This window comes from Pristiophorus japonicus, chromosome 7 (genome assembly GCF_044704955.1).
Source record: "Pristiophorus japonicus isolate sPriJap1 chromosome 7, sPriJap1.hap1, whole genome shotgun sequence".
Lineage (NCBI taxonomy): Eukaryota > Metazoa > Chordata > Chondrichthyes > Pristiophoridae > Pristiophorus > Pristiophorus japonicus.
Genome location: NC_091983.1, coordinates 174975060 through 175235476, shown reverse-complemented (window position 1 = coordinate 175235476; position 260417 = coordinate 174975060). Strand labels below are relative to the sequence as shown.

Sequence of the window (260417 nt, the reverse complement as noted above, 5' to 3'; positions counted from 1 at the left end):
CTACGTTTGTCTTTACTAACCTTTTTCTCTTTACATACCTATAGAAACTTTTGCAATCCGCCTTAATGTTCCCTGCAAGCTTCTTCTCATACTCCATTTTCCCTGCCCTAATCAAACCCTTTGTCCTCCTCTGCTGAGTTCTAAATTTCTCCCAGTCCCCAGGTTCGCTGCTATTTCTGGCCAATTTGTATGCCACTTCCTTGGCTTTAATACTATCCCTGATTTCCCTTGATAGCCACGGTTGAGCCACCTTCCCTTTTTTATTTTTATGCCAGACAGGAATGTACAATTGTTGTAGTTCATCCATGCGGTCTCTAAATGTCTGCCATTGCCCATCCACAGTCAACCCCTTAAGTATCATTCGCCAATCCATCCCAGCCAATTCACGCCTCATACCTTCAAAGTTAGCCTTCTTGAAGTTCTGGACCATGGTCTCTGAATTAACTGTTTCATTTTCCATCCTAATGCAGAATTCCACCATATTATGGTCACTCTTCCCCAAGGGGCCTCGCACAACGAGATTGCTAATTAATCCTCTCTCATTACATAACACCCAGTCTAAGATGGCCTCCCCCCTAGTTGGTTCCTCGACATATTGGTCTAAAAAACCATCCCTTATGCACTCCAGGAAATCCTCCTCCACCGTATTGCTTCCAGTTTGGTTAGCCCAATCTATGTGCATATTAAAGTCACCCATTATAACTGCTGCACCTTTATTGCATGCAACCCTAATTTACTGTTTGATGCCCTCCCGAACATCACTACTACTGTTTGGAGGTCTGTACACAACTCCCACTAACGTTTTTTGCCCTTTGGTGTTCTGTAGCTCTACCCATATAGATTCCACATCATCCAAGCTAATGTCCTTCCTAACTATTGCCTTAATCTCCTCCTTAACCAGCAATGCTACCCCACCTCCTTTTCCTTTTATTCTATCCTTCCTGAATGTTGAATACCCCTGGATGTTGAGTTCCCAGCCCTGATCATCCTGGAGCCACGTCTCCGTAATCCCAATCACATCATATTTGTTAACATCTATTTGCACAGTTAATTCATCCACCTTATTGCGGATACTCCTTGCATTAAGACACAAAGCCTTTAGGCTTGTTTTTTTAACACCCTCTGTCCTTTTAGAATTTTGCTGTACAATGGTCCTTTTTGTTCTTTGCCTTGGGTTTCTCTGCCCTCCACTTTTCCTCATCTCCTTTCTGTCTTTTGCTTTAGCCTCCTTTTTGTTTCCCTCTATCTCCCTGCATTGGTTCCCATCCCCCTGCCATATTAGTTTAACTCCTTCCCAACAGCACTAGCAAACACTCCCCTCAGGACATTGGTTCCGATTCTGCCCAGGTGCAGACTGTCCGGATTGTACTGGTCCCACCTCCCCCAGAACTGGTTCCAATGCCCCAGGAATTTGAATCCCTCCCTGCTGCACCATTGCTCAAGCCACGTATTCATCTGAGCTATCCTGCGATTCCTACTCTGACTAGCACGTGGCACTGGTAGCAATCCCGAGATTACTACTTTTGAGGTCCTACTTTTTAATTTAGCTCCTAGCTCCTTAAATTCATTTCGTAGGACCTCATCCCTTTTTTTACCTATGTCGTTGGTACCAACGTGCACCACGACAACTGGCTGTTCTCCCTCCCTTTTTAGAATGTCCTGCACCCGCTCCGAGACATCCTTGACCCTTGCACCAGGGAGGCAACATACCATCCTGGAGTCTCGGTTGCGGCCGCAGAAACGCCTATCTATTCCCCTTACAATTGAATCCCCTATCACTATCGCTCCCCCACTCTTTTTCCTGCCCTCCTGTGCAACAGAGCCAGCCACGGTGCCATGAACTTGGCTGCTGCTGCCCTCTCCTGATGAGTCATCCCCCTCAACAGTACTCAAAGCAGTGTACCTGTTTTGCAGTGGGATGACCACAGGGGACCCCTGCACTACCTTCCTTGCACTACTCTTCCTGCTGGTCTTCCATTCCCTCGCTGGCTGTGGACCCTTCTCCTGCGGTAAAACCAACTCGCTCCACGTGCTACTCACATCATTCTCAGCATCATGGATGCTCCAGAGTGAATCCACCCTCAGCTCCAACTCCGCAACATATACTCCAAGGTCCCTCTATTCCGCCACACCTCTCAGTATCCTCCCATTTATTGTATATTCCCTTGCCTTGTTGTCCCTCCCAAATGCATTACCTCACACTTTTCCGGAATGAATTCCATCTGCCATTTTTCTGCCCAACTGGCCAGTTCATCGCTATCTTCCTGCAGTCTGGAGCTTTCCTCCTCGCCCCATGGCCATTTTTGTATCATCTGCAAATTTCTTTATTATGCCCCATACAGTTAAGTCTAAATCATTAGAATATATAGGTACAGCGTCGAGAATCCAGAAGCCTCGGGACCAAGGCTGCTCCGGATTCTATGTATTTCCGAACTTCGTAACATCTTTATGACGTCCCGAATCCAGAAACGCCCGAGCCCAGGGTGTGTATTTCCGGACTTCGGAACGTCTTTCAGACGTCCCGAGTCCGGAAATGCCTGGGCCAAGGTAGGTAGGTTGGGAGGGGGAGGTTGGTCGACCGAGCGGTGGCAAGGGGAGAGGTCGGCCTGAGGCATGGCCGAGGTCGACGTTGGCCCGAGGCGGGGGAAGAGGTCGGTGGTGGCCCAAGGCGGGTAAGAGGTCAGTGGGAAAAAGGTCAGTGGCGGCCCGAGGCGGTGGTCCAGATTCCGGAACATTTTCCAGATTCCGGATGACCCCGCCACGGATTGTCCCGGTGTTCGGATTCCGGAACAGTACGGATTCCGGAACTCCGGATTCTCGACGTTGTACCCGTACTACAAAAAGTAAAGGACCGAGTACCGAGTCCTGTGGAACCCTACTGGAAACAGCCTTCCAATCGCAAAAACTCCCCTCAGCCATTCCCCTTTAGATGAAAGAATTGAGTGTAATATTTCCAAGTTTGCAGATGATACTAAGTTGGGTGGCGGTGTGAGCTGTGAGGAGGACTCTAAGAGGCTGCAGGGTGACTTTGACAGGTTAGGTGAGTGGGTAAACGCATGGCAGATGAAGTATAATGTGGATAAATGTGAGGTTATCCACTTTGGTGGCAAAAACACAAAGGCAGAAAATTATCTGAATGGCGGCAGATTAGAAAAAGGGGAGGTGCAACGATACCTGGGTGTCATGGTACATCAGTCGTTGAAAGTTGGCATGCAGGTACAGCAGGCGGTGAAGAAGGCAAATGGTATGTTGGCCTTCATAGCAAGGGGATTTGAGTATAGGAGCAGGGAGGTCTTATTGCAGTTGTACAGGGCCTTGGTGAGGCCTCACCTGGAATATTGTGTTCAGTTTTGGTCTCCGAATCTGAGGAAGGACATTCTTGCTATTGAGGGAGTGCAGCGAAGGTTCACCAGACTAATTCCCGGGATGGCAAGACTGACATATGAGGAGAGACTGGATCGACTGGGCCTGTGTTCACTGGAGTTTAGAAGGATGAGAGGGGATCTCATAGAAACATATACAATTCTGACGGGACTGGACAGGTTAGATGCAGGAAGAATGTTCCCGATGTTGGGAAGTCCAGAACGAGGGACATAGTCTAAGGATAATGGGTAAGCCATTTAGAACTGAGATGAGGAGAAACTTCTTCACCCAGAGAGTTGTTAACCTGTGGAATTCCCTACCGAAGAGAGTTGTTGATGCCAGTTCATTGGATATATTCAAGAGGGAGTTAGATATGGCCCTTACGGCTAAAGGGATCAAGGGGTATGGAGAGAAAGCAGGAAAGGGGTACTGAGGTGAATGATCAGCCATGATCTTATTTAATGATGGTGCAGGCTTGAAGGGCCAAATGGCCTATTCCTGCACCTATTTTCTATGTTTCTATGTTTGTATGCTTCCTGCCACTGAGCCAATGTTGGATCCAATTTGCCACTCTACCTTGGATCCCATGGGCCAGGGAGGATTGGAAAATGATGGTCAGAGTCTCTGCAATTTCCTCTCTTGCTTCTTTTAGTAGCCTCGCAGATATTTCATCTGGTCCTGGCAATTTATCTACTTTCAAGGATGCTAAACCCCTTAATACTTCTTCTCTTATTATGTTTATCCCGTCTTCTTTGGCTTCAATGGCTGTAAAGCGCTTTGAGACGTCTGGTGGTCGTGAAAGGCGCTATATCAATACAAGTTTTTTTTTCTTTCTTTACTGGGTGTCATTTTATAGAAAAAAGCACAATAATGCGATCTGTGATATGAAAATGTCATTATTACCACTACTTCTATTAAGTTGTTCCAGTTATTTTTTTTTAATTAAACAATAACATTTTTAAAACACTAAAAACATTTGTGCAGAAACAAATATAGCATCTGCTGAAGTGCAAACTTCCTATAACAAAGAAACATGCTGATTGCTGTCGACTGTTTCTGACTGTACCAGGAAAGGGAAGGTCGTGCCTGACTAGCTTGATTGAATTTTTTGAGGAGGTAACAAGGAGGGTCGATGAGGGTAGTGCATTTGATGCAGTGTATATGGATTTTAGCAAGGCTTTTGATAAGGTCCCACATGGCAGACTGGTCACGAAGGTTAAAGCCCATGGGATTCAGGGCAAAGTGGCAAGTTGGATCCAAAATTGGTTCAAAGGCAGGAAGTAGAGGATAATGGTTGATGGGTGTTTTTGTGACTGGAAGTCTGTTTCGAATGGGGTTCCGCAGGGCTCAGTACTGGGTCCCTTGCTTTTTGAGGTATACATCAATAATCTAGACTTGAATATAGGGGGTATGATTAAAAAGTTTGCAGCTGATACTAAAATCGGCTGTGTGGTTAATAATGAAGAAGAAAGCTGTAGACTGAAGGAAGCTATCAATCAACTGGTCAGGTGGACAGAACAGTGGCAAGTGGAATTCAATGCAGAGAAGTGTGAGGTAATGCTTTTGGGGAGGGCTAAAAAGTAAAAGGGAATACACATTAAATGGTAGGATGCTGAGAAGTGTAGAGGAACAAAGGGACCTTGGAGTGCATGTCCACAGATCCCTGAAGGTGGTTAAGGAGGCATACAGAATGCTTGCCTTTATTAGCCGAGGCATAGAATACAAGAGCGGGGGGTTATGCTTGAACTGTATAAAACATTAGTTGGGCCACAGCTAGAGTACTGTGTGCAGTTCTGGTCACCGCATTACAGGAAGGATGTGATTGCACTGGAGAGGGTACAGAGGAGATTTACGAGGATGTTGCCGGGAGTGGAGAATCTTAGCTATGAGGACAGATTGGATAGGCTGGGGTTGTTTTCCTTGGAACAGAGGAGGCTGTTGAGGAGGCAATGAGGGACGACCTCATTGAGGTGTATAACATTATGAGGGGCCTAGATATAGTGGATAGAAAGAGCCTAATTCCCTTAGCAGAGGGGTCAACAACCAATGGGCATACATTTAAAGTAATTGGTAGAAGGTTTAGAGGGGATTTGAAAGGAAATTTCTTCACTCAGAGGGTTGTGGGGGTCTGGAACTCACTGCCTGAAAGGGTGGTAGAGGCAGAAACCCTCACCACATTTAAAAAGTACTTGGATGTGCACTTGAAGTGTTGTAAGCTGCAGGGCTACGAACCTAGGCTGGAAAGTGGGATTAGGCTGGATAGTATCTTGTTGGCTGGCATGGACATGATGGGCCAAAATGGCCTCCTTCCATGCTGTAAATTTCTATGATTCTATGACCTGAAAATGCATGATTGAGAGAGTAACACTGCTTTAAGACATCGGGTCCCGACCATTATAGATCATCCAGGTATCCATGTGTAATATATTAAAAGACTTAAATGTACAACAACAACAACAAGTTGTATTTATATATTGCCTTTAACATAGTAAAATGTCCCAAGGCACTTCACATAAGCGTTATAAAACAAAATTTGACACTGAGCAACCCAAGGAGATATTAAGACTGACTTGATCAAAGGTTTTAAGGAGCGTCTTAAAGGAGGAAAGAGGGATAGAGAGTCGGAGAGGTTTAGGGAGTCAATTGCAGTGCTTAGAGCCTTGGCATCTGAAGGCACAGCCACCAATGGTTGAGCAATTAAAATCAGGGATGCTCAAGAGTCCAGAATTAGAGGAGTGCAGACATCTTGGGGGGTTGTGGGGCTGGAGGAGATTACAGAGATAGGGAAGGGCGAGGCCATGGAGAATTTTAAAACAAGGATGAGAATTTTAAAATCAAGTAGTTGCTTAACCGGGAGCTATTGTAGGTCAGCAAGCACAGGGGTAATGGGTGAACGGGACTTTGTGCAAATTAGGACACGGGCATCAGAGTTTTGGATGACCTCAAGTTTACAGAGGGTAGAATGTGGGAGGCCAGCCAGGGAATGTGTTGGAGTAGTCAAGTCTAGAGGTAACAAAAGCCTGGATGAGGGTTTCAGCAGCAGATGAGCTGGGGCAGGCGGAGTTGGCTGATGTTACGGAGATGGAAATAGGCGGTCTTAGTTATGGTGCGGATATGTGGTTGGAAGCTAATTTCAAGGTCAATTATGACACCAAGCTTACAAGCAGTCTTGTTCAGCTTCAAACAGATGCTAGGCAGAGATATGGAGTCCGTGGCTAGGGCATGAAGTTTGTATCATGTACATCCTGTACACATTACAATCTTTGAATAATGTTTTCTATGCTAACTTTTACAAGGTATCAACATTTCACAGCATTGGCCAATATTAAAGCGCTTGGCTGTCATGCTTTGTTAATTTTTAAAAATCCTTGCAGGCCTTCAGACATTAGGTGGGGTGCTGTTCCAATCCAAATTAGTCTGCTGGTCAGTATTTAGTAACAGCCCCGCTTCCTGTTGTCTGTTAGTTCTTGTCCTTGTTTTACCTCTCTCCCTCCTGGAGCCGGCGGTGCTATTAAAATAACCTTGGTAGGTTGGTTTTGTACATCCTGTAGAGAGGTGGATACTGAGTCTAGTTGCGGGGTACTGATCAAGAAAACTGCTCTGTTCTGGATGGTGTCACGCATCTCGAGTGTTGTTGTGGCTGCACCCCATTCAGGCAAGTGATGACTTTTGTAAATGATGGAGAGGCTTTAAGGGCTGAGGAGGTGAGCCACACATTGCAGAGTACCCAACCTCTGCCTTGTTTTGTAGCCATGATTTTGATATGGCTGATCCTGTACAGCTTCTGGTCAGTGGTGATCCCCAAGATGTTGAAGCGACTGGGGGGGATCAGCAATGGCGGTGCCTTTGAAGGTGAAAGGGAGATGGCTGGGCTTTCTCTTTCTTGAGCTGGTCATTACCTGGCACTTATGTGGCATGAATGTTACCTGCTACTTGTCAGCCCAAATTTGGATGTTTTCCAGGTCCTGCTATAGGCTTGCACGTGCTGCTTTATTATCAGAGGAGTTATAAATGGAGCTGAGCACTATGAAATCATTAGCAAACAGCCCGACTCCTGATCTTATGATGGAGGAAATGTTATTGATGAAGTAGCTGAGAACGATTGGCTGAGAACACTTTCCTAAGGAATTCCTGCAGTGATATCCTGGGGCTGTGAGGACTGGTCTCTAACGACCATAACCATCTTATTTTGCGTCAGGTATGACTCCAGCCACTGGAGGGTTTGCCCTTTGACCCCCATTAACTTTACTTTTGCTATGGCTCCTTGGTGCTATATTTGGTCAAATGCTGCCATGATGTCAAGGGTAGTAACTCTCATCTCTACTCTGACAGTCAGCTCTTGCATCCATGTCTGCATCAAGAGTGAGAGCAGGTCAGAAATATAGTATATAAAAGCAAAATACTGCGGATGCTGGAATCTGGAATAAAAGCAGAAAATGTTGGAAATCTCAGTGGTTCTGGCAGCATCTGAGGAGAGGAAGCAGAGTTAATGTTTCAGGTCGACAACCCTTCGTCAGAACTGGAGAGTGTTCAGAAAGAAGACATTCTCAACAAGCACTGAAAGGGGGAGGGGAAGAAAGAACAAAAGGGAAGGTCTGTGATAGGGTGGAAAGGAGGAGAGATTAGAGAGACAAAAGGAATGATGGATCGAATTGAAATGGTAATGCCAGGAGTTAGAAAAACATTAGTCAAGATAGGGTGTGAATGGCGGGATAATGACCAACTGTCATTCAAGACAACAGGAAAAAATAAAGAGGCTCGGGGGTGGGGAGGGGGGGTGCGCGGGGGGGGAGGTGGAAGGGAGCCAAAGATTGGCAGCGGTTATACTCTGAAATTGTTGAACTCGATGTTGAATCCAGAAGGTTGTAAAGTGCCTAAACTAAATATGAGGTTCCTCAAGCTTGTGTTGTGCTTCGTTGGAACAGTGTAGGAGACCGAGGCCGGAGAGGTCAGAGTGGGAATGGAGTGGAGAATTAAAGCGACAAGCGACCAGAAGCTCAGGGTCACACCTGAGGACTGAACAGAGGTGCTCCGCAAAGCGGTCAACCAATCTACACTTGGTCTCCCCAATGTAGAGGAGACCACATCGTGAGCAGCGAATACAGTATACTAAACTGAAAGAAGTACAAGTAAATCGCTGTTTCACCTGGAAGGAGTATTTGCGGTCCTGGATAGTGGGAAGGCAGGAGATAAAAGGGCAGGTGTTGCATCTCCTGCACTTGTATGGGAAGGTGCCGTGGGAAGGGGAGGGGTGCTGGGGGTGACTGCGGAATGGACCAGGGTGTCCCGGAGGAAGCGGTCCCTTTGGAATGCTGAGAGGGGAGAGGAGGGGAAGATGTGATTGGTGGTGGGATCACGCTGGAGGTGGTGAAAATAGCGGAGGATGATCCGTTGAACGTGGAGTGAATGGTGAGGAAAGGGGAACCCTGTCGTGGTTCTGAGAGGGAGGGGAAGGGGTGAGAGTATGGATATCTGAACGGAATATATGGAATTAAGGACAGAAAAGTAAACGGGATATATGAAAATGTATAAGCCATGGAAGAATAGCTGGGAGAATGTCAGATTGCAAATAGTGCAACATCAGCATAGCTAACAATCTGTCTCAAGGTTTCAAGTCACTAATCCTGCCAATAATATATAATTGTAACATGAAATACATCTGCAGAATTGCAAGGTCTCAGTAAATAGTCACACCATTAGATTGAAACATTTAGAGGCAATACTTGAGCTTTCAAGAAGAACATCTCATATAGATTGACTAATGAGTGGCTGAGTTAGACTGTCAATCCATTTGTATTTTGTTATCTGATTTCAAAACTGTATAACTGTTAACGCTTTACGATGTAACTTCACCTATCCGTAGGGAGTGTGTACGCTCTATCCAGAGAGTATATCTTCTGTCTGATAGGTCTTACTGGCCGGTAATAAAAACTGCTTTGTTCAAAGCACAAGAGGTATTCGACTCAGTAATTTTACTGAACCAGATTGAGGTAAAAGAACTCAGATATTAACAAGAGTAGAGGTGCGGGAAATAGAACAGACACGGTCGAGGGCCATGTTAACCACGGCGGAGTGAAATCCTCAGTTGAGGAAAAAGGAAGGTATGCCAGAGGCACTAGTGTGGAAGATGGCGTCGTCAGAACAGATGCGACGGAATCGGAGAAACTGGGAGAATGGAATGGAGTCCTTACAGGATATGGGGTGGGAGGAAGTGTAGTCCAGGTAGCTGTGAGAGTCAGTGCGCTTATAGTGAATGTTTGATATCGACATCGCCGCCCTAAGCGAGACCCGGTGGGCAGAGGAAGGCCAGTTCAAGGAACAAGGTGGAGTTTACAACTTCTACTGGAAAGGGAAACCAGAGGAAGAACGCCGCTTCCATGGAGTTGGCTTTGCCATCAAAAACGAGCTGGTTGACCGCCTCAAAGATTCCCCCTGCAGTGCTAATGGATGCCTCATGACTCTTCGACTCACCCTATCCCGGAACCAGTGCGCCACAGTCATCAGTGCGTATGCTCCACACTCGATGCAACTGATGAGGCCAAAGAGGATTTTTACTCCAACCTCGAACAATCCCTATCCTGCGTCCCCGCGGGCGACAAACTAATCCTCCTCGGTGAACTTCAATGCCAGGGTTGGCAAGGACACAGACAGAGAGGGGGCGGGGAAAGCCAACTCCAGCGGTACCCTACTCCTGTCAAAATGTCCAGAGCAGGAACTTGTCACCATCAACACCTTGTTCTGTCAGAGGGACAAATACAAGGCACCGTGGCAACACCCTCACTCCAAACACTGGCATCTGCTCAACTATGTCATCGTTCGAGCCAAGGATCGCAAGGATGTGCGCATCACCCGCGCCATGACAGGAGCCGACGACTGCTGGATGGACCACCGCCTAATCCGATTCATCATCGACATCAACATAGCCCCAAAGCGGAGGGGGCAGCAGAAGCAATGCCGTAAAAAAGTCAATGCCGGAGCACTTAAGGACCCAGCTAAGAGAGCCCTATACATCAGCGCCTCACAGCTAACCTGGTGTGCCTTGATGACCCCGAGACGCAGAATGCCCACAATGCTTGGTCTGCTCTCCAGGCCTCCATAACCAGTGCCTGAAAAGAGTCACTCAGTTACTCAACCTGGAAACACCAGGACTGGTTTGATGAGAATGATCAGGAGATCCAAGAGCTAATAGATCGCAAGCGCAGGGCATTTCTGAGCCTTAAGCAACAACCCAACTCAGGAGCAGCAAAGCAGCATTACAGACAGCTCAAGACTGAGGTCCAACAAAAAACCCGGGATTTAAAAAACACGTGGTGGATGGAGAAAGCACAGGAGATACAGCAACTGGCTGACAACCATGATGTGCGAGGATTCTTCATCGCAGTCAAGGCCACCTACCGGCCAAACACCCAAGGCTCCACCCCACTGCTGGCCAAGAACGGGGAAACACTCATCAAGCACACCAAGGCAGTCAAGGCCCGCTGGAAGGAACACTTCGAAGATGTCCTCAATCGAGACTCTGCCTTTGACTCGAGTGTTCTCAACTCCATCCCGCCATCACCTCAGTGAGACGCCAACACTGCACAAGGTAGACAGCTTAAAAACAACAAGGCTATGGTGTGGACGGAATCCCTGCTAAGGCATTGAAGTGTGGTGGAGAGGCACTGCTGGCGTGAATACACAACCTCATCTCTCTCATCTGGAGGGAGGAGAGCATGCTGGGGGATCTCAGAGATGCAATAACCGTGACAATCTTTAAAAAGGGGGACAAGTCCGAATGCGGCTACAGAGGAATCTCCCTGCTATCAGCCACGGGGAAAGTCGTCGCTAGAGTCCTCCTCAGCCGTCTTCTTCCCGTGGCCGAGGAGCTCCTCCCGGAGTCACAGTGCGGATTTCATCCTCTACAGGGCATAACAGACATGAGTTTTGCAGCGCGACAGCTACAGGAAAAATGAAACGAACAGCACCAACCTTTATACATGGCCTTCTTCGACCTTACAAAGGCCTTTGACACTGTCAACCGTGAGGGTCTATGGAGCGTCCTCCTCCGTTTCGGATGCCCCCAAAAGTTCGTCACCTTCCTCCGCCTGCTCCACGACGACATGCAGGCCGTGATCCTTACCAACGGATCCATCACAGTCCCAATCCACGTCCGGACCAGGGTCAAACAGGCTGCGTCATCGCCCCAATCCTCTTCTCAATCTTTCTCGCCGCCATGCTCCACCTCACAGTCAACAAGCTCCCCGCTGGAGTGGAACTAAACTACAAAACCAGTGGGAACCTGTTCAACCTTCGCCGTCTCCAGGCCAGGTCCAAGACCACCCCAACCTCTGTCGTCGAGCTACAGTACGCGGACGACGTGTGCGTCTGCGCACATACAGAGGCTGAACTCCAGGACATAGTTGACGGATTTAATGAGGCATACGAAAGCATGGGCCTTACGCTAAACATCCGGAAGACAAAGGTCCTGCACCAGACTGTCCTCACCACACAGCACTGCCCCCCAGTTATCAAGATCCACGGCGTGGCCCTGGACACCGTGGACCACTTCCCATATTTCGGGAACCTCCTATCAACAAGAGCAGGCTTCGACGACGAGGTCCAACACTGCCTCCAATCAGTGCACCAGTGCAGCCTTCGGCCGCCTGAGGAAAAGAGTGTTCGAAGACCAGGCCCTCAAAACTGCCATCAAGCTCAAATATCCACAGGGCTGTAGTAATACCTGCCCTCCTGTATGGCTCAGAGACATGGACCATGTACAGCAGACACCTCAAGTTGTTGGAGAAATATCACAACGATGTCTCCGCAAGATCCTACAAATCCCCTGGGAGGACAGGCTCACCAACATCAGCATCCTCAACCAGGCCAACATCCCCAGCATTGAAGCACTGACCACACTCGATCAGCTCTGCTGGGCAGGCCACATAGTTCGCATGCCGAGTAGAGCAAGTGCTCTACTTGGAGCTCCTTCATGGCAAAGGAGCCAAAGGTGGGCAGTGGAAACCCTACAAGGACACCCTCAAAGCCTCCCTGATAAAGTGTGACATCCCCACCTGGAAGTTCCTAGCCCAAGACCGCCCTAAATGGAGGAAGTGCATCCGAGAGGGCGCTGAGCACCTCGAGTCTCAACACCGAGAGCATGCAGAAATCAAGCGCAGGCAGCGGAAAGAGCATGCGGCAAACAAGTCCCACCCACCCCTTCCCTCAATGGTTATCTGTCCCATCTGTGACAGAATCTGTGGCTCTCGTATTGGACTGTTCAGCCACCAAAGAACTCACTTCAGGAGTGGAAGCAAGTCTTCCTCGATTCCGAGGGACTGCCTATGATGAGGAAGACTGGAGGGCAGAGAAATCAAGGGCAAAATGAAAAGGGGTCATATTACAACATAATTCTAAAAGGACAAAGAGTGTTAAAAAAACAAGCCTGAAGGCGCTGTGTCTGAATGTGAGGAGCATTCGTAATAAGGTGGATGAATTAACTGCGCAGATAGCTGTTAACGGATATGATGTAATTGGGATTACGGAGATATGGCTCCAGGGTGACCAAGGCTGGGAACTCAACATCCAGAGGTATTCAATATTCAGGATGGATAGACAGAAAGGAAAAGGAGGTGGGGTAGCATTACTGGTTAAAGAGGAGGTTTACGCAATAGTAAGGAAGGACATTAGCTTGGATGATGTGGAATCCACATGGGTAGAGCTGCAAAACACCAAAGGGCAGAAAACGTTAGTGGGAGTTGTGTACAGACCATCAAACAGTAGTAGTGATGGCATCAAGCAGGGAATTAGGGATGCGTGCAATAAAGGTACAGCAGTTATCATGGGTGACTTTAATCTACATATAGATTGGGCTAACCAAACTGGTAGCAATACGGTGGAGGACGATTTCCTGGAGTGTATAAGGGATGGTTTTTTAGACTAATATGTCGAGGAACCAACTAGAAAGCAGGCCATCCTAGACTGGGTCTTGTGTAATGAGAGAGGATTAATTAGCAATCTTGTTGTGCGAGGCCGCTTGGGGAAGAGTGACCATAATATGGTAGAATTCTTCATTAAGATGGCGAGTGACACAGTTAATTCAGAGACGAGGGTCCTGAACTTAAAGAAAGGTAACTTCGATGGTATGAGATGTGAAGTGGCTTGGATAGACTGGCAAATGATACTTAAAGGGTTTACGGCGGAGAGGCAATGGCAGACATTTAAAGATCACATGGATGAACTACAACAATTGTACATTCCTGTCTGGCGTAAAAATAAAACGTGGAAGGTGGCTCAACCGTGGCTAACAAGGGAAATTAGGGAAAGTGTTAAATCCAAGGAAGAGGCATATAAATTGGCCAGAAAAAGCAGCAAACCTGAGGACTGGGAGAAATTTAGAATTCAACAGAGGAGGACTAAGGGTTTAATTAGGAGGGGGAAAATAGAGTATGAGAGTAAGCTTGCAGGGAACATAAAAATTGACTGCAAAAGCTTCTATAGATATGTGAAGAGAAAAAGATTAGTGAAGACAAATGTAGGTCCCTTGCAGTCAGAATCAGGTGAATTCTTAATGGGAAGCAAGGAAATGGCAGATCAATTGAACAAATACTTTGGTTCTGTCTTCACTAAGGAAGACAGAAATAACCTCCCGACAATATTAGGGGACCGAGGATCTAGCGAGAAGGAACTGAGTGAACTGAGGGAAATCCTTATTAGTCAGGAAATGGTTTTAGGGAAATTGATGGGATTGAAGGCTGATAAATCCCCAGGGCCTGATAGTCTGCATCCCAGAGTACTTAAGGAAGTGGCCCTAGAAATATTAGATGTATTGGTGGTCATTTTCCAACATTCCATGGATTCTGGATCAGTTCCTATGGATTGGAGGGTCGCTAAAGTAAACCCACTTTTTTTAAAAAAGGAGGGAGAGAGAAAACAGGGAATTATAGACCGGTTAGCCTGACATCGGTGGTGGGGAAAATGACAGGATTGATTTTTAAAAATGTAATAGCAGCGCATTTGGAAAACAGTGACAGAATTGGTCCAAGTCAGCATGGATTTATGAAAGGGAAATCATGCTTGACAAATCTTCTAGAATTTTTTGAGGAGGTAACTAGTAGAGTCGATAAGGGAGAACCAGTGGATGTGGTGTATTTGGACTTTTAAAAGCTTTTGACAAGGTCCCATACAAGAGATTAGTGTGCAAAAGTAAGGCACATGGGATTGGGGGTAATGTATTGACGTGGATAGAGAACTGGTTGGCAGACAGGAAGCAAAGATTGGGAATAAACAGGTCCTTTTCAGAATGGCAGATAGTAACTAGTGGGATACCACAGGGTTCAGTGCTGGGACCCCAGCTGTTTACAACATATATTAATGATTTAGACAAAAGAATTGAATGTAATATCTCCAAGTTTGCAGATGACACTAAGTTGGGTGGCAGTGTGAGCTGTGAGGAGGATGCTAAGAGGCTGCAGGGTGACTTGGACAGATTAGGTGAATGGCAGATGCAGTATAATATGGATAAGTGTGAGGTTATCCACTTTGGTGGCAAAAACAGGAAGGCAGATTATTATCTGAATGGTGACAGATTAGTAAAAAGGGAGGTGCAACGAGACTTGGTTGTCATGGCACATCAGTCATTGAAAGTAGGCATACAGGTACAGCAGGCAGGTAAGAAAGCAAATGACATGTTTGCCTTCATAGCGACAGGGTTTGCGTATAGAGCAGGGAGGTCTTGCTGCAGTTGTACAAGGCCTTGGTGAGACCACACCTTGAGTATTGTGTACAGGTTTGGTCTCCTAATCTGAGGAAGGACATTCTTGGTATTGAGGGAATACAACGAAGGTTCACCAGACTGATTCCCGGGATGGCAGGACTGACATATGAAGAAAGATTGGATTGACTAGGCTTATATTCACTGGAATTTAGAAGAATACGAGGGGATCTCATAGAAGCATATAAAATTCTGACAGGATTGGACAGGTTAGATGCAGAAAGAATGTCTCGATGTTGGGGAAGTCCAGAACCAGGGGTCGCAGTCTAAGGATAAGGGGTAAGCCATCTAGGACCGAAATGAGGAGAAACTTTTTCACTCAGAGAATTGTGAACCTGTGGAATTCTCTACCACAGAAAGTTGTTGAGTCCAGTTTGTTGGATATATTCAAAAGGGAGATAGATGTGGCCCTTACGGCTAAAGGGATCAGGGGGTATGGAGGGAAGGCAGGATTGGAATACTGAAGTTGCATGGTGATCAGCCATGATCATATTGAATGGTGGTGCAGGCTCGAAGGGCCGAATGGCCTGCTCCTGCACCGATTTTCTATGTTTCTATGTTTCTATGATGATGATGATAAAGAGTGAATGTTTGACAATAGTCTATACCTAGAAATGGAGACAGAGAAGTCGAGGAAGAGAAGGGAAGAGTCGGAGATGGACCATGTGAAGGTGAGGGAATGGTGGAAATTGGATCCAAAGTGAATTAAATTTTCTAGTTCAGTAAGACACAGGAAACGGCCCGGATACAGTCATCAATGTACCGGAAAAGAGGTGAGGGAGGGGACCAGAGTAGGACTGTAACAAAGAATGCTCCACGAAAAGGCAGGCATAGCTAGGACCCATGTGGGTTCCCATAGCAAGACCTTTAATTTGGAGGAAGTGAGTGGAGTTGAAGGAGAAGTTGTTCAATCTGAGAACACGTTTAGCCAGACGGAGGAGGGTGCTGGTGGATGGGGACTGGTTGGACCTCTACTCAAGGAAAAAGCGGAGTGACCTCAGGCCATCCTGATAGGGGGATGGAAGTGTAGAGGTATGATAGTTAGCTGGGTTAGATTTATCCTGTTTTTTGTGAGTGGGACATATCTCAGCAAACTTCCACATTATTGGGTAGATGGCAGTCATAACTGTTCTGGAACAGCTTGGCTAGGAGAGTGGCTAGCTTTGGTGCACAGGTTTTCAGCACTGCAGCTGGAAGTTGTCAGGGCCCATAGTCTTTTCTGTGACCGGTGCACTTATCCACATTTTAATGTCACGTGGAGTGAATCAAATTGGCTGGACATTAAGATCTATGGTGGGGGAAATTCAAGAGAAGTCTAAGAAAAATCACCCTTGGAAGATAGTTGCAAACGCTTCAGCCTTGTCTCTTGTACTTAAATGCTGGGTTCCACCATGGTTAAGAAATGGGAATAGTCATGGAGTACCCTCCTCCTGTTAGTTGTCTGATATCTGCCATCAGTCTCAACTAATTGTCGTGGGGCTAGAGAGTTTTGATCTGACCCATTGATTGAGGGACCACATAGCCCGGTCTACAGTCTGCTGCTTTTAATGCCTAGCATGCAGGTAGCCCTGTGTAGTAGTTTCACTAGGCTTGACCCTCATTCTAAGAGTTGCCTGGTGCTGCTCTTGGCATGCCTTTCCACACTCCATGATGAACTAAGGTTGGTCCCTTGGCTTGATTGTGATCAAAGAGTGAGAAATGCACTGGGCCATGATGTTGCAGGTTATGGTGGTATACAATTCTGCTGCTGATGATGGCCCACATTGCCTCATGGGTGCCCAGTTTTGGGCTGCTAGATCTGTTCCACTTAGCATGATGAGGATGTCCTCAGTAGAAGATGATATTTTTATCTTCATAAGGACTGTGTGATGGTCACTTCTATGAATGCAATCATGGACAGACATATCTGCAACTGGTAAGACAGTAATATGTTTGATAATTACAAAATATTAATCTTAAAACTCCATACACATCAGTCTTACGTCGAAAACACTTGCGCATTGGATTTGGTGAGGAACCATTAAAATAGCGAAGGTCTTCCTATTGAGTTAAATACTGGGCCACTTTTTATACTGTATCATTTTCTACTTCTTGCTGGATATAACACTATTGAGTGTTTTATGACTCTCAGTTCTTTGAACAGTTTGCAAGACAGGGATGAGAGACCTTACTTTTCATACCTTTCTGTTAATTCCGATCATTGCTTTTCCTGAACCATAGCATTATAGTACAAAACTGTGTCAAAGACTGTAAACATGATGGGCTGAATGGCTTCCTTCTGTGTTGTATTGTTCTATGATTCTATGGCGGGGGGGGGCGGCGGGGGCGCGGGGGGGGAAACGGGTGGGTGTGGATCGGGTGAGACGTGAAAAATGTAAAAATATCAAACACGCCCCCAACCCGCCCACTTCTGATTTTAAATGAGGTGGAACGTGGGGAATGGGGGCGTTGTTTTTTAAGTATTATAATGAAGCAACATGCCTCCGATTTAACCTATCTTCCAGGTTTAATCCTGACTGGCCGGTTAAAGGGAGGTGAGGTCTGCTTTGTGGAAGAGGTAAGTGCCTTTACAGCACTGCTTATGGACCAGGAGGAGCAGGAGCTTACCTGCTTCCCTGTCCACCATCGTATGTGCCCTGCGATCAGACTCTCCCTCCCATATGATCGCTTGAAAACAGAAGAGTCGGCCGACAGAAAAATAGGGCCACATTGTTCGCACGCCCGACGCAAGACTCCCAAAGCAAGCGCTCTACTCGGAATTCCTACATGGCAAGCGAGCCCCAGGTGGGCAGAGGAAACATTTCAAGGACACCCTAAAAGCCCCCTTGATAAAGTGCAACAACCCACTGACACCTGGGAATCCCTGGCCAAAGACCGCCTTAAGTGGAGGAAGAGCATCCAGGAGGGCGCTGAGCACCGCAAGTCTCGTCGCCGAGAGCATGCAGAAATCAAGCACAGACAGCAGAAGGAGCGTGCGGCAAACCAGACTCCCCACCCACCCTTTCCTCCAATGATTGTCTGTCCCACCTGTGACAGAGACTTTAATTCCTGTATTGGACTGTTCAGTCACCTGAGAACTCACTTTTGGAGTGGAAGCAAGTCTTCCTCGATTTCGAGGGACTGCCTATGATGATGGTGACCCATGGGGAAAATGGCTTACCCTTTAAGGAGCACCCTGGTGGCGGATGTCCGCCAGGTTCGCAACCTGTGAGGCTTGTGCTGACATTGGCCGGTGCCATCCTTGCCACCCGAAGGGCAATTCCCCCGTGATGCGCAAAGGGGTCGGTGCACATGGCGATGACGTCATCGCCATGTGTGCACTAGCCCGGGGCGCAATTTGCAGGGCGCGGCGCTAATGACACAATGCCCCAAAACCTCTGGGGCAATTTCCCAGGAAGCGCTATCGATCCCTTCCCCTGGGCATTAACCTTGTTGCATCCTATTAGCTCCCTCTGAAGGCACTAATGGGGTTATAAAAATGCAGAATGATTATTTGCACTAGGTTTTTGAGCATCCTTCCGCGCCTGTGTGCTCTGGACTCTATCCCCCCTCCCCGCCACCTACGCATGCACACCACCGCTTCCTGGATTCTGCCCCCGTCCTCCCTCGCATGCACAGTCTCCTCAAAGCTGAGACTGGTGGTCAAGCATGTATCGTGAGCTGGAGTTGTGCCCCATGTGTCTAGCTATGGATTATCTTCAGAACTTTTGCCTAGAATATCGCTGTGATTATCTACACAAGCATTCTCATGACCTTCTGTGTGAAAGAAAACATCAGAGGTTGGAGAGAGCAAGACTGGGGGAAGAGAGAGAATGACAGAGGGAGGGGGGAAGAGAGATAGACTGGGAGAGGGGGAGAAACAGGGGTGGAGAGAGACTGGGGAGAAAGGAAGAGACATGGGGGGCAGAGAGTTGGGAGGGGGGGAGGGAGAGTCTGGTGAGGGGGGAGAGACTGAGGGAGGGGTGAGATACTGGGGGGGGGAAGAGACTGGAGAGGGGGGAGAGACTGGGGGAGAGATGGGGTGGGATGAGACTGGGGGGAGAGAGAGAGAGTGGGGGAAAGGGAGACTGGGGGGAAGAGAGAGACTGGGGGAAGAAAGACTGGGGGGAGAGACAGGGGGGGAAAAGAGACTGGGGGAGAGAGACTGGGGTGGAGAGAGACTAGGGGAAGGAGAGAGAGACTGGGGGAGAGAGAGAGACTGGGGCAGAGAGAGAGAGACAGGGAGAGAGAGAGTGGGGGTGAGAAAGAGATTGGGGCAGAGAGAGAGACTGGGGGAGAGAGAGATGGGGAGGAGAGAGAGAGACTGGGGCAGAGAGAGAGAGAGATTGGGGGTGAGAGAGAGACTGGGGCAGAGAGAGAGACAGGGAGAGAGAGATTGGGGGTGAGAGAGAGACGGGGAGAGAGAGATTGGGGGTGAGAGAGAGACTGGGGGTGGAGATAAAAAGACTGGGGTGGGGGGGGAGAGAGAGACTGATGGTGGGAGGGAGAGACTGGGGGGAGAGAGAGACAGGGGAGGGTGAGAGAGAGACTGGGGGTGAGAGAGTCTGCGGAGAGAGAGGAGATGTGGGAGAGGCGATCGGAAGGGTGAGAGGGAACTCAAGAAAGGTGGATCACGTTCTTCCAACCCCACCCCCTTCACACCCACACTCGATTTCTCAGAAAGCTTGGTGCGTGTGTTACTATTCACTTCATACTCAATAAACCTGTTAACAATCTGTGACCCACGCACAATGCCCCATCTAAGGTGTGGCGGGCGGGGGTGTGGGGGGCGGGGGGGGGGGGGGGGTGGCAGATGGGAGTAAGTTCAGGAACTTGGGTTGGGGGGGATCAGGAACTTGGGCTGGAATGGGGCAGAAACTTGGGCTGGGATGGGGCAGGAACCTGGGCTGGGGATGGGGAAGGAACTTCAGCTGGAGGGGCATGAACTTGGACTGGAGGGGTGTGAACTTGGACTGCGGTGGGCATGAACCTGGGCTGGGATGGGGCAGAAACTTGGGCTGGGGGTGCTCTCTCCTGTCTGGAGACGGCAGTCAGAATGGCTCAAATTACACTTTGCAAAGTCACTGAGAACTTGGGCTGGGAGGTTCTAATTATACATTCCAGAGAAACTGCTGGGTGAGTCTTATCCTCCAAGGGAACCAATCAGCAATCAGGTCATGTGATCATGGACAGCCGATCAGAGCATTGTTGTGCAAATAAGCGCATTGATAAAAACGCAATTTTGCCACCCCCCACAAATTAAGTTGAGATGCAAATCAGCCATAATCTAATTGAATGGCTGAAGAGGCTTCAGGGGCTGAGTGGCCAATCAACAACAACATGTATTTATATAGCGTCATTAACGTAGTAAAACATTCCAAGGTGCTTCACAGGAGTATTATAAGACAAAACAAATGACACAAAATGTGTCTATCCAGCTGTTCCTATATCCCAGGAGATTACTATCAGATTGAGCTATAAATCGCAATGGCCTTGGTACTGGTAGATTAAATAATCCAAACGCATCTCAGTAATTCTTGTTTCCTGAACCGCCTTTTCTATTTATTTTCCATATCTCATCATCATAGGCAGTCCCTCAAAATCGAGGAAGATTTGCTTCCACTCTAAAAGTGAGTTCTCAGGTGGCTGTATAGTTCACTACGGGAATTACAGTCTCTGTCACAGGTAGGACAGACAGTGGTCGAAGGGAAGGGTGGGTGGGGAGTCTGGTTTGCCACACGCTCCTTCGCTGCCTGCGCTTGATTTCTGCATGCTCTCAGCAACAAGACTCTAGGTGCTCAGTGCCCTCCCGGATGCTCTTCCTCCACTTAGGGTGGTCTTGGGCCAGGGACTCCCAGGTGTCGGTAGGGATGTTGCACTTTATCAAGGAGGCTTTGTGGGTGTCCTTGAAACGTTTCCTCTGCCCACCTGGGGCTCGCTTGCCGTGTAGGAGTTCCGAGTAGAGCACTTGCTTTGGGAGCCTCGTGTCGGGCATGCCGACGATGTGGCCCGCCCAACAGAGCTGGTCAAATGTGGTCAGTACTTCAATGCTCTCAATGGCTCACTGCAGGCGGACTTTACAAACTGTCCTTGATAACATTCTGCGTTACGTTTTCAGTTCAGAAGCAGATTAAGGACAGTTAATGCTGAAATGCAGTGCTCTCAACAACAGGTGGCTCTTATTGTGCATTTTCAGAATGAAATGAATGAATGAATGGGGCGATCCCCTTGGGGAGATGGATCCGAGCAATGTCAGGTGCAGCAAGCCCTCCTGGTGACAGGCGGTACTGCCAAGAGGAGAGCCGGGCGCGCCGCGCCGCACGCTGGGAGATGTAGTCCGCCGAGGCCACGGTCTCCACTGACCGGCACGGGGAAAGACTACATTCCCCAGCACCCCGCGCGCGGCCGGGCGGCGCTGCGCTGGGTCGGAGCAGCAGTGAATGGGCAAAGCGCTGCAATCCCGTGCAGGCTGGCAGCGGTGCGACCGGCGATGAGATTGGAAACGTGCATTTATTTATTGGCTTCCTCCCTTCCAACTCCGTGTCATGCATTCCTAGGCGGCAGCAGCTGGCTAGCAGGTCCCAAGCAATAAGCGTCAGATTTGTGTTTGTTTAAACTGCGGGTTTTTCCTCTCCCCCTTTGAGAAGATGGTTATTCGTGTGTTCATCGCCTCCTCTTCTGCCTCTGTTGCGGTAAGTGGCAAATTAGCAGCTGGTTTATGCTGCGGGAGCTTACGGTTGTGTCTGTGCTGCAGCTATACTTCGCTTCAGCGACCAGAATAAATAACATAACCTCTGTAGAATTGAATCGGGGCTCAAACTTACCTTGTATTTACCTTACAAGAGCTATAAGTGCAGTGCATATGGTGCAATATATAACATGGCATAATCTGAACTATTTCTTAGAATAACTGGAATGCGGATTTGTGAATTTAGAAATAATTTTTGCTGGTGTCACACAGGTGCAAGGGAGTTATATGTTTTTCATACGTGACAAAACTTTGGAAATGCGTTGCCAGCGCTGTGATCATAAATTCTGTGAGTCTGTTTGATTTATAGATGTGTTCCGAATAGATTGAAGGATTTCTACTGAACTGAATTTTTGCGTTATGTTTCTTTAAGGTAAACACCGTGCTGACATAACATGCACTCTCCCTCTCATCCTTTTAGGTAGACGAGGGAGGGTGGCTCTGCTCTCAGCCCCTTCGTAATGCCATCCTCGGCCAACTGTGATGGGCACACAGAGTGGGGACTACACAGCCAATTATTGTTTGCCACTGCAACCAAGAGACACCCGCTCTCTGTTTAATACCTCTCAATGGAGTTGGGGATTGAAGCTGTTTCTCCCCACTCCGCAACACTATATATTGGTGCTCCAATGCACAATGCTTCTGAGCCATTCTGACGAAGTGTTTTTAATTTCACTACAGTGAATCAAGATAGATGGCTGCGAATTCTTTATTCATAACCATGGGATAAATTGTTCAATGTGTTTCTATAATTTGAAATATCCGTGTGGATTATTAATACAGTATTTAGCTTTATTCAGGACCAGTGAATGTTCACCTCCTGGGTAATTTATTATTTTTAATTCAAGTGAATTATCGTTTGTCTGCATGGTGGACATAGCATTTGTAAGAATAACTTCTATTTTTTAACCCTTCTGAACACTGGTTAGAAGTAGAATTTAAAATATGAACGCATACTTCCTTCGAACAATCTCACTGGAACCAGTGTTACACTGTCACTTTAGGGTCAGTCTGAACTGGTCACAAATAGATATGTGCAGAATAACCCTGTAGGTTGAGCACTAGTGAGTGCTCCAGTAATGTCCTTCAGTTTTTTGTGCACAGTGGTGATTTAAATATTCTGGGGAAGGAAATAGATGCACTTGGGAGGCAAATAGTGAACGTCGTGCTTTCACCCTGTGTTGCATATCAACAGAGCCGTGACCAATATCCCCGCGGGGGTGGGGGGGAAGGTTGCTCGTGCTGTTGGGGAGGGTTTAAACTAGCTTGGCAGGGGGATAGAAACCTGAGAAGATTCAGTAGGGAGGGGAATAAAGCTGGAATTAGAAAGCAAAAATAAAGAAAATGAGTTTGTAGGAGAGTGGAAACAAGTAGAAAAAAAGGGTAAAAAAACAAACTTTGTCTAAATGCCAGTAGCATTTGGAACAAAATAGATGAGTTGACGGTACAAATTGAGACAAATGGGTATGAACTGATGGCCATTACAGAGACGTGGTTTCAAGGTGACCGGAATTAAATATTCAGGCATAGTTGACAATTCAGAAGGACAGACAGAAAGGAAAAGGAGGTGGGGTAGCTCTACTGATAAAGGATGGAATCATTGAAATAGTAAGAAACGATATTGGCTCAAATGATAAGGGTGTTGAAACAGTTTGGGTGGAGGGAACAATAAGGGGAATAAGTCACTGGTGGGCGTAGTATATACGCCCCCTAACAGTAGCAACTCTGTTGGTCGGAGCATAAACTAGGAAATAGTGGGGGCTTGTAAAAAGGGAACAGCAATAATCATGGGTGATTTTAACCTCCATATTGATTGGAGAAATCAAATTGGTCAGGGTATCCTTGAGGAGGAGTTCATAGTGTGCATAAGAGATGGGTTCCTTGAGCAGTATGTAACGGAACCAACCAAGGGGCAAGCTATCTTAGATCTGGTCCTGTGTAATGAGACAAGATTAATAAACAATCTCCTAGTAAAGGATCCCCTCGGAATGAGTGATCATAGCATGATTGAATTTCAAATTCAGATGGAGGGTGAGAAAGTTGGATCTCTAACCAGCGTACTATGCTTAACTAAAGGAGACTCTGAAGGTATGAGGGCAAAGTTGGGTAATGTGGACTGGGAAAATAGATTAAAGTGTAGGATGGTTGATGAACAGTGGTGTACATTTAGGGAGATATTTCACAACTCTCAAGAAAAATATATTCCACTGAGGAGGAAAGGGTGTAAGAGATCCATGGCTAACTAAAGAAATAAAGGATGGTATCCAATTAAAAACAAGGGCATACAAAGTGGCCAAAACTAGTGGGAGGACAGAAGACTGGGAAGCTTTTAAAAGCCAGCAAAGAAAGACTAAAAAAATGATTAAGGGAAGATGGACTATGAAAGTAAACTAGCACAAAATATAAAAACAGATAGCAAAAGTTTCTATAGGTATATAAAAAGGAAAAGAATGGCTAAAGTAAATGTTGATCCCTTAGAGGACAAGACCGGGGAATTAGTAATGGGGAACATGGAGATGGCAGAAACTCTGAACAGAACAAATATTTTGTATCAGTCTTTATGGTAGAGGACACAAACAATATTCCGGCAGTGGATAGTCAAGGGGCTATGGGGGGGAGGAACTTAACACAATCACAATCACTAAGGAAGTGGTATTCAGTAAGGTAATGGGAGTAAAGGGAGATAAATCCCCTGGACCTGATGGCTTGCATCCTAGGGTCTTAAGAGAAGTCACGGCAGGGATTGTGGATGCATTAGTTGTAAATTACCAAAATTCCCTGGATTCTGGGGTGGTCCCAGCAGATTGGGAAACTGCAAATGTAATGTCCCTATTTAAAAAAGGACGCAGACAAAAAGCAGGAAACTATAGACCAGTTAGCCTAACATCTGTGGTTGGGAAAATGTTGGAGTCCATTATTAAAGAAGCAGTAGCAGGACATTTGGAAAAGCAAAATTCGGTGAAGTAGAGTCAGCATGGATTTATGAAGGGGATGTCATGTTTGACAAATTTGCTGGAGCTCTTTGAGGATGTAACGAACAGGGTGGATAAAGAGGAACCAGTGGATGTGGTGTATTTGGACTTCCAGAAGGCATTTGTCAAGGTGCCACATAAAAGGTTACTGTACAAGATAAAAGTTCACGGGGTTAGGGGTAATATATTAACATGGCTAACTAACAGAAAACAGAGAGTCGGGATAAATGGTCCATTCACAGTAACTAGTGGGGTGCCGCAGGGATCAGTGCTGGGATCCTAACTATTTACAATCTGTATAGATGACTTGGAAGAAGGGACTGAGTGTAACATAGCAAAGTTTGCTGACGATACAAAGATGGGAGGAAAAGCAATGTGTGAGGAGGACACAATAAACCTGCAAAAGGACATAGACAGGCTAAGTGAGTGGGCAAAAATTTGGCAGATGGAGTATCATGTTGGAAAGTGTGAGGTCATGCACTTTGGCAGAAAAAAATCAAAGAGCAAGTTATTATTTAAATGGAGAAAGATTGCAAGTGCCGCAGTACAGCGGGACCTGGGGGTACTTATGCATGAAACACAAAAGGATAGTATGCAGGTACAGCAAGTGATCAGGAAAGCCAATTGTATCTTGGCCTTTATTGCAAAGGGGATGGAGTATAAAAGCAGGGAAGTCTTGCTACAGTATTGGTGAGGCCACACCTGGAATACTGCGTGCAGCTTTGGTTTCCATATTTACGAAAGGATATACTTGCTTTGGAGGCAGTTCAGAGAAGGTTCACTAGGTTGATTCCGGAGATGAGGGAGTTGACTTATGAGGAAAGGTTGAGTAGGTTGGGCCTCTACTCATTGGAGTTCAGAAGAATGAGAGGTGATCTTATCGAAACGTATCAGATTATGAAGGGGCTTGACAAGATGGATGCAGAGAGGATGTTTCCACTGATGGGGGAGACTAGAACAAGAGGGCGATCTTAGAATAAGGAGCTGCCCATTTAAAACAGAGTGAAGAGAAATATCTTCTCTCAAAGGGTTGTTAATCTGTGGAATTCACTGCCTCAGAGAGCTATGGAAGCTGGGACATTGAATAAATTTAAGACAGAAATAGACAGTTTCTTAAACGATAAGGGAATAAGGGGTTATGGGGAGTGGGCGGGGAAGTGGAGCTGAGTCCATGATCGGATCAGCCATGATTTTATTAAATGGCGGAGCAGGCTCGAGGAGCCATATGGCCTACTCCTGTTCCTATTTCTTATGTTCTTATGTTCTTATAATCCTTTTTAATTGCTACCTTTTTGTCAAATCATTTCTGTATTCATGTGGAAGCCCAGCATTATGACCAAAATAGAAATACATTTGAAAACAAACATTAAAAAGGACTTGATTTAAAAACAAATCTAAATTCACTTATAAATGATTAATATCGCTATCATTAATGTAATTAAAATCATTGTTATCAATGGTGCAGGAAATGGCAGAATGCTTTCTCAAACATACCTGCCTTAGGACTGTATCCTGGTAAACACATGCTGTGCTTTTCAATACAAAACATTTAATGTAGTCTGGTATGAAAATATAGGTGCTGATCTTTCAGTATTTATATAACAACAAAACTCTTTGCTGATTTCCAGGGACACTGCATCCAACCTCTTTTTTTATTATAGTTTATATATAATCTAATTTTTTCTGCGATCAGGTGCATTCAAACTTTTTTACCAGGTTCAAAGCTAACAATATACATGTGTTGCTCTGGAGCCAGTGGAGATTGACGAGGATAAAGATGTAAGAGGTAGTGTTTATGTAAAGTGGTGCTCAGGAGGGCAGTAAGAAATGCACCAGAAAAGTGAGCTTGGGGATGAACATATGGATGAAGATCTCAGCTTTAGTGAGGGTAAGGTAAGGACAGGGTAATTTAGTGAATTGGAACATTGATCTTTTATCTTTGTGACACAGACTTTAATCAGAGACACAGAGAGAATCTCATTCTCTGGCTGTTAAATAATCTACATTTGAACAATGTCTGGCTTGAAATCAGTACTTTCAGTGACCACAGGTCAACAGCATAAAACTGCTTCATACATTCATTGTAACTGCTTAGTCAATCTCATTCAGGATACAATATAATTACTAGCGTGCTGGTATAGATATTGGTTAAATTTGGGTTTGTATGAAAAGGCAGAAGTATATGATGCTGTCACTTAATACAAGGAAGAAAAATGTTTAATTACCCAGCCAGGTCATCCATTTGAACACAAAGTTCAGATGTGCATATATAAATACATAGAAAAATCAATAATAAGATGCAGCCACAGTATACCTCATCTATAATTTATTACTGCTGGGTAAGTGATGGGTATGGCCTTTTCTGTAGTTATACTGTGACTGCATGCCAACTTTTTTATTGCTTATAGTCCTTCGATTAAACACCTAATCTGATATGAAATTGTTACCTGCGACACCATTCTTTCTTTTCAAATCTGTTTGTATTTTGCTGTGATGTAAGCACAGCTCCCATGGCAGCTATAAAATTGGCCTGCAGCTCAAATTTGCAGTGTAATAAATGACAACAACTTGCATTTATACAGTGTCTTTAACGTAGTAAAACGTTCCAAGGCGCTTCATAGTAGTGTTATTGAACAAAATTTGATACCGAGCCACATAAGGAAATATTAGGACAACTGACCAAAAAGCTTGGTCAAAGAGGTAGGTTTTAAAGAGTGCCTTAAAAGAGGAAAGTGACATGGAGAGGTTTAGGGAGGGAAGTTCAGAGCCTGGGGCCCAGGCAGCCAATGGTGGAGCGATTAAAATTGGGAATGCGCAAGAAGCCAGAATTGGAAGAGCACAGAGATCTTTGATGGTTGTAAGGCTGAAGGAGGTTACAGGGATAGGGAGGGGTGAGGCCATGGAGGGATTTGAAAGTAAGCTTGATAATTTTAAAATTAAGGGGTTGCCGGACCAGGAGCCAATGTAGGTAAGTGAGCATAGGATTGATGAATGAACTGGACATGGTGCAAGTTAGGATACAGACAGCAGAGTTTTAGATAAGTTCAAGTTTATGGAGGGAAATGGAATAGTCGAATCTAGAGGTAACACAGGCATGGATGAGGATTTCAGCAGCAGATGAGCTGAGGCAGAAGTGGAGACGGGCGATGGAAGTAGACGGTCTTGTTGATGGTTTGGCTATGTAGTCGGAAGCTCATCTCGGTTAAGTAGAAGGCCAAGGTTGCGAACGGTTTGCTTCAGCCTTAGTGACCAAGGAGATGGATGGAGTAGGTGACTAGGAAACGGAGTTTGTGACGGGGACCAAAGACAATGGATTCAGTCTTCACAATATTTAGTTGGAGGAAATTTCTGCTCATCCAGGACTGAATGTCAGACAAACAGCGTGACGAATCAGACGATGGAGGGATTGAGAGAGGTGGTGGTGAGGTAGAGCTGGATGTTGGCAGCCTGAACCTGACGGTGTGTTTTCGTATGATCTTGCTGAGGAAGATGAGAAATAGGAGGGAGCCAAGGATACATCCTTGGGGGGGATCCAGAGGTAATTATGTGAGAGTGGCTCATGAGAAGCCATTGCAGGTGATTGTCTGGCTATGACTGTATAGATAAGAATGGAAGCAGGCGAAGGCAGTCCCACCCAACTTCACAACGGAGGAGAGGTGTTGCAGGATGGTGTGGTCAACTGTCAAAGACTGCAGACAGGTCGAGAAGAATGAGGAGGGATAGTTTACCACAGTCACAGTTGCATAGGATGTCGTTTCTGACTTTGATAAGTGTCATTTCAGTGCTGTGGCATGGGCAGAAACCTGATTATTAGAGAGATTTAGACATGGACATGGGAAAGAGGGGCATTGATTTGGGAGGTGACAGCATGTTCAAGGACTTGCAGAGGAAAGGGAGGTTGGAGATGGGGCGGTAGTTTACAAGGATAGAGGGGATCAAGGATTGTTTTTTTGAGAAGTGGGTGATGACAGCATATTTGAAAGGGAAGGGAACAGTAGCGGAGAAGAAGGAACCATTAACAATATTTGCATCAGCTAACATGGGGCTCAGGAAGGGAAGTTGGCTGGTCACCAGTTTGGTGGGAAATGGGCTAAGGAGACAGGAGGTGGGTCTCATGGACATAAGAACATAAGAACATAAGAATTAGGAATAAGAATCACATTACGTATGCATATGGACTTCTGCATTATAACTCGTGTCAACTTGTCTTTATTATACTACAGTAAAAAAAGGTTTCTTTCCAAAAAGAAACACAATGGGATTATTCACTTATCTTTTTGAATTCTAGTAATATACTTTGAATATATTGTCCTATAACAAGGCATATATTATATTGTGTCATCATCATCATCATAGGCAGTCCCTCGGAATCGAGGAAGACTTGCTTCCACTCCTGAAGTGAGTTCTTTGGTGGCTGAACAATCCAATAAGAGAGCCACAGACTCTGTCACAGGTGGGACAGATAGTCGTTGAGGGAAGGGGTGGGTGGGACTGATTTGCCGCACGCTCTTTCCGCTGTCTGCGCTTGATTTCTGCATGCTGTCGGCGTTGAGACTCGAGGTGCTCAGCGCCCTCTCGGATGCACTTCCTCCACTTAGGGCGGCCTTGGGCCAGGAACTCCCAAGTGTCAGTGGGAATGTTGCACTTTATCAGGGAGGCTTTGAGGGTGTCCTTGTAGCATTTCCGCTGCCCACCTTTGGCTCGTTTGCCATGAAGGAGCTCCGAGTAGAACACTTGCTTTGGGAGTCTCGTGTCTGGCATGCGGACTATGTGGCCTGCCCAGCGGAACTGATCGAGTGTGGTCAGTGCTTCAATGCTGGTGATGTTAGCCTGAATGAGGACGCTGATGTTGGTGCGCCTGTCCTCCCAGGGGATTTGTAGGTTCTTGCGGCGACATCGTTGATGATATTTCTCCAGCAACTTGAGATGTCTACTGTACATGGTCCATGTCTCTAGGGGACGAAATCCGCACCGTGACTCCAGGAGGAGTTCCTTGGCCACGGGAAGAAGACGGTTGAGGAGGACTCTAGCGACGACTTTCCCAGTGGCTGATAGCAGGGAGATTCCTCTGTAGTTGCCACAATCAGACATGTCCCCTTTTTTAAAGATGGTCACGATTACTGCATCTCTGAGATCCCCCGGCATGCTCTCCTCCCTCCAGATGAGGGAGATGAGGTCGTGTATTCACGCCAGAATTGCTTCTCCACCATATTTCAATGCCTCAGCAGGGATTCCGTCCGCACCCGTAGCACTGTTGTTTTTGAGCTGTCTTATGGCTTTTTCTACCTCGTGCAGCATTGGGGTCTCATTGAGGTGGTGGTGGGTAGCATGCTGCGGGATGGAGTCAAGAACACTCGAGTCAAAGGCAGAGTCTCGATTGAGGAGATCTTTGAAGTGCTCCTTCCAGCGGGCCTTGACTGCCTTGGTGCCCCGTTCTTGGCCAGCAGTGGGGTGGGGCCTTGGGTGTTGGGCCCGTAGGTGGCCTTGACTGCGATGAAGAATCTTCGCACATCATGGTCAGCTGTTGTATCTCCTGTGCTTTCTCCATCCACCACCTGTTCTTTAGGACCTGGGTTTTTTGTTGGACCTCAGCCTTGAGCCGTCTGTAATGCTGTTTTGCTGCTCTCGCATTGGGTTGTTGCTTAAGGCTCAGAAATGTCCTGCGCTTGCGATCTATTAGCTCTTGGATCTCCTGATCATTTTCATCAAACCAGTCCTGGTGTTTCCAGGTTGAGTAACCAAGTGTCTCTTTGCAGGCACTGGTTATGGAGGTTTGGAGAGCAGACCAAGCGCTGTGGGCATTCTGCGTCTTGAGGTTGTCAAGGTACGCCAGGTTAGATGTGAGGCGCTGGCTGTATAGGGCTCTCTTAGCTGGGTTTTTGAGTGCTCCAGCATTGATGTTTTGCGGCACTGCTTCTGCTGCCCCCTCTGCTTTGGGGCTATATTGATGTCGATGATGAATCGGATTAGGCGGTGGTCCATCCAGCAGTCGTCGGCTCCCGTCATGGCGGGGGTGATGCGCACATCCTTGCGATCCCTGGCTTGGATGATGACATAGTCAAGCAGTGCCAGTGGTTGGAGCAAGGGTGTTGCCATGATGCCTTGTATTTGTCCCTCTGGCAGAACAAGGTATTGGTGATGACAAGTTCGTGCTCTAGACATTTTGTCAGGAGTAGGGTACTACTGGAGTTGGCTTTCCCTACCCCCTCTCTGCCAATCACGCCACCCCAGAGGTCTGTGTCCTTGCCGACCCTGGCGTTGATGTCACCAAGGAGGATCAGTTTGTCGCCCGTGGGGACGCAGGACAGGGATTTTTCGAGGTTGGTGTAAAAACCCTCTTTGGCCTCATCAGTTGCATCGAGTGTTGGGGCGTACGCTCTGATGACTGTGGTGCACTGGTTCCGGGATAGGGTGAGTCGAAGAGTCATGCGGCATTCGTTAGCCCCGCAGGGGGAGTCTTTAAGGCGGTCAACCAGCTAGTTTTTGATGGCGAAGCCGACTCCATGGAGGCGACGTTCTTTTTCTGGTTTCCCTTTCCAGACGAAGGTGTAACCTCCACCTTGTTCCTTGAGCTGGCCTTCCCCTGCTTAGGCGATGTCGATATCAAAGCATCTAAGTTCCCGGGCAACTATGGCGGTGCTGCGTTCCGGCCTGTCACTGTTGGGGTTGTCTGTGAGGGTCCTGACATTCCAAGTCCCGAACTTCATGTTAACGGAGTGGAAGATGCTTGTGCGTGAGTTCTTTTAACGTGGGGTGGTCGTTGCACACCAGCTACCACACGGGCTTAGCTGAGCAAGGTCTTGATCCAGTGGCAAGGGGGTCCAAGACAACTGGAGACCAGGCACTGTTATATGGGCCTAATTGCCTGTAGCGAGATGTTGGCCGCAGGCTCGATGCTGGCTAGTGCCTTTGGTGGTAGGTATTCCGAGGCCTAGTTGGTGACAGGCATTTGGAAGGTCAGTGGCCCACCGGGGTTCAGGGTGGGAGGGCAGGGGGGGGGTCACAGCCATGGTACTCACCACTTGTTGGAGGAGGAGAAGAGGCCAGGTCGCTGGTAATGAAGGAGAGCTCCAATCTTCGCTGAAGGAGGAGGGTAGACCAGTCGTCATTGAGGAGGAGGTCATCTGTCGCCACGGGAGGCCCAGACTCTGCTGTGGAGGAGAAGTCCATCCGCCGTCGGTGGACGGGGAGGTGGAGGCCCGATAGCCAGGTCCAGTTCGAGGGCGCCACCACCGGAGGTCGCCGGGGGACGTCGGAGGTCGTCAGTGGGTGAGGTGGTGGGAAGCCTGCGGTAGGCCCAGTCGGCCCGAACTTGCCAGGGGACACTGGAGGTTGTCGGAGATCGCCGGGGGATGCCAGAGGTCATCAGAGGTTACCAGGGGACGCTGGAGGTCGTTGGGGAACGTCGAAGGGTATAATTAGAAATGTATAACTTTTTGTTTCCATTTTGGTGTTTGACTCCTTTGTTTCTCCCTATCTACTCTATCAAAACCACTCATAATTTTGAACTCCTCTATTAAATCACCCTTTAACCTTCTGTGCTAAGGTTAACAATCCCAGCTTATTTAGTCTCTTCGCATAACTGAAGTTCCTCATCCCTGGTACCATTCCAGTAAATCTCCTCTGCACCTTCTCCAAGGCCTTGTAGACTTGTGAACAAAATCTGAATATGAATGTGACTTGTATGATAATGCACTTTATTTTGCGATTGGCTATGATTTCTGAAATAAAGGCAAAAACTGTGGATGCTGGAAATCTGAAATACAAGAGGGAAATACTTAACAGGGCAGATGGCATCTGTGGAGATAGAAACCACGTGATTTCTGAAACCCTAACTCTCCTGTTGCTCCAATAAATGTGAGGTTAAATGATTGAGTAAATTAAAATTTACAGCTAACTTTCCATTTACTATTTTATGCAGCCCAACTTTCGCTAGAGGTAAAGGTTGAGTGCATTATCTTACAATGATTGGATAGGTGTGGATCCATCCTGGTATGTGAAAAAATGAATTTCAGAAATAAAGTTATTTCAGTTGCTTCATTTTTTAATAATCATATGGCATCGGGACCAGGAGTGCAATGGTGCAGTGGTTGGTAAAGTGTAAAGTGTAATTTTCACACAGCTGCACTGTAGAAGTTACTATCCATACTGCAAATTCAGTAAAGTTGGAATTCTGAGAAGTGTAACAGTGGAGCGTGTGTGAATTTTGTTATACCCTGTACTGTGTTTATTTGATCTATCATTGTACTTTTCACATTTTTCACATTTATTTGTCATCTTGAGATTGAGTTGTGTCTGGAAGGAGATTTGTGATTTACAACGGAGCCTTGATATATTGAACAATAATATATTGAATATCTTGATGGATTGACATTTTTTCGCACTTCAAGTCCCTAGATGTAAAATGTGTGAAAATTAACTTAGACATATCAAAGTAAATCTTCAATACATTGCAGTTTCTCTCTTTTTAGCTCTAGTCTGTATTTTCCATATACAGTTGCTATTTCTGAGCATGGGCCACATTGCGGAGTGTGCATCTGTAGGAGTTTGGAGAGTGTGGGGCTCTTCAGTTATTAACAGCAGTGGGGCACATTAAAATCAGCCGATTAAAATTTCTCAGCCTCTCTGGTATCATCCCATCATTTACAAAGCTCTTAATAGGGCATCTTCTCGGAACTGGGGAAATCAGCTGATTGCAATGTGCATGCACTACTGCTGATAACCTCTCTTCTGAAGTGGGGCAGTTCAGCTGGGCTGAACATTTGGGTTGGACTTCACTGAAAGATAAATAATTAAGAAACATTGATGTACCAAGTGCTGGCTATGAGAGTCTCTTTCGAGCTGTAAACATTCAGCAGGTCAGTCAGAATTTGTGGAGAGAGAAACAGAGTTCACCTTTCAGGTCGATGACCTTTCATCGTAACTGGAACTTCCATATATACACAAAATAGCACTAGTTAAATATACAGATATTAAATGCATCAATGTATTGTCAGAAAATTTAGAATATCCCAGTCTTAAAAAAGCACGAATGTGTGAATAATATGCCTATTATGAAGCAAAGTAAGAACATGTATTTATATAGTACCTATTACTACGACAGGATGTTCGACTGTGCTTCACAGCCAATGCTTTTCAAATAGTGCCATGAGATCTTGCACATCTCCCTACAAGAAAGACTTGCATTGATATAGTGTCTTTCATGACCTCAGGATGTCCCAAAGCACTTTATAGCCATTGAAGTGCTTTTGAAGTGCAGTCACTGTTGTAATGTAGGAAACTGATATTTATTTTTGAATTGCATCTCATCTTGGTTTCAAAGAAAAAACAACCAGCAATTATACTCTAAATAAATGAGAAATCAGCCTATGATACAAGTGCTTTCTTTGGAAACCAAAGTTAATAGTAGACAAAGTCCTGCACTTTAAAGATTTTCATTTGATTAAATTCTGGTTTAGATGGTAGAATTACTACTTAAATATTAACTACCATTATAGCTGCAAAGCACATTAATTGCTTCAAACTCCAAATGGTTTCATGCATTAAAAATACAATGAAATCCTTTATTGGGTGCTCTGCTGAGAACTCAGTGGGCGGTCCTGCATCATTTAGACCAGAAAAGTCCCAGGTTCATTCTCTTGTCGGTAGTGATCTCTGTGGGGACTGGCAGTGGAGAGGCTACAGGTGATCTCAGTGTCTTGGACTAGGGAGGGGAGAGGAACAATCATTCAGTGTTCTCGCTGCTGACTGCTATTTGGTGATGTCTATTTGTTTGGATGCCCATTGGGACAGCATTGGCTATGATGCTCTCTGTGGTTGAATTGGTACTCACTGTGTAAGCTCACACATGCTGCTAGTGCTTGTGGAATATGCCCCAGTATAAGTCTCTGGTCTAGAAATTTTATCGCGCAGCGCCTGTTTTCCGGGCACTAAAGGGGCCCCTAAGCCTTAAATATGGCGCGCTATAAGCGCATTCTCATTACAAGCCGGGAGTGCACCACCCGCCATATCGGTAAAGGCGAAAAAATTGTCGGTGTGCAATGCCCAAATAAGGGGCATATGCTGATAAGGGGCCTTTTGAGACCACCATTGCAAGATTGGTCTGCCAGCAGACAACGCCAGCTGTACTCCAGAAAACAGTTCTGCATGCGGCCTAACAGACGGTCCTTAAAGGGTCTGCTCCTCCCTTCCGATTGCCGTCGCTACCTCCCAGTCAATGCTATGTCCGGATCCAATCTCCCCACCCCTTCCCTTCACTTACCTGAGGGTGTGGCCTGATCTTCAAACTTGCTTTGCCAAGCTGCCTGATGCTGTCCACAGCTCACCGTGTTGACGGAAGGGAGGTCCACCTCACGGAATCTTCCCCATGTTCAAATTACTAGGCCACTGTCTGCAGGACAAATGAAATAAGGAGAAAAGCCTGCAAAGAAAATGATTCACAATATTTGGAGATTGTTTTAGTTTTGTTAATGATTTATGAAGTTGAAGATATATTTATCTTTTTATTTCTACTCTGGCTACAATTCAGCCTTGTAATATGGAAACTATGATTCAGTTGGCATTTGATTGCAGAAACAATGTGAAGTAATGTGCATAGGGGTCAGGAATAAGCCTCACTGCAAAATATAGACCGATGGAACATTAATTGAACTGATGACTAACTTGTTTCGTTTTTTACATTTTTTTTTTGATTTGTGCCCTCCATCATGATTGAAGTAATCATGATTGGTTTAATCACGCAATGGTCTGCTGATTCCTGCTAAGCTGAGTTTGTGCAAGCAAAACTGTCTTAATTTCATTTGGCTGACCTTTCGGTTAATGGTGTATATGTAAGAAGAAATGTCACTTTGCAATTGAGAGTATCTTTCATTAGCTCTTATCCCTTTGATCTTTATCTTTAAACAGAGCCAGAGCTCAATCATTGCCAGGAAATTAAATGTAAAATTATATTCGCAATAATGCTTATGAATAAGGGTAACTATTACAGAAATGATACACATTTGGAGTAGAGAATGTTTAAAATATTTTTATCGACAGCATGCATGCTCTGATCCACATCATGAATACTATCCAATCAATTGTGATTAAGTAGCATTGCAGAAAATATATTTGAAGATAGTTGTGACATTTTTAGCAACATTGTATCTGAAATCACCTCCGTCCATTTCAAACATCCTTGCCACTGTACTCCAAAATGATCAGTGATGGTGAATTCATCCAGTGAGTATCTAAGTCATACCAGCCAGGAAGGAAGATTCCTCAATTGGTGCAGAGCTAGCTGGTCTCAGAGGCTCGGGCACCGGTAGGGATGTTAAAACTTGCCGCAGCACTCTGAGCTGGGATGGATAGAGCTGGGATCACCTGCCATTTCTGTTCTGAATAGTCTTCTGATAGCACTGTTAAGGCTGATTCCAAATAGCTCTTTGTGCCAAGTACTGGTGGATGACTAACTCCCCTGGAACCTTAACTCAGCAAGGAATTATAGTTTCAGTAGAGGAGGAGAGAAAACTGGAGCTGACTGGAGAAAACTGGTTTAAAGCACATCAGGCTGCAATACAATTTATAATTTAGTACAGGTACAATTGTATGAATTGAACATTCAGCTGCTATGTCCAAAACCAAAGGAGAAAGAAGTCTGTATATAGTCCCCCGAATCCTGAAATTGTTATAACTGTACTCTTATAACATGGTCCAATTCAACAGTTATTGACTTGTTTTTTGTATTTCACAAGGAATTACTATACCGTGACTCACTTCTGAAGATATATAGGCCTAGGTCTTTCAATGTGACAATAAGAACATAAGAACATAAGAATTAGGAACAGGAGTAGGCCATCTAGCCCCTCGAGCCTACTCCGCCATTCAAAAAGATCATGGCTGATCTGGCCGTGGACTCAGCTCCACTTACCCGCCCGCTCCCCGTAACCCTTAATTCCCTTATTGGTTAAAAATCTATCTATCTGTGATTTGAACACATTTAATGAGCTAGCCTCAACTGCTTCCTTGGGCAGAGAATTCCACAGATTCACAACCCTCTGGGAGAAGAAATTGCTTCTCAACTCGGTTTTAAATTGGCTCCCCCGTATTTTGAGGCTGTGCCCCCTAGTTCTAGTCTCCCCGACCAGTGGAAACAACCTCTCTGCCTCTATCTTGTCTATCCCTTTCATTATTTTAAATGTTTCTATAAGATCACCCCTCATCCTTCTGAACTCCAACGAGTAAAGACCCAGTCTACTCAATCTATCATCATAAGGTAACCCCCTCATCTCCGGAATCAGCCTAGTGAATCGTCTCTGTACCCCCTCCAAAGCTAGTATATCCTTCCTTAAGTAAGGTGACCAAAACTGCATGCAGTACTCCAGGTGCGGCCTCACCAATACCCTGTACAGTTGCAGCAGGACCTCCTTGCTTTTGTACTCCATCCCTCTCACAATGAAGGCCAATATTCCATTCGCCTTCCTGATTACCTGCTGCACCTGCAAACTAACTTTTTGGGATTCATGCACAAGGAAAGGGGAGCTGGTAGGGAGGGGAGCGGGTAGGGAGGGGAGCGGGTAGGTCCGAAGGCCTCCTCGTAGGACTGCTCCTGGGCACGGCCAAGGGTGCCATCAGCCGGTCCAGGCAGCGGGCGGTCGAGGGGGTCATTCAACCTGACTGCCTGCCTCTCTTCCGCTCTTACATCTGGTCCAGGGTGTCCTTGGAGATGGAGCACGCGGTGTCCACCGGTACGCTCGCGGCCTTCCGCGAGAGGTGGGCACCGGAGGGACTGGAGTGCATCATCACGCCCGGCAACCAAATTTTAATTTGATTTTACGTTTTAAAGTTTAATTTGTTTTAATTGCCGGTGTTTTTAGTGTCCCCTTCCCTTTTATAGGGGGCACCGGAGAAATTGTGATTTTAGTGCCCCAAAAAAAAACAAAAAAAAACAAAAAACACAAAAAAAAACAAAAAAAAAGGAAAAAAAGGGCCTTGTAAATGTCTGGTGTGTCACCCACAGGGTGGCACAGTTTAATGTTTATGTTTTGCAGGTAGACTCTAAAAGAGTTTCATGCACAAGGACCCCCAGGTCCCTCTGCACCGCAGCATGTTGTAATTTCTCCCCATTCAAATAATATTCCTTTTTAATGTTTTTTTCCAGATGCATGACCTCACATTTTCCAACATTGTATTCCATCTGCCAAACCTTAGCCCATTCGCTTAACCTATCTAAATCTCTTTGCAGCCTCTCTGTGTCCTCTACACAACCCACTTTCCCACTAATCTTTGTGTCATCTGAAAATTTTGTAACAAAATGCCAATGGTAACCCACTTATTTGGGTTACTATTGACATTGTAATCAGAACATGGGGTGAGGGGTGCACAATGGCAACTGTGATAATGTCTCATCAATTCATGTGACCCCAAAGGCCAGTGATCCAACAAAGTTCTTCTTGCATGATGGTAGGAGAGTAGCCTTTAAATACTATAAAGCAGGTAGCAATCATTTCACCTTTTAAAATATTTACTTTCTATCCTAAAGGCTGAATGTTTTGAAGCACAATAGGAATGTATAGAACTGGAAAAGTCAATTGCATTCCATCTGGTTGGTCCCAATAAATTGAAGCAATGAAATAAAATATGTCCAAATAAACTAAACATATTGTAATTTTGCTCTGTCTAGAAAAATGTAATAGAACAAATTGTATTGTGGTTCAACAACCAATAAGCAATTGTTGCTGTCCATTGAAGCTTGTGCTCTGACCATTAATTTGCCAAAATCTGCATATTATTTAAGGTTTTCATATGGTGTGCACTTTCTGTCTAACTTCGAATGCCACGATTCTGAGGAACACTTCTTAACGTCAACATTTACAATTGAAGCTGTTGACATAAATAATTATGTAAGCAAATTCCCTATGTAAAAAAACCTGCCCTATGTGAAAACTTGCATGTCATGGTATAAGCTCTTCTCAGCCCCTGCTGTTCAGCCAGCCATTGTCCCATGTCCCGACTCGTCCCTGCCCCCACCCTGGATCTTCCCAGCTGGACTTTTCCTGTTTCAACTCTTCCCATGTCCAATGCTGCCCCGCCTCAACTCTTCCTGCCCCAATTTTTCCTACATCAGCGCTGACTCTTTCAGGTCTTCTGTTGCTGTGCAAGTTGCCCTACTCCAGTTCCAGTCCTGCTCATGATAATAAAATATGACAAGAATAGGAGTGGCCGCTCTCCCGTTTTAAGCGTGTCTTTTCTCCTCTTAGAGGAAGCAGCTTTATTTTCTACACTCACTTCCTGTTAAATTTCCCCATCCCATTTATTGATAACGCCCCTGTTGTTACAAAACAATACATCCTCCAACTTGCCACAATAAATTTACTGGTTGTATAAACCTTTTTTCTTCCCATTACTTGTGGGTTATCCAGCGGTCGAGAGGTGGAGTCGTGGGAAATAGAGACAAAGAAAAAGGCACCTTGGTCGAGCTTGTCTTGTCTTGTCTTCACCATTCACATTCCAACAACAATCACGGAATAGTAGTTAAGAGAAGGAATTCTGGCTGACTTTTCCACCCCCGCCCCCCTCCAACTCATTGCCTGACCTGGGACATTGAGATCGACCTGTAGCATCATGCTGCTGTCCTAACATCACAAACCAGGGTGCAGTTAAAATTGCCCAAGGGGTTAGGACACCTGCCCAAAGCCAGTGGGTTACCTTTTTTTAAATATATGCATGTCGGGACCCAACTGTGTCATCGGAACATAACTGTAATTTTAACTAGGCTGCCTGAGCAGGAAGCGGCAGTCAGTTTCCCACCAAGCCAGCCCAATGACAAAGTCAGAAAAATATATGTTTTTAAACTTTTTTACTTTCCTTGTGATGGCAGTAGGTGCAGGGATATTCTTCTGGGCCCCACAAGGAAAGCTAAAGTCTTCCCTGTTGCAATTTTGGTCCCCCTCGCCAATTGAGGGACCCCTGTAGGACGGCCCAGCAGCCAATCCCGCCAGTTACTTCATGTCTGCAGTCGGCGTGATTTTCTATTGCTTCCCGCTGACTGCTCATCCGCAATGGCTGGGAAGTCAGCCAGCCAGATTTAAATGAAGCCTGACCATTAAAATCAGCCACGTCTCATTCTGCCTCCACGGCAGAGCCAGTCGGATTTTAAGCCCATATTGTGTTGCTATCTTGTCTGATCTCTTCACAAGCCAGTAAGGTTTATTTTAATTTTTAATAATTCTTGGCACAATTCCACTCTCTTTGTTGTGTCTCACTGACCAGCAACATTTCATTTTGGCCAGAGGTGAGACTAGCTTTAGAGTGCCTATTTAAATATTAATTGTGACTGTGCAACATTACAGCCTATTTTGTCTGACATGCATTTTTAAGAAATGCTACCACAAATGTGGTGTCATTTAATCCAGTAATGGGCACTTATCAATACTGGACCAGATCGTATCAAATTTAATGGCTTCATTTCCATTGTATTGATTAGAATTTCAGCTGTGGAGTTTAACCAGCTGAAAGCTTCACCTTCCTTTGGGAAATGTCTTGTAGGCATCATCATGTCATCATTTGTTCTTTTTTTGAAATATTATACTTTTATTTCGATAGTTTTTAAGGTTTTGCTGTTTTTGATTTGCAAGAGGCACATAGGCTCATTTTTTTCCAGTCCTTCAAGATTTTTTTCACAATCAAATTCATTAAAGCCAGTCTTTATTGTTGTTTTTTAAACCTCTGATTTGGGGGTATTTTTCAAGTTCTATATTGAAAATCAGCGGTAGAAAAACCAATTACCCCCAAAAAAACCTTGATTAATTTGATGGAAAATTAGTTTTCCTTTCAAATAGTGCTAAAAGTCAAGAAAACAAGAAAGGGGACTAATAAAATTGAACAGTTAGCTGAATGATGACCAGCAATTCTGGCTACAGCATGAAGACAGAACCAGGGTGACTTTACATAGGGGTACTCTTGAATTGCTGCCACAACTGTGGTGGAAAGCCGGATGAATGGCATTTACGCCATTTTCCCAGGGGTTTCCGTGGCTCTTCCAACAAAGTTGCAGTGAACAATTGGGAGGAACTCCGCGGAAAGATGCAGCTTGAACACAACGTGAAGACCGTGCAGGAGCAATTTTCCTCTTCAGCATTCGGGTGTAAAGCATGGTCTGGGTACAGCGCAAAGAGAAAAATTGGGTGGGGAGGACTGCACGCTTATAATGATGCCCAATTTTTCCATCTATTCATTTTAAATGGACATTAAATCAGGCAAGCGCAATGGCAGCTCAAAGAGGAAAATCTGCCCCATGAGTGGAGCGTGCACACAATCTGAGTGTAATAAACCCTACTTGAACCAGTGTAAAAGGTCAAGGGAAAACGTAGATGCTTTTGGACATAGCTCAATACATTTGAAATTCTCCGATCTTTCCCGCTGATTTGGTCGATTCCGCCCTGATTGTGCTGATATTGCTAGTGGAAACTCAATCCCAGCTTTCTTTTGTGCAAGAAAACAAGCCCAGAGATGTGTTTGCTTTGCACCGTGAGGTCAGCACAGCACATAATGCAGATGCTGGTGTCACAGCTGCGATATTTGCACTTCACTGGACCTGTTTTAGGTAGGAAAATAACTGGGATTTTGGAGGATTTTTGGAAGCAAATTTTGGGTAAAAATAACTTAACTGATCCACCAGTCTTCCCTCAAATATATTATAAATTATAGTGAAAATTGGTATGAAGGAAAGATTTGAATGATCCTCGCACATAAACTGCCCGAATTCTGGTTAATTGTTACTGAAGACCTTATAATTTAATTCTGTAAGTGTCATTTGTTTTGGCTTCTGGCATACATTACCAGCTATAACTATTATGTGAATTTGAACTAGTTCAAATTGTATTACAGGAGTGTTATAAATATGCCTCTCACCACTTCAATAAATTTAACATGGGATTTCACAATTTAATATAAAAATTTGTGTGTGTGTGTGTACGTATGTGCACTCGCTTATTGGTTGGGTGATTTTGAGCGTGATTTACTGAGCTTTCTGATGGCTCAGCTTGTTTATCGAGTGAGTATATACAGACTAGATATATCTCAGCTTGAACCCCTCAACTGTGCTGATTTTAGTTAATCAGCTGGGGTGGCAATAGACAGGCTACAATTGGTGTCCCTGGTTAGGAGTGGAAAGTTGGACCAGTACCCTTGCCTTGACCCACTCACCCCCTGCTAGAAGTGAGCATATATGGATGTTGGGTGACAATTACCTTGATTTTGTCTGATTCTCTGGTTAAATAGCTTGTCAACACTAACTATGGAGGCTTACACATAAACATTGGTACATGGGTGAGATCGTGGAAGGCATAAAGGAGCTGTACTCCAGCAACAACTCGACACTTTCAGGAGATGGTGAGGGGTCAAATTAGTGAGGATCTACCTTCCTGGCTGAGTTTTGAGATCTGAACTGGGTCATACAAAAGTGAGACATTCTATATTTCTGGGAAGGCGGGAAGGTTGTGTGGGGGTGGAGGAAGCTTAGCTTGCCATCTGACACATCATCTTGGAATTGTCTCTCCAGCTAGCCAATCACAGAGTGTCACTGCCAACAGCCAGGGGTAAATCTATAGTTCAGTCTGCCCCGTGCCATTCTAACTTTGTAGATTTGTTGTAGCTTTCTGTTATATCTGCAGAGAAGATGGCTGCAGTTCTGGAAACTTCCCCTGCTGGTCAGGTGACCTGCTCTTTATTAAACAGCACTAGCTGCAGTAACACAGGCGTCCACAGTGTGGAGCTACAGGCATTACACTTTCCTTTCCAGCAGAGGTTCCTATTTTTATTGTGGATTCCAACACATTCTTGGCTGGCCTCCCACATTCTATCCTACATAAACTTGAGGTCATCAAAAATTCGGCTGCCTGTGTCCTAATTAACACCAAGTCCCATTCACCTATCACCTCTTTGCTCACTGACCTACATTGGCTCCTGGTTAAGCAATGCCTCAATTTCAAAATTATCATCCATGTTTTCAAATCCCTCCAAGGCCTCGCCCTTCCCTATCTCTGTAATCTCCTCCAGCCCAAAAACCACCAAGATATCTGCGTTCCTCTAATTATGCCCTCTTGAGCATCCCTGATTATAAATGCTCAACCATTGGTGGCCATGCCTTCTGTTGCCTAGGCCCTAAGCTCTGGAATTCCCTGCCTAAATCTCTCTTCCTTAAGATCTACCTCTTTGACCAAGCTTTTGGTCACCTGCCCTAATTTCTCCTTGTGTGGCCTGGTGTCAACATTTTTATCTTATAATATCCTGTGAAGCACCTTGGGACATTTTACTATGTTAAAGGCGCTATACAAATACAAGTTGTTGTTGTTGGATGTCTAGTGCCTCATATCCAGTAAAACTCAAAATACATATTTAAAAAAAAAAACTTAACAACTTTTCAAAAACATGCTGTCGGAATGAAAAATAAGTATTAAAACCTATCCCAAACACTTGCATTTGTGCAGAAGCTAAAGCCTAGTATTCACTATCAACTACATTAATTCTGTTGGGGAGTCCTGGTATCTCCTGGTGGTATTGTGCTAAAACAGTCAGAACGAAAAATCTTAAAAAGCTACAAAATTATCTGACTTTGTTTGAGTTCGCCACCCTCGGTGCGACCATTACACTTGGCTTCAGCATCCTTGGACCAGGAGAAAGAGGGAAAATCAGCCTGGGTCCTTTCTCCAGGGGGCTGAAATTCAGGGTCTTGGTAAGACCCGTCACCGCCCGTTTGTGACGGCCATGCGGCGTGGCCACCACATTGCCGTCAACTGGCCGCCGCAACATAAATTTGGCCCGGGAGGTTTTGTGGCGGTGCGGGCCACCGCCCGGATCGACAGAGTTTCGTGGCGCTGTGGGGCTTACGGCAGTGATGACACGATCAAGGCGCGCACCATTGCCGCTCCGCCCCCAAAAGTATTTTCACGTTTAAAAAGCCGGTCCTCGCGAGCTTTTAGGGCCGGTGCACAGTGGGAGAGCGGCAGCTGGTGTGTTGAAAGGTTTTTTCTGAATAAAAGCTTCTCTCAGTTTTTTTTCATCAAAATTTATTGGAGCTTTTTTTTCACCATTTCCAAAACGGCAGGAGAATTCTGAAAAGTTTTGCTGACTGAAATTTTTTTCCCCCTGTCTCTCATTAGTCGTGGCCGGTGGGATTAATTCTCTGCTGCACAGAGGGTCGTGCCTCCACCCATAATGGGCTGAGTTTTGGCAGGGGATCGCCTGCTCCAGATTGTCAGATGCAGGGAGGCACACAGGAGGAGGCGTCACCGTCACCAACGGGTCCTCAGGCAGCGGGCAAAGGAGGCAGCAGCCATGGCTGCCCAACATGCAGAAGGGCCTGCTGATGTCCGTAGACGTCAACATGCAGAGGCTGGGCAGCAGGGAGAAGGCGTGAGGAGGAGGGTGAGGTACGCTCACCTGCCTCATCAGGTACTGGGCGAGGAGCCTTGCCAGCAGCAGCCTGCAGAGGCTGCGCAACATCATGAGGAGGAGGGAGAAGGTGCTCATCCAGCTGGCATGGGAGGGGCCCAGTATATGCCTCTGCCAAGGAGACCCTACCGTGCTAGGGTCTACCGGCGTCAGTTCTCCTTCCTGCAGCTCAGCAACGAGCAATGTGTGCAGAGGCTGAGATTCTGCAATGTGCTGCGGCCAGATTTGGAGCCTCACACAAGGCTGAGGACAGCGCTCAGCGTGGAGACCAAAGTAACGATAGCTGTGAACCTTTACGCAACGGGCTCGTTCCAGTCTGCAAGTGCAGACATCTCGAACATCTCACAACTCTCCACCCATCGCTCCATCCGACAGGTCACTAATGCACTGTACAAGTGAAGAGTGCAATATATCTCCTTCCCCATGACCAGATACAAGCAGGTGGAGCTCCAGGCTGGACTTGTCTGGATTGCAGGGTACCCCAGGGTGCAGGGGGCCATCAACTGCACACATGTCGAACTGAGGGCAGGCTCCTCCACGCTCCTCACCACTTGCGACAGGCTCTCTGGCACCCTTGCCAGTGCCCCCAACATCTGGGAATGCATGGCCTCCACCCTTGTCTCGTAAGCCGCAACGTCGATGTGTCCTCCTCAACAGAACTCCGGTGCGGACTCGTCCCCTGGAGAGATGGCACCTGAGGTTGCCTAGCCCCGTCACCATGCTGCAGCCCGCTATTCCCCTGTGCAACACCCAGTGCAGACCCTTCTAATATACTAACTACATCAGACCGCGCATTTCCAGTATCTGAGCTGGTGCATGAGGGCGGAAGCAGTGACGCGGTGCTCTCAGCACTGTCCTCCTCTTCCTCTTCCTTGTCACTGAGGTCACCAAAAGATGGAGTCAGATCCAGGGCGTCAGCAATGCTGGAAAACTCAGTGTCCTCAATGCTGTCAGTATGCTCACCTGGCTGGCTCTCAGCAAGGGTCTTGTGCAGGCCTGGCGACGGTCCTTCAGCAAGGGGAAAAAGGCGTTAACGCTGCCAGCTTTCTGGCGGCACTGAACTTCGGCCCCCAGGTCTCTATCTGATAGAGTCTGCTCATTTCCGCTGGTAATATTGGCGTAATGTGGCTGGAATCTGCCAAACCAGCGCAAAAGATTGGGGAGTTTTTTGTGAAATGCACCTAAAACCACATAAGTTTGTGTTTTCCGTAATCTTCCACGCTGGATCAAGATTCAGTTCATCTGAATCAGGAACCACACACGTCCCCAGGTCGAAATTGCGAGATTCGGCCGATTATGCTGGCTCTTCAAATTATGCTCATTCTTGTAGACGGGCAGGAACTAATAGGCACCTTCGTTTTTTAAATTTCAAAATTATTTAATTTGTTAAGAAACTGATCGTGTGCACCAATGTAACTATTAAATGGTTCCGTATAATTTCTTAAAGTTATTTTCAGTGATTCTAAATCCGGTTACTCAGAGGTGGAGGACTGAACATCCTTATTAAAAAATCTTCTTATTGCTGATAAACCCATTTGCAGCTGAATTAATGAAACTACACCAGGTTACCACTCTTAAATACATCAAGGAATACTTTCTAATGGAAAGAAAGAAAGAGAAATAATTGTGTTCTATTATGCTGCCCGATTGCTCTGGTTCGTTAAAAATTATATGTTTGTGATTATGCAAATGAATTTTAGCAGAAACTTGAAACCTAAGCTGACAAGCGCAATTTGGATGCAATTTCCCAGTTACTTGCGAAGCAGACAATATACCCCGTAATGTTTAAAGCTGCTGGCCGAGGACTGGATCAGGTTCAGCTATGCTGACAATTGAATGGCTCACTGATGCACCTTCGCCCGGCAACGTCATTAGCACTATTGAAAAGTCTGTTCCCCGCCCCCCCAGCATGAGCAGCTACCTTCAGCGGAGAAGGGGTCTGAGAGAAAAACATTGGATGGGAATAACGCACTTGTAATCAAAGTGAGCATATCTGTTGAAAGACCCTTTTTAAAAAGTAAAATAAATAAACAAATAAAGAAAGAAAGAATGTGTTAGCACCTTGATGTAATGTGGTATAAAAGGACAACGTGGGCATCTCCTCTCCCAGTGACACAATACAAGGTCATTTTGACAAAACTGAGATTCCCCCTGTTTCAAATAATCCTATGTTATATTTCTTCATTCAAATCCTTGCTGGTCAGTGTCATGTATCTCATATTACTGTATATAACTGTATCTTACCATGCTATACATGACTGTAACTGGATATGACCTGTAACAATATGCATACCTTACCACCAGGGGTGCACTTGCAGGAGACACTCCATACCTGTCCCACTGAGGTATATAAAGGGAGGTCTCAGGCAAGTGCAGCACTGGAGAGCTGGAATTAAAGGTGCAGGTCCTGAGTGACCTTGACTTCAGCATGTGTCTCGTGTAAGTCAGTACATTAGAGTCAGGACTTAACAGTGGCGACGAGTTACGGGATCACAGAATCCACAGAACGGCTACCAACAGCTCAGATGAGAAATACAATGCTGGAGACAATTGGGATGACTTTATAGAAAGGCTCCAGCAAAGCTTTGTGACCAAAGACTGGCTGGGCGACGATAAGGCAGACAAGAGAAGAGCCCATCTCTCGACCAGCTGTGGCTCGAAAACATACGCTTTAATGAAAGACCCGCTGGCACCCGAGAAACCAGCAAGCAAGTCGTTTGAGGAGTTGAACACACTGGTGAGAGACCACCTGAAGCCAGTGAGCAGCCTACACACGGCCAGACACAGGTTCTACAACTACAGATGCTGTGTGGGCCAAAGCATACCCGACTTCGTGGCGGAACTTCGGAGGCTGGCTAGTTCATGTGAGTTCCCCGATGAACTAAGGAGAGAAGTACTGAGAGACTTTTTTATTGAAGGAATAGGCCATGCAGGCATATTCCGAAAGCTTATAGAGACTAAGAACTTGACTCTAGAAGCAGTAGCACTGGTCGCACAGACGTTCTTGGCAGGCGAAGAAGAAATGAGGCTGATCTATACTTCAGGTACGACAACCAACGAGGCATCGGAACAAGGGGTTCACATTGTGAAACAAACCACTACCCCCACACACAGACAAAGGCAGGAGAGCAGGCCTTCAACAGCAGACAGTGGCACCAGAAGCCATCAAAATCAAGGGCCACATAGACGGCCGATCAGACCTCATCAACCCACAATGCAAGCAATCAACAACAGATTGAGAGAAACTCAAGGGAGATCAGCCAGTCGCAGCTCATCCTTCGGAAACAATGGAAACGGTCTGTGTTGGAGATGTGGGGGAAGGCACTCAACCAGGGTGTGTCGATTTCAGCATGCCATTTGCAGAAACTGCAACTACACAGGGCATCTGGCTCGCATGTGCAGAAAAACAGCAGCTCGGCTGGTATACGAATCGGAAGGGTTGGAAAGCGTACCAGAAGACGGTTGGAAGAGTGCACGGGACACCGAGGTACAGCAGGTTAACACGATCAATGTCTACTGTTCTTACACCACGACGCCTCCAATTATGATGAGGGTTCTACTCAACGGGATACCCGTCAACATGGAACTGAACACGGGGGCCAGTCAATCCCTCATGACGTTCAACAATTTGAACAGCTGTGGCCGCACAAAAGCAACAGACCAAAACTCACAAAGATCGACACCAAACTAAGGACCTATACTAAAGAAATCATCCCAGTCCTTGGCAGCGCCATGCTCTCAGTCACACACAAAGGGATGGTGCACCGACTTTCGCTGTGGATTGTCCCCGGGGATCTCCCAGCCCTGTTGGGGAGAAGCTGGCGAGCAGAACTTAATTGGAAATGGGATGATGTTCACGCGATGTCGTCAGAGGAACGGACCTCCTGCTCAACAGTTCTAAGCCGGTGTTAACATCTCTTTCAGCCAGGTGTGGGCACCTTCAAAGGGGCTAAAATTAGAATCTACATCACACAGAATGCCAGACCGGTCCATCACAAGGCTAGAGCTGTGCCTTATGTGATGAGGGAAAAGATTGAAAACGAACTGGACCGGCTTCTGCGGGAAGGCATAATTTCTCCCGTGGAATTCAGCGACTGGGCAAGCCCCATCGTCCCCATCATGAAGTCTGATGGATCCGTGCGAATCTGTGGGGATTACAAGTCTACCATAAACAGAGTCTCCCTACAGGACCAATACCCGCTGCCCAGAGTGGAGGACCTATTTGCCATATTGGCTGGAGGAAAACTTTTCTCGAAACTTGACTTCACATCTGTGTATATGACGCAAGAACTGACCGAAGAGTCTAAGCTACTCATCACCATCAACACACATCGAGGCCTTTTTGTGTACAATCGATGCCCATTCGGCATCAGGTCGGCAGCTGCTATATTCCAGCGCAACATGGAAAGTCTGCTCAAGTCCATCCCAGGGACGGTTGTGTTTCAAGATGACATACTTATCACGGGCAGGGACACCAACTCTCATCTCCGCAATCTTGAGGAAGTACTAAGTCGATTAGATCGGGTAGGCCTAAGAGTTAAGAAATCCAAGTGTCTGTTTCTCGCGCCTGAGGTTGAATTTTTGGGCAGAAGGAATGCCGTTGATGGAATCCGTCCAACCGAATCCAAAACCGAAGCAATTCGCCTGGCACCCAGGCCCCGGAATGTCTCGGAACTGCGCGCCTTTCTCGGGCTACTCAATTACTTTGGGAACTTTATGCAGAACTTGAGCACGCTGCTGGAGCCTCTCCACGTGCTACTCAGAAAGGGGTGCGATTGGTTTTGGGGGGACAACCAAGAACGCGCCTTCAATAAGGCACGCAACCTTCTATGTTCCAACAATGTTTTAGCCTTTTTTTAGAAACATAGAGAAAATAGGTGCAGGAGTAGGCCATTCGGCCCTTCTAGCCTGCACCGCCATTCAATGAGTTCATGGCTGAACATGCAACTTCAGTACCCCATTTTGACCCAGGTAAAAAGTTAGTCGTTACGTGTGATGCGTCAGCGTACGGGGTCAGGTGCGTTTTACAGCGCATCAATGATGCGGGTAAATTGCAGCCCGTTGCTTATGCCTCCAGGTCACTTTCGTGGGCGGAGAGCGGGTACGGTATGGTTGAGAAGGAGGCGCTCGCGTGCGTGTACGGTGTCAAAAAGATGCACCGATATCTTTTCGGGGCCAAGTTTGCATTAGAAACCGACCACAAACTCCTCATGTCCCGACTATCCAAGTGCAAGGCAATCAACGCCAACGCCTCGGCACACATTCAGCGGTGGGCACTCATGGCTGGCGGCTTACGACTACACGATAAGGCACAGACCAGGCACAGACAACTGTGCCGGCGTGCTTAACAGGCTACCCCTGGCGACCACAGAAGGGTCCGACGAACAGGACTGTGAGATGGTCATGGCAATCAATGCCTTTGAATCCACAGGTTCGCCCATGATGGCTCGCCAAATCAGAGCCTGGACAACCAGCGACCCCACGTTATCTCTAGTTAAAAGATGTGTTTTAACCGGTGACTGGGTAGAGGCTCGCGATGCCTGCCCCGAGGAGGTCAAACCCTTCCATAGGCACATGCATGAACTCTCACTACAGGCAGACTGCCTGATGTGGGGCAGCTGAGTAGTTATGCCCTTACGAGGCAGGGAGGCGTTTGTCCGGGAGCTCCATTGCGAGCACCCGGGGATCGTCCTTATGAAGGCCATAGCCAGACCTCATGTCTGGTGGCCTGGCATTGATGCGGACTTGGAGCTCTGCATCCGTCGGTGCACCATTTGTGCCCAACTCAGTAATGCCCCCAGGGAGGCCCCCCTAAGCCCCTGGCCCACCAAACCGTGGTCGCAGGTGCATGTAGATTATGCGGGCGCATTCATGGGCAAAATGTTCCTCGTAGTCGTTGATGCATTTTCAAAATGGATCGAGTGCACCATTTTAAACTCGAGCACCACCTCCACCACTGTGGAGAGCCTTAGAACCATGTCTGCAATGCACGGCATTCCTGACATATTGGTCAGTGATAATGGTCCGTGCTTCACCAGCGCAGAATTTCACGATTTTACAGTTGACCACGGTATAAATCACGTTAAGACGGCACCTTTCAAGCCGGCCTCCAATGGCCAGGCGGAGCGAGCAATGCAGATCATTAAACAAGGCATGCTCAGAATCCAAGATCCCATGCTGCAGAGCCGCCTGTCGCAATTGCTGCTGGCATACAGATCTCGTCCGCATTCGTTGACTGGGGTTCCCCCCGCGCAACTATTGATGAAACGAACCTTAAAGACCAAGCTCTCGTTAAACCTCCCAGACATGCATGAAATTGTTGAGGCTAAGCGTCAAAAGCTAACTGAGTACCATGACCGAAATTCGAGGGGGAGGTGGAATGAGATCGGGGACAAAGTGTTTGTGCTAAACTATGGCCGGTGTCCCAAATGGCTTGCAGGGACAGTAACAGACAAAGAGGGAAACAGACAAATGGACAATGGCCAAACCTGCCGGAGGCATGTCGACCAAGTAAAAAGTAGATTCACTGATAACACTGAAGAACCAGAGGCAGACTACAATGTGGAACTCACACCACACCTGGTGGACAGACAGGTGGAACAACCTGAGGAAAGGGCAGTCTCAACAGACAGCCCAGGCGAGATACCAGCAATCACACCGAACGAAAAACAGGCACCAAGGTAAACAACTGAACCACAACTAAGACGCTTCGCGCGAGAGCGTAGACCACCTGAGAGACTGAATCTATAAAGGTAATAAGACCTTGGGGGAGGGTGATGTCATGTATCCCACATTACTGTATATAACTGTATCTTACCATGCCATACATGACTGCAACTGGATATGACCTGTAACAATAAGCATACCTTACCACCAGGGGTGCACTTGCAGGAGACACTGCATACCTGTCCCACTGAGGTATATAAAGGGAGGTCTCAGCCAAGTGCAGCACTGGAGAGCTGGAATTAAAGGTGCAGGTCCTGAGTGACCTTGACTTCAGCATGTGTCTCATGTAAGTCAGTACATTAGAGTCGGGACTTAACAGTCAGAGTTGGCAAGTTTAAACTAGTTTCTGTTAACTGCTGTTTCTATTAAGGTTTCCTTTTTGTCCTTTTGTCTTTATTAGCTTTTTTGCAGAGTCAAATATGCAGGACCTGTTTGTAGCATTGGACGACGAGCCTTGCTTTACTTGAAGACAAGACCGTATCAGGAGACAATTGTTTTGATTAATTCCTCGTTTTTTGCACTGAGAGAAAGAGGCAGAGTCATGATCTGCAGCAGTTATGCTATAACTGGTATGCTGCTAGGATTGTGTATCAACATTAGGACTTGTGACATGAAAAGCTACTTTTGATGTAAAGGCTTTGAGATTCCTGCTTGTCTTAAGTTCACTTGTGTAATGTATGTACCTGTGAATATGCTCAGAGGTTTGTAGAGCTGTTGACACTGAGCCACGGCTGATCATGGTGTAATGGTGAGCACTCTGGACTTTGAATCCAGTGATCCAAGTTCATATCTCGGTGGGACTTGAGGCAAAGGATCATGTATGCTTAATGCCGCCGCAGAGTGTCTGATTAAGGATAACTGGTCTTTGACGGCGCCCCTTCGCTTTGGGAGAGGGTTGTCTCATGTCCAGCCAGTTATATGCCATATGCGTGGAGCCTTTCCTGCGCCTCTTGTGGAAGAGATGGACAGGGCTGGCTCTGCAAGGGCCGGGCGTGGAGGTCATCCTCTCGGCTTACGCTGATGACGTGCTCCTCATGGATGAGGATCCCCTTGACCTGCGGTGCCAGAAGATTCATTCGACTGCATCCTCCCTGAGGATAACTGGGAGAAATGTTCCGGACACCTGGTGGGTCAGTGGCGGGTGGACTCCCTGCCGGAGGAGCTCAGGCCTTTTGCCTGGAGCATGACCCATCTCCTCTATCTGGGAGTCTACCTTAGCCCCGACGAGGAAGCCTGGCCGGCGAACTGGCAAGAGCTGGAGGCCAAAGTCACCACTCGCCTAGGGCACTGGACAGGACTGCTCCGAGTGTTGTCCTACAGGGGTCGAGCGCTAGTCATAAACCAGCTGGTGGCCGCTATGCTGTGGTACCGGCTGGTCACTTTGACCCCTCCCCCTGCGTTTGTCACCAAGATACAGAGAAAACTGGTCGACTTCTTCTGTTTTGAGTCTCCTGCTTAGGGAGGGAGGGCAGGCGTTGGTGTGCATCAGCATCCAGCTTGCAACTTTCCGTCTTCAGACCCTGCAGAGATACCTGTACGTCGAGCCCCCTCCTAGGTGGTGTGCACTGGCGACGTATTTCTTCCGCCAGCAGCGCGACCTCAATTATGACATGCAGCTCCTGTTTGTGAATCTTCGGGGCGTTAGGACTGCCATGCAGGGGCTGCCTGTCTTTTACTAGGAACTCATCAGGGTCTGGAACAGAGTCGCCACCAAGCGCGGTTCTCCCCCGTCTGGATTGACAGCTATCCTTTTTTTGTGTATGCATGCCTGTTTACTGTGTGATGTCTGTAACACTGTTATGCCACACTGAATGTACCCTTATACTGTACACACCTTACCTGTACACCAGAGGGTGCTGCTAAGGGTTACCTGGATACGGCAGGTAATCCAGTATAAAAAGGAACTCACAACTTGTTGTCCTCACTCAGGAGCTGCAAATAAAGGACTACAGGTCTACACAGTTTAAGTATCATACCCTGCCTCGTGGAGTCATTACTAAAGGTGCCTACATACACCACAACTGGCGACGGAAATACGAGGTCACGAACTACACGCTCAATATGTCTAACCTCAGCAACTTCCAGCAATTTACAGAGGGGGAAGATTGTGATGCTTTTGTGGAAAGATTGGAACATTTCTTTATAGCCAACGACCTGGACGGGGACACACCGGCTACACTACCGAATAAACGCAGGGCCATCCTGCTTTGCAGTTGTGGGCCCACCATCTATTGTCTCGTCAGGGACTTACTAGCCCCGGAGAAGGCAACCACCAAGACCTATGAGCAACTTGTAGCAATCATACAGGAACAACTAAAACTGAAAGAAAGCATTCTCACAGCCAGGCTGTTCTACACTTACCGGCGACCCGAAGGCCAAGAAATTACTAAGTATGCTGCACACTTAAGAAGACTAGCTGCACCGTGTGATTTTGGCGACCACTTTAATGAAGCACTAAGGGAGATATTTGTCATCGGAATCGGCCACGAAGGCCTCCTACACAAATTGCTCTCGGCTGACATCACGGTCACCCTGCAGAAAGCAATCCAAGCGAGCCAGGCTTACATGGTTTTAGCCGGCGACTCCAGGCGAATACTGACCCAGGACTCTGACCCAGTGCACCGCATGGCTACTTCTAAAGGCAGAAATGCTGCCCCGAGTCCCGCAACTCTGAGTCTGCCACATGGGGCAAACCGGCTAGTCCCGTGCTGGTGCTGTGGAGGAAACCACAGGGCCCACCAGTGCCTCTACAAAGACTATACATGCAAAGGCTGCAAAGAGAAAGGGCACCTTCAGAGAATGTGCAGAAAACGCTTTACTCACTGCGTCACTGAAGGGTTAGCTGATCACCGGGGTTCCGAGACAGATGAAGAGGAAGTTGCTCAACCCCTGGAAGAAGAGTATGGAATCTTTACCTGCTCCAGCGAAAGTTCTCCTGGAGGATGGAAGTGGACATCGATGGGGTCCCAGTCTCCATGGAGATTGACACAGGGGCGAGCCAGTCTGTGATGAGCCAAACGACCGTTGAAAAAATTTGGATGAATCCTGCCACTCGACCAAAACTGTCTCCTGTCCAGGCAAAGCTGCTCACCTACACCAAAGGTAAAATCCAAATCGTTGGCAGCGTGGACGTCCAGGTCTCCCAGGGCAACGTGTTGAACAAACTCCCCCTGAGAATTGTAGCTGGGTAGGAATTGGATGAACCGGGTCCACATCAGGCGAAGTGGCCCTGTGGAAGAAAAGAGCACCACAGCCTACCTGCAGGAAATGGCTGCAGCACCAGCACCACGAGGAGAAACACTTGTAATCAAAATGGCCGCCGCCGTGCCACGAGTGAGCATGGAGGAGCATCACGTGACACCGAGCAGCCAATCGGATTTGAAGGCTCTCTTAAAGGAGACCGGTAACCAAAGACATTTAAAGGGGAAGTTTCAACTATTTGAGTACACGGACTTTAAAGCTAAAGATGCGATTAAAGGGTGCAAGTATGAAAATGTATGCAATGTAACAATGAATTGTGATGCTGGTTTAACTAATGTGACTAATGAGATGAATGCAGGTGTCAGTAAGGTTAAGAACAAGTTTATTATGCTTACCAATAATGATAGAGAATGTGAAATGCCTAATGTAAGCATGTCTATTGAAACCAGGACACCCAAAAGTGATGCAAGTGCTAGAATGTATAATGCAGGCTCGACTATGTGTGATCAAAGCCAAGGTGTCATGTATACCGGTAGGACACTGCCAAAGGACATTGGGTCCTACAGGGACCATGCTGATGCCAATGGAATCCCCCTGTGGGAGACCCCCAGGTCCAGCAGGCTACCTGACCATGTAGCCTGGACCTTTGGAATGAATGTGATGCCCCTTGCAGGACACACACACAGCCAGTGGGAGCAGACCCACTACAGGGACAGTGGTCAATGGGCAGCCCAGCCACCACCAATAGCAACCTGCACCAGACCAGCTCTACAGCCCCTGGCCACCATTGGTGGACAAGGAGCCCACCCAGTCTTGTGGCCCTGCCCATCACCCCACAACTACCCACATCACAGTGTATACACACCACCTACTGCTGCTGTGGCCACCCCTCCCCCCCCCCCAAGTGATCCCACAACAGTGACACCCACATGGTCTGTGTGTGAGGGAGGAGAAACGTACGAGGCCAGCCTCAAGCACAGGGGCCACACCTGGCAACCACACAACCCTCACCACAACCTCCCATAGCCCACCACTGATCACCTCCCCTGGTCATGACAAGAAGGATATGAAAAATGCTTAGGGGGGAGTATTGTTGTGTATGCATGCCTGTTTACTGTATCATGTCTGTAACACTGTTATGCCACACTGAATGTACCCTTATACTGTACACACCTTACCGGAACACCAGAGGGTGCTGCTGCTGGAGACCTAAGGGTTACCTGGATACGGCAGGTAATCCAGTATAGAAAAGAACTCACAGCTTGTTGTCCTCACTCAGGAGCTGCAAATAAAGGACTACAGGTCTACACAGTTTAAATATCATACCCTGCCTCGTGGAGTCATTATTAAAGGTGCCTACATACACCAAACCTTCGGGAGCCGCTGCTCAGGAATCCGTACCTCCACGAGCGCGGTTTTAGGTGGCAGGCGGAAGAGAGGGCTGTGTTTGGCAAGGTGACCAGGGTCAGGGACCTACTCGATGGCAGAGGAGTGGGCTGGATGCCGCCTGAGGAGCTGGCACAGCGCCTATCCTGGGCCGATGTCCGGTGCGTGGCCAATGCCATCGAGTCATTAAAAATAGCACTGGTCCCTGACTCCGTTAGGTGTGTCGAGGATGCTCATGCACATGGGGCGACCCCATCCGAACTGACCCCCAGATGGAACTTCTCATCAGCGCCAAGCCCCAAACCTCCCTCGGGAGCCGGTGCCTCACAACTTGGGCCTCCTCCGGGAAATCTCCTCCGTGTCTTTCAATTTTGCGTGGAGGGGATTCCTGTACGGGCTGCTCTTGCACACCCTCCACTTTGCCATCCTCGTCTGCCGTCCGGACACGCCATGGTGCACCATCTTGCCATCCGGAGGAGGCTCTCTATGCAGGAGTCTTCCCTTTATTTATTGGGGACTTGGCCTGGAGGGTGTTGCATGGAGAAGTCCCATGCAATAGGTTTTTAAGTCGTTTCACGGACTCCCAGGTCGCCTGCAATTTCTGCGGTCTGGAGTAGTCCGTGTTCCACGTCTATGTTATATGTGCGAGGTTGCAGCCCCTCTTCCAATATTTGAAGGGGCTGCTCCTCAAATTATGGTTGCACTTCAGTCCCACGCTCCTGATCTTGGGACACCCTGTGCGGAGGGGAGCGGGCAGGTCGGAAGGCCTCCGCGTAGGACTGCTCCTGGGCATGGCCAATGTGGTCATCAGCCGGTCCAGGCAGCGGGCGGTCGAGGGGGTCATTCAGCCCAACTGCCTGCTTCTCTTCTGCAGATACATTTGAGCCAGGGTGTCCCTGGAGATGGAGCATGCGGTGTCCACCGGTACGCTCGCGGCCTTCCGCGAGAGGTGGGCGCCGGTGGGACTGGAGTGCATCATCACCCCCTGTTATGTATGTGAACCTCACTTGTGTGTAAGACTTGCCATGAGGGGGCACACCTGTGGGAGACCTATGGGTCACCAGTGTACCCTGGAGCAAGCAGGTATAAAAGGCAGTCCACCATGCTGCTGCCTCACTTTGGAGTTATATTAAAGAGACCAAGGTCACAATGGTTTGAGCTTACAATACTGTCTCATGGAGTTATTCTGAACTTAACATCCCCAACAACAAAATTATAATTTGATCCTTTAATGTAAAAAGTTTTTTGGTTAATTTGTCGGTTCCAGTGCCGCTTTAATAAGGGGGCATTTGATTTATTGTTTTACACCAAAATAGTTGTAGAGCTGTTGACACTGAGTCACGGCTGACACATGGTGTAATGATGAGCACTCTGGACTTTGAATCCAATGATCCGAGTTCATATCTCGGTGGGACTTGCTTAACACCGCCACGGAGTGGCTGATTAAGGATACAGGTCTTTGACGGCGCCCTTTCGCTTTGGGAGAGGGTTGCGTCAGGGATGCCCCATGTCCGGCCAGTTATATGCCATATGCGTAGAGCCTTTCCTGCGCCTCTTGCGGAAGAGATTGACAGGACTTGCTCTGCAAGGGCCGGGCGTGGAGGTCATCCTCTCGGCATACGCTGATGACGTGCTCCTCATGGTCGAGGATCCTATTGACCTGTGGAGGATGCGTGAGTGCCAGAAGATTTATTCGGCTGCATCCTCCACCAGGATCAACTGGGAGAAATGTTCCGGACTCCTGGTGGGTCAGTGGCGGGTGGAGTCCCTGCCGGAGCAGTTCAGGCCTTTTGCCTGGAGTACCACCCATCTCCTCTACCTGGGAGTCTACCTTAGCCCCGACGAGGAAGCCTGGCCGGCGAACTGGCAGGAGCTGGAGGCCAAAGTCACCGCTCGCCTAGGGCGCTGGGCAGGACTACTCCGAGTGCTGTCCTACAGGGGTCGAGCGCTAGTCATAAACCAGCTGGTGGCCGCTATTCTGTGGTACCGGTTGGTCACTTTGATCCCTCCCCCTGCGTTTGTCACCAAGATACAGAGGAAGCTTGTTGACTTCTTCTGGAACAGCAGGAAGCACTGGGTCTCTGCTGCGGCTCTGAGTCTCTCGCTTAAGGAGGGCGGTCAGGCGTTGGTGTGCGTGAGCATCCAAGCTGCGACTTTCCGTCTTCAGACCCTGCAGAGATACCTCTATGTCGAGCATCCTCCTAGATGGCGTGCGCTGGCGACGTATTTCTTCACCTGCAGTACAGCCTGTTTATAAACCTGGGAGCTGTCCGGGCCACCATGCGGGTGCTGCATGTCTTTTACCAGGAACTCATCAAGGTCTGGAACAAAGTCGCCTGCAAATACAGCTTTCCCCCATCTGGAGTGGTCGCCATCCTTCGGGAACTGCTGCTCAGGAATCTGTACCTCCACGACCGCGGTTTTAGATGACAGGTGGATGAGGGGGCTGTGTTTGGCAAGGTGACCAGGGTTAGGGACCTGCTCGATGGTGGAGAAGTGGGTTAGATGGCGCCTGAAGAGCTGGCACGGCACCTACCTTGGGCCAACATCCGGCTCGCGGACAATGCCATCGAATCACTAAAAATGGCACTAGTTGTGTCGAGGAGGCTCAAGCACGTGGGGCGACCCTGTCCGAACTGACCCCTGTCCGACGGAATTCCTCATCATGCCTTCGCTAGCAAGGCTGGCATTTATCAACCATCCCTAGTTGCCCTTGAGAATTTGGTGGTGAACTTTCTTGAACTTCTGCAGTCCCCATGGTGGAAGTACTCTGACAATGCTGTTAGATAAGGAGTTCCAGGATTTTGACCCAGCAACAAGGAAGGACTAGTGATTTATGTGCAAGTTAGGATGATGTGTGACTTGGAGGTGGTGGTGTTCCCATGCACCTGCTGCCCTTATTCTTCTAGGTGGTGGAAATTGCGGACTTGGCTGGAGATACCAAAGAGGCTTTGGTGAGTTGCTGCAGTACATCTTGTAGATGGTACACCAGTGGTAGAGGGAATAGATATTTAATCATAGAATAGAATCATAGAAGTTTACATCACGGAAGGTGGCCATTTCGGCGCATCGTGTCCATGCCGGCCAACAAGAGGTCATCCTGCCTAATCCCACTTTCGAGCTCTAGGTCCGTAACCCTGCAGGTTACGGTACTTCGTGTACATCCAAGTACTTTTTAAATGCGGTGAGGGTTTCTGCCTCTACCACCCTTTCAGGCAGTAAGTTCCAGACCCCCACAACCCTCTGCGTGAAGCAATTTCCCCTCAAATCCCTTCTAAACCTTCTACCAATTATTTCAAATTTATGCCCTCTGTTTGTTGACCCCTCTGCTAAGGGAAATAGGCCCTTTCTATCCGCTATATCTAGGCCCCTCATAATTTTATACACCTCAATGAGATCTCACCTCAGCCTCCTCTGTTCCAAGAAAAAGAAACCCAGCCTATCCAATCTGTCCTCATAGCTAAGATTCTCCACTCCCGGCAACATCCTCGTAAATCCCCTCTGTACCCTCTCCAGTGCAATCACATCCTTCCTGTAATGCGGTGATCAGAACTACACGCAGTACTCCAGCTGAGGCCTAACCAGTGTTTTATACAGTTCAAGCATAACCCCCCTGCTCTTGTATTCTGTGCCTCGGCTAATAAGGGTAAGTATTGCATATGCCTTCTTAACCACCTTATCCACCTGGCCTGCTACCTTCTGTGGACATGCACTCCAAGGTCCCTTTGTTCCTCTACACTTCTGAATGTCCTACCACTTAATATGTATTCCTTTTCCTTGTGAGCCCTCCCCAAATGCATTATCTCACACTTCTCTAGATTAAATATCATTTGCCACTGTTCTGCCCACCTGACCAGTTGATTGATATCTTCCTGCAGTCCGCAGCTTTCTTCTTCATTATCAACCACACAGCCTATTTTTGAATCATCTGCAAACTTCTTAATTATACCCCCTATATTCAAGTCTAGATCATTGATGTATATCACAAAAAGCAAGGGACCTAGCACTGAGCCCTGCGGAACCCCACCGGAAACATCCTTCCAGTCACAAAAACACTCATCAACCATTAGCCTTTGCTTCCTGCCTCTGAGCCACTTTTGGATCCAACTTGCCACTTTGCCCTGGATCCCATGGGCTTTAACCTTCGTGAACATTCTGCCATGTGGGACCTTATCAAAAGCTTTGCTAAAGTCCATATACACTACATCGTACGCACTACCCTCATCGACCCTCCTGGTTACTTCTTTGAAAAATTCAATCAGGTTCGTCAGACATGACCTTCCCTTAACAAATCCATGCTGACTGTCCCTGATTAACCCGTGTCTTTCTAAATGTAGATTTATCCTGTCCTTCAGGATTTTTTCCAATAATTTTCCCACAACTGAAGTTAGGCTGACTGGCCTGTAATTACTTGGTCTATCCCTTTCTCCCTTCTTAAACAAAGGTACCACATTAGCATTCCTCCAGTCCTCTGGTACCACACCTGAAGCTAGAGAGGATTGGAAAATGATGGTCAAAGCCTCTGCTATTTCCTCTTTTGCTTTGCTTATCATCTTGGGCTACATTTCATCTGGGCCTGGGGACTTATCCACTTTCAAAGCTGCTAAACCCCTTAATACCTCCTCTCTCACTATGTTTATTTCAATTAATATTTCACACTCCTCCTCCTCGATAGCAGTGTCTGCATCACCCCTCTTTTGTGAAAACAGATGCAAAGTATTCATTAAGAACCATATCCACATCTTCTGCCTCCACACACACATTACCCTCATGGTCTCTGATAAGCCCTACCCTTTCTTTAGTTATCCTCTTGCTCTTAGTATATTATAATTAAGCCAGTGGACATGGTGCCGATCAAGTGGACTGCTTTGTCCTGGATAATGTTGTGCTTCTTAAATGTTGTTGGAGCTGCACCCATCCAGATAAGTGAGAATATTCTATGACACTCCTGACATTCCCCGTAAGTGGTAGAGAGGCTTTGGGGAGTCGGGAGGTGAGTCACTCGCCACAGAACACCCAACCTCTGAACTGCTCTACTAGTCACAGCTTTTGTGTGGGTGGAACAGTCATCTGTTAAGTTTCTGGTCAATGGTGAGCCCCAGTGGTGGGGAACTCAGTGATGGTAATGCAGTTGAATGTCATGGGAACATGCTCTCACTTGTTGGAGATGGTCATTGTCTGACACTTAGTTGCATTTGCGCCACACATCATTGACCTTCCCGTTATCATAAGGCCAGAAGTGGGGATGTTCGCTGATGATTGCACAGTGTTGAATTCCATTTGCAACTACTCAGATAATGAAGTAGTCCATGCCCATATGCAGCAAGACCTGGACAACGTTCAGGCCTAGGCTGATAAGTGACAAGTAACATTTGCACCACACAAGTGCCGGGCAATGACCACCTCCAACAAGAGAGAGTCCAGCCAGCTTCCCTTGACATTCAACAGGATGACCAGCTCCGAATCCCCCACCATTAACATCCTGGGTGTCACCATTGACCAGAAGCTTTACTGGACCAGCCATATAAATACTACAAGAGCAGGTCAGAGGCTGGGTATTCTGTGATGAGTAACTCACTTTCTGACTCCCCAATGCCTTTCCACCATCACTTGCCTGGATGAGTGCAGCTCCAACTATACTCAAGAACCTTGACACCATCCAGGACAAAGCAGCCCGCTTGATTGGCACCCCATTCACCACCTTAAACATTCACCCCTTCCACCACTGGCGCCCAATGGCTGCAGTGTGCAGCAACTTGCCAAGGCTTCTTTGATGGCACCTCCCAAAGCTGCGACCTCTACCACCTAGGGGGTCAAGGGCAGCAGACGTATGGGAACACCACCACCTGCAAGGACCCTTCCAAGTCGCATACCATCCTGACTTGGAAATATATCACCATTCCTTCATTGTTGCTGGATCAAAATGCTGGAACTCCCTCCCTAACAACACTGTGGGAGTGCCTGCACCTCACAGACTGCAATGGTTCAAGAAGATGCCTCACCACCACCTTCTCAAGGGCAATTAGTGATGGGCAATGAATGCTGGCCTTGCCAGCGATGCCCACATCCTTTTAATGAATAATTTTAAAAAGTCTGCCTGCACTGGATTTTGCCCAGGCCTTGCTGCGTGCGGGTATGAACTACTTCATTAAATGAAGAATTGCAAATGGAGCTGAGCACTACAATCATTAACAAACAGCCCCACTTCTGACACTATGACGGAGGGAAGGTCATTGATGAAACATCTGATGGTAGTTTGGCCAATAAGGACTTTGAAGATGAATGGGAGGTTGGAGATGGGATGGTAGCTGAATAAGATGGATAGGTCACAGGTAATTTTTTTGATGATTGGGATAATGCCATTTTTGCAACAGGAGATAGATCATGCTTGGGGAAAGGAAACCATTGAGGATGTCGGCTAACATGGGGACTGCGAGGTGGAGTTGAGTGGGCAGGAGTTGAACAGGGAATGGATTTGGGGAGTCGAAGGTGGTCCTCGTAGTCGAGATGAACTTGGGAGAAGACAGGGAGGAAGACGGATGAGAAACTGGAAAAATACAGAATTCTGGGCTAGAGTAGTTGGGAGGCTGCGACAGGAGGAAGAGGTGGAGGAAGCTGCATGGATGATCTCTGTATATTTCATGTTTGACATTAGGCTGGAGGGGTCAAGGAAGAGCAGTTTAAGAATCCTTAAAAAATCTGCTGTATTCCAAATCCAATTTTATGCTCTAACCTCACTACCCAAAGTTGTAATATCAGTCTTCGTAACAAAATATTTTATCTATTTGTAAAGCTAATGTTATGTTTGCCTATCCTGCTTTTTCATTGCTATTGCCAGATGAAAAGTAAATATTATATTTATATGTTCGTTATAGGGTGTCAACCTTGGACTAGTGGTAACGCACTCTCTTCTGACTTGAAGGATATGGGTTCAAGCCCCACTCCAGGACTTGAGTACTTGGGTAACACATTAGTGTAGTACTGGCGGGAGTGCAGTCTTTAGATGCGAGGTAAAGCTCTGTCTGTCCTCTCCAGTGCACATAAAATCCTATGGCACTTATCAAAGAAGAGCTGGTCAACATTTATCCTTCAACTGCATCACTAAAACAGTTTAATTGGTCATTCATCTCATTTTAGTTTATGGGACCTTGCTGTATGTATTTTGACTGCCGCATTTCTTTACATCACAACAGTGACTATACATTAAGAGTATTTCATTGGCTGTGAAACACTTTGGGATGTCCTGAAGTCATGAAAGGTGCAATATAAATGCAATTTCTTTCTGATGATACCCATAGTGCATTTGGCTGTTAATTTAATGCCAAACAACTGTTTACATTTATTTTTTATTACTTGTAAATCAATCATTATGTATTGAACAATTAAAAATGAGCAATTTGCACAACAGCTGTGTCCCATAACCATGAATCCTGAAAAGCCACCCTGTCAGCCTGTAAATGACTGAAGATGACTTTTTCCAGCAGTAAACATAATACATTTTCAGCCATAGCTCTGCTATTACTAAGTTAATTGCTGCAGGAATTACTTTTTTTATTGGTTATCAATTGCTGTTTCAAAGTATTGTACCGATCTCTCATATCATGCAGCGCCTCTTTTTGGTGCAAGCTTGTAATGTTTATCTTTCATTTTGTGTACAAGTAGGGTTTTAAGTTGAAAGCTTTCATTTATTATTCAGGACAACATGTCACTAAAAGCCAAGGTCAGTATGTTGTTTCATTGAAGATAACTCCAGAATGAAGGCAGATGCTAATGATGATAAAAATATAGCTGACTTTTTAAAAAATGTAACAAGCATTTTGTTATTTTTAGTCCAGTCATGCTGACGTTTAGTGGGAGCTGCTTCACTGCCCCAATAGATAAGGTGTGAAAGAATTTGGCTTCTCAATTGCATTGAGAGAATAGATAGAGGACTTTACAAAAGCTGGATTTGGTAGGATTGTGCACTGTGACATTTAAACAGGAGTGTTTTAAAAAAAGAATCTTGTACGTTTTCACACAACTGAATGCAGCTGGTTTGTGTGTGTGTGTATATGTGTGATAGGCAATATGTTTTAATAAACCAATGAAATGAAAGGGTAAATTCAGTGCTTCCAGTAGAGAGACATGCACACGTGAAGTGAGCATCGGTTGGAGATCGGACCGATCCTCTGACCTGCGCTTCCTTCAAGTGTGTCTTCCCCATTGAGAGTACAGGATCGTTGAATTTTTGCCAGCCTTACCTTTTCTCAAGTTCCAGTTTTGGTCACACTGACCTGTTATATGGTCAGCAGTGTTGAGATATAATCCTGTTTGCAGTTTTAACAGATTTTTTTTTTGTCAGTAATCCTTTTCGATCTTAACCTTTCTCTGTGACTTCTTATCTTGTAATTGTGTCTATTCCTCGCTGCGGAATGCAACTAAGGAATCAGGACAACAATCGCTCCTATTGTTACCCAAAAAGTCTGCTGCAGTCTTGAAGTCCATCCTGGTTCCAATTACAAAATTGTGGTCTTACATATTCCTTATTTTATATTCGAGAGAGGGCAAGCAAATGATTTTTTCTGGGAATGTATGCATGTTGTTTGTGAAAGAGTCTACAGGGCAGTAGTAATACCCGTCCTCCTGTATGGCTCAGAGATGTGGACCATATATAGTAGACATCTCAAAGCGCTGGAGAAGTACCATCAGCGCTGCCTCCGCAAGATCCTGCAAATCCCCTGGGAGGATATACGCACCAACATTAGTGTCCTCGTCCAGACCAACATCTCCAGCATCGAAGCACTGACCACACTCGACCAGCTCCGTTGGGCAGGCCACATCGTCCACATGCCCGACACGCGACTCCCAAAACAAGCGCTCTACTCGGACCTCCTACACGGCAAGTGAGCCCCAGGTGGGCAGAGGAAACATTTCAAGGACACCCTCAAAGCCTCCTTGATAACGTGCAACATCCCCATTGGCACTTGGGAATCCCTGGCCCAAGACCGTGCTAAGTGGAGGAAGAGCATCAGGGAGGGAGCTGAACACCTCGAGTCTCGTCGCCGAAACCAAGTGCAGACAGCGGAAGGAGCGAGCGGCAAATCAGACTCCCCACCCACCCTTTCCTTCAACCGCTGTCTGTCCCACCTGTGACAGAGACTATAATTCCCGTATTGGACTGTACAGCCACCTGAGAACACAATTTTAGAGGGACTGCCTATGATGATGATGATTGATTGATCTCATAATTTATCACATGCAAAGTTATTGAAGAGGCAGGTGTGCATTGGAGTAGATTTTCCACTTGAATACTGACTAGTAAAATTGATGGTAGATGGCTGCATATGGGACAAAAATGTTAGTAGCCTGTGCAAAGGTTTCTTGTATCTTCTTGTATATTTCAACCTTTGCAAAGGCTGTCCGGATTCCTACATTGCAACAATGACTACACCGCTAAACTACTTCATTGGCTGTAAAGCGCTTTGGGGCATCCTGAGGTCATAAAAAATGTTGTTTCTATCAAAACCATGTGGAGGTAGTAAACTGACTCTTCGTCAGAGCAGGACAGAGCATAATACTTGAGCCCCAACCCCTGTTTTAATCAAGTGGAGAGGGTGCTGCATGAAAGCGGCCCTATTTGCCATTTCAGGACATCATTCGTAAAGGACAGGTTTGCAACATGTCTGGAAGGAAGCGGAAAGCTTGAGGGCACAGTTGACCATTGTTGCCATACAATACATGTTAGCTACAAGTGTCCTTGCAGTAGGTGGCACAAATCTGTCATTGCTTCACTGATGGTTTGGACGACTTTGAAAAATTCAGATAGCTGTATTTCTGCTGTGAATGCAGGTTTGAGGGATATTGGCAGGTGAGTGGAGTCTGTCTCTAGTGCAGCCTAACATGGCTGGCATCCCATTGTTGCCCCTCTTATTTAAAAAAACATATGCAGAAGGGGATCCCCATGTGGCAATCTATGGTGCCAATATTTTGGATGATTCAAAAAATGGAATGCTAAAACATTTGGCACAAACCCGAATCCTTCCCCTATGCAACACAGTGCTGACAGGCATAAAATGGAACAAAAAGCAATTTTTTAAAAAGCTGAAAAACCACATAAAATAATGTTTTCTTATAAGCCTGCTTAAATGTTTTTTAAATGCTCCAGGGACTTGAGCACGTAAATCTAGGCTGGCACTCCAGTGCTGCACTGTCAGAGGTGATGCTGTCTTTCAGATGAGATGTTAAACCAATGTTTACTCTCTCAGGTGAACATAAAAGATCCCATGGCACTATTTCGAAGAAGAGCAGGGGAGTTATCCTCAGTGTCCTGGCCAATATTTATCCCTCAATCAACATAACAAAAACAGATTATCTGATAATTATCACATTACTGTTTGTGGGAGCTTGCTGTGCACAAATTGGCTGCCGTGCTTCCTACATTACAACAATGGCTACATTCCAAAAAGTATTTTATTGGCTGTAAAGTGCTTTGAGACGTCCGGTGGTTGTGAAAGGCACTATATAAATGCAAGATTTTTTTTCTTTTTGCATTTCTGCATACAACACAGCCCTGGATACCAATGTTATATGCATAGGTTTGTAAACATGGGAAAATTGCTGGATGCCCAAATATACATCATTGGGGCCTCATTCAAATATCACAATTAGAAAACTGGTTGGTGCCATTTGAAAACTCGCCTGGAAAAGTAAGTGAGGTATTAAATGGTCAGAAATCCCATGTATCTGATCTCTATCCATATTTCCATCATCTACATCTATTTATCGGATATAACTGAAAGTCTACTCTACTCTGTTAGCATTAGTATTTCTTGACCATCACGGGGTCTATGTGTCATTGTTTATTAACATGAGATGCTGTCTTTAAGCTTTTTCTGATTTTGATGGGCAGTTCTGTCTCTTAAGAGCAGCATATGGATAAATTCTTCATTTGGAGAACACACATCTGAGTCACGGTAGCAAGAAAAGACTCCATGCGATTATTTTTTCATTGCATTCATAATAGGAAGTTATCATAGTCTAAAGTTATCAGAGAATCCTAGAAGTTTACAGCACAGAATGAGGCCATTTGACTCCTGAGAACTGATTAGACTTTAGAGCACTTATTGTTTTGGAACATGTGCTGTATTAGGTGAAGGACTGCTTTATCTAAATCTGATTGATCTTAATAAACACACATTAGTAGTGCTAAACAACCTATTACCAAGCCCAGCAGTCTGAACGGCCTGTGAGCACCATTGGAGCAGGCCAGGGAGCGGAAGGAGCAGCATGGTGGTGTACCACTTCAGGGAGCAGCACGTGCTGGAGCAGGAGAGCAACGGTAGTGAAGAGTGACGTCATCAAAGTCCAGGTCGGTGATTGGAGCGTGGGCAGGTACAGCAGGAGCGGCGAGGTCGGGGCGAAGGAGCGGCGAGAGATTGTAGAGGGACGTGATCAGGGCCCAGGAGAGGCGTGAGTGCGGGGCCCAGAAGAGGCGAGGGCCCAGAGGCAGCACGGGCCAGCCCACACTGCAATATGTGTGTGCACTAGGTCCGTGCAGCAGAACTGGTCTCCAGCCGTCTTGGTTAATCCTTGCTACTGGACCAAGACCTAGCTCTGTCAAGCCCGTGTGGTGGCTGGTGTGCAACGGCCACCACATGTTAAAAAAATCCACGCACAGGCATCTTCCACCCTTCAAGATTTAGTTCAGATCTGGAATTTTAGGTCCATCATTGAAACACCTGTGAACTTTTTGACATGGAAGCAAGTCATCCTCGATTCGAGGAACTGCCTATGATGATGATTACTGTGGTGTTCACTGTCTGTTGGGGAGATCGGAAGTAACTGGTGATATTCCATACTATTGCTTTAGCAGTAAAACATCATTCTTATGGAGGTCTGCTATTCCTAAATACTTTGTGCACAATGTCACATTATGGTTCATCAGTTCATACTTGCCAATGGAAGCCAACTTTTGCAGTGGGCACATACATATTAAATAGCCCGAATTGTAACAAAAAACATTAAGTTTGCAAAGCTGATGACATTCAACTACCTGCTTTTCAAGAGCTGTGTTCTATTCTCTTTGTTTCATGCTACTTATTGGTTGCAGATAGCAGTTTGTTTTGTGAATGGAAGTTTGGTATTGGCAAAACGTTGGCTTTTTGAAATGATTACAGTAGATAGTATCTGGCTGACTATTGATCTTCAGATCAACTCAAGTATTCAAGTTTGTAAATGCTAATACTAAAATTGCAGGTCAATCTCCCAGACCGGGAGAGAGTGCAATAGGTATTCTTCCCTTTTTCCATCTTTCACCCCTCTCCAACACAACACCATCTATTAAAACAATAGATGTTGATGACCATAACAATGATGATAAAGAAAACTGAATTCCAGATATAGTTTTATTTAAGATGCATTTTTTTCTTGTATATAGGGCTCCTGGGATTGGGAGTAATATATTACCACGGATTGAGGATTGGTTAATGGACAGGAAACACAGGGTAGGAATAAATGGGTCATTTTCGGGTTGGCAGGCTGTAACTAGTGGGGTACTTGGATCTCAGCTATTTACAATCTGTTTCAATGACCTTAGATAAGGGGACCGGGTGTAATATATCCAAGTTTGCTGATGATACAAAGCTAGATGGGAAAGCAAGTTGTGTGGAGGATTCAAAGAGGCTGCAAAGGGATATAGACAGGTTAAGTGAGTGGGCAAGAACATGACAGATGGAATATAATGTGGAGAAATGTGAAGTTATCCACTTTGGTAGGAAAAATACAAAAGCAGAATATTTTTAAATAGTGAGAGATTGGGAAATGTTGGTATTCATAGGGACCTGGGTGTCTGTGTATATGAATCACAGAAAGTTAATGTACAAGTACAGTAAGCAATTCAGAAAGCAAATGGTATGTTAGTCTTTATTATTGGAGTATAAAAGTAAAAATGCCTTACGCAATTTTATAGGGCATTGGTGAGACCACACCTGGGGTACAGTTTTGGCCTCCTTACCTATATTTGAGTTGGAGGGAGTACAATGAAGGTTACTAGACAGATTTCTGGAATAGAGGAATTGTCTTTTGAGGAGAGATTGAGTAGACTAGGCCTATAGTCCCTAGAGTTTAGAAGAATGAGAGGTGATTGAATATTTGAAATTTATAAAATTCTTAAGAGGCTTGACAGGGTAGATGCTGGGAGGAGGATATTTCCCCTGGCTAGGGAGTCTAGAACTGGGGGGTCACAGTCTCCAGAATAAGGGGTTGGCCATTTAAGACTGAGATGAGGAGAAATTTCTTCACTCAAAGGGTTGTGTATCTTTGGAATTCTACACTCCAGAGAACTGTGAATGTTCAGTCATTGAGTATATTCAAGACAGAGATCAATAGATTTTTGGATATTAAGGGATATGGGGATAGTACGGGATGAGGGAGTTGAGTTAGAAGATCAGCCATGATCTTATTGAATGGCAGAGCAGGCTCGAAGGGCCAATTGGCCTACCCCTGCTCTTATTTCTTATGCTCTTATGTTCCATATGCAGGCAACCCCATTTGAGATGTGGAAAATGCTTCATTTTGTCCTTAAAGGGACAGTTGCATCTAAACACAAATGGGTGAAAGCTGTTTCTGCAGGGAGTCCTCCAATTTTCTACTAGATATTATAGTGAGAAATTGGGAGAAGTCACTTGGAAATTCCAGATGAAAGTGACTCTAGTCGGACCAAATTGATTCAGTATTCGTCGATTCGTTTGGCTCACTAACAAAAGATCTTATGGCTATCTTTTGCAGCAAAGCAAGAGAAATGCTTTAACATGTATGTTTTAAAATTTCAACTGCCCCATTCTTTTCCTCCCCTCTCCCAACCTACAAAGGTGGATGGTTCATCGTAGCAAACTAACTTTCCATCATGGTCCAGGTGAGTTATTGGCAACATTTATAACTGGAGAGAAATGAGTTCCGATGTCTGTAAAACTTTGATATAAATATTCCTGTCGAAAATGCTGGAAATACTCAGCAGGACAGGTAGCAGCTGTGGAAGGAGAAACCAAGTTAACGTTTCAGGTCGATGACCACATCGATTTGAAATGTTAACTCTGTTTCTCCCACCACAGATGCTGCTTGTCCTCTGGAGTATTTTCAGCATTTTCTATTTTTATTTCAGATTTTCATCATCCACAGTATTTTTCTTTTATATAACTCTTCCTGTTGGACGAGCTCACTATGCTTCAGATTAGCCAACTTTAATCAGCAAATGAAAACAAAGGCTTCCTCTTCAATACATGAACAAAGTAGGAAGGGGGTCAGTTGAATACTCTTGACTGAGTTCTGATTTCATTGCAGATCAAGAAGCGACAGCAAGATGTAGTGGGATTCTTGGAGTCCAACAAGATTGAATTTGAAGAGATTGACATAACAATGTTGGAAGACCAGAGACGGTGGATGTACCATAACATCCCACAGGAGAAGCAGCCTGCCAAAGGAAACCCACTTCCACCTCAGATATTCAACAATGATGCATACTGTGGAGTAAGTGGACAACTCTGCTTCTACCATCTACAGTCTGCTAGAAAATGTTGCATAGTCATAGTTGTCAAGTGTACAGATTCAGTGTTTTGCCAAAAATCTTTTGGCAGGGGTTGTGCTATCAGCATTGTTTTGCTTTCATTTTATTTTTTTCCTTCAATTCATATTTTTATTCTTGTTAGAAACATAGAAAATAGGTGCAGGAGTAGGCCATTTGGCCCTTTGAGCCTGCACCACCATTCAATATGATCATGGCCGATCATTCACCTCAGTACCACTTTCCAGCTTTCGCTCCATACCCCTTGAACCCTTTTGTGCTGTTTCTCCAGGGTTTCTGCCGATCTTCTGCTGAAGTTACCCCAGTTGGTGGGGAAAACCTCTGCAGGAATTAATGGTGGAATTTTTAAATATTTTAAACTCCTCATCTTGCCAATCATACAGCATGGAAGGAGGCTATTTGACCATTCTTGCCTGAGCCGCCTCTCTGAAAGAGCTATTCCATTGGTCCCACTCCCCTGCTCTTCCCCCATAGCTTTGCAAATATTCCTTTTCAAGTATACATCCTTCTGTTTCCTTCTGTTTTGCGACTTTTGATATGGCATATTTCTGCTGAAACTGTAAACTTTAGTGAATTGATTTTGAGGGGGTCCAGCCCCAAAGTATAATTGAATGGTGTTAACATCCACAGAAATAATGAACCCGATGGCCTCAATTTTCATCTTCAGCTTGGAGCGCCATGAGTGCCTATTGGAAATTTGGGCAAGTGATAGCCACGATTTTCCGTCTCTTCATATTAGTAGATGGAAAAAATGGGCGACATTGCCTGAATTTTTAATACAAAAGCAAAATACTGCAGATGCTGGAAATACTCAGCATGTCAGGCAGCATCTGTGGAGAGAGAAACAAAGTTAACGTTTCAGGTCGATGGCCTTTCGATGATCTCATTGAATCATATAAGATTCCGAGGGGGGTTGACAGGGTAGATGCTGAGCTGTTGTTTTTCCTGGCTGGAGAGTCTAGAACTCGGGGACAAAGTCTCAGGATAAGGGGTCAGCCATTTAAGACTGAGAGGAGGAGGAATTTTTTCCAATCAGAGGGTTGTGAATCTTTGGAATTCTTTACCCCAGAGGGCTGTGGCTGCTGAGTCATTGAGTATATTCAAAGTTGAGATAGATAGATTTTTGGACTCTAGGGGAATTAAGGGATTTGGAGATCAAGCTGGAAAATGGAGTTGAAGTGGAAGATCAGCCATGAGGTTATTGAATGGCGGAGCAGGCTCGAGGGGCCGAATGGCCTACTCCTGCTCCTAATTCTCATGTTCTTGTGTTCCATTCCCACAGTTGTTTCCTCTGCCCGTCAAAAGCAGAATTAGCCTTTTTGATAATGCCTTAGTTGGATTATTGTATCAGAATGGAAGGAGTTTTACTCTGCATCTGGTTAGTGTCTAATGTTGTCACGGACTCTTCAGAGTTTAGCTCCCGAGCAGCAACATCCCATACTTGAATGAATATCATAAATGCTCAAAAAATAAAATCAATTTGGAGAAAAAGGGGCAAAAACTAAAGGAACACCCCATAAGGACCTGTAACTGTGTTATCCTTGAGGACTCCTCTAAAGAATGTTATCAACTAAATTTTTTAAAGAATTGCATTTGTTTTAAAAGAACCTAATCCATGTCACTGTCTTCAAGGCAGTTTTTCTGCTGATCCTCAAAGTATTTCACACAAAGTAGCGAACAGTGGCAGGCGCTTGGAACTGCTAGGCAAAGAAATGTTACATTTCAGCACATAGCTTCACAAACAGAAGATAACGGGGTCCAATCAGGGTGGCTTCACAGTAAGTTTTTTTTAAAGATTTAGTTCAAGGGTATATAGATATCATGTAGCGTCTTATTCTGAAATATTCCTTTGAGGTCAACCTAAAGGGATAATTTGACAAATTTGAGCCCTTAATGCACGGAGAGGAAAAGTAATGGAAGAAAATTGGGTGGGCTCAGTTATGGGTCTGCGATTCTCCCTGCCCAACTTTCCTCATTGTATTCCACTCAGCCAATGCTTTACACCCAGGTAGTGCCCAATCAAGTACCGTGACCTGCAACACCTACGATTTGAACGATATCTTCAATGATAGAAGATTGTTTGCGTAAAAGACTTGCATAAAACATGACAGAGTATTCGTGTTTACCACATGATTTTTATAAGGATTCCAAGATGGTAAAATAAAGGAATGTACTCTACATGTCTTGAAATAGTTTAGTGAAAGTAAGGATAGTTCAAATTTACAAAATAAAAGTGATACAAGAATGGGCCTTGCCTTTTGTAGGCCTGATTTTCTTGGAAAGAGGGTGCTGCAGTTCTGCTGAAATAGCTGCGATCCGGTAAAGTGTTCCCTAGCAATTACATTTATATTGTGCCCCCGCTACAGAAAATAATCCCGATGATGTATGTGCTTTTCTCATTCAAAATCTAATTGAATGACAACAATAAGAACATAAGAAATAGGAGCAGGAGTAGGCCACCTGGCCCCTCGAGCCTGCTCCGCCATTTAATAAGATCATGGCTGATCTGATCATAGACTCAGCTTCACTTCCCTGCCCGCTCCCCATAACACTTTACTCCTTTATCGCTCAAAAATCTGTCTATCTCCGCCTTAAATATATTCAATGACCCAGCCTCCACAGCTCTCTGGGGCAGAGAATTCCACAGATTTACAATCCTCTGAGACAAGAAATTCTTCCTCATCTCAGTTTTAAATGGGCGGCCCCTTATTCTGAGATTATGTCCCCTAGTTTTAGTTTCCCCTATGAGTGGAAATATCTTCTCTGCATCCACCTTGTTGAGCCCCCTCATTATCTTATATGTTTCGATAAGATCACCTCTCATTCTTCTGAACTCCAGTGTGTATAGGCCCAACCTACTCAACCTATCTTCATAACTCAACCCCCTCGTCTCCGGAATCAACCTAGTGAACCTTCTCTGAACAGCCTTCAATGCAAGTACATCCTTCCTTAAATACGGAGACCAAAACTGTGGTGTATGTAGCACACAAATTACTGACTCCACACGGTCTGGTGTTAATCTAACTGCTGTGACCTTCGTCCTTTATTGAACAGCTCCAGAGTGACTCTCAGTTGTGGTGGTCAGCCTTTTATACTGCCTCTTGCAGGTACTTTCAGGTCTCCCACCACAGCGCCCTCTGTGGTGTCCCATTGTGCTTATTAAACATTTAAGGTACCAGGACGATACACACATCAATACATAACATCACACTTCCCCCCCAGGACGCAGGACTATACACACATCGATACATAACATCTCACTTCCCCCCGCCAGTCCCGAAGCCTTTGCTGGGGATCTCGACCTTGTTTGTCCAACGGAAGGCAGGTATGCATAGACAGTGCATTTGTATGGTACATGTTATCTGGTTAACGTCAACAGATTGTGGATACACTGAGCAGTTACATTAAATAGTTATTAACTGGTAACGGCTCCCTGATTTCCTTATTAGCTCTTATCATTAATTGTACTTCATATCCATTATTTTACACAAACACAGTGACCATTCAGCATTAAAATATTAATTCTTATTATAAATCCGTCATCTCACATTAACATAGCTCATTTTAGACTCGCTCTTGCCTTACAGAAGTCACTTTGTGAGGACCACCACGTGGTAAGGCCCTTTTAAGACTCCCGGGTGCATTTCCTTTTTAAGGCGCCATCTTTGATACAGCAGGATTCCAGGAGGCTTCTCCTTGGGCGCTGCCATCTTTGCTGCTCTGGACACGAGGCCGCCGCCATCTTGCTCTCCGCCACTCCAGATGCCCTCTGCTGCCGCAGCCTCCACTCCCCTCCCCTCCTGCAGCCGTTGTCATCGCTTCTCCGGCGGCCACCATAGCCGCCTCCCCTGCGGCCACCGTGGCGGCCTCCTCTGCGGCTGTCGTGGCTGCCGACCTCCAGCTGCTGCCGCCGCCCGACTCTCCCTCTGCGTGGGCCCCTCTGATCCGCCGGCCATCCTGGATCCCTCGCACCCCGCCTGTAGCGCCCTGCCAGCTCACCACCCCCCCCCACCCCCCACTAGGCCCGCCTCTGCAGAGCTGCTTGCCTGTGGGGGCTGAGGCTGCAGGATCTCTGTGTGAGGTCCGGGGCTGGGGCTTGCCTGTGGGTGGATTGAGGCTGCAGATCCAGCTCGGACGGCGCTGCTCTCTGGGGACCCGGGGCATGGCAGCACCCCGGGGAGCAGCAGCCTGTGGAGTGGTGACGTCTTCCCAGCTCCCACGGACCGTCCCCATCCACCTCCGGCCGAGGAACATCGGCCCATCGCTTGCAATGACCCACAAAGGTAAACCGTGTGTCTCATCCCCATGGGATACCTGCACCTTCGCTCGACCAAGAACAGGTATTAGTTCCCTGGTGTAGGTACGCAGCTTCGCCGTGACCGGGTCAATCCACCGTTTATCAAAAGTTCTCTGACTCATCAACGATGGACCGGAGCCCATATCCACTGCCATACTCACAGGGACTCCATTGATTTTTACTTCCATTATCACTGGGGGCGAATCGTCGGTGCACGTATACAGTCCCAACACCTCATCCTTCCACCTGCTCCTCGCTGAACAGTGGATCATCCCCCATCTCCTCAGCCACATGGTGAGTCCGATTTCTTTTACACAAAAGCTGAAGGTGGCCTTTGATGTGGCAGGTATTGCACATGTACTCCGCAAACCTGCACCGGTGAGCCCCATGGCTTCCTCCACAGCGCCAGCATGGTGCTGCTTGATTGGCCCCCCTCGGCAGACTCTGAGTTCCAGGATCCCGAGGTCCGTGCTCTCTGCCCCGGGCAGAGCCACGTTCTGCAGTTTTGCCCGTGGTGGGCGCTATCCTGTGGACAGTGCCTACCGGGTTCGAGACTGTGTGGATCATTTGTTTGGTGCTGCAAGTCGAGGTTATATGTGCCTGGCTGATGGCGATGGCCTTTGTCAGGGTGACTGTGGGTTCCGTGGCCAGCAGCTTGTGAAGGAGGCCCTCATGGCCAATCCCCATAACGAAAACGTCCCGCAAAGCCTCGTCAAGGTGTGCGCCAAAATCACACGGCGCCGCGAGTCTCCTGGGGTCCACAGCATATTTGGTGACATCCTGGCCCTCAGGTCTGCAGTGATGGTAAAATTTGTATCTGGCCGTGAGGATGCTCTCCTTCGGTTTCAACTGGTCACGAATGAGTTCAGTCAGCTCCTCGTATGACGTGTCCCTGGCACTCCCAGGTGCCAGCAAATCCCTGACGAGACAGTAAACCTCATCGCCACAACTGGAGAGCAATATTGTCTTACGCTTCTCAGTGCGTTCGTGTCCTCCGTCAGATCGTTTGCTGTGAAGTAGTACTCAAGCCTTTCCGTAAAGGCCTCTCAATCCTTTAGCGAGCCCAGAGTAGCCAAGGTTGCGTGGAATTCGTCCGCTTCCTTGTCGCCAATGTGGTGTATGTAGCACACAAATCACTGACTCCACACGGTCTGGTGTAAGTCTAACTGCTGTGACCTTCGTCCTTTATTGAACAGCTCCAGAGTGACTCTCAGGTGTGGTGGTCAGCCTTTTATACTGCCTCTTGCAGGAACTTTCAGGTCTCCCACGACAGCGCCCTCTGTGGTGTCCCATTGTGCTTATTATACATTTAAGGTACCAGGACGATACACACATCAATACATAACAAAAACTGTACATAGTACTCAAGGTGTGGCCTCACCAATACCCTGTTCAGTTGTAGCAGGACTTCTCTGCTTTTATTCTAGGGTCCTGAACTTAAGGAAAGGTAACTTCGATGGTATGAGACGCGAATTGGCTAGAAGAGACTGGCGAATGATACCTAAAGGGTTGACGGTGGATAGGCAAAGGCAAACATTGAAAGATCACATGGATGAACTTCAACAATTGTACATCCTTGTCTGGAGTAAACATAAAATGGCGAAGGTGGCTCAACCGTGGCTAACAAGGGAAATTAAGGCTCGTGTTAAATCCAAGGAAGAGGCATATAAATTGGCCAGAAAAAGCAGCAAACCTGAGGACTGGGAGACATTTAGAATTCAGCAGAGGAGGACAAAGGGTTTAATTAGGAGGGGGAAAATAGAGTATGAGAGGAAGCTTGCTGGGAACATAAAAACTGACTGCAAAAGCTTCTATAGATATGTGAAGAGAAAAAGATTAGTGAAGACAAACGTAGGTCCTTTGCAGTCAGAATCAGGTGAATTTATAATGGGGAACAAAGAAATGGCAGACCAGTTGAACAAATACTTTGGTTCTGTCTTCACGAAGGAAGACACAAATAACCTTCCGGAAATACAAGGGGACCGAGGGTCTAGTGAGAAGGAGGAACTGAAGGAAATCCTTATTAGGCGGGAAATTGTGTTAGGGAAATTGATGGGATTGAAGGCTGATAAATCCTCAGGGCCTGATAGTCTGCATCCCAAAGTACTTAAGGAAGTGGACCTAGAAATAGTGGATGCATTGGTGATCATTTTCCAACAGTCAATTGACTCTGGATCAGTTCTATGGACTGGAGGGTAACTAATGTAACACGACTTTTTAAAAAAGGAGGGAGAGCGAAAATGGGTAATTATAGACCGGTTAGCCTGACATCAGTAGTGGGGAAAATGTTGGAATCAATGATTAAAGATGAAATAGCAGCACATTTGGAAAGCAGTGGCAGGATCGGTCCAAGTCAGCATGGATTTATGAAAGGGAAATCATGCTTGACAAATCTCCTTGAATTATTTGAGGATGTAATGAGTGGAGTGGACAAGGGAGAACCAGTGGATGTGGTGTATTTAGACTTTCAAAAGGCTTTTGACAAGGTCCCACACGAGAGATTGGTGTGCAAGATTAAAGCACAAGGTATTGGGGGCAATGTACTGACATGGATAGAGAACTGGTTGGCAGACAGGAAGCAGAGAGTCGGGATAAATGGGTCCTTTTCAGAATGGCAGGCAGTGACTAGTCGGGTGCCACAGGGCTCAGTGCTGGGACCTCAGCTATTTACAGTATACATCAATGACTTAGATGAAGGCATTGAGTGTAATATCTCCAAGTTTGCAGATGATACTCAGCTGGGTGGTGGTGTGAGCTGTGAGGAGGATGCTAAGAGGCTGTAGGGTGACTTGGACAGGTTAGGTGAATGGGCAAATGCATGGCAGATGCAATATAATGTGGATAAATGTGAGGTTATCCACTTTGGTGGCAAAACCACAAAGGCAGAATATTATCTGAATGGCGGCAGATTAGGAAAAGGGGAGGTGCAACAAGACCTGGGTGTCATGGTACACCAGTCATTGAAAGTTGGCATGCAGGTACAGCAGGCGGTAAAAAAGGCAAATGGTATGTTAGCCTTCATAGCTAGGGGATTTGAGTGTAGGAGCAGGGAGGTCTTATGTAGTGGGGAAAATGCTTGAAACTATCATTAAGGAAGAAATAGCGGGACATCTAGATAGGAATAGTGCAATCAAGCAGACGCAGCATGGATTCATGAAAGGGAAATCATGTTTAACTAATTTACTGGAATTCTTTGAGGATATAACTAGCATGGTGGATAGAGGTGTGCCGATGGATGTGGTGTATTTAGTTTTTCAAAAGGAATTCGATAAGGTGCCACACAAAAGGTTACTGCAGAAGATAAAGGTACGCGGAGTCAGAGGAAATGTATTAGCATGGATAGAGAATTGGCTGGCGAACAGAAAGCAGAGAGTCAGAATAAATGGATCCTTTTCGGGTTGGAAATCGGTGGTTAGTGATGTGCCACAGGGATCGGTGCTGGGACCACAACTGTTTACAATATACATAGATGACCTGGAAGAGGGGACAGAGTGTAGTGTAACAAAATATGCAGTTGACACAAAGATTAGTGGGAAAGCAGGTTGTGTAGAGGACACAGAAAGGCTGCAAAGAGATTTAGATAGGTTAAGCGAATGGGCTAAGGTTTGGCAGATGGAATACAATGTCGGAAAGTGTGAGGTCATCCACCCTGGGAAAAAAAACAGTAAAAGGGAATATTATTTGAATGGGGAGAAATTACAACATGCTGCGGTGCAGAGGGACCTGGGGGTCCTTGTGCATGAATCCCAAAAAGTTAGTTTGCAGGTGCAGCAAGTAATCAGGAAGGCGAATGGAATGTTGGCCTTCATTGCAAGAGGGATGGAGTACAAAAGCAGGGAGGTCCTTCTGCAACTGTATAGGGTATTGGTGAGGCCGCACCTGGAATACTGCGTGCAGTTTTGGTCACCTTACTTAAGGAATGATATACTGGCTTTGGAGGATGTACAGAGACGATTCACAAGGCTGATTCCGGAGATGAGGGGGTTACCTTATGATGATAGATTGAGTAGACTGGGTCTTTACTCATTGGAGTTCAGAAGGATGAGGGGTGATCTGAGAGAAACATTTAAAATAATGAAAGGGATAGACAAGATAGAGACAGAGAGGTTGTTTCCACTGGTCGGGGAGACTAGAACTAGGGGGCACAGCCTCAAAATATGGGGGAGCCAATTTAAAACCGAGTTGAGAAGGAATTTCTTCTCCCAGAGGGTTGTGAATCTGTGGAATTCTCTGCCCAAGGAAGCAGTTGAGGCTAGCTCATTGAATGTATTCAAGTCACAGATAGATAGATTTTTAACCAATAAGGGAATTAAGGGTTACGGGGAGTGGGCGGGTAAGTGGAGCTGAGTCCACGGCCAGATCAGCCATGATCTTGTTGAATGGCGGAGCAGGCTCGAGGGGCTAGATGGCCTACTCCTGTTCCTAATTCTTATGTTCTTATGTTCTTACTGCAGTTGTACAGGGCCTTGGTGAGGTCTCACCTGGAATATTGTGTTCAGCTTTGGTCTCCTAATCTGAGGAAGGACATTTTTGCTATTGAGGGAGTGCAGCGAAGGTTCACCAGACTGATTCCTGGGATGGCAGGACTGACATATGAGGAGAGACTGGATCGTCTGGGTCTGTATTCACTGGAATTTAGAAGGATGAGAGGGGACCTCATAGAAACATATAAAATTCTGATGGGACTGGACAGGTCAGATGCAGGAAGAATATTCCCGATGTTGGGGAAGTCCAGAACCAGGGGACACAGTCGAAGAACATAACATAAGAACATAAGAACATAAGAATTAGGAACAGGAGTAGGCCATCTAGCCCCTCGAGCCTGCTCCGCCATTCAACAAGATCATGGCTGATCTGGCCGTGGACTCGGCTCCACTTACCCACCCACTCCCTATAACCCTTAATTCCCTTATTAGTTAAAAATCTATCTATCTGTGACTTGAATACATTCAATGAGCTAGCCTCAACTGCTTCCTTAGGCAGATAATTCCACAGATTCACAACCCTCTGGGAGAAGAAATTCCTTCTCAACTCGGTTTTAAATTGGCTCCCCCGTATTTTGAGACTGTGCCCCCTAGTTCTAGTCTCCCCGACCAGTGGAAACAACCTCTCTGTCTCTATCTTGTCTATCCCTTTCATTATTTTAAATGTTTCTATAAGATTACCCCTCATCCTTCTGAACTCCAACGAGTAAAGACCCAGTCTACTCAATCTCTCATCATAAGGTAACCCTCTCATCTCCGGAATCAGCCTAGTGAATCATCTCTGTACCCCCTCCAAAGCTAGTATATCCTTCCTTAAGTAAGGTGACCAAAACTGCATGCAGTACTCCAGGTGCGGCCTCACCAATACCCTATACAGTTGCAGAAGGACCTCCCTGCTTTTGTACTCCATCCCTCTCGCAATGAAGGCCAACATTCCATTCGCCTTCCTGATTACCTGCTGCACCTGCAAACTAACTTTTTGGGATTCATGCACCCCCAGATCCCTCTGCACCGCAGCATGTTGTAATTTCTCCCCATTCAAATAATATTCCCTATTACTGTTTTTTTTCCCCAAGGTGGATGACCTCACACTTTTCGACATTGTATTCCATCTGCCAAACCTTAGCCCATTCGCTTAACCTATCTAAATCTCTTTGGAGCCTCTCTGTGTCCTCTATACAACCCGCTTTCCCACTAATCTTTGTGTCATCTGCAAATTTTGTTACACTACACTCTGTCCCCTCTTCCAGACCATCTATGTATATTGTAAACAGTTGTGGTCCCAGCACCGATCTCTGTGGCACACCACTAACCACCGATTTCCAACCCGAAAAGGACCCATTTATCCCGACTCTCTGCTTTCTGTTCGCCAGCCAATTCTCGATCCGTGCTAATACATTTCCACTGACTCCGCATACCTTTATCTTCTGCAGTAACCTTATCGAATGCCTTTTGGAAATCTAAATACACCACATCCATCGGTACACCTCTATCCACCATGCTCGTTATATCCTCAAAGAATTCCAGTAAATTAGTTAAACATGATTTCCCCTTCATGAATCCATGCTGCGTCTGCTTGATTGCACTATTCCTATCTAGATGTCCCGCTTATTTCTCCCTTAATGATAGTTTCAAGCATTTTCCCAACTACAGATGTTAAACTAACCAGCCTATAGTTACCTGCCTTTTGTCTGCCCCCTTTTTTAAACAGAGGCGTTACATTAGCTGCTTTTCAATCCGCTGGTACCTCCCCAGAGTCCAGAGAATTTTGGTAGATTTTAACGAATGCCTCTGCCATAACTTCCGCCATCTCTTTTAATACCCTAGGATGCATTTCATCAGGACCAGGGGACTTGTCTACCTTGAGTCCCATTAGCCTGTCTAGCACTACCCCCCTAGTGATAGTGATTGTCTCCAGGTCCTCCCTTCCCACATTCCTGTGACCAGCAATTTTTGGCATGGTTTCTGTGTCTTCCACTGTAAAGACCGAAGCAAAATAATTGTTTAAGGTCTCAGCCATTTCCATATTTCCCATTATTAAATCCCCCTTCACATCTTCTAAGGGACCAACATTTACTGTAGTCACTCTTTTCTGTTTTATATATCTGTAAAAGCTTTTACTATCCGTTTTTATGTTTTGCGCAAGTTTACCTTCGTAATCTATCTTTCCTTCCTTTATTGCTTTCTTAGTCATTCTTTGCTGTCATTTAAAATTTTCCCAATCTTCTAGTTTCCCACTAACCTTGGCCACCTTATACACATTGGTTTTTAATTTGATACTCTCCTTTATTTCTTTGGTTATCCATGGCTGGTTATCCCTTCTCTTACCGCCCTTCTTTTTCACTGGAATATATTTTTGTTGAGCACTATGAAAGAGCACCTTAAAAGTCCTCCACTATTCCTCAATTGTGCCACCGTTTAGTCTGTGTTTCCAGTCTACTTTAGCCAACTCTGCCCTCATCCCACTGTAGTCCCCTTTGTTTAAGCATAGTACGCTTGTTTGAGACACTACTTCCTCACCCTCAATCTGTATTACAAATTCAACCATACTGTGATCACTCATTCCTAGAAGATCTTTTACTAGGAGATCATTTATTATTCCTGTCTCATTACACAGGACCAGATCTAAGATAGCTTGCTCCCTTGTAGGTTCTGTAACATGCTGTTCTAAGAAACAATCCCGTATGCATTCTATGAATTCCTCCTCCAGGCTACTCCGTGCGATTTGATTTGACCAATCGATATGTCAGTTAAAATCCCCCATGATTACTGCCGTTCCTTTTTCACATGCCTCCATTATTCCCTTGATTATTGCCCGCCCCACCGTGAAGTTATTATTTGGGGGCCTATAAACTACGCCCACCAGTGACTTTTTCCCCTTACTATTTCTAATCTCCACCCACAATGATTCAACATTTTGTTCATTAGAGCCAATATCATCTCTCACAACTGCCCTGATACCATCCTTTATTAACAGAGCTACCCCACCTCCTTTCCCTTCTTGTCTATCTTTCCGAATCGTCAGATACCCCTGTATGCTTAATTCCCAGGATAAGGGGTAAGCCATTTAGGACCGAGATGAGGAGAAACTTCTTCACTCAGAGAGTGTTGACCTGTGGAATTCTCTACGGCAGAGAGTTCATGGCAGTTGATGGCAGTTCATTGGATATATTCAAGAGGGAGTTAGATATGGCCCTTACAGCTAAAGGGACCAAGTGGTATGGAGAGAAAGCAGGAAAAGGGTACTGAGGTGAATGAACAGCCATGATCTTATTGAATGGTGGTGCAGGCTCGAAGGGCTGAATGGCCTACTCCTGCACCTATTTTCTATGTTTCTAAGTTTCTATACTCTATCCCCCTTCTGAAGTGGGCAAGAAGTAGCAAGACAGTTATCAGAAGAGTGCGACACAAACCATTATTTTTCATTTTTGTCTCTGAGCAATATCACAGGAGGTACACTTGTGTTGTGCCTATTGGTGTCTCCTCAGTTTCCTTCTTTATTGTGCTTTAAAACTGGCAGAGGGTTGAGAGCTTACATTCTGTGCAGAACGCTCTCGGATGTGATGACATAAATGAGAGTGGTGGGCTGCCAGCAACAATTTCCATTTATACCATGCTTTTAATGTAAAAGAAAATCCCAAGCAGCTTCAGAGAAGATTATAGGAATTGGATGCCGAGCCAGAAAGGAGAGATTAAGCAGTACTCCCAGTTCATGATGCCACAGAACAGCAGGATCTACTCCCAGGCTGCGTCTAACCAGCGGTTTTGAAGCATAGAAATACTGTCTCGAGGGATGGCTGAGATACATTGATAAACTCTTGGAGGCCTCTGCTTTTATGATATTTTAGGATTATGAATCAATTCAGTAGAGTGCGCTTTCCCTTTTAAGGTTATGAGTAAACCTAACACGCAGAATGATTCTTTTGAAACTGCAAAAAACATGGCGAGAGGAACTGTTGGCAAGGATGTACTTGACTTCCCTAAGTCAGCAAAGGAGCTCGGTTTTTAAGGAGACTTTGATGCTATTTTTAATTAGCACTAAGCCCACCACTAAATTGGCAGACAGATTCTGTGGCAGGGCTGCACACCACATATAGCATTAATGCAGGAGTGACTAGCTGTTTGCACATCATTTATTTTTTTCCACAGTAAAGCTGGAATCATTTCAATGACAAAAGCTAAAGTTCTCTGCAAATCTGGCCCAATCTCTGACTTTGAATTCATTCGGACCCAAAACAAATTGACATCACAGGGTAATTTTCTAACTTTGTGCTTTTGACGGGAAATCTCGCCCATCACAGACCATCCCTTTTGTTCTTTTTGAACATTCGCCAGTTCTGACGAAGGGTCGTCGACCTGAAACGTCAACTCTGTTTCTTTCCACAGATGCTGCCTGACCCGCTGAGATTTCCAGCATTTTCTGTTTTATTTCAGATTCCAGCATCCACAATTTTGCATTGATATAGCGCCTTTCACAATCTCAGAGCGCCCCAAAGCACTTTATAGACAATTAAGTACTTTTGAAGTGCCTGGTCTGGTCTGGGAGGCCTGGTCTCCCATGTTGCCTCGCTTTCCACCCACCAAAACTAGGCATATTGTATGTCTCCCATCAGATTCGCTGTGCACCCACCTGGAATTAAAATCAGTGCCTGTGTGAATTTGTTGCTATTCTGAACCTAGAGATATTAATGTTTCTTTGCTGATTTAAAAGTAATTGACAAAATGTATCTAAGATTGTTGTGTTCTCCTGTTGGACTGTCGGGAAACACGGCAGCCAATTTAAGCAGAGCAAGGAGAAATAATATAAGTAACTGGATAACTTGTTTTAGTGATGATTGAACGGTAAATGTTGGCCCAGACATGAGGATAATAATTCTTCTTCTTCAAATAGTGCCATGGGATCTTTTATATCCCCCTGAAAGGTTGGTTTAAAGTGCCGTTGGAAAGATGGCATCTCTGACAGTGCAGCATTCCCCCAGTACTGCACTGAAGTGTCACCCTAGATTATATGGTCGAGTCTCTGGAGTGGGGCGAGGGGCGGGTGGAAACGGCTCCTGCTCCTCCCGACTCCACATTCAGGTAAATTACTTACCTTCTTGGTTGGACTGCCCAGGCGATCCCTAGGCCTGGTCTCCCATGTTGCCTCGCTTTCCACCCACCAAAACTAGGCATATTGTATGTCTCCCATCAGATTCGCTGTGCACCCACCTGGAATTAAAATCAGTGCCTGTGTGAATTTGTTGCTATTCTGAACCTAGGGATATTAATGTTTCTTTGCTGATTTAAAAGTAATTGACAAAATGTATCTAAGATTGTTGTGTTCTCCTGTTTGACATTGGCCCAAAATACAGACTGTTACTGTATCCTATAATGCTTGAAGTAAATAAATATCAAACAACAGTTTTTTTTACTGCATATGACGCACTTATTGTGATATGATACTTGCGAGCCAGTCAGAGAGCAGAAACCAAGATAATGTTGCAACCATGAATCCATTTACTTAAGATGTGTAGTTGTGTTGAGTCCTATTCACTGGGTAGTACTGCAGCTATGTTGCTGATGCATGTTGTTATAGAACTGACTGTGCATCAATGTTAATGATGTGGTCCTTTGACATCCTTTTAGTTGAAAAGTGTTTGTGAAATAGTAAAGAAATACAATGATTAATTCAGTATTTTGTACACATCCGCAGCACTTTTTTTTAATGTTCTCCGTTAAATGGACAGCACCGTCTAGACCACATTTATTGCCACATTCTTAGCTGCTCAGAGACAGTAGGAGTGGGTATTCTATAGTGTTTGTTGGTGCAGCGCGGCGAGATGCTTGTTGCGTATCCATGAAGGGACGCAACCTTGCATCAGGTTCTCCAGATTGCTGCGGCCCTTGCCCAGCAACCATGCTCCATACAACACACACATCCTGCCAGTCACAAGCTCATGCGGGGAATACCCCTGTGCTTCTAGGCGGGCTGGCTCGGACCCCCATCAGAACTAATGCTAACACCTCCACCCATTTTCTAGGCGAGTCTCCCGTCTCCTTCGTAACCTTTCCTTGATGGTCCTATTCATCCGCTGCACAATCCCCAATGAATGCGGGTTGTGGGCGACGTGCCATTTACCCTCTACACCTAGCATCTTCAGAGTCGTCTGCATGACTGCCCCTGTGAAGTGACTCCCCTGATCGGACACCACATACTGTGGTAGCCCCCACCTAGAGAACACTTCTCTCACCCTCGTGGGCCAACTGAAGGAATTCTCTCCGGTGCTGCTGCGGGACTACCCACTGTTCCCCTCTGAAAACCATCCCTTCCTTTACCATAATACCTGCCACTCTGTATGGACCCTCTACCTTAACTCCCTTAGCCAGCGTCTCCAGAACAGTCTTTAGGACGGGATCAGGTGCCTGGACCATCTTTAGGTCTGGGCCCAATGCTACCCCTGCACTCCCTTGTGTCCCACCTCTGTCTCTGATCGCGGCTACTGGACTCGACCATACCGATCCCAAAACGTGCCCGATTGAGCACCTTCTTTGGCCAGTACGTCGGCCTGCTGATTGCCATCCACACGGGGTTCTGTCTTAGAATGGGCCTTGACTTTGTGGATATAGAAATCCCCCTGGGCTCCAATCGATGTTATGATCTGTCGCAACAATGGCTTGGTTGCTGGGGGTTTCCCGTCTGCAGATGTGAACCCGCGACGAGACCAAATGGCTAAATATTCTGTACACGAATTGCAAGTGAACATGCTGTCCCAGCAAATCATGTGGGGTGTAGGGAACTCTTCGTGGTGGGTAACCACATAGACCACCGCCGACAGTTCAGCGTGCTGGGCGCTTATGTTGCTCGGGAGTTTAATGGCCTTGGCAATGCCTGCCTTTGGGTCAAAAATCCCGCATCCAGTGAGTCGCTCCCCTGCCACCACTGTACTGGACCCGTCTACATAGATCTCGCGGTCCGTGGGATGGATCCCAGCCCGAAACCCTATGTCTACGTCCCATACTCCTTCAACAGAACATGTGTGAGCCACCCTGGGTAGATCAAATTCGTGGCAAGCTTGGACTCACAGAGGCCTTTCACGCTCAAATTCATCTGAGAAAGCAATAAAGTCCAGCGAGCAATGCGTGCACTGCTCACCGTGCCATCCTTTATTCTCCCATCCAGAAGCATCTGAGTGGGCGTATGATGGGTTAGGAGAGTTATCGGGGATGCCCCCGTGAAGATTTGTGATCTCTTCACGGTCCAATGTGTGGCGAACAGGTGCCTCTCACAATTGGAGTACCTCCTCTCTACATCTGTGAGGATTCTTGATGAGTATACCACATGCCTCAGTTTACCACGCCGCTCCTGGAGCAGCACGGCGCTCAAACTGTTCCCTGTGGCAGCTACCTCCAAAAAGAACTCCTCTCCCCCATCAATCACTCCTAAAGCAGGTGCGGTCTGCAGATCTCTCTTCAGGCCACTAAAAGCTGCCATGCAGTCCTCATCCCACTCCCAGCCCGCTCCCTTGTGGAGGAGCCAGAGTAGAGGGGCTGCCATAGTGGCATAGTCCTTTATGAAATCCCTGCAGTACCCTATGAGTCCCAGGAAGGATCTTACCCCCGTTACCATGGCTCCTGTACCACCTTCCTCCTCGCCCCATCGATGGCCCTCTCCCCAGCACGCACGATCAGCAACCTGAGAAATTTTACTTCCTGCTGGCCGATCTGTGCTTTCCTTGGATTAACCTTGAACCCAGCTTCCTTTAACAGACTCAGCAACTCAGCCAGCAGTGGGCCATGCTCCTCCTCCTCGTCGGAGAACAAAAGCAGGTCGTCCACGTACTGTACAAGCTGCTGTGGTCTGCTGAACCCTTTTAAACAGTTGGCCATACATTGGTGGAAAATAGAAGGACTGTTATGAAACCCTTGGGGAAGGCAGGTCCATATGTACTGTTGACCCTTAAAAGTGAATGCGAACTTATACTGGTCCTCCCTTTTGAGAGGGATAGACCAGAATCCGTTCGAAATGTCCAGCACCGTGAATGTTTTTGCGGGGCTGGGATACTCCCGATCAGGTCGGCTACGGCTGCGATGGTGGGGGCACAGGCTGGGATATTCTTGTTAAGAACCCGATAGTCCACAGTGGCTCTCCACGAATTGTCCGGTTTCCTAACCGGCCAAATCGGAGAGTTCACATGGGTCGCTATGGGTCTCAACACACCCTGCTCAACCAGTGATACCAACGCTGTCTCTAAATCGGCCTCTGCCTCTCTGGGAAAGTTGTACTATTTCTGTGGTTGGGCCATGGGGTCTCCTTCTACTCTGGCCTCCACCCTTGCTACCCTCCCGCAGTCGTGCTTGTGTGTAGCGAATACCGCGAGGCTGGCTCGCACATCCGCTCTGTACTCCGCCGGGGTAGAAGTGACCAAATGTTCCAGGTCATAACTACCCTTGGGCTCCATCGTACACGTGGTTCCCTTGCCTTGCTTCCCTGGCATAACTACCACCTCCTTCTCCTTTCCCACGCATACTGCCCCCCATAGACAGCGATTCCGGAAATCCACCAATAACTTGTGGGCCAGTATAAAGTCTGCCCCAAAATGCCTATTCCCTCCCACTCCCACTGCATCAAGACACATTTCCACTCCGTATGGAGTGTACCCAGATCGATGGCTAGCGGAATGGAGAAAGACCCCGTTCGTTCGTTCCCGGTGAACCCTACTAAGTTATATAGGACCCCGTTCGATAGAGGTAATGTGGCTGGGTTATCCACATAGACAATAGTGCTTGAAGCTCCAGTGTCCAGCAGATAAGTCCCTTGCAACTTCTCCACCCCCATCTTCACGCACGGTCTATTCCAAGCATCATATCTTAGTGGGCACAGGTAAACGGGCTGAGAAGCTCCTAGTCATGGGTCGGGATTGTTCGGGACGGATGGGAGTACGCTGCCTGCTGCCACGTCCACCCTACCCTGTCCTGCCAGAAAGACTGCGCGGAGAGCAGCCACTAATACCGTGAACGGATCAGTGCTGTTTCCCGACACAGCTGCGGCTTTCCACGCTGGCGCTGGAGGATCACCTTTCACGCTCTCTTTGTCAGGGACTGTGCAGTCTTTCCTCCAGTGTCCTTTACTCCCGCACCCATAACAACCCTGCTTCTTCTCTGAGCTACCCCCTTCCTGGCGCCACTCTTTTCTAACGTTGCCTCCACTAGGCTTTAACTCGTGCACTCTGTCCTTTGGTTTGTCATCCTCACCCCTACCATTCTTAAAAGAGAGAGTTAACTGCCAGATCACACTCTCTTCTGTGGTCTGGGGATCCCAGGAATCGAACCATCCTTCTGCTTTGGCCTTGATCCTGGGCAGGCTGTTCACCACCAGGGTCCTCAGCCAATGAGCCCTAGGCTCCCCCTGCAGTTGCGCCCGGTCTGGCACCCCCGCACAGGCACTCTGTTCGATAGGCCACAGCCTGTTCGCAAAAGCCTGCGGTGCCTCCCCAGCTAACCGCACTGTCCTTTCCACTCGGGAGAAGGGACTTCCATCAGTGAGGCCCATAGCTTCTAGGATGTCAGCCTTTATCCCCTCTAAAGTATCCTGCCCCCTCTTGCTACCCGCTGAGAGCGACTGGTACAACCTACTATACAGGGAAAATAAAAGTAATTTGGCTGCCTCAGCTTCGTTACAATTATTGTTCCCCCCCACCTGCTCCACATCCATAAAATGGACAGATGGGTCCCCTTTACTGGTCAGTTTGGTCAGGTTAGAGACCATTGCCTGCAGCTGGGAGGTCGTATACGGGACCACAAAGTCACTCTGCAATGGTCCTTGCTCTTGACCGCCTATGGGCGCACCGTATTTCTGCTGCCGGACAGGGCACATGGGTCCTGGTCCCGGCACCTCGGGCGGTGGTCGAGCGTCCTCCTCTGCCTCACAGTCTTCATTATCTTCCTCATCTACCCGGGCTATTCCCCGAGCTACCAAGCAGACCATCCCTTTGGCCTTAGATAGAGCATCAGTCAAATTCCGGATCTGCTCCTGATTACCCGTATCAAACCCTCCAATGTTGGCGAGTCTGTATACCACCTGAATATCCTTCAACTGCTCTTCCAGCACCTTTCCCTCACGCGACAACTGAAAGGTCTCCTCCCTAACCACCCTCTTGTTCCCCTATGCCTCAGTTACCTGGCATTGCAGGAACTCCTTATGGTTACGGAAAGTTTTCTCCTGGCTTATTCTTCCCAGCTTCTCATCCCTTAGCTCCGTGCATAACCTGCTCCCTACTACAGCCCTTGCGTCTGACTGTGCCTCGGACTCCCTGAGCTCTGCCTCTAACTTACCAACCTCTCCTACTGCGCCTATGCTCCTTGCCCTCCGTCCATTCTGCCGTTGCGTCCACTGGACACTCAGCACACAACAAGCCCATGTCTTAGTGCTGTTAACCTTCTTAAATACATATGAATAATTCCCTTCCTCCATTTGGGACCTTTTGCTAGAAGCACTGTCCATGACTGATTTACACTCCTTTAATCCAGGTCCCTTCGTGGTCGCCAAGAGATGTAAGTGGTTTTGATCCTAGCCCAATTGCTAGACGGACGGTTCGAATCACCCCTGCCTTACGAAAATTCTATACCCGGGGATTATTATTCAGAGTGTAAATGGAATAAGTCACGGACAGGAATGCTTCGGTGAAAAATTGTACTTATTATTTATTTAGTCTAACATACACTGGCTAAAGCATGCACTACTAAACAAAATCACTGTCTCTGTGGAAAATAAGATTCAGGTTACAAACAACATATATGCAGTACAAAACTGAGGACCGGTAACATGCAGTAATTCCCTTGATGCTATGGTGGATTCTAACTCCACCCCTACCAATGAATTACCCAGTCGCAGCCCCTTCACCTGGCTAAACCAAACAAAGCTTCCTCCCCAGAATAGCCCCGAAAAGCTTCACTTCTGAGAAAACCCTGAGCCCTTACACCTCACCCAGCTCGCCTGGGATATCTGGTTACTGGCTTGGGACACTCGCGACCATGCTCACCATCACACACAGTCGGTCTCAATCACTCAGCTCAGTTGTGGGAAGTCACTGCCTGGAGGCTGTACCCTGTGAGGGGTATACGGTTCTCTGTCTCAGCGGCTTCTTCTGCGGAACTGCGGCTTCCTCCTCTGGTACTTCTTGTTACGTCGAGAGCGAGAGGGAGAAGGGGAGGCGAAATGGTGGAAAAAAGTCTATCTTTACAGGAGTCTTGCTATCCCTATCTTTCCTGCCAATCTTTAAAACCCTTTTGTTTCTAAGCACTCCGGTGCTTAGTCAGTGATGGGCCATCAGACCCATGTCTATTGGACTAATGGCCCTGAGTCTGGGACATATCTCGGTCTTTGTGTTGGGGAAAAAGAAACTGGCTCCTCTTTGGCTGGCCAGGCTAGTGGGTTCATTGTTCTGCTTCTCTTCTGAGATGGAGGTGAGAAGTGTTTTTGCATATGGCCCCCCTCCTTTAGCTAGGACTGGCGGGTGAACCCGTACATTCTGGATGACTGACAGTTCTTTTGTCACAGCCAACTGCCAAGCGGTCTCTCTGCACAGGGTGATCCCATCACAGGGAAAAAATACCCTCAGAAAAAAAATCCCATAAAGTCCACGAAATATTCTCGACTGAGTCCATTCTTTAAATGGAGACTTGGCAATCTCTTCAGCGCTCTCTTGCTCTTGTAGCATCAGTATTAATATTGCTGGTCCAATTAAACTTCTGATCATTGGTGGCCCTGAAGATGTTGGTGAGGATCTTGGCAATGGTGGTACCATTTAAAGGTCACTGGTTTGATACATCTGGGCAGAACATTGACTGATACTGCAGATACTCCCTATGCTGGCTTGCAGAGGGACCAAGGTAAGGAAGGTGACCTTGACTGCTACTGATGGTATTGTCCCCATAAGGCAAGTTGGTCGTAGGTGTCTTTTAAGCAGATGGCAAAACTCTGTAACTGGTTCCCTGCTGATCCAGAATCTGTGTAGGCTTGTGTCATTGGTCATTGCCAGCTGGGTTTTAAATTAACTTGCCAGCCTCCACAGGTCTCTCTGATGCCATGTTGTTCCTGAGTTCCTGTGGACGTTTATATTGTAAAAGCTCCATTTTTCATGCCCTTTTGCTTGTAAATACTTCAATTTTGTTTGATGAATTAGCAGACAACATTTGGCTATTTAGTTTGCACATAAACACACCTACTTCTATCACAATTTACATGTATTATAATGTTCAATTAAACTTTCGCTAATCTTGTGTGCCAGCATGTAAGTGGGAAAAAAGTACACTTGAGTAAGAAGCATAAGTGAATTAGGAGGTTCTGAGGAATCGGGAGTTCCCCTGTCTGTCAGTATGGATTGTAATATTGACCGATTATGTAAAACTCACTTATGTATGTAAAGCACGCTTATACACTCACTTACATTGGATTAAGAAGAGGGAAGTAGCAATGCCTGATGGTTAAAGAACCATCTGAAGTAGCCAACACTGCAATGACCCTTAGCACAGAAAATAGAAGATGAAAACATACTCCATACTGAAACACAAGGGCAGTGGAGAATCAACATCCCTGGGAATCAAGGTCAATCAACATGTCATGAGAAACTGAGGCAAAGTTGAACACATTCCAGAAGGGTGACATGTGATGGGAGATGGACAGGTGGGAGAGATCTGCTCAGAAACAGTCTGAACAGTAGGCCAATCGGTGGTGTTATAGGAGGGTCGCACAAATCGAAAAATCGTATAACTGTGCTTGTAGAACTCTTGTACTTTGAAGTGTTCATCGAATAATAAAGCCGGTGAATCGAAATTTTCATCTGAGTGAATCTGTGGTCGCTATTTTACCCCAACACAGCATTTTAGACCAGTTGGAAGATCACACCATGCACAAAAGTAGCAGAAATTTGACAATCTGGAACCAACTGACTATTGAGCCTTCGACTGCAAGTTCTATGTAGGAACCACCAGCCTTAGTGACCGTAAAATGTATCTTACAGACAGGACAGCCTTCACAACAAATCAGCAAATTAAAGGTGTAAGTGGGTTTTGATCCTAGACGGACGGTTCGAATCGCCCTCGCCTTACGAAAGTTCTAGACCCGGGAATTATTATTCAGAGTGTAAATGAAATGAGTCACGGACAGGAATGCTTCAGTGAAAAATCGTACTTATATTTATTTGGTCTAACACACACTGGCTAAAACATGTACTACTAAACAAAATCACTGTCTCTGTGGAGAATAAAATCCAGGTTACAAACAACATACATATACAGTACAGAAATGAGACCTAGTAACATGCAGTAATTCCCTGGTGGATTCTAACCCTACCCCTACTAATGAATTACCCTCCCCAGAATAGCCCTGAAAAGCTTCACTTCTGAGAAAACCCTGAGCCCTTACCCAGCTTGCCTGGGATATCTGGTTACTGGTTTGGGACACTCTCGATCATGCTCACCACCACACCAGCCGGCTTCCTTTCTTTAGCTCAGCTGTGGGAAGTTACTGCCTGGTCTTCAGTCTCGGTAGCTTCTTCTGCGGTACTGTGTCTTCCTCCTAGTACATTGATCTTGGTGTAGCGAGAGCGAGAGGGAGCGAGGGCTCTCTCTTGATACAAGCTGCAAGCTCCAAGCTTCACTCCCACCTTCAAGCTACAAGCTTCAAGCTAAAATTAAAGTGGAAAAGGCCCTGTCTTTATGGGAGTTTTACAATCCCTATCTTTCCCGCCAATCTTTAAAACCCCTTTGTTTCTAAGCACGGATACTTAGTCAGTGATGGGCCATCCAACCCATATGCATTGGGCGGATGGCCCTTAATCTGGGCATCTCTCTGAGCCTTTGTGTTGGGAAACACCCGGCTCCACTTTGGCTGGCCAGGCTAGTGGGTTCATTGTTCTGTTTCTCCTTCTGAGGTGGAGGTGAGAAGTGCTTTTGCATATTAGAGTGGCTTTGTCAATGGCCCCCCCTTCCTGGCCGACAGCTCTTTTGTCAATATTCATGGCCCCCTTCCTTTAGCTGTGACTGGTGGGCAAACCCGTTCTGGATGACTGACAGTTCTTTTGTCACAGCTACTGCCATGCAGCCTCTGGAGTTTTAACAAAATCTTTTTTTTATCACTTCTCTGCACAGGGTGATCCCATCACAGGGAACATACCCTCAGAAAAACCCATAAAGTCCATGAAATATTCTCGACTGGAATCCATTCTTTAAACAGAAACGTTGCGATCTCTGCAAAGGGGGTACATGTGCATGCATAGGTTTTTATAAATTCAATGCAAATAGTTGGTAATCATCATTATTTACAAATATTGTTACGTTAAGTTGTGACTTTTTTTAATTGGGGGGGAAAATCCATTTTTGTGAGAATTTGTGGTAATTCAGCTTTTAAGTCTGCAAATAATTTTTATTCTGAACACGCACTAAATAATTTTAATTCCATGAGGCATTCAATTTGATAAGCAGGATTTAATAATGACTCATTTCCTACTTCCTGAGCAAACACACACTGACATTGCATTAGACAAGCTTGGGCAAAGATCCTGCATAATGTATCTGTTTACTTTCAGGCTACTGCAGATTCATTTAAGAACATAAGAAATAGGAGCAGAAGTATGCCAGTTGGACCCTCGAGCCTGCTCCGCCATTTAATAAGATCACGGCTGATCTGGTCATGGAATCAACTGTACTTCTCTGCCCGCTCCCCATAACCCTTTAATCCCTTATCGCTCGAAAATCTGTCTTATCTCTGCCTTTAAGTATATTCAATGACCCAGCCTCCATAGCTCTCTGGGGAAGAGAATTCCACAGATTTACAACCCTCTGAGAAAATAAATTTCTCCTCATCTTAGTTTTAAATGGGCAGCCCCTTATTCCTGGACTATGCCCCCTAGTCTTAGTTTCCCCTTAATATCCTTTCTGCATGCACCTTGTCAAGCCCCCTACCTTATATGTTTCAATAAGATCTCTCATTCTTCTGAACTTCAAGGAGTATAGGCCCAACCTGCTCAACCTTTCTTCATATGACAACCCCTTCCTCTCAGGAATCAACCTCGTGAACCTTCTTTGAACTGCCTCCAATGCAAGAATATCCTTTCTTAAATACGGAGCCCAAAACTCTACGCAGTACTCTAGGTGTGGCCTCACCAACACCCTGTACAGTTGCAGAAGGACTTCTCTGCTTTTATATTCCATCCCCTTTGTAATAAAGGCTAACATTCCATTTGCCTTCTTGATTACTTGCTGTACCTGCATTCTAACGTTTTGTGTTTCATGCACAAGGAACCCCCAGTCTCTCTGTACTGCAGCACTTTGCAATTTTTCTCCATTTATGTGGAAATTTCAGGTTCTGAAATGTATAGGCACAATTGAACAGTGCCTGGCTGCCTGTATTGTCAGGTGCAACCTGTCATGCGTCTGATGTGCTCTATGTCCTCAACGTAGGCTCGAGGCAGTACCAGGACTTGGTGCTCTGCGCACAAACTATGCACAAGGCTCGTTAAAGGCCCAAAAATATATTAATGAGGTTGAAGTCCAATAATGCAACTGCATTGCCTGAACAGGGCTATGAAATATAAAAACACAAGCTGGTCCAAACTTTGCTCCAGTGTCACCCACTACATTCTGTGAAATCCTTTCTTAGCAATTAGTTGCATGATATTAGCATTTAGTTTTTATCAATTCAGATTTATGTCCTCTGTATTTTATCCCAAATCTATGGGCTGAATTTTCCCCAATGCCGTTTTTTGGCTTATTTCAAGCGTTACACCCATTTTCTTTGGCCCCGAGTACTCCCCAAAAAAATGTGAAAGTTTTCCCGTTCTAATTTTTTTAATTGGCACCACGCAGCCTATGTTTTAGCTTCAGGGGGTGGAGCTTAATGTCTGCGCTGTAAAAAGGATGCCTCCCCTTCTGCACATGCGCGAAAAAAAAAGTTTTTTACGTGATGTGCACGCGTGCCCAGTACACCACCTGGTCTGCACTCAGCTATTTTTAAAGAGCCAGTTGTGTGTGAGAAATGTGTGAGAACTTTAATTCTCAGTGGGAAAATTGGAGCTGCAATATGCAACGCGGCACAAGGACCAAGAATTTCTCACAAGAGGAAGTGGAGGCACTGGTTACTGTAATTGAGGCCAGATGGCACGAGCTGGACACCAGCAGAGGTCACACAAAAGTTTCACCAAAAGAAATGAAGAAACGCTGGAACCAACTTGCAGAAGATTACTGTGCAATGGTGACCACCCCGAGGTCTGGAAACCAGTGCAAAAAGAAATGGCAGGACCTTGGTCAAGTAGTTAGTGTAAGTAATATTTTAATTTATTTACTGGAATTGTAATTGTAAATGTGACCAACTGTATGTCCCACTCAGCAGAAAGACACCCTCTCTTTAAAAAGTTATATTTTCAACTTTACAGAGGAAGGTGGCACACAATTAAAGAGAGAGAACTTGAACAGGAGGAGACAGGGCAAATCTGCACCCACTGACACACCTGGAAGACAAGGTCACTGCTTTGATGGGTCCTTCCTGGAGAAAAGCAACCACCACTGTACAAGCTGGGCCCACACTCAAGGGAGAGGGCAAGTCCTGCAAATTCCACATTCTGGCTTTGCTAAAAGTTAAGTACTGCGCGGGCTAGCTACGCTTCAGTTGGTGCAATGTGCTATCATTCAGCATGGTCCTTCAAATGAGTCGGCTGCCTGCACTGTGTGAGCCTACTCATGCCACCCTGCCCCCTCCTCTGCTGCTAACCATTTGTCTGTTCTATTTTGCAGAACTTGAGGCCAACCCTGACGAGGCTGAAGCCGATGCAGAAGAAGATTCAGACCCGGACGAGCCTGAAGAGGAGAACATCTTCCAATCCCACCTTCCAGACCAAGAGCATGGGGGTGAGCGGGAGGGGCAGGGGGAGGGGGAGGATGAAGCTCCCACTGTTGGACTCACTCTGGAGGAGATTCTGGTGCCGCCCATTGAAGTGCCAGCCCCTTTCCTGAGTGGTACAAGTGTTGGGACATTTCATGGTTTCACACAGTCTGAGGCTGTGGGTTCCAGTGGGGTGCAGCGAGCCACACCCAGGATGAGGAGGGGAAGGAGAGCTCGACAGTACTCTCCTGAGGTGCAGGATCTAACAGATGTGGTTCAGATGATGGCAATGAGTGTGGAGAGCATTGACCTTACACAATCACTCCTGGACAGCATCAGTGGGGTGGGTAATGAGGTATCGGGACTGTCGGGAGAAGTAACAACACTCTCATGAGAAATGGGAACACTGTCTGGGCACATGAGGGGGGGAATGTCACAGGTAGCCGATACACTGTCGGTGAACATGAGGGAGGGAATGTTGGAGTTAGCTGCTGCAATAAGGCAACACGCCCAGACCCCGTGGCCATTGACGGAATCAACTGCCACTCCCACTCCAATCCCCAGACCAGCCTCTGAAGAGGCCCAAGCCGGGCCTTCCACATTACTGCCTGCCCACGCCCCCCCCATCAAGAAGTGCGCATTCCACGAGATGCTCAAAAGAATCAGCTTGGTACCAACCAGAGAAACACTGTGCCACCACCTGTGGACAGGGGTGAAGTCATCAAGACCAAGTGCAGTGAGCGGTCTTAGAATAAGGTGGAGAAGAGATAGGTGCAGGCTTTCTTTGCTGCTGTTGTTGTTATTATTGTTGTTACTGTTGTAACTGTTCTCAAATTCAAAGTTTTTTGTTAGTTATGTAAATTTACAAGTTTAAAAGTTTGTAAGTGATCTTAAAGTTTGTAAGTGATCTTAGCTGAAAACTTTAAAGTTTGATACAAGAATATTTTTATTAAAGTTAAGTTAAGTACAAACAAGTGTTGAACTTTTGAATAAAATATATTTTAAATTACAACTGAATCATTTCCATTATTAACACAACTTTTTGAACTAAAGAAGAATCATTTCCATTATTTGTTCCATTAAAACACAACATTACGGAACAGGTCCAAACAATAAACACGGTCCATTTGGAATAGTTGCCGCTGAGCCATCAGGCAGCAAAGTCTTCACGGATGAGCTGCTGGCGCAAGGCTCGAGCAATCGTTAAAGGGGCATGACGGCCCGCCCTCCTCTGCCGTCTTGCTCCGTGTTCAGGTAGTTACATGGTTTCCTCATCCTCCTCCTCCACCTCCTCCTCGTCATCTGCATCTTCCTTCTCATCATCAGCCACTCTCACCTCAGGTGGGTCTTCTACTGTCAGCTGCTGCTGCCTCATGATGGATGAGTTATGCAGCATGCAGCACACAACTGACCGACAATCTCAGGGGAGTATTGCAAGTAGCCTTCAGAATGGTCCAGGCATCGGAAATGCTGTTTCAAGATGCCAATGGTCCTCTCTATTATGCTGCGCATCACAATGTGCAACATGTTGGATTCCCGGTCGGTCAGCTTCCATCCGGGTTATGCGTAGGGGCACCATGAGCCAGGTGATGAGGCTGTACCCTTTGTCTCTCAGCAGCCAGATCTGCCCTTCTGGCTGCTGCTGAAACATGGTAGATATAGTACTCTCGCACAGGATGAATGCATCATGAATGCACCCAGGGTATCTCGCATCAACTGCCATGATGCAATGCATGTCGTCACAGACGAACTGCACATTAATGGAGTGGAAGCCTTTTCTGTTCCTGTACATCCCGGGATCCTCCAAAGATGCTCGCAAGGCGATGTGGGTACACTCAATGCAGCCCTGTACCTCTGGGAAGCCAGAAATCCTGGAGAAGCCCACAGCCCTGTCACGCATTGCCTGGGCGGTCATGGGGAACTTTATGTCGTCATTCCTCCGGGCATATAGTGCAGCACTCACCTGCCGAATGCAGACATGTGTTGTATGTTGAGAAATGGCGCACACATCCCCAGTTGTGGCCTGGAATGATCCAGATGCATAAAATGAAAGTGCAGCTGTAACCTTTATTTCAACTGACAAAGCAGTCCTCCTGACGCTTCTAGGTTGCAGGTCTGCTTTTATTAACTCACAGATCTCGGTTACAACTTCTTTACAGAAATGCAGCCTTCTCACACAGTCTGCATCACTTAGGTGCAGGTATGAACGCTGTCTCGATATACTCAATGTGGGTAAGGCCTCCTGTCCATCATCCTACGTGCTCTGAGGTTCCTCATGTGATGATGTCTAATCAATCTTCTCCTCCGTAGCACCATCACGCAGAAGCCTCGCATGAGGTATATCATTGTCAATATTGCCCCATAATTTAATAAAGCTTTGCAAGAAGCTCAAAACAACAGGAGAAAGCACTCACACCTTCTTTCCTCTCTCTCATCCCAAGGTTGACGCCCCAGTATGGACTGCACCCTGGTCTGCGCATGTGCAATGGGCTTGCTTAGAACGGGAAGCTAGGCATTCAATAAAGAAACAAAGTCTAATACAATTCTTTAATTTTAGATTTTATTTAAAGTACTACCCCACCACCGAACGTCTCCTCACCGGGCTCAAGGGTCGGCCGGCAGAATCACTCCCTTGCCCGGACACTGGGGCTCGGCATCCATCCCTCCCTCCCCACCCCCCACCCCGGGCTTCTTTTGAAGTTGTTATATAGCCTAAGGGTTCTCATCCCTTCAGTTCAGCTTCCACCCCCGCCACCGTCCCCCCCGCCGGGGCTTCTTTTGAAGCCGAGCCCCAAGCCCCTGTGTCTGGGCGCGGGATGGATTCTGCCGGCTGACACTCCGACCCTTGAGCCCGATAAGATGTTTGGTGGTGGCGTGGTACTTTTAAAAAAAAATCTCAAATTTTCTCCCTTTTGACTTTGAAAAATTTAAGCTTCATGATGCATGATCTTTGTCTTCTTGACTCCCTCCAAAACGTGGCCTAAAAACAATGGTGACTTTCTGCGGCGATTTTTTAATGTGCACTGGTTTTTCTTAAAGTGCCCCGAAGGTTTTTTGGGAGTGCTCACGTACGCCGTCATAGGAAAATTGTAAGTTGGCCAAACTTGCTTAAGTGTGAAAAACTGCCGCAGACATCAGGTTACGCAAAAAAGTGCTAACCTAAAAAACCGTAACTAACTGAGTTACGCTGGTGCAGGAACTTTGAGGAAACTTGGATATTTTAATTTACGCAAAAAAAAGTGGCGCAGATAACTGGGGGAAATTGAGACGTTTATGAGGCACAATTTTTCAATTTTTCTTTAATAAAAGCTATTTTGCAAGTATGTTTCCATGAAGACAGATTATACCACCTGTCTATTTCTGCCTTATTTTCCATCCCTCCCCTTCACATGCTCTTGGCTGTTAAAAATACCACACTATTGGTACTAATGCCTTTTCCTTTTGGTTCTAGGATTATGATGCTTTCTTTGAATCGAAGGAAAACAATACGGTCTCCACATTTTTTGGTTTGAAACCAAAATCTACATCACGGGTAAATATATCCTTTTGATTTACAGTTAGTTCGCTTTGTTTTCATACTTTCCCTCAGGTAAAAAACCCAGGGTCAACAGTGGAAAAATACTATGGAAAATTCCTCGCTGCCCTCTGTTTTTTAAAAAGAAGGGAGAGGTATAAACCTGCCAACTACAGGCCAATCAGCCGAACGTCGGTTGTGGGGAAACATGGAAACATAAAAACATAGAAAATAGGTGCAGGAGTAGCCCATTCGGCCCTTCGAGCCTGCACCACCATTCAATAAGATCGTGGCAGTTCATTCCCTCAGTACCCCTTTCCTACTTTCTCTCCACACCCCTTGATCTCTTCAGCCGCAAGGGCCATATCTAACTCACTCTTGAATATATCCAATGAACTGGCATCAATAACTCTCTGCGGCAGGGAATTCCACAGGTTAACATCTCTGAGTGAAGAAGTTTCTCCTGATCTCAGTTCAAAATGGCCTACCCCCCTTATCCTAAGACTATATCCCCTGGTTCTGGACTTCCCCAACATCGGGAACATTCTTCCCGCATCTAACCTGTCCAGTCCCGTCAGAATCTTATATGTTTCTATGAGATCCCCTCTCATCCTTCTAAACTCCAGTGAATAAAGGCCCAGTTGATCCAGTCTCTCCTCATATGTCAGTCCAGCCATCCATGGAATCAGTCCAGTGAACCTTCGCTGCACTCCCTCAATAGCAAGAACGTCCTTCCTCAGATTGAACACAATATTCCAGGTGAGGCCTCAGCAAGGCCCTGTACAACTGCAGTAAGACCTCCCTGCTCCTATACTCAAATCCCCTAGCTATGAAGGCCAACATACCATTTGCCTTCTTCATTGCCTGCTGTACCTGTATGCCAACTTTCAATGACTGATGAATCATGACACCCAGGTCGCATTGTACCTCCCCTTTTCCTAATCTGCCGCCATTCAGATAATATTCTGCCTTCCTGTTTTTGTCCCCAAAATGGATAACCTCACATTTATCCACATTATACTGCATCTGCCATGCATTTGCCCACTCACCTAACCTGTCCAAGTCACCCTGCAGCCTCTTAGCACCCTCCTCACAGCTCACACTGCCACCCAGCTTAGAGCCATCTGCAAACTTGGAGATATTACATTCAATTCCTTCATCTAAATCATTAATGTATATTGTAAAGAGCTGGGGTCCCAGCACTGAGCCCTGCGGCACCCGACTAGTCACTGCCTGTCATTCTGAAAAGGACCCGTTTATCCCGACTCTCTGCTTCTTGTCTGCCAACCAGTTCTCTATCCACATCAGTACATTACCCCCAATACCATGTGCTTTGATTTTGCACACCAATCTCTTGTGCGGGACCTTGTCAAAAGCCTTTTGAAAGTCCAAATACACCACATTCACTGGTTCTCCCTTGTCCACTCTGCTAGTTACATCTTCAAAATATTCCAGAAGATTCGTCAAGCATGATTTCCCTTTCATAAATCCATGCTGACTTGGACCGATCCTGTCACTGCTTTCCAAATGCGCTGCTATTTCATCCTTAATGATTGATTCCAACATTTTCCCCACTATTGACGCCAGGCTAACCGGTCTATAATTACCCATTTTCTCTCCTTCCTTTTTTAAAAAGTGGTGTTACATTAGCTACCCTCCAGTCCATGGGAACTGATTCAGAGTCGATAGACTGTTGGAAAATGATCACCAATGCATCCACTATTTCTGTGGCCACTTCCTTAAGTACTCTGGGATGCAGACTATCAGGACCCGGGGATTTATCGGCCTTCAATCCCATCAATTTCCCAAACACAATTTCCCGCCTAATAAGGATATCCTTCAGTTCCTCCTTCTCACTAGACCCACTATCCCCTGATACATTCGGAAGGTTATTGTGTCTTCCTTCGTGAAGACAGAACCGAAATATTTGTTCAATTGGTCTGCCATTTCTTTGTCCCCATCATAAATTACCTGAATCCGACTGCAAGGGACCTACATTTGTCTTCACTAATCTTTTTCTCTTCACATATTTCTAGAAGCTTTTGCAGTCAGTTTTTATGTTCCCTGCAAGCTTCCCCTCGTACTCTATTTTGCCCCTCTTAATTAAACCATTAGTCCTCCTCTGTTGAATTCTAAATTTTTCCCAGTCCTCAGGTTTGTTGCTTTTTCTAGCCAATGTATATGCTTCTTCCTTGGTTTTAACACGATCCTTAATTTCCCTTGTTAGCCACAGTTGAGCCACCTTCCCGTTTTATTTTTACTCCAGACAGAGATGTACAATTGCTGAAGTTCATCCATGTGATCTTTAAATGTTTGTCATTGCTTATCCACCATCAACCCTTTAAGTGTCTTTTGCCAGTCTATTCTAGCCAATTCACGCCACATACCGTCGAAGTTATCTTTCCTTAAGTTCAGGACCCTAGTTTCCGAATTAACTGTGTCACTCTCCATCTTAATAAAGAATTCTAACCACATTATGGTCACTCTTCCCCAAGGGGCCTTGCACAACAAGATTGCTAATTAGTCCCTTCTCATTACACATCACCCAGTCTAGGATGGCCAGCTCTCTAGTTGGTTCCTCGACATATTGGTCTAGAAAACCATCTCTAATACACTGTAGGAAATCCTCCTCCACCGCATTGCTACCAGTTTGGTTAGCCCAATCAATATATAGATTAAAGTCACCCATGATAATTGCTGTACCTTTATTGCACACATCCCTTATTTCTTGTTTGATGTTGTCCCCAACCTCACTACTACTGTTTGGTGGTCTGTACACAACTCCCACTAGTGTTTTCTGCCCTTTGGTATTTCGTAGCTCCACCCATACCGATTCCACATCATCCAGACTAATGTCCCTCCTTATTATTGCATTAATTTCCTCTTTAACCATCAATGCCACCCCACCTCCTTTTCCTCTCTGTCTATCCTTCCTAAATGTTGAATACCTCTGGATGTTGAGTTCCCAGCCTTGGTCCCCCTGGAGCCATGTCTCCGTGATGCCAATTACATCATATCCGTTAACTGCTATCTGCGCAGTTAATTCGACAACCTTATTCCGAATACTCCTTGCATTGAGGCACAGAGCCTTCAGGCTTGTCTTTTTAACACACTTTGCCCCTTTAGAATTTTGCTGTAATGTGGCCCTTTTTGTTTTTTGCCTTGGGTTTCTCTGCCCTCCATTTTTACTATTCTCCTTTCTATCTTTTGCTTCTGCCTCCATTTTATTTCCCTCTGTCTCCCTGCATAGGTTCCCTCAAACAATGGCCGTGACTTTCCCGACCTGGCTGATACCTGCATCCCGCTGCAAAAATGGATTTCCAGTAATGGGGCTTGTTAAGCCCGCCCTGCGCATTACCCGGCCCAATTAAAAGGTGTGGGCCTGGTAACGTCAGCAATAACGCATTTGGTGCCGGGATATTTAAAGCATCCGCGGTCACATTGCATTTTAAGGTTGATCTAGGAGTGTGGACACTAACTTTGACCCTTCAGTGTATTGAAGATAAAGACAGATGAGTTCCCAGAGGTAGCCAGGTTGCACCCAGGTTCTCTGATAACTCCCTCCATGTGCTTGTGGAGGGAGTTTGAGCACACAGGGATGTTCTCTTCCCTTCCAATAGCCACAAGAGACCTCCCCAAGAGACCAAGACAGTCTGGCTCCAGATAGCGCAGGAGGTGACCAGCAGACCTGTGGTGAGGAGGGCCTAGGTGCAGTGCCGCAAGCACTTCAATGATGTTGTGACGTCAGGAAAGGTGAGTACAAAGCCACACTCAACTTCCTCCTGCTGTGCCTCTCATCACATCCCCATCACTCTGCCTTCCCAACCCTACTCTTACACATCATTACTCACACCAACATCCCTTGCATGTCCACCCATCCCGCTCTATCTATGTACATTTTCACATCGCCATCTTATTAATCACCCCTCACACTCATCCTAGTGCAATTATACCAAATAACAAGGAGGCCTCTTGATATTGTCACCCCGCTCCATCATAGTCTCTCTCTACACATTCTTTGCACTATTCCATCACTCAAACTCAACCTTCTCTTTTTTCCCTCCTTGCAGGAAAAGAGAGCCCACCACACAAGGGAGAGGCAGAGAACGGGAGGAGGCCCTTCATCACTTGCTACCTTCACCAGTGCGGAGGAGACTACCCTGGAGGTCCCTGGAATGGGCGACAAGCCTGCAGTGGTGAACGGAGAGAGGTGATCATCACAACAACCTGGTGACAGAATCAGTTTTCATATGGCTACATGGCATTCATCAGTCACTCGTCGGGGGGGCTGATGTCATGAGACATTGAATGCTCATCATGTGCATAATAGATGCAATCTACATATGATATATGTAACTGATCTCTTTACTCTCCCACAGGTTTATCAAGAGCCCCCAGCGCACTGCCCAGCCTCTGAGAGTGCAGCATCGCCTCAGACAATGCCACCCAGCACCAGCGCAGATGCGCACACCTTGCTGGGGCCATTGCGACATAGAGAAGTTTTGTCACCTGATATCTCACAGCACACGTGAGTGACAGTAGATGGTGGAGACAGGGTCAGCAGTGGAGACTCCTCATTGGAGGGCACAGGAGTCTCCTAGCTCTGCTCAGCTGGATGTAGACGCTGAATCTCGGGGGCCATCCAGGAAGAGGGCGATTCTGGAGCTGCAGGAACAAGTGCAGGAGGCTCTGACAAGTTTTGGAACCATGGTGACTGCGAGTGTGCAGAGAATGGATGAGTCCATCTCTAACATGAGCACCACCTTGGCGCACACTGTTATATTCAGAATAAATCCACAGGACTATATTGTAAGTTCAAACTGTTGTGACCTTGGTCCCTTTATTCAGACTCCAGCGTGGAGAAGCAGCATGGTGAGTCACCTTTTATACCTCTTACGTATTGGTGAGGTTTACATATATACATAACATCACTCCCCCCCCAAAGTCTTATGTACAAGTTATTTGCAAGTTGAGGCAATTTGGCATCCGGCGTCCCCAGGTCGATTGCCTGAGTTGAAATCCTGACATGGTGGGTTCATCCTCGTGGTTGACGGCGAGGTCGATTGTGTTCGTGGGTTGCTGGGGGGCCAGGTCCTTTCACAGTGGTTCCTGGTTATCTGTAGTTCATAGTTTGGTCTGGTCCAAATGCTTTCTGTGTTTGCACAGTACATGGTTTCACAATCAAACGCTCCATTTTCATCACACACATTCCATTCCCCCCTTTGGCTAATACAGTGCTAGCAGCCCATCTGGGTCCCTGGACATGGTCTACATCATTTATTCTGATGTCGTGTGGAGGAGCTGTGCGATCATGGTACATTCTCTGCTGATAGCATACGGAAGGCTCGGTTCTGAGTGATTCTGTCCGGTGACTGCGTAGCACCCGGGATAGCCGGGTCTGTAGAGAGTCTACCGTGACACGTGTGGTGCCCGCTCCCGACTATTGTCACTGACCCTAAGTTTTGGCAAGAAGGATGGCAGATATGGCTTTGAGACTTTCAGTAGTGGCGGGAGGCCTCGTGGTCCCCGTGAATCCTGGGCCATGGTATGGAGGCCCTGCACCACCGACTGTGTGTAGCCTCCTTGCCTTTCTTTGCAACATTGCAGGGTTGCCCCGTACTGGGCAATCTGATAGGATGAACCTTTCGTCTTTGCGACGGATAAGCTGCAACATCCCGTCTAGTGGTTCACCGTTGGCAGGCGGTAACGTGGAATCCTGGCTGGTCCAGGTCCTAAACTGGGGGGCCATTACGGTTGACCCCTCGCTTTCTAGCACTTCCACGACAACGAGTAGGTCTGCAGGCTGCACCGTTTCCACCCCGGTGGGCAACTGTAGCCAACTGAGGGCATTAGCGCCGTTCTCAGTGCCTGGCCCGTGGCAGTGTTAGACATTCTCAAAACAACGCATCGATAATGGTGCCTCTGCTCTCCCAAAACTGAGGGATGAGCAGCTTGTCTGACTCGAGCAAATATTGGGACACTCTTTGGTACATTTCTTTTGTCCCGTGAACCCAAGCTATTGCCTTGGTTAACTTATTGGATACATGTACAACCAGTTGGGGCTCGCCCGCTACTTTGGCTTGCTGTACAACACGCCCAACCCCGTGTGGTAACACATCACTTGCTACAAGTACTTTGTCAGATACATTTACGGCCAAATGGTGTTCGCCCGTTACTTTGGCTTGTTGTAAGGTACCCCCGACCCCATATTATAGTACATCATTGGCCGCGAAAGAACATTTACATGGGTTACATAGTGCAAACAACTTATTGGACAGTAGTGGGTTCCTGGCCTTCTCAGTGGCCACCCCTTTACCTTTGCCCCAAACCCAGTTGTCTTCCTTTCTGGGCAACACATACCTCTGTTCTGTTGCAGCGACATACCGTGGTCTGGACGCTCTCTCGTCCCGTGGTCTGGATGCACTTTCGTCCCATGGTCTGGACGCACTCTCGTCTGTGTCCATGATGCCGACTGCCGTGATTGTCCTCTCCAGGGATTTTGCCTCTGGCATCGAGAAGACGCATTCGGATCGTTTCAGCTGGCGTCCCACTCTACATTGTCGACCTGGAGCCTCTTCCATCGTCGCGAAGAGGTCATCGGCTTCGGGTGGTGGGTACCGCGCCTGTACCACAGCTCGGTTGATCTTCACCTCCTCATGGTCGTGATGAGCGGCCTGTGCCTCGGGGATCTGCAAATGGATCTGCATTTCGATGCCTGGTTCAGTTGAAGGTGGGACTTTGCTCAGCCTTTGAGCAAGGGAGATGCCGTTCGCCGGAGAAGGTACGCAGAGGTCTTCCCAGTTGCATCGAATCTTCCCCATCCATCTTCTACCCAGCAGCGTCGGCCCATCATCTGAAACAATCCACAGTGGTAAATCATGCACTGTTCCCTCATTGGATACTCTTATGTCCACACTACCAATAACTGGTATCAGTTCCTTGGTGTAGGCAGCTTTGCCTGAATCGGGATCAGCTTGGGTCGTTGTGCTCTGTCGCCCCACAGCCTCTCGAATGCCTTCTGGCTCATAACTGATTGACTCGCCCCCATGTCCAATTCCATGGAGACTGGAGTGCCGTTGAGTTTAACTTTTAACATTATCGGAGGGCTTTTGGTGGTGAAGGTGTGTATCCCATATACTTCCTCTTCATCCTCAGGTTCAGTTGCCTCTCCTGCTCGTTCAGCGTGATCCTCGCTGGATCGGTCATCCTCTCCTGACTCTGCCACGTGGTGAGTCACAGGTTGTTTGCACATTTGCTGGAGGTGCCCCATTGTTCCACATCCCTTGCACACATAGGGCTTGAATCGACATTGATGAGCTCTATGACTGCCCCCGCAGCGCCAACATCGTGTTAATGGATACGTATTCATGCCCCACGGCAGACTCTGAGTCATTCTAGGCCGAGGTCTGGCCTCTTTGGTCACATGGACCCTGCCCTCTACAGTTCTGCCTGCTGAAAACATTATTTAATGCACAGTACTTGCCGGTGAGCTTTGATTCTGTGAAGATGTCTGTTTCATGTTATCGCTCGTGGATATGAAGGTTTGGGCTATCGTGATGGTCTTGCTCAGATCTAGGGATTCGGCAGACAGCAATTTGCAAAGAATGGCCTCGTGGCTGATTCCAAGCACGTAAAAGTCCCGCAACATTTCCCCCAAGGACCCTGCAAAGTCGCACTGTCCCGCAAGGCGTCTTAGGTCGGCGACAAAACTCGGCACATTCTGGCCCTCGGAGCGATGGTGCGTGTAACAGCGATACCTGGCCATTAAGATGCTCTCCTTCGGCTTGAGGTGTTCCCAAACCAGCGTACACAGCTCTGTATAAGTCTTGTCCGTTGGTTTGTCCGGTGCCAGCAGATTTTTGAGGAGGCCATATATCGAAGACCCACATACGGTGAGGTGGATCGCCCTGCGCTTGATCGCTGTCTCAGCCGTGTCCAGCTCATTGGCCACGAAGTACTGGTCGAGGTGCTCAACGAAGGCTTCCCAATCATCACCCTCAACAAATAAGTGCGCCCCATTTGGGGAGGGGCTCAATTTCGACCCCATGGTCTGTATGCAAAATAGATGGGCCACTATGGAGAATAGATGGGCATCTATGGAGGATAGAAACCAGAGGCTCATAGACCTCCTTTCTAGGAGGGATGTCTGTATAGACGTGAGCCCTCATGGCCCCACTGAAGTGCAGCAAGGTACTCTCCAGCTATTTGCTAGCAGGGAAGTGCAGGTGGCCTATGAAAGGGATGATGGTGGGAGGGCACATGGAAGTGAGGGCTCCTGTCCCAGCTCTCTAACTTCCACCCCCTTGCCAGCCCCTGAGTCTGAGCCCCAGATGCCTCCCCGGAGAGTGATGGCCGAGTCTGACCCCGGACAGTCGCAGGAGGAGCAGACTTTGGCGGGGCCCTCACAGGGTTCAAAACCCAGAGGACAACCGCCAAAGGCGTCTAAGCAGGTGCAGCAGGGAAGTGAACAGGCTGCCTCTACCTCTGCTGAGGCCGCAGGGGTAGCACCTCGTAGAAGCACATGTAAGCGAAAGAAGTCACACAAATAGTCACAAGGGTAGTCATATGGGTGTTTTCTTCAATGTTATTGTTAAGTTTATGTCGAAATAATCTGATGCATAAAATCATTTATTTTCAAAACTTTGCAGTCCATGACAAATTTGTGTGCACAATTGGAAGTGGCAGAGTGAACGGTCAGGACTACCTTAAGCTCCAGCAATGGCGGAGACTGAAAAGAATGGACTGGTCATTGTAGGGATGCCTTAGGGTGTTGCTGTGGGGTAATGCCTACCTGGCTACACATGTGCCAGCCACATGCCTGTGCTGCATAACATTACGTAAATCTGGCCATGATGAGGCCATCCTGGCCTCCTGGGCAGCAAGGTGCTTGTGTACTGGTGGCATTTTGACTGCCGGCTCCTCCAGCTCTTCCTCATACTCCTCTCCCACCTTATGATGCTCCTCCTCGGAAGGAGCTATATGCTCTCTGCACCTTATTCCTCATGCAGCGCTAATCCTCACTGCTGTGCTTTGTTGTGTAGGGCACAGAAGACCACGGCAATTCTGGAGACCCTTTCTGGTGCGTACTGAAGGGCTCCTCCAGATCTGTCCGGGTATCTGAAGCACATTTTGAGCAACCCTGTAGTCTGCTCTGTGACACTTCTGGTGGAGATGTGGCTTTCATTATAATGTTCCTCAACCTTATTACTTGGCCTTCTCAAAGGTGTCATAAGGCACGACTTCAAGCAGCCAGATGCTTAGTGTGTTTGGAGGTGCGAAGAGCTGAGTTGAGATGGTCTGGCACAGCATGAAAGAGTCATGACAGCCGCCGGGGAACTTGGCGCACACATGCATGATGATCTTCCTATGGTTACAGACCAGCTGCACATTGAGGGAGTAGAAGCCCTTGCAGTTAACACTAGCTCCTGGGTTATAATGCGGGCCCTGATGGCCACATGTGTGCTGTCAATGACACCCTGCACCTGTGGGAAGTCAGCCAGAGCCGCAAAGCCCAGCACCCGCTCAGCAACACTGGCTTCATCAGTGACAAAGTTGATATAATTGGCTGACTTGCCAAACATGGCATTGGTGACCTGTGTGATGCACCTGTGGGCGGCCAACTGTGAGATGCTGCAAATGCCTGCTGCAGATCCCTGGAATGAGGCTGAGATGAAAAAGTTAAGGGTGCTGATGATTTTGACAGCCACTGGTGAAGCGTGTTGATCCGCTCCTCTAGGCAGCAGATCTTGCTCCAGCAATGTGCAAATTTGTGCGACGACCTGGCACGATAGCCTGTGCCTCCTTTGGCACTGCTGCTTAGTCATGTTGAGGAATCTCATCCTCTGCCTCTATACCCTGTGTTGGGGGTATCGCCTCCGGCAATGTGCTGATGCCCTCTGCCCTGTGCAGCATCAGGGCATTGAGGAGAAGGTTGATGCTGGTATTGGGGATGATTGTGGTCAGGTTCTGAGGTGAGACAGTATAAATGGTACCCATGCTGATGTTATAGATGTTATAGATGGCAGGTGAACTTGAGATGACAGAAGCAAGCTGTCAGTGGTGAAAGAGGTTGTTCCAGTGAGGTGACACTGGAGAGTTTGCTCCAAACACTTGCAGCCTGCATAAAGCTCAATCTGTCTGGAGTAAGCAACAGCTTCTGCACTTGGAAAGTGAACAGCTGTGAGGTGGGAGCTTTTGTAGCACATTTCAAGCTATCAACTAATCAGCTGATTCAATGGCCATTCAACTCCCGCCTCAGGTTAACAGATGTGCTCCCTGAGCAACGTGGACCCTGTGGATGAGCAGTTAAAATGAAAAGGTAGGGTTAAAAACATTATTGAGGGTCTGTTAGCAAACCAATAATTGGTTTAATTGGGTCCACCGCCTCCGCGGATCGGGTTGGATCGGAGATCACAGACGCGCCATTGGGAAAGGCGTACTGCAGTGCATTGGCACCGGGGTACCAACCCTCTGTCAAAAAATAAATAAATAAAAATTCCCACCCGATCCACCACTGATCCTGCCCGCTGACCCCTCGGAAAATTCAGCCCAATAATCCGGGACAAAATTAATTAGCATTTGGAAAAATATGGACTAATAAATGAAAGTCAAATTGTATTTGACTAACTTGATCAAGTTCTTTTGATGAAGTAACGGACATGGTTGATGTTGTGTATATGGACTTTCAAAAGGTACTGACAAAGTACCACATAAGTTTAAATACACATAGAAACATAGAAACATAGAAAATAGGTGCAGGAGTAGGCCATTCGGCCCTTCTAGCCTGCACCGCCATTCAATGAGTTCATGGCTGAACACATTGTATGTCCCTTTAAGTAGCACTGACAGCGTCTCTGTCGGTCTGCTGCAAGCTCGCTTTTCAGAGCGAGCTTAGAATCCAGCGTTAAAGTTAGCACAAAGGTCCAAGTTTGCAGAGCGTGGCGTCAAGTCAGCCTTGCACGACGACTGATATCACACTCTGCTGTTTTGCATTTCTGGGGCTAACGGCAGCCCTATGCCCTCACCAAAATGGCAGCCGGAAAATCCTGCACCAGAAGTGAGGTGCCGCCTTTTTTTTTCAAGAAGCAGGCTGCCTAGAGAGCGGTAAGTACCCGAATTTCTAGGTCATAATGTATACCGGATTTCCCTCAATCACTACCCTAAGTGACTTCTACAAAGAACTCTTATTGTTAGGCACGACCTATTTGTTCAGAAGCCATGTTGTAAATTTCTATTGGCCCTTTCCATTACAGGAGATCATAATTGGCTTCTTTTATGATCCATTCTAGCATTTTCCCAGTAATGGATGCCGGTCTGACAGGTCTGTAGTTCCCAGGTTTGTATTTGTCCCATTTAAAAAAAAAAATAGGATTTATATTAGCTACGGAAACTATCCCTGGCTCTATTGAGCTATTGAAGATATGGGCAAAGGATTCACAGAGCTCTTTAATCAGCCTTGGATGGATATGATCCAGACCTGGAGCCCTTTCAAATTTGAGCTCTCTTCATTTATCTACAATTACATTATTGTTTATTTTACTATTAATAATGCTGTTCGATATAGAGGATTCCCGATCTGGAACATAAGCATCATCTATAGGAGTATAGACTGATGCAAAATAGTCATTTAGCAGCTTTGCCATAACCTGAAAATCAGTTTGAATCTACCAACAGTATTCTTTAGTGGCTCTATAGGATCCAGAAGGCATTTGAAAAAGCCCCTCATAAGAGACTGTTAACTAAAGTTGAAGCTCATGGAATTGAAGGCAAATTATTGACCTGGTGAGGAAATTGGCTGAGCGGCAGGAGACCAAGAGTAGGGATAATGGGCAGACACTCTAATTGGTAGGATGTGACTAGTGGTGTTCCGCGGGGATCAATGTTGGGGCCTCAACTATTCACTGTATTTATTAACGACTTGGATAATGGGATAGAAAGCCTCATAATCTCATTTGCCAACAACTGATGGGTGGCATTGAAGGCAGTGCAGATGACACAAACTGGTGTTGCATTCCCTAGAATTTAGAAGGTTAAGGGGTGATTTGATCAAAGTTTTCAAGATATTAAGGGAAACTGATAGGGTAGATAGAGAGAAACTATTTCCGCTGGTTGGGGAGTCTAGGACTAGAGGGTATAGTCTGAAAAATAGAGCCAGACCTTTCAGGAGTGAAATTAAGAAACACTTCTACACACAAAGGCTCGTAGAAGTTTGGAATGCTCTTCCACAAATGGCAATTGATAATAGATCATTTATTAATTTTAAATCTGAGATTGATAGATTTTTGTTAACCAAAGGTATTAAGGGATATGGGCCAAAGGCCACAGATCAGTTATGTTTCATTGAATGATGGAACAGGCTTGAAGGGCTAAATGGCCTACTCCTGTTCCTATTTCTATGTTATTGGTCTTCTGGCTTCTGGCATAGCTCATGCAGCTTTTGTTATTACTGCCACCATTAGCACCATTTTCTTTTCCAGCTATCTCCTAGCTACTCTTTAGGCTGTTTTTGTCTCCCTCAACTGCATACGATAGTTTATCTTGTTTATCTTTATCTAGTTAAATGTCTTAAATGTGTAGAACTTCAGACAGTGTTACTAATATGAGGAAAAACATGAGGGAACATGATGGTCTGAAGTATTAAGAGACAGGGCCAGTGTATAGCATAACCATGGCTTCCACTTTCTGAGCACTAAGTAACCTGATGCTATCAAAATACAGGTACTGGAGTCCAAATCAATGAAGGAGCACAAAATATCCACAAGGCTGCCCAGGCCCAGGTCTGAGCCTTGTGCCACATTTGTGCCCTCTTGCTAGCAGACACCCAGATGTTGTGAGCCCCTACTGTAATTTATTTAAATTTGGGGACTTCCCCACCCACTCCTCACCTGACCTTGGATACTCTGGTAGTGTAGGAGTGCAGGTTACTGACAGATAGCATTCCCTGCTCCACCACAATGACAGTGGTGGAGCAGAATTGTAGGTTTTTGAGCCAGCTACCTTTGTGTGATATTTGTGATTTTAAAGGACATGTTTTCAAATTCTGCTGTGCCAGATAAACTAAGAGTCCAAGGTGGAGAAATTCGGTCACGCCTCTGTTGTGCCGTTAATCTAGGCGGAGCGGTACATTTAGCCCCTTGAAAAAGTTTGTGTCTCCTGCCCAGAAATTTGTCAGAATCGGTCGAAGAGCTGACGGGGGCGAAAAATCAGCCATCGTACACCAGAATTGGGGGGGCGAAAACAAAAGTTTGGTTGGTACATTTTGCAGACACATTGCGCACACGTGGAACTCCGAGTCAGACCCCCGGAACATAGTAATGCACCCAATATAGTTTTCAAAATCACTTGTTTTCAATCTCTACTGTTATGTCTGTCTGCCGCTGCAAACTCAGAGGCTCACGCACCATGCTCTGTGTAAACATTGCACTGACTGTGACCTCCGAGCGAAGCACTTCCTCATCCCTTTAAGTAGCCACCAGTTAATGACTCTGCAAGCCTGTACCGACTGTTTTTTCAGACGTTGTTCTTGGCGGTCGCTAAATGAGGCGGCTGCACCTAATTTTCCGACTGGAGCGCACCAGGAATACGTCATGATCGGAGTGATCAGCAGCAGCCAGACGCTACTGGTTTGCACCCCTGGTGAGCCTCGAATAAATTTTTGGTCAGGGTGCTAAACGTTGCGCTCCCGGTCGGTAACCTCTTACGCTCCCAATAACGCCCCCTCTGGCTGCTAACTAAGGCATTAGACAACCGAAAATCCAGCCCTTGCAACTGTCAGAATTTTCCTGGTTATGTGGCAGAAATGCCAGGCATATTTAAAATGATGCGCCTGTTTGCATCAGATGTATTGGAACTAATTATTTGAATAGAACATTTTCTTATGTGAACTATGCAGAATTTACTAGACTTTTAAGTAATATGTATGTGATCAGAACAAGCACACAGACAATTTCAGATTCAGAGTCTCTAAAATTCAGACTTCCGAAATCACAATTGAAGGCCTGTACATGAGTGAGGCATTCCTGCAGCAAGGATCACCCATTTCCCCCAGAGCTCCCATTTCTCATCCTGGACTTTGGTTAGTGATATTTAGACCATTGTGAGATTGCCAGACAATTGGATACAATATTACTGTTAAAAAGATAATACCCATTTTCACTTAATCTATTCATTCATTGGATATGGGCACGCTGGCAAAGCCAGCAATTGTTGCCCTTGAGAAGAACCACTGTTCTTTTTATAACAGTTTGGAACAACTGAGTGGCTTGCTAGGCCATTTCAGAGTCAACCACATTGTTGTGGGTCTGGAGTCATATATAGGCTAGACCAGGTAAGGATGGCAGATTTCCTTCTCGAAAGGGACATTAGTGAACCAAATGGGTTTTTAATGACCATCCAGTAGTGTCATGGTCACCATTACTGATGCTAGCTTTTTATTCCAGATTTATTGAATTAACTGAAATTAAATTTCCCAGCTGCCTAGGCAGGATTTGAACTTGTGTCTCTGGATCATTAGTCCAGGCCTCTGGATTACTAGTCCAGTGACATAACTGCTATGCTATCGTTCCAACGACATGAACAAAATAAAATTTTTGAAAAAGAGAACAGACATTTATCTGCAGTGATGCAGATGATGTCAGCTGAATTTTTAAAAAATGCAGGCAATTCTGAATCCAGCAAATCAGACGTAACCAATCTGAGATTTTTTTCTGAACAAATCCAGACTAATGCAATGTTAGCTCTAAGCTTGGTGTCCATTTCAAGTGTCCATTCCAGAACTAGCAACCCTTTGTGGTGAAATTATTACAGCTTATACAAGGTGCCTAGCTTGATTTTAATGTGTTATTATTTTGTGTATTTGCAGTAATGGATACTTCACTAATTTTATCCATGTTCTTAAAATTCTAGTTTAATGCTTGCCAAATGACAAGACAGTAATAGTTTTCTGGCTTGTTAAGTGCTTGTTAAGCACTAGTTAATGGTGAACATGCAAAATTACTCCTACTGCCTTCCAAGCCCCAATTCCCGGAGTCTGCCCTGGAGCTCAAAGCCTTTTGGGTAACATTCTGGTCGACCTCCTCTGGACCGTCTCCAAGGCCTCGATATTTCACACCATGTGAGGGGACCAAAACCAAACACAGTATTCTAGATGTGACTGTACTAAGGTATAAACAAAGTACAGGTATTGTATTTCGACTTCTTCACCGAAAGGGTAGTGGAAGTCTGGAACTCTCTTTCCAAAAAGTTGTGGAGACAAGATCAACTGAAAATTTCAAAACTGAGATTGTTAGGTTTTAATTAGGCAAGGGTATTATAGGTTAATTACTAAGGCGAGTAAATGGAGTTAAGATGCAGATCAGCCATGATTTAATTGAATGGCAGGATGGTTGATTCCGATGTTCCTGGTTTATATTGAACTGTTCTAGCTATACACCCCACTATCCTATTCACTTCCCCTATGGCTCATGACACTGGTTATGGACTGGTAATTTTATTTTATTATATTATGTTTCTTGAAGCATTCATTTTAAGTATTTATCTGGAAAACATTACTTTTGAAAGAAAACAATTATAAAATTAAAGAGGCATGCTGTGCTTTTATTTCAATAATATTGAATATGCAGCATGAGCTTAACCTGCTGTGCTGCAGTCTGTTCCACTTGGCAGCTATTAACGAATATGATATAATTGGGATTACGGAGACATGGCTCCAGGGTGACCAAGGCTGGGAACTCAATATCCAGGGATATTCAACATTCAGGAAGGATAGACAGAAAGGAAAAGGAGGTGGTGTAGCGTTGCTGGTGAAAGAGGAAATTAACACAATAGTAAGGAAGGACATTAGCTTGGATGATGTGGAATCTGTTTGGGTAGAGCTGCGGAATACCAAAGGGCAGAAAACGCTAGTGGGAGTTGTGTACAGACCACCAAACAGTTGTCGTGAGATTGGGGACAGCATCAAACAAGAAATTAGGGATGCATGCAATAAAGGTACAGCAGTTATCATGGGTGACTTTAATCTACATATAGATTGGGCTAACCAAACTGGTAGCAATACGGTGGAGGAGAATTTCCTGGAGTGTATTAAGGATGGTTTTCTAGCCCAATATGTCAAGGAACCAACTAGAGGGCTGGCCAATCTAGACTGGCTGATGTGTAATGAGAAAGGACTAATAGCAATCTTGTTGTGCGAGGCCCCTTGAGGAAGAGTGACCATAATATGGTAGAATTCTTTGTTAAGATGGAGAGTGACACAGTTAATTCAGAGACTAGGGTCCTGAACTTAAGGAAAGGTAACTTCGATGGTATGAGACGTGAATTGGCTAGAATAGACTGGCGAATGATACTCAAAGGGTTGACGGTGGAAAGGCAATGGCAGACATTTAAATATCACATGGATGAACTTCAACAATTGTACATCCGTGTCTTGAGTAAAAATACAACCAGGAAGGTGACTCAACCGTGGCTAAAAGGGAAATTAGGGATAGTGTTAAATCCAAGGAAGAGGTCTATAAATTGGCCAGAAAAAGCAGCAACCTGAGGACTGGGAGACATTTAGAATTCAGCAGAGGAGGACAAAGGGTTTAATTAGGAGGGGGAAAATAGAGTTTAAGAGAAAGTTTGCAGGGAACATAAAAATTGACTGCAAAAGCTTTTATAGATCTGTGAAGAGAAAAAGATTAGTGAAGACAAACGTAGGTCCCTTGCAGTCAGAATCAGGTGAATTTATAATGGGGAACAAAGAAATGTCACACCAATTGAACAAATACTTTGGTTCTGTCTTGACGAAGAAAGACACAAATAACCTTTCAGAAATACTAGGGGACTGAGGGTCTAGCGAGAAGGAGGAAAGAAAGTACTTGTTAGTCAGGAAATTGTGTTTGGGAAATTGATCGCATTGAAGGCCAATTAAATCCCCGGGGCCTGATAGTCTGCATCCCAGAGTACTTAAAGAAGTGGCCCTAGAAATAGTGGTTGCATTGGTGATCATTTTCCAACAGTTTATCGACTCTGGATCAGTTCCTATGGACTGGAGGGTAGCTAACACCACTTCTTAAAAAAGGAGGGAGAGAAAAAAACGTGGAATTATAGACTGGGTAGCCTGACATCGGTCGTGGGGAAAATGTTGGAATTAATTATTAAAGATGAAATAGCAGCGCATTTGGAAAGCAGTGACAGGATCGGTCCAAGGCAGCATGGATTCATGAAAGGGAAATCATGCTTGATGAATCTTCTGGAATTTTTTGAGGATGTAACTAGTAGAGTGGACAAGGGAGAACCAGTGGATGTGGTGTATTTAGACTTTCAAAAGGCTTTTGACAAGGTCCCACACAAGAGATTAGTGTGCAAAATCAAAGCACATGGTATTGGGGGTAATGTATTGACGAGGATAGAGAACTGGTTGACAGACAGGAAGCAGAGAGTCGGGATAAATGGGTCCTTTTCAGAATGGAAGGCAGTGACTAGTGGGATACTGCAGGGTTCAGTGCTGGGACCCCAGTTATTTACAATATACATCAATGATTTAGATGAAGGAATTGAGTGTAATATCTCCAAGTTTGCAGATGACACTAAGCTGGGTGACTGTGTGAGCTGTGAGGAGGGCGCTAAGAGGCTGCAGGGTGTCTTGGACAGGTTAGGTGAGTGGGCAAATGCATGGCAGATGCAATATAATGTGGATAAATGTGAGGTTATCCACTTTGGTGGCAAAAACAGGAAGGCAGAATATTATCTGAATGGCAACAGATTAGGAAAAGGGAAGGTGCAATGAGACTTGGGTGTCATGGTACATCAGTCATTGAAAGTTGGCATGCAGGTACAGCAGGCGATGAAGAAGGCAAATGGCATGTTGGCCTTTGTAAGGGGTTTTCAGGGAGTGTTGTTGTGCCTTGGGTGTCTCTCTCTGGGCTTCTGCCCTCTCGGCTTATGCCTGGCCTGTGAGGTACCCTGAGTGCTGCAAGAGCACCCCTGGAGAGACTGTGTCCACAGCTTATGAAGGGGGTTTTGAGATTCGTGCGTCCCCACAGCTTATGCCTAGCCTGTGAGGCACCTGTGAGTGTCAAACACTCCTAACCCCTTCTTCCCTAGCCTGTGACACACGGTTGAGCATTTTCGAGGCGCTCCTAGCTTCCCTTATACTGTTCTGACATAAGACTCACGATCAGGAGATGTAATACAATAGAACTGAGACAAGGTGATTCCAAGAGGAAACTTAGGCTTCCAATTTATTTGACAAGGTGTATCTCAACAAACAGCAATACACCAACAAAACAATCCCCCTAAATCCCACTAAACGGACACAATGAAAATCTTTACACAAGTTTAGCAGTACAATGACCAACCTCCCACCTTTCCTGGCCTAACTGAGTTGGGAGTTCCGGGGACCAGAGGTTATACTCACTACTGTGCTTTTCTGCAGTCTGGTGGTTTGTTTCTTCTATCTTCGGTGTCTTCGGACACTGGTTTTCCTTCAGTGTCGAGAGGCTTGCTGGTTGTTGGATTACGAGAGCAGGGAACCCACCCACACTACGTCAGAAACCCCTTTTTATAGCCAGATTATCCAGTCCGCCTCTCCTGCTGAAATCGATTCTTCCCATTTGTGGGCTTTGTGATTTTGAAAAATGCAGCAGTTTTAGATTATTGCGGGTTTTTTCCACTGATGTTAACCTACTCAAGGTTTGAGTGGGTGTTGATTGCGTTGGCCTCCTGTAGCCATTGTGTAGGCCCTTGGGTTGTTTTGGGTTCCCTGGTTTCTAAAGGTCTGCATAATTTTCCTTCAATTCAGTTTTTCTAACCTACTCAAGGTTTGAGTAGGTGTTAATTGGGTTGGCCTCCTGTAGCCATTGTGTAGGTCCTTGGCTTGTTTTGGGATCCCTAGTTTTCTGAAGATCTGCATAATTTCCTTCCATAAACATGGGGAAGACAATAGCCCGATAATGGCTGTGAGTCAGTCCCACAGTTTTCGAGCAAGTGCTCTCCAATTGGCTTGAAAGCCCCATGCTTCGGGCTGACTCTGTCTCACCATTGGCCCTCCGGTGTCCTCCCCTGTCCAATCACTGTTCTGCCAAGGTCAAATCGTATTGGTTTCAATTCACAGCACAGACTGATCCCACAGCCCTTTTCCTTCTGGGTAAAATGAGGGTGTTTTCGTCCTCGCCTACATAATCCACTATCTGACACAGTCAGACACCACTTGAGTGTGTCAAAGTTCAGGGTGGTGAGAAAACCCTAGGTCTCCCAAATTGCCCAACTTTCCCCAGTTTAACTCTAAACTGATCCCGTCGATATATATCGTAATTCCTTTTAACGCGGTACAAAACACAGAATCCAACAGGTTACAATATACGACAGCAATATACATATATGTACTTAAGGTTACAGCAGCAATTGCACATTGAGTCTCATTTCAGTCTTAACCGTAAAACAAAGAAACCTGCCCTGCAAACTCCCCAGGGGCCATGTATGAAAACGCAGTCATCCCTGGGAATAACAAAACCACCTAAGTGTCGTGGTCAAGCTTTGTTTACACGCCTTGAGTGTTTAGCAACGGCTCTCCTGTCTGTGTAGTAGCCTGAGGAACTGCTTTCTTTTTCTTTTTCTCCTGAGCTTACAGCTTGTAACTAGCAGATATGCTACAATCAGGAGTTGGCCGATCACCAAGGCATGCGATCCCACCCGGATCCACGCAGGTATGTCTGCCCGTATTCCCAAATCCCACCATGCTGAGGGTTTAATCTGGGCAATCACCCCTGCTAGAATTTCAGTTTTCTGCTCCATGGTGTAAAAATGTTTTTAAGAAAAATCCACTGCCTGGAGGAGGGCTGTAAGTTTCTCAGGTAATGGGGCAATGGGATAGCCAAACTGGGCGATATATTGTTGTAGGTGGCTGAGGTTGTTTTGTACCTTGAGGTGAATCGTGGAAGGTTCAGGGATGGGTGTGATTCTGGTGTGTGCCACTTGAACCTCTGCCCTGGGTTTAAAGCAAAAGATGCTGTACGGTATTGGACACCACCTTCCCGGTCCGTGTTCATACCGTTGGGCACTTGTGGTGACACAATATGTCCAACCGCCTACTTATGCTACCTGTGGAGGCATGTGGTTAAGGGCCATTACCTCCATTGTGCAATTGATGGGCTCTGCCCCAGCTGTGCTGAACCCGCATTGTGGCCTTGCAAAAACATTCAAGTGCTGGGGGCACAGGATTACCTGTGCTCCCCTGCTCCGACAACCCGAGAGGTCTGTACCTGTCACAGTGTGCTCCCACATTGTGACATAAGGTAGGACCTCTTGGAATTGAACATGCACCCCTCCACGAATGACTCCCACATTCTCCACTCGGTACAGGGGTGCTGGTCGTGGGGACGCCCCCATCACGGGCATCCTGACCACCACACCCATGATGGTATGATTTGACTTTCCACAGTCCACCGGTACCGGGTAGGCTTCCGACGCTACACGAAGTTGGCAAGGACTTAAAACATTATCATAAGGGTGCAGTGCTGCTAAGTGCTGGTTGCTGATCCAGGAGGGGACCTGTCCCTGTCTCAGACCCTCGAGGTTACTCCGTCCCTCTCCCAGCAACCAGGCCCCATAGAGCACACACACCTCATTTTGGGCGGCTTGATCGGAGGCGTTTCTATCCTCCCGAATCAAGGCATTTACAGCCCTGGCCTGTGCCTCCAATTGAGAGATAATCTCCTTTAAGTGAACTGTCATTGCCACCTCTTGGTGGAGCACAGATCCCACTACGGTATTCTCGTCCCCCAGGATTTTGCGCAGCTGATTCTTTAACCCATTTATCTGGAGAGCCAGCTGCATGTTATCCAAACTGTTTATGGCGGACGCCCCAGTGTTAAACCCCGTGAAAATGTCATTTAAAGTGCCACGCCTCTGCCTGCCCAGTTCGGCCCTATCCCACTGTTTATACAAGTCTGTCACACTCACACTGGAAGTGGCCACAGTGATCTCCGGGCAGGGGATGGAGGCCTCTCCGTAGGTAAAGTCCTTATGGTTGGAGTACTTGGTGGAGTTCGATCCCAACCACCCAGGCCATCTCCCCACATGGGTGTAGGTGACCCGGCCATCCGCCGCCGGAGTCCCTTCTCCTGTGGTCACTGTCGGCACTCTGCCCCCGGAGCATCCGAAAAACAGGGAGTCCTCGGTGTCCCCTCAGTGGCCGGTGCAGATCCTTAGTGATATCAGCATCACTAACGCCCAGTAGGGAGGTGTTGACATCTGAAAGGCAAGAAGAACATGGCCTTGCCTTGAGAGACCTCTCCAGGCTCGGCCCACTTAACATGTTCCAAACACAAAAATGCTGTACCCAACAGTCACTGCCTTACCTAAACACATATACACACAACACAAAGTAACAAAACAGGAAGGGAAAATATATACACCGCCACCCGCCCTCGGGTGGCCAGGCTACATCCTGTCACTGTTCAGGCGTCGTCGACCACTCGGCTGACCGTACCCTGGGGACCAGGGTGCCCTCCGCTGAGGGGCTCGTATAGTCCCCCCTAATGAGTCTTGTGCTGCCCTCCAAGGCCCTCCCGAGCCCCGAGCCCCGGATAATTGGTGGGAGACCCTTGCTAGGGCAACAGAGCACCCTCCCTGTTGTCTTTTGCCTTCTCGGTCGGGGGCGGGAAGCTAAATAAGCAGGGGACCACGGCGCCCTGGTCTGTGGCACTCTGTTACTCCTCCTTACTGTCGGTGCAGAGTCCCACGTTATGGGCTGCAATGCTATCTCCTCCACCTCTTGGGCTAGCCCCAGCTTCCCCTTGGACCTTGCTAATGGTAGAGCCTTTCTCCCTACTTCTGTTCGTGGGCTGGGAACTTCTACCCAGTGGTGGGATAGCCTTACAGGAGCAGTGAACTAGCCCTGGCTGTAGAGCTTCGAGGCCCACTGCCTCCTCCAGAGCCTCCAAATCCACCGGGGCCTGTTCTTCCCCCAGTGCCTGATTCACTTCCCTTGCTCGTCCCCTCTGTTTTTTACCTCTTTTGGGGTCAAACAATTTACACTGATTAATGTGATATCACTTCACCCGGCGAGGCAATCGAACCGCATAGACCATAGGGCTAGCCTTGTTGACTATGCTGTATGGTCCCATATACAGTGGTTCAAATACCCCGACCCGGGCGAAGCTTCTCACCATCACCTGGTCGCCCACCTCCCAATCATGGTGACTGCGGGGTTCCAGCAGCAGCCAATTGGCACGGTGCTGTTTACCCATGTTGTTGGCCGCCTGCCAGTGAATCTGTTGAAGCTGTTCAAACAGATTCCTGACGAAGCGGTCCCGGTTCACCTCTCGAAGCTGCCCTTCGGTGAGAACCGGCGCCAACACATGCACTGGGGTTCTCATGATCCGGCCCGTCATCAGCTCATGGGGTGAGTAACCTGTGCTCTTTGACTGACTGGCCCGGATTCCCATGAGGACCAACGGTCAGACCTCTACCCACTTGTTCAGTGAGTCTCCCATCTCCTTGCGCAACCTTTCCTTTAGGGTCCGGTTCAGGCGTTCTACGGGGCCTGAGGACTAAAGGTTGTAGGCGACACGCCATTTGGCTCTTATCCCCAGCACCTTTAGGGTGGTCTGCATCACCTGGCCGGTGAAGTGGCTTCCCCGGTCGGACTCCACGATTTGAGGTAAACCCCACCGAGAACACCTCCCTCACCAGGATTTTTGCAGTCCCCACCGCGGTAGCTGTTCGGCAAGGGAAGGCTTCCACCCACTTGGAAAACACATCCACCAGGACGAGGCAGTATTTATAACCTCCCTGGGCGGCCGGTAGGGGTCCGATGTAGTCGATCTGGATCGACTGCCATGGTCCTTCTACCCGCCTGACGTGTCCCATAGACACCTTCCTTTTCTGCGGGTCTGGGTTGTTTGCAGCACAAACCAGACAGCCCGCACAGAAGTTGCGGATGTCTTCCCGGAGGCCTGGCCACCACCCTGCCTTTTCTACCCGTTGCCAGGTAGATTCCGGCCCAGGGTGTCCCGCACCTGGACCCTCATGGGCCAGCTGAAGGAATTCCCTCCGGTGTTGTGGCTGCACTACCCATTTGTCCCCTTTAAACAACATGCCTTCCCGCACAGCAATATCTGCAGCACTGTATGGGCCCTCCGCCTTTTCCCCCTTTTTGATAGCAGCCAAGGCAGCCTTCAGGATCGGATCCTGCATCTGGACTATTTTAAGGTCCGGGGCCGCAGCCGCCCCTACGCTCCCTTGTGTCCCTGGCTTGCTTCTTGCTGCTTCTATCCTGCCTGCCTCGTATGGGTCCCATGGGAAACCTGTAAGAGCACCTTCCCTTGCCAGCAGGTCTGCCTGCTGGTTACCTTCCCCCCGTGGCTCAGTTTTGGAGTGGGCCTTTATCTTATGGATATATACATCCCCGGTTTCTCCCACTGCAACCACGATCTTTTCTAGCAGGGGTTTGGTCACAGGGAGCTTCCCATCCGCAGAGGTGTACCCCCGGCGTGACCAAATCGCCAGATACTCTGTACATGAATTGCAAGTGAACATGCTGTCCGAGCAAATCGTGTATGGGGTAGGGAATTCCTCGGGGTGTGTGACCACATACATCACCGCCGAGAGTTCCGCCTGCTGGGCGCTCAGGGTGCATGGGAGTTTAAGAGCCAAGGCAATCCCTGCCTTGGGATCCCAAACTCCGCAGCCCGTGAGTCTTGTACCCGCGGACACTGAACTGGAGCCATCAACGTAGATCTCGCGGCCTGTGGGGTGTATCCCTGCCCGAAATCCAAAGTTGATGTCCCATACCCCCTCCACAGAGCATCTATGCGGCTGCCCTGGATAGATTAAATTTCCTGCGAGCCTGGGCTGGCAGAGGCCCTTGACCTTTAAAGTCATTTGGGAGAGGAGGAGGGTCCAGCGAGTGATTCTAGCACTGCTCACTGTCCCGCCCTTAATCCTCCCGTACAACAGCATCTGCGTTGGGGTAAGATGGGTGAGGAGTGTAATGGGGGATATTCCGGTAAAGATCTGAGCTCTCTTTACTGCCCAGTGGGTGGCAAGCAAGTGCCTCTCACAATTGGAGTATCCCTTTTCTACCTCCGTGAGGACCCTGGAGGAGTACACCACTGGTCTCAGCTGACCGTTTCGCCCCTGGAGCAACACTGCACTTAAGCTGTCGCCACTGGCTGCCACCTCCAGGAAGAATTCCTCCCCCCCATCAATTGCCCCAAGGGCTGGTGCTACCTGCAGGTCTCTCTTAAGACGGACAAATGCTGCCTCACAGCCCTCGTCCCATTCCCACTCGACGCCCTTGTGTAGGAGTCTGAGCAGAGGGGCGGCAGTGGCTGCATAGTCCTCGATGAAGTCCCTACAGTAGCCAGTGATTCCCAGGAAAGACCTTACCCCCGACACATCCCTAGGGACAGGGAGTTCCTGCACTGCCTTTCTTCTAGCCTCATCAATGGCCCTTTCTCCTGCCCTTATCGTCAGGCCCAGGAATTTTACTTCTCCTAGACCTATCTGGGCTTTCTTGGGGTTAACTTTAAAACCCCCTTCCTTCAGTAAGACCAGCAGTTCGGCCAGCAGTGGACCGTGTTCCTCACTGCTGTCTGTGAACAACAACAGGTCGTCCACATACTGGACCAGCTGGTGTGGTTGGCTGAAGCCTTTTAAGCAGTTCACCATGCATTGGTGAAGAAAGATGCTGGGACTATTATGAAAGCCCTGTGGGAGGCAGCTCCATGTATACTGCTGTTCCCGGAAGGTGAAGGCAAACTTGTACTGTCTTCCCTCCGTACAGGGATAGACAAGAACCCATTGGATATGTCCAACACTGTGAACGTGGTTGCGGATGCAGGGATTTCCCCGATCAGATCCGCAACCGCCGCTACTGTGGGAGCACAAGCTGGGATGTTTTTATTGAGCACCCTATAATCCACTGTAGCCCTCCAAGAATTGTCCGGTTTCCTAACCGGCCAAAGCGGGGAGTTGACATGGGTGGCTATGGGTCTCAAAACACCCTGCTCGACAAACGAGCTTAAAGCTGTCTCCAAGTCTGCTTCTGCCTCTCGGGGAAAGCCATACTGCTTTTGCGGGCGGGACATGGGATCCCCATCTATTGTAACCTCCACTCCTGTGACTCTCCCACAATCGTGTTTATGGGTGGCAAATGCTGCAAGATTTGCTTGCACATAGGCCCGGTACTCGGCTGGGGTGTTACCGACCAGAACCTCCAGGTCGTAACCCCCTTTTGGCTTCATTGTACACTAAGTCCCTTTTCCCTGTTTCTTATCAATAACCATGACTTCTCCCTCTGCTCCCGTGCCCACTGTGCCCCATAGACAGTGATTCCTCAAGTCTACTAGGATCTGGCGAGCGATGATGAAATCAGCCCCCAAGATCCCTTTTCCCACCTGCTCCCAGTTCATCAGGACGCACTTCCATTGTGTTTGGAGTGCTCCTAAACGAACTGCGAGCGGGACTGAGAAAAATCCAGCCTTCTCCTTTCCTGTGAACCCAACTAGTTGATACGGCACCCCGTTTGATAGAGGTGAGATTGCGGGGTCCTCCGAATGGACTATCGTGCTGGAAACACCAGTGTCCAAAAGGTAAGTACCCAATACACCCTCAACCTCCATCTTGACCCAGGGTCGTCCCCAGAGGTCGTATTCTAGTGGGCACAGGTATGCAGGCTGGGTCTGGGCTAGTCACGGCCTCTGTACTGGCAGAGTTGCTGGTGCTTTCCTGCCTGTTGCCGTGGCTACGTTCCCAGTCCCCTCCAGCACTGTCCTCACTGCAGCTACTATCTCATCAAGGGATGGTGAGGAGCTCCCTCCACTTCCCCCACTCTGGGCGGCTCCTAAAGAACTTCTCCCCCCATATTACTTTACTGGGCTCCTGCAATCCCTTTTAAAATGCCCAGCTTTCCCGCACCCGTAGCACACTCCCTCCTTATCAATCGAGCGGCCACCCTCCTGGTGCCATTCCCTTTTGGGAATCGAGTTGGGTTTTACTTCATTTACCCGACCTTTGGAGGTTTTTTCCTCCTCCCCTCCTCCATTCCGTTGGACCAGTGCCAGTTGCCTGACCACTGCTTCCTCGGTGAGGTTGGGGTCCCGGGAATCGAACCACAGTTCTGCCCTGGCCTTGACCGGGGCAAGCAGTTTGCCACCAGCATCCTCAGCCAGCGGCCAGTCTGTACCACGGAAAAATTCGCCCGGTCGAGGAGCTCCCCACAGGCTGCGTGGTATACCACCCACAGCCTGTCCGCAAACGCCTGCAGGGTTTCCCCTGCGAGTTGCCTTGTCCTTTCGAACCGTTCGAAACGACTGCCGTCATCGAAGCCCATAGCCTCAAGGACGGCCCTCTGGACCTCAGTAAATGTGCGCTGCCCCCTCCGGCATTCTGCCGGTAGGGCCTGGTACAATTTGCTGTCCAGAGAGAAGAGCAGCAGCTTGGCTGTCTCTTCCTCGTCGCACCCATTAATTTCCCCTGCCTGCATCACCTCCATGAAGTGGATAGACGGGTCCCCACTGCGAGTGAGTTTGGCCAAATGGGCCACCATGGCCCTGAGTGATTGAACTCATTGGGGAATAATAAAGTCGCTCTCCAGCGCTCCCCGACCTTGGCCACCTCCCTGTGGAGGACCGTACTTGCGCTGCCTGACCGGGCACATCCGCCCTGGTTCAGGATCTTTCTGCGCTGGTCCCTCTACCTCCGGCTGTCCCACCATACCCGGTGCAGCAGACAGTGCCTGGTCGCCTGATCCTGACCCTCGGCTGGAGCCTCACATCCCTGCTGCCAAACGGGACACATTGGTCCTGCCCCCAGCCCTGGGTATGCTACTACCTGCGCGCCCCGCTCCTCCTGGTACCCCACCGGACAAACCACCGGTGCCTCAGGAGGTGGTCGGGCGTCTCTTGCCTTTGGATTCTCCTCTACCCCCCAATACTCTCCTTTGTCCCCTGTGGACCCTCCGGGTCCTATCAGGGTGACCATCCCCTTTGCCTGGGATAGAGCGTGGGTGAGAGCTTTAATCCTCTCCTGGCAGGGACCGTGATCTGCAAATTCACTGCTACTGGCCACTTTATAGGCCGCCTGTACATCTTTTAATTTATTCTCTAGTTCCCAAATTTTCTGGGTGTACCGAGAGTTCTGTTCCCGGAGGGACCCCTCACTACCCTTGGCCTCAGTGACCTGACACTGAAGATAGTCCTGGCTATTTCGGAAGGTCTCCTCCGACAGCCTCTTCCCTTGCTGCTCCACAGCTAATTCGGCCAGCAGGTTGTCCCCAACCACAGCCCGGATAGCTGAGAGCTCCTCTGATTTCTGAAGACTCTGTTCCAAGTCCTTCACCCACTGGTCGAGCTTTCGGACTTGGTGGGTGAAGCAGATAAGCCAGATGGCCTTTTCTACCCCGTGGTTGTGGTCCTTCCCTACTGTCCACTGGGCAGCAGCATCCACAAGGTTTGGTGAGGTTCACCTTGCCAAAAATGTATGAGGAAATTCTCTCCTCCATTTTAGTTTCCTCTCTTATCACCTCATCTGTTATATTAACATCTCCTGTTTGCTTATGTCCTGCCGTGGTCACCATGTTCTGTAAGGGGTTCTCGGGGAGTGTTATTGTGCCTTGGGTGTCTCTGGGCTTCTGCCCTCACAGGTTATGCCTGGCCTCTGAGGTACCCTGAGTGCTGCAAGAGCACCCCTGGAGAGACTGTGTCCACAGCTTATGAAGGGGGCTTTGAGACGCGTGCGTCCCCACAGCTTATGCCTAGCCTGTGAGGCACCTGTGAGTGTCAAACACTCCTAACCCCTTCTTCCCTAGCCTGTGACACACGGTTGAGCGTTTTCGAGGCGCTCCTAGCTTCCCTTATACTGTTCTGGCATAAGACTCACGATCAGGAGATGTAATACAATAGAACTGAGACAAGGTGATTCCAAGAGGAAACTTAGGCTTCCAATTTATTTGACAAGGTGTATCTCAACAAACAGCAATACACCAACAAAACAATCCCCCTAAATCCCACTAAACGGACACAACGAAAATCTTTACACAAGTTTAGCAGTACAATGACCAACCTCCCACCTTTCCTGGCCTTACTGAGTTGGGAGTTCCGGGGATAGAGGTTATACTCACTACTGTGCCTTTCTGCAGTCTGGTGGTTTGTTTCTTCTATCTTCGGTGTCTTCGGACACTGGTTTTCCTTCAGTGTCGAGAGGCTTGCTGGTTGTGGGATTACGAGAGCAGGGAACCCACCCACACTACATCAGAAACCCCTTTTTTATAACCAGATTATCCAGTCCGCCTCTCCTGCTGAAATCGATTCTTCCCATTTGTGGGCTTTGTGATTTTGAAAAATGCAGCAGTTTTAGATTATTGCGGGTTTTTTCCACTGATGTTAACCTACTCCAGGTTTGAGTGGGTGTTGATTGCATTGGCCTCCTGTAGCCATTGTGTACGCCCTTGGGTTGTTTTGGGTTCCCTAGTTTTCTGAAGATCTGCATAATTTCCTTCCATAGTGTAAACATGGGGAAGACAATAGTCCGATAATGGCTGTGAGTCAGTCCCACAGTTTTCGAGCAAGTGCTCTCCCATTGGCTTGAAAGCCCCATGCTTCGGGCTGACTCTGTCTCACCATTGGCCCTCCGGTGTCCTCCCCCATCCAATCACTGCTCTGCCAAGGTCAAACCGTATCGGTTTCAATTCACAGCACAGACTGATCCCACAGCCCCTTTTATTCTGGGTAAAATGAGGGGGTTTTTGTCCACCCCTACACCTTCATAGCTAGGGGATTTGAGTATAGGAGCAGGGAGGTCCTACTGCACTAGTACAGGGTCTTGGTAAGGCCTCACCTGAAATATTGTGTTCAGTTTTGGTCTCCAAATCTGAGGAAGGACGTTCTTGCTATTGAGGGAGTGCAGCGAAGGTTCACCAGACTGATTCCCGGGATGGCAGGACTGACATATGAGGAGAGACTGGATCGACTGAGCCTGTATTCACTGGAGTTTAGAAGAATGAGAGGGGAACTCATAGAAACATAGAATTTTGACGAGATTGGACAGGTTAGAGGCGGGAAGAATGTTCCCGATACTGGGAAAGTCCAGAACCAGGGGTCACAGTCTAAGGATAAGGGGTAAGCCATTTAGGACCGAGATGAGGAGAAACGTCTTCATTCAGAGAGTTGTTAACCTGTGGAATTCTCTACCGCAGAAAGTTGTTGAGGCCAGTTTGTTAGATATATTCAAGCGGGAGCTAGATATGGCCCTGACGTCTAAAGGGATCAAGGGGTATGGAGAGAAAGCAGGAAAGGGGTACTGATGTGAATGATCAGCCATGAATGTTGGTGCAGGCTCGAAGGGCTGAATGGCCTACTACTGCACCTATTTTCTATGTTTCTATGAGCCAATGTAGGTCAGCAAGCACAGGGGTGATGGATGAGTGGGACATGGGGCAAGTTACTACACGGGCAACTGAGTTTTGGATGACCTCAAGTTTATGTAGGGTAGAACAGCCAGGAGTGCGTTGGAGTAGTCAAGTCTAGAGGTAACAAAGGCATGAATGAGGGTTTCAGCAACGAATGAGCTGAGGCAAGGGCAGAGACGGGCGATGTTACGGAAGTGGAAATAGGCGGTCTTAGTTATGCCGAGGATAACATTTCAGGGTCAAATATGATACCAAGGTTGCGAACAGTGTAGTTCAGCCTCAGACAGATGTTGGAGAGAGGGATGGAGTCAATGGCTAGGGAAAGGAATTTGTGGCGGGGACCAAAAACAATGGCTTCGGTCTTCCCAATATTTAATTGGAGAAAATTTCTGCTCATCCAGAACTGGATGTCGATTTAGAGACCGTGGAGGGGTCAAGAGATAGAGGTGGGTGGTGAGGCACTGCTGGATGTCGTTAGCGTACATGTCGAAACTGACGGTGTGTTTGTGAATGATACCTCCAAGGGGCTGCATGTAGATGAGAAATAGGAGGGAGGCCAAGAATAGATCCTTGGGAGACACCAGAGGTAACGACGTAGATGCGGGAAGAGAAATCATTGCAATTGATTCTCTGGCTACGATTAGATAGATAGGAATGGAACCAGACGGGTGCAGTCCCACCCAGCTGAATGACGGTGGAGAGATGTTGGAGGAGGATGTGGTCAACTGTGTCAAAGGCTGCAGACAATTCAAGAAGGATGAGGAGGGATAGTTTACCTTTGTCACAGTCACAAAGGATGCCCTTTGTGACTTTGATGAGAACTGTTTCAGTACTGTGGCAAGGGCGGAAACCTGTTTGGAGAAATCCGCAACTATAGCCAACCCAGTTTGACTTCTGGTCTCATCATCATAGGCAGTCCCTCGAAACAAGGATGACTTGCTTCCACACCAAAAAAGGATGAGTTCACAGGTGTTTCACTGAAGGACCTAATATTTCAGGTCCCGAACTACATCCTGAAGGGTGGAAGATGCCGTTGCACACCAGCCACCACACGGGCTTGACAGAGCTCAGTCTTGGTCCACTGGCAAGGGTTATCCAAGACGACTGGAGACCTGCTCTGCTGCACGGACCTAATGCGCACACATATCGCAGTGTGGGCTGGCCCATGCTGCCTCGGGCCCCTGGCCCTGAACTCACGCCTCTCCTAGACCCCGATCACATCTCTCTACAGTCTCTCGCCGTTCCTTCGCTCCGACCTCGTCGCTCCTGCTGTACCTGCCCACACTATAATCACCGACCTGGACCTTGATGATGTCACTCTTTGCTGCCGTCACCCTCCTGCACCAGCTCGCGCTGCTCCCTGAAGTGGTATGCCTCCACACTGCTCCCGAGGCCGCTTGCCGCTCCTTTTATGGCCCCGACCTGCCGCTGGTGTTCTCACGAATGCAGATGACTGTCCCTAATTCATCCACTGGGCCATGGGGTGTAGTGCAGACGTGGTAAGCAAGGTCACAGATCAAATTTAGTGAACTGCGTACACTGCCAGGGAAACTCCATGCCACTGGCTAGCCGTCAGGGCTCTTGCCTCATCATGTTAGTGTCTGGATTAAAGACCAATGTAATTTTGCACAGAAGGAAATAGTGTGAAGAGTTCATCAGTTCTTGGCTCACTTAGGCAATACTTAAAACCCAATAGGTATGCTAGTTGCTGGCTTTAAGTAAGCATTCAAGTTCAGTCCTGACCTGCTGGGCAGACACACCACCTGTTGGCTGATTCATGAAATTGCATAGCAGTCAGCATTGTGTGTCTTGGTGTTTTGAACTATAAGAATTATTTGTGGTTGTTAATTCATTGTGACTCATTGGGATTCGAGGTTTGAGTCAGTGTTCCTTGGTGATTTCAGGGTTTGGTTGTTTAAAGAATGAGGGGGCGGTAATTGCAGACCCAGGGTCGGAAGTACCGCCTCTCTCGCTGAATTAGGCCATTGCTCCCCGGAAACGAGGCGGAGCACTTTCTGAGCGTTCACCTCGTTTCCAAGACGGTCTCAGAAAGTGGAAGCCATGGGAAAATCAAGCTGGTGATGCTATACCACTGGCCCTGTCTCTTAATACTTCAGACCATCATGTTCCCTAATGTTTTTCCTCATATTAGTAACACTGTCTGAAGTTCTACTTGATATGTCCTTACTATACAGTACAAATGCACACAAGGCCCATACTTGAGAGAAGGTCACTCTGTGACCAGTTACCTTTATTACCAAGACCTCAAGTGATGAAGGTGGGTGGAGCTTCCCCTTTTATACCTGAAAGTCCAGGTTAGAAGTGTCTCCCACAAGTTCACCCTCTTGTGGTCAATGTTCTCACGGTGTACAACTTAGGTCAGCTTATACATGGGCTATAATGATAGTTGAATACATGACATCACCTCCCCCCCCCCCCCCCCCAAAGTCTTATTGGGATCACAGGTTAAGTCTCTCTGGTGGTTTACGCTTTCTTGTAGAGCGCCTGAGTTGGGGCTCCGGTTGTTGGGCGCTGGCCTGAGTATCTGCTGTTTGCAGTGCCTCAGGCCTGTCCAGACTGCCCACAGTGACTGGGCTCTCCTCCACTTGGTTCCGGTGTTCGGTCACCTGTGGTGGAGTAAACTCTACGTCGTGTTCTTCTCCCTGCTTCTTCTATGGGGTTGCTGAACCTCCTTTTAGTTTGATCCACGTGTTTGTGGCAGATTTGTCCATTGGTAAGTTTAACTACCGAAACTCTATTCCCCTCTTTGGCAATCACAGTGCCTGCAAGCCATTTGGGCCCTGCAGCATAATTAAGGACAAAAACAGGGTCATTGACATCAATACATCGCGTCTTCGCATTCCTGTCATGGTAGTCACATTGTGACTGACGCCTGCTCTCAACAATTTCTTTCATAGTAGGGTGTATAAGGGGTAACCTGGTTTTGAGCGTCCTTTTCACTAGCAACTCTGCGGGTGGAACCCCTGTGAGCGAGTGTGGTCGGGATCTATTGGCCAACAGGAGGCGTGATAAGCGGCTTTGTAGGGAACCCCCGTTCTGACATGGTTGATTCCATTGCCAGACATGAAGTCCTGGAATTCAGTGCTTGTGAAGCACGGGCCATTGTCGCTGACCAAGATATCCGGTAGACCATGGGCGGCGAACATTGCCCGTAGACTTTCTACCGTGGCAGAGGATGTGCTTGAATTTAAAATGGCACACTCAATCCATTTGGAGCAGGTGTCCACTACAACCAAAAACATTTTTCCCATGAAAGGACCTGCGTAGTCCACATGGATGCATGACCATGGCTTGGCGGACCAGGACCAAGGGCTAAGGGGGGCTTCCCTGGGTGTGTTGCCCAGCTGAGCACATAGAAACATAGAAAATAGGTGCAGGAGTAGGCCATTTGGCCCTTCGAGCCTGCATCGCCATTCAATGAGTTCATGGCTGAACATGCAACTTCAGTACCCCATTCCTGCGAACACAAAGTTCCAGGTCTGCATCTATCCCTGGCCACCAAACGTGTGACCTGGCAATTGCCTTCATCATGACAATGCCCGGGTGCTCATTGTGAAGTTCTCTGATAAACACCTCTCTGCCCATCTGGGACATGACTACTCGGTTTCCCCACAGTAGGCAATCAGCCTGAATCGAGAGTTCATCCTTGCGCCTATGAAACGGTTTAAATTTCTCAGGGCATGCCCCGTACTTGGCTGCCCAGTCCCCATTCAGGACACATTTCTTAATTAAAGACAGTAGCGGGTCTTTATTTGTCCAGACTTTAATCTGATGGGCTGTCATGCGTGAGCCTTTGCTTTTGAAAGCTTCAACTGCCATGACCATCTCAGCAGCATGCTCGGTTGCCCCTTCAGTGGTGGCTAGTGGGAGTCTGCTGAGTGCATCGGCGCAGTTTTCAGTGCCCGGTCTGTGCCGAATTGTGTAGTCATAGGCTACAGAACGTGATCCGATCTGCTGCTACCCTCGTCCCCAGGAATTCTACCTCTGGAGCTAACATAGAAACATAGAAACATAGAAAATAGGTGCAGGAGTAGGCCATTCAGCCCTTCTAGCCTGCACCGCCATTCAATGAGTTCATGGCTGAACATGCAACTTCAGTACCCTAAGAACACGCAATTCGCCTTTTTCAGTGGCAGCCCTACCCGGTCCAGTCTGCGTAGCACCTCCTCCAGGTTGTGGAGGTGTTCTTCAGTATCGCAACCCGTGATGAGGATGTCGTCTTGAAAAACCATCATCCTTGGAATCAACTCGAGGAGGCTTTCCATATTTCGCTGAAAGATCGCGGCGGCCAAGCGAATCCCGAATGGACATCAGTTATACTCAAACAACTCCTTGTGTGTCGTGATGGTGGTCAGCTTCTTCGACTCACTCGCCAGCTCCTGGGTCATGTAAGCTGAGGTCAGGTCCAATTTTGAAAAAAGTTTGCCACCGGATTGCGACGCAAAGAGGTCCTCCGCTCTCGGTAGTGGGTCCTGGTCTTGGAGTGACACCCGATTGATGGTGCCCTTGTAATCGCCACATATCCTAACTGACCCATCCGCCTTGAGCACCGGCACAATCGGGCTCGCCCAGTCACTGAATTCGACTGGCGAGATGATGCCTTCCCTCACAGGCGGTCCAATTCGCATTCTATCTTTTCCCGCATTATGTACGGCTCCGCTCTGGCCTTGTGGTGTACTAGCCTGGCGTCCGGGTTTATGCGAATCACTACTTTGGCCCCCATGAAAGTGCCGATGCAGGGTTGAAATAATGAGTCAAATTTGTCCAGGACCTGTGAGCATGATACTCGCTTCACAGAAGAAATTGTATTGACATCGCCCCATTTCCAGTTCATGACAGCAAGCCAACTCCTCCCCAGTAGTGCGGGACCATCCCCCGGGACAATCCAGAGTGGCAACCTGTTCTCCGAATCTTTGTAGGTCACGACTACCGTGGCGCTGCCTAGCACCGGAATGATCTCCTTTGTATATGTCCATAGCTGTGCGTCAATCGGCAATGATTTTGGCCTCCTGGCCTTGGAAGCCCACAACTTGTCGAACTGTTTGATAGTCATCAGAGACTGGTTGGCCCCCGTGTCTAGCTCCATTAATACTGGAATGCCATTAAGGAGCACATTCATCATTATCGGTGGCGTCCTGGTATATGAACTGTATATGTGCTCCACATGAACTCGCTTAACTTCAGCTTCCAGCGATTTCCCCCAGTATTCATTTGGCCTCGTAGGGCTTACATCGGGCCTGTCCTCCTCGTACAACAACCTGGCTGCAGGCTTCCTGCACATATGCGCCAAGTGACCGCTGACGTTGCAGTTTCTGCAGGTATATTGTTGATACCTGCAAGCTCTGGCTGGGTGTTTGCCTCCACACCTCCAGCATGAGCTGAAGGCCCCGTTGTTGGAAACAAAAGGTCCATTACCAGTCGATCGTCTCTGGCTGTCTCTGTAACTGTCCTTAAGCGCACCATTAACAGGTGTTGATGGCCCCATTACTGGCCACATTGTCCATTGCAATGGCATGAATCGCCGTTCAGCTAGCCATTGTCTGTGTTGAATTCCCCCTTTGGGTTCAACTACATGCTGGGGCATGTCCGATTGCTCTTGTCTGCCTAGAGAACTGTGTGCCGCATTAACAATGTTGACTCCCTGGTCGTTTGCCGCATTTGAGCCAAGATTTTTGTCATACATCATTCTGGTCTCTTCCTCCCCTGAGATAAATGTCTGGGCTATCAGAGCCACCGCTTCCAAGGTCAAGTCTTTGGTCTCAATCAGTTTCCTGAAAACCCCAGCATACCTAATGCCCTCAATAAAAAAAGTCTCGCAGCATCTCCACTCTGCATGCATCTGGGAACTTACACAGGCTCACCAGTCGCCGGAGATCTGCCATGAACGCTTTGTCCTTCTCGCCGCCGGTGCGTGGAAAATCGGTGTCTCGCCATGTGCATGCTGCTCGCCGGTTTAAGGTGTTCCCCAATCAACTTACTGAGCTCTTCGAACGTCTTGTCAGCCGGCTTCTCTGGCACTCGAAGGTCCTACATCAGGGAGTACGTCCTGGATCCACAAACCGTCAGGAGATGAGCCCTGCGTTTATCGGCCGAATCCTGTCCCAGCCATTCCTTAGTGACAAACCTTTGCTGTCGTCTCTTAATAAAGTCATCCCAATCATCACCAACACAGTACCTCTCTTCTGTGCTGCTCGTGGCCATGCTCGCGTGGTTTAAATCCCAGTTTTTCGTTGCCAATGATATGCCCTTACTATACAGTATAAATGCACACGAGGCCCATACTTGAGAGAAGGTCACTCTGTGACCAGTTACCTTTATTACCAAGACCTCAAGTGATGAAGGTGGGCGGAGCTTCCCCTTTTATACCTGAAAGTCCAGGTTAGGAGTGTCTCCCACAAGTTCACCCCCTTGTGGTCAAGGTTCTCAATGTGTACAACTTAGATCAGCTTATACATGGGTTACAATGATAGTTGAATGCATGACAAGCCCCAACCGGTTGTACATGTATCCAATAAGTTAATCTAGGCTGTAGCCTAGGTTCAAGGGACAAAACAGACGTACCAAAGAGTGTCCCAATATTTGCTTGAGTCGGACAAGCTGCCCATCTCACAGTTTTGGGAGAGCAGAGGCACCATTATCGATGCTTTGTTTCGAGAATGTCTAACACTGTGCACTGTAACATGATCCGCCACTGGCCAGGCACTCAGAACGGCGCTAATGCCCTCAGTTGGCTACAGTTGCCTACCACCGGGGTGGAAACGGCACAGCCTGCAGACCTACTCATTGTCGTGGAAGTGCTAGAAAGCGATGGATCAACAGTAACGGCCCCCCAGTTTACGACCTGGACCAGCCGGGATCCCACATTATCGCCTGCCAACGGTGAACCGCTAGAAGGGATGTTGCAGTTTATCCGTCGCAAAGACGAAAGGCTCATCCCATCAGATTGCCCCCTATGGGGTAACCCTGTAACGTTGCAAAGAAAGGCAGGGAGGCTACACACAGTCGGTGGTCCAGGGCCTCCATACCATGGCCCGGGATCCACGGGGACCACGCGGCCTCCCGCCCCTACTGAAAGCCTCAAGGCCACATCAGCCATCCTGGGCTTGCCAGACCTTAGGGTCAGCGACAATAGTCGGGAGCGGGCAGTCCAAATCATAAAGCCAAGCACCACACGTGTCACGGTAGACTCCCTGCAGACCCGGCTATCCCGGGTGCTATGCAGTCATCAGACAGAATCACTCAGAACCGAGCCTCCCATATGCTATCAGCAGAGAATGTACCATGATCGCATGGCTCCTCCACGTGACATCAGAATAAATGATGTAGACCATGTTCATGGCCCCAAATGGGCTGCTAGCACTGTATTAGCCAAAGAGGGGAATGGAGTGTTTATGATGAAATTGGAGCGTTTGATTGTGAAACATGTACTGTGCAAACACAGAAAGCATTTGGACCAGACCAAACTGTGAACTACAGCTAACCAGGAACCACTGTGAAAGGACCTGGCCCCCAGCGACCCACGAACACAATCAACCTTGCCGTCAACCACGAGGCTGAACCCACCATGTCAGGACTTCAACTCAGGCGATCGACCTGGGGAGACAGGGTGCCAGATCGATCACCTCAACTTGCAAATAACTTGTACATAAGACTTTGGGGGGGAGTGATGTTATGTATGTATGTAAACCTCACCAATGTGTAAGACTTGCCACTAGGGGGCACACCTGTGGGAGACCTAAGGGTCAGCTGTGCACCCTGGGGCAAGCAGGTATAAAAGGTGCTTCGACACTCTGGAGTCTGAATAAAGAGATCAAGGTCACAACAGTTTGAGCTTACAATACAGTCCTGTGGATTTATTCTGAACGTAACACTACCAACCCATTTTTGTAGGTTCTGTCTGTGGCAATGGGGAGCAGTCTTCTCGGGGAGTCGATAGAGAGGTAAATGCAAAGTAGACACCTGAAGCTACCATGCAGCATAGGGCTGGCACATGCAGGACAGTAATGGGCAGCTTTGGCCTGAAACCTGCCTGGAATTTCTTACGGGCGACTTGCAACATTGGCCTCTGGGTGTAGTACCTTTGAGTGGCACAAAGAGCAGCCTTTCTCCTATTTCTGGAATTGCCCCATGGGAGTAGCGCGCTGATGGTCGGTGCCCGCGACAGCTTGTGGCTGGGCAGCAAGGCCGCCCTTAAAGGGGAGGTGGTGCTGTCGGCAACTCGCGTTTTTTTTTGGGCAGTTGGCCGACAATTATGGTCGCGCGTTCGGCCGGGCCGCCAGCAGGCAGCCTGGCACCCTTTCTTGGGTGCCAGGCCGCTGGCCCGGCCAAAACCCTCCCTGGTGGCCCAGTGTTTGCCACTAAAGTGGCTGCAGAGTTTGCAGTGGCTCTCTCCTTTAACTGATGGGGAGGGATGTTGTGACGCACCAGTGCGATGACTTGCAGTGACGGCCACTCCGCCCTGCCCTTCTTCCACCCCGCTAGTGACGGCCACTCCGCCCTGCCCTTCTTCCACCCCGCTAGTGACGGCCACTCTGCCCTGCCCTTCTTACACCCCGCTAGTGACGGCCACTCCGCCCTGCCCTTCTTCCACCCCGCTAGTGACGGCCACACTGCCCCGCCCCCACTTCCGCCCCGATTTCTCCCGATTGGCCACTCCATGGACAAAACACATGGAAAACGGTAGGTTCAACTCGTTTTGGGCGGTGGGCAATTTCGACCCCTTGGTCTTTTGAATGAACTTGTTTTCTAGTCTGGCACAAGTTTGTTCAGCTCTTCAGTGACTGTGGGCACAGAGATGTGGATTCAAATATCGGCAGCTTGGTATTCATCTTGTCCACGCCATCCTTTCGCCTCACACCATTTTAACTGGCACGTTGGGGGCAGCCCCAGACAGCTCAGGGCCTCGCTTAAATGCAAATGTTGGGGTCTGATGATGTCACCCAGACCACGAGTTTTTAATGTGCAATTGCGTGTTCGGTGCCTGCTGCCAGCCTGGCCAGGGAAACCTGATATCAGGCAGGCCCAGAAGAAAGCTGAGAAGGTAAGTTCAATTACTTTTTTAAAGATTTTCTTGTGAGCCCGAAGAAGCAGGAGTGCTTCTCTGGACCCCATAACTAAACTAGCACTTCTCCAAACATAATCGCAAATGCCCTGCCACCAACCCCTCCCCCCCCCGCGCCCCCCCCCCCCCCACTCCGATGTGTAAACCAGAGATCATCCAAAACTCAGCAGCCTGTGTTCCAACTCGCACCAAGTCCTGCTACCCATCACCCCTGTGCTCGCTGACCTACTTTGGCTCTTGCTTCAGCAACGCCTCGATTTTAAAATTCTCATTCTTGTTTTCAAATCCCTCCATGGCCTCGCCCCTCCCTATCTCAGTAATCTCCTCTGCAACCCCACAACCCCCCCGAGATGTCTGCGCTCCTCTAATTCTGGCCTCTTGAGCATCCCTGATTATAATCGCTCAACCATTGGTGGTCGTGCCCTCAGCTGCCTAGGCCCCAAGCTCTAGAACTCCCTGCTTAAAGCTCTCCACCTCTTTACCTCTCTTTCCTCCTTTAAGGCGCTCCTTAAAACCTACTTCTTTCACCGGCCCTAATTTCTCCTTTTGTGGCTTGGTTTCAAATATTGTTTTATAACTCTTCTGTGAAGCGCCTTGGGACATTTAACTGTGTTAAAAACGCTATATAAAGTACATCTTGTTGTGGTCCTCCTCCTTCCTGGACTGCCAGGAACCATTTGTGCAGGTCACCCGCTGTGGCCTCCTGTTGCACTTGCCCCATTGCCACCTGCCAGCCTCCACATCATTCCCGCTGGGTTGGATAGGGAGTTGCGCCTGGAATACAATGAGATCTAGGAGTCAAACTGGCTTAGGCCTCCTGTTGTGGATAGCCTGTCCCTGGCCCCACCATCCCATGCTGATCTCTCACCCTGAGTCCAAGTCAAGTCTCTATTTAATATTATGTGATCGAGACCCACCACCAGTCCCAGACAGTTTTATTTTATTAATAAAATTGTTTCAAAGGAACCATTCTGTGTAATTTGCAGCTAAAATAAGTCTTTTATTTGAAGAAATACTTTAGGAACACTCGGACTGTTTTTTTGCAGTGGCCAATTTGGGGGAGAAAGTTAGGCTTTGCTACAAGCCTCATTAAAATTTTTAAAAATTTATTAAAATCGGTCTCTTAACTAAGCTTGTAGCTTTGGGCGAGGCTCTGCCGCTGCAGCTCCAAACCCGTGTATAATTGGTAGGTGGGAATGCGGTGATTGGGCCTGCTCAAACAGGCTCTTAAAGGGAGGTGGCAGCGATTTTGTTCTTCAGACCCAGGAACGCATATGGAATGCAAACTTGGAAACAGTTCCAAAAGTGTCTGGGACCTCTCTTGTAACCCATAAATTGGAGTGCAATGTAATAGATGAAAATCATCACAATTATATCGTTTTGTTCTACAAGAAAAGGAGGTGAAATGCAAGCATATGAAGCTGTGCTAAAAAGAAAGACTTGCATTTATATAGCTCCTTTCATGACCACCGGACGTCCCAAAGTGCTTTACAGCCAATGATGTACTTTCTGAAGTGTTGTCAATGTTGCAATGTGCAAATGCTATCGGGTGATGCCTTATGCAAGGCTTTGTCCTGTGAAAATTATGGTACATAATTGGGATATTGAATGATGGAGGGTGGATAATGGAGGTTCCATTGTACTCGCCTTTTAAAATTATTTGCTAAAGAAAAACTGTCCTTAATCTTTTGTTCTGTTTTCTTGTTCATAGGACTCTGAACCATAGCTCCTTGAAGGCCCGTCTGTAACCAAAATCATTTGCCTCGTGCGGAGCTGGCTCTGAACTTGGCTGTTCATTGTCAAAACACTTCACAGATTCAGCACAATAAATGCCTCTTGTTATGTCGCCAAACATTGCTTTATATCCTGGTTTACCACAATAGAACTTTTTTGCTGTGATGGTATTAAAAGGAAAGTAGCATTGGTCGTATCAACTAGACTTGGAACAGACAAGTTCTTTGATAACAGGGATGAATCTTGTTTGCTGCTTGCCACCTTGCCTTATTAAATCTTAGTTCACTTGAGCAGTGTTTTGCCTGTGTGCTGCCTTCACTGACATTGGAAATGCTACATTAATCATTAAAGAGACATTCCGCAGGTTAACGTCAGTATTGCAATGTTGTGATAGAAGGAAGATTTCCTAAAGTACGCCATTTATATACTGTGGGTGGGGTGTAACAGATAGATAGTAAAGAGTTGTGTGGACATGACCCGATTGAAAGGATGTGATGATATTAAAAAAACATGAGCAGGCCACTCCTTTTTACCTGTCTTCTTTAAAAAAAATTATATTTGCAGGCTGAATAGTTTCAAGAATTTGCCTGTACTCCATTATTTCCATCCCTGAACAGTAGAAAACATGCTGAGATCATTGCTGGAGTGATGCCAATAAATGCTTGCTGCAGTTTGTAACATAAGCAAAGACATGATACTAAATCACATGCCTGGGTATTACAAAACTTATTTTGATTTTTTTTTACTAGTAATTTGCCAACCATTTTCTATTCTTGTACTTACCCTCTTTCACAGGTCCATACCATTTGCTATTAATTACACTGGCCAGCATTTTGTTGATGGCAGGTCATAGATGCTTACTGCAGACAGGAAGTGTGGTACAGCTAGAGATGCAGTTATTTTTCAAGCTTAATAGTTGCAGTTTTTTGCTGGCAGCATTCATGCACGTTAAGATCTGAAATCACGAATATCATGGACATAAAGGGGAGGAAAGGACACTTGGCCAAGTGACTAGGTGTGGAACAGATTTTTTTTTAAACTTCATTGCTAACCTCCGAGAATAATTTTTGCAGAAACAAATTGCTGCAGTCCGGGACCATTCAGAACAACTTCAGTCATATGTTAGGGGAGAAATAAGTTGGAAAAACAGCACAACGACCATGTTTACAATGAACAAAATCAAGAGTGGGCTTTGATTATTCCATCCTGTCACAATGCCCATATTCTGACCAGATATAGCAATAATACCACTTGTGTGAGCATCAAGTGCAAAATGTATTTATCTGGTGGAAATCAGGTAAACGCTACCCTATTTTACAATGGGAAATAACTGGGATAATCTACTCCTTGCATTAGTTATCTTGTTATCGGTTTAGTGAGCTGCAGCTAACCTGTGTTTGACTTGTGTGTGCGGTGCTGTTAAACCTTTTCACATTGGCCTTGGAAAGAATTACCCAGAGGATAGCATTCTATATGGGACACTAAATAACTTTACCCTGGTCCTTCATGAAAAAAGATGTTTCATAAATGTTTTAATGTAATGTATTCAATCTCATCGTAGTCCATCATTGTCACACCGGCACACATCATTCTGAAGGAATGATGCATTGTCCTCTCCCCGGATACACAGAAACCAGATTTTCTGAACACTTTTTCATGAAGACAATGCAATTGCTGCACATCTATTTAGAATTCAGTCTGCCTCATTAATATTATCTGTCTTTCTCCCTTGCTTTTCTTGTCATCATTTGTGTACTGACCAGACTTGCTACCATGTGTTTCTAATCTACACCTGTTGGTGTACCAACTACCATAATTTATCTCTTGCAGTACAAGAATGAGATCCAGTTAAAAGTTTTGAGTCAGGGTTTGCTTTTATGCCCCAATTTGGATTGTAATGTATTCCGCAATAAGAAAAATTCCACTGCATTCTGCAGCTGAAAACTAGTGCAACTTATTTGCAAAATTCTAAGTGCTGTTAGCCCTGAATTTCCATAGGAGTTCTCCTGATGTCCTGCCGTAACTTTGGCAGGAGATCAGTAGAATCCCTGGAGAAGTGGGGTAAATGGCTGAAAAACGGGGGTTCCGCAGATTTCTTGCCGAAGTTGTGGTGGGATGTGGTTTGCACCCCTTGGGAATTTCAGGGCCATTGTCTGCACTGTGACCCAATGCACTGTTGACTCCTGTATCAAATCTCTTCGTATGTGAAGACAAAACTATGATTTTGTTTTCCGGTACCAACTGCCAAGAATGCTACTTTAGTTAGATTTTAACGAATGCCTCATTAAATTTTAAATCATATATCAAGATTGATTTTTGAAACATGATCATCGCCTCCCCTGCTCATTCTCTCACTGTTGTGGCTGGTTCAAACTGCTGAGCAGATGTAAATTGGCTGCTGTGTGGAGACAGACTGAAGAATGTTTTAAAAAGGTTACTCTGTATCCCTGAAGAGACAGTGGGCATGAAAACCCGCAATCCCGCTCAGTGGCTGTTAACGATGGGCGAGCGGGACCTCTGTTGCGCACTAGAGTGAAGTGCCCCCTCAACTTTTCCAGGGTTGGGTCATTTTAATAACATGGCCAGGCACCCACTAGTTGGACGAAATGCAATGCTGACTAACTGCTTGGGGGCAAAGCCAGCAGGTTGGGCGAAAAGATGAGGGATGCTCAATAAATTTGGCTCTTTGCAGAACGGCTGCTCGCCCAGTGCCTCACAGTACATTTCCTCAACTGTCCCAGGCCTTCAACCCAGCCTGAGGCAGCCCTGTGGCCTTTGCCTTAGGCCTGCTAAGTACCATACACAAGCTTCCACCAGGCATGAAAAACATATGGGACACGAGAGGCAGGAGTAGCCTGAATTCCAGCAGTGGCCGTCATCCCACTAATCCTGCGTCCATTGGGGATGTCTGGCTGCAATGGGGCAAACAATAACCACACACCCCTGCCCCACAGGAAACCCTAATGCAACTTGGAATGAGGCGGAGATCATAGAAATTTATGGCACAGAAGGAGGCCATTTGGCCCATCGTGCCTGTGCCAGCCAACAAAGAGCGATCCAGCCTAATCCCACTTTCCAGCTCTTGGTCCATAGCCCTGTAGGTTATGGCACTGGGTCCAGCCTCCATTTCAACCAATGCAGCTGTGGGCCCACCTCAAATGTTCTCTGAATCCGATCGTGAGTTTGCGATTTTTCAAGCCAATGTGCATGGTTTCTGTGCCCGCGTTTCAATTAGAAAAACAAAAGTTAACTTTTGTTCGCTGTTGTGGAAAAATATTTCCGAGACTGTATAATATATATAAAGAGGTTTATTAAATCGGAGACAAAGCTTTGGGAGAAGTGTTAAAGACCCCTGTCTTTGAACCACTTCTCAAATTGGTATCTGCAGTGAAGTTCTTTTATCTTACAAATTACGTCACTTTACAACACATGCTTTAGCACTACAAAGTTTTGACTATCGAAGGCTAAGCTTTTGATATAACCCATCCTGCATTGTGACAGGGCAGTATAAACAAGTGCAGGCTTTTGACATCGGTATAAACAAACATACCCAGCACTTAACTTTCCAGTGTTCATTATCTCACTTTCCTATCTCCATTAACTCAAGGCCAGCCTACCTTAAAGTCTAACTGTTTAAAGCGTAATGCATCAGTATTGTCCCTTACAAAATTCATTTAAAGGGGAAAATAAAACAAATGTTTGGTCCCGTATACAATCAAGTATATGTCCAAAAATCCGCTCCAATATTCACTAAATTTCAAATATCTCCAGCTGATATCTCAATGGTGGCCATTTAGTTCAACAAATCAGTATGCAAATATCACTCCGCTTTGCACTGCAAAATATAAAATGAGAAATGTTCCCTAAGAATCCGACAAGCTGACAAATTTGAGTCTCTGGTGGAAAATGTACACACACCTCATGCACATTATAGTATATAATACACTGCTTTATAAGATTGTTACATTTCAATTAGTCATTCCCATATTAATGTCTTTAAGATTAAAGAGATCATTTTGTAGTTTATAGCTCATTCTGAGAATTCGGCTCTGCACTCATATCTTGCTCATAATACAGCCCATTATATGGTACTGTCCATTCCCGATATATGCTTCTAGTGCGCAAGGTATGATTTAATACAAGTACCCTCTAAAAACAAAATGTTTCATTTCAAATCAAGTTGTCCTTTTTAATTTAATAGATACTCTTCAACTTCAGTGCAAGGAAGTGAGCATTATCAGAATAAGGTACCGGAGGCCTATTTATTTGCCCAGTGGGAGTGAGGGACATTAATTACTCTAGATTACTTTTGCAGCGTGTGCTTTGGGTATTTTATGATGCATCACGTACATGTCTGTGCACCAACGGGGATGTTCCAATCGTGGAGAATCATGAGGGGTGGCTTTCTGCGGTGGGATGTCCCGTCTATCCGCTTCAGCGGAACCCCCGGTAAAATGTTTACGCGGTTTTTCAGGATGTCCGCAGTTCTTCTGCCAAGGAAGCGGTAGCCGAGCAGGAGAATCCCCCTCAAAAATTCACCCCCTTGAAGTGCCTCGTGTGCGTGGTGGGGATAACTTACTACATCAGCATTAAGTTTACTACCATTGCAGTTATCAGTCAGAAGGCCTTTTTAAAAATGTATTCACGGGATATGGGTGTCACCGGCAAGGCCAGCATTTATTGCCCATCCCTAATTACCCTCGAGAAGGAGGTGGTGAGCCTCCTTGAATACAACTGAGTGGCTCGCTAGGCCATTTCAGAGGGCAGTTAAGTGTCAACCACATTGCTGTGGGTCGAGAGTCACATATAGGCCGGACCAAGTAAGGACTGCAGATTTCCCTCCCTAAAGGACATCAGTGAACCAGATGGGTTTTTACAATCTGGTAGTTACATGCTTTTTTTAAAATTCCAGATTTTGTTTAATTGTATTTAAATTCCTTAGCTGGCAGTGGTGGGATTTGAACTCATGACACCAGTTCATTACTCCAGACCTCCGGATTACTAGTCCACCAACATAACCGCTAATATGTCCTTACTGTACAGTATAAATGCATACAAGACCCATACTTGAGAGAAGGTCACTCTGTGACCAGTAACCTTTATTAGCCAGCACTGAAGTGATGAAGGTGGGTGGAGCTCCCCCTCTTATACCTGAAAGTCCAGGTTAGGAGTGTCTCCCACAAGTTCACCACCTAGTGGTCAATGTTTTCACTTTGTACAACTTAGGTCAGTTTATACATGGGTTACAATGACAGTTAAATACATGACATCACCTCCCCCCCAAAGTCTTATTGGGATCACAGGTTAAGTCTCTCTGGTGGTTTACGCTCACTTGTAGAGCGCCTGAGTTTGGGCTCCGGTTGTTGGGCGCTGGCTGAACCTCCTTTTTGTTTGATCCACGTGTTTGCAGCAGATTTGACCATTTGGTAAGTTTAACTACCAGAATCCTATTCCCCTCTTTGGCAATCACAGTGCCTGCGAGCCATTTAGGCCCTGCAGTGTAGTTGAGGACAAAGACAGGGTCATTGACATCAATACATCGTGCCCTCGCATTCCCGTCATGGTAGTCACATTGTTACTGACGCGTGCTCTCAACAATTTCTTTCATGGTGGGGTGTATAAGGGATAACCTGGTTTTGAGCGTCCTTTTTATTAGCAGTTCTGCAGGTGGAACTCCTGTGAGCGAGTGTGGTCGGGATCTATTGGCCAACAGGAGGCGTGATAAGCAGCTTTGTAGGGAAACCCCTTGGATTCTGAGCATCCCCTGTTTGATTATCTGCACTGCTCGTTCTGTCTGGCCATTTGAGGCCGGCTTGAATGGTGTCGTTCTGACATGGTTGATATCATTTCCTGCCATGAAGTCATGGAATTCAGTGACACACTGGCCATTGTCGCTGACCAAGACGTCCGGTAGACCGTGGGCGGCGAACATTGCCCGTAGACTTTCTACGGTGGCAGAAGATGTGCTTGAATTGAGAATGTCACACTTGATCCATTTGGAGTGCGTGTCTACTACAACCAAAAATATTTTTCCCATGAAAGGACCTGTGTAGTCCACATGGATGCGTGACCATGGCTTGGCGGGCCAGGACCAGGGGCTAAGGGGAGCTTCCCTGGGCGCATTGCCCAGCTGGGCACACGTGTTACACCTGCGAACACAAAGTTCCAGGTCTGCACCTATCCCTGGCCACCAAACGTGTGACCTGGCAATTGCCTTCATCATGACAATGCCCAGGTGCTCATTGTGAAAGTTCTCTGATAAATACCTCTCTACCCATCTGGGGCATGACTACTCGGTTTCCCCATAGTAGGCCATCGGCCTGAATCGAGAGTTCATCCTTGCACTTGCAAAATGGTTTGAATTCCTCAGGGCATGCCCCATACGTGGCTGCCCAGTCCCCATTCAGGACACATTTCTTGACTAAAGGCAGTAGCGGGTTTCTATTTGTCCAGACTTTAATCTGACGGGTTGTCACTGGTGAGCCTTTGCTTTCGAAAACTTCAACAGCCATGACCATCTCAGCAGCATGCTCGGTTGCCCTCTCGGTGGTGGCTAGTGGGAGCCTGCTGAGTGCATCGGCGCAGTTTTCAGTGCCCGGTCTGTGCCGAATTATATAGTCATAGATGGCTAACGTGAGTGCCCACCTCTGTATGCGGGCCGATGCATTTGCATTTATGGCCTTGTTGTCGGCCAAACGGGACGTTAGGGGTTTGTGATCTGTCTCCAGTTCAAATTTCCTGCCGAACAGGTACTGGTGCATTTTTTTTACAGCATATACACATGCAAGTGCTTCCTTTTCTACCATCCCATAGCCCCGTTCTGCCTGGGACAGACTTCTGGCGGCATAAGCTACCGGCTGTAACTGACCCTTGACATTAACATGCTGCAACACACACCCGACTCCATAGGACGACGCATCGCACGTTAACACAAGTTTCTTACATGGGTCATATAGCGTTAACAGATTGTTGGAACATAACAAATTTCGTGCTCTATCAAAAGCCCTTTCCTGGCTGTCCCCCCAGACCCATTCGCGATCTTTGCGTAGGAGCACGTGTAGCGGCTCTAACAGTGTGCTCAATTTGGGAAGAAAGTTACCAATATAGTTCAGGAGCCCCAGCACAGCTCCGTCATGTTACGGGGTCTAGATGCTCTCTGGATCGCTTCTGTTTTGGACGCAGTAGGTCTGATCCCGTCTGCTGCTATCCTTATCCCCAGGAATTCTACCTCTGGAGCTAGGGAGGCGCACTTCGCCTTTTTCAGTCGCAGCCCTACCCGGTCCAGTCTGCATAGCACCTCCTCCAGGTTGCGGAGATGTTCTTCAGTATCACAACCTGTGATGAGGATGTTGTCTTGAAAAACCACTGTCCTTGAAATTGACTTGAGGAGGCTTTCCATATTTCGTTGAAAGATTGCGGCGGCCGAGCGAATCCCAAACGGACATCTGTTATACTCAAACAACCCCTTGTGTGCCGTGATGGTGGTCAGCTTCTTCGACTCACTCGCTAGCTCCTGAGTCATGTAAGCTGAGGTCATGTCCAATTTTGAAAAGAGGTCTTCCACTCTCAGTAGCGGGTACTGGCCTTGGAGTGACACCCGATTGATGGTGGCCTTGTAATCACCATATATCCTGACCGACCCATCCGCCTTGAGCACCAGCACGATCGGGCTCACCCAGTCACTGAATTCGACTGGCAAGATGATGCCTTCCCTCAGCAGGCGGTCCAATTCACCTTCTATCTTTTCCCGCATCACGTACGGCACTGCTCTGGCCTTGTGGTGTACTGGCCTGGCGTCCGGGTTTATGTGAATCACTACCTTGGTCCCCATGAATGTGCCAACGCCAGGTTGAAATAGTGAATCAAATTTGTCCAGGACCTGTGAGCATGATACTCACTCCACAGAAGAAATTGCATTGACATCGCCCCTTTTCCAGTTCATGACAGCAAGCCAACTCCTCCCCAGTAGTGCAGGACCATCCCCCAGGACAATCCAGAGTGGCAACCTGTTCTCCAAATCTTTGTGGGTCATGACTACCGTGGCGCTGCCTAGCACCGGAATAATTTCCTTTGTATTTGTCCGTAGCTGTGCGTCAATTGGCAATAATTTTGGCCTCCTGGCCTTGGATGCCCACAACTTGTCGAACTGTTTGATACTCATCAGGGACTGGCTGGCCCCCGTGTCTAGCTCCATTGATACTGGGATGCCATTGAGGAGCACTTTCATCATTATCGGTGGCGTCCTGGTATATGAACTGTATATGTGCTCCATATGAACTCACTGAACTTCAGCTTCCAGCGATTTCCCCCAGCGCCCATTTGGCCTCGTAGGGCTTACATCATCACCGTCCTCCTCGTACATCAAACTGGCTGCAGGCTTCCTGCACATACGCGCCAAGTGACCGATGACATTGCAGTTTTTGCAGGTATATTGCTGATACATGCAAGCTCTGGCTGTGTGCTTCCCTCCACACCTCCAACATGAGCCGTTGTTGGAAACAAAAGGTCCGTTACCAGTCGATCGTCTCTGACTGTCTCTGTAACTGTCCTTAAGCGCAGCATTGACAGGTGTTGATGGCCCCATTACTGGCCGCATTGTCCCTTACAATGGCATGAATCGCCGTTCAGCTAGCCATTGTCTCTGTTGAATTCCCCCTTTGGATTCGACTACATGCTCGGGCATGTCCGATTGCCCCTGTCTGCCTGGAGAACTGTGTGCCGCGTTAACAATGTTGACTCCCTGTCCATTTGCTGCATTTAAATCAAGATTTTTGTCACACATCATTCTGGTCTCTTCCTCCCCTGAGATAAATGTCTGGGCCATCAAAGCCGCCGTTTCCAGGGTCAAGTCATTGGTCTCAATCAGTTTCCTGAAAACCCCAGCGTGCCCGATGCCCTCAATAAAAAAGTCTCGCAGCATCTCTGCTCTGCATGCATCTGGGAACTTACATAGGCTCGCCAGTCGCCGGAGGTCTGACACGAAGTCTGGAACGCTTTGCCCTTCTCGCCGCCGGTTCGTGTAAAACCGGTGTCTCGCCATGTGCATGCTGCTCGCCAGTTTAAAGTGTTCCCCAATCAACTTACTGAGCTCTTCAAAAGTCTTGTCCGCCGGCTTCTCTGGCGCTAGAAGGTCCTTCATCAGGGCGTATGTCCTGGATCCACAAACGTAGATGAGCCCTGCGTTTGTCGGCCGAATCCTGTCCTCGCCATTCCTTAGTGACAAAACTTTGCTGTATCTCTCAATAAAATTGTCCCAATCATCACCAACACAGTACCTCTCGTCTGTGCTGCTAGTGGCCATGCTCACGTGGTTTAAATCCCAGTTTCTCGTCGCCAATAATATGTCCTTACTATACAGTATAATTGCACACGAGGCCCATACTTGAGAGAAGGTTACTCTGTGACCAGTAACCTTTATTAGCCAGCACTGAAGTGATGAAGGTGGGTGGAGCTTCCCCTTCGATACCTGAAAGTCCAGGTTAGGAGTGTCTCCCACAAGTTCACTACCTAGTGGTCAATGTTCTCACGTTGTACAACTTAGGTCAGTTTATACATGGGTTACAATGACAGTTAAATACATGACAACTGCTATACCTGCACTGGTAAACAGATGTAGGGTAGTTCTGATGTGATGACAAGCATTTGATGCTGGGATTGTTAAAATGGAGCTGAAGTAGTTCTAGTTTCTAACTGGGCAACCAACACAGTGGGTCTCAGCTGAGGAGGTTTTTCTGACTTTCAAATGAAATTTGGTTGCTGTATGCTGCGATTTTCAAACCAAATCTGTGCCATTGCTGCTGTGAAAATTAGATGGCATTATATTTTCCGGTAGCTTTATTTTAGAAAGTTGTGTTGCGAGCTGTTTAGCTTTTTATAATTTCCGTGGGCCATTCCGCTCAGTGCCAGTTTGGGACTAAATAAGTGAAACAAAACAAATAAAACAGTCAAAATTAAAAGAGATTGGGATTAATTTTGACTTTCTGCAATAGTGTAAGTTAATGAAAATAAAATTTGGGAGGGATGTAAAACGGGCTGCTGATTCTGTCGCACAAAGTCAAAATCACCCCATTTAGAGAAGAGGCTGAGCTGCTTGTTGGTGAGCCCTGAGCAGAACTATTCAGCAGTACAGTACATGTTGGAAATTAACCACACTGAACAGTCAGCCATAGTCATCCTCTGGGCTAACGATCATTTGGGCGACTGACCAAATTGATGACTATAACTGATTTCACTACACAAGGTTTCTCCAATTACAAGCATGTAATTCGGTAACAATTTATCTCTGGAATCAGTTAGTGGAAAAGCGAATTTTTGATGAGAATACATCGTAATGCAAGGACTTTTCTCCCGCTTGGTATATTGGACTTGTTGCTCACAGACTTTGAACAGTATAAGTTCCTTTATTCTGTATTTAATATCAAATATAGTATGTTTGGAAGGCAAGTTATTTGATACTGATGTTTTAGCTTATCAGTTTGGTACACATATAAAAGGACATATTGCAAGCTATATAAATTGCGCACTGCCACCTCACTAACAGGAAAGCCTTGCTCCTCCTGTTGCCTCCACAGACTGTCAACTCTTTTTAAAAGAGTTACATAAATATTTGTTTAAGCACTAGAATCAAGATTACAAGGATAAAAAAAAGCCACAGGTGATCAAATTCTCCATGGAACATAGAAAACATAGAAACATAGAAAATAGGTGCAGGAGTAGGCCATTCGGCCCTTCTAGCCTGCACCGCCATTCAATGAGTTCATGGCTGAACATACAACTTCAGTACCCCATTCCTGCTTTCTCACCATACCCCTTGATTTCCCCTAGTAGTAAGGACTTCATCTAACTCCTTTTTGAATATATTTAGTGAATTGGCCTCAACAACTTTCTGTGGTAGAGAATTCCACAGGTTCACCACTCTCTGGGTGAAGAAGTTGCTCCTTATCTCGGTCATAAATGGCTTACTCCTTATCCTTAGACTGTGACCCCTGGTTCTGGACTTCCCCAACATTGGGAACATTCTTCCTGCATCTAACCTGTCTGAACCCATCAGAATTTTAAACGTTTCTATGAGGTCCCCTCTCATTCTTCTGAACTCCAGTGAATACAAGCCCAGTTGATCCAGTCTTTCTTGATAGGTCAGTCCCGCCATCCCGGGAATCAGTCTGGTGAACCTTCACTGCACTCCCTCAATAGCAAGAATGTCCTTCCTCAAGTTAGGAGACCAAAACTGTACACAATACTCCAGGTGTGGCCTCACCAAGTCCCTGTACAACTGTAGCAACATCTCTCTGCCCCTGTACTCAAATCCCCTCGCTATGAAGGCCAACATGCCATTTGCTTTCTTAACCGCCTGCTGTACTTGCATGCCAACCTTCAATGACTGATGTACCATGACACCCAGGTCTCGTTGCACCTCCCCTTTTCCTAATCTGTCACATTCAGATAATAGTCTGTCTCTCTGTTTTTACCACCAAAGTGGATAACCTCACATTTATCCACATTATACTTCATCTGCCATGCATTTGCCCACTCACCTAACCTATCCAAGTCACTCTGCAGCCTCATAGCATCCTCCTCGCAGCTCACACTGCCACCCAACTTAGTGTCATCCGCAAAGTTGGAGATACTACATTTAATCCCCTCGTTTAAATCATTAATGTACAGTGTAAACAGCTGGGGCCCCAGCACAGAACCTTGCGGTACCCCACTAGTCACTGCCTGCCATTCTGAAAAGTACCTATTTACTCCTACTCTTTGCTTCGTGTCTGACAACCAGTTCTCAATCCATGTCAACACACTACCCCCAATCCCATGTGCTTTAACTTTGCACATTAATCTCTTGTGTGAGACCTTGTCGAAAGCCTTCTGAAAGTCCAAATATACCACATCAACTGGTTCTCCCTTGTCCACTCTACTGGAAACATCCTCAAAAAATTCCAGAAGATTTGTCAAGCATGATTTCCCTTTCACAAATCCATGCTGACTTGGACCTATCATGTCACCTCTTTCCAAATGCGCTGCTATGACATCCTTAATAATTGATTCCATCATTTTACCCACTACTGAAGTCAGGCTGTTTTCTCTCTTCCTCCTTTTTTAAAAGGAACAAGATGGTTCATGCACTGCTGAAACCATGGCTGAGTCAGCTATAGAATGCACCTACTCAGAATTGTAAGTGAGGTTTCATGTCCAGAATTTGCAGCTTTTTCATTTTATTTCTGAGTTGCACTATATTGCTTCATGAATTATGTTATTCCACAGAGTATTTGATCACCTGTGTTGTTAATGTTTACAACGTTCAATTTGTGTTTAAAAGGTTTTTTTTATCTTTTATTGAGACTTTCTCCATTATCTCTCTTAGACAGCCCCGCGGAGTCGAGGATGACTTGCTTCCACACTGATATGAGTTCTCAGGTGACTAAGGAGTCCAATGCAGGGCCTACAGTCTCTGTCACAGGTGGTTGAAGGGACGGGTGGGTGGGGTGCTTGGGTTGTCGTGCGCTCCTTCCGCTGTTTGCGCTTGAGTGGAAGATGCCTGTGCGTGAATTCTTTTAACATGGGGTGGCCATTGCACACTGGCTACCACACGGGCTTGACAGAGCAAGGTCCAAGGCGATTGGAGATCAGGCTCCACTGCATGGGCCTAGTATACACACATACACACATATTCCTACTGTCCTCCTCCCTCCTTCTCACAGGTCCTCTCTCCCTGGGTTTCATAGGATGCAGCGTAGGCCTCCCGATCTCGCTGTTGGCCCGTACTGCACCTCCCCTGGGACCTGACCTCATTGCTGGTTCGACCCCGCCACTGGGCGCCGACCTCGCTGCTGGGCTCCGACCTCGCTGCATCTCTCCCGGGACCTGCTCCTCCCGACCTCACTCCTGGGTCCCGACCTCGGTCTCTATTATACATACAAGTGTACATTCTTATATTACATGAAGCCATTGCACAACTAAGGCTTCACTTGGATATTTTATGAGATCATTATATATTCAAGTGTTTAATCACACAATTTATCCAGTTATTTTTAAAGGGGTTAATCAACAGTTGATACATTGAATGGAACAAGGCTTTCCCACTGAAGAAATGGTTGCACATAGCTTACAATGAGTCCACATTCTGTGATGCTGGTCCTGAGTTGAGTGCCTGGTGAATCAGCAATAGAGAGACGAAGTGGGCTTGGAATCTGTTGAAGTGATCCAGGTGGATCATTTGTTACTGTTCTTACTCAGCTACAGTTGATCCCACCTGCTGAAACAGTTACCCTTCAGTTGATCCACTGTGCTACAGCCAATCCAAGTTCTTGATCCAAGGACCTGTACAATCGATTGCTTACACTAATTATCCGACTAAAGCTAGTATCAGCATTCATTGTAAGCAATTGGGTTGCTATTGGATTCTGTTCTAGATGGCGGACAGCTGGCGCTCTGTGTCAGGTGCCTGGAATTTGGGCTGGAATCTGGTTCCACTCGGATTCCGCCACATGCAGGAAGTGCTGGAAATTCCAGCGGGGGAGAGGGTGAGCGGATCCTCTGCCTATCCACCACCCCTTCACATCAAGGGAATCATATCTGGAGGAGTTCCCAGGCTACCATGGGAATTCTATCCACTACACCCTTGTAAAGCCCAATGGAATTCTCTCTATCTGATTGCTGGTATGAGTTCCATTGAGGGCCTTACTAAGACCCCAAGACTACCCAGGATAAAGACGATCAATCCTAGAGAAAAAAACAGGATTGCTTGTGCCCTTACAAGCTATACCGTCCCACTTGAGTAATTAAATTACCCTATCCCCACAATTTGGGATAGGGTCTGCACGAGTCCCAGAATTTCAGGGCCTGCATGTTGGATTTGAGGTTTAGGGCTTTGTCCATTGCACGTGGTTATCCTAGGTGTCAGCGGCAGCTCAGTGGTAGCACTCTCGCCTCCGAGTCTAAGCTGACACTTCAGTGCAATACTGAGGGAGGGTTGCACTGTCGAAGGTGCCAACCTTCGAATTAGACATTAAACCGAGGCCCTGTCTATCTACTCATGTGGATATAAAAGATCTCTCAATCTACATCACTGAAACAATTATCTGTTAATTATCGCACTACTGTTTGTGGGACCTTGCTGTGCACTTATTGGCTGCCGCGTTTTCTACATTACAACAGTAATTACATTTTAAATGTATTTTATTGGCTGCGAGGTGCTTTGGGATACTTTGGAAGCGCTCAAGGGAATACAAATCAAGTTTATGCAACTTGTCCTTATAAGTTTACCCGTTAAGCCCTGGTACTATTCTGATGAATTTGCGCTGTACCCCCTCCAAAGCCAATATATCTTTCCTGAGATTCGGTGCAAAAACCTGAATGCTCTACGCCAGATGGAGTCTGATCCAGACTCAGTAAAACTGAAGCATCACTTCCTCATTTTTGTATTCCAACTCCCTGAGTTTACAAACCAACATTCCATGAGTATTTTGGATTATTTTTTGGCACCACCATTGCTGAGTTCACCACCATCAAAGTCATGGAGATCACCAAAAGCACAACTGGACCAGTCGTATCGAGATTGCTGCTAAAAGTTCAGGTCAGAGGCTGGGCTCTGTGATTAATGGTTCATCTCCTGACCCCCTCAAAACCTCCCTACCATCTATAAGTCTCAAGTCAGGAGTGCATTAGGATATTCACCATTCACTTGGATGGGTGCAACAGCAGCAACACTCAAGAAGCTAAACACCATCCAGGGCAAAAGATCCTGCTTGATCGGAACCCCTGACACTGAATTCTTTATGGGAGGGAAGAAGGAGGAAATAAAGACAGCACTCGTATCTGTATAAATTTGATGGGTTAACCATTTCACTTACAAAACAACTGTGAGGAAAGGCCATTTTCTGCTATGTTCTCTTATTTTAGGAGAATGCAGAGTGATGAGCACTGTGTAACACGATACGATATTCCAAAGTATATTATTGCTTTCTTTAGATCATCAACAACTTGTACTTCTATAGCGCCTTTAACTTAGCAAAATGTCACAAATATCACAAGATGTGTGTGTTTTTGTAAACCCCCATTCACTGAGTTACCAATCCTTCAAAACCTTTCATGTACAAGAATAGGGTGCATGCTGTACCATGGAGTGGTAGATAAAAAGGCTGCCCCTCTCTAGCTCAACACTGCTTCCAACATTCCCATTCTCATTCTGTTTTAGACAGTGCCATGTAGGAGAAGACACTTACACCCAGAGTGGGATGGGTGAGTTTACCTGTATGTTGATCTTTGCCCACTGGCTAGTAGTTAGTTTAAAAAGAACATAAGAATTAGGAGCAGGATTGCCATACGACCTCTCAAGCCTGCTCCGCCATTTAATAAGATCGTGGCTGATCTTCGTCCTCAACTCCACTTTCCCGCCCAATCCCCATATCCCTGATTCCCCTGGAGTCCAAAAATCTGTCTAGCTCAGTGATTCAGCATCCACAGCCCTTTGGGGTAGAGAATTCCAAAGATTCACAACCCTCTGAGTGAAGAAGTTTCTCCCTCGTCCCAGTATTAAATGGCCAACCCCTTATCCTGAGACTAAGCCCCCTAGTTCTAGACTCTCAAGCCAGGGGAAACAATCTCTCAGAATCGGGTCGAGAATCAAGTCACTTGCTGTCCCCTTACAGCAGAATTTTGAATATGGTAACGGGAGGCATTGGGCTGAAAATTCCGGCCTTGCCGGGTCCGAATGAAGTGCGCACGGACCCGGTGAGGCTTCGCAAAAGCCGGTTTTTGGGGCGTAATGTACATGTGCTAAAAAACAGCTTTTCCAATCTGTCAAGATTTCTCTTGACAAATCCTCTGCATCCCTGGGAGAAGGACAGCCACGCGGGAGAGGTTGGGCTATTTTTCCAACTCGTACTCAGTGAATGTCCTTCAAACTCTTACACCTGGTAAAAGCAGGCGCAGAGCTTACTTTTATCAGTGTAAGAGTTTTAAAACACATAAAAATTAAATTTAAACATTCATTTTTATATTTAAAAACCCTATCCATTAAGGTAGGTTTATGATTAATACTATTAAAACACATTAAAAACATTCCCCAAAATATTTTTTTTTCTAAAACATTTAATTACATTTAATTTCAATTAATTCTAAATATGTGCGGTTTTATTTATTATGCTGAGTTTCGGTGCTTTAGGGGTTTTTCTCATTGATAGTAATGAGAGCCTGTACAAACAGAGCTCCCATTTTTATCAATGAGAATACTGCATAGTGATTGGTTGTCCAGGCCCACGTGACTCCAGCTTCTACTTACGTACTTCGAAGACAGGTTCCCATGTGCTGCGCAGTGTATCTAGGCCTCCGACCGGGTTTTATGTTTCTCCGGGACCAATAGGTAGATTCGTAGATTTTTTGGGGGTCGGAGGCATTCGTACGAAAGAAGCCTCCGATCACAATTTTCCCCCCAATTTTTGTTGCACTTGTGACAAGTTGCAGTTTGTGTTTAAAAGGATACATTTTTAAATGAAGGAGACACTTCTGGACTAAAGACACATAGCTGAATACATCACTCCCTTGTTACAAAGAAATCATTGATTCTTGGTGTGATATTAAACAATGGCCTGGAATTTCCTGTGTATTTGCACCCAGAGACATGCACAATTGGGGCGCAAAGTTAATTTGCGATCTAAAAGATTGTGGGATTTTGAGCATGTGATTTTTGTGCGTAAATACAATACGTTCAAATCTCCTTGATCTTTTATCAATCCCTCCGCCCATAATAATGGTCCCGCTCCCAAGTTACAGAGCATTATATGTGATTTTCCTGCAACTGCGCTTGCACAGAGGCTGTTTTCAAATTATGACCAAAGTTTCAGGTGCAGCAGGAAACAGTTGTTTTTCTGGTGTTTCAATGTCATTTTTTGTGTTTTCGTATCTTCACTCTGACGTGCGCCGTATTTTCTGTTTCTTTGAATGCATTTTCATGACATCAGTATCAGTTACACTAAAAATGTAAAAAGCTTCCCCAATTACATGTTCTTAAAGATGCCGTGCCTCGTAAGCATGGATGATGTCTAAATGAATTGAAACTTTATTTATCATACTTAAAGAAGGAATATATGGTGTGAGTTCAGCGCTTTCCTTGGCCTCCAATTGTTTATGCTGATTTCGATTGATTTCCATCTATTTATGCCCATTTTTATGTTTGAGCATATGCTAATGAGATTGGCAGAAAATTTGAGTGTAATTTGAAAATGACGCAAATAGACAGAATTTCGGTTGTGCCTCTGCAGGAATTTCTAGACTAATCTATACCCATCCACTTACTACTTTGAAACTAAGTGTAGAGTTTATCCGCTGGTTTCAGGTGTCCTTTATGTGTTCTACATCAAAAAGAAAAAGACGACAAAAGAACTGAAAAAAGATGATCTCTTCTCAAAGAATATCTCAAGGTGAAAAAAAGTTCTGGTACTATAAACTGTATTGAATTATTTAGCATCCCTTGTCACTGAAGTAAAGTAATTAATCACCATTCTGCTTATGCCCGGATACTGGGAACATGTTATTCATGCATTAAATAAGGTTCAAATCAATTTTTGTTTGTGTGTTCCAAGTGCCCTACTGATATAATTCCTTGTCACAGATGTTGAATTCTTTACTTGTCTTTAACTTACAATAACACTGCACAGAGAGCTAATACAATGTGATTCTGAAACTATTGGCACAGTCCTTGTTGTGTAATGTACTGTTGAAATAAACACGTATTGTACTGTGCAATACTAAAGGTTTATGTGGTATTACTCCTAAATGTGTCAGATGTTTTTTTTTGTGGGGGTGGTGGAATCATCAAGCTGAAGACAATCAGTGTTTGAGAATGGATTAATTTTAACTGTTGCCACTCAGTGTCAACAATGGCACACCCAGGTCAGGTATGGCATATAACACTCCCTCGTCTCTTCTGGAAAAATGCAGCCTGGCCCAAGCCACAGACAAGCAGCAGCTATGCTGCAATGCAAATGGTTCCACTTTCCAAAACCACTGTTCGCAATAGTTGAGTGAAACTTTTTAAATTTTGTATTGAATTATGGTCAGTTTTGAGCTGTGATCCTGTGCACAGTAGGAGCTGGCTTACACTGATTTTTGAATAGATTATGTTGCCTCTTGCCCGAACCAAATAGTGGGTAATTATGACATACGGACTTTATTCATGAGCAAGGCTTTTATCACCAGTCAGTGATTTAATTATTTGTATGTTGTTTTTCACAGCACTTCATAATTCCAGTTCGAGAGAACATTCACACATTGAGTATTTACCTAAAACTGCATCATGGCTTTTGATGTGTGAAGAACACCCCAACTGACATTCAGACATTTTCAATAACTTGTGTCTAGTTAAAGAGATGGACAGTCTGGACCGGCTGGCTGAATGGCACCAGCAAGTGCACTGGCGGAGTGACAGGTGAGGGAACAGGCATGCTGTCTTCCTGAGAGAGGACAGCATGTGCCTCTCCCCTGGAGCCAAGGTTACTCTTCTGGAGTGGCACTTCAGCACACTTCTGGTTCTGCTCAAGAACAGAGTGCAGGAGTGATGTGACACCCTGGAAGCCCCTTTGAACAGTGGCCCACAAAGCCAAGGTGGCAGCTGTCTGAGCTTCCATGGCAGCAGTTTGTACTACCGTGGAAGCTGTCGTGAAGATCCATCATGGTGGGTTCCACTGCAGCGTTGATGGAACTGACCACTCAGTCCATGTTGGACAGAGTGGTCTCCATGCTCTACACAAAGCCTTGAGATAAGTTAGAGCTGGACTCCTCCATGCTCTGATGTGTGCAAGCTCTCTGGCAGGCTGCCTAGTGCACCAAGTGTTCCCCCATGTATGTTCATGAGCTTTTTCATGTTGCCTGGGCCCTCATAGTCAGCATCCAACTCCTCTGTAGCAGAACTAATATCTAACCTCTCCCTCTGGTGAGCTGGCACCTGTGGTGAACTATTCCCCCTGCTCTGGCTCCTGCAAACTTGTGCCCAATTAGTCACCACATGCAGATCCCTCCTCTAACCTCTAAAGTCTGCGTGGTGTCAGTATCTGAGCCGGTGCTTGCAATAGTCAGCTCAAGTGATGGTGCACCTTCAGGAATACTGGAGTCCTCTTCCTCCACTGGCTGAGGGGTGTTGACATCCCCAGCAGCTGAAATTTAAAAAAGGGATAAGGTTTAGGCAGGAGTGTGAGAGAGAGCAGAGAGACAGAAGAGGGTGTTAAAAGCATCTGCAGCTTGACATATAGAGAGTGTGGGGTGAGGGAGAAGCGAGAAGAGACAAAGAAGATTAGGTATAAAGAAACGCTGCCAGTGGCCATGGCCTCCACTCTGTCCTTTCCCATTATAGCCAAAATGCACTCTTCAAGGGGGGCAGAGGGTTTCCAACGGGCTCTTCCTTCTCCGTTGGCAGCCTGTTGCCTTACATGTGTGTGATCTTCTCCTGCAAGAAAGAGTGAAGTGTGTTCGTGAGAGTCTTGTGAGGTATTTGGAGAATATGGATGTCATCATGGTGGAATAGCTAACAGTACATGTGTCAGATGTAAATTGTGGGTAAGTGAAGTTTGTAATAGTGGTGAGTGTGTGAGTATGAGAAGTGTAGTGCAGTGATTTCAGGACAGTACAGGGTAGTGGAGGAGGACAGTATTGTGAGTGGTGTAATGAATCAGGCTGAGTGCTGCAGTTGTGATCAGAAAGTATTTCCGCAGTCTTCTTACCTTAATAACTCTAGTTAAATCATTGATTTTTTTCCTACATTGTAGCCATGTTCTTGGGGTGATGCTCTTAGCATTGACATCCTCAGCAATCTCTTCCCACTGCCTCTTGAGTAGATGCCTGGAGGGCTTCCTGCCCCCCGGGGTGAAGGGGGAAAGGATCTCTCTCCTCCTCTCCACTGCCTGCACCAAGACCTCCAGTGCGCATTAGAGAACCTTGATGCCCGCTCGCTCCCTCCTTCGGCCATTTCATCCAGAATTTGTTGCATGGTCTTTGTGGCCTTTAAGAGGTTCTGACTGCCTTAAAGTCAAGTTCTACACTCCTGGTAGCGCTCTTCAGACAGGCATCTAATGACTAGCGTGGGTAGCGTTGGCTGCATACACGAATTGCAGGCAGATATTGCATGCTGCCTGCATTGATAACTGTAACTACAATGTAACAACACTGTATTACTATATACACTCAATTTAGATGCACACTTTGATCACAGGGGGTGAACTTGTGGGAGACACTCCTTACCTGATCACACAGGTATATAAAGGGAGGTCCCACGCAGGGTCATCACTTCTGGAGTCCTATAATAAAGAGTTAAGGTCACAGAGTGGCCTTGTCCCTGGAATGTGCCTCGTGTGGTTTCATGCTGTAAAGACGTTACATTGGCGACGAGAAACAGGAATTCACGACCCACGGGAATGGCCACCGGTAGCACAGAGGAACGGTACTGTGTTGGGGAAGACTGGGACGATTTTGTCGCGAGGCTTCACCAAAGCTTCGTAACTAAAGACTGGCTGGGGGATGCAGTGGCCGACAAGCGACGGGCTCATCTCCTTACCAACTGCGGGCCAAAGACTTACGCGCTCATGAAGAACTTACTGCCACCCGAAAAGCCGTCGGACAAAACCTTTGAAGAGCTCAGCAAATTAATCGGGGAGCACCTCAAACCAGCGAGCAGCATACACATGGCTCGACACAGATTCTATACCCACCGACGTCGTGAAGGACAGAGCATACCAGACTTTGTAGCGGACCTCCGGCGTTTGGCCAGCCTCTGTAAGTTCACAGACGCCTGCAGGGGGAGATGCCAAGGGACTTCTTCATAGAGGGCATCGGTCATGCGGGAATTTTTCACAAGTTAATTGAGACCAAGGACTTGACCTTGGAAGCGAAAGCGTTGTTAGCTCAAACTTTCATGGCGGGGGAGAAAGAGACAAAAATGATTTACGCGTGCAATTCTGCCTCTAACGCGGCGATGGATCAGGGAGTCAACATCATAAATGCTACTCAGAGCCCCCCCGCAGGCAGGCAGGGGCAGTCCGACATTAATCAGGCAGCAATAGATCCCAGAGCAGGATCTCAACAGAGACAATTGCAGGCTGAACGGACGTTCACACCATCACAGTGGACAATGTGGCCCGGGATGGGGCCATTGACACCCACTAATAGGGTACTTAAGAGCAGTCAAAGGGACAGTCAGCACGGAATTCCTGGCCATAGTCCCTTTGTCCCCAACAATGGAAACTTTAACTCATGCTGGAGGTGTGGGGGAAAACACTCAGCCAGATCTTGCAGATTCCAACATTTTGTCTGCAGAAACTGAAATCTCAGTGGCCATTTAGCTTGAATGTGTAGAAAAGACTGCAACCAGACTGATATATGAGACAGAGGGACCAGAAGAGGGTTCTGTGAGGCAGGATGATTTTTGGGGCAAATCGATGGACACCAAGGTTCAGCGGGTCCATGCGACAAATATTCACAGTTCATACACCAAAACGCTACCAATGATGATGAGGGTTTTGTTGAACGGCATCCCAGTATGCATGGAGCTGGACACTGGGGCCAGCCAGTCACTCATGGGCATTCAGCAATTTGAGAAGCGATGGCCACTCAAAGCCAGTAGACCCAAATTAGCAGGTATTGAGACACAATTATGGACTTACACCAAGGAAATCATTCCGGTGTGAAACAGTGCAATGATGGCTGTCACACACAATGGGTTCGTGAACTGGCTGCCACTCTGGATTGTCCCGCTCTGTTGGGGAGGAGCTGGTTTGCCGAGATGAACTGGAAATGGGGGGATGTTCACGCAATGTCATCGGTGGAGCGAAGTTCGTGCTCACAAGTCCTACAACAATTCGAGTCACTATTTCAACCGGGCATTGGGAATTTCAAAGGCACTAAAGTAGTGCTCCACATCACCCCGGATGCCAGGCCAGTGCACCACAAAGCCAGAGCGGTGCCATATGTGATGCGGGAAAATATTGAGAGCAAATTGGTCCGGCTGTTGCGAGAGGGCATCATCTCACCTGTTGAATTCAGCGACTGGGCAAGCCCCATCGTTCCCATTCTAAAAGCGGATGGCTCTGTCAGGATCTGTGGCGACTACAAGGCCACCATCAATCGGGTGTCCCTACAAGACCAATGCCTGCTCCCAAGAGCGGAGGACCTTTTCGCATGCTGGCAGGCGGCCAGCTGTTCACCAAGTTGGACCTCACTTCAACCTATATGACCCAGGAACTGGCCGACGAATCCAAACTACTGACCACCATCACCACGCACAAGGGACTGTTTGCGTATAACAGGTGTCCGTTTGGTATTCGATCCGCGGCCGCGATTTTTCAACGTAACACGGAAAGCCTGCTTAAATCCATTCCTGGAACAATCGTATTCCAGGACGACATCCTCATCATGGGTCGCGACACCGAGGAACACCTCCAAAACCTGGAGGAGGTGTTACACCGACTGGACCGGGTAGGCCTGGGACTCAAGAAGTCTAAAAGTGTGTTTTTAGCTCCTGAGGTTGAGTTTCTGGGCAGGAGGGTTGCTGCAGATGGGATTCGGCCCACTGAATCCAAAACAGAGGCGATTCAACGAGCACCCAGGCCCTGCAACATATCGGAGCTGCGTTCATACCTGGGACTGTTGAACTATTTCGGGAACTTTCTGCCGAACTTGAGCACGTTGTTGGAGCTGCTACACGTGCTCCTGCTTCAGGGTTGAGATTGGTTTTGGGGGGACTGTCAGGAACGGGCTTTTGATCGGGCACAAAACCTACTTTGTTCAAACAAATTGTTGACTCTGTACGACCCCTGTAAACGTTTAGTTCTGACTTGTGATGCATCGTCCTATGGGGCTGGGTGCGTGTTGCAGCAGGGTAATGCTGAGGGTCAGCTACAACCTGTGGCTTATACCTCCAGGTCGCTCTCTCAAGCAGAACGGGGATATGGCATGGTCGAGAAGGAAGAGCTTGCATGTGTCTATGGTGTAAAAAAAATGCATCAGTACCTCTTTGGTAGGAAGTTTGACTTAGAGACGGACCACAAGCCACTCACATCCCTGTTGTCAGACAGCAAGGCTGTCAATGCCAACGCATCAGCTCACATACAGCGGTGGGCCCTCACGCTAGCTGCTTATGACTACTCCATCCGGCACCGGCCCAGCACTGAAAACTGCGCTGACGCACTCAGCAGGCTCCCACTGGCCACCACTGAGGGGGCAGCTGAGGAAAGCGCTGAGATGGTCATGGCTGTCGATGCCTTTGACAACGCAGGCTCCCCCATCACAGCCTGCCAGATCAAAATCTGGACAAACAGAGATCCCCTCCTATCCTTGATTAAGAAATGTGTCCTGACTGGGGATTGGGCGCCCGCTCACGGAGCATACCCTGAGGAGGTCAGACCGTTCCACAGGCGGATGGATGAGCTCTCCATCCAAGCCAACTGCCTACTATGGGGCATCTGGGTAGTCATGCCCCAGAAGGGCAGGGAGGCATTCATCAGGGAACTCCACAGCGAGCACCCAGGCATTGTGATGATGAAGGCCATTGCCCGGTCACACGTTTGGTGGCCTGGAATTGATTCAGACCTGGAACACTGTGTTCGCAGGTGCACCACCTGTGCCCAGCTGGGTAAAGCCCCCAGGGAGGCCCTGCTCAACCCGTGGCCCTGGCCCACCAAGCCATGGTCACGTATTCACATTGACTACGCGGGCCCGTTCATGGGGAAGATGTTCCTTATTGTAGTAGATGCGTACTCGAAATGGATCGAGTGCATCATTCTGAATTCATGGACGTCATCCACCACCGTGGAAAGCCGATGTGCGATCTTTGCAACCCATGGCTCGCCGGACATCCTGGTTAGTGACAATGGCCCGTGTTTCACGAGCTATGAATTCCGGGAGTTTATGTCGGGCAATGGCATCAACCACGTCAGGACTGCACCGTTCAAGCCAGCCTCCAATGGCCAGGTGGAACGGGCAGTCCAAATCATTAAGCAAGGTATGCTCAGGATTCAAGGACCCTCCCTACAATGCTGCCTATCGCGCCTCCTGCTGGCCTATAGATCCCGCTCGCACTCGCTCATGGGAATCCCACCCGCAGAGCTACTCATGAAACGGACGCTCAAAACTCGGTTGTCCCTCATCCACCCAGTCCTGACCGACATAGTTGAGGGCAAGTGCAAGTCACAAAACGAGTACCATGACCGAAATTAAAGAGGGAGATGTATAGAAATAAATGATCCTGTGTTCGTCCTCAATCACGCCATGGGGCCCAAATGGCTTGAGGGTACTGTAATTGGCAAAGAGGGGAATAGGATCATCGTGGTAAAACTCAACAATGGCCAGATATGCCGTAAGCATCTGGACCAAGTAAAAAAAAAGGTTCAGCATGGACACGGAGGAACCTGAAGAAAACCATGAGATGGAGCTCACACTACCACCAGTGAACGAGCAACAAGAGCAATTGGAAGAATGCACAGTCCCTGCGGTCAGACCGGACAGGCCGGAATCACCACAGGTGACAGGCACTCACATCAGCGTCCAACAACCAGAGCCCCAACTGCGGCACTCCACGAGGGAGCATAGACCACCTGAATGACTGAACCTATGATCCCAGTAAGACTTTGGTGGGGGGGAAGGTGATGTCATGTTTGTAACTACAATGTAACACCACTGTATTACTGTATACACTCAACTTAGATGCACACCTTGACCACAAGGGGTGAACTTGTGGGAGACACTCCTTACCTGATCACAAAGGTATATAAAGGGAGGTCCCACGCAGGGTCATCACTTCTGGAGTCCTGTAATAAAGAGTTAAGGTCACAGAGTGGCCTTGTCCCTGGAACGTGCCTCATGTGGTTTCATGCTGCAGAGTAAGGACATTACAATAACAACTGGAGCAGGTAGTTTGAACCTTGCCTCCAGCCTTCACGTTTTCTGGTGCGATCCAATTTCTAGGTCGATGTTTCACTATTGATTATTGTATACTGTTATTGTGTGACTCCCAACGCATTGGTGTTTAATTATGTATGTTTGAAAATAGACAAAATGTGGGTGCGAGGTAGGGAGTTTTCTTAAAGCTGCGTAACTATAGCTGCAGCTACACTCAGCTTTCCTTAAGATCGAAGGAAGACGAGCAATAGGACACAAGTGATTCATGGATAATGCTAACATTATTGAAACCTTTGATTTATGGCTACAAAGACATCTTTAATGATCTCAGTCCCGGGGTTGGGTTTTGATTTGCACACAGAAAGGTTGATTTTGACTTTGGGCGAATGACCGGCGATGAAGGGGGCCCCATGATTTTAAGGCCCAGGCCTCATTTAAACTTGGCAGACAAGCTGCAGGGCACCAATCAGGATTCAGGTCCAAAGATGGGGCCAAGGCGGCCGCCAGCAAGGAAAGTTGCAGAAGGGATGCCAATCGCAGAGAGTGGGGGGGTCCTGAGGCAACAGCGGCCCAGATTATTTCCATGGACCCCTGGAGGTGCAGGAGTGATCCTTTGGGGCCCAGAAAAATAACTTGATCCTTAACTTTGCTGGGCTTCCTCTCATCCATTGCCCGTGGAACTGATCGAAGCCTGCACTCCGCAGACTCCAACCAGGTACGACCTAAAACAGCAGTCAGGGGCCTATTTACGTCGTAGCACACTGATTTTATCATAAAATGGGGCCCATCATCTGAAACAGGCGGGCGCTTTGAACACTTGGCAATGGGCCCCTTTCAAAATGAGGCTGGCCTCATCACCAATGTTAACAAGGTGCTAAGGCTACCGACCCCATTTTAAGGCTGTTAAAGCCCCATTCACTGTTGCCTGTTGTATATTGTTATTGTGTGATGCCCAATAAATGTGTTTCAAAAAATAAAAAAATTAAGCAGTTTTCTTAAAGCAAGCTACGTAGCTGTAAATGCAGCTGCACTCAGCTTTCCTTAAATTGAAGGAAAACAACCAATTGGACACAAGAGATTAATGGATTATGTTAAGGCAGCAAAAATTGACCCCAGCGACCTCTAGATCTTTCAGCGATGTTTACAGCAGTGGTTTTTACTGTTCTCTGTGGGCCACTTCCTGCACATATTGGCACAGTCTGGAAACTCCCTGCCTTAACCTCCAAAATCAGGAAACAGTGCAATCATTGGAGAAAATGTTATTGGTACAAAGAAACAAAAATTCAGAAATCTGATTACAGACCAGCAGAAGAGGAATGGCCTTGCAGAGCTCCTTGGACCCTCTCGCAGATATCTGTCGCCAGGGGAGACCTGATTGAAAACCAGTGCTAATGTTTCACAGCAATACCTGCAAATCTTTCGAATGCCAAATGTCTTATCTGTTAGGTTTCACAATGAAGTACTTTTGGAATGTAGTCACTGTTGTAATGTGGGAAACCCAGCAGCCAATTTGCACACAACAAGCTCCCACAAACAGCAATGTGATAATGACCAGATAATCTGTTTTTGTTATGTTGATTGAGGGATAAATATTGACACTGGAAATAACTCCCCTGCTCTTCTTCGAAATAGTGCCATGGGATCTTTTACATCCGAGAGAGCAGACAGGGCCTCGGTTTAACCAAAAGACAGCACCTCCAACAGTGCAGCATTCCCTCAGCACTGCACTGAAGTGTTAGCCTAGATTTTTTTCTGCTCAAGTCCCTGGAATGGGACTCCTTCTACCTCAGAAGCAAATGTGCTACCCACTGAGCCATAGCTGACACTACAATTAAGACTACAATTACACTAAGATTATAACCATACTCTACAATTATTGCTCATAGTCTAAAATCAACTGCAGGTACATGTTGGAAAGCAATATTCTGATAAACATTTTTGCAATACTTAAACATGTCTATTCTGTGTTGTTGGCTTAGGTTACTTGCTTTACCTGCAAAACAAGTTTTCCAGATTCATATGATAGTAATTCCCATCCCCCTATCTAGACATTTCATTGCTGACGAGTGAACAGATTAAGCAAATCTGCTTAAAAGATTTTGAAAGCAAGCAATACGTTTGATTCAAGTTGGAGTGAAGGTTGAAATTAACAACAGTGTGAATGTGACGCATTAAAATTGGTAGACTGTTACACAAGGGGGTGAATTTCCTCGACATTGTCAAGCATTTTTACTGTGCAAGAACAGTGCAAGAATTTGATTTTAGTGATGAAATTCAGGTGGATCATTTTCGCCGCATCTGGGCATTTAAAACTCTTGGGGCTAGACTTTCCACTTTCAGGCTAAGGCCGAAAAAAATGGGCCTTGTTCCAGCGATGCGGGACCTATCACCCGTGCTGATCGCTGGCCCAAGGCCCATTTTTTTTTGCAATTTTCCTGATCGCCCAAAGAAAACAGAAGTGAATGAAAAGAAAAAGCTTCCCTAGCAACGCATTACTGCGCATGTGCAGGTTGATTTTTTTTTCAGGTTGATGCTTCTTCCCGCGCTTTGAGAGGTCAAGAGTCTTCACACATGCTCAGAAGCTCTGGGTGGGTCTGGGAGAGAAATAGAGAGAGAGAGGAGAAAGGAAGCAGGTCAGAAAGTCTTATCCAAATTACAGATAAATTTAAAGAATGGAGGAAGGTGCAGGAAAGAGAAGGGCCAAACCCTTCAGCGAAGAGGCAAATGAGGCCCTCGTAAATGCTGTCAGCTCCAGGTGGGAGGATCTGACACGGGGTGGGCAGGGGAAAACTCCATCCCATGCATATCGCAGGAATTGTTCCGAAATAGCCGATGTAGTCACATCGGCCTCCAATGAAACGCACACACCGGACCAGTGCTGCAAACGGTGGAACAGACTACTGGTAGCTGCGAGAGTAAGTTGAAATTTATATTTATGTATTATTTAATGATCTAAATAGTAACTAGAATCTGCAATGTTATTGGGTTACATTTAAACATAACTAAATTTTACACAACCCAGCATAAAGTTAAATGTTGTAGTGTGAAATATGCAAAGTAATGCTAATTTGTAATAGAGCATTTAAATCTGTCAGTCTTAAATGTCTTCAATATCTTAAATTGCCTGATCCATTTGCTCATGCCATGCAATGTTATCGTATCACTTACAGAAGGGTGGGGGTGCTGCCATGATGCACACACTAAGCCAGTACGAGGAGCTCGCGGTGTCCTTGGTGGGGCCAGAAAGCCGTTCGGTCACATTCCTGGTGTGGCCAAACCCACCCATGAGACATGTGAGTAATGAGAAATGTGCATTATAACTAATGAGAAATGTGCATTGTGCAATGTGTGAATCATTAGTAAATATTGAAAATATCGTAGTTACGCATGTAATGTTATACAATTATAATATCATCTGATATATAATTGTGATGTACTATAGATCTTCGAATGAGGTCTTGTTAGGTCATGTTAAACCTTGTGATCACTTGTACAGATGGGGTAATGGAAAGCATTGCAATGATTTCAGTTGGAGAAAAGTTGTAATGTAATGATTTGAATTGTTAAACGTTGTTTATCAAATTAAAGGTCAAGTGGCCGTCGAGTCGGTGGAATCCACTACCACCACCACTGAAACTTCGCCGAGATCGCAGGAGACTGAGGAGGAAGGGGAGCCACTGCGGACTCCTGCTGCTGTGGTATATCAGCAGGAGGAGGAGGAGATTGACGAGACAGAAGAAGAGGAAGAGATTTTTTGGGGAGGGTGGGGAACAACCTGCGGCCATCTCAGTTGAGATGGAAGAAGTACCGGGACCAAGCGGTGTGCAGGTGGCGACGCCAAGGCGCGTCATATTGCAAACACCGACCCTACGGAGGTCTGGTCAGCGTGGCGAGCAATCGCCTACCATGGAGGGCCAAGAGAGCTTGATTTCCCTGTGCAGGGAGACGGTCACGATTGGTCGTGACCTTATCCAGGGGTTCGCGGGACTCTCTGCGAACTGGAGCCAGTTTCCAGCATCCTGGAGCGAGTTTTGCCAGAACTTCTCGAACTGGTCTTCTGAGCAGTCACAGACTGCTCGGGAGATGTTGGAGGCGATTCAGCAGCAGACAGCAGCAACCAATGCCCTACGGCATGCGTTGCTGACTGGACACGGCACTGCACCCCAAGGTGTCGTGTCTACTCGCAGCAAGACCCCGAGCACGCAAGCGAGTACGGAGGACACAGTTCCTCCAGACTCGGAAATGGAGCCTCAGGCTTCCGCTTCCTCTCCGTCACCTCCACCACGGCAGGAAGTCTTGACATCCCACTCTGCACGACGTCTTGGTGTCGGTCTGCGTAGACCAAAACGGGCGGGTGGGGTGCGAACACGGGGTGGGATAGTATATGGAGGGAAACGTGGCCGCAGGTAGGGAGGGGGGAGTGCTTCTCGATAGTTCACCTGTTTTAAAATGGTTACTTGTCATTACCAATTTATTATACTCTTGTTATTGTTATTGATATTGTTATTAAATTGGCCAATTGTATTCAATAGTTAAATGTTCACTTGTTCACTTGTTATCATTACTTAACTGTTGTTCCCTTTCAATTCTTTCTGAAATGATCACTTGTTGTCATCACTGAAATGATCACTTGTTATCGTCACTGAAATGATCACTTGTTGTCGTCACTGTAATGGTCACTTGTTGTCATGACAGAAATGGTCACTTGTTGTCATGACTGAAATGGTCACTTGTTATCATCACTGAAATGGTCACTTGTTATCATTACTTAAATAGCCACTTGTTCTGTAAAATGTTCATTTCTTCTTCTTGTAACGTTTTGGGGATTTTGAGGGAAGGGTGGGTTGGTGCGTGGGGTGGGCGGTTGGAGGGAGGGTGTTGTTCATTAGTTCTTTGTTTGTTAATTAAAAAAAAATTTCTACAACTTTTGAACCTTCTCTCTTACTTACATAAGTTTTACAACATACAGTTCTTCATGCAGATTTGTTTGTTTATTCTGTTTCCCCACGGAATATCATTAAATAACTTCACTATGTAAAAGCTATTTAATAAATAATTCCAATATATGCATAAATAAGGTGATAATAATTATTTATATTCCCTGTCCCAAATTTCTGAGTACAATTTGCATCAATTTTACTCTCTAAATAACTCAGAACAATTCTCCACCCTTCCTCAGAGGCTAAAAATGGAGTCCGTAGTGCCCATTTCCCTGTCTAAGGCCCTGAAAAAGCAACTATTTTTGAGCACTCTTTTGGGCCTTGCATTGGCCCAACGAAGTGCATGCTAAGTGCTGAAACTTGGGATGGGCCTTGTGTGGGCGATCATTTGGGCGATCATCTCAGCGATCAAAGTGGGAACTTGGGGGCCTATTTTTCTGGCGCTATTTTGGGCCTAGTTTCCACTTTTTGCTCAAAATGGGCGATAGAGGTCCGTTTTGGGCCATAGCTGGGCCTTAGATGGGCGATGTGAAGTGGAAAGTCTAGCCCATGATCTCCACGTCCCCACCCCCCGAGTTTCCTGCCACATTTTGAGTCTTTCTGAGTCCCAACTGACCTAATTTGCATATGTCACAGTGTGACTCAGTGGTGTAACGTCTCCGAATTTTGGGCTCAATTTTCCCCAAAGCTTTTTTTTGGTGTACTTGAAGAGTTATGCCCGTTTTTTTAGGGCCCAAGTATGCCAAAAAAAAATGTTCTAAGTTCATTTTGGCGTGGCCTAACCTGTCCTTTAGTTTTGGGGGTGGCGCCTTGAACTGCGCCAAAAAGTTTGGGTTGCCATGGTAACCAGGCACACAATGCGAGCTGAGGCTGCAAAGTGAAACATGCAGCCAGCTCCCAACACATTAAAACACATTGCATCATCAACTTAAAAACACATTAAAATATATTACAGCAACTTACCTCCAATTATTAAAGCCGGTCCCGTTCCCTGCCCCTAGCCCTTGCCGAAGGGCTTGCTGGTCTGCTTGCCTAGCTCGTCCCGAGCCACTTGTCGATGCTGGTCCAGCTCCAGCTCCCCCACCTCAGCGCCAAGTGCCTTACCGGTCTGTTCTCCCGCCCCTAGCCCTGGCCGAAGGGCTTACTGGTCTGATCCCCTGCCTGACCCTGGCCCCGAATGCCTTGCCACTCCGCTCGCCCGCCCCTAGCCCAGACCGTATGGCCTCCCGGTCTGCTCCCCCACCCCTATCCCAGGCCGAATAGGCTTCTCCCGCCTGGTCCCCACACCTAACTACACCCGAAAGGCTTCCCTCTACCCCCTCTTTCCCCCCCCACACCCTCGCTCACCCACTCTCCCCCCCCCACCCACCCGCCCCCACCTCTCTCTTACCTTTCCTGCTACTACTGTCCGGGCATCTGCTGCACTTACCTGCGCCGATTTCCTTAACTCTCCAGAAAGTTTTTCTACAGAGGCAACATACGCTGGCCTAAGTAGAACTGGAGTAACTCTCAGCTGGTCAAACTTGCCTCACTGGCCAGAATTGGCACGGGTGGCAGGTTACACTCCCTTTGGCTGAAAAACAACTTACCTAAGAAAATCGTAACTGACTTACCTAGGTGCAAATTGATTGGGGGGATTGTGGTTTTTCAACAGGCCAAAAAAAGCAGCCTGCTCCAAAAAAACAGCGCAAATCACTGGGGAAAATTGAGCCCTTTATGCCAGGATCGCCCAATCAAGGTGGAAGTGAGGAGTTTGTGAGCTTGATTAATTTGAAAACTTTCCAAAATAATTTCTGCCGATTGGAAAAGTTTTTTGACGCTTTTTTTGTTGCATTTTTTTCTGCCAAGTCCTGCACTTGATTCTTATTGCCTCTCAGGGTAAGCCCACCAGAAGACTTTGGTATCTCCGCCCCTTCACCTGTCATCGGGGTATCTCAGGAGCATGGCTTTCCCTATGGGCATACCATTCTTTGTCACTATCATGGAGGAGGAGGAGAAGGAGCAGCATAGGATGGAGGAATGGCAAAGAGGATGCAGCCCAGCAGATAGCCTCCTTGCCCCAAAGAATATACAGGCGGCACAGGTCATTTGAGGACCTCTCAGAGGAGCCCTGCATAAGAACCTCTGCCGTCGAGCTACAGTACGCGGATGATGCCTGCGTTTGCCCACATACAGAGGCTGAACTCCAGGACATAGTCGATGTATTTACTGAGGCGTACGAAAGCATGGGCCTTACGCTAAACATCCGTAAGACAAAGGTCCTTCACCAGCCTGTCCTCGCCACATAGCACTGCTCCCCAGCCATCAAGATACACAGCGTGGCCCTGGACAATGTAGACCATTTCCCATACCTCAGGAACCTCTTATCAACAAGAGCAGGCATTGGCGACGAGATTCAACACCGCCTCCAATGCACCAGTGCAGCCTTCGGCCACTTGAGGAAAAGCGTGTTTGAAGACCAGGCCCTCAAAACTGCCACCAAGCTCATGGTCTACAGGGCTGTAGTGATACCCGCCCTCCTGTATGGCTCAAAGACATGGGACCATGTACAGTAGACACCTCAAGTCGCTGGAGAAATACCACCAACGATGTCTCCGCAAGATCCTACAAATCCCTTGGGAGGACAGGCGCACCAACATTAGAGTCCTCGACCAGGTCAACATCCCCAGCATCGAAGCACTGACCACACTTGATCAGCTCTGCTGGGCAGGCCACATAGTTCGCATGCCTGACACAAGACTCCCAAAGCAAGCGCTCTACTCGGAACTCCTTCACGGCAAATGAACCAAAGGTGGGCAGAGGAAACGTTACAAGGACACCCTCAAAGCCTCCCTGGTAAAGTGCAACATCCCCACTGACACCTGGGAGTCGCTGGCCAAAGACCGCCCTAAGTGGAGGAAGTGCATCCGGGAGGGCGCTGAGCACCTCGAGTCTCATCGCCGAGAGCATGCAGAAAACAAGCGCAGACAGCTGTGACAGAGTCTGTGGTTCTCGTATTGGACTGTTCAGCCACCAAGAACTCATTTTTAGAGTGGAAGTAAGCCTTCTTCGATTCCGAGGGACTGCCTATGATGATGATGATGATGATGATGATAAGAAGAGTGTGCTTCACCAAAGATGAAAGAGGTCATGTCAATGAGATCACCTCTCAGTCTTCTAAACTCCAGAGAGTATAGTCCCATTCTACACAATCTCTCACCATAAAACAGCCCATGGAGTGCAGGTCCACAGATCCCAGAAGGCAGCAAGCCAGGTAGATAAGGTGGTTAAGAAGGCATATGGAATACTTGCCTTTATTAGTCAAGGCATAGAATACAAGAGCAAGGAGATTATGCTTGAACTGTATAAAGCACTGGTTAGGCTGCAGCTGGAGTACTGTGTGCAGTTTCGGTCACCACATTACAGGAAAGGGTGCAGAGGAGATTTAGCATCCAAGCCCCTCATAATTTTATACACCTCACTCAGGTCTCCCCTCAGCGTCGTCTGTTCCAAAGAAAACAGACCCAACATCTCCAATCTTTCCTCATAGCCAAAATTCTCCAGTCCAAGCAACATTTTTGTAAATCTCCTCTGCACTCTTTCCAGTGCAATCACATCTTTCCTGCAATGTGTTGACTCATCAGATTGAGCACTAGTATCTCAGAGACATTGTTGGGTTCCATATTGGAAAAATGTGATAGTTACATTTCGCTGTGACCTTTGCCAAGTGATGGGGGCAGTGATCGCACACCACGTCGTCCTGCGGCACTGACTTGAAAGGCAGCGGCTGCAGAGACAGCTTCAAGCAAATTTTGATCCTCCCCAGAGGAGAGGCTCCAGATGACGGGGCAGGAGGCCGTACAGACGCAGGGTTTACCGTGCGCATTACTCTTATCTTGAGATGTCCTCGCAGCAGTGCTTACGAAAGCTGAGGTTCCGCAAGGAGGTGGTGACGGAGCTTTGCAATCTTCTGCAGACATACCTGGCAGCTGACATCGGCACCAGGACCTCGCTGTCAATGGCAGTGAATGTGACAGTTGCCCTCAACTTCTATGCTACCGGCTCCTTCCAGTCTTCTGTCGGCGATATATGCAACCTCTCACAGTTTGCACTACACTGCTGCATTTGTCAGGAAACCGACGCTCTCTGTGGCAAACGAATGGATTAGATCAAGTTCAGCATGTCAAAGGAAGACCAGGATGAGCATACCCGTGGCTTTGCCAGGATAGCGAGCTTCCCCAGGGCTCATGGAGCCATTGATTGTACGCATGTGGCATTGAAGGCCCCGCTCCACAATGGAGAGGTCTTTCGGAATCACAAGGGATACCACTCTCTTAACGTTCAACTGGCCTGTGATCACAGGCAGATGATCCTCGCTGTCAATGCCCAATATCCTGGCAGTTGCCCGATGCCTTCATCCTGCGGGAGAGCACAGTGCCACGACTCTTCCAGCTACCGCATGAAGGCCATGTCTGGTTCATGGGCGACAAAGGGTACGGTGTGGTCAACTGGCTGATGACATCCCTCCGCAATCCCACCACCCCTACCAAGCAGCAGTACAACACCAGCCATACCACAATCCGGGCCATTATTGAGCAAAGTATCGGGGTCCTGAAGCAGCGTTTCCGCTGCCTTGACCACTCTGGAAGAGCATTGCAGTACTCACCTGACAGAGTCTCCATGTTCACTGTTGTCTGCTGCATACTGTGCAACCCAGCGATTATGAGGGGCCAACGATTACCACCAGGGGTGGATGATCCACCTCAGGAGGAGGATGACAATGAGGAGGACGATGAGGAGTTTCAGCCAAGGAGGAGGCTGCATGACACTGCTGCGGCTGCAAGGGCTGCTCATCAGAGACTCATCGCTCATCGGTTCCAGTGAATGACTCTTGACATGCAGAATGGCCAGCCTATACACCTGAGCATCAACTCAACGCATCGTGACCCACCCTGTAGCCCTCCGTCTTTAATAATCACTGCATCATAATGTAAACAATCCAAACTTCAACAAGACAACTTCATCCCCAATACATCAACATACCCACAAACCCCTTTAAACATTCTCATAAACATCCAAGTGCAAATATTGACATCAGTTCATTTTGTAACAAGGTGACCATCTCTGGCGAGTACTAAAATAATAGCTGCATCATTCATCCAAGTGCAGCTATTTTTATGAGCTCACATTGCAACAACTTACCCATCTCTGTTGACTATCAAGCAAGTGTTTGGTGGGTCATGCAAGTGCAACTAATTTTAAAAGCTCATATCTTCAAAAGGTGAGCATATATGCTTCACACTGGTCTTTACTTTGTCTTAAAGAGGGCTTTACCCCCTCCTACACCTACTGCTCCTCCTCAATGGGATCTCAGAGACTTCAGCAAGGCTGGTAGTTAATTGCTGACTTGTAGCCACAGCCACACATTATGGCCTAGCAGGCCTGGCTGCACCACCTCAGCATGGACGGAAGCACTCTGTTGTGGATGGGGTGGGGAGAGCGGCAGCTGCGAAGGCGGAATTATATCGTCCTAAGAAAGGGCATCAGGTTCCAATTGGCCCAACAGATTGATAATCCCCCAGGGAAGAGCATTATCATCTGCAGAAATCTGGGTGAGGTCAGAATCCTGCCCTGGTTGAGCAAGGTTAGGTCCCCGTTGAACTTATGGGGCCCCAGACAGGATAGCAGCGATCAGTGTGTCCATTGAATCTATTTGCCTCTGCATCAAGCATGTCTGCGACTGCAGTACACCAGAGAGCTGACTCAGGACACCACACACTGATGACATTTGAGTATGGAGGCCTACAATAGCATCAGCCTAGTGCTCAATGGCCACTGCAACACAGAAACATAGAAACATAGAAAAGAGTTACAGAAGTAGGCCCTTCGAGCCTGCACCACCATTCAATAAGATCATGGCTGATCATTCCCTCAGTACCCCTTTCCTGCTTTCTCTCCATACCCCTTGATCCCTTTAGCCGTAAGGGCCATATATAACTCCCTCTTGAATATATCCAATGAACTAGCATCAACAACTCTCTGCGATAGAGAATTCCACAGATTAACAACTCTCTGAGTGAAGAAGTTTCTCCTCATCTCAGTCCTAAATGGCTTACCCCTTATCCTTAGACTGTGTCCCCTGGTTCTGGACTTCCCCAACGTTGGTAACATTCTTCCTGCATCTAACCTGTCCAGTCCCGTCAGAATTTTATATGTTTCTGTGAGATCTCCTCTCATCCTTCTAATCTCCAGTGAATACAGGCCCAGTCGATTCAGTCTCTCCTCATATGTCAGTCCTGCCATCCCGGGAATCAGTCTGGTGAACCTTCGCTGCACTCCCTCAATAGCAAGGATGTCCTTCCCAAGATTAGGAGACCAAAACTGAACACAATATTCCAGGTGAGGTCTCACCAAGGCCCTGTACAACTGCAGTAAGATCTCCCTGCTCTTATACTCAAATCCCCTAGCTATGAAGGCCAACATACCATTTGCCTTCTTCACTGTCTGCTGTACCTGCATGCTAACTTTCAATGACTGATGCACCATGACACCCAGGTCTCGTTGCACCTCCCCTTTTCCTAATCTGCCACCATTCAGATAATATTCTGCCTTCCTGTTTTTGCCCCCAAAGTGGATAACTTCACGTTTATCCACATTATACTGCATCTGCCATGCATTTGCCCATTCACCTAACCTGTCCAAGTCACCCTGCAGCCTCTTAGCATCCTCCTCACAGCTCGCATCGGCACCCAGTTTAGTGTCATCTGCAAACTTGGAGATATTACACTTAATTCCTTCATCTAAATCATTAATACATAATGTAAAGAACTGGGGTCGCAGCACTGAGCCTTGCGGCACCCCACTAGTCACTGCCTGCCATTCTGAAAAGAACCCGTTTATCCTGACTCTCTGCTTCCTGTCTGCCAACTAATTCTCTATCCACTTCAGTATATTACCCCCAATTACATGTGCTTTAATTTTGCACACCAATCTCTTGTGTGCGACCTTGTCAAAAGTCTTTTGAAAGTCCAAATACACCACATCCATTGGTTCTCCCTTGTCCACTCTACTAGTTACATCCTCAAAAAATTTTAAAAGGTTTGTCAAGCATGATTTCCCTTTCATAAACCCATGCTGACTTGGACCGATCCTATCACTGCTTTCCAAATGCGCTGCTATTTCATCTTTAATAATTGATTCCAACATTTTCCCCACTACTGATGTCAGGCTAACCGGTCTATAATTACCCGTTTTCTCTCTCTTTCCTTTTTTAAAAAGTGGTGTTACATTAGCTACCCTCCAGTCCATAGGAACTGATCCAGAGTTGATAGACTATTGGAAATTGATCACCAATGCATCCACTATTTCTTGGGCCACTTCCTTAAGTACTCTGGGATCCAGACTATCAGGCCCCGGGGATTTATAGGCTTTCAATCCCATCAATTTCCCTAACACAATTTCCCGCCTAATAGGGATTTCCTTCAGTTCCTCCTTCTCACTAGACCCTCGGTCCCCTAGTATTTCCGGAAGGTTATTTGTGTTTTCCTTCGTGAAGACAGAACCAAAGTATTTGTTCAACTGGTCTGCCATTTCTTTGTTCCCCATTATAAATTCACCTGATTCTGACTGCAAGGGACCTACGTTTGTCTTCACTAATCTTTTTCTCTTCACATATTTATAGAAGCGTTTGCAGTCAGTTTTTATGTTCCCAGCAAGTTTACTCTCATACTCTATTTTCCCCCTCCTAATTAAACCCTTTGTCCTCCTCTGCTGAATTCTAAATTTCTCCCAGTCCTCAGGTTTGCTGCTTTTTCTGGCCAATTTATATGCCTCTTCCTTGGATTTAACACTATCCTTAATTTCCCTTGTTAGCCACGGTTGAGCCACCTTCCCAGTTTTATTTTTACTCCAGACATGGATGTACAGTTGGTGAAGTTCATCCATGTGATCATTAAATGTTTGTCATTGCTTATCCACCGTCAACCCTTTAAGTATCATTCACCAGTCTATTCTAGCCAATTCATGTCTCATACCATCGAAGTTACCTTTCCTTAAGTTCAGGACTCTAGTTTCTGAATTAACTGTGTCACTCTCCATCTTAATAAAGAATTCTACCATATTATGGTTACTTTTCTCCAAGGGGCCTCGCACAACAAGATTGCTAATTAGTCCCTTCTCATTACACATCACCCAGTCTAGGATGGCCAGCTCTCTAGTTGGTTCCTCAACATATTGGTCCAGAAAGTCATCCCTAATACACTCCAGGAAATCCTCCTCCACTGCATTGCTACCAGCTTGGTTAGCCCAATCTATATGTAGATTAAAGTCGCCCATGATAACTGCTGTACCTTTATTGCATGCATCCCTAATTTCTTGTTTGATGCCATCCCCAACCTCACTACTACTGTTTGGTGGTCTGCACACAACTCCCACTATCGTTTTCTGCCCTTTGGTATTCCGCAGCTCCACCCATACAGATTCCACATTATCCAAGCTTATGTCCTTACTATTGCGCTAATTTCCTCTTTAACCCGCAACGCTACCCCACCTCCTTTTCCTTTCTGTCTATCCTTCCTGAATGTTGAATACCCCTGGATGTTGAGTTCCCAGCCTTGGTCACCCTGGAGCCATGTCTCCGTGATGCCAATGATATCATATTCGTTAATTGCTGTCTGCGCAGTTATTCGTCCACCTTATTACGAATACTCCTCACATTGAGGCACAAAGCCTTCAGGCTTGTCTTTTTAACACTCTTTGCCCCTTTAGAATTTTGCTGTAATGTGACCCTTTTTGATTTTTGCCTTGGGTTTCTCAGTCCTCCACTTTTACTTTTCTTCTTTCTATCTTTTGCTTCTGCCCCAATTCTACTTCCCTCTGTCTCCCTGCATAGGTTCCCATTCCCCTGCCATGCTAGTTTAACTCCTCCCCAACAGCACTAGCAAACACTCCCCCTAGTACATTGGTTCCGGTCCTGCCCAGGTGCAGACCATCCGGTTTGAACTGGTCCCACTTCCCCCAAAACCGGTTCCAATGTCCCAGGAATTTGAATCCCTCCCTTCTGCACCACTCCTCAAGCCACATATTCATCTGAGCTATCCTGCAATTCCTACTCTGACTAGCACGTTGCACTGGTAGCAATCCTGAGATTACTACCTTTGAGGTCCTACTTTTTAATTTAACTCCGAGCTCACTAAATTCAGCTTGTCGGACCTCACCCCGTTTTGTACTCCAGCCATAGCCCATACCACCATGTCTGGGACCCCATGGTCACTGTTTCCATCCAGCATCCATTGGTATCTACCAAGGCTGGGCTCGATGGGCTGCTGAGAGACATGAGCAACAGTTGAGGCAGACCCCTCCATCCTCACAGCTAGTGTATCTAGACTCTGGGGCACCCTTGCTCGTGCACCCAGTAGATCGCTCTGCAACTGCAGGGATTGTCTTGGCACAACCTCTAGGTCGGGCTCATCATCAGAATGCTGTTGAGCATCACTGAGGCGTGCACTTACCCTGACGGGCTCCTCCCCCGTAATGTTGCTGCAGGTCACTGGGTCCCGGAGCATCACCCACCTCCGCCTCCCTCACCACCCCTTCGTCAACAGTACTGCTGGCCCCACTTTCAGATGGCACAGTCTCCTGCATGAGGTCGAAGGAGGTGTCATCCTCCTGCTCCTCCTCGTCCTCCTCATCGTCTCCACCATCTGCACCCGGGAAGACACCCGAGAAGGCCCCGGTGCACCTGGCTGATCATCTGAAAGCACAAACACAGAACAATGTGAATGCTAGTCTCGTGGAACTAGCTGCAGGATGGTGGTGTGAGGGCCAAGTGTCCTGCAGGCCGCTGCAAAGGAACTCAACTTACCGTCACTGACCCGAGGGGTTTGGCCACACCCATCGCCATCATATCAACTTGGACACCCATCAGGGCAGCTATCTGTTTCTCCAATGGAGTGAGCACTTGGAGGTCTGGCTCCCTTCCACCAATCCACATTTGCTCCTGACTGTTTTGTGCCAGTTTTGCCTATAACATGAAAAAGAAAGTCGGAGTTAGAGGCCTTCTATCAGTGTGTCCCAAGTGCCTTACATACTTTAGTATATTTTACTCTATGACAGTCTTCACAGTTCGATGTAAGCATCATTCGCTGAGTGGACTTGCTGTGGGAAAGGTGAGATTCAGGGGCCATGAACTAACTGTTATGTTCATAATAAAGTAATGTAACTGAGTACTGTAGGCATGAGTAAGTGTGACCTTATCTCCTTTATTCTAACTCCAGAGTACCGGTACAGCATGGGAGGTCTGCTTATATATAGTGCTCCCAAGGGATGCAGGGATCCCTTGGGACTCCAACAGGTAAGCCCTCTGGTGGCGGTGTGATACTGGTTACATAGGGTTGCATATGTAACATCACACCCTCCCAAAGTCAATAGTACACTTATTTACAGGGTAAGACGATCTGGGGCCTTTCACTCCCTTGTCCATCGCCTCAGTACAAATGCAGGTGCAGGTGAGTTGGTTGGGCCTTCGCTGGGCTGCTGTGCAGCTGGCCTTGCCGGGCTGCTGGGGATGGTGAGTTCAGCTTCGTGGTCAACCGTGACGTCAGTTGCCACTTGTGTATGTGTTGGAGGGTCGACGTTGGTGGTGTCCTCTTCGGGTTGCTCGTGGCTGGCTGTGAATCGCAGTTTGGTTTGGTCCAAATGCTTTCTGCAAGTTAGTCCATTAGCAAGTTTGACCTGAAACACCCTACTCCCTTCTTTGGCTATGATAGTGCCAGCAAGCCATTTGAGTACAAATACAGGGTCATTGACTTCAATATCGCGTGACAAGTTTGCGCGGTCATGGTACATGCTTTGTTGATGCTGCCTGTCCTCGACCTGATCATGGAAATCAGGGTGGACAAGAGAGAGTCTTGTTTTGAGTGCCCTTTTCATGAGCAGCTCGGCTGGAGGAACCCTGGTGAGCAAGTGGGGTCTGGTGCGGTAGCTCAGCAGGACTCGGGACAGGTGGGTCTGCAGAGAGCCTTCCGACACACATTTCAAGCTTTGCTTGATGGTTTGGACTGTCCGTTCTGCCTGGCCGTTGAATGCGGGCTTGAACGGGGCAGATGTGATGTGCTTGATCCCATTGTGGGTCATGAATTCCTTGAATTCAGCACTGGTGAAGCACGGACATTGTTGCTGACAAGGACATCAGGCAGGCCGTGCGTGGCGAACATGGCTCATAGGCTTTCGATGGTGGCAGTGGACGTGCTTACAGACATTATCTCACACTAAATCCATTTTGAATAAGCATCCACAACAACCAAGAACATTTTGCCGAGAAACAGGCCAGCAAAGTCAACGTAGATCCTAGACCACAGCTTGGAGGGCCATGACCACAAACTTAGCGGTGCCTCCCTGGGTGCATTGCTCAGTTGAGAGCAAGTGTTGGATTGGCGCACGCATGACTCCAAATCTGAGTCAATGCCAGGCCACCACACATGGGATCTGGCTATAGCTTTCATCATTACTATGCCTGGGTGGGTACTGTGTTGGTTGCGTATGAACATTTCCCTGCCTTTCTTGGGCAAAACCACACGATTACCCCACAAAAGACAGTCCGCCTGTATGGACATTTCGTCTTTGCGTCGCTGGAACGGCTTGATCTTTTCGTGCATCTCCGCTGGGACACTGGACCAGCTCCCATGGAGAACACAGTTTTTTACAAGGGACAGTAAAGGATCCTGGCTGGTCCAGGTCCTGATCTGGTGGGCCGTAACGGGTGACTTTTCATTTTCAAATGCATCCATCACCAAGAGCAAGTCTGCAGGCTGTGCCATTTCCACCCCAGTGGTGGGCAATGGTAGCCGACTGAGAGCATCAGTGCAGTTCTCTGTGCCTGGTCTGTGGCGGATTACATAGTTATATGCAGACAGCGTAAGCGCCCATCTTTGGATGCGGGCAGAGGCATTGGTATTAATCCCTTTGCTCTCTGAGAATAGTGATATGAGCGGCTTATGGTCAGTTTCTAACTCGAACTTAAGACCAAACAGATACTGGTGCATTTTTTTCACCCCGTAAACGCATGCCAGAGCTTTTTTTTCAATCATGTTGTAGGCCCTTTCGGCCTTGGGCAAACTCCTGGACGCATAGACGACCGGTTGTAATGTTCCTGATTCGTTTGCTTCTTGTAACACACACCCGACCCTGTACGAAGGCGCATCGCAAGCTAGCACTACACGTTTACATGGGTTATACAGAACAAGCAGTTTGTTGGAACATAACAGATCTCTGGCTTTGTCAAAAGCTGTCTCTTGTGATTTCCCCCATACCCAGTCATTTCCCTTGCGTAGCAGCACATGTCGGGGTTCTAGCAAGGTGCTTAACCCAGGTAGGAAATTACCAAAATAGTTGTGGAGTCCCAGGAACGACCGCAGCTCTGTAACGTTCTGTGGTCTCGGTGCGTTCTTGATGGCCTCCATCTTGGCGTCGGTGGGTCTGATGCTATCTGCCGTGATTCTTCTCTCTAAGAACTCGACCTCTGGTGCCAGGAAAACACACTTCGAGCATTTCAACCTGAGTCCTACACGATCTAGCCGACTTAGAACCTCTTCCAGGTTCTTCAACTGTTCGATGGTGTCCCGAACTGTGATCAATATGTCGTCCTGGAAAACCACGGTAAGTGGAACCGACTTTGTCATGTTCCTTTGACAAATAGCTCTGCCTCCTCGGTTCGAGTCTCTAGTTCAACCTGATCCGCCATGCATCGATCTTCCTCTGCAACTTGGTGATTTGCAGGGTTTGCAGCTCATCTGCACATTCGCTGGAAGTGTCCCATTGTTCCACAGCCTTTGCACACATAGTGTTTGGAGCGGCATTGATGGGCTCAATGATCACCTCCGCACCAACAAGGTGTTAACTGCCTTGCATTAACGTTTGATGGCAGACTCTGGGTCATCTGAGGTCGTGCAGCTGCAGGCGTGTACGTTCTGCCATATGCATTCCTGCCTGAAAACGATGTTACTTTGTGTACAGTACTTGCTGAAACCTCTTTATGCTGCAAAATTTGTTTGGTGTTATCGCTGGTGGACATAAATGCCTGGGCTATCGTTATGGTTTTGCTCAGGTTCGGTGTTTCAACAGTTGCGAAGGATAACCTCATGGCCAATGCCAAGCACAAAGAAGTCTCTTAGCATTTGCTCAAGGAATCCATTGAATTCGCAATGTCCTGCAAGGCATCTTAGTTCGGCGACATAGCTCGCCACTTCCTGACCTTCAGACCGTTGACACGTGTAAAATCGATACCTTGCCATCAGAATGCTTTCCTTCGGATTTAGGTGCTCCCGGACCAGCGTACACAGTTCTTCATAGGATTTGGTTGTTGGTTTCACTGGAGCTAGAAGATTCTTCATGAGGCCATAGGTTGTTGCCCCACAGATGGTGAGGAGGATCGCCCTTCGTTTGGCAACGTTCTCATCCCCTTCCAGCTCGTTGGCCATGAAGTATTGGTCGAGTCACTCCACGAAGGCCTCCCAATCATCCCCTTCTGAGAATTTCTCCAGGATACCAACAGTTCTCTGCATTTTCACGTGATGGTTCGTTATCACATCGCCAGTTGTTATGTTCATAATAAAGTAATGTAACTGAGTACTGTAGACATGAGTAATTGTGACCTTAGCTCCTTTATTCTAATTCCACAGTGCCGGTACAGCATGGGAGACCTGCTGATATACAGTGCTCCCAAGGGATGCTGGGATCCCTTGGGACTCCAACAGGTACACCCTCTGGTGGCGGTGTGATACTGGTTACATAGGATTGCATACATAACACTAACACTAACGGGGAGGATACCATCTTTGAGATGCATATGAAGACTGAGGAGTCAACAACATGAGGGGTGGGTCTGCAGAACCGAGTAGCAAGGTTAACAGCACATGCAGGCTCTTGCAGTGGATGAGGCTGCAAATGGGGACGTTGACTGTGCCCTCACTCACTTAGAACATGGATTCCGAGACAATACATTGAGCAGAGAGTGCACATTGAGCATAGCATGTTGAAGTTTGAAATTAAAGATACTCACCCTCACTACCCGCATCAGATCGTTCCATTCTTTCCTGTATTATATTGCTGTCCTGGGCACCATGTCACTCGCAGACACTCGCTCTGCTATCTTCCTCCATAGTCTTCGGTATGTTTGGGGTTGTGGTCTCCTCCCAGTCTCTGTCCTCAGCACTTGCTGATGTCTCTCCAGGGCATCAAAGAGTACATCCACTGCGGCGTCCGTGAACCAATGGACAAGCTGATGAGCTGCCATGCTCACCGTCTGAGTGAGTGTGTAGGAGCGAATATACCCACGAGGCATTGAGGCCCCCAATCAATGCCTCAATTAAATCAAGGTGGGGCCACTATGTCTTTGGCACAGCTCCAAATACTGCCTAAATCCCGAATGTTGAGCCCACGCTTAACGGCCCACTAAGCACAGCATGGTAACTCCAGGTAAGTGTGCAATGCCATTATTTTACGCTGCTATCAATTCTTTAAGCGTCAGCACTGAATTTTGTGTTTGGGTCCGCGCCTAAAGTGAGGCGTTAAAAATTTCTCTCAGGCGGTGACACCGCCTCAAAAATGGCGGTACCTAATTTTGACCAGTGAGGGCCTAGGCAGCTGAAGGCACGGCCACCAATGTTTGAGGGATTAAAATAAGGGATGATCAAGAGGGCAGAATTAGAGGAACATAGATATCTCGGAGGGTTTAGGGCTGGAGAAAACTACAGAGATAGGGAGGGGTGAGACTATGGAGGCATTTGAAAACAAGGATGAGAATCTTAAAATCAAGGCATAGCTTAACCGGATGTTAATGTAGGTCAGCGAGCATAGGGGTGATGGGTGATGGGGACTTGGTGTGAGCTAGGACACGGACAGCAGAGTTTTGAATGACCTCAAGTTTACTGAGGTTAGAAAGTGGGAGGCTAGCCAGCAGTGTGTTAGAATAGTCGACTAGAAGTACCAAAAGCAGGGATGAGGGTTTCAGCAGTAGATGAGCTGAGGCAGGGCTGGAGATGGACAATGTTACAGAGGTTGAAATAGGCGGTCTAGGTTATGGTGCGCGTATGCGGTTGGAATCTCATTTCCGGGTCAAATATGACACCAAGGTTGTGAACAGTCTGGTTCAGCCTCAGAGATCACTGAGGTGTGAGCAAATAGAGGTGTTTAAAATTATGAAATGTTTTGATAGAGTAGACATCATCATCATCATAGGCAGTCCCTCGAAATCGAGGAAGACTTGCTTCCACTCTAAAAATGAGTTCTTAGGTGACTGAACAGTCCAATACGGGAATTACAGTCTCTGTCACAGAGTAGACACAGAAAGAGTGTTTCCATTTGTGGTGAAGAGCAAAACTAGAGACCATCAATAAAAGACCAAGAAATGAAATAGGGAATTCAGAAGAAACTTATTTACGGAGGGTGTGGTGAGAATGTGAAAATCGCTACCACAGGGAATGGTTGAAACGAATAGTATAGATACATTTAAGGGGCGATTAGATAAGCATATGAGGGAGAAGGGAATAGAGGATTATGCTGATAGTTATATGAGAAAAGACCAGAGGAGGCTCGGGTGGAGCATAAATGGACTGGTTGGGCTAAATTGTCTGTTGCTGTGCTGTATATCCTATGTAATCCTATGTAGGGAGAGGGATGGAGTCGGTGGCTAGGAAACAGAGTTTATGGCAGGGACCGAAGCCAATAGCTTCAGTTTTCCCAATATTTAGTTGGAGGAAATTTCTGCTCATCCAGTACTAGACGTCGGACAATTTAGAGACAGTGGGAGGGGGTGGGGGGAGGGTGGTCGGGAGAAGTGGTGGTGATGTAGAGCTGAGTGTCATCAATGTGCATGTGGAAACGGATGATATCGCTGAGGGGCAGCATGTAGATGAGAAATAGGAGGGGGCAAGGATATATCCTTGGGGGACACTAGAGGAAGTGATGCGGGGGGCAGGAAGAGAAGCTATTGCAGATGATTCGCTGGCTACAGTTAGATAAGAATGGAACCAGGCGAGTACAGTCCACCCAGCTGGATGACGGTGGAGAGGCGTTGGAAGAGAATGGACTGGTCAGCTGTGTCAAAGACTGTGGACAGGTCGAGAAGGAAGAGGAGGGATAGTTTACCTTTGTCACAGTCACATAGGATGTCGTTTGTGACGTTGATAAGAGCCATTGCTGTACTGTGGCAGGGGCAGAAATCTGACTGGAGGGTATCAAACATGACGTTCTGTGAAAGATGGGCACAGATTTGGGAGGCAACAACATGTTCAAGGACTTTGGAGAGAAAGGGAGGTTGGAGATGGAGTGGTAGTTTGCAAGGACGGAGGTGTCAAGGGTTGGTTTTGGAGGAGAGAGGTGATGACGGCAGATTTGAAGGAGAGGGCCCAGTAACTGAGGAGGGAGAACAGTTAACAATATCAGCTAACATGGGTGCCAGAAAAGGAAGTTGGGTAGTCAGAAGTTGAGTGGGAATAGGGTCTCGTGGACAAGATGAGCTCGGAGAGAAACAGGAGAAAGATGCAAGTTCAGGGCTAGGGCAGGGGGGAACCTTAGAGGAAGTTTGGCCTGGTGGGCTAGGGGAAGGAAGGGAAGTACAGAGTCAGCTGATCAGATAGTTTAATTCTTAGGGACAAAGAAGTCCATGGGCTCCTCGCACTTGTTGTTGGAGGTGAGGGTGGAGGATACACGGGAGAGGGTTTTAAGAAGATGGTTTGCAGTAGAGAAAAGAAGCCGGGGTTATCTTAGCATTCAAGAATGATCCTAGAATAGTGAGCTGTTTTGGCAGACGAGAGCAGGACTTAATAATGCATCATGTGGTCCTGCCAGATCTGGCGGTGAATGGCTAAACCTGTTGTCCGCCATGTCTGTTCTTATTTACCTAATCATCTGGGGTTACCTCACCAGTCCTGGTATAGTTGTTGAACCTTTTGTAGCACTGGTCTGTAATATCGGGGTTGAGAGAGTGTGCACTCACTGCCAGTGCCAACTTCTTCCAGGTAACATGAATTATCTTTCTGTGGTTTAGTGGCACCCACACCCAGGAATCTGAGCTGCCTGCTTACAGTTTCCTCGAGGAGCTGTTGGAGGTCTGATTCAGTGATGCTATGCATCCTTCTTCTCTGGTTTGGTGCCATGCCCTGTTGTACTTTGGGTCCAGATGGCATCTCTATAGTCATAATTCTGGACAAGTATAATAAAAACATTAGTAATACATTAGAGAGTGAAGTGAGAAATGCAAGCAATACATTAGAGAGTGAAGTGAGAAATGCAAGCAACATTGTCTCTTATCTGTTTGTCCCCCAGTCTGCTGCTGAACAGTGCAGGCTGAGTTGTGGTTTTAAAGGTTCCATAGAGGTTTCCAGACAGCTAAGCTGCTTGCACCCATTTTACGCGGCTTTTACATTGATGCCTGGACGAATGGGAATGCAGATGAGTAGCCCCAGGAAACCCACATGTAATTTGCCCTGCCAGCCCCCAGTGGGCACAAGTTCATTTAAAGGAGCAACATTCAAGGAGAACTTTATTGTTTTGCAAGGTCAGGTCAGGATAGGCTTCAGATAGCTAAATAAAACAAATCCCCCCAGGTATCGCTCCAAAAAAGTGAAAATGCACCAATGGTAACTTTACATCCCTGCCTGCAATATACAAAATATTTCTGGCACAGCAATTTTGGCATCTTCAAAATACATCTCCAAATTTTTCTGTGCTGGCAGAAGACCACAGAAATCTCTCAATTACTTGCAGATTCCCAAATAGAGGGGAGCAATCAGCTCCTGAAATCTTCGACCTGTTATTGGACAGCATGACACCAAAAGATTGCTACCTGGAACAGGATTTTCTTACAGCATCTCTAGCTGGGAATGGAAGCCGCCAGCTTTCTGACAGTACTCCTGCACAAACTACCCTCCGTAGATCCTTGGAAAATGTTGATTTAGACCCAAAACCACTCAATCATTGTACAAACCCTGGCCGTCTGCAAACAGATCTGTGCACCACTGAAGATATTCCCAAGTATGTCAGCTCTTTCTCACTCAGCAGTGCAATGAAGAACTCTCGAAACACTTGTCAAAAACAGACTCTGGATTGAGAAGAGCATTATCATAATAGACTTGACTCCTGAAGGAGGATCATATCATGACCTTTCAACAGTTGGCTGATAAATTCCATTTTCTGTGGTCTGACCACTTCAGAAATCATCTTTAGGACCCAGTATCACCATAGAAACTCCAGCACAAACCAACCCTCCCCGTAACATAAGAACATAAGAACATACGAAATAGGAACAGGAGTAGGCCATCTAGCCCCTCGAGCCTGCTCCGCCATTCATCAAGATCATGGTTGATCTGGCCGTGGACTCAGCTCCACTGACCCGCCCACTCCCCATAACCCTTAATTCCCTTATTGGTTAAAAATCTATCTATCTGTGATTTGAATACATTCAATGAGCTAGCCTCAACTGCTTCCTTGGGCAGAGAATTCCACAGATTCACAACCCTCTGGGAGAAGAAATTCCTTCTCAACTCGGTTTTAAATTGGCTCCCCCGTACTTTGAGGCCGTGCCCCCTAGTTCTAGTCTCCCCGAGGAACCCAGCTTCTCTGAGGTTCGAAAGGGAGTAGAAGGAAATTAGAATAACGAGATAATGGAAACTGATTAGGACAAATGCTCCTGTGGAGAATAAACACCCACAAGGGGCAAACAGTTTGTTTCTGTATGTCATTTTATGTCATTCCATGTCATTGATTTTGAAGCACCTTAGGCACTGTTTAAATGCAAGTTGTTGTTGAAAGTAATGTTCGACTGCACTGTCGATGGATTTAGGAACATTTTCCACAGTTTTCAGGAAGCCTAAATGTTTTCATTACAGTCTCTGTGTTCTTGTTTTGTTTTAGTACTTCTGGGCTTGTGACAATTTCATCATTTAGAAAAATATGACCACTTATTAAAAATAACTTTAATTGTTAAGCAGGTTCTAGAAATACCTTTCTACTGGTAACAGCATAGTTTGCACAGCAAATGGGTATAATTAGTTTATTAGGTACTGTCTAATTAATACCGTGGGAAGGTAACAACAGGATCCACCCCCTCAGGAACTCCGAGTGAATCAACAGCTCAAATATATGTTCAGACACAGTCGAGCCTCACTCATTTCATCACTCACTCCCCTGGGAAGATTCAGGCAGTTGATCATACAAGTTGCATATTCAGGATACACTCATGTTGAACAAACATTACAAAGACTGGAAAAAAATAATGGCCTAGAAATCCACTCACGCCCAAAAAAAGGCACGCAGGTTGACATGGCACTCAGTGCCCATGTCAGTTAAGATCAGTGAAGGTAGCATACAATATCGTGCTGCCTGATGATTCCTCGTTGCTGTGTCATAATTCCTGAACCAACACTATCTGGGAGCACCATCAGTGCAGGAATTACAGTGGTTCAAGGAGAAAGCCCAGCCCTACCTTGCTCCTGAAATAGAGCAGGGGATATTAGACTGCCTCATGATAAAGGCAGGTGCCTGCAAATATTGCGTTAATGTGACGGAAGCTGTGCCTATGTCCACACACCAGTTGGACATGCAGGGAATTAAATCCCTTAAGGTTGGTGAAATGGTGAGGGTTGAGAATGGGGGCGTGAATGGACACGTGTGTAGTCAACCACTCTGGGAAAGCTGTAGTTCTGTAAAAATTGATAGCCTGCTCACATAGAAACATAGAAACACAGAGAATAGGTGCAGGAGTAGGCCATTTGGCCCGTCGAGCCTGCACCATCATTCAATAAGATCATGGCTGATCATTCCCTCAGTACCCCTTTCCTGCTTTCCCTCCATACCCCTTGATCCCTTTAGCCGTAAGGGCCATATATAACTCCCTCTTGAATATATCCAATAAACTGGCATCAACAACTCTCTGCGGTAGAGAATTCCACAGATCACTCTGAGTGAAGAAGTTTCGCCTCATCTCAGTCCTAAATGGCTTACCCCTTATCCTTAGACTGTGTCCCCTGGTTCTGGACTTCCCCAACATCTGTAACATTCTTCCTGCATCTAATCTGTCCAGTCCCGTCAGAATTTTATATGTTTCGACGAGTTCCCCTATCATCATTCTAAACTCCAGTGAATACAGGCCCAGTCGATTCAATCTCTCCTCATATGTCAGTCCTGCCATCCCGGGAATCAGTCTGGTGAACCTTCGCTGCACTCCCTGAATAGCAAGAACGTCCTTCCTCAGATTAGGAGACCAAAACTGAACACAATATTCCAGGTGAGGCCTCACCAAGCCCTGTACAACCGCAGTAAGACCTCCCTGCTCCTATACTCAAATCCCCTAGCTATGAAGGCCAACATACCATTTGCCTTCTTCACCGCCTGCTGTACCTGTATGCCAACTTTCAATGACTGATGTACCATGATACCCAGGTCTCGTTGCACCTTCCCTTTTCCTAATCTGCTGCCATTCAGATAATATTCTGCCTTCCTGTTTTTGCCACCAAAGTGGATAATCTCACATTTATCCACATTATACTGCATCTGCCATGCATTTGCCCACTCACCTAACCTGTCCAAGTAACCCTGCAGCCTCTTAGCATCCTCCTCACAGCTCACACCGCCACCCAGCTTAGTGTCATCTGCAAACTTGGAGATATTACACTTAATTCCTTCATCTAAATCATTAATGTAAATAGCTGGGGTCCCAGCACTGAGCCCTGCGGCACTCCACTAGTCACTGCCTGCCATTCTGAAAAGGACCCGTTTATCCCGACTCTCTGCTTCCTGTCTGCCACCCAGTTCTCTATCCATGTCAGTACATTACCCCCAATTACATGTGCTTTAATTTTGCACACCAATCTTTTGTGTGGGATCTTGTCAAAAGCCTTTTGAAAGTCCAAATACACCACATCCACTGGTTCTCCCTTGTCTACTCTACTAGTCACATCCTCAAAAAATGCAAGAAGATTTGTCAAGCATGATTTCCCTTTCATAAATCCATGCTGACTTGGACCGATCCTGTCTCCGCTTTCCAAATGCGCTGCTATTTCATCCTTAATAATTGATTCCAACATTTACTCCACTACTGATGTCAGGTTAACCGGTCTATAATTACCCGTTTTCTCTCCCTCCTTTTTTAAAAAGTGGTATTACATTAAAAACATAGAAACATAGAAAATAGGTGCAGGAGTCGGCCATTCGGCCCTTCGAGCCTGCACCGCCATTCACTAAGATCATAGCTGATCATTCCCTCAGAAGGTTCACCAGACTGATTCCTGGGATGGCGGGACTGACATATCAAGAAAGACTGGATCAACTGGGCTTGTATTCACTGAAGTTTAGAAAAATGAGAGGGGATCTCATAGAAACGTTTAAAATTCTGACGGGTTTAGACAGGTTTGATGCAGGAAGAATGTTCCCAATGTTGGGGAAGTCCAGAACCAGGGGTCACAGTCGAAGGATAAGAGGTAAGCCATTTAGGACTGAGATGAGGAGAAACTTCTTCGCCCAGAGAGTGGTGAACCTGTGGAATTCTCTACCACAGAAAGTTGTTGAGGCCAATTCACTAAATATATTTCAAAAAGGAGTTAGATGTAGTCCTTACTACTCGGGGATCAAGGGGTATGGCGAGAAAGCAGGAATGGGGTACTGAAGTTGTATGTTCAGCCATGAACTCATTGAATGGCGGTGCAAGCTCGAAGGGCCAAATGGCCTACTCCTGCACCTATTTTCTATGTTTCTATGTTTCTACCTCTTTCCTGCTTTCTCTCCATACCCCTTGATCCCCTTAGCCATAAGGGCCATATCTAACTCCCTCTTGAATATATCCAATGAACTGGCATCAACAACTCGCTGCGGCAGGGAATTCCACAGGTTAACAACTCTCTGAGTGAAGAAGTTTCTCCTCATCTCAGTCCTAAATGGCCTACCCCTTATCCTAAGACTATGTCCCCTAGTTCTGGACTTTCCCAACATCAGGAATATTCTTCCAGCATCTAACCTGTCCAGTCACGTCAGAATCTTATAGGTTTCTATGAGATCCCCTCTCATCCTTCTAAACGCCAGTGAATAAAGGCCCAGTTGATGCAGTCTCTCCTCATATGACAGTCCAGCCATCCCTGGAATTAGCTATCCTCCAGTCCATAGGAACTGATCCAGAGTTGATAGACTGTTGGAAAATGATCACCAATGCATCCATTATTTCCAGGGCCACTTCCTTAAGTAGTCTGGGATGCAGACTATCAGGCCCCGGGGATTTATCGGTCTTCAATCCCATCAATTTCCCTAATACAATTTCCCACCTAATAAGGATTTGCTTCAGTTCCTTCTCCTCACTAGACCTTCGGTCCCCTCGAATTTCCGGTTATTTGAGTCTTCCTTCGTGAAGACAGAACCAAAATATTTGTTCAACTGGTTTGCCATTTCTTTGTTCCCCATTATAAATTCTCCTGAATCTGACTGCAAGGGACCTATGTTTGTCTTCACTAATCTTTTACTCTTCACATTTCTATAGAAGCTTTTGCAGTCAGTTTTTATGTTCCCTGCAAGCTTACTCTCATACTCTATTTTACCCTCCTAATTAAACCCTCCTCTGCTGAATTCTAAATTTCTCCCAGTCCTCAGGTTTGCTGCTTTTTCTGGCCAATTTATATGCCTCTTCCTTGGATTTAACACTATCCTTAATTTCCCTTGTTAGCCACGGTTGAGCCACCTTCCCCATTTTATTTTTACTCCAGACTGGGATGTACAATTGTTGAAGTTCATCCATGTGATCTTTAAATGTTTGCCATTGCCTTTCTACCATCAACCCTTTAAGTATAATTTGCCAGTCTATTCTAGCCAATTCACGTCTTATAATCATTGAAGTTACCTTTCCTTAAGTTCAGGACCCTAGTCTCTGAATTAACTGTGTCACTCTCCACCTTAATAAAGAATTCTACCATATTATGGTCACTCTTCCCCAAGGGGCCTCGCACAACAAGGTTGCTCATTAGTCCTTTCTCACTACAGATCACCCAATCTACCAAAATTCTCTGGACTCTGGGGAGGTACCAGCGGATTGGAAAGCAGCTAATGTAATACCTCTGTTTAAAAAATGGGGCAGACAAAAGGCAGGTAACTATAGGCCGGTTAGTTTAACATCTGTAGTGGGGAAAATACTTGAAACTATCATTAAGGAAGAAATAGCGGGACATCAAGATAGGAATAGTGCAATCAAGCAGACGCAGCATGGATTCATGAAGGGGAAATCATGTTTAACTAATTTACTGGAATTCTTTGAGGATATAATGAGCATGGTGGATAGAGGTGTACCGATGGATGTGGTGTATTTAGATTTCGAAAAGGCATTTGATAAGGTGCCTGCAGAAGATAGAGGTACGCGGATCAGAGGAAATGTATTAGCATGGATAGAGAATTGGCTGCCGAACAGAAAGCAGAGAGTCGGGATAAATGGGTCCTTTTCGGGGTGGAAATCGATGGTTAGTGGTGTGCCACAGGGATCGGTGCTGGGACCACAACTGTTTACAATATACATAGATGACCTGAAAGAGGGGACAGAGTGTAGTGTAACAAAATTTGCAGATGACACAAAGATTAGTGGGAAAGTGGGTTGTGTAGAGGACACAGAGAGGCTGCAAAGAGATTTGGATAGGTTAAGCGAATGGGCTAAGGTTTGGCAGATGGAATACAATGTCGGAAAGTTTGAGGTCATCCACCTTGGATATGACATTTAAAAGTAAGATCAGGGTCAAGTAGGACACCAAGATTATATGCTGTCTGGTTGAGCTGGAGGACACACTGGAAGGGGATGGGATTTGTTTCCCTCTTGCTGCAATAATATAGATGTTACTGAATTCACACTGTTCATCAATCGGGTGCTATATATGTGGGCAGGCCACATAGTTCGCATGCCAGACACGAGACTCTCAAAGCAAGCGCTCTACTCGGAACTCGTCCAAGGCAAACGAGCCAAAGGTGGGCAGTGGAAACGTTACAAGGACACCCTCAAAGCCTCCCTGATAAAGTGCGACATCCCCACTGACATCTGGGCGTCCCTGGCCACAGACTGCCCTAAGTGGAGGAAGTGCATCCGGGAGGGCGCTGAGCTCCTCAAGTATCGTCGCCAAGAGCATGCAGAAATCAAGCGCAGGCAGTGGAAGGAGCGTGCGGCAAACCAGACTCCCCGCCCACCCTTTCCTTCAACCACTGTCTGTCGCACCTGTGACAGAGACTGCAGTTCTCATGTTGGACTGTACAGCCACCTAAGAACTCATGCTAAGAATGGAACCAAGTCTTCCTTGATTCTGAGGGACTGCCTATGATGATGATGCTGCTATATTGATTCAGTTTACACGAGAGTGGCTGTGTGTGAAATGCAATGACTCCTGGGCAAATCAGCATTTGACCCACTTTATAAGAAAATTGCATATTACACAGCTGGATTAACAGATCTTCTGACATTTATAGCAGTTAAGAGGCTCGTGAATTGGGCAGAAACAATAAACGATCGGAATTTGTTGCTATTTGTCATTCTTCTTTCATTTCTCATTAAAAAGAGAATTGTTGCCTCAGGAAGTGCACTTTTCAAAACCACATTGTTTATCTTTATTTTTGGCCTGCGAACAAAGTGCCTTCTCTCGTTTTTTTGTAAGCAAGGTAAAATATAACCAATATGCCATAGCCAGAACTTTAGAAAAATACCTCTTGCTGCACTAGTGTGATTTATTTTCTTTTTTGAACACCAGTTATCCTTGTAACCTCTCCATTGTGGCAATCATAATATTACAAATAAAATTGAGAAAAGGAAAAGACTGAAACAGAATTTATTTTTGTTTGCGTTTTATAATAAAACTTACAGAAGATGCACTACTGTATACAATGATGAATACATTCAGGAAACTTTCAATTTCAACAAATTTAATGAACAGTAAAAGCACACATAATCTGAGCAAGAAAAGATTGCTTTTGGTATTGTTACACCATTCGTGGTCCCTCAGGAAAAATAGCCAGTACTGAAATAATAGTAATAATATTTTTTAAGAACTGCATGTGCAGAAATTAAAGAATTAATCTTGTATGTGCATCTTGGATTCTGTGGATTAATGCTGACATTGAACATTATCCACCTTGAAGAACTGATTTACTTTCTCATGTTCCATAGCCTGGGAAAAGGCAGCAAAATCCTGAAAATAATTTTAAAATGTCAACATTTTATTTTTCACTCACCATTTTCTTCCCCATCAATTTATCTTCCCTTTCATTTTGGCTACTTCTCGAGGTACACTTCCATGGCATGCATCCTTCCAGATCCCACCCAAAATGTCTGATATGCACGTGTCAACCTTGACACCAAGTCTTGACATGCTGCTTACCCACTGACCCGGGAATTGCTGGGGGTCAGGGGGCAAAGGTTATTTGGAGGGAAGTGGCATCATGGCCAATCACAGCGCTCTCGTCACTCGACATTTACTCACTGCCACTTCCAGCAGGGGTCACTCATAGTGATCAGTAGTGCGAATCCTGGCTAATTTCCTCCTGTAACAAAACAGTAGGCCCCCTTTGGTCCCTGCTGTTCTCGATCTTTTCTGGTTGGCTTCGTAAGGGGCAGGTGGAAGTTCCACCATTATAAGGTCAATGGTATCATGGGGGGAGCCTCGGGGTGGAGCGGAGAGCAGAGACTCACTATACTGGGAATTTCTGCTTCCCCAACTCAGTTGGGACCTAGCACAAGACTGAAGGCTGGTGCGTCGAGTGAAATGAGATGTAGAGCAGAAGTGGATCCACTAGATGGTGGGGGCAGGGGGCATGCAAAATGAAACAGCCTGAACCCTTAAATGATATTGTTAAAATATTTGTTTATAACCAGGGGTGCACAGAGGAGTCTGGGGGAGGGGGTTAAGGGCCTTACCAACATTCCCCCACCCCTCCTCAAAAAAAAGCACACAGATTTGCCAGGCTCAATGGGACAGGCAGGTGCAAAGACACTTGTGCCGCCAGCCCTACATAAATGAGGCGCCCTCCCAATGAAGCCATAAACTCAGACAGGGTCAGTATTGGAGGGTACTGGTGCAAATGATCCTTGTGGCTAAGCTGGGATTGTGGCATGTTGATTTTCAGAGCCATTCTATGTATCTAAGAAGAAGGTTTCCCACCTGACCACAATTTATCTAGCGGACTGAATAAGCATCACGGCTGTGCTAAAAAACTGTCGTGTTTTGTTTAGATATTTAATAAATGAAGATCGATATTCTAATGTCATATTTATCTCTACGGTTAAGATTTATTGCCTTTGGAAACCTACCAATCATCTATAATCACTTGGTCCTGGATACTGTATCGTCCTGCAGGAGCCGTTTGCTGCCATCATGTATTTGCTTCTATCGAGAGGACAGGGTGATCAAGGACTTTTCAATTATAAACATATGGTGTGCAGCAACAGGCTTGGAACAACCAAGCAAACCAGCCACCTCAGATCTTCCTTTGGGGATGAGGGGCAAATGGGTATCCTCACATCATACAAAAACAAAACCTGCTTCTGAACAATGCTGACCTAACTCAAGTGAAAGGCGGCTTTGGGAACAAGTGACCTTTTGAAAGGAAATGAAATACATTCCTTTTCAATGTTGTTAAGCTACTAAAAGTCAGAGTGTAAAGAGAGCTCTGATTATAACATGATGATAATTCAGGAGATGAGGTTCCAACTTACCCCACAGTATTGGTCTCCATTAAATATTTGTGGTGCCATTGCTTTGGGGTCTCCCACCTTCATTCTCATTTCATCTTTTAAGTTTTCATTCGTTGATAGATCCAGCAATTGGTGGGGTATATGAAATGCTTCCAAAGTTTGAACAATTCTTTTCTGCTGCTTCTCCAGCTACAAAGGTTTTTTTTTAAAAAGTTCTATTAATAATAGTTGATCATTGTAGGTGCAGAATTATAGTATTTAGTAATAGAATTCAGACAATTTGAAGACTTACCTAGAGTCAAATTCAATTTCAACACTAACCAGTTCAATAAATTGGTTTAATATCTTATTAACAAAACACTTTTTCTAGAGATTATACAGACCAGAAGAAGTATATAACCATCCCATTTTAGTATTCCCTTAGTGCTATTTTTATGTACCCACTTTACCGACGTCAAGCAAAAGTCGTTTTTGATTTCCTAGTGTACAGATGTAAGCCAATGTGTTGACTAAGGTACTTTAACATAGCAATATGTCCCAAGGTGCTTCACAGGAGCATAATCAGAAAGAAAATTGGCACCACGCCAAAAAAGGAGACATTAGTACAGGTGTCCAAAAGTTTAGTCAAAGTGGTAGGTTTTTAGAAGAGCTTTAAAGCTGGAGAGAGAGGCACAGTGAGGAGAGCGTGGGGGAGGGTGAAGAGGGGAGACCAAGGGCAGGGGGGGGGTGGAAGAGAAGGCTCAGAGCGGCAGGGGGGTGGGGGGGGGGAAAGAGAGAGGGGAGGGAGGCAGAGCAGGAGGTATATGTGTGCAATTTCCTTACATTTGTAAAATCTATCCTCAGAGTCTAATAATATAGATCAGCTTTTTCTGAGGTGGCAAATGCTACAAATATAGCAATATTTTGGCACTTTTGTATTTTCGTACTTTTATTTCTCTTCTGTCAGGATTTTTGCATCCCAATTGCCCTCTGTTGACTTAAAAAACAGAAAAATAAGTGGTGCACTTCTCCCATATTTCCAGTTCATGCAATTCCCAGAGACAGCACTGAGTATGCTAATAATGGTTGAGCTCAGGTATGTCAGGTGCTCACTGAAACAGCAGCCACTTCGAGACCTATAAAGTAAGTTACTAAAACACTTAAAGTACAGTACACCCAACCCTAATCACAAGCTCTCAGTTACAATTACCACCACTTTGATCAAAAAGCTAGTGGAGCTTGGCTTCCAACTTTTATTTATTTACTCCTTGATCTATGCCATTCAAGACACTAGAAAAAGCTGACCAGTTTCAAAAAAAGCTGGTCATAACCCCCAAAAAGCTGACAATTGAAGAACGTCCTTTACAGGTGAAAACACGTAGTCACATGGAATTTGTAACAGAAGTGGTAAAGTATGCACAATATTCCTTCACTTGTATTGGAGGGAAAAACAGAAATACATGGATCCCTGAGGGGGAACATCCAAATGTTGAAGGTACAAAATTAGTGCCTCATTTCTACGGGATTTGTGGGGAGGGGAATGATGCTGCCCATGAAGATTTTGGATTTTTTTAATATTTAAAATTAATCAACATGCATAATTGTTAATATATCATACTTTTCCTCCTCCAACCCATTGCGTGCCTATTCTTCTACTACCACAGTTCATACTGACACTCTTTCCACTCCTAGCAGGTCATAGCTATCTTTAACAAGATCATCTCTAGCAATGGCTTTGCCTTCCACCCCCTCAACATTACCTCCAGAATCCCCAAGGATCGATCCTTTGCCCCCTTTTTGACATCTACATACTGCTCTATGGCGACATCATTTACAGGCATGGGGGTCAGCTTCCACATGCGTACTAATGAATCCACTCTGCCTCGCTACCACTCCACTCAATCCCTCCACTGCCTTGATGTTGTCAGACAGCTTGCCCAAAATCCAGTCTTGGATCAGCTCTAACTTAGTTCAGTTAAACATTGGCAAGACCAAAACCATTATCTTCAGCCCGCACCACAATCTCTGTTCACACCCTTACAAACCGATTCCATAGCAATTTTGGCCACTGTCTCAGGTTAAACCATACTCTTCGCAACCTCACCATCCTTGAGCTAAACCTCTGACCCAAACCTCTGACACCCATATCAGACTTACAACTCTTAATATTACTCACTTCCACCCCTCCCTCCAGACTCAATTACACTGATGCTCTCCTGGTTGACCTCCCTCCCATAAAACTCATCTCATCCAAAACTCTGTTTATAAACAATTACATAGGATATATGGCAGAGAAACGGGCCATTCAGCCCAACCAGTCCATGCTGGCATTTATGATCCACTCAAACCTCCTCCAATCTTTCCTCATCTAAAATTATCAGCGTAACCCTCTATTCCCTTCTCCCTCATAAGCTTTTCCAGTCTCCCCTTAAATGCATCTATACTATTCACTTCAACCACTCCCTGCGGTAGTGAATTCCACATTCTCACCACTCTCTGGGTAAAGAAGTTTCTTCTGAATTCCCCATTGGATTTCTTGGTGACTATCTTATATTGATGGCCTCCAGTTATGCTCTTCCCCACAAGTGGAAACACTCTCTCTGTATCCACTCTATCAAAACCTTTCATAATTTTGGAATAATGTTGCTTGTATCCTATCCTTAATCAAGTCCTGCTTACTAATTAGTCATTATTAATTTAAACAGACTCCCAGTCGCCCAACATCTCAAAATTAAAATTTTCATCTGAGTGTTTAGATTGGTCCATGGCCTCGCCCCTCCATACCTCAGTAACCTCCTGCAGCTCTGTAAAAAACACTGACATCTCAGTCCTTCCGACTTCAGAGACTTGTAACCCCTCTACCCTTCTCCAAATCATTGGCAGTCTTGCCATCTGAGGTCCACCTTCATCATTAAACGATATTACCAATTCCCTTCACTATCCTCCTCGAAGATCCTTCTTAAAACCTGTTTGAACAAGTTTATGGTCACGCTTGCGAAACCCATTTGGGTGTTCATTTTTTCTTGAAACCTCTGAGAAGCCTTGGGGCTTTTTTTCTGCATTAACTGAAATCTGAATCTGAAATAAAAACAGAAAATGCTGGAAATACTCAGCAGGTCAGGCAGCATCTGTGGAGAGAGAAACAGAGTTAAGGTCTTCGTGAGAACTAACCCCATATTTTATTTGCATTTATATGGCACGTTTAATGTAGTAATTGTCCCCCATCGGAATCTGTACCTCGTTATTAATCTGTCGACCTAGGAAAATAGGGTCAAATGGTACTGTTCACACTCGATCAAAAATCCAACCTCGGTGGCGTAAAACTACCGAGAGAGGAAAATTGGAGTTTATATTCAGTTGCTCCGTGTTCATTTAGTGAAATCGTGCATCTTTAGCTCACCTATAATCGCCACGCTGTCTGACTGCAAGTTAAAAGTAAGGACAATATATCTCAGAAGACCATCCCTAACAATGAAGGACTACACAGTGAAAAGCATTCTATTGCCGAGGCTCCATGCTTGTTGGGTAAATATTCTTGCCTAATCTTTTGTGATGCCACTCGCAAGACAATCCATAGTAACATTAGATCACAGTTTTAGCGTCTGATTTGCTTTATGCTCCTTTTCTGAATTCAAACAATTTTCATTGGACTTTGACATTTTTTTCTAGAGTTGGAATGATTTTCATTTCCAACTAGTTACTTCCGTAATTTTGTATTTCGCAAAACATGTTCTTCCCTTTTCATAATTCCACAAACCTGTTTTCCCTTGTTAAAATTTTTTTGTCTCATGATGAATGAGAATGTTTCAGATAAACACCGATACATTTTCCAGGCGAGCGACACCACACAAAATTATGCAGCCAAAGTTCACAATTGTTAAGTGGTTAATGGCAACGCTTAAATTCCAATAAGGGGCACTCGAAAAAAAATGAAGCAAAGTAGTGAGTAGATAATTCAGTACATACCGCAGTTGTTGTAGTGACACTGCAATAGTAAACCGTGACGACCATGGTAAAGGATGAAGAGTTCAATCTAACCTGACCCAAGCGAGTTCCAGAGAGCCTGCTGCACAGTTTGACACTTCGTCACTTTCACACAGAGCTGCAGCCTCGCCCTTCTTCCTGCTTCCAAACAGTCAAGTACAACGTAAGCAAGTCATTTGCATTGTTGAAAATGGAGGAAAGGTGGTTTGGGGGTTGTTAATACATCTTAAAGTTTAACTTAGTAAACAAATTTTACTTAAGCAATCCTTGCGGAAGAGTTCAGCAATACAGATTCATGGGTTTTTATCTGTATTAAAGAAGCCTGAGTCAGATTTTCCTTTAAGAGCAGCATACTACAAATATTTGGGGCTATAAATGTATAGTTTTGGTAGCTTAATGGATCTATTGCTAGCTGCTACCGTTACAGCCAATGACGTACTTTTTGTGTTGAACTGTAGTAATGTCATCATAATCATCATAGGCAGTCCATTGGAATGCTTCCACTCTTAGGATGAGTCCTTAGGTGGCTGAACAGTCCAATACAACTCTTTTGTACTGAACAAATAAACCATTTAAATCATGAGCTCCCTGATCTGGGGGACACTCCAAACATTTTTCTAGGCCCTTTTTTGTTTTTTGGGGGTTTTTTGGGCTCTAAAACATACATTTTACAAGTGCCCCCTATAAAATGGGAGGGGGGACACTAAAACCCGGCAATAAAAACAAATTAAACTTTAAAACATATAAAATCAAATTAAAATTTGGTTGCCGGGGGTGATAATGCACTCCAGTCCCTCCGGCGCCCACCTCTCGCGGAAGGCCGCGAGCGTACCGGTGGACATCGCATGCTCCATCTCTAGGGACAGCCTGGCTCGGATGTATGCACGGAAGAGAGGCAGGCAGTCAGGCTGAACGACCCCCTCGACTGCCCGCTGCCTGGACCGGCTGATGGCACCCTTGGCGTGAGGAAAAGAGTGTTCGAAGACCACCAAGCTCATGGTCTTCAGGGCTGTAGTAATACCCGCCCTCCTGTATGGATCAGAGGCATGGACCATGTACAGTAGACACCTCAAGTCGCTGGAGAAATACCATCAACGATGCCTCCGCAAGATCCTACAAATCCCCTGGGAGGACAGATGCACCAACCTTAGCTAGGCCAACATCCCCAGCATTGAAGCACTGACTGCACTTGATCAGCTCCGCTGAGCAGGCCACATCGTTCACATGCCAGACACGAGACTCCGAAAGCAAGCGCTCTACTTGGAACTCCTTCATGGCAAATGAGCCAAGGATGGACAGAGGAAACATTACAAGGACACCCTCAAAGCCTCCCTGATACCTGTAATAATGTAGGATTGATCTTGCGGAGGCAGTGCTGGTGGTACTTCTCCAGCGCTTTGAGGTGCCTGCTGTATATAGTCCACGTCTCTGAGCCATATAGGAGGGCAGGTATCACTACTGCCCTGTATACCATAAGGTTGGTACCAGATTTGAGGTCCTGGTCTTCAAACACTCTCTTCCTCAGGCGACCGAAGGCTGTGCTGGCACACTGGAGGTGGTGTTGGATCTTGTCATCGATGTCTGCCATTGCTGATAGGAGGCTCCCAAGATATAGAAAGTGGTCCACATTGTCCAAGACTGCGCTGTGGATTTTGATGACTGGAGGGCAGTGCTGTGTGGCAGGGTCAGGTTGGTATAGGACCTTTGTCTTACGGATGTTTAGTGTAAGGCCCATGCTTTCGTATGCCTCGGTGAAGATGTTGATGATGGCTTGGAGTTCGGCCTCAGTGTGCGCAGACACAGTCGTCGTTCGCGTACTATAGTTCGATGACAAGATGGGATGACATGCAGAAACCAAGCGCAAACAGCAGAAGTAGCGTGCAGCAAACCAGGCTCCCCACCCACCATTTCCTTCAACCAGTGTCTGCCCCACCTGTGACAGAGACTGTAATTCCCGCATTGGACAGTACAGCCATCTGAGAACTCACTTTTAAGTGGAAGATTTTGAGGGACTGCCTCTGATGATGGTAGGATGCAGTCATTCACTCTATTCCTCCAGGACACCAGCCTTGAGACACCCACCCACCGACGCAGGAATGGGTAGTTAAAAGCCTGAGGGGTGTCTACATGTCTTGCAAGAAATTAAATTATGCAGCATCAAACATAAGAACATAAGAAATAGGAGCAGGAATAGGTCATACGGCCCCTCGAACCTGCTCTGGCATTTAATACGATCATGGCTGATCCGATCATGGACTCAGGTCCACTTCCCTGCCCACTCTCCATAACCACTTATTCCCTTATCGGTTAAGAAACTGTCTATCTCTGTCTTAAATTTATTCAATGACCCAGCTTCCACAGCTCTCTGAGGCAGCGAATTCCACAGATTTACAACCATCTGAGAGAAGATATTCCTCCTCATCTCAGTTTTAAATGGACGGCCCCTTGTTCTAAGATTATGTCCCCTAGTTCTAGTCTCCCCTACCAGTGGAAACATCCTCTCTGCATCCATCTTGTCAAGCCCCCTCATAATCTTATACGTTTCAATAAGATCGCCTCTCATTATTCTGAATGCCAATGAGTAGATGCCCAACCTACTCAACCTTTCCTCATAAGTCAACCCCCTCATTCCCGGAATCAACCTAGTGAACCTTCTCTGAATTGCCTCCAAAGCAAGTATATCCTTTCTTAAATATGGAAACCAAAACTGTATTACAGGTGTGGCCTCACCAATACCCTGTATAACTGTAGCAAGACTTCCCTGCTTTTATACTCCATTCCCTTTGCAATAAAGGCCAAGATTCCATTGGCCTTCCTGATCACTTGCTGTACCTGCATACTAACCTTTTGTGTTTTATGCAACAGGACCCCTAGGTACTGCAGCACTTTGCAATTTTTCTCCATTTAAATAATAACTTGCTCTTCGATTTTTTTTCTGCCAAAGTGCACAACCTCACATTTTCCAACATTATACACCATCTGCCAAATTTCTACCCACTCACTTAGCCTCTCGATGTCCTTTTGTAGGTTTATTATGTCCTCCTCACACATTGCTTTTCCTCCAATCTTTGTATCGTCAGCAAACTTGGCTACATTACACCCCTTCATCCAAGGCGTTAATAGTTGGGGTCTCAGCACTGATCCCTGCAGCACCTCACTAATTACTGGTTGCCAACCAGAGAATGGACCATTTATCCCGACTCTCTGTTTTCTGTTAGTTAGCCAATCCTCTATCCCCCAACCCCGTGAACTTTTATCTTCTGCAGTAACCTTTTATGTGGCACCTTGTCAAATGCCTTCTGGAAGTCCAACTACACCACATCCACTGGTTCGCCTTTATCCACCCTGTCCGTTACATCCTCAAAGAATTCCAGCAAATTTGTCAAACATGGCTTCCCCTTCACAAGAACATACATAAGAACATAAGAATTAGGAACAGGAGTAGGCCATCTAGCCCCTCGAGCCTGCTCCGCCATTCAACAAGATCATGGCTGATCTGGCCGTGGACTCAGCTCAACTTACCCACCCGCTCCCCGTTACCCTTAATTCCCTTATTGGTTAAAAATCTATCTATCTGTGATTTGAATACATTCAATGAGCTAGCCTCAACTGCTTCCTTGGGCAGAGAATTCCACAGATTCACAACCCTCTGGGAGAAGAAATTCCTTCGGTTTTAAATTGGCTCCCCCATATTTTGAGGCTGTGCCCCCTAGTTCTAGTCTCCCTGAACAGTGGAAACAACCTCTCTGCCTCTATCTTGTCTATCCCTTTCATTATTTTAAATGTTTCTATAAGATCACCCCTCATCCTTCTGAACTCAAATGAGTAAAGATTCAGTCTGCTCAATCTATCATCATAAGGTAACCCTCTCATCTCCGGAATCAGCTGCGTGAATCGTCTCTGTACCCCCTCCAAAGCTGGTATATCCTTCCTTAAGTAAGGTGACCAAAACTGCACGCAGTACTCCAGGTGCGGCCTCACTAATAACCTATACAGTTGCAGCAGGACATCCCTGCTTTTGTACTCCATCCCTCTCGCAATGAAGGTCAACATTCCATTTGCCTCCCTGATTACCTGCTGCACCTGCAAACTAACTTTTTGGGATTCATGCACAAGGACCCCCAGGTCCCTCTGCACCGCAGCATGTTGTAATTTCTCCCCATTCAAATAATATTCCCTTTTACTGTTTTTTTTTCCAAGGTGGATGACCTCACACTTTCCGACATTGTATACCATATGACAAACCTTAGCCCATTCGCTTAACCTATCTAAATCTATTTGCAGCCTCTCTGTGTCCTCTACACAACCTGCTTTCCCACTAATCTTTGTGCCATCTGCAAATTTTGTGACACTACACTCTGTCCCCTCTTCCAGGTCATCTATGTATATTGTAAACAGTTGTGGTCCCAGCACCGATCCCTGTGGCACACCACTAACCACCGATTTCCAACCCGAAAAGGACCCATTTATCCCGACTCTCTGCTTTCTGTTCGGCAGCCAATTCTCGATCCATGCTAATACATTTCCTCTGACTCCGCGTACCTTTATCTTCTGCAGTAACCTTTTGTGTGGCACCCTATTGAATGCCTTTTGGAAATCTAAATACACCACATCCATCGGTACACCTCTATCCACCATGCTCGTTATATCCTCAAAGAATTCGAGTAAATTAGTTAAACATGATTTCCCCTTCATGAATCCATGTTGCATCTGCTTGATTGCACTATTCCTATCTAGATGTCCCGCTATTTCTTCCTTAATGATAGCTTCAAGCATTTTCCCCACTACAGATGTTAAACTAACCAACCTATAGTTACCTGCCTTTTGTCTGCCACCTTTTTTAAACAGAGGCGTCACAGATAGATAGATTTTTAACCAATAAGGGAATTAAGGGTTACGGGGAGAGGATGGGTAAGTGGATCTGAGTCCACGGCCAGATCAGCCATGATCTTATTGAATGGCGGAGCAGACTCGAGGGGCTAGATGGCCTACTCCTGTTCCTAATTCTTATGTTCTTATGTTCTTATTAGCTGTTTTCCAATCCGCTGGTTCCTCCCAGAGTCCAGAGAATTTTGGTAGATTATAACGAATGCATCTGCTATAACTTCCGCCATCTCTTTTAATACCCTGGGATGCATTTCATCCGGACCAGGGGACTTGTCTACCTTGAGTCCCATTAGCCTATCCAGCACTACCCCTAGTGATAGTGATTATCTCAAGCCACCTAAATCCATGCTGACTCTGTCAGACTGTGTTATGTATTTAACCCCTTGTAACCTGTATTACACCACCACCAGAGAACATACCTGTTAGTGTCCCAAGGGATCCCAGCATCTCTTGGGAGCACGGTATATAAGCAGGCCACCCACAAAGTACCTACACTCTGGAGTATTATTAAAGGAGCTAAGGTCAGACTTGCTCATTTGTACACAGTACTCAGTTTCATCCTTTATTATGAGTGTACCAATTGGTGACGAGGTAACGAACAACTGCATGAAAATGCAAAGAACAGTTGGTATCCTGGAGAAGTTCTCGGGATGATTGGGAGGCCTCCTTGGAGCAACTCGACCAATACTTCGTGGCCAACGAGCTGAAAAGGGACAAGAATGCTGCCAAATGAAGGGGGATCCTCCTAACTGTCTGTGGGACAACAATCTATGGCCTCATGAAGAATCTCCTAGCTCCGGCAAAACCAACAGAGAAATCCTATGAAGAATTGTGTATGCTGGTCCGGAAGCACCTAAATCCTAAGGAAAGCGTTTTGATGGCGAGATATCGGTTCTACATGTGTCAATGATCGCAAGTTTGAAGTCAGTGCAGATTAAAGCATCGGAAATAAAGTAAAACCACAAACCAGCCACCAGCAAAGTTGAAAACCATTCCCTGTTGAGCAAGGTGATGACATATATAAAACGATGACAATTTGCACTTGGGAAAATCCTGCCATTCTATAAATATGAACAGCCTTCTCGTACTGATAAGGAAAGTATATAGGAGGGGTATGAGCTGGCCCAATCAAGCAAACAATGCATGGTTGAGTGGTTATTACCGTGGTGTACTGCTGATTAGTTGATACTACAAATATGCCCATACACATCCTGAAATAGCCCTGCGCGTAGAAGTTGAAGGCATCACATAGAATCATAGAATGGTTACAGCACAGAAGGAGACCATTTGGCCGGGCAGGCTCTCTGCAAGAGCACTTCAGCTAGTCCCACTTCCCCGCCCATTTCCTGTAGCCCTGCAATTTTTGTTCCTTCAGTTACTTATCCAATTCCTTTTTGAAAGCCACGATTAAATCTGCCTCCACCACCCTTTCAGGCAGTGCATTCCAGATCCTAACCACTCGCTGTGTAAAAAGGTTTTTCCTCATGTCATCTTTGGTTCTTCTGCCAATCACCTTAAATCTGTGTCCTCTGGTTTTCGACCCATTCCACCAATGGGAATGGTTTCTCTTTTTTCTGTCCAGACCTCTCATGATTTTGAACACCTCCTCTCAACCTTCTCTGCTCTGAGGAGAACAACCCCAGCTTCTCCAGTCTATCCACATAACTGAAATCCCTCATCCCTGGAACCATTCTTGTAAATCTTTTCTGCGCCCTCTCTAAGGCCTTCACATCCTTCCTAAAGTGCGTTGCCCAGAATTGGACACAATACTACAGCTGAGGCCGAACCAATGTTTTATAAAGGTTCCTTGTTTTTGTAATCTATGGGGCCGAATTTGCCCCCCAACTAAGAGTAGGCTGTTTTGAAGATTTTTCTTCGCCCCAATCCATGGATGCATGGGTGCCTGTGAGTGGATCCAACACACCTATGTTGCCTGATTAGCCTCTCCTCTGTGCATTGCTCCTCATTTCCCCTTCTTCCTCTCAGTAGCACAAACACAGCGGAATCTCATGGATACATCATTACCGCCTGTGCGGCGTTATTGTAAAAAAAGGTTGCACCATAGCACAAGAAACAATGTTGCAACTTGTACCGAGTTTTGGATAGGAAGAAGAAAATAAATACTCCCTGTGATTACTCACAAGAACAGTAACAGCAACTTAAATATCCTCACAAGGTTCTCTTTAAATACAGTTCCACCTCCCGACAGCCACCTAACTACACTGAGCACATTTTTTCCCCCTGCATTCATAGTGATGAGTGGGTCATAACCAGAACTGGTGGAAATCAGGCAACTGAGCATTTAAATATGATTTGCATACAGAAGGCAATATGTAGGCATTCCAGCTACTGACATTCCCAGAGGAAAATGCTGAAGGATATTGTTATGATTGGCACAACGCCTCACAAATCCAGTTTGAGATGAAAGAGCAGGTGTTGCTTCTCCTGTGCTTGTATGGGATGGTACCAGGAGAAGGAGAGTAGGTGATGGAGGAGTGGACCAGTGTGTCACGAGTGAAGGGTCCCTTCAGAATGTTGAAACGGAGAGGAGGTATTGGCAGAAAAGGTGGAGGATAATCTGTCATATGTAGAAGCTGGAGGTAGTGGAAGGTGTGGATAAGGGAGATCCCATCATGGTTCTGGGAGGGAGGAGAAATAGTGAGCTTGGAATTGTGGGAAATGGGACAGATTTAGTCGAGGGCCCTGTCGACCATGGCAGAGGGGAAACCTTGGCTGAGGGAAAAGCCAATGGAGTTGAGGTGCAAATCAGCCACGATCTAATTGAAAGATGGAGCAGACTCATAGGGCTGAATGCCCTACTCCTTTTCCAAATGTTCCTATAATTATGATGAGGTTTGAGAAGATAAATAGAGAAAAACAATTTCCACTCGTTGGTGAAGCAGTAACAAGAATGTAGAAATTTAAGATCATCACCGGAAGTACAGATAGAGAGGTACCAAGAATTTGTTTTTATGCAAAGGTTCTTTTTTTATTGGATGCACTTATTTGTACTACTAAAATGGCCACATTGTCTCTGATTGGCTCTCCATTATCACATGACCTATTGCTGATTGGTCCTGGAGGAGGATAAGCCACACATAAGTTTCTCTGGAATGTGCAACTGGAACTGCCCAGCCCAAGTTCTGACTGACTTTGCAAATTGTAATTCGATTCAGTCTGACTTCAGAAGCCAGAGAGGACAGATCTCCAACAACCCAATAAAAGCCACCAAGTTCCAGCCGAAGTCCCTTACTCCAGCACAGGTGCATGACCTTACCCCCCACCACCCCCACCATAGATGGGTCATGTGTTTGGGTCATGGATTGTTAACAGGTTTATTGGAAATGAAATTAATAGTGACAGTGTCGTGACTTCTGGATTTCATCCACACCAACGATGTCCCTTGTAACACACGCGCGAGCTTCCCGAGAAATTGGGTCTGGGTGTAAAGAGGGTTGGAAGAACATGATCCATCTTCCCTGAGTTCCCTCACTCCCCTACGAGCCTCAGAGGTGGAGTCCAGAGGACACAGGCGCAGAAGGAACAGAAAAGGAGTAGTACAAATAGTTACTCTGTTTTTTAATTCATTCCTGGGATCTGGGCGTCGCTGGCAAGGCCAGCATTTATTGTCCATCCCTAATTACCCTTGAGAAAATGGTGGTGAGCCACCTTCCTGAACCGCTGCAGTCCTTGTGATGAAGGTACTCCCACAGTGCTGTTAAGCGGGAGTTCCAGGATTTTGACCCAGCGACAATGAAGGAACGGCGATATATATCCAAGTCAGGATAGTATGTAACTTGGAGGGGAACGTGCAGGTGATGGTACTCCCATGCACCTGCTGCCCTTTTCCTTCTAGGTGGTCGAGGTCACTGGTTTGGGAGGTGCTGCCGAAGAAGCCTTGGTGAGTTGCTGCAGTGCATCTGTAGATGGTACACAATGCAGTCATACTGCGCTGGTGGTGGAGGGAGTGAATGTTTTAGGTGGTGGATGGGGTGCCAATCAAGCGAGCTGCTATGTCCTGGATGGTGTCGAGTTTCTTAAGTGTTGTTGGAGCTGCACTCATCCAGGTAAGTGGAGAGTATTCCATCACACTCCTGACTTGTGCCTTGTAGATGGTGGAAAGGCTTTGGGGAGTCAGGAGGTGAGACACTCGCCGCAGAATACCCAGCCTCTGACCTACTCTTGTTGTCACAGTGTTTAAGTGGCTGGTCCAGTTAAGTTTCTGGTCAATGGTGACTCTCAGGATGTTGATGGTGGGGGATTCAGTGATGATAATGCCATTGAATATCAAGGGGAGGTGGTTAGACTCTCACTTGTTGGAGATAGTTATTGCCTGGCACTTGTGTGACGTGAATGTAACTTGCCACTTATCAGCCCAAGCCTGAACGTCATCCAGGTCTTGCAGCATGCAGGCATGGACTGCTTCATTTTCTGAGGAGTTGTGAGTGGAACTGAACACTGTGCAATCACCAGCAAACATCCCAACTTGTTGGAAACAAGGAGATACAGAATCCATAATAGCTTTTAAAAGGAAAATGGTTAAAGATTTGAAAAATAATATTTTTAAAGCATATGGGGAAAGGACAGAGCAATGGTACTAAGTGAATAGTTCGTTCATTGAGCTAGTGCAGTTCCAGTGAGTTGAATGGCATCCTGTGCTCTAAAATGTTACGGTTCTATGAATTGTTGGACCAGTTACACAGTGGTCAGTTTCCCTATAAGGTACAGCAGAAACCTATAAATCTGCTACTGTACCAGATGTTGCTTCCCATCCTCAATCCAAACAGAGGTCATAAATAATATTTCACCTCGTGGACCTCACAATGAGGTTTGCAATTTACGATGTGTCTTGTAACTGTGCTTTCTTGCCAGTAATCCCATCGTCACTTTAATTGGCTGAATGTTGTCATGGAAGTTATAGAATCTTGCTGAATGTGTGACCAATGACAGAGAATAGGAAATCAGTGAATCACATCCAAATGAAATTACAATCCCTGCCCATTATTAGTGAACCTGTTAAGAGGGTAAATAATGAAATCAATGGCTGCCCAAAATAAGTCAAGTATAAAAAACATTTTAACGGTGGTGAACTATTAATTTCGATAGATATGCTTATGTGCAGCAGGTTCCGAGCGGAAATGTGACTAGGTTATTCATTTTATGTCCTTCATGTATCCCACATGGGAATAGTGCCAAATTCATCCAATTCATCCAATCTACTTCCTACAATTAAACATAGAATTTACAGCACAGAAATAGGCCATTAGGTGCAACTGGTTAATGTCACCGTTTATGCTCCACCCAGACCTCCTCTCACCCTCTTCATCTAACCCTAACAGCATATCATTCTATCTTTGTTCAGTTACTTTTGTCTGTACCATTAGCCATTTCAACACCATTCGTAGAGTATGTATACCATCTATTTTTCTTCTAGTGTGCAGTTCCTTACATTTATCCTTGTTAAATTTCATCGTGTTCTGCATGTTGACAGGTTTTCTCCAACACTTTTTGTAAATCCTTGACTGCCCCATCAGACTTGTGGAGAGAGAAATTTGATTCAAGTGCGTTAAGTATTTGCACAATAACATTTGACAGTTTCTGTCTTCATATATTTTATATTTCCTACAATCCATTTGGGTTACCCCTTCTTCAAAAGGTCATGGAGCTTGTTCAGGCAGACTATTTCCCAAAGTGCTTTACAGCAATGCAGTACTTTTGAAATGTAGACACTGTTTTAATGTAGGAAGTATGTGAATTAAAAAGAACCATTCCACAATCAAGCATGGGCCTGTAACTTCCTTTAACAGTGCAAATGGTTATTAAACAAAACAAGAGCCATAACTCTCGATGAAAATCACAGTATGTAACAAGGCAGATTGATAAGTCTACATATTGTTAAATGCCAGCCAGAGACGGTTGAAATATGTGCAATTATTTTTTGGTTGATTTGTTTTGTTTCTTGTGAGTAAATCATTATTTGAATATAAAATTAAGTAATAGCATGTAGTTTGAAGAACAGTGACAAGGGCCCGAGAGTCAGAAAGAGAAGTAAAATACTTCCTTGTAAAGTCTGTTTGTTTTCTCCTATCCATTAGGGGAAAACCTATTTAACTTGCTGCCAGTCATCTTCTAAATTAGTACTGGCCCTGCACAGAGTAAGATAATGAGAAACATGTCCAGCTTGGGTTATAATAATGAAAATATTATGAATCACTGTTTCAGTGGAGATGCTCAGTCATTAAGTTTGTGGTAGATATCAGCCATGTGCATTTCCAGACACTTTTCGATCGGAAGTGTTGCTCCCCTTGTTGCAGAGGTGACACAGGAGAAATCTCTGTTTCAATTGGTAACCGATGTGCATGGTTGCCACTGCCTCAGCTCGTCTGCTGCTGAAACTCCTATCCATGCCGTTATCGCCTCTAAACTCAACTATTCCAATGCTCTCCTGCCCAGCTTCCCAACTTGCACCCTCCGTAAACTTCAGCTCATCTAAAACTCTGCTCCCCCTATCCTAACTCGCACCAAGTCACATTCACCTATCAATCCTGCATTTGCTGACCTACATTGGCTTCCGGTCCGGCAACGGCTAGATTTTAAAAATTTGAGCAGGAGGAAGTGAAAGTCTCCAGATGGACTGTGTGATTCAAACCGGAAAACAGACTGTTTCCTAACAGTTGCATCAACGGAAGCTGAAGTAGGTCAATTGATAGTGTAAATTCTGTTGTCTATTTCCCCTAATCTTGATACTGTTTTTATACTCCCATACATGCTTTACATTATATGTAAATACTGTAATTAATTTTAGTCTGTCTGAGCTCTGAAAGTAATTGAAAATGTAGGATCAAATTATGCAAACTCCAATGTGTATTTTACTGTAATTAATCCTGGTTTACATAAAACTACACGGGCAGATCACATATATCATATAGAACCTGCATTGTGGAGAATGAGATCCACTGATGGCAACTGCAGTAAAGCTGTTGAAAGAAAAATTATGCTTTTAAAAACAAATTATGATGCTGGGGAATAATATTTAAAGGACTAATTTTTTTTGCAAATTTTATTTATTGTCCAGTGATAACTCACCTGCTGTTTCTGGGGAAAAATGTTTAAAATAAAATAGCTGCGAGGAGAGGGCAGCATGGATCAGTGCTTTCAGGAAAGAAGCAGTAAGGGTCGTAAAAGTAATCTCATGATAATTACTATCCTTCTACAGGCTAATTATTTTTTGAATTAAGATGTCTGCAGTTCCAGCATTGTATGCATTATTATGAAAATTCAGTTTATTTGTTTAGACAAATGTAATTTATAATTAACTTCAATGCTATTGCTTTTATTGTATGAATATGGCACGAGTATCAAGGACAAAATTCACCTGAAGCACATTACAGCCTGTTGAAATCTTCTATTAATATCTTTTCCGTCATTTCTAAAATCCTCCCTTGCAATGTCCTATTAGGAGGTGTCCCAATCCAGCATCACTGCAGATTCAGTGTGATATACTCAGAATAGTTTGAGTCAGGTTCAGGTTAGTAAATCGGCACTGAAACTAGAGACAGCGGGACAGGTAGTGAAAGAATAAGGACAAGCTCAATTTACAGAAGAATTGTCCTTTTATAGCACCTTTCACATCTTCAGGACATCGCAAAGCACTCGATGTGCCAGCCCGCCACTGTTCCTCCAGGCTAAAGATAAAGGAACTCCCAACCTGGGAACCCCCTCCCCCGCCCTTCCTTATGCTACTCTCCTTGTTTGGGTGGGCAGAGGATCCACTCCCAACAAGATCTTGTTGATACTGATAAGGAAAGCCAGGCCCCAGCATGTCTGGGTCCCGGCCTAACTTCCAGTCCTTTAGCCACATTCCCGCCAAAATTATGGCGTAAGTGTGTTGGAAGGGCAATGGATTTACTGCCTCAAACACTCATGGCAGAGTGCAGGCACAGCGAGATCTTGGGAAATAGATAAATGGTAGAAGAGATCATAAAAAGGCAAACTGGATTCTGTTTTCTATATATAGGCCCATTGAATATAAATAGCAAATAGGATTCTAAGTTTGATGCATAGGCCCATTGACTATAAAAGCAAGGAATTGATGCTAAATATGAAGAATATAAGGTTAAAACACAGGAGCAGTAAGTATTAAATGCAATTCAAGCATCCCATTACTGAAGGAGTGTATTTATAACTTGTGCACTGTAAGACCAAGGGCTTTGGCGAGGAGTGCTTGGGGCCGAAATTGCCCTCTGCCTGAAACGGGTCGGACCTACCGCTCTTGAAGTGTTCCGTCCACCCCAATGCATGGGTCGGACAATCCAGAGTGTCATGTTTGTAACTACAATGTAACACCACTGTATTACTGTGTACACTCAACTTAGATGCACACCCGCAGAGTGGCCTGGTCCCTGGAATGTGCCTTGTGTGGTTTCATGCTGTAGAGTAAGGACTTTACATTGGCGACGAGAAACGGGAATTCACAACCCACGAGAATGGCCACTGGTAGCACAGAGGAACGGTCCTGTGTTGGGGAAGACTGGGACAATTTTATCGAGAGGCTTCAGCAAAGCTTCGTTACAAAAGACTGGCTGGGGGATGCAGCGGCCGACAAGTGACGGGCTCATCTCCTGACCAGCTGCAGGCCAAAGACTTATGCGCTCAAGAAGGACTTACTGGCACCCGAAAAGCCATCGGACAAAACCTTTGAAAAGCTTAGCAAATTAATCGGGGAGCACCTCAAACCAGCGAGCAGCATACATATGGCCCGACACAGATTCTACACCCACCGACGTCGTGAAGGACAGAGCATACTGGACTTTGTAGCGGACCTCCGGCGTTTGGCTAGCCTCTGCAAGTTCACAGACGCCTGCAGGGGGGAGATGCTAAGGGACTTCTTTATCGAGGGTATTGGTCATGCGGGAATTTTTCGCAAGTTAATTGAGACCAAGGACTTGACTTTGGAAGCGGCAGCGTTGTTAGCTCAAACTTTCATGGCAGGGGAGGAAGAGACGAAAATGATTTACGCGCGCAATTCTGCCTCTAACACGGTGATGGAGTCAACATCATCAATGCTGCTCAGAGCCCCGCAGGCAGGCAGGGGCAGTCCGACATTTACCAGGCAGCAATAGATCCCAGAGCAGGATCTCAACATAGACAATGGCAGGCTGAACGGACGTTCACGCCATCACAGTGGACAATGCGGCCCGGGATGGGGCCATTGACACCCACTAATAGGGTACTTAAGAGCAATCAAAAGAACAGTCAGTGCGGAATTCCTAACCATAGTCCCTTTGTCCCCAACAATGGAAACTTTAACTCATGCTGGAGGTGTGGGGGAAAACACTCAGCCAGATCCTGCAGATTCCAACAGTTTGTCTGCAGGAACTGCAATCTCAGTGGCCATTTAGCTCGAATGTGCAGAAAACCTGCAACCAGACTAATATATGAGGCAGATGGACCAGAAGAGGGTTCTGTGAGGCAGGATGACTTTTGGGGCAAATCGAGGTCCATGTGGCGAATATTCACAGTTCATACACCAAAACCAATCATGATGAGGGTTTTGTTGAACGGTATCCCAGTACGCATGGAGCTGGACACTGGGGCCAGCCAGTCACTCATGGGCGTTCAACAATTCGAGAAGCTATGGCCACTCAAAGCCAGTAGACCCAAATTAGAACATATTGAGACACAATTACGGACTTACACCAAAGAAATCATTCCGGTGCGAGGCAGTGCAATGATGGCTGTCACACACAATGGATTAGTGAACCGGCTGCCACTCTGGATTGCCCTGGGCAATGGTCTGTTGGGGAGGGGCTGGTTAGCCGAGATGAACTGGAAATGGGGGGATGTTCACGCAATGTCCTCGGTGGAGCGAAGTTCATGCTCACAAGTCCTACAACAATTCGAGTCACTATTCCAACCGTATGTCGGACTTTCAAAAGCATTAAAGTAGTGATACACATCACCCCGGACGCCAGGCCAGTGTACCACAAAGCCAGAGCGGTGCCGTATGTGGTGAAGGAAAAAATCGAGAGCGAATTGGACCGGCTGTTGAGAGAGGGCATCATCTCGCCTGTTGAATTCAGCGACTGGGCAAGCCCCATCGTTCCCGTTCTAAAAGCGGATGGCTCTGTCAGGATCTGTGGCGACTACAAGGCCACCATCAATCGGGTGTCCCTACAAGACCAATACCCACTCCCAAGAGCGGTGGACTTCTTCGCCACACTGGCAGGCGGCAAGCTGTTCACCAAGTTGGACCTCACTTCAGCCTATATGATCCAGGAACTGGCCGACGAATCTAAACTACTGACCACCATCACCACGCACAAGGGACTATTTGCGTATAACAGGTGCCCGTTTGGCATTCGATCAGCGACCACGATTTTTCAACGTAACAGGGAGAGCCTGCTTAAATCCATTCCTGGAACGATCGTATTCCAGGACGACATCCTCATCACGGGTCGAGACACCGAGGAACACCTCCAAAACCTGGAGGAGGTGATACGCCGACTGGACCGGGTAGGCCTGCGACTCAAGAAGTCCAAATGCATGTTTTTAGCTCCTGAGGTTGAGTTTCTGGGCAGGAGGGTTGCTGCAGATGGGATTCGGCCCACCGAATCCAAAACAGAGGCGATTCGACGAGCACCCAGGCCCTGCAACACATCGGAGCTGCGTTCATTCCTGGGACTGTTGAACTATTTCGGGAACTTTCTGCAGAACTTGAGCACTTTGTTGGAGCCGCTACACGTGCTCCTGCGTAAGGGTTGCGATTGGTTTTGGGGGGATTGTCAGGAACGGGCTTTTGATCGGATGCGAAACCTACTTTGTTGAAATCAGTTGTTGACCCTGTACGACCCCTGTGAACGTTTAGTTCTGACATGTGATGAATCGTCCTATGGGGCTGGGTGCGTGTTGTAGCAGGGTAATGCTGAGGGTCAGCTACAACCTGTGACTTATGCCTCCAGGTCGCTCTCTCAAGCAGAACGGGGATATAGGATGGTCGAGAAGGAAGCGCTTGCATGTGTCTATGGTGTAAAAAAAAATGCATCAGTACCTCTTCGGTAGGAAGTTTGAATTAGAGACGGACCACAAGCCACTCACATCCCTGTTGTCAGACAGCAAGGCTGTCAATGCTAACGCATCAGCTCGCATACAGCGGTGGGCTCTCACGCTAGCTGCTTATGACTACTCCATCCGGCACCGGCCTGGCACTGAAAACTGCGCTGACGCACTCAGCAGGCTCCCACTGGCCACCACTGAGGGGGCAGCTGAGCAAAGCGTTGAGATGGTCATGGCTGTTGATGCCTTTGACAGCGCAGGCTCCCCCATCACAGCCTGCCAGATCAAAATCTGGACAAACAGAGATCGCCTCCTATCCCTGATTAAGAAATGTGTCCTGACTGGGGATTGGGCGCCCGCACACGGAGCATGCCCTGAGGAGGTCAGACCGTTCCACAGGCGGATGGATGAGCTCTCCATCCAAGCCGACTGCCTCCTATGGGGCAGCCATGTAGTCATGCCCCAGAAGGGCAGGGAGACATTCATCAGGGAACTCCACAGCGAGCACCCAGGCATTGTGCTGATGAAGGCCATTGCCCGGTCACACGTTTGGTGGCCTGAAATTGATTCAGACCTGGAACACTGTGTTCGCAGGTACACGACCTGTGCCCAGCTGGGTAATGCACCCAGGGAGGCCCTGCTCAGCCCGTGGCCCTGGCCCACCAAGCCATGGTCACGCATTCACGTTGACTATGTGGGCCCGTTCATGGGGAAAATGTTCCTCATTGTAGTAGATGCGTACTCGAAATGGATCGAGTGCATCATCCTGAAGTCATGTACATCATTCACCACCGTGGAAAACCTACGTGCGATCTTTGCAACCCATGGCCTCCCGGACATCCTGGTTAGTGATAATGGCCCGTGTTTCACGAGCTATGAATTCCGGGAGTTTATGTCGGGCAATGGCATCAACCATGTCAGGACTGCGCCTTTCAAGCTGGCCTCCAATGGTCAGGCGGAATAAGCAGTCCAAATCATTAAGCAAGGTATGCTCAGAATTCAAGGACCCTCCCTACAATGCCGCCTATCGCGCCTCCTGCTGGCCTATAGATCCCGCCCGCACTCACTCATGGGGGTCCCGCCCGCTGAGCTACTCATGAAAAGGACACTCAAAACTCGGTTGTCCCTCATCCACCCAGTCCTGACCGACATAGTTGAAGGCAAACGCAAGTCACAAAACGAGTACCATGACCGTAACTCAAGGGGGAAATGTATAGAAATAAATGATCCTGTATTCGCCCTCAATCACGCCATGGGGCCCAAATGGCTTGAGGGTACTGTAATTAACAAAGAGGGGAATAGGATCATCGTGGTAAAACTCAACAATGGCCAGATATGCCGTAAGCATCTGGACCAAGTAAAAAAAAGGTTCAGCTTGGACACGGAGGAACCTGAAGAAGACCATGAGATGGAGCTCACAACACCACCAGTGAACGAGCAACAAGAGCATTCAGAAGAATGCACAGTCCCTGCGGTCAGCCCAGACAGGCCGGAATCACCACAGGTGACAGACACTCACGTCAGTGTCCAACAACCAGAGCCCCGACTGCGGCGCTCCACGAGGGAGCGTAGACCACCTGAAAGACTAAACCTATGATCCCTGTAAGACTTTGCGGGGGGTGGGGGGGGGAAGGTGATGTCATGTTTGTAACTACAATGTAACACCACTGTATTACTGTATACACTCAACTTAGATGCACACCTTGACCACGAGGGTTGAACTTGTGGGAGACACTCCTTACCTGACCACACAGTTATATAAAGGGAGGTCCCACGCAGAGTCATCACTTCTGGAGTGATGTAATAAAGAGTTAAGGTCACAGAGTGGCCTTGTCCCTGGAATGTGCCTCGTGTGGTTTCATGCTGTAGAGTAAGGACTTTACACAGAGAATTTCGTTTTTTGGTTGATGTTTCCAGTCAGAGGGGTGTTGGTGTGGGGAGAGGGGCGGAAGTGCAGTTGGATCGAAGTAGCCGCCACTAGCGGGGCGGAAGTGGGGGCGGGTCGGAGTGGCCGACGCTCCAAGTCATCAGCGTCATGTTGATGACATCATCGCGCTGACGTGTCACAACGTCCATCCCCTTCAGTTAAAGGGGAGGGCCGCTGCAAACTCTGAAGCCACTTCAGTGGCAAACACTGGGCCACCAGGGAGGGTTTTGGCCAGGCCAGCGGCCTGACATCCAAGAGGGGGTGCCAGGCTGCCTGTTGGCAGCCTGGCCGAACCCACGGGCATAATTGTCAGCCTGACTGGCAGTCGGCTGGCAAAATAAAGTAACATGGAGTCGCTGACAGCACCATCTCTCCTTTAAGGGCGGCCACGCCATCAAGCCACGAAAAGGCCACCGACAAGAAAAGCTGTCAGTGGCACCAACCGGCGGTGGCGCCGCTCCCGCGGGGAAATTTACAAATGGAATAATTTCCTGCGGAGCAATTTCAGGAAGGGGCCGTCGCCAGTTGGTAAGTGGTCGACGCATGCTCAACACGGCAGAAAACGGGCGGAGCAGTCCCCTACACCACTCCAAAAGTAAAGGAGGGCAATATCAAAAATGGCAGATCCTGCGCGGCGATTTGTCGGCCAGTCCGCACCGACCCATGGCCATCGCTTTCAGGCGGCCACGGGCCTTATAGAAAGGGGCACTTCCGGCCCCCTTCTATTCAATACTATGCAATGTACAAAACACCAAGACGAATATTGTACAAAATTTACATATACTTTTCCTTTTCCATGACAGTTAACCTGCCTGTCACGTCACATTCAAAGTGTTCATGTGTAATGACTTAATATATACACTTAAGGGTGGACTGAAGGAGTGTATGTATAACTTGTTCCGTTTTTTTGAGGTGCAGGGAGTGAAGAAACTGTACCCAATCCTATATTGGTAATAAGGAATTGGACTCCATTTAACTGTATGGTTTATTTGACCAAAAAAACTATCCAGTAAACCTTGTGCATAGGCAGTAGAAACTATTGCAGCTAACAAGGAGAAAAGCCTGTTCTTGGAGGCTTCAGCTGTTGATTAGGTCATATGCTCCTCTTTGTGATAAGTTCCGAGGAACTACAAAGGCCTATTCAATTCATAGACACTTCGATAAGAAAACTATAGAATTCCAAAATGTCCTTGATTATGTCTCTTACATGTAATCACTGCCATTGATTGAGTTTGCTAACACTGAATCCTGTGGGCATGTGTTGAAAGAAGATATGATTGTATTTGCAACCTTGAGGCAGGAGCAGAACATCATGTTGAGACTTGGTCAAAAACCTAAATGCAAGAAAGGCTGGTACAGCATGACACACCAAGGGCCCAAGTTTCGGGCCGCGTCTAAAACCTGGACGCCCGTTTTTCGCGCCAGAAAGTGCGCCTAAAAAAAACGTATCTATTCTCCGGCTCCCTGCAGGTCCTCTGCAGCTGGGCGCGGCGCAGCACGAGCTGTGGAGGGCGGAGCCAGGTCCCTGCGCTGAAAACAGTGCCGGGACCTCTGCACATGCGCGCTACATTGGGCGCACATGTGCAGTAGCTCCAGGCGCCCAAAACTGTGGGAGAGGCCCGAAGCACGCACACCTAGCCCTGGCCGAATGGCCTCACTGGGGCTGCGTGGATAAGGCTCCTCCCACCCGACCGGACCTGACCCGACCCTCGCTCTCCCCCCCCCACCCCCCCAGCGACTCGACCTCCGCACCCCCCACCCCACCCGACCCGACCCGACCTCTGCGTCCCCCCCCTGGATCTCCGCGACTCTCTTTCCCCCCACCCCCCCCGGACCTCCGCTCCCGTCTCCCCCTCCGCGACTCCACCCCCCCCGGACCTCTGCAACTCTCCCCCCCCCCCCGGACCTCCGTGACTCTCTTTCCCCCCACCCCCCCCCCCGGACCTTCGCTCCCATCCCCCCCTCCGCGACTCCACCCCCCCCCGGACCTCCGCAATTCCCCCCCCACCCCCGAGACCCGACGCCACCTACCTATAAATCCAGCCCGACGTCTCGGGCCCGGCCGTTCAGCCTCCTTCTCTCCCTTTCCCCCCCTCTCCTTCCCTCCCTCCCTCCTCTCTCCTTCCCTCACTCCCTGCTCTCTCCTTCCCACCCTCCCTCCTTCCCTCCTTCCCTCCTATCTCCTTCCGTCGCTCCCTCCTCCCTCCTTCCCTCTCCTTCCCTCTCTCCCTCCCTCCTCTCTCCCTCCCTCCTCTCTCCCTCCCTCCTCTCCCTCCCTCCTCTCTCCCTCTCTCCCTCCCTCCTCTCTCATTCCCTCCCTCCCTCCTCTCTCCTTCCCTCCCTCCATCCTCTCTACTTCCCTCCTTCCATCCTCTCTCCTTCTCTCCCTCCATCCTCTCTACTTCCCTCCATCCATCCTCTCTACTTCCCTCCCTCCATCCTCTCTCCCTTCTCCCCCTCTCCCTCCACTTCTACCCCCCACCCCTCCTCCTCCCCCTTCTCCTCCTCCTCCCTCCTCCTCACCCCCTCCTCCTCTCACCCCTCCTCCCCCCACCCCCCTCTACCCCTCCCTTCGCTGTCAGAAACACAGACACTGACAGACAAGAGAGTGAGAGACACACACACAGACAGACAGAGAGATAGAGACACTGACAGAGACACACTGGGGGGGCCGTCCCAGCACGCTGTTGGAGGACTCCCGGTGCTGCAGTCGGTAAGTAGAAAATGTTTTATTTATTGATTATTAAAAAAAACATTTTTTAATTAATTTTTTTTGATTGATTTATTGGTTGATTTATTGATGTATTTATTATTTATTATTGATGATTGCTCTTTATTTGTAAAACTGAAGTGTTTAATGTTTGTAAACTTCCCTTTAAGCCGCCCCCCCCCCCCCCATTCCCTATGCCTAATTTGTAACCTACGCCTGATTTTCTAAAGTGTAGACAAGGTTTTTTCGAATGTACAAAAATCTTCACTTACTCCATTCTAAGTTAGTTTGGAGTAAGTTTTCACTGCCGAAACTTTGAAAACAGGCGTAAGTGGCCGGACACGCCCCCTTTTGGAAAAAATTAATTCTGTTCCAAAGTGAAACTGTTCTAACTGACTAGAACTGGAGCAAACTAAATGCTGAGAATTCAAATCTCTAAGATACTCCATTCTAAACCAGTTGCTCCAAAAATACAGGAGCACCTCAGGCCGAAACTTGGCCCCCAAGAGTGGACGAACAGGAAAACATCATGTAACGGACAGATAGATATCAGCTCGGCAATACATTTTGATTGGCTCAAATATCCTACTGATTAAAAATAGTTCCATCTCTCTCACTGCAGCAATGAACACTGAGAGCCAGAAAGCGCGGGAAACTGGGATGCCACCCACACAAAGCGGCAGTTGTGCACTGATCACTGAGAGCCAGGAAGTCTCCAGGAATTGAAGATGAATCTCCTGGACCCTGTTGCAAGCAAGCCAGGAGAGAAATCACAGGGGCATTCAAAAAATTACATGTTTTTTTCAATTTTCTTTGAACACTTTCATTTGTTCGTTATAGAAATATTGATAATGGGGAAAAGTCTGTTTTAGTATGTAGAGCCATGGGAGGCGGGAGGTCTTGTGATGAAGCATCCAGGAATACACCCAACCAGAGTTAGCAACCCTACCATATGGAACATAGATGCCCAGAACCTTATTTGCTTCGTGCAATTATGAGTTTGAAATGATGGATTTGTAATGGGAGAGGAGTGGGAAGCAGCACCTCACCTTGATATGAGACATGGAATATTGTCATTTGCACTGTAAATGGGGGAACAAGGGGAAGAAGCTAGTCCTAGGCAATAGTGTGAAATAGTCGATAGGGAATGGGCAGTCCGTTTCACATCGCGTCCAAATTATTTTTCCATTCACTTCGATGGAAAAGAAAAGCAGTCACTGTGTGATCGAGCTGCTGATTCCCTATCACCCGTTTCGGGCCATTGCCGAAGACCAATTTCATCCCCCCGGAGTGATCTCAGGGAAATGATCGAAATGGAACATAAGAAAAGTCAAGGATGAGAAAAAAAATCATTCAGCCCATCAAACCTTTTCCCTGTGGATCTCCCAGTCTAACTACAGTTTCAACAGCACTAATATCTTCGACTTTGCTGCCCAGCTGGTGAATTATTCCAAGCATTTACCACTTCCTAAGCAAAAGTATCTGTTTTAAATGTACTGTTATTTCACCAATTTAATTGTAGCTCCATTGTTTCCATTAGCCTGACTTGCTCTGCAATCACTTTCTGGATTTACCTTATTTACATACCACTTAATATTTTGCATATCTTGATGATATCCCTCCTTAGCCTTATTCTCTCTAGACTGTTGGGCTTAACCTACAGTCTTTCTTGTAGCTTATCCCTTTCACACTTGGGGTCACTCTTGTTGGTCCTCTCTGCACCACCTCCAATGCATGCACATCTTTCTTGTGATGTGCTGAGCAGAAATTAAGTGCATCGTATAACAGTAGATTTGTAGCGGCAAGTTTACAAATGTAGCCTCCTGGTGCAGAGTTTTGTCTGCTGGGAATGCATTTTGGGAATTTAGGCAGAGTCAGTGGTTCCACAGGATGTATCAGCCATTAAAATTATATTGATAAATCCTGTGGGGCTCACTGATTTCCATGCCTGTATCCCCAAGATGTTCTCTTGGTGGATGGGCGTACACACTTGTAATAATTTACTCTGTCTTCTATTTTTCTAGCTGTACTTCCCAACACTCTATTGGATATTTGAAATGCTGTGCCACATTGTCTAGGCATTCAACGTGATGAGTCTACGCTTTCTGCCGGGCCCTTTTCTAAGCCTTCCTGTGCTAATTCTGTTCCAATCATTTCACATTTATGTTGCACATTTTTGTCCATGCGCAAACCTTTTACATTAAATTTCATTTGTCTGCCTGGTTGTATAACTGATCTAAATCCTACTGTGAATCTTCAATGATTACTCTGTCTCTACTGACAGCACTTTGAAACCCCAAGAGGAGATTCAAGGGGTAATTTTCTGTCTCAGTATATCTGGCATGATCACTGCCCATGACTATTTAAGCTAATGGCTCTAAAATCATGTGCAGCATGCCCTTAGATTTCCAACATGCACAAGGAGAAGACAAAGCTCCTTGCCAGCAATGAAAAGTCAATTGGTTACCCCTTCAATGTAATCACTTCTACCCACCCCAATATTTTTAATGGATTATTTATAACATCCACATGCTATTTGTGGTGTCAACACTCAATATTACCATTGCTAGGCATTTAATCTATATTGAATGCTGGTCTATATTTTAAATTCCTCTTCCGTGCCACTTGAAATTAACATCTTGGCCTCTTCCAAACCTCCTCAGGCATTAGTTCTCATCCTGCTTGAATTTTCTGTTATTGGTGTCTGAAACCTACATCAGCTGCAAGTTCAGAAGAGAAGGGGTTTAAATACCCTTATAAAATCGATAGAATAAAGCAATGACCAGTACCAAAGATATTATTTATGCTATGATCTGGCTATTTTATTGCTGGATAATGCTGATTTTCTTTGCACTGCAGATCTTATCAGTAGGCTGTAGATCAATAGGAACATAAGAAATAGGAGCAGGAGTAGGCCATACAGCCCCTCGAGCCTGCTCCGCCATTTAATAAGATCATGGCTGATCTGATCATGGACTCAGCTCCACTTCCTTGCCCGCTCCCCATAACCCCTTATTCCCTTATCATTTAAGAAACTGTCTATTTCTGTCTTAAATTTATTCAATGTCCCAGCTTTCACAGCTCTCTGAGGCAGCGAATTCCACAGATTTACAACCCTCTGAGAGAAGAAATTTCTCCTCATCTCTGTTTTAAATGGGCGGCCCTTTATTCTAAGATTATGCCCTCTAGTTCTAGTCTCCCCCATCAGTGGAAACATCCTCTCTGCATCCACCCTGTCAAGCCCCCTCATAATCTTATATGTTTCGATAAGATCACCTCTCATTCTTCTGAATTCCAATGAGTAGAGGCCCAACCTACTCAACCTTTCCTCATAAGTCAACCTCCTCATCCCCGGAATCAACCTAGTGAACTTTCTCTGAACTGCCTCCAAAGCAAGTATATCCTTTCGTAAATATGGAAACCAAAACTGCACGCAATATTCCAAGTGTGGCCTCACCAATACCCCGTATAGCTGTAGCAAGACTTCCTTGCTTTTATACTCCATCCCCTTTGCAATAAAGGCCAATGGCATCTGTTTGTGTATAAAATGGACAAGATATGATTATTGTGACATCCCTGTATTGTGCTGTTTGTGTGTGGTGAACATTGAATAATTGAACTTGTGATTGCTATTTTTAGCTTGATTTAATGATTAAATAAGTAAAACGTTTTCTTTAAAAAAAGAATAATTAAGGTTCTTGTCCTGATGCTTGTTTAGCAGGATGAGAACTAATGATAAAATATTTTTAACAAGCTTAGAATTTTGTTTAAATTCATTCTAAGGATGTGTGTATCACTAGCAAGGCCAAAAATTATTGCCCATCCCTAGTTGCCCTTGAGAATGTAGTGGTGAGCTGCCTTCTTGAACCGCTGTAGTCAGTGTGGTGAAGGTACTCCCACAGTGCTGTAATGTAGGCAGTTCCAGGATTTTGACCCAGTGACAATGAAGGAATGGCAATATTTGTCCAAGCCAGGATGGTGTGTGACTTGGAGGGGAATGTGGAGGAGAAAGTGTTTCCATACACCTGCTGCCCTTGTCCTTCTAGGTGGTAGACGTCACGAGTTTGGGAGGTGCTGCTGAAGAAATTGCTACAGTAAATGCATACTGCAGACATGATATGCCAATGATGGAGGGTGTGGATGTTTTTGCTTGTTCATGAAGTGCCAATCAAGCGGTTGCTTTTTTGCTGAATGGTATCCAGCTTCTTGAGTGTTAATGCTGCCACATCTGTCCAGGCAAGTGGAGAGTAATCCATCATACTCATGACCTGTGCTTTGTGGATGGTGAAAAGGCTTTGGCGAATCAGGAGGTGAGACACTCGCCGCAGAATACCCAGCTTCTGGTCTTCCCTAGTAGCTACATCATTTTGTAGCTGGTCAAGTTCAGTTTCTGGTCAGTGGCGACCCCCAGAATGTTGAAGAGGGTGGGAAGTGGGGTATTTGACAATGGTCATTGAATGGCATAGGGGAGGCAGTTAACATCTCTCCTGTTGGAGATGGCCATTGCCCTGGCACTGGTGGGGCACAAATATTATTTGCCACTTATCAGCCCAAGCTTAAATGTCATCCAGGTCTTGCTGCATCTGGGCATGGACTGTTTCATTATCTAAGAAATTGCAAATGGACTGTTTCATTTTCTGAAGAATTGTGATTGGAGCTGAACACTATTTAGTCAGTGAAAAACGCCACTTCTGATATGATGGAGGGAAGGACATGAAGCAGGTGAAGGTGATTGAGCCTAGGACATGCCCTGAGGAACACCTTGGGGCTGAGAAGATTGGCCTCGAACAATCACAACTATCTTCCTTTAAGCCAGGGGTATGACTCCAGCCAGTGAAGAGTTTTCCCCCTGATCCACATTCACTTCAGTTTAGCTAAGAACATAAGTACATAAGAATTATGAGCAGGAGTAGACCATACGGCCCCTCGAGCCTGCTCAGCCCATTCAATAAAATCATGGCTGATCTTCGACCTCAACACTTTCCCGTCCGATCTCCATATCACTTGATTTCCTTGGAGTTCAAAAATCTATCTATCTCATCCTTGAATATATTCAATGATTCAGCATCCACAAACCTATGGAGTACATAATTCCAACATTCACAGCACTCTGAATGAAGAAATTCCTCCTCATCTCAGTTTTCATCTTTCATTCCTCTTTCATCTTCGACCCCTTCTTCTGAGACTATGCCCCTTAGTTCTAGACTCTCCAGCCAGAGAAACAACCTCTCAGCATCTACCCTGCCAATCCCCCTCCAGAATCTTATATGTTTCAATGAGATACTAATGCTTCTTAGTGCCACACTCGGTCAATTGCTGCCTGATGTCCAGGTCAGTCTCTTGCCTCACCTCTGGAATTCAGCTTTTGTGTCCATGTTTGGACCAAGGCTGTATTGAGGGTTGATGTCTGAGTGGCCTTGGTGGGACACAAACTGATTTCAGTGAGTAGAATATTGGTGAGTAAATGCCACTTGATAGCAATGTTAATCAGCCTGCAAATCCTTCACACTTGTAAGCGGGTTTTGATCCTAGCCTAATTGCTAGACGGACGGTTCGAATTGCCCTAGTCTTACGGAAGTTCTAGACCCGGGAATTATTATTCAGAGTGTAAATGAAATGAGTCACGGACAGGAATGTGTCGGTGAAAAATCGTACTTATATTTATTTGGTCTAACACACACTGGCTAAAACATGTACTACTAAACAAAATCACTGTCTCTGTGGAAAATAAAATCCAGGTTACAAACAACATACATATACAGTACAGAAATGAGACCTAGTAACATGCAGTAATTCCCTGGTGGATTCTAACCCTACCCCTACTAATAAATTACCCTCCCCAGAATAGCCTTGAAAAGCTTCACTTCTGAGAAAACCCTGAGCCCTTACCCAGCTTGCCTGAGATATCTGGTTACTGGTTTGGGACACTCTCGATCATGCTCACCACCACACCAGCCGGTTTCCTTTCTTTAGCTCAGCTGTGGGAAGTCACTGCCTGGTCTTCAGTCTCGGTAGCTTCTTCTGTGGTATTGTGTCTTCCTCCTGGTACATTGATCTTGGTGTAGCGAGAGCGAGAGGGAGCGAGGGCTCTCTCTTGATACAAGCTGCAAGCTCCAAGCTTCACTCCCACCTTTAAGCTACAAGCTTCAAGCTAAAATTAAAGTGGAAAAGGCCCTGTCTTTATGGGAGTTTTACAATCCCTATCTTTCCCGCCAATCTTTAAAACCCCTTTGTTTCTAAGCACGGATACTTAGTCAGTGATGGGCCATCCAACCCATATGCATTGGGCGGATGGCCCTTAATCTGGGCATCTCTCTGAGCCTTTGTGTTGGGAAACACCCGGCTCCACTTTGGCTGGCCAGGCTAGTGGGTTCATTGTTCTGTTTCTCCTTCTGAGGTGGAGGTGAGAAGTACTTTTGCATATTAGAGTGGCTTTGTCAATGGCCCCCCCTTCCTGGCCGACAGCTCTTTTGTCAATATTCATGGCCCCCTTCCTTTAGCTGTGACTGGTGGGCAAACCCGTTCTGGATGACGGACAGTTCTTTTGTCACAGCTACTGCCATGCAGCCTCTGGAGTTTTAACAAAATCGTTTTCTTTCACTTCTCTGCACAGGGTGATCCCATCACAGGGAAAATACTCTCAGAAAAACCCATAAAGTCCATGAAATATTCTCGACTGAGTCCATTCTTTAAACTGAAACTTTGCGATCTCTTCACACTGTTCTCTAAGAGATTGAATGTGAAGATACGAAAAAACAAAATAACATTCTTATAATGGCTATTTTCCTGGTGATGATTGGTTAAGAGGGCATTAATCGGATAAAGAAAACTCACTGCTGTTGACCAATGAGGCTAAAGGGAAGCCAGATGGGGCAAATACTTGCCAGATTTTGTATTATAACGTAACAGCAATAGATCTGAGTCTCCAGGCATCACCTCCAAATATGCTGCTCCCATGCCATCATTGCCATGCTTTACTCCTGATATCAATGCTACAAATTTTATCTGGGCTTGGTTCCAGTAACACCTCCAAATTCCACATATTTCCGATTTTCCTGATCCCAGGCTGAGCAGGCTAATTTCAGATCATCAACAACAACAACAACTTGTATTTATATAGCAGCTTTAACTTTATAAAACACCCCAAGGTGCTTCACAGGAGTAAAAAGTGACAGCGAGCTACATAAGGAGAAATTAGGGCAGGTGACCAAAAGCTTGGTCAAAGATGGAGAGTGACACAGTTAATTCAGAGACTAGGGTCCTGAACTTAAGGAAAAGTAACTTCGATGGTATGAGATGTGAATTGGCTAGGATAGAGTGGCAAAGGATACGTAAAGGGTTGACGATGGATAGGCAATGGCAAACATTTAAAGATCACATTTATGAACTTCAACAATTGTACATCCCTGTCTGGCGTAAAAATAAAACGGGATAGGTGGCTCAACGAAGGGTAGAATGTGGGAGGCCGGCCATGAGTGAGTTGGAGTAGTCAAGTCTAGAGGTAACAAAGGCATGGATGAGGGTTTCAGCAGTGGATGAGCTGAAGCAGGAGCGGAAACAGGCGATGTTATGGAGATGGAAATAGGCGGTATTAGTTATGCTGCGGATGTATGGTTGAAAGCTCATTTCAGAGTCAAATATGACACCAAGATTGCGAACAGTCTGGTTCAGCCTCAGACAGAAGTTGGGGAGAGGGATGGAGTCAGTGGCTAGGGAACAGAGTTTGTGGCGGGGACCGAAAACAATGGCTTTCGTCTTCCCAATATATAATTGGAGAAAATTTCTGCTCTTCCACAATTGGATGTCGGACAAGCAGTCTGACAATTTAGAGACCATGGAGGGATCGAGAGACATGGTCGTGAAGTAGATTGAGTGTCATCTGCGTATATGTAGAAACTGATGCTCTGTTTTCAAGGGGCCAAGGGGCAATATGTAGATGAAAAATAGGAGGGGGCCAAGGATAGATCCTTGGGGGACACCAGAGGTAACGATGTGGGAGTGGGAAGAGAAGCCGTTGCAGACGATTCTCTGGCTACGATTAGATACATAAGAATGGAACCAGGCTAGTGCAGTCCCATCCAGCTGGACGACGATGGAGAGGCGTTGGAGGAGGCTGGAGTGGTCAACCATGTCAAAGGCTGCAGATGTCAAGAAAGACGAGGAGGGATAGTTTGCCTTTGTCACAGTCACAAAGGATGTCATTTATAACTTTGAGGAGAGCTGTTCCGGTACTGTGGCAGGGGCGGAAACCGGATTGGAGGGATTCAAACATGGAATTGTGGGAAAGATCGGCATGGATTTTGGAGGCGACAACACGTTCAAGGACTTTGGAGAGGAAAGGGAGGTTGGAGATGGGCGGTAGTTTGAAAGGATGGAGGGGTCGAGGGCTGATTTTTTGAGGAGAGGTGATGATGGAAGATTTGAGGGAGAAGGGCCAGTTCCTGAGAAGAGAGAACCGTTAACAATGTCAGCTAACATGGGAGCCAGAAAAGGAAGTTGGGTGGTCAGCAGTATGGTGGGAATAGAGTCAAGGGAGCAGGAGGTGGGTCTGATAGACAAAATAAGCTCGGAGAGGTCATGAGGGGAGATCGGAGAGAAACTGGAGAACGATGTGAGATCAGGGCTAGGGCAAGAAGTATCCTTGGAGTAAGTTTGGCCCGGTGGGCTAGGGGAAGGAAGGGAAGAAGCAGAGGTGACTGAACGTATGGTCTCAATAGGCCCAAGTTTCAGATGTCCTCGCAGAACGCCGCACTCTGAGCGGCCCGCCTATTTTTTAGAATATAAAAAGCGCCTAAAACTTACCTCGTGATTCTCCGAGTCCAGCAGGCCTGTTTCACATTCAACGCAGCGTAACACACGCAGCTGGGGGCGGAGCTACAGCCCTGCGCCAAAAAGAGTGCCGGCAGCTGCGGGTGTGCGCAGTGGCTCCTGGCCCTCCCAGCGCATCCTGTCTCCGAGCGACCCTGTCCCTGGCCGAAGGGATGTCGCCCCTATCCCGGGCCGAGTGACCTGCCTGCCCTTAATTCCTCGGCGGCGGGGCCTGCCCGACCAGCACCTCCTTGGTGGCGGGGCCCACCCGAACTCCTCCCCGGTGGCAGGGCCCACCCGACCAGCACATCTTCGGCTGCGGGGCCCGCCAGAACCCCTCCCCGGTGGCGGGGTCCGCCCGACCAGCACATCTTCGGCTGCGGGGCCCGCCAGAACCCCTCCCCGGTGGCGGGGTCCGCCCGACCAGCACATCTTCGGCTGCGGGGCCCGCCAGAACCCCTCCCCAGTGGCAGGGCCCGCCCAAATTCCTCTCCGGTGGCAGGGCCCGCCCGAGCAGCACCTCTTTGGTGGCGGAGCCCACCCGAGCACCTCATCAGCAGCTGGGCCTGCCCGACCAGCTCTTTGGCAGGCTGTTGGAGGGCTCCCGGTGCTGTAGTAGCTGAGTTGAAAATTTACATTTATTTATTTATTTATTTATTTATTTATTTTTTTGATTGATTTATTGGTTGATTTATTTATCATTTATTATTGATGATGGCTCTTTATTGGTAGAAGTGAAGTGTTTAATGCTTTGTATAATCCCCTAACTTCCCTTCCCCCCTCTATCTCTCGCTACCTGCGCCTAATTTATAAAGTGTCGGCAAGGATTTTCTGAGCGTACAAAAATCGACACTTACTCCGTTCTAAGTTAGTTTGGAGTAACTTTTCATTGCCTAAACTTGCAAAACAGGCGTAGGTGGCTGGTAACGCCCCCTTTTGGAAAAAAATTGTACTAAAACGAAACTATTCTAACTAACTAGAACTGGAGCAAACTAAATGCCGATAATTGCGATTTCTAAGATACTCCATACTAAACTAATTGCTCAAAAAAAATAGGAGCAACTCGAGCCGAAATTTGGGCCTAATATTAGAGACAAAGAAATCCATGAGCTACTCACACTTATTGTCAAAGGAGACTGGGGAGAGGGGTTTAAGAAGAAGATCCTATACTTTACTAGTCTCAGTTGAAGTGATTGTGTTCTGATGACGTGGGGTTGCATTTGCTGCACAGTTTTAGAACAATGATTTCTTTTCTGTCCTCCAATTTTTCCTTGTAGTTTATATCCACTTACCTCTTCAATCCCAAATGCAGCAACTGATGTTGGGACATATTTCCATAATTGCTAGTGAACAACTGGCTTCATCATGCTCTGTGAATAATCCTGTGCTCGGCTATCTAATTCCGCTGATTGAAAGTTTCTGAATATGGGAGTGAGAAAACAGGTTTAAGGGGATAATATTGAGGGCATTGGGGAAGAGGAACATAGTATAGGATCTTCCTTCAACTACTTCTATGTGACAATGTCCTCAGTATCCTCCTCCTCCTCATCACCATAGTCCACCAGAAAGAATTTTCTTCGCTCCTGCTCCTCTTCCTCATCATCTTCCTCTGTTCCATGTGTCTGTGATGGATATGCTGGAAAGGATTGCATAAGCTAAGGATCGTAAAGCAAAGCACAAAGCAGTAACTCTCCCACAGTTTTATTGGTATTCTTCAAATTGGCCAGATGATGTCCCTCTTGTCAAGGAAATGGCTTTCAAAATTCTTACTATTTTAATTGAGGAAAATCGTATGCAGTTGTAATGGGTATTTTTTTTTTAGATGTTGGAGTAAAGAAGCTATGCAGATGTATATTGCTCATTACATTGGTCCTGTGTTATATTTAATCAGAAACTGCCTGATGGCATCTCCTGGTTTAAGGTAAAGAGTTCACATTTTATTTTGCAAAAAGCCAAAGTACTGCAACACCAAGCCACAGATCATTTTACTTATTAATGAAGTCTATTTACTAAGTTACATGCATTATTCAGTTCATAAATAATTACTACTTTCCAGTTTCTCACTGTTTCTAATAACTGATTTTACTGTTGGAACCCGGAGCATAACTTGTTCCAATGTCAAATAAACCATAGAGCTGGATACATACTATTAAACATGTTTATATGGGCAAGCATGACTTTGCTTTGAGCAGTGTTTTGGGGAATAGATTTGTCAGTTGTGTTCTATTTGTTTTTTGCTGCGAGATCCACTTACTGAACTAAATTGTCTGTTCTCTCCCATTTTGTGGGGAGATGCGTGGTGTGTGTTCATGCTTCACCTGAAAGTGTAGCTGCCAATAGGATCTCATAGTGGTACTAGCATTACCCTGATGTTCAAGAGACCATCAACGGCAGGTCGGGGCCATAAAAGGAGCGGTGAACGGTGGCCTGGGAGCCGCGTGGAGGCATGCCACTACAAGGTACAGCGTGAGCTGGTGCAGGAGGGCAACGGCAGCGAAGAGTGACGTCAGCAAGGTCCAGGTCGGTGATTGACGTGTGGGCAGATGCAGCAGGAGCGACAAGATCGGGGCGAAGGAGTTGTGAGAGACTGTGGAGGGATATGATCGGGGCCCAGGGGAGGCGTGAGTTCAGGGCCAGGGGCCCAGGGGCAGCACGGGCCAGCTCACACTGTGATATGTGTATGCACTGGGTCCATGCAGCAGAGCAGGTCAGTTGTCTTGGGTAATGCTTGCCACTGGACCAAGCCCTGTGTGGTGGCAGGTGTGCAACGGCCACCACACGTTAAAAAAATCCACGCACAGGCATCTTCCACCCTTGAGGATGTAGTTCGGGTTCTTCTTTCGAAACACCTGTGAACTCATCCTTTTTTTGGCATGGAAGCAAGTCATCCTCGTTTCGAGGGACCACCTATGATGATATAAATGGGTTCATGCTAATACATTCTTGAAGTGTGTTAAATTGTAATTTTGTGTGTTAGCTTGAACAGAATGGTTGTTCATTTTTGCTTGCACTCCAAAAATTGTTTAGCACACAATAATGCATGGACCCAGTGTAAATATATTTTTGGGTTGTTAGGCAGAAATTGACTTCAACTACACATTGTGTTAATGATGTCCACACATATGGAAGTTCACAAGATATTTACAGATGAAAGAGGCCATTCGGTCATCTTAACTCCGCCTGCTAGAACAACCTTACACTGCCCTATTGCTGCATCTAGTTGCTACTTAAATACTTCCAGAGTTATTGCCTCCGCTACTCTGTCCAGAAGCCATTCCAGGTTTGGCCAATTTGCATAAAGTTTCTGAATCTAAGTCAGCAGTGATCCCAACACTGAACCCTAAGGCACCCTGCTCAGTCGCTCCACCACCACCCCACTCTGACATTACCCCTCGAACCAGTACCCATTGTTTTCTACAGTTAAGCCATTTTCTTATCCAGACCTAAATTTTATGCTGAATCCCCATGACATTGAGTGTTTTTAGGAATCTTTTGTGTGGAATTTTATCAAATTTTGGGACCCTGAGTACGGAACATCATAGGATTTGCAACAGTCAACTTGGGTTGTCACTTCTTCAAAGAAATCAAGGATTTTGTTCCAATGGGTGATAGGGTGGTTAAGGTCATTTAAGAAATAGTTACATAGTGCAACATAATGGACAAAAATCAGGAAACTATAGATCAGTTAGCCTAACATCTGTGGTTGGGAAAATGTTGGAGTCCATTATTAAAGAAGCAGTAGCAGTACATTTGGAAAAGCAAAATTCAGTCAGGCAGAGTCAGCATGGATTTCTGAAGGGGAAGTCATGTTTGACAAATTTGCTGTAATTCTTTGAGGATGTAACGAACAGGGTGGATAAAGGGAAACCAGTGAATGTGTTGTATTTGGACTTCCAGAAGGCATTTGACAAGGTTACTGCACAAGATAAAAGTTGACGGGGTTAGGGGTAATATATTAACATGGACAGAGAGTCAGGATGAATGGGTCATTCTCGGATTGGCAATCAGTAACTAGTGGGGTGCCGCAGGAATCAGTGCTGGGACCCCAACTATTTGCAATCTATAGTAATGACATGGAAGAAGGGATCGAGTGTAACGTAGCCAAGTTTGCTGACGATACAAAGATGGGAGGAAAAGCAATGTGTGAGGAGGACACAAAAAAATCTGCAAAAGGATATAAACAGACTAAGTGAATGGGCAAAAATTTGGCAGATGGAGTATAATGTTGGAAAGTGTGAGGTTATGCACTTTGGCAGAAAAAAAATCGAAGAGAAAGTTATTATTTAAATGGAGAAAAATTGCAAAGTGCTGCAGTACAGCAGGACCTGGGGGTCCTTGTGCATGAAACACAAAAGGTTAATATGCAGGTACAGCAAGTGATCAGGAAGGCCAATGGAATCCTGGCCTTTATTGCAAAGGGGATGGAATATAAAAGCAAGGAAGTCTTGCTATAGTTATGCAGGGTATTGGTGAGGCCACACCTGGAATACTGCGTACAGTTTTGGTTTCCATATTTAAGAAAGGATATACTTGCTTTGGAGGCAGTTCAGAGAAGGTTCACTAGGTTGATTCTGGAAATGAGGGGATTGACTTACGAGGAAAGGTTCCTCTACTCATTGGAATTCAGAAGAATGAGAGGTGATCTTATCGAAACGTATAAGATTATGAGGGGGCTTGATAAGGTGGATACAGAGAGGATATTGTTGTGTCCTTACACACTACAGCAAATCAACACGAGGCACATACTGGAGACAAGGTCACTCTGTGACCTGTACCTTTATTCACAGGACCAGGAAGTGATGATCCTGCGTGGGACCTCCCTTTATATACTAGGATGACCAGGTGAGGAGTGTCTCCCACAAGTTCACCCTCTGTGGTCAGGGTGTGCATTTCTCAGGTGTATACAGTGTACAGTGTTGTTACATAAAGGTTACAGTTATGTGAAGGTTACAAACATGACATCACCTCCCCCCAATGTCTTTGGGTCAAAGATTGAGTCTTTCAGGCGGTCGACGCTCTCTCGTGGAGCGCCGCAGTTGGGGCTCTGGTTGTTGAGCCTTGGCATACGTCTTTGTCGCCTGTGGTGATTCCGGCTCATCCGGGCTGGCCGCTGGGACTGTGCATGCTGCTGACGGTTCTTGTTGCTCGTTCACTGGCAGTGGTGTGGGCAGCATCTCATGATTTTCCTCAGGTTCCTCAGTGTCCATGCTGAACCTTATTTTTATTTGGTCCAGATGCTTGCGGCATATCTGCCCATTGTTGAGTGTGACCACTATGACCCTATTCCCCTCTTTGCCAATTACAGTACCCTCGAGCCACTTGGGCCCCACAGCGTGATTAAGAACAAATACAGGGTCATCGATTTCTATCCATCTCCCCTTTGAGTTATGGTCGTGGCACTCATTTTGGGACTGGCGCTTGCCCTCAACAATGTCTGACAAGACTGGATGGATGAGGGACAGCCGAGTTTTAAGTGTACGTTTCATGAGTAGTTCCGCTGGCGGGACTCCCGTGAGCGAGTGCGGTCGGGACCTGTAGGCCAGCAGGAGGCACGATAGACGGTATTGAAGGGAGGGTCCTTGAATCCGGAGCAGGCCTTGCTTTATGATTTGGACCGCACGTTCCGCCTGGCCATTGGAAGCCGGCTTGAACGGTGCTGTCCTGACATGTTTGATGCCATTACCCGACCTGAACTCTCGGAATTCATAGCAAATGAAACACAGGCCGTTGTCGCTAACCAGGATGTCCGGCAAGCCATGGGTCGCAAAGACTGCATGCAGACTCTCCACAGTGGTGGATGTCGTGCACGAATTCAATATGATGCACTCGATCCATTTCGAGTACGCATCAACAACAATGAGGAACATTTTTCCCATGAACGGGCCCGCGTAGTCTACGTGAATACGTGACCATGGCTTGGTGAGCCAGGGCCATGGCCTGAGTGGGGCCTCCTTGGGGGTATTGCCCAGCTGGGCACACGTCGTGCACCTGCGAACACAGTGTTCCAGGTCTGCATCAATTCCCAGCCACCATACATGTGACCGGGCAATGGCCTTCATAAGCACAATGCCTGGATGCTCGCTGTGGAGTTCCATGATGAATGCTTCCCTACCCCTCTGGGGCATGACTACCCAGCTGCCCCATAGTAGGCAGTCAGCTTGGATGGAGTGTTCATCCATCCGTCTGTGAAGCAGTCTGACCTCTTCAGGGCATGTTCCGTGTGCAGGCGCCCAATCCCCAGTCAGGACACATTTCTTAATCAGAGATAGAAGGGGATCTCTGTCCAGGTTTTGATCTGGTGGGCTGTGATGGGGGAGCCTGCACTGTCAAAGGCATCGACAGCCATGACCATCTCCGCGCTTTGCTCCGCTGCCCCCTCAGTGGTGGCCAGTGGAAACCTGCTGAGCACGTGAGTGCAATTTTCGGTGCCTGGTCGGTGCCGTATGGTGTCGTCATACGCAGCCAGCGTGAGAGCCCATCGCTGTATGCGAGCTGACGCATTGGCATTGACAGCTTTGCTGTCTGACAACAGGGATGTTAACGGCTTGTGATCCGTTTCTAACTCGAACCTTCTGCCAAAAAGACATCTTTTTCACCCCGTAGACACATGCGAGTGCTTCCTTTTCAACCATCCCATACCCCCTTTCTGCTTGGGAGAGCGACCTGGAGGCATAAGCCACAGGTTGGATTTGGCCCTCATCATTACTCTGCTGCAACACGCACCCAACCCCATAGGATGATGCATCACATGTCAAAACCAATTTCTTACAGGGGTCGTACAGGGTCAATAACTTATTACAACAAAGCAGGTTCCGCGCCCGATTGAAAGCCCATTCCTGACAGTCCCCCCAAAACCAATCGCAACCCTTACGCAGGAGCACGTGTAGCGGCTCCAGCAATGTACTTAAGTTCGGTAGAAAATTCCCGAAATAGTTCAATAGTCCCAGAAAAGAACGCAATTCTGATGTGTTGCCGGGCCTGGGCGCGCGACAGATCGCTTCCGTTTTGGATTCGGTGGGCCGGATCCCATCTGTGGCAACCCACCTGCCCAAAAACTCAACCTCTGGGCCAAAAACACACACTTGGACTTCTTTAGTCGCAGGCCTACCCGGTCCAGTCGGCGTAGCACCTCCTCCAGGTTGTGGAGGTGTTCCTCAGTGTCTCGACCTGTGATAAGGATGTCGTCCTGAAATACGATTGTTCCGGGGATGGATTTGAACAGGCTTTCCATGTTCCTCTGAAAGATAGCGGCTGCTGAACGAATGCCAAATGGTCACCTGTTGTAGACAAACAGCCCCTTGTGCATGGTGATGGTGGTCAGTAGCTTGGATTCTTCGGCCCGTTCCTGGGTCATGTAGGCCGAAGTGAGGTCCAACTTGGTGAACAGCTTGCTGCCTGCCAGCGTGGCAAAAAGATCCTCCGCTCTCGGAAGCGGGTATTGGTCCTGAAGGGACACTCGATTGATGGTGGCCTTGTTGTCGCCACAGATCCTGACCGAGCCATCCGTTTTTAGAACAGGGACGATGGGGCTTGGCCAGTCGCTGAATTCAACGGGCGAAATTATGCCCTCTCTTAGCAACCTGTCCAACTCACTCTCAATTTTCTCCCGCATCACATACGGCACAGCTCTCGCTTTGTGGTGCACTGGTGTGGCGTCCGGGGTGATGCGTATCACTACTTTGGTGCCTTTGAAAGTCCCGACACCTGGTTGAAATAATGACTCAAATTTTTGTAGGACATGTGAGCATGAACTTCGCTCCACAAATGAAATGGCGTGCACATCCCCCTATTTCCAGTTCATCTCGGCTCGCCAGCTCCTCCCCAAAAGCGCGGGGCCATTTCCCGGGACAATCCAGAGTGGCAGCCGGTTCTGAGATCCATTATGTGTGACCACCAACATTGCACTGCCGAGCACTGGGATGATCTCTTTGGTGTACGTCCGTAATTGCGTGTCAATGCGTTCTAGTCTGCTAGCTCTGAGTGCCATAGTTTCTCGAATTGTTGGACACTCATAAGTGATTAGCTGGCTCCATGCGTACCGGGATGCTGTTTAACAGTGCTCTCATCATCATAGGTGGCGTTTTTGTGTATGAGCTGTGGATGTTTGCCACCTGGACCCACCTGGATCCATTGCTGTGTCCCAGGCATAGCCCTGCCTTGCAGACCCCTCTTGTGGTTCATCTACTTCATAAACCAGCCTCGCTGCGGGCTTTCTGCACATCCTGGCTAAATGTCCACTCAAGTTACAATTTCTGCAGATGAATTGTTGAAACCGGCAGGTCTTCGCAGCATGTTTGCCCCCGCACCTTCAGCATGAGCTGAGATTGTTGTGAATAAAAGAGCTGTTACCAGGCATTCCTCTCTGATTGTCTCTTTGATTACTCTTGAGCACTCTTGTGTGTGGGTGTCAATGGTCCCATCCCGGGACGTATTGTCCCTTGTGATGGTGTAAATGTCCATTCAACCTGCCATTGTCTCTGTTGCAGACCCACCCTATAGTCTGTTATTGCCTGGTTGGTGTCGAATTGCCCTTGCCTGCCTGCGGGGTCGCATTTACCATGTTAACTCCCTGCTCCATCGCCACGTTGGGAGCAGAGTTCTGCGCGTATATGATCTTGGTTTCCTCCTCCCCTGCCATGAAGGTTTGAGCAATCAACGCCGCTGCTTCCAAGGTCAAGTCCTTGGTCTCAATTAGCTTCCTAAAATTTACGGCATGACCAATGCCCTCAATGAAGAAATCCCGTAATATCTCACCCCTGCAGGCATCTGTGAACTTACAGAGGCTGGCCAAGCACCAAAGGTCCGCAACGAAGTCCGGTATGCTCTGCCCTTCCCGACGTCGGTGCGAATAGAATCGGTGTCGGGCCATGTATATACTACTTGCCGGTTTGAGGTGCTCACCGATCAGTTTGCTGAGCTCCTCGAAGGTCTTGTCCGCCGGCTTCTCGGGTGCAAGCAGGTCTTTCATCAGCACGTACATCTTAGGTCCAAAGTTGGTCAGTAGATACGCCCTTCACTTGTCAGCTGCTGCCACTCCCAGCCAGCCCTTCGTGACAAAGTTCAGCTGGAGCCTCTCAACTAAATCATCCCAGTCCTCACCAACACAGTACCGTTCCTCTGTGCTACCGGTGGCCATTCTCTTGAGTCGTTGATTCCTGCTTCTCGTCGCCAAATGTTGTGTCCTTACACACTGCAGCAAATCAACACGAGGCACATACTAGAGACAAGGTCACTCTGTGACCTGTACCTTTATTCACAGGACTAAGAAGTGATGACCCTGCGTGGGACCTCCCTTTATGTACCTGGATGACCAGGTGAGGAGTGTCTCCCACAAGTTCACCCCCTGTGGTCAAGGTGTGCATTTCTCAGGTGTATACAGTGCACAGTGTTGTTACATAAAGGTTACAGTTATGTGAGGTTACAAACATGACAGATATTTCCACTGATTGAAGACTAGAACTAGGGGGCATGATCTTAGAATAAGGGGCCATCCATTTAAAACTGAGATGAGGAGGAATTTCTTCTCTCAGAGGGTTGTAAATCTGTGAAATTCCTGCCTCAGAGAGCTGTGGAAGCTGGGTCATTGAATAAATTTAAGACAGATAGATAGTTTCTTAACCGATAAGGGAATAAAGGGTTATGGGGAGCGGGTGGGGAAGTGGACCCGAGTCCATGATCGGATCAGCCATGATCGTATTAAATGGCGGAGCAGGCTCGAGGGGCTGTAAGGCCTACTCCTGCTCCTATTTCTTATGTTCTTATTAAGGTAGAATGAGATTAAAAAGATATGAAGAGCCTTAATTAAAGAAAGACTTGGATTTATATAGCGCCTTTCATGAACATTGGACATCTCATCGCTGCAACCGACTGAATTCCAAATGGGCATCTGTTGTAGACGAACAGTCCTTTGTGCGTGTTGATGCAGGTGAGGCCCTTCGAAGACTCCTCCAGCTAATGCGTCATGTAGGCCGAAGTCAGGTTGAGCTTGGTGAACATCTTGCCTCCTGCCAGCGTCGCAAATAGGTCGTCTGCCTTAGGTAGCGGGTATTGGTCCTGTAGCGAGAAACGATTAATAGTTCCTTTATAATCGCTGCAAATCCTGACCGTGCCATCACTTTTGAGTACTGGAACAATCGGGCTGACCCACTCGCTGAATTCCACTGGGGAGATGATGCCCTCGTGTTGCAGCATGTCCAGCTCGATTTCCATTCTCTCCCTCATCATGTGAGGGACCGCTCGCGCCTTGTGGTGAATGGGTCGTGCCTCTGGGACCAAGTGGATCCGCACCTTCACCCCAGAAAAGTTTCCAATGCCTGGCTCAAAAAGGGAAGGAAATTTGTTCAGAACTTGGGTACATAAGGCCTCATCGACATGTGATGGTGCTCGGATGTCATCCCAGTTCCAGCGGATTTTGCCCAGCCAGCTCCTTCCAAGCAGTGTGGGGCCATCACCCAGGACAATCCAGAGTGGCAGTTCGTGCACCATGCCCTCGTAGGTGACCTTGACCATGGTGCTGCCCAGGACAGTGATAAGCTCTTTGGTGTACGTTCTCAGTTTCGTGTGGATGGGGCTCAGGGCTGGTCTGAGTGCCTTGTTGCACCACAGTCTCTCAAACATCTTTTTACTCATGATGGATTGGCTAGCGCCAGTGTCCAGTTCCTTGGCTACGGGTAAGCCATTCAATTTTACATTTCGAATTATAGGTGGACATTTCGTCGAAAATGTGTGCGTCTGCTTCCTCTCTCTGAGGCTCGAAATTGCTTTGATCCACCATGGACCGGTCTTCCTCTGCCACGTGGTGGTTAGCAGGTTTTGCAGAGCTTGCAGCTCATCTGCAAGCTCGTTAGAGGTGCCCATTGTTCCACAGCTCTTGCAAACATACCCTTTGAAGCGGCATGAATAGGCTGAATGGAAGCCTCCACAACGCCAACAAGGTGTGAATTGCCTTGCATTCATCCTTTGTTGCAGACTCTGAGTCATCTGGGTCACCTGAGGCCTGCTGGCAGTTGCAGACTCGTGGTTTCTGCCCTGTACATTTCTGCTCGCAAACACAGTTCCAGTTAATTTATGAACATTGCTAGCACCTGTGTGCTGAGAGATTTGTTTGGTGTTATCACTGGTGGACATAAACGCCTGTGCTATTGCAATGGCCTTACTGAGGGTCGGTGTCTCTACAGTCAAAAGTTTTCGTAGGATGGTCTCGTGGCCAATGCCCAGTACAAAACAGTCTCTGTGCATCTGCTCCAGGTAGCCATCAAACTCACATTGTCCTGCAAGTTGCCTTAGCTCGGCGACGTAGCTTGCCACTTCCTGACTTTCAGATCGCTGGCACGTGTTGAACCAATGCCTCGCCATCAGCACGCTCTCCCTTGGGTTAAGATGCTCCCGAACCAGTGTACACAGCTCCTCATACGACTTATCTGTGGATTTCACCGGAGCCAGACGATTCTTCATGAGGCTGTAGGTCGCTGCCCTACAGACTGTGAGAAGGACCGCTCTCCTTTTTGCAGCGCTTCCTTCTCCGTCCAGCTCATTGGCTACAAAGTACTGGCCGAGTCATTCGACATAGGCTTCCTAATCCTCACCCTCCGAGAATTTCTCCAGGATGCCCACAGTTTGCTGCATCTTTGCATTGGATTTGTATGTGTTAGGAACAGTTATTGTGTTCCTAACACAGATGAGACTGCACACAGGGAGGTTAAAGTAACAGTGACTTTAATAAGACACTCCAGAGTGAGGAACATGTCTTAGAGGCCGGCTTATATACAGTGCTCCCAAAGGATGCTGGGATCCCTTGGGACTTCAGGCGATGCGCTCCCTGGTGGCGGAACATGGGAGTGCATGCTTTACAGATACCGAACATCCAGGGAATGGTAAGCTTTCGCTCCAATCACGCTGCATATTTGCGTTGCAGATCACCAACTGTGCATGCGCACTGTGTTGGACCCTGCTCACTGCCATTCACTATTATTTCTGCAGGCATACCTAATCCCATTCAGATATTGTCTGCAGATCATTCTGCAGCAGATGTTATCACTGTATAATAGCCTGTTTTGCAAAGAGTCGGCAGCAAACTCAGGTCTCCTCCTACAAGTCCAGGAATGTTTTGAGAGGTCTATAAATGCGGGTCCTGGGGAAGTGTCTGCTGTGCACAAAATACCTCAGAGTGTTGTTGGCTCACCCTCATCTAAATCATGCAGTTCGAGAATCCATAACCACTTTGTGTGGTGCTATTTTAGTGCCAGAAGCAAGCCAGAATAATGAAGGAAAGTATTACCAGGAAAAATAAACAAAATATGCAGTACTGTTGGACTACCTAGAAAAGAAATACATGAAGTAAAATTCAGTAAATTGTAATAGAAAATAGAAAAGGATGATTTTTGTTTGCCTACTGCCCTATTTTTCAGTATAAAAACACCAACCACTCACTTGCCACCAGAAGCACGGCCAGCTTGATTTTCGAGCAGCCCAGAAATAGGCTAGCAGGGCTCCTGCCCCAAACACTGTGACGTTGTACGCACTCTCTCTGTGTATTGCTTCCTTTAATGTTCGTTGCTCTTTCAGATGATTATTGACCTCCTGACACTCAGACAAGCATTACACTGCGAGTCCGTACGCAAATCAGAGAATTTAAATTACTTTTCTTGGAGTAAGATCTGGTAAATGCAATAGTGGATACATTGTGACAATGTATTCTAGCCAAAAGTGCCCTCCATATCTGTACTTACTTGTAAAAATGTAGATACATTTAGAAAATTCTGGAAATACAAACCGGTTCGGTCAGCACCCGAAAAGAGGAAAGTTAAGTTAACATTTTGGATTCTGATTCTTTCTCACAGCATTTCTAATAAATGGTCTAAACTGCCTTTACATCCTTCAGTTGCTGGTGCACTTGTATGATTCATGTTCTTATTTCAGATTTTCAACAGTCACAGCTTTTCTTTTATTTTATTACTTGCAGAAAACGGCAAAATATTTGCAGTCAAATTAGTATCTTTATTGCAACAGTATTTGTTTAGACTGATGTCATCATCTTCGGCTATAGAATCAACGCTGATGTCCTCCTTCCCTCGCTCCTTCCCACCCTCCCTCTTCCTCTCCCCCTCCCTCTCTTTCTTCTCTCCCCCTCCCTCTCTCCTTCCCCCCTCTCTCCTTCACCCCCTCTCCCCCTCCCCTCCCTCTTTCCCCCTCCCCCCCCTCTCTCCCCTTCCCTCCCTTTTTCCCCCTCCCCCTCTCTCCCCTCCCCTCCCTCTTTCCCCCCTCTCTCCCCTCCCCTCCCCTCCCTCTTTCCCCCCTCCTCTTTCTCTCGCTCACCCGCCACTCCCGCCACGTGCTCCTCTCCACTCTGCAGCAATGCCCGGGGAGGCCCCACTCCCCGGTGCCCGCACCCATTGGCCCCGCCACATCCACTACCACCTCCTCATTGCAGCAGGTCCAGCGTCAATCAAACTTTTAAAATTTGCGCCATCGCTACCCGCCCTGATTGGTTGCGATGCCGTGCAGGCCTTGATCGTCCATTGGTCACTGCAACTGTCACTCAGTCCGGACCAAGTGTTCCCAGTCCCCGGCCCCACCCCACCCCAAGACAGACAAAAACTGACTATTATTATTATAGATGTTCATGCCCCACTTTGAGTATTGCTTGCCATTTAAAATCCTGCAATGTGATGATCACAGAATTTCCCATTAATCTACTGTCGATTGCTTCTTCAGTCGACATTAATTACCTCACAATTTAATCATCATACAACAAGGTGATACTCACTGTACAGTGACAGCCTGACAGCCACTGCTAGTGCAAAAACAGAAAATCATTTTAAAGTCATTTTATGAGGGGTTTTCATAGAGTAAATAAGGAGAAACTGTTTCCACTGGCAAGAGGGTCAGTAACAAAATTAAACAGATTTAAAGTCATTGGCAAAAGAACCAGAAGGGAGATAAGATTTCTTTTACGCAGACAGTTGTTATGATCTGGAATGTACTGCCTGAAAGGATGGTGGAAGTAGATTCAATTATAACTTTTAAAAGGGAATTGGATAAATACTTAAAGAAAAATTGCAGAACTAATTATATAGCTCTGCCAAAGAGCAGGCACAGGCATGATGGGCCGAATGGCCTCCTTCCATGCTGTATGATTCAGTGATCATCTCTGTGTTTTTGACTTGTGAACCACTTAAATTTTATTCTCATTTACAACACCATCTAAATCCCGTTGATTAGATTGCTGCCTTGTAATCATTCCCACATATTCATTACTTGACATCATAATTTATTATTTGTTTTCCATTCAAACATTTTACAGCAAACTATTTGCAAAACAACTAGGGACATTTGAATAAATTACTTTGTGTTTTATTGACCATTTTCAGGTTACATTTAAGTGATAAATTAATGCAGGTCCGTGTTGCCACATTTTACATGGAAAGATTTTCAGCAAGTGAGAATTCCCAGGCAGACTTGCTGCATATTTTATAACCCATTTTGTGTGTAAACAAACGATTAAAGTCGGTCTCCATCACCAGTAGTGATTTTTCATATTCTTTCAAAGGCACTGCAGCAAGTAACCCTATGTTACCTCCCTGCAGCTGCCAAAACAAAATACTTGAAATGTTCGCACATCAGCTTGGTTTTTGCTTGTTATTGGAACAAGTTTTATAGAAGAAAAATGTACGTTCATTATATTTTGTTACTTTTATCTCAATAGTTGCATGATTGATTGGCTGTACTTGGAACAAGTGATTTAGTACTGAGATCTGTTCAGCATAGCTTCCAGGACATTTTTACACAAAAATGCTGTATTTTGGTGGCAAGTTATGTGACGTGGTAAACGTAGAAATTTCTGGAATTTGTTACGGGATGTTGTCTCACACCAAATCGCTTGCCCTACCGCTATTTGTAAAAAAAAGTGTGTCACCATCAGGGCACTTTAAAAATCAAACATGAGCAAAAAAATTATGATTAATATTAACATCCTTTGTTTTTTGTTTATTTGTCCCCTTAAATATTTTTAGTTGAAACATTCAGCGCGAATACGATCATAAACACCACCATTTTTTATTAATGCCACTGGATCCTGTTCTTATTAACAAATAAAATAACTATTCGCATATAGACTTTAAATCTGTAATGATGGGTTTGGTGGTCTCGTGCTGATGATAGTGGACGAGTAACCCAGAGGTTACTTGCCATGGCAAGTTGTGAAATTAAATTCAATAAATCTGGTAATTCATGAGCGAGCACCAGAAATAAAATGAGCATGAAAGCTGTAGGATTGAAAGCTGTAAAAATGCAATTGGTTTATTAATGACCTACAAGTGACTCCTGTACCACACTATGTGTTTGACCCTTGATGTCCTCAGGGCAATGAAGGATGATCAATCAATACTTCCTCAGCAGGTTCCAAGAACAAATAAAAAAATGAATGATTGTTATGTGGTGCACGTGGAATCCGACTGCAACATTCCAAATGAGTTTACTTGTTTATTACAACACTGTCATGACCAGCCGTAGCACTGAGATCTAATAAAGGCTTTTATGCTTCCTTCTTGCCCAAGGCATTATTGATAAGAACTGAGGCAGCTTGCAGGATCCTATCACCCCCTACATTTGAAAAATGTGTTTTTTATCTTGCATAAAGAGTATGTTAAATTAACATTCAGCACATAAGTAGTGCTAGTTATCTCATTGGTCAATAACATTTTATTTTAAAACGATAAACAAATTCAATAATTACCCCATTAATGGTGAAGTGATTCATTATCTCAATGACCACTGAGAAGGATTGAGTCTTTGACAAAAAATAAAATTGTGTGTAGGCCTGATGCTTCATATCATGAAAGAGGAAGTGAGCCTCTTATTCTTCAAATGTACTTCAGTGTAACTTTGGGAGCTTCTCTGCCACAGCAATGACAGCAGGGAATTGTCCTGGTTATTTTAAAATGCAAGACTTTCTGGATGAAAGTGGTTATCCACTTTGGCAGAAAAAATAGAAAAGCAAATTATAATTTACATGGAGAAAAATTGCAAAGTGCTTCAGTACAGAGAGACCTGGGGGTCCTTGTGCATGAAACACAAAAAGTTAGTATGCAGGTACAGCAAGTAATCAGGAAGGCAAATGGAATGTTGGCCTTTATTGCAAGGGGGATAGAGTATAGAAGCAGAGAAGTCCTGCCACAACTGTACAGGGTATTGGTGAGGCCACGCCTAGCGTACAGTTTTGGTCTCCGTATTTAAGGAACGATATACTTGCATTGGAGGCTGTTCAGAGAAGGTTCTCTAGGTTGATTCCGGAGATGAGGGGGTGACTTATGTGTTATGTATTTATGCTTGGGTCACCAGACACCAGAGGGCGCCACTGTCAGAGATCACCGGGCTGTTCGCACGTGTGCGCGGTCACTGGTATATAAGCGCGGGTACCTTGTCATGCGGGTTACTTTGGGCGCGAATAAAGTTGGATCAGGTTTCCATCTGAGGCAGTTCACAGTAACTAGTCTTTTGAGTCATTACATTCATTACATTATGACAATAGGTTGAGTAGGTTGGGCCTATACACATTGAAGTTCAGAAAAATGAGAGGTGATCTTATTGAAACATATAAGATAATGAGGGGGCTCGACAAGGTGGATACAGAGAGGATATTTCCGCTCATGGGGAAACTAAAACTAGAGGACATAGTCTCAGAATAAGGGGTCGCCCATTTAAAACTGAGATGAGGAAGAATTTCTTCTCAGAGGATTGTAAATCTATGGAATTCTCTTCCCCAGAGAGCTGTGGAGGCTCAGTCATTGAATATATTTAAGGCGGCGATAAACAGATTTTTGAACGATAAAGGAATAAATGGTTATGGGGAGTGGGCAGGGGAGCTGAGTCCATGATCAGATCAGCCATGATCTTATTAAATGGTGGAGCAGACTCGAGGGGTCAAATGGCCTACTCCTGCTCCTATTTCTTATGTTCTTATGTTCTTAAGATTATGAAGCAATGCAATATGTTCAGGATCTAACAAAACCTGCCACTTATCTTCATAGAAATGATCATTTATTCTCATATTTGTCGAAACTATCAGATTTCAAATTGGGGTCCACAAGAGGAGAGCTACGTGTTGCTGAGATCATCAGATTCCTGTATCTGTTGACCCAAAGAAATGTCATCAAGTCAACCTGCCCCACATCTCTGCCAGTACTGCTTCTCAGACATTCCTATCTAGGACACGCATGCCAGTGGCTTCTCCCCTCCAGCTGGACAGGTCATGGCCTCCGTTTGGAATCTCACACAACACAGTGCAGCATAGCACAGCACACATTATGAACTTAGTAGAGTTTACAGTAAGAAGCTGCATCTCTGCCCTCTGTGATGCCACGTGTTGATGTTTGATTGTTTGTGTAATGGGTGCACATGCACATGATTTCTAATGCTGTAGTGACCGTTTAATCAAATGCGTATTTTTACTTCTTTCATCTGTTCTTGCACGTTTCATTCTCGTATATAGGTCTTATCCAGTGCTGTAATATTGATTTCCAGAGAGTTCTTTGGGCATTTCCCAGAAGGGCATGATTATTAGAAAAGGTCCTTTAGCAATGTACCTGACACCAGCACTAGTGCAGGCCCGATACTTGTGCCGGTCAAAGATTAACCTGAATTGCTGAAGGGTATCTAATCTATGGATTTTGATCACGTCCATCCAATCTTGTTTTAGGCCCGAGGACATAAATTACATTAAAGTGAGTGAACAGTCTCGGTATTATGTTGGATAATCCATTCAAGTACAGCAGAAAAAATGCAAATCATGTGGGAGGAAATTTATCTTCGTGCTTACATTTGGCACAAAAACTGGATGAAGACGTCAATATTTTCACAGACAACTGAGTTATTTCCATGTGGGTGCAGAGTAGCAGGAAACTTAAATATGGCAATGAAATGAACATGCACATGTGGTTTCTTAGTGACCATTTATGGTTTATGAATAATTGCGATTTATGAATGGAAGGAATTGATGTTTGTCAGATAAATCACTATTCCTCCTGTTCAGAAATTGCACGTATATAAGATTTATGTAAACCTGGACATAAATAAATGGACAACATACTGTCTTCTACATTCAGTTAAAGGCTCAGTGTGTGTAAAACTACCGTCCATGGGCAGAGTAGATAGTGGAAAATGACATGCAAGCATGTTATCTGCATCGACAAATAACAATGATGTACCTGTGAAAAATGTGAACAAATTTCATTTGTGATGTTTCCACCGAGAAACGCAATGGAATTGTGCAGAATTGCCCTAAAGAAAGAAACCAACCAACACTTTAGTGAAGCATGTTTCTCAAATCATCTGTCTCCTCTTCACTAACGACACTACTAATGAAATAAGAAAAGTTGTTCTTGATGTTGGGGGAGTAATCTCACTCCCCCCACCATCACCCCAACGGAAAGTGGCAATCTTAAAAAAGAAGAATGGCAGGACAGGGTACAGTTCCCCAGCGGGCACCTTACCCACTCTCTGCACTTGGCAATAACTAGAAATTTGGATCCATTAGCTCCGAAAATGCACAGGACTCCAGGCACAATCCTGTCAGAACCCACGGGGCAGTACAGCTAAAGGCCCAAGAAGCAGAGGAACAGGGGTAGGCCATTCAGCCCCTCAAGCCTGTTTTTCTGCATGTATTTTTTCTCTTCATAAACCATTATTATTAATTGATTTCCCATGGCATTGTGCATGAGGAATCAAGACCAAGTGCAGAATTCAGGTCAAGCAGAGTTTGTGGGCAGGGGAGTTATAGAGATAGGTAGAGGAAGGAATGTTGCGGCCATTCACTAAGTTTATTATATAATAGATTATACAAAGAGCACACTGACACTCAGTGCATATACTTTATGCTAGTACTCTATTTAAAAAGATCATGACAGAGAGAATTTCACCATTAGGGTCCCTTTTTGTTATGTATGTGTTATGTATGCTTGCTTGTATTGTTATATGATGTTTGTAAATGCAGTAAAAGGATGCAAGTATGATAATGTAACCATGAATTGTGATGCTGGTGTAACTAATGCGAAAAATGAAATGAATGCTTGTGTAAGTAAGGTTAAGAACAAGCTTGTTAATGTATGATGATTATGGCAGAGAGTTTGAAATGCCTAATGTAACCATGTCTGGTGAGACCATGATACGAAAAAGTGATGCAAATGCTGTTATTAACAATGTAAAGGCAGTCAATAATGTAGACTCAACTATGTATGACCAGAGCCATGGTGTCATATATACAGGTAGAACACTGTTAAAGGACACTGGGTTCTACAGGGACCATGCAAATGCTAGAGGAATCCCCCCGTGGGAGACCCCCAGGTCCAGCTGGCTAGCAGACCATGTAGCCTGGACCTTTGGAATTAATGTCATGCCCCAGGAAGGACACACACACACCCAGTGGGAGCAGACCCACTACAGGGACAGTGGTCAATGGGCAGCACAGCCACCACCAGTAGCAACCTGCCCCAGACCAGCTCTACACCCCCTGGCCATGAGGGTCAACACCAGAAGTGAGAGGCCAATACCCTCCAGCTTTCCTGGAAAACCCCAGAATCTCATCCCAATTGGAGGACAAGAAGCCCACACAGACCTGTGGCCCTGCCCACCACCACATAACTCCCCACATCACTGAGTATGCACGCTACCCACTGCTGCAATGGCTACCCCACTGAGGGATCCCACAACAGTGACACCCACATGGTCTGTATGTGAAGGGGGGTGAAATGTACGAGGCCAGCCTCAAGTACAGGGATCACACCTGGCACCCACACAACCCTCACCACAACCTCCCATAGCCCACTACTGATCACCTCCCCAGGTCATTACAATAAGGACTTGAAAATGCTTAGGGGGAAGTGTTGTTATGTATGCTTGCTTGTATTGTTATATGATGTTTGTAACACTGAATGTTCCTTACACTGTATACACCTTACTGTACACCAGAGGGTGCTGCTGCTGGAGACCTAAGGGTTACCTACACACTGCGGGTAACCCAGTATAAAAGGGGGCTCACAGCTTGGTGCCCTCACTCGAGGAGCTGCAAATAAGGGACTACAGCCTACACAGTTTAAGTACCATACCCTGTCTCGTGGAGTCATTACCAAAGGTGCCTGTATACACTACATTATGCAATAAAGGTATAAACTGAGTACTGTTTAACTGAACAAGAGGCAACCTTGGTTCTGCTTTATTTCGGCCCAAAGTGCCTGACTCACAAAATGGCTGGCCTTTTATACCAGAGCAGCACCATGTGTGTGCTGCTTAGTGGCTTCCAACAATGACACCATCTAGTGGCTACAAACAGCATGTACATACATGACAATACCCTCCTCTGGGATCTTATCACAGTCTTTTACAAGGTGAGATGATCCGGTGCTTTACACTCCCGGGTTGACCGTCTCAGTTCGATTCCAGCCTTGGGTGAATGTGCGGAGTCTGTTGTGGCTGGCGGCTGGATGGCTGACCTGTTGGGGGTGGCAGTGGCCATGTCAGGAATTGCAAGTCCATTTTTATTGAACAAGTTCGTGATGAAAGTTTTGGGTTCACTGATGACCCTTGAGTCCACTGAAGGCTGTCGATGGTTTCTTCGTCCGACTGCTCTGGCTTGTCTGTGTGCCCTTGTCTGTGTGCCTCAGCTTTGTTTGATCCATGTGTTTCCTGCAAGTTTGCCCATTCTTGAGCTTACTAACAAATACTCTGTTGCCCTCCTTGCCATTGACCGTACCAGTGATCCATTTGGGACCCTGACCATAATTCAACACATATACAGGATCATTAACAGAAATCTCGTGTGACACAGTTGCGCGGTCGTGGTACCCTTGTTGACTCTATCTTCTGTATTCAGCATGATTACTTAAATCCGGGTGTACAAGAGATAACTTGGTCTTAAGACCTCTTTTCGTCATGAGTTCAGCAGACAAGACCCCTGTGAGTGTGTGGGGTCTTGTCCTGTAACTCAGCAGTATGCAAGACAAGCGGGCCTACAGTGACCCTTGGGTTACTCTCCTCATGCTTTGCTTGATAATTTGTACTGCATGTTCTGCTTGCCCATTGGACGCAGGCTTGAATGGTGCTGACTTTACATGTTTTATGCCGTTAGGTTTTACAAACTCCTGAAACTCCTGACTGGTGAAGCACGACCCATTGTCACTCATCACTATGTCAGGCAGACCATGTGTCGCGAGCATGACATTGAGATTCTCTATGGTTGCCGTGGACGTACTGGATGACGTGATTATGCATTCTATCCACTTCAAATAAACATCCACCACCACTAAAAACATCTTGCCCAGGAAGGGATGTGCAAAATCTACATGGATCCTGGACCAAGGTTTGGATGGCCACGACCACAGACTCAGTGGCGATTCCGTTGGTGCTTTGCCGAGCTGCATGCAGGTGTTGCACTGATGCACGCATGCTTCCAGCTCAGAATCAATTCCTGGCCACCATGCATGGGACCTGGCGATGGCCTTCATCATCACTATACCAGGATATGTGCTGTGTAACTCACGCACAAATTTCTCTCTCCCTTAGGCATTACAACTCGATTGCCCCACAATATGCAATCTGCTTTAATAGAAAGTTCGTCCTTGCGATGAATATACGGTTTGGCCTCCTCACACATTTTCTTGGGTATGGCAGACCAATCCCCTTTGAGGATGCAACCCTTTGCCACTGATAATATCGGGTCCTGGCCGGTCCAGGTCTTAACTTGCTGAGCCATGACAGGGGTACCTTCACTCTCAAAAGCATCCATGATTAACATTAAATCTGCCGGTTGTGGCATTTCCACCTCCAGTGTAACCGGCTCAAAGCATCGGCACAATTCTCTGTGCCAGGTCTGTGGCAAATGACATAATCATAGGCGGATAATGTCAGTGCCCACCTTTGGATGTGGGATGAAGCGTTGGTATTACTGTATTACAATATATCCTGGATTGTACTGAATTGTAGCTCGAAATGTAAAGCAAGCAAATGTATTGAACGGAACTGCCGTCAGCATCCAATGTATTGAATGGAATTGCTGACCACATCCAAATGTACTGAACTGCTTTCCAATGTATTGAGCAAATTTTTACATGAATAAAGTATATTTTAAAATTTAAAAAAATGAAGCGTTGGTATTGATACTTTTGCTCTCGGAAAACAACGAAATGAGCGGCTTGTGATCGGTCTCTTATTCAAACCTCAGACCGAACAGGTATTGATGCATCTTTTTAACACCGTACACAATTTTTCTACCATACTGTAGGCTGTTTCTGCTTTAGACAAACTTTTGGATGCATACGCAACGGGTTGAAGTTTCCCCGACTCATTGGCTTGTTGTAACACGTAACCAATTCCATATGACTATGCGTCACAGGCCAAAACTAAAAGTTTACATGGGTCATAATGTACCAGCAGCTTGTTCGAACAAAGCAGATTGTTGGCTTTCTCGAAAACTCTGTCTTGCAATGCGCCCCGCACCCAGTTGTTGCCTTTTCTCAATAGTATGTGCAGTGGTTCAAGTAAGGTGCTCAATTTAGGTAGGAAGTTACCAAAGTAGTTGAGTAGACCCAGGAAGGAATGCAGCTCCATCATGTTCTGCAGCTTGGGTGCATTCTTGATGGCTTTGGTTTTCACGTCAGTAGGTCTGATGCCAGCAGCTGCGATTTTGCTCCCGAGGAACTCGAACTCCGGTGCCATGAAGACGCACTTCGAGCGTTTAAGTCTGAGTCCTACTCTGTCCAAACGCAGTAGAACTTCTTCCAGGTTGTTCAGATGTTCCTTGGAGTCATGACCGGTGATCAGGATGTCATCTTGGAACACGACGGTTCTGGGAACAGACTTCAGTAGACTTTCCATATACCTCTGGAATATTGCTGCAGCCGAGGGAATTCCAAACGGGCACCTGTGGTAAATAAACAGTCCTTTGTGCGTGTTAATGCATGTAAGTCTCTTCAATGTCTTGACCAACTCCTGCGACATATGGGCCGATATCAAGTCCAGTTTTGTGAACGACTTTCCTCCAGCTAGCATCGTAAACAAATCATCAGCCTTCGGTAACGGGTACTGATCTTGTTTCTAAACCCTGTTGATCGTAGCCTTGTAATCTCCACAGATTCTGAGTGTGCCATCACTTTTCAGCACAGGAACAATGGGGCTGGCCCATTCATTAAATTCGACCGGTGACATGATCCCTTCACGCTGGAGTCTGTCCAGTTCAATTTCGACCTTCTCCCTCATCATCTACGGTACTGCCCGAGCTTTATGATGGACAGGTCTTGCATCTGATTCCACGTGGATCTGCACCTTGGCTCCCGTGAAGTTGCTGATACCCGGTTCGAACAGCGAGGGGAACTTGCTCAATACTTGGGCACATGTATCTTCCTCCGACGACCAACGCCTTTATGTCATTCCAGTCGCATCTGATTTTCTCCAGCCAGCTCCTGCCGAGCAGCGTTGGGCCATTGCCTGGAACAATCCACAGCGGTAACTCGTGAACCACACCGTTATACGACACATTAATTTGTGCACTGCCAATCACCTTTATCAGTTCTTTGGTGTACGTGCGCAGCTTGGCGTTAACAAGGCTCAGCCTGGGCCTCACAGTCTTAATATCCCACAGCTTATTAAATGCCCTCTCATTCATGATCGATTGACTCGCCCCTGTGTCCAGTTCCATCGATACCGGTGTCCCGTTAAACTTCATTTAATCAAAATTAGTTTACTCTTGGTTATGAAGGAGTACTGTCCATACACTTCCTCCTCTGGCATCTCGGATTGCATATCTGGATCCGCGCTAGTCTGACTCTCACGGGGTATCCTCCATGTGTTGTGTCACAGCTCGCTTGCTCATCTGCGGACACTTGCGCTGGAGATGCCCCACTCTCAGTCAGCCTTTGCAACTATATTGCTTAAATCGGCACTGCTGGTGCCGATGATTTTCCCACAACGCCAACATGGAGAAGTCGGATACATTCCCACTGGCGGACTTTGGTCAGCTACAGGTTTCGCGAACGCAGCCAGATAGGCCCTGCCACATGCCGCTCGCCAAACGCCGAATCAATCGCATTTACAGTACTTGCTGAGCTTCGGTTCTTCACCACTATTTGCTTTAGACTCCTGTCCGTCGTTCTACATGATTGAGCGATCTGGATGGCCCTTTTTAAATCCAACTCCTCCACCGCCAGAAGTTTGCGCAGGATCACCTCGTGGTTGATACCGATAACAAAGAAGTCCCGCAGCATGTCGGCCAACACCGTCCTGAACTTGCACGGTCCCGCTAGACGTCTCAGGTCGGCAACGGATTCCGCTGTGTTCTGGCCCTCCGATCGAATGTGTGTATAAAACCAGTAACTTGAGATGATGATGCCATCGTCTGGCTTGAGGTGCTCCCGTACCAATGTACACAACTCCTCGTACGTTTTCTCTGTTGGATCACTAGGCATGAGTAGATTCTTTATCAGACTGTAGATCTTTGAATCGCACACAGTGAAGAACACGGCTCAGCGCCGATCTGCATCGTCAACCCCCTCCATGAAGTACTCGTTCAAACGGCTCACAAAGTCTGCCAAATCTTCTCCCGCCATGAATCGCTCTAAAAATCCAATCGTGCTCATTTTGCAAACAAAGGTTCTTGTATTCTCATTGCCAATTGTGATGTATGCAATAAAGGTACAAACTGAGTACTGTTTAACTGAACAAGGTACAACCTTGGCTCTGCTTTATTTCGGCCCAAAGTGCCTGACTCACAAAATGGCTGGCCTTTTATACCAGAGCAGCATCATGTGCGTGCTGCTCAGTGGCCTCCAACAATGATACCATCTGGTGGCTACAAACAGCATGTACATACATGACACTTTTCAAAGTCAAACCATTACAAACAACTACAATTAGCTATAACATCCTTAGTTTTTAACGGGGCCAACATTATGCCCCCACCCTAAGCTGGCACCAGAAAGGAGCAGTGCGCTTGAAGTGTGCTGCACCTGTCCAGGTTCAGGTACAATAGAGATTCTTGTCCCAGGAAATAAGCATGGCCATGGGTTGGGGCACCGACTAATACCGTTCAATCCCATGACTGGGCCCCGCACCAGACAGCAGGGCAGCTAAAAGGAGCACAGCTGCAAACCTGCAGCTGTGTTACTGATTTCTGACAATACAGCCTTCTGGCTACTGTTCTCCATGGCCTGTAAATCTGCTGGGTAAGTACCAAAAACGTTGAGCTTACCTTATGGCTCCTCTTCAGCTTGCTGCTGGGTTTCCTCAGTGTCTAAGGAACGGGGGTGGGGGGTGATGCTTGTTTCCTGGTGAAAATCCAATGCCAGCTTTTTGGGGAACTGCTGCATTTGGGTGCACATGGCCACACCAAAAGGAAACTAAGATTAGAGGGCCAAGAATACTTTTCCTGTCTCAATCATGAGTTATTTAGATCTGTCCCTATTACAGGCACAAACACAGCTCCACTCCCCCAGCACCCCCCACCCCTATGATAGCTCTGGAAAATGAAGAGCCAATGTAAAGGGACACAAACCCAAATAACAGGTCTCCATCCCATCTTTCATGACCTTTGCACCCAGGGAATGGGCATTGTCCAAAGAAAAAGGTCAAGAAAATCAGCCCTCTTCTGTCCAATTCCGTCATTTTAGTTTAACACTGAGCATTGATGACATCATTGGAAAGCACTGGCGGAAAGGGTAATGGATCAGACGGTGTAAATCAGCGAGTATGATAAATCTCCAATAATAATTCTTGCTGTCACCCTCAGTACCTCCATGAAAATTATGGTTGCTCTGTCCTCATCCCCTCCACAATACTCAGGCTTTCTCATTCATTAGTGCTTGAATCTAACAATTAACTGTAAAAAGCTTCCATTTACCACAAACTGATACCAGTGAGCAGGGTAGAAGATTAGTGTCGCCTGTCAGAGATCAAACATCAGCACACATCCTTTCTTACTGTTACTGCAAAAAGCAACTGAGGGAAACATTCAGGGAATGAATTGCATTAACATTTATCAGTATTAGCGATGGATTATTGTATGGAAAAGTTAACAATACTGAATTCATCATAAAAGCTGTAGAGCCAGCTGCCATAAAGGATGAAGAATCCCAATATACAACTGAATCCTGGTAAAAACCGAGCGAACGGTTAATATTATATTTGGATAGAAAAGCTTACAAGCAGCTTGTAACAAACGCAAACATAGTTTGTAATTCATAAGAACATTAGGAAAAGGGAAAACCCATTGGTGATCATTTATCGACTCTGGATCAGTTCCTATGGACTGGAGGGTAGCTAATGTAACACCACTTTTTAAAAAAGGAGAGAGAGAGAAAACGGGTAATTATAGACCGGTTAGCCTGACATCAGTAGTGGGGAAAATGTTGGAATCAATTATTAAGGTTGAAATAGCAGTGCATTTGGAAAGCAGTGACAGGATCAGTCCAAGTCAGCATGGATTTATGAAGGGAAAATCATGCTTGACAAATCTTCTGGAATTTTTTGAGGATGTAACTAGTAGAGTGGACAAGGAAGAACCAGTGGATGTGGTGTATTTGGACTTTCAAAAGGCTTTTGACAAGGTTCCACACAAGAGATTAGTGTACAAAATCAAAGCACATGGTATTGGGGGTAATGTATTGACGTGGATAGAGAATTGGTTGGCAGACAGGAAGCAGAGAGTCGGGATAAACAGGTCCTTTTCAGAATGGCAGGCAGTGACTAGTGGAGTGCGGCAGGGCTCAGTGCTGGGACCCCAGCTCTTTACAATATACATTAACGATTTAGATGAAAGAATTGAGTGTAATATCTCCAAGTTTGCAGATGACATTAAACTGGGTGGTGGTGTGAGCTGTGAGGAGGATGCTAAGAGGCTGCAGGGTGACTTGGACAGGTTAGGTGAGTGGGCAAATGCATGGCAGATGCAGTATAATGTGGATAAATGTGAGGTTATCCATTTTGGGGGCAAAAGCATGAAGGCAGAATATTATCTGAATGGCAGCAGATTAGGAAAAGGGGAGGTGCAACGAGACCTGGGTGTCATGGTTAATCAGTCATTGAAAGTTGGTATGCAGGTACAGCAGGCGGTGAAGAAGGCAAATGGTATGTTGGCCTTCATAGCTAGGGGATTTGAGTATAGGAGCAGGGAGGTCTTACTGCAGTTGTACAGGGCCTTGGTGAGACCTCACCAGGAATATTGTTTTCAGTTTTGGTCTCCTAATCTGAGGAAGGAAGTTCTTACTATTGAGAGAGTGCAGCGAAGGTTCACCAGACTGATTCCCAGGATGGCTGGACTGACATATGAGGAGAGACTGGATCAACTGGGCCTTTATACACTGGAGTTTAGAAGGATGAGAGGGGATCTCATAGAAACATATAAGATTCTGACGCGACTGGACAAGTTAGATGCGGGAAGAATGTTCCCATTGTTGGGGCAGTCCAGAACCAGGGGACACAGGATAAGGGGTAGGCCATTTAGGACTGAGATGAGGAGAAACTTCTTCACTCAGAGAGTTGTTAACCTGCGGAATTCCCTGCCGCAGAGAGTTGTTGATGCCAGTTCATTGGATATATTCAAGAGGGAGTTAGATATGGCCCTTACGGCTAAAGGGATCAAGGGGTATGGAGAGAAAGCAGGAAAGGGGTACTGAGGGAATGATCAGCCATGATCTTAATGAATGGTGATGCAGGCTCGAAGGGCCGAATGGCCTACTCCTGCACCAATTTTCTATGTTTTCTATGTAATCAATATTGATAGATCAACACCACTTCAGTACTACATCTTTGATCCATTCTCTCCAGAAATGGACCCAATTGTCTCTTTAATACATCTGTACTGCCACTTCAATATCTTCTCTCCGTAACCTATTCCACCTCTATTAAACTTTTAATGAAGCATTTCACTGGATTTCCCTCCTTACTCATCCCCTCTTTATTTTAAACCTGTATCCTGTCTCATTTAATTATTCATATTGCAATCAAATGTTTTAATTTTATTGCAGCGTGAAAGATTAGTACGTCATGATAGATTAATAATATCTAGATTGTTGAGCAACAAAGATCTGAATAATTGAGGAAGAATACTTTTGCTTGGATTAGCCTTATACATTTTAAATATCTGAATATTGGAAGTAATTTGAATCACGAATTAAATATTTGGATTAGGGTCAAATTTATCTGATGTCAACTTATCACATTAGTAATATTGTAGTAGCAAACAGGACCGGATTCAGCGCACAGTTTAATTCCCATTGGCTAGTGTTACCTACAGGGCCGAAGATTTCCTCTGTGCTCCAGGTGTAATGAAATCATACATGAGGTTATATGAGGTTATAAGAAATGGGTTCCTAATTTCACCACACCTATCGCACGGAGGATATCTCCACATGTGGCTATAGAAATGTTATATATGTAAACTTGTTTTACTCTGTACAGCTACCAGAGGGCTCATTCCCTGGAGTCCCAAGGCATCGCATAATCCCTTGGGACACAGGTATTTAAGGAGGCTTCACAGGTTGGAGAGGCACTCTGGAGACCTGCAATAAAAGACTACGGTCACACTTTACTTTGAGCTCACAGTGTTCAGTCTGACTCTTTCTCCATACACAACAAGAACATCATGTAAGAAAAGTCAGGGACAAGAAAAGACAATTTGGTCCATTTAACTCATCTCTTAAATATCCTATTTCTCCTATTATTGCATCTAATTGCATCTTGAGCAACCCTATTGTTTTTGAGTCCACTACTTTGCTGGGTGGACCCTATCAGTTTGACAGGAAGCGACAGAGCATATAAAAATAAGAGTGCACCAGAAACTAGAGTCGAAGCAGGGAAAAATGGTAAAAAGACTACATTAAAAGCTCTTTATCTGAATGCATGCAGCATTCATAACAAGATAGATGAGTTGACGGCACAAATAGAAATAAATGGGTATGATCTGATAGCCATTACAGAGATGTCATTGCAAGGTGACTAAGGCTGGGGACTCAATATAATGGGGTATTTGCCATTTCAGAAGGATAGGCAGAAAGGAAAAGGAGGTGAGGTAGCTCCGTTAATAAAGGATGAGATCAGTGCAGTAGTGAGAAATATTGGCTCAGAAGATCAAGATATAGAATCAGTTTGGGTGGAGATAAGAACTAATAAGGGAAAGAAGTCACTGGTGAGAGTGGTCTACAGGCCCCCGAACAGTAGCTACACTGTAGGACAGAGTATAAATCAAGAAATAATGGAGGTTTATAAGAAAGGTACGGCAATAATCATTGGCGACTTTAATCATATTGATTGGACAAATCAAATTGTCAAAGGTAGCTTTGAGGAAGAGTTCATAGAGTGTATTCGGGATGGTTTCTTAGAATAATTGTGGAACCAACTAAGGAGCAGACTATTTTAAATCTGGTAATGTATAATAAGACTGGATTAATTAATGTTCTCATAGTAAAGGATCCTCTTGGCAAGAGTGATCACAACATGGTAGAATTTCAAATTCAGTTTGAGGCTGAGAAAGCCAAGTCTGAAACTAGTGTCCTGAACTTAAATAAAGACAATTTATAAGGTATGAAGGCAGAGTTGACAAAAGTGGACTGGGAAAATAGATTAAAGGGTAAGACAGAAGATAAAGAGTGGCAAACATTTAAGGAGTTATTTCATAACTCCTATCAAAGATATATTCCAGTAAAAAAGAAAGACTGTAAGAAAAGGATGAACCATCCATGGCTAACTAAGGAAGAAAAGAATGGTATCAAATTGAAAACAAAGGAATACAATGTTGAGAGGAATAGTGGAAGGTCAGAGGATTGGGAAATTTTTAGAATCCAGCAAAACACGACTAAAAAATAATAAAGAGAGAAGATAGTTTATGAGAGTAAACTAGCAAGAAATATAAAAGCAGACAGTAAGAGCTTCTACAGGTATGGGAAGAGAATAGCTAAAGTAAACATTGGTCCCTTAGAGGATGAGACTGCGAATTAATAATGGGAAACAGGGAAATGGCAGAGACTTTGAATAAATATTTTGTATCGGTCTTCATGGTAGAAGACACTAAAAACATCCCAATAATTGATAATCAAGGGGCTATTGGGAGGGGGGGAACTTAAAACAATCACTATCACTAGAGAAAATGTACTAGGCAAACCAATGGGACTGAAGGTGAACAAGTCCCCTGGACCTGATGGCCTACAATCTACGGTCTTAAAAGAAGTGGCTGCAGAGATAGTGGATGCATTGGGTGTAATCTACCAAAGTTCTCTGGATTCTGGAGAGGTCCCAGCGGATTGGAAAACCGCAAATATAATGCCCCTATTTAAGAAAGGACGGAGACAGAAAGCAGGAAACTAGACCAGGTTAGCCTAACATCTGTCATTGGGAAAATGCTGGAGACCATTATTAAGGAAGTAGTAATAGGACATTTAGAAAATCATAATACAGTCAAGCAGAGTCAGCATGGTTTTATGAAAGGGAAATTATTTTTGACAAATTTGCTGGAGTTCTTTGAGGATGTAATGATCAGGGTGAATAAAGGGGAACCAGTTGATGTCGTGCATTTGGATTTCCAGAAGGCATTTGATAAGGTGCCACATAAAAGGCTACTGCACAAGAGAAGAGATCACAGGGTTAGGGGTAATATATTACCTTGGATAGAGGATTGGCTAACTAACCGAAAATAGAGAGTTGGGATAAATGGGCAATTTTTAGGTTGGAAAACTGTCACTTGTGGGCTGCCACAGGGATCAGTGCTGGGGCCTCAGCTATTTACAATCTATATTAATGACTTGGATGAAGGGACAGAGTGTAATGTTACCAAATTTGTTGATGATACAAAGATAGGTAGGAAGCAAGTTGCGAGGAGAATGCAAAGAATCTGCAAAGGGATATAAATAGGCTAAGTGAGTGGGCAAAAATTGGCAGATGGAATATAATGTGGGAAAATGTGAGGTTATCCACTTCGGTAGGAAAAATAAAAAAGCAAATGATTATTTAAATGGGAAGAGATTACAAAATCCTGCAATACAGAGGGATCTGGGGGTCCTTGTACATGAAACACAAAAAGTTAGCATGCAGGTACAGCAAGTAATTCTGAAGGCAAATGAAATGTTGGCCTTTATT

General features: G+C 46.5%; 2 protein-coding genes across 2 annotated transcripts; one reads left to right on the top strand and one right to left on the bottom strand.

The window, feature by feature from the left end:
* Positions 1-21446: 21446 nt before the first annotated feature.
* sh3bgrl2 (SH3 domain binding glutamate-rich protein like 2) lies at positions 21447-139760 on the top strand. Its single transcript, XM_070885581.1, has 6 exons — positions 21447-21783; positions 69872-70057; positions 99200-99280; positions 103333-103472; positions 103642-103790; positions 139448-139760. Exons 1-6 carry the CDS (start codon positions 21739-21741, stop codon positions 139453-139455), a joined length of 609 nt encoding a protein of 202 aa, XP_070741682.1. The 5' UTR covers positions 21447-21738; the 3' UTR covers positions 139456-139760.
* A 54337-nt stretch (positions 139761-194097) lies between these two features.
* Positions 194098-200055, bottom strand: LOC139266907 (SH3 domain-binding glutamic acid-rich-like protein 3). Its single transcript, XM_070884531.1, has 3 exons — positions 199906-200055; positions 195982-196149; positions 194098-194458 (listed from the first exon to the last, which is right to left on the bottom strand). Exons 1-3 carry the CDS (start codon positions 199948-199950, stop codon positions 194375-194377), a joined length of 297 nt encoding a protein of 98 aa, XP_070740632.1. The 5' UTR covers positions 199951-200055; the 3' UTR covers positions 194098-194374.
* Positions 200056-260417: the final 60362 nt, after the last annotated feature.

Excerpts from the sequence above, each read along its gene's own strand:
- sh3bgrl2 (XM_070885581.1), top strand. The coding sequence starts at position 21,739 with ATGGTTATTCGTGTGTTCATCGCCTCCTCTTCTGCCTCTGTTGCG. Across the intron at positions 21,784-69,871 it reads CCTCTTCTGCCTCTGTTGCG|ATCAAGAAGCGACAGCAAGA; the intron begins GTAAGTGGCAAA and ends ATTTCATTGCAG. Across the intron at positions 70,058-99,199 it reads ACAATGATGCATACTGTGGA|GATTATGATGCTTTCTTTGA; the intron begins GTAAGTGGACAA and ends TTTTGGTTCTAG.
- LOC139266907 (XM_070884531.1), bottom strand. The coding sequence starts at position 199,950 with ATGGTCGTCACGGTTTACTATTGCAGTGTCACTACAACAACTGCG. Across the intron at positions 196,150-199,905 it reads GTGTCACTACAACAACTGCG|CTGGAGAAGCAGCAGAAAAG; the intron begins GTATGTACTGAA and ends AAACCTTTGTAG. Across the intron at positions 194,459-195,981 it reads ATGGAGACCAATACTGTGGG|GATTTTGCTGCCTTTTCCCA; the intron begins GTAAGTTGGAAC and ends AATTATTTTCAG.